This window comes from Trichosurus vulpecula, chromosome 8 (assembly GCF_011100635.1).
Source record: "Trichosurus vulpecula isolate mTriVul1 chromosome 8, mTriVul1.pri, whole genome shotgun sequence".
NCBI classification, from domain to species: domain Eukaryota; kingdom Metazoa; phylum Chordata; class Mammalia; order Diprotodontia; family Phalangeridae; genus Trichosurus; species Trichosurus vulpecula.
Genome location: NC_050580.1, coordinates 91,744,915 through 92,033,272, shown reverse-complemented (window position 1 = coordinate 92,033,272; position 288,358 = coordinate 91,744,915). Strand labels below are relative to the sequence as shown.

Below are 288,358 nucleotides of genomic sequence, written 5' to 3'. Positions count from 1 at the left end.
ATAATTTTCTTTCTCTGTTTTAACTCTACCTGGTTTAGGTATTAGTACCATATTTGTGTCATAAAAAGAATTTGGTAGGACTCCTTCTTCCCCTATTTTCCCAAATAGTCTGCAAAGTATTGGAATTAGTTGTTCTTTAAATGTTTGATAGAATTCACATGTAAAACCATCTGGCCCTGGAGATTTTTTCCTAGGGAGTTCATTGATGGCCTGCTCAATTTCTTTTTCTGATATGGGGTCATTAAGAAATTTCACTTCCTTCTCTGTTAGTCTGGGCAGTTTCTGTTTTTGTAGATATTCATCCATATCTCTAAGGTTGTCATATTTATGGGCATACAGTTGGGCAAAATAATTCCTAATTATTGTTTTGATTTCCTCTTCATTAGCGGTGACCTCACCCTTTTCATTTTTTATACTGGTAATTTGATTTTCTTCTTTCTTTTTTTTAATCAAATTGGCCAAAGGTTTGTCAATTTTATTGGTTTTTTCATAAAACCAGCTCTTTGTTTTATTTATTAATTCAATAGTTTTCTTGGTTTCAATTTTATTAATCTCTCCTTTGATTTTCAGTATTTCTAATTTGGTATTTAATTGGGGGTTTTCAATTTGCTCTTTTTCTAGCTTTTTCAGCTGTATGCCCAGATCATTGATCTCCTTTTTCCCTATTTTATTCATGTAGGCATTTAGAGATATAAAACTTCCCCTAAGAACTGCTTTTGCTGCATCCCATAAGTTTTGGTATGTTGTTTCATTATTGTCATTCTCTTGAATGAAATTATTGATTGTTTCTCTGATTTGATCTTTGGCCCACTCACTCTTTAGAATTAAATTATTTAGTTTCCAATTAGTTTTTAGCTTATTTTTGCATGGTTCTTTATTAAAAATGATTCTTATTGCATCATGATCTGAAAAGGATGCATTGACTACTTCTGCTTTTCTGCACTGGATTGTGAGGTTTTTATGCCCTAGTACATGGTCAATTTTTGAGTATGTGCCATGTACTTTTGAGAAGAAAGTATATTCCTTTTTATCTCCAGTTCAGTTTTCTCCAGAGGTCTATCATATGTGCCTTTTCTAAAATTCTGTTTACCTCCTTAACTTTTTTCTTATTTATTTTGAGGTTAGATTTATCAAGTTCAGAAAGGGGGAGGTTGAGGTCTCCCAATATTATAGTTTTGCTGTCTATTTCTTCCTGTAACTCCCTTAACCTCTCCTCTAAGAATTTGTATGCCTTACCACTTGGTGCTGTATGCCTTACCACTTGGTGCTATTAGTAGCTTTTAGGAAAAATTATAGCTCAAACAAATGTCACATGTCATTTAATATGTGTGACCTTACCCATCCATTACATAATTTTTATCCAACCTTTCAGCCATGTCTTTTTCTTTCCTTTTATAAACTGAGCAAGATTTAATGTCAGAATTTCAAATTATATTTATTAATTTGGGGGAAAATATAAAAATGATTCATATAGGGTTGTGGCTCCTCAGCCATTCCTGCAGTGGGGGAAGGAAGGACAAACAAGTAACAGAAACCTGCTTTTCACATCCTGAGCTCTGAATCTTTTCTAAGAGACTACAGGTTTTTGCAATGTCTTTGTGCGGTGCCATCAATTGCTTCAATACATGGGGTGATTTCCTCTGTCATTTTCACTGAGTACAGGATAATGACACAAGATATAACCCATTTGAGGCTGTACTGGTAGGAAGGACATGCTACCTTGATGACCTCCCAACTCCAAAGAGAGTGGGTAACATATCTAAATAAAGATGCTTGCCCTTCTCAAGGGCAGGATGTTTTGTCTGTCTTTGTATACCCCAATTGGTGTAAACCTCTGTTGTGAAGGCTGCTCTTCATTGAGTCCAAATGAAAAAGGGATTCTTTAGATACAGCACAATCCTCTAGATGTTTCTGTCTGTTGAAAACGTTATACTAATGGCATTGAGCCACATGATATTAGATGCTCTCAATGAACTTGTATACTTACTCTAAAAGATTCCTTGTAATCTACACAGAAAAACCAAGTGCCTGAAGAATGTCCATTGTTCAAATAATGATATATACAGTTGGATAATTAGCTGATTGTCTTTGTCTACCTATAAATCAATCAAAAACATTTATTAAACATAGTGTTATGCAATAGAAAGAGTACTGAAATTGAACTGCTGATCTTGGCATCACTGGCCCTGAATTTGAATCCTGATGCCATCAGTTACTACGTGTGTAACCTTGAGTAAGTCATTTAAATTCTCTAGGCCGCAGTTTTTTTAATCTATGAAATGAGAGGATAGTCCTACATGATTTTAAGATCCCTTCCAACTATGTAGCTTAATCCTAAGAGCTTACCTCATCCTAGGCACTGGGCTAGATACTGAGGATATGGAGAGTGGCTCTTACTCTTAATAATTACATTCTAGGAAGTCAAAGGAGGAAGTTAGGAAAAGAGATACTACAATTCACAGATAAGTAAAAGGGTTTATACGAGATCGTTTTACAGTGATTTGGGTGAGGCACAAGCAATTGGAAGTAAATATCTCTTGAAGGAGGTGTCACTTAAGTTGAACCTTGAAGGGAACTAGGGACTCCAAGAGGAAGGTGTGAAGGAAAGTGTCCCAGGCATGGGAGACAGCTTGTACAAAGATACTGAGGTGGGAGGTGGGATATCACATAGGAGATGCAGCAAGAAGTCCAGTTTGGCTTGGAGTGAAGAGTGTGTAAGGCAGGGGGCAGGGATAGGAAAAATGTACAAGTAGCCTAACAGGGTAGGCAGAACCTAGGTCATAAAGGGTTTTAAGTGTCAATGGAGGAGATTGTTTAAGTCAAAATATAATGAGGAACTTCTCAAGTCTTTTTCTGAAGTGACACAGTCAGCCCTGTGCTTTAGGCATATTATATTTATAACTGGAGGGATGGATGCAAGATGCCAAGTAGGAAACTATTACCACAGTCCAGGTAGAAGGTGTTGAGGGTCTAGACTGGGGTGGTTGGGTTGGGAGCAGAAATGAGGAGAGGGATGCAAGAGATGTTGAAGATGTGAAACTAACATGACTCAGTACTCATGATGTCTCATGAGTGAGGGAAGAGTCAAGGTTGTGAACTTGTGTGGACAGAAAAATGATGGTGCTCTTGAAACAAAGAGGAAAGTGAAGACATGGAGAATATAGGGGGAAAGATAATGAGTGGTATCAGGCATGATAGGTTTGAGATGCCTAGGGGATATCCAGGTGGAGATTCCCAGGCAATAGTTGGAGATGTAAGACTGGAGTTCAGGACAAAGTTGAAGCCGGACATGAAGATTTTGGAGTCATCTACATAGAGATAATATTGGAATCCATGGGGACTGATGAAGTCGGTGAGAGAGGATAGAGAGGACCCAGGACCATCACCTCAGGTGTACCTGTATCTAGGAGGTGAGGCATCAATGACCATCCTACAAAGGATAGCTTGGGCAGTGCACTGGCTCTAGAAATAAATAGGATAGAGTTGGCTGGATTACCTTTGGGCAATTTTTAAATATTTCTAATGATCCTGAGCTGCTCTCTGAATTAAAATCTATCTTTTTAGGACTCATATTCATAAATTGATAGGCTTAGAGCTGGCAGGGACCTTGGATATCTACATCAGCCTCTTCATTTTTAAGATAGAGAAACTGAAGTCCAATAAAGTTAACACACTTTGGTAGCTCAACCAGCATTTGAATCCAGGTGTTCCAATGCATGATGCTTTATGGCTTTCAGTCATGAAACAATCTATGATACACAGTCTATGATACACAAAATTGTTGGATTCTAAATAACATTAGAAGTGGGTGCAAGTAGGTTACAGCATTTTATTGGTGATGACTTGAGGGCAAGAAGGGGTATATGTGCCTGAATTGTGAAGTTCAGGAGGTCATTTGACACAAAATTATCAGAATCCAATGAAGAAATAGGGCAGCCAGGTGGCACATCGGACAGAATGCTGGGAAAAGTTATCTTCCTGAGTTCAAATCTGACCTCAGACACTTCCTAGCTGTGTGATTTTGGGCAAGTCACTTAACTCTGCCTCAGTTTCCTCATATATAAAATGAGCTAGAGAAGAAAATGGCAAACCACTCCAGTATCTTTGCTGAGAAAACCCCAAATGGGGTCAGGGAGAGTCAGTCATGATGGGAACAACTGAACAACAATACTGAAGTGTGTGTGTGTGTGTGTGGGGGGGTATTTTCCTGGAAGTAGACATCCCAGTAGAATTTCCTTAGATATTTACTAGCTGTGTGACCCTGGGCAAGAAAGGAAACTCTGTCTGCTTCAGTTTCCCCAACTGTGAAATGAAATTAATACTAGCCCCTGTTTTATAGGATTGCTCTGAGGACCAAATGAAGTAATATTTGTAAAAATGATGAACACAGTACCTAGCACATAGATGGCACTTAGAATACTTATTATTTCCCCCTAGAATGTAAATTCTTTGAGGTTAAGGACTATTCCTGTTTTGTTTTGTTTTGTTTTTCTGTCCCCTAGCACCTAGTACAATGCCTCGCATATGGCAGGTGCTTAATAAATTCTTATTTGACTCCAGGAGCTATATGATTGGTAAAAGAGGCAGGACAGAGACATAACGACAAATGGTTCCATCATTCTGGATGAACCTTGTTCCCTCCTCTTGCCGCCCCTCCCTAGAGGATTTATGGGAAAACATAAATTCAATCCAAAAACGAATAGAAGGTATAGATTGATCTTCATTCCACATCACTGAAGGTAAGATCCATACTGATGGAAATCACAGGCTAACTGAAGTATCTTCTCCTACCCACCATACGTTGCATATAGGATACACTTGCCAAATGTTGCTCTGATTACTGACCTCTCTGGCTTCCTTTAAGTCCCAACTAAAATCCTATCTTCTGAAGGAAGTCTTCTCCAACTCCTCTTTATTCCAGTTCTTTCTTTCTTTTAATTATTTCCTATTTATCCTGTATATGGCTTGTTTTGTATATATTTATTTGCATGTTGTCTCCCCAATTAGACTGTAATTTCCTTGAGGGCATGGACTGTATTTCCCCTCTGTATATCCCTAGCACTTAGCATGGTGCCTGTCCCATAGTAATGGGCACTTAATAAATCTTTATTGATTGGGGGATTGATCGAATGACTTATGAGGCCTCTGTTAATTGAATGGTAACATAATATGGTGGACCAAGGATTGGGCAAGCAGTCGGTTCTTCTGAGTTCTAGGCCTGGCTATGCCACTAAATTGTTGGTCTCTGGCACACCACTTTGGACCTCAGTTAGCTCATCTGTAAGAGGAGAGGAATGGCTGTGTTTGAATGTAACAGTCTGATTCTATGAGTCTGTTGGCTTCTTGGGCTTAAAGCCCTGACAACCCTTTCAGTGTGACTCCCAATCTATCCTGAATGCCACCTCTGGGAAAATCAACACAAAGAGATGACAGTTTTAAAAAAAGTTTCATCAATGTATTTTGTTTTCATTTTATAAAAAATTAGAGTATTCCAACTTTATGAGAACTCTCCCGTAGCAAAGTAAAACTATTAAGTAAAATGAATAATGTTGCAACTTCATCTGAAAGTACATGCCTTGTTTTGCATCTGTACCACCTCTCATACTTTTCTATTTAAAAAAAAATTAGCATCACATGTTAAATGATCCTTTTCTTTTGGGTATATTCTTTATTTGTGGGTGAGCGAGTTGTTTCTTTTACATTTCTCTCTTAGGAAGAGACTGACCTTGCATCAAATGATGAAATACAAGATTATCTTTTCCACTAATGTGTTTGTTTATTACTCTCTAATAAATTACCCCAATATGTACAGGATTCTTCTTTCCTTCTTACTTGATATTGGTGTTTCTGGAAGGAGGCTTATTATGATTAGAACAGTTAATTGACAACAATTAGTGAGATATGAAGAATATAAACAGCTCAGAGAAGACAAAAGACTCTGAGGGAGAACAATGGACCTGCTTTTAATTGTGGATCATCAAGGTGGAATTATCAACAGGATCTGGAATTTTATTCTAGAAAACTAGGCCTAACATAGAAGCACAAATTAAAATAAAATAATATAAAATAAAAGAATTGGAAAGCTTAAATGTGAAAATGGGAATGGAGGAATTTGACCTTTGGAGTCCCACTGAAGCTTTACTACTTATTAGTTCCATGACTTACGGCAAATCACTTAACTTCTCTGAGCCTCAGTTTTTTAAATTGTAAAGTGAGAAAGTTGAGCAAAAAAAAACAAGGTTTCCCCACATTTTTTGCTCCCCCCCAATCCCTTGGCTTTTAGTAAACCTTCTCCTTCCCCCATTCAATAGGAAAGGAATTCAATTATTGAGTTTGTCATGCAAATGTACATAAGAAATAAAATAAAGAGATTAACTGCTGTTGAATAATAAAGTTACTTACCAATTATTCTTCATACTCCTCAACAAACTTTTCGTATACCTGGGGACACGTTGCCCTTGACTGGGAACCAGTGAGGCAGAAAAGAAAAAATAAAGAGCAAAAATGAGGATTTGTCAGAGTCTAACATGTCATCAAATGTCTACATTCATCAGGAGAGTAAGAAAGGTGATCAGAAACATGCAATCCAAGGGAGCAGGCAGAAGCAGAGAACAGTACAGACCAAAGTAAAAAAAGCAGAGTGTCAAAAGAAATAAATTGAGCCATAGAACAGACGAATAGGGATAAAGAACTGAGAAGCCAATTATTATGTCCCTGGCTATATTATATATTATGTATGATGGGGGATACAGGGAATTATGAGCACATGCCAGTGATTAAAGCAGGCATCAGAGCAGGGGCCAGCAATCCAGTCTAGGGAGAGGGATGGAGTCTCTGAATTGAGATCCAAACAATTACAATCCAGAAGTCCAGGCCACATCAGCACCAGTATTTTTCCATGTCAATCAACAAACTTTTATTAAGTTCCTTCTATGTGACAAACACTGTGCTAGGAACTGAGAATGAGAAGACAAAAGGAGAACGAACATTCTCTAGGTTCAAGGACTATACATATCTATGTAGAGAAAACATATATCTATATAGAATAGCTGTAAGATGATTTTAGACAGGAAAGCACTAGCAGCTGGGGAGTTAGGCAAGGTTTGAGGTTTATATGGAAGATGGTACCTGAATGGTTTTAAAGGAAACTAGAGATTTTAAGAAATGGAGGGAAGTGCATCCCATGCAGAGGGGACTACTTTCACTATAAAGACAAGGAGAAGGGAAACAGAACCATATATGAGGAAGGGCAAGAATACCAGTTTGATGGGTCTGTCAAGGGTATAAAGGAGAATAATCTATATTAAGGAATTAAAGGTATATGGGAACCAACTTTGGAAGAGATTTTAATGACAGAGGAGCTTATCTGTTCTCTAAAGGTAAGAGAGAGCCACTGGAATTTATGGAGTCTATGGGTGAAATGGTCAGACCCATACTTCAGGAGGCAGCTGTGTGGAGAATGGATGAGACAGAAGAAAGGCTTTAGGTGGGGAAATCAGTTAGGAGGCTACTGAAGTATTCCAGGTAAGACGTGATGAGGACAGGAACTAGGATGATGGCTATGTAAGTAAAGAGAAGGGAATGAATGCAAGAGATGCCATTGAAGAAATGATAAGACTCGGTGACCAGGTGGATATGTGAGATGTGTGAGAGGGAGGGGAATGAATAGTTATGCCAGATGCTTAGTAATTTTTTTCTAGCCCCTCATTTCTATTTTTTTTTGGTGTTTTGGTTATTTCAAATGTATTTCTGGTAAGCAACAGATTGTGGGGTTTTGTTTTCTTATCCAATCTTTCACTATTTTTTTTTGTTTTGGTGGATTATTTAATTCATTCACATTAAAAATTAAGTGTTACAGTTCCATATTCCTTCATTTGTCTCTAATTATTTTAAATTAGCGTTCTGCTTCTCTCTCTTTGTAAACATGGCACTATGTCTCTTCAATTATTTTAGCTTAGTATATTTTAAGGCAACCTTTCCCACCTTGGCTCTCTTCCCTACCCCATTTCTTACCCTTTCTACTAGTTTTAGAATTTTGTTTGACTTATTAGTTCCCTTATCTTTCTTCCTTTTACCTAGTAATTTAATTCTACCCCTCTTTCTCCCCTCTCTAAGTAGTCATGTAAAATCCCCTTTTCTCTTCTCCCCTTCAACTTTTGTTCTTTAGTTTTTAAAATTTCATTTTCTGTGTCTTTTTCTAAAAAAATGATTTTTTCCTTCATTCCATTCATTACTTATTTTCCTATGATGTATGAGAATCAAAGGGACTTACATCTAACTTCTGCTTAATATTTAAATTTTTTTATAACTTGATCCCTTTCTTCCAGTTATATTATCCTTAATTCCTCTCTTGTTGAGTAGTTTTAGTCATGTCCAACTCTTTGTGACCCCATTTGGGGTTTTCTTGGCAAAGATACTAGAGTGATCTGCCATTTTTTCCTTCAGCTCATTTTACAGGTGAGGAACTGAAGGAAACAGGGTTAAGTGACTTACCCAGGGTCACATAGCTCTGATGTGTCTGAGGTCAGATTTGAACTCAGGAAGATGCCTCTTCTAGAGTCCAGGCCCAGCACTCTATCCACCGTGCTACCTAGCTGGTTTCTATCTACTTCACTCTTATGCCTCTATCTATAGAATGTTCTTTTATTAAATGTAACCTCTTTGAAGGCCAGGACTATTACTATTTGTCTTTCTATTCCTAGCACCTAAGAAAATACCTGGCATATAATTTTTATGAAGTAACAGAATATAAATTGATACATTTGCCTTTTATAACAACTGCATATCTCCTCTACTGTACCTTCATTGATGTCTTTGTGTGGTCAGAGACCAGTGAAATGGTAATACTCCCTACTGACTTAGACATGCCAACATGTTCACCAGAGTTCAGAGACCAGGGGCCAAAGCAGTTAAGGAGTTGGATGGAAGTACATGAAGGTAGGTCACTGTGGAGACCAGCTGTTGAAAGATGAGGAATGTTGGTACATAGCTTCTTTTTGATGAGACCTCAGAGTATGGTACTTAGATGTAATACCTCCTGTAGAGGGCATAAGAATGACCTGAACCTGCAGAGGTTTCTGGGATTTGGAGCTCATCTCCTGAGACAAGGAAATATTGCATGGCTGGGACTGGGATTGGATCAAAATGAGAGTTGGAGAAAAAGGAGAGAACAAATGAAGATTAAGGAACTGGGAAGGGGGGATCTCCCTGCCCCCCAGATCATCGGTGCTAACAGCAGCTACACTGGTGTTCTCACCCTAAGCCTAAGCCTTTAGGAAACTGGAGAAGCAAATGCTAAATGGGAAAATAGAAAAAGGATGATTTTTTAAAATTGTGGGTCCTTGCTAAGGTGTTTGGATAACTGATGGAAGGATTTATGGTTCTTATCCCCTTCCCCTTACTTGCTTCCACTGGGTACAATTGGTAACTATTTTTAAGCATAATCTTTTATTCTGTTAAAGACTGTCTTTGACAGGACGAATCTTATTTCTCATGAGCACCTGTGGTAAAGGACTCTGTCCTTTACATTTCCTTGTATTTCTTTGTTCATGACAAAGGCAGAGGAGAGTGCTGGGAGCTGAGAGAGAGAGAGAGAGAGAGAGAGAGAGAGAGAGAGAGAGAGAGAGAGAGAGAGACAGAGAGAGACAGAGAGAGAGACAGAGAGAGAAACAGACAAAGAGAGACAGTAAGAGACAGATGGACAGACAGAGATAGACAGATAAACAGAGAGAAAGAGACAGAGGGACAGAGACACACACAGAGACAGAGAGAGACAGAAACAGCAACACACAGAGAAAGAGAGACAGAGAGAGATACACACACCATAAGAGACATAGAGACTGAGAGACAGAGACAGTGAGGGAGGGGGGAACAGATGGGAGGGGAAGGGGGAGAGGAGAGGGGAGATCGGTGTTTCATGAGCACCATATTCTCCAACTTAGCCAACTAGCCACTGTCTTGTTTCCTCTTATTACAACCATGATTTGGGATGGGAGTGGAGTCTTCTGGGTAGGGAATTAAAGTGCTCCTCCATGGTGGGATTCATTCCTCAGGTTTGTAAGGGGAGACTGGGAGCCTTATCAAGAGGGCCATAGAATAGAAAGTAAAATACTTGCCAATATAGAAACCAGGTAAAAACCAAACCAATAGGGAGAAATAAAATTCCTTAAAAGAGAGAGAAAAACTGATTTGTTAGGCCAACAGAAAGAGCAGGTCTGTTCATGCAGTGGTAAACAATGGTTGAGAAAGGTTTAAGTTAAATGCAGGTCAAGGTGAGAAATTGCAGGTCAGCCACTGAACAGAATAATAAAGCAGGAGTTACTGAGATCAGCAACCTCAGGCAGTATGATTTCCTCAACTGCAGGCTGAACCAGGAGCTCTGTTGAATTTCTAGGACTAGCCCCAGTCATGACTGTTGCCCTGAGCATAATCATGATAAGTACATGCTGTTAATGCTCTAAAGCTTGGATGCCACAAAGAACAGAAAGAAAAAAAAGGTAAGAAAGCCAATTTGTGTTTGTCAATTCCATTTGTGTGTATGTGTATTAAATATTTGCATATAAAACAAGATATTGATAGATCAGGTAGATTAATAGATAAAGCATTTTGTAAGTTCTAGCTAGTCTGTTAACCCCTGGAGGTGGAAGATAAAGATGACTAAGGGTTTTTCCCTGTCTTCATAGAATTTCCTATCATTAAAGAGCTAAGTATACAATAAATCTAACTACAAAGTCAAGGATATATGGCAGTCAATAGTCAATAAACATTTACTGAGCATCATTATGTGCCAGGCAGTGTGCTAAACACTAGGGATACAAATATGAAAAAGAAAGATAATCCTCAAGGGGCTTACACTCTAATTGAGGAGCAACACACAAAAGAAACCTGAAGAGGGGGGAAAGTAAGGAGAAAGTGGGGAAAGGGAGCCGGTGCTGGAGGTTCATGGAAATACAAAATGAGTACGGCGGGGTGGGAAATAACATGTGTGTCTTGAAGATCTTCCTTAAATGGATGTTGAAGAGTTCACTGCTCCACTTTCTAATCAGAAAGAGAAAGTACTGATGAGGCTGGAGTGCTAGGGTTGGTTCAATCTGGCAGGATGATGAGATTTCCCAGTGATAGTGTTCCTGGGGGTTTGGTGGAGAAATCAAAGGAGTCCAGAATGTGTGACAGGGTAGAATGCTCTCTGGAGTTAAAATCAATTAAGTCAAGGAGTGTTTATTAGGTGCTATGTGCCAGGCTCTGTGCTAAATGCTGGGAATACAAATACAAGCAAAAAGAAAGATAGCCCTTGCTCTCAAGGAACTTGCAATCTAATTGGTGGGGGGAGAGAACACATAAAAGGGAGATAAAAAAGTGGGGGATAGAGGAGAAGGTACCCAAGTGGGGATGTGGTAGAGATATCCAGAGAAAGAGAGAGAGAGTCAGGAAAGGAGTGAGGGATGACTGTCCTGGGCCCTTTGTTGAAACTGAGGTTCTGAGGTTCCAGGAGGAACTTGCCAATGGGAAGAGGAGGTCAAAGGGATGTAGGGACCTTGCAGGATGAGAGAGGACATCCAAGGAATGAATAAAAATCTGGAGAGTCAGAAAGAGGGCAAAGAGAGGTCAAAAGGTTCAAATTCCATCTACCAGTATGACTCCCAACAAACTTTCTCATCTCTCTGGTTGCTGACATATTGTACAATAAACGAGTTTAAAAAAGTTGCGTTGCCCATGTTTTCCAAAAGCCTAAGCTGATAGAATGGAGGCATAATACCAAGCTCCTGATAGAGAGTTGATGGGCTCAAGATGCAGAAAGAGATATATATTTTTGGACATATTTAATGTGGGAATTTGTTTTGCTTGACTATGCATATTTGTTATAAGGGTTTGTTTTTCCTTTTTTCATTTTTTTCAATTGAAGGTGAGATAAAGGGGGACAAAACAACAACTTTTCCAAAAGAAAAAGAAAAGAGAGTCATTGAAGCATTAAAAAAATGCACAGAAGATAACAGAAGACCAGAGGAAATCAGACAGGCAGGTTAGCCTTGAAAGTTACATGTTGAATTAATTTGATACTTAAAAGGAAAAGAAAGCTACATGTACTAGAGCTTCACATTTTCCTACCATCTCCCTTTTTCTGTTCTTTGTAAATGGAAATATCTTTTATTTTTATATTAAGTTTAAAAACAAACAAATTAACAAAATAGTTTCTTCCAGCTATATCATCTATGGCTACAATAAGATATGGATAAAGAATAACCTTTAAATGCTCAGAGGAGGGAGAGACATTTTTTTAAGACTAGGTCTCTCTGTCTTCCTCATGTCCAGTTTCACTGCAATGGTCTAGGGAGCTTTGACCTGTTCTTTTTTTTTACCTGGGTAGGTTCCCTTCTCCTTAGGCAACCCAGTGGCTTCTCAATCGCAAGGGCACACCATATTAAGTGCTAAACTTAGTGGGGACACCTGATTGATTTAGGATTCTACAGCTCAGAAATTCCCAGCTCAAGAGATCCTTCAGCTTCAGACTCCCAATTCACTTGCAAGTCATGGCATCACCTTGCTGATGTCATGGTCCTCTTCAAGAAGGAGGTACAAACAACAACAACAACTATGCCCAGAGAAGAAGAGACCTCTGGTCCAGTTTCTCCACCCCCAGTGAAGTCTTGAATCTTTTTGAGACTTTCTTTATTGCATCATTTTGCGTGTCTTGTGTAGTTTGAGGCAGCAAGTGTTTACAAAGGAGTTACTCTCTTCAAAGCATTTTTGAGGGCTAAAACCTTTCCAAATCTTTGTATTTACATATGTCAAATTGTTTACTGGCTAGTGCCAAGAATGAAAGATTTGCACTGGCTTTTCATAGGTTTTTGCAATGTAAACTGTGGCTGATCAGACTGACTTATAAATTAGCTTGGCTAGGAACACTAAGCAGACTGTCCCTTTGTGAGCTAGAAATTACCAGATGATTTCCTCATTAAAGGAGAAATCACCTTGAGCTACTGCCATAGACTTGGTGACATTAACATTTAAAACTGAATTGGGGATTTCCACTTTTATATGTTTGTAGACCTCAGTAAATATAGAAGAAAAAAGTTAGTAAGCCATGAAAGGAAGAAATTAGCCTGAAATGATAATCCTTTCACAGAAATAAATGCAGGAGACTCAGAGATATTCCTGGGCAACTTCACAGAACATAAGTGAATAATTAATTCATTTCATGAACATTTATGTAGCAACAATGTCAAATGATCTCAAAAATAGTTATTTTTTCTTCTGGATTTGATTGAAAAGTTACATAAAGAGTAGTTTATAGAATGCAATATTCATATTCTGTCTCCTATACATCCTAATTCTTTTTGTTATAGCCATTAGAATCATAGGGTCATTGAAATTAGAGCTGGAAGCCATTTTCAGGGACAAACTCACTCATTTTAAAAACGGGGAAACTGAGCTTAGAAAAGGGCAGCGATTTGCCCAAGGAAGAGCCTGTTCCATTTTCAGGGAAGAAGTAAAAAGGGGGTTCTGCACTATGTATGTATTTTTGTGAAGTCCTTGGTATTTGTGGGAAGGGCATATGTTTAGGGAATTCCCAGAGTGCTTATAACAAAGATGAGCAGAGGAGTTGAGAGAATCCAAAGTGAATAAGGTACCATTAGAGTAGGACCTATTGTGAAGTTGCACCTTCCCCTCGAGAGCCACTACGCTGTAGTAGAAAATTTTGATTTTAGGGTCAGAGGGCATGAGTTTGACAACTCCTTCCACCATTTAATACTTATGGTAAGTCACAACTCTCTGAATCTTAGTTTCCTCATATGTAAAATAGTGGAGTGTTACTGATTAGAGAGAAACGTTAATTAAGTATTTATCTAAGTAGCATTTGGAGGACTTACCTAAGTATCGTTTATTGATATAAAACCTTAGGATTGAATGAGAATGAATGTGTACTTTAATGATATAGTCACTCTAAATTCTAGCATTGTTCACTCTTATTCATCTGACAAGTCCAAATCCACTAATAAATCTTTTGCTTTCTGTCTTCACAATGTCTCTTATATACATCCACCTCTCCCCACCCACACAGTCACTGCCCTCGTTCAAAGCCCTCTTCACCTGTCACTTGGGCTTTCATAATAGCTTTCTAATTAGTCTCCCTGCTCATTCTCCTCACTCCAATCCATCCTCCCCATTGCCAAAGTGATTTTTTAAAATTAAATTATTTATTTTTAGTTTTCAACATTTACTTCCATAAAGTTTTAAATTTCACCCCCCCCCGCCTTCTCTCCTCTCTCCCCAAGATGGCTTGCAATCTGATATAGGCTCTACATATACCTTTCTATTAAACATATTTTCATATTAGTCATGTTGTATAGAAGAATTAGAACAAATGGAAGGAACCAAGAGAAAGAAAAAAACGAAACAAAACAAAAAAGAAAATAGTCTGTTTCGCTCTGCATTCTGACTCCATAGTTCTTTCTCTGTATGTGGATGGCATTTTCCATCTTGAGTCCTTTGGAATTGTTTTAGGTACTTGCATTGCTGAGAAGGGCTAAGTGTATCAAAATCAGTTATTGCACATGGTGACTGTTACTGTGTACAATGTTCTCCTAGTTCTGCTCACTTCACTCAGCATCAGTTCATACAGGTCTTTCCAGGTTTTTTTCTGAAGTCTGCCTGCTCCTCATTTCTTATAGCACGGTAGTATTCCATTACATTCATATACCAAAACTTGTTCAGCCATTCCCCAATTGATGGGCATCCCCTCAATTTCCAATTCTTTGCCACCACAAAAAGAGCTGATATAAATATTTTTGTACATATGGGTCCCTTTCCAATTTGTGTGATCTCCTTGGGATATAGCCCTAGAAGTGGTATTGCTGAGTCAAAGGGTATGCACATTTTGATAGCCCTTTGGGCATAGTTCAAAGTGATTTTTTTAAACATCCATGTCACTCTTTTATTCAGTATACTCCAGTGGTTCTTTATTACCTTCAGAATTAAATATAACACCTTCTTTTTGTCACTTAATGGTCTTCATAACCTGGCTCCATCCTACCTTTCTTATTTACTTACATTTCACACCCTACACAAACTCTCTGATCTAGCAGCACCAGCCTATTTTCTGTTCTCCACAGACAACACTCAATCTCCTATTTCCAGGTCTTTGAATTGTATATGTCACTTATACCTCAACTGCACTTTTTCCTCATCTCTGTCTCTAATTTTCTCTGTGCTCCATCAAGACTCAGCCCAAATTTCACCTTCTGCAGGAGACTTTTCCCATTCCCCCAATTACTAGCGCTTCCCTCTCTTAGATTATCTTCTATCTACTCTGAATATATTTTGCCTGTACCTAATTATTTATCTATTTTTTTCTTCCTTTAGGATGTGAGCTTCTTTATAGTGGAGACTTTTTTTGCCTTTCTGTGAATCCTTTGCATTTAGCAAAGCATAAATTGCTTAATATATTTGTTGACCATTGACTTACTGTTATTAAGCCATCCCATATGGTACCAACTCTCACCTAATAATCAAACTTTGTTACAATTACCAGATTTGCAAAATGGGGAAAGGAAACAGACTGTTTGCCACTTTGCTTTGATACTTCAGGACACGTCTACCAGCTCAATTGGCCATGGGGACCTCTCCTAGGCTGGATACGTGTGGACCTTTTGTTTCTTTGGATTAAGGAAGATATACAGTGTCTTCTTGAGGCAAAGTTAGAAAAGAGTATCAGAAAAGACATGACTCTTAGAAAGATAATCTTGGTTACTTCTAAATATGCTTTTCAAATGGAGAAAAAGAAAAGTTTTGAAAATCTCATTCAATGATCTGTGCTTTTGTGCGTCTAGGCAAAAGACTGTTTTGTAAGTGAGCATCATAAATAGTTAATTAGCAGTTTTGGATGGTGCAGCCTGCAACTGATCAAATTGATTCATAAATCAGAGGAATGAAGGGAACAATTGTTTTATATTTGGATTACACATTGGCCCCCTGGTCTTTCTTATTTTTCATTTCTACAATTTCCATTTCCAGATGGAGCCTTCTTCAGTGGTTGGACTAGGGAACAGAAGAGATGACAGCAGTGGTGCCCAGGAAGGTGGGGATGGTCCTAGAATGAAAGATGCCTCTAATCTCCAGCAATGTGCAGTAGGGGCAGCCATTTCCCTCTCCTATCTTTCTTCCTTGTAGCTTTTGCGAGGGGGAAGGAGGCCTGTGGCAGTGGTGGCTAGGTAGGCCATGGAATGGATTTGTGGATGGGTTAGGGGACTGGGGACAAAGACAAAAGGTACCCTGCCATGGGGGTACTATGCCATCACTAATTTACATGATCTCATTGACTCTTAGAGCAGGAAGGGGCATTAGAGGCCAAAGGGATTTTTAGAGGTCATTATGTTAGATCCTTAAGAGAGGAGAAAACTAAATGATGCGTTTAAGGTTCCTTATCACATGACCATGGACCTAAGAAGGTATCTTACCCAATGATTCCTAAAGGAATGACCCAAAAGGCCTAGGAAACTGAGCAGTAATTATAACAAAGTTAAGCTTGGAATGGTTCCTTTTTACCTTTTAAATTCAGTCAAACTCCTTAGTCATCCTCTGCCTTCAGCTAGATTCACCATTATGACTGAAGATGTGTGTGGCCAACACACATTCCTTGTACCAGTCAGGCCAGTCCTCTTAATGTGCCTCTGCCCTCATGCTTATTGAAATTTAAATGTTCTAACCTTCATCCTCTTTCCTTAGGGTCAGGCTGCCTTCTGTGCCTTCCAAGGTAGGAACCTAGATGTTTAGAAGGCTAGTTGTACCCCACCCCCCCAGGTAATATTTGCAAATTTATAGTGGCCTTTTGGAGACAATACTTAAAATCTTTGCCATTTATTCCAAGGCAATATCTCCAAATAGTGAGAATCTCAGGTCAAGCTGGTGGGGAGAAAGGGAAATACTTGGGGTAAGAGGGTCCGTGTCCTTCCCTAACTCCCCAGTACTTTTTCTCTGAAATTACCTTCCTTCTATCTCTCTATCTTGTAGGTACCTAGTTATTTACATCTATCTCCCCCTCCTCCCCACCACTGGAATGTTGGGCAAAGACTGGTTTTGCCATCTTTGGTATCCCCAGAACTTAGCACAGTACTTAGCATACTGTAAGGAGTAAATATATACTTGATGACTGACTGAATACAGAGAATCATTGAAAGACATATATGAACTAATGCAAAGTAAAGTAAGCAGAGCCAAGAAAATAATATACAGAATGGCTACCACCAAATAAATGAAATAACAACTATAAAACAATTGAAACTGAATGATAAAAAAATTATAAAGAACAAACTTGGCCTCAAAAAGGAGACATGAGAAGATATCTCCTCTTGCTTGTTTTGCATAGCCAGGGGTCCAGGGATACAGAACTGTGCACACATCCATTTTTTTGATGTGTTGATGAGTTTTGCTGAATTATTTTCTCTTATTTTCCTTTAAAAGTTGTTATAAAGATGTCTTTCTTAGAAGGGATACAGAGGGAAATATCAAAAGATCATTTTTTTTTCTAATGGGTTGAGGATAGTAAAAATAACTTTAGTCTAAGATTTTTTGGTATATACTGCTTTTTAATTACAGAAAACATAGTATGATGAGATTTCACAGAGTTATAAATGGAAACCAATGGAAAGAAAGCTGTGGTTACTCAAACAAAAAATGATTTTGTTGTTGTTCTTGCCACAATAGTCAGGTAAATCAGCATAGTTTTCATTTTAACTATCAATTTCAACAAGTTGATTTAGTCATTAACTAAATTCTTGTTGTCTAGGAGATTTTAACCATCACAATGCTTTGGGAGGCTAGCTGACACAATGGTGAGAGCACTGGGCCTGGAGTAAGGAAGACCTGAGTTCAAATCCAGCCTCCATGTTACCCTGGTCTAGTCGCTTAACCCTATTTACCTCAGTTTCCTCACCTGTAAAATGAGCTGGAGAAGGAAACGGCAAAACTGCTCCAGTCACTCTGCCAAGAAAATCCCAAATGGGGTCACAAAGACATGACTGAACAACAGCAAACCACAATGCCTTGTGATTTTATCTTTGTTAGGGTTTTATACTCCCACATGGGCAATCATTCACTTACACACACACACATAGAGATTGTAAATCTGTCAATTAATCGACATATGTTTCTTAACCACTTACTGTGAGCCTGGCACTATGCTGGGCACTGAGGATATACAAAGACAAAAATGAAACATTCTCTGCTTCCAAGGTCTTACACTATATAGGTCTTACATATACACATGTAAGTAGATACAAAATATGAGTATTTTGCAGGAGGAGTTCCCTGCAATTTGTTGTTTGTTCATTTTTCAGTCATGTACAACTCTCCATGACCCCATTTGTCATTTTCTTGGCAAAGATATTGGAACGGTTTACCATTTTCTTCTCCAACTCATTTTATAAATGAGGAAACTGAGGCAAACAGGATTAAGTAATTTGCTTAGGATCACACAGCTAGTAAGTGTCTCAGGCTAGAGTGGAACTCAGAGAGATTAGTCTTCCTGACAACAGGCCCAGAGCTCTACCCACTGCCCCATTTAGAGGGCCAAGAAAAGTGTCATGTGGGAGGTGGCACTTAACCTGAGTTGGGTACAGGAACCCCTATCTAGGAACCTGGGAATTCTAAAAGGCAGAGGTGAGGTGGGAGCACAGGGATGTTCTTTCTATGAAAAGGCACAAAAGAGGAGATGGCAGGGGCATGTATGATGGCTACCAAGTAGGACAGTTTTTCTGGACCACAGAATGCATGAAAGGGGTACTACATCATTAGTCTGGAAAGGTAGGTGGGAGCCATATTATGAAAGTGGTGTAAATGCCAAGCTGAAGAAATCCGTACTTTATATGAGAGGCAGAAAGGAGCCTAGACCTTCTTCAGTTCTCGTGAATGATGATAGGCTGATTTTCTGATCCTGCTGGTCTAGGGAAGAAGAATTAGAAATATCAAGTCCAAGGTTAAAAAAAATCCCAGAAATCCTGAACAATAAAAGTCCAATTCTGAATTAGCTGGTTAATCCTGGTGTTCCTAAAGGTGTTGGGGAAAAAGTATTGGGTTTGGAATTAGAACTTCAGATCGTGGATTGCCCTTACTTCCTACTTTGAGAAAGTCACTTAATACTTCTTGGCCTTAGTTTCCTAATCTGTAAAATGAGGGGTTTGTACTCCCTTTATTCCTCAGTATTATGACAATTAGAGCCTATGAACTATTAGAAAGCTGAACCTATTTAATGCTTTATCTAGACTATTCATAGGATCATGGTGAGGACAGTTTAAATTTGTGTAAAAGCCTAATTATAAAATATTGACAACCATTTTGTTACTTTTAGATGCATATTAGATCATAAATTACTCAAGAACAGGGTCTATACTCTGTTTATCTTTGTATCCTCCTCATAAATGATGCAGATAGCCACTAGGTGTTGACTGAATGAAGGAATAAATTAACTAGACTGTTGTTGTTTGTCGTTGTTCAGTTGTTTCAGTCGTGTGTGACTATCTGTGACCATACTTGGGGTTTTCTTGACAAAAATACTGGAGTGGTTTGCTATTTCATTCTCCAGCTCATTTTACAAATGAGGAAACTGAGGCAAACAGGGTTAAATGACTTGCCCAGGGTTACACAGCTAAAACATGTCTGAGGCCAGATTTGAACTCAGAAGGATGAATCTTTCTAACTCCTGGCCTGGTGCCCCATTTACTGCACCACCTAGCTGCTTTCTTAACTAGACTAGCTTTGTAAGGAGATGTACTTTAGCAACCCCACATAGCGAATCAATAAAAATTATATATAATTTAGTACATTGATTAAAGGCATGTAAATGATTTCTTCTTGTTAGCAAAGTTAGTTTTTTAACTGCTATATATAACTGCATGGCAGAAAAATATGCAATGACACAGTGAAGATGCCAAGTTATGAAGGAAGGCAAGGAGGGAGGGAGGGAAGGATCTCCAACACTGCAATTAACATGTAAAACTAAGAAAATGGCTGGCATAGAGTCCATGAAGATCCACCCAGCAAACAGTGAGAGAAAAGAAAATCAATGCCATCTGAATTAAATAATTTTGGCTGTGGTTTCCTGTAAAATGAACAGTTTAACAGTATTTTCATTCTTTAAGTCATTTCGGAAGAAAAGGCACTCCAGGGGAATACGCACTCATCAGCTAATTTACACCCAGCCGAGACACCAAATATCATTCCTGTTCCCCTGAAATATTTAAAGTGAGAGTAATCTCTACCTTGAAACTTCCCAAGTTTTAAGGTGTTAGTTACCATGACAACTAACGTAAACGGACAATGAATGTAAGTAAATGACTCTCCTCCTTGAGCGATGCTCTCATTAGGTGCCAGATCACAAGTCCTACTATTAGAGACCCTAGTGGTGCTTTGAAAAAACCCTAAACTCTACCTTACTGTATACGGTATTGTAGAATATTCATAAATTTTAAATTAAAAATCATGTTATCTATTATTTATAAAGCTCACGTTGGAAGCTAATTTTGTGTCTCAAACTTAGGTAAAAGTAGGATTATGACTTGATATATTTGAAGGTCTTTGCCATGGTTTTAACCATGAAGGAGCTTTCCATGAAGAAGCTCCATTAAGGAGCTTACCAATGGGCTAAGGACAAGGCAAATTGGCTAATTTTTTTCTCCTCTCTTTGTGTAGCTAGTGATCTTTTTTATATCCCATCATAGATGTAAAAACCAGAGAAGAAAACAAACTGGTAAAATAAAATGTATTAATTTTTTTTGATTAAGTATATACAAAGATACATTACCCTAATAATGCTAACAAATGACAAACTTTCCTGTGGAGTAGGGTAAGCAAGGAGGTTCTCAAACATTTAGAAGAACAGAATTTTCCATGAGGTTTTAATACATTTTTATTATTATTACTTTTTCACCCCACACTCACTTTTTTCAGCCTCTTTCAATCTCTCTTCTTTTCCATACAAACATATTGAAACTACTCTCTCCAAGGTTACCAGTGACCTCTTTATTGCTAAATCTAACGGCTTTTTTCTCAGTACTTATCCTTGATTTCTTTGCAGTATTTGACATGGTTGGCCATCTCTTCTTTTGGATAGTCTCTCTCTTCCTTCAGTTTTTTTGGGGGCATTAGTATGTTATGGTTTTCTTCCTACCTGTTGAACCTATCTCTTTTAGCTTCTTGTAGAATTATTATCCATATCCTTTCTTCTATGTATTCTCCAGTGCTCTCCCTTAGGCCCTCTCTTCATCTCTCTATAAACTTTCTTGGGGATCTCCTTAGCCCTCATAGTTCAATGATCATCTCTGCAGATTATTCCCAAACCTCAAAACCTCATCCCTCTCCTGAGTTCCAGACCTGTATCTCCACCTGCCTGCTAGACCTCTTCATTGTCTGTCCCATAGGTATTATGAACTTAGCATGTTTGAACCCAAACTCCTTGGCTTTCCCTTCTTCCAAACTTTCCTGTTTCTACTGAGGGAACTACCATTCTTCTAATCATCTAGGTCTGGAACCTCAGAGTTATCCTCATCTCTTCATTCAGCACCCCCTTCCAATCAGTTGCTAAGACTTGATTCTACCTCCTCAATATTCTTTGCCTCCAGCCTGTTTTGTTTACTCTTCCCACAACTCACTCCAGTTTGGGCCTTCATCAGTTCTTGTCTAGATTATTGCAATACCTTCCTAATATTTATGCATCCAGTTTGTCCCCTGTGAAAAGGATTCTCTACACAGTTGCAAAATTAATATTTCTAAAATGCAAGTACGACCACATCACTTTTCATTTCCTCTAGGAAAAAATATAATTTTTTTTATTTGAGATCCTTCATAATTCAACCTATTGTTTCAGTTCCAAAGAAGTTAAACATCTTTCTTAATTTTGTGTAGTCATGTGATTACATATTATACTTCCTCACATGCTAAAGTCACAGATATAACCCAAAAGCCTTCTTCTGCTAGATAGCTATGACCAGCAATCCCTTCAATTCCAACAGAATAGAGTGGGAAAAAGACAATGCTCTTGGAATGATGGGTACATATGTCTTCACTTGGAGTTTGCCATAGTTTTCTCAGCTCCACACTAGCTCAACGTAACTTGATACTGAACCATTATGGAACTGCCTAATTGGGGGATCTGGAGAACTCAGTCTTGGATTGTTCAGTGTAACGCTTAGCTGAAAAATATACCCTGGAATTCCAGAAGTTATCAGTGTACACGTGATGTATTTCACTTACAGACATAACCCACAAGCCAAAAACAGAGACATTAGATTGCATACTTAGTATCTGCTGAAATGTTGTCCATTTGATTTGCCCAGTGGAGCCCTTCTTGAGGCTTGAGGCCAAGGATTTTGCTGCAGTGTCATTTGAGGCCACAAGGTGGCTCCCACCACATACTTTTTGTGCCCAATAAATCTTCAGCACTCACACAGGACACAATTTCCTTGAGAGGCCTTTGACTCTAATGCTCAGAATCGTTAATTATGTACAATGATGGGAAAATTATAAGCACTTTTGCAGTAACTAGACATTAATTTAACATCTTAATTTGATAAATGTTTAAATATGTTGTTCATGTTAAGTTATTCAAATGTAGGGGTTTAAATTGAATTTTTGAGTTTCCAATGTTCTAGAGGTGTTTCCTTTGAAATAAAATATTACTATTGTTGCTTCTCCAAAAATCAGTGTTTTGTTTGCGGATACAATGACAATTATTGGTTCACTGCAACATGGATCTTCCCCAGTGGCTTAGAGAGCCAAGAAATTATTCTTTGGTATGAGCTATGGGAATACCATTGTCCTGGGTATTATCTGAACTTCTCAAATCTCCCCTACCTAATGGGAAAAAACACTAAAAGCCGGGTCACCAAAGATCATTGAGCTATATGTGTTTGCTGACCATCATTTACTGCACACAGATAAATTCACATAACCTTTGGAGTTGGACAAAAGTCAAATCATTATTAAGATGGAGAAATCCACTTGTAGGTTGCTAGGAACTATAAAGAAAAGGGCAAGAAATTGCCCTAGAACTCACCCACTCTCCTACCACAATTCTTGCCTGTACCAAACAATCTGAAGTGTCATTGATAACAATATAATCTTTGGGTAAATAGGATTTCTAGTCCAATGACTCATGGTGGTCTTTGTAATAATCATCAATCAGTATCCAGTACTATTTAAAAAGGACTTTTTGGGATGATGAATATTGTACTAGCTCCTGGAGGGAAGCAAGGAAAAAGTGTCGGGTTTTTCGTCCTCATAGAGTTGAGTATATTCTTGATCAGAAGCAGGAGTTTCACTTTTTGAAGATATGAAACACTTTCTTTTTCTCAATAGAGATAGATGTAGGGAGGTATGGGTATAGAATGTTGCATATTCTTCCAGATGAGATCAATTTATGTTTTCCCTGTATCCCCTATAAAACTTGAGACATAGTAGGCAATCATTAAATATGTACTGAATATGTTTATTGATTAAATAGAAGTGTGAAGGATTCACCTTTCTAGTCTACCAGGAGGGTGATAGAGCCAATTAATTTCTCTTAACTCTTTAATTATAAAGGAGTTTTACTTGAGGGGAGGAGATTATAACATTTTTGGTAAATGACTTACTGTAAAGTATAAGAGGCATTTCTGTTGTGTGGAATGAGGTACCTGTTTGTTGCAGGTGATAAACTAACATCAATGTATAGCTATAGTATCAATATGAGAGAGAGAGAGAGAAAGACAGAGAGAGACAGAGAGAGATAGAGAGAGACAGAGACAGAGAGAGAGATACAGAGAGACACAGAGACAGACAGAGAGACAGACACAGAGAGAGACAGAGACAGAGAGAGACAGAGAGGGAGAGACAGAGACACAGAGACAGAGACAGACACAGAGAGAGAGACAGAGAGACAGAGACAGAGAGACAGAGAGAGAGAGAGACAGACACAGAGAGAGACACACACACACACACACAGAGACAGAGAGAGACAGAGACAGAGAGACAGGAGAAAGGGAGGCAGAGGCAGAGAGAGACAGAGAGACAGAGACTGACATACTCAAAGATGGTTATTTAAAGGGCATAGGCATTTAAAAGGTATAAAAGAAAAATCAAATATAGGAGACTTTGCTCCTCTTCCGTCTTCTTTAATCTTCTCACTGGCTTCCATTCTACATTAGTTTTTATGAATTTTTAGGTTCTTTATCAGACTAGACATATCAATGTTTCACATTTTGAGCTATATCACCTCATATCCCCATCATACTTTCCTATCCACAGATGACTCCTTCCTTCTTTTTACGTCTTACCTTCTTCATCACCACCAAGTGCAGTCAAAACTTTTAGTTGAGCTCTAATTTTTTTCCAGAGGAAACCACACTGGCTATCATATAAAACACGTTGTCTATTGTATCTTTTTAATTATCCACAAAAACCAACCAGTATGACCTGATATGTGCACATATAGAAAAGCACGAGACAAGCACCTGTGTATATCATGGAATGTTGTATTTGATGTTGATGTCAGTTGTTTGTGGAGAGAATGAAAATGTTTGAGGAGAAAATGAAAAAGAGTAAACAGAAAGAAGAGGAGCTGGGAATTGAAATGGGATTATTTAAGGGAGAAATCCAATCGCCCTCCCAGTAGACTAAAACAGGTGACTCCTTCACATTTCCATTTGATCAATAAAATTATCCAGTACATATTTAATGATTGCCTACTGTGCCTGAAGTTTTGTAGGGGATATAGGCAAACATAAAATATAAAATCTACCCTCACAAGTCTGTCTAGGAAGAGGGAATGAGGGTACATGAAACAATTAGAAAACTATTTAGTACAACTGAGAATGCATGTAGAGATAAGTAGTGGTAAGCAGGTAATGACAGGAAGTAGTGATAGATAAGTAGGAAAGAACATTGGATTTGGAGCCAGAAAACCTGGGTTCAAATCCTGACTTTGCTACTTGCTATGACCTTGAACAAGTCTGTTAGCCTTTCCAAGCCTCATTTTTCTCACCTGTAAAATGAAGCGGTTGGACAAGTTGACCTTCATGGTCCCTTACATTTCTGAATGGATGATAGATTTTAAAATGCTAAATTGTGAAGTACTAACTTCCTGAATATAATATTGTAATTATTTCTTAAATGTAATAGGTTAGAGGAGGGAGAAATTAACATGGGTGAAGGAAAGTTAGAAAAGGTGGTACTTGAACTGATTCTCCCCAATCTGGACCCATTCTCCATTCCCAATATCACTTCCTTCTACTCTAGCCAGGTGGATCTACTTCAGCTGCCTCTACACCTTTGCCTCCCTGCCCCACCCCTACTCTTCATGCCAATTATGAATCTTCTTCAGCTTCTCTGCTCCTTGTAATCTCACTCATTCTCTGGACTTTGTAAACTTTTCTGTGACACCACGTGACATGTTGCTCTCTCCTTCACCAGAACTTCTATTGAACCTACTGGTACTGAGTAGATTCAGCATATGGTGCCTCTTATTGTTGATTTTAAGGTTTTTTTAAAATGTGTTTTGTATCTCCAACCACATATTAAGATCTTTTAGGGCAGGGGCAGGGGATATTATTTTGCATTTCCTATTGCCTAGCACAGTGTTTGCGAATAATAGGTTCTCAAAAGCTTGTTGATGGATTAATTTAGCAATTAATGCCATTTTACAATTATTTTCTGTACGCTGTAGTCTACATATGAGCTTGAGCTATGGTTCTGTCAATTTTCAAGCTCCATGAAGGCAGAAGCCATTTCATTTTTGTCTCTGTATGCCCAACCCTTAGCCCAGTACTTGGTGTGTAAATGGCATTCAATACACTTGTTGGAGTGAATTGAATTGTGATTGTGGGCAAGTTAATTAAACTTTTCAGAACCTCAGGTTCTTCATTTGTAAAACGGTGATCATTTCCTCCTCACAGGGTTCCTGTGAAGAAAGTTCTTTGAAAAAATAACACCCCCCAATAAATATTCAAAGAATCAGTGGTTTCAAAATGTGTATGTTTCCTACAGTAGCATAGATCAGTGCTTACACAACTCTTGTCCTTGTCTTTTTCTGAAGTCTGCCACTCATGGTTCTCCCAGTATTCTAGGGGCTTTCCTCACTTTCGTTAAACTGGTTCATCCTTCACTGCTTCTTTCTATTTTAGGAGGCAGTATTTCTCATGCTCTTAGAGCATCACCTTTGTCTCTAAGACTTTACAAATTTATTTCTGCACTAATGGTGACTTTGGCTACTATATCTTTCAAGATAAAAATGAAATCAAGAGTTTGCTGCCTAAAACGTACACTAAGCTCTTTTAGTCTCCTTGTTATGGTAATTGACTTACATTGTTTTAAACTTTCCTATCAAAATATTGTAGTCTCTATATACTTTTTTATGTCCATGTACTATTTTTCATCACCAAAAACTTGTCTAAATATGTCAACGTAGAGTTGTTTTGAATGACATGCAATGTTTTTTTTTCCTGATTTTTATTCTTTCCTCTCGTTCTATACTAATTTTGATCTTTGCTTAAACTAGTTTGTGGTCTGACTCTATATGGAGAACTGATTCAGGAATGAGTCCCATATCAGTAACAAATCATTTATAATCTCTTCAAATGTAATCAATTTCACATTTTGTTCAATGACTAACATCTTTTGATTTTTCTCAAATAAGTAATATGCATAATGCATTTACTAATACAGATAATATGTATGTGTGTGTGTGTTCATTTACATCATGCTTTTATGTCATTTCCAAGTCTTTGACTTCTCTGATTCTTCATGCTTCATCCATGTTTTCCTATTATTATTATTTCTATCCATCTTGACCTATTCCCACTTCTGCATTGAAGTTACCCAGAACAAAAGTATATACTGAATTAATTTGGGGGATCTAAAGGCTTTCTTTGTAGAATGATTCTCACTCTTCCCCTGCAACAGATATTGGTGTGCCAGCAAAAGTTGCAATTACTTTCATGGTGATTGGTTTTTGTTTTGTTTGTTTTGCAAATGCTTATCATGAGTGCTGTAATATGTGATACCCAAATGTCTATGGAATGATTTTTCTTATTTCCCTTGAGGGCACGATATAACCAACTCTGCCAACACTTTTATTTACTTCTCTGAGGTGATTCATTTCCTTTAGTAGTATATCCAAGAGCTGTTCATTGGATAAGGACTTCACATTGGGAGTACTGGTAGTGAACTTAAAGTTTATAAATGAGTTTAAAGCCTTTATGGTTCATAGCATTCTCTGCACCATTTTCTGCCACTCTATTACCAGCATTGCAAAAGTAGAAGGGGGCCACATGAGACTGTAGATCATTTTGTATTTTTATTTGTTTCATTGGTTGTCATTCCCAAAGACTTCATTATCTAGTGGCCAATGACTGCTGATGAAGCACTTTCTACTTGGATAGGTTGAGCCTCAGGGAGCAGATAGTCTTTGATGGTACCATATGGTACTTGAAGCTTTGCCAGCACAATAGAACCTGATTGATATTAGATACTGCGAGCTGGTATGGTCCTCAAGAACTAGGGTCACTCACATGGCACAATGAGGCAACAAAATAACACTTTATGGAGGAAAAATTTTAATATATACAATGAATATGTAGTTGTGGTTGTTGTTCAGTCATTTCAGTTATGTCTGACTTCTTGTGACCCCATTTAGTGTTTTCTTGGCAAAGATACTGGAGTAGTTTGCCATTTTTTTCACCAGCTCATTTTACAGATGAGAAACTGAGTCAAACAGGGTTAAGTGACTTGACCAGGGTCACACAGCTAACAAGCATCTGAGGCCACATTTTAACTCCAGTCTTTCTGACTCCATGCCTGACACTCTATCCACTGTGCCACTTATCTGCCCCATAAAAAAGTTGTGGTATTCTAATTAGTCACTAAAAGTCTATTAGTCTCCAGGATAGCATGTATGCTATCAGAAGCTTAATTATTGCCATAAAGACTTTAAGCCATATGATGACTCTCCTCTGACCTGACAAGCAAACAGATTTTTTAAAATTAATTGGGCTCAGTGGAACTTGAGTAGATGAGCGGCCCTTGCCAAACTGACTAATCTTGGAATTTACTCCCCACTCTTACAAAGGAAGCAGTGCCATAGCCTTTTTTTTTCAGTCAAGGTTGTACTTGTTTTTGGTTTTGCTTCTACATTCTGCTCAGCAGATGTTGCATTGAAAAAACTGGAAATGGTGGATAACTCCTGGCATCCTCCATTGATCACACTCAGGACTGGTAAAATGACGAAGCAAGCAAGGTTCACCTTTGACAGTCAGTCTCTTGTGTCCTCTCAGGGTCTCTGACCATCTAGGCCTTCTGTGTTATTCAATGATGTCATATTGTCCTTATATGTGGAACACTGTCCACTGAAGAACCCCATTCGGCCATGGCTTGGAGGCCATCAATATCATCCCCTTCATAAAAATGTACCCCACACATGTCCCAGATCCTCAGGGTTCTCACAAATGACCTGACCCAATATGGTGAACTGATTTTACCAAGGACGTTAATAGCTAAAAATAACTGGCATCTAAGACTCTCTACAATTAGAGCCTATCCCACCTTACTAGACTTACTTCTCACTACATCCCTAAAAATATCAATAATTATAATATTTTCTTACACTTATATTGGTTTGTAAAGCCCTAAGTCCAACAATCTACCTATTAGATGATACTGCCTCTACCTGCCCCAAATAATCAGACCTTTGCCCAAGGCCTTTGTGGACTGGGGAACAATGGCGCAGAGGAAAGAAGGTATGAGGGAATGTGACAGTGACAAAGTACAAAGGCCAAATGAAGGGGCCTAGCACAATGGGGAAAGTTTTGGACAATGAGGTGGTTCCTGGGTAGGGCCACTTTAGTTTTTTGGTTCTTGGTATTATAGAGGCAGCATGAGGTCAATGGGCATTTTTTCAGGTGGTATTAGAGGGAAGTAAAAGGCTTCAAAAAAAGGAATGCTACAAGGGAGCTTCCCCCACTTCCCAGTTTTACCTAGGTCTGGCCCTGGTGTAAGTCTATTTCATGAAGGAAGGATTTTCACATATCCAGGAACTCCAGACTGACACCATTCATAGTCAGTCACTTCTCTTTTCAAAGGGGAAAAAAAGAAAAATGTTAGTGGGTTGAAAAATATTTTAATACTAAGAAAGAAGTTCTGATGGGAGGGGAGCTCCAGGCAAATTACTAAGCAGCTTTCACAGTTTGGCCTCCTGTTTCTCTGTATGTACACAGGTGTAATTATTTTATAAATGCCTGACAGGACTATTAACAGAAATGTTTGCTTAGGAAACCATTGACTGGTACACATGACAAGACCCCATTTATATAAAAAAGTTCAACCTAATGTGATTTTCTTGAATAACTTTTGCAATAGGAAGCCTGGAGGGATAGAATAGTGTGGTCTTTTTTTAAAGGGAAAATCTTTGCTGTAAACAACCTATCCTGTAATATTATCGAAGAAATAATGTCTATAGCTTTTAAATTAGAAGAAGTCGATTACTGAGGAATAACACCTTGCTAGCTACAGAAAGACCACAGCATTGAAAGCTGGAAATGGAGGTGTTACTTGTGTGAGCTGTAAACACCTTGAACTTGGAGGGATACTGGGAATCATCTTGGTGACTGGGGTTCGGCTTTATGCTTTGAAAAGAAATGAAATGGTGAGTGCTTCTCAGAAAATTTTTACTGGAAAAAAAGTCTCTCCCCTCTTTCTCTCTTTTTCCTCTTGCCTCGCCAAATCTGCCCTGGTTTTCGAAGAACAAATGGGAGACTGTAGTCTGGCTGCAATAACCCTTTTCAGGGGCCTCTGCTTGCCATTGGTGAATCTCTGATAATCACTTACTTATAACTTAATAATGTTGCCCTTGAGGGTGAATATTCTCATGCAGAGTCTCAGCTCATCTGTGATTTACATTTTTTAACTTGAAAAGCCCAACATTCTGTAGCAGTCTCTGAATTGAGTGAACCTTAAAAACCCATTAGGACTTATTTACAACCACTTTTTAGAAAACTTTTCATATCTGCCCTTTGAATCTCTCTCTCTCTCTCTCCCTTCCTTCTCCTTTCTTTCTCCCTCCCTCCCTCTCTCCCTTATTTCCTTCCTTCCTTCCTTCCTTCCTTCCTTCCTTCCTTCCTTCCTTCCTTCCTTCCTTCCTTCTTTCCTTCTTTCCTTCCTTCCTTCCTTTCTTCCTTCCTTCTTTCCTCCTCCTCTGTCTCTCCCTCCCTTCATCCTTTCTTTCTTCCTTCTTTCCTTCATCTGTCTCTTCTTCCTTCCTTCCTTCCTTCTTCCTCCTTTCCTCTCTTCCTCCCTCCCTCCCCCCTCTCTCGTGCCACCCCACCCAGTCTGTCTTTCATATAATGATCAACTTTCCTGTACAGAAAATAACCGGTGGGTCCTGGTACCTCGTCTGAGGCCTCAGTGTTTATTCTGTCTTCTGATGGAGCCAGAGATATAGACTGCTAAATATCTGTCAAGTTTATAGTGTTAGAAGAAAGCAGAGTATCTAGAGATGATGATGATCTACATTAAAGAGTGAGGGGATATTTCTGAGAAACTTGTTGGCCTTTTCCAAACCGGAAATGAAACTACAGGATTTAGAAATTTTGACTAGATTCTTAGTATAGAGTCTAATATTTCTAAAGCAGTGTTTGAAGAGAGTGAACTTTAACTTTTTCCTTTTGAAGTTTCCTTTAAGCACCGTCAGAAAATGTTAGGTTAGGTACAAATTAGGAGTACAACTAAGCAACTGCCTTTCGTGACCTTCAACTGCTTCTATGGCCTTCCAGTTTTGCCATATCTCCATAAAACAGCTCTAAATGCATATCTATTAGACCATAGTTCTCCACAGGCTATATCGGTTAATTCACTCACTTTCAAAAAGAGCTTTGAAGATAGTAAGGATTTCTACTGTTCAATCTACTTTTAAAATTTCTTAATTTAATTTCATCTTACTGACTCTCCCTTCAGCCTAAGCATTTAACCTTCAGATATTGTTACTAGGCAGAAGACCTTTTCTTTCTGAACAAGTCCTTACTTTGCTTTGTCAATCTTTGTAGATTTTTCCTTTCCCCTGTAAATAATCTGATGACCTAATTTTACTTATTTTGCCTTAATCCTTCAGTTGTTTCATTTGTCTTTGTGGAAAAAAATCTTCCTCTATTTGGTTTCGCTCTTTCTGGAAATTGGGCAGGAGGAAGGTGAGAAGGGCAATTAGCTCTCTCGTTTTCAACATCATTGATTGGTTATTCACATGAGTAGATTTTCCAGATAATTTCAGCTTACACCTTCAAGCACTAATAATTTTACATGTATGTCATAAACTAGGAAATCTGAATATAATTTAACCTTTTATGATTTATAACTTTCTTAATCCTTTCTTGGTTTAAGTATTATGATCATATTTGTCACAAAAAAGAAATTTGGTAGAGTGTTTTATTTCTCGGTTTTTGTGAACAATTTGTGAATATCTGGCACATAGCAAGTAGTTAATAAATCTTATTCACTGATTTATATATGTTTCTTTAGTATTTGATAAAATTCAACTGAAAATATATCTAAATAGGAATGTTGTTTTTATTTTTCATTTGGTACTACATTTATAGTTAGTCCAACTTCATTTTGTAGAATTTGATTATTTAAGATCTCTTTTCAAGTTTTGTTAATTTGAGTATTTTATATGTTTGTAGATACCCTTCCATTTGTTTTAAATTCTCAATTCTTGTAGTCATTATTATGTATAGTGGTTATTAATAATTCTTTTTCTTTGCTTATGTGATTTTTGCTTTGTGCATTCAAAAAAGTTGATAATTTGATTTTCTCTCCCTCTTCCTCTTAATCAAGTTAGCCAAAGGTTTATTATTGACCTTTTCAAAGAACTGGATTTTAGTGTTGTTGTTTTTTTTTAATGGAGTTGTAGCACCAATACGATACCCACAGCAGCTGTGGCTGCTATGAATATGCTCTCGTAGTTCTAAAACACAAAATATAACAGCCTCTCTTCATAGAAGGTAGAACCAAAACATTTTTTTTCTGGAAAGCCAAATGCATTATAACAACAAAGAAGTCTATACACATTATTAATGAAGGGGACACCGCTATCTCCCAGCCTTTCATCCATCAAGCCTTCCCACAAGCAGACTCCCTTAAGCAAAACTACTCCCTCTCTCACTCACACTAGCTGCTCTGCCTGTGCCTTCCTGCTCTCTCTCTCCAGGTTGCCACTCCCACTGGCTCTCTCCCAGCTCTGACTCTCTCCAACTTCCTGCTCCATCCATTTGGTAAGTTCCTCCCACAACAGGCTCATGTGACTCAGGCAGGTCACATGGGCGTATTAATGGATGGGAAAGCTCTTCCCATTTTCATTACCATAACAGGAGTCTATTGTATCTTTTTCCACTTAATAGCTCTCTAATTTTCAAAATTTTCTCTTTATGCTTATTTTGAAAAATTTTCTAATTGGTTACGTTGTCTATTCAATTTTTAACCTCTTTTCCTATCTTTTTAATATATATTATCTGATATAATATATCTTTTAAGGACCCTATTAGTTGCATTCGAGAAATCATATGTTATCTCACACTGTCACTTTTATATAATCATTTATTGTGTCTATGAGTTATTCTTTGACCCAGTCATTGTTCAGGACGTCACTAAGTTATTTAGGTACATATTTTTTTCTTATATTTCCTTTAATAATTATGATTTACATTTTGTTATGGTCTATAAGGTACATATATTATAGTTGTGCTTTTTATATTTATAATTTCTCAGTTACAGTTAACTTTTACTTAATAATAACAACAATATAATTTACACAATGCTTTATAGTTTGAAAAATAGTTCGAATCAATTATTTACTTTGAACCTCATAACAACCATATGAGGAAGATACTACAGACATTATTATCCCTATTTTACATATGAGGAAACTGAAGTCCAGACAGAAGAAATGACTTGCCCATGGTCATTCATTTAACAACTGTCAGTGATGAAATTCAAACACAGGTTTTTATAATTCAAAGTCTAGCTTTCTATCCAGTATACCAAAAGGCATTTCTCTCTCTTTTTCTCTTTGTCTCTTTCTCTCTCTCTCTCTCTCTGGCTCTCTGTTTCTTTGTCTCTCTCTCTCTCTCTCAGACACACAATCTCTCTCTCTCTCAAGGGCCATTGTTATGAATGAGGGCCTAAGGAGTAAAATACAAAATTTAAAGGAAGGAGATTTGAGAGTGAGGGGAGAATGTTGTTGTTCCGAGTCTAGAGCCCAAAGGCTGGCCTTTATGACCTTAGAATAATAAAATATAAATTACTCCACCAAACATAGTTCCGATGCCCAAAGCAGGTCTATGTTAGTTGCATATGTGAAGCTGACCTTCCTAATCAGCAGAATAAACCAGCAGTGGGTATATTTTCAATGGTTTTAACCATTAATGGTTAAAACCTGGATTTTTCCTGATTTCATTCAGGCTACTTCTTTTGCTTCCCTTTGTGATCAATGATATACAGCTGAAGGATGGTCTTCCAGGGTTAGGGTCTGTTCTATGGTCACAGAACATAGCAAAACTAATTGGTTCACATGGAGACCAAACCTTGATGTCATAAGCATTATTTTCTGATCCTCTGAACTAACCCACCATGACTAAAACACATAGTTTGGAACCATTTAATCACACCTCTGAACAATCTAAATGTGACATCAGTTGGGATTAGGAAAGAGCATGGCAGTTAGATTGAATAATTGCTGGGATTGTAGAAGAGGTTGAGAATTATTTCCTTTCCTACTTTGACAAAGATTGAGTGGAGGTGAAAAATGGAGAACATTCTCATTAACACCCTTTGCATGGAGAAGCGGGAAATGTCTTCTGAATATCACTTATTACGTAAGTGCCACAATGCACTCACGTACTGGAAAGTTACAAAACAGACCTGTGAATTCAAACAAGGATGTAAAATTCAGGTAAAGCACAAAAGGTTACATCTTCTCTTCAAAACAATCCTCAGGGCCGGCCTGAGATTTCTGCTGGCATCCTCCCTCTCACCTTGCTACTTCATGGCCTATATAGGTCAGTTAACATCTATCCTCTATCCCATCACAATATTCCCCATTTCCCTAGTTTCCTTTCCTTTCTTAGAAATCATTAGAGTATAAGAAGAAAATAAGGTAGATTTGAATGTGTCAGAGAATCATAGATGAGATCATGCAGCCAGGAGAGAACTAACTTATTAACTCCTTATTTTATCAAATAAGGAAACTGAGGCCCAAAGAAGTATTGATTTGCCTTCTCATCATTCAGGAAGGTAGAACTGGGATTGCAAACATGGATATCTGATTTCAAATCTAGAACCCATTGCACTGGACCATGGAACCTCTCCTGCTCTTGGCGGTTTATTGCTTGTGTTTATTTTCCCCTTTACTCTGAGCTGTAAAATTGTCCTACTCTTATTATATTTCTCCATACCATACAACTTAATTGGGCTAAACATGGCTGCACCTTAATTTCTATTTAATCATTTCCTGTGTGTTAGTCTTCTCTCCCAACAAGGTTATAAGTACCTTGAGGTCAAGGAGCTTATTCTATGTTTTATATTTTATTGTTTCCCTATAGAACTCACCACAGAGCTAAACACACAGGAAATGTAGAATTACTATTGATAAAAGCCTCCCTAAAGAGACTTCAGGAAATTGGTCTTTTTGAGAAATGTCCACCTTAACAACATTTCTCCAGAGTTTGTCCAAGCTATTTAACTCAGCTAGGGCATGGAGCTCAGGCTGTCAAGTCAGGGCATCTGAACTGTGTACAGGTCAATTAGCTCTAGCTAGAGCAAAACTTTATTCCTTGGGCACAACTGACTGCATTCTTACAAGTTTTGCAAATAGGATCCTTCAGTCATCTTAGGAAGTAGGCAAGAAAATGTGAATGACTTTAGGTGAATTTGTTCTTGGTGTCCTGGAAGTTTCCCAGACTGGATTCTATGAGATCAAAACTCATAGTACTCAGGTTCATTCCCCTCTTCCTTACTAGAAAACACACACACACACACACACCCAAAACCAACTATTTCAGAAACACATGTCCTCTTGATGGTGGGTCAGTATGTTAGATGACTCAGGATAGGCAGAGTAGCATAGCGAAAAGAGTATTGGACTCAGGGTCAGAAGACTTGGGTTTGAATCTAGCTGTCATGTAATTAACTTGTGATTAAGGGCAAGTCACTTTGTTTCTCTGATCCTTGTTTTCCTCATCTATAAATTGGAGATAATAACACTAGCATTGTCTGTTTATACTTTTTTTTTGGTAAAAAAAGTGTTTTACAAACAATAAAGTGCTATAAAACAGGAGCGAGCTTTTTCCAAGCAAAAACATTTTATTGGGCTAGCTCATGACCTCTGCAGATTTCCTTGTCTTGAAAGCATAATCTCTCCTTTTTTTGCTGCATTTTTGGGTCTCCCACTTAGAATGTTGGTGCTAAGCTGGGCTTATCATTTAGGATGAATGAAGCGGTTATTCAGCTGGGGTTGGGTCCTATGTCAAGCCAATGAATGCATAAAAACCATGGGCAACAATAAAAAGATAGTGTTATTTATTTAAAGTGGCCGTTGAGCAGGCTCCAAATTGCTATTATCGAGAGTTTCATTGGCCTAAATACAAGTTTTTGTGAGCCTCTTAGTCAGTTGCTGGCTCCAGACATGCTTTGGGATAGAATTCTGTAGCTTTGGGAGTTCTGATTTGTGGAATGCTTAGCACTGCTCTGAGCCAATAGCAACTCCTATGAAGTTCTGTATATAACTCTTCCCAGAACGAAACCCCCATGGTGGTGAGTAGGAGGCTCTGTGTTATGAGCCAAGGGCTCTTCTGTGTTAGGGACTGAGAAAGTATTGTGGAGTCATCCATCACTGTTGCAAAAAGCATTGCCCTCCTGTAAGAAAGGCTTCTTAATATTGCCAGGGGTAGGACTAGAAGGAAAAGCCTCTTGTGGAATTGTGAGCTTGAACTGCTATGGGAGCACTCAGTGCACTTGTGAGATCTGTCAATGTCAAAAACTAACTATTGTCTTATCTGTCCTCAGTATAAGTGGCAAAGTACCACTGAGATCGTGGGGAAAGAAGTTAACACATGGAGGCCAATCAAAAAGAAAGCTCTTAAAGCAGATGGCAGTCTCTGCCCCTCGAATGACTTCCTGTTTAGAGAGACAGAAGGCAAAATCCAAATGTTCTGGGCATATTGAACACATTATTACCTACTTATTATATTATTAGATATTACACATTTATTATATCATATATTATATTAATTATACCATATCATATTATATACACATTTTATTATTATACAGGGTGTCCCTAAAGTCTGGACACATAGGAAAAACACATATTTTGAAATATTTGGAATATTAACAGACCTTAGCCCCCTTGATTTCTTTTTCTGGGATATGCTAAAGGAGAAGGTGTACTCAATGAAAACCACAGATGCAACATGCTTGATTGAACGCACAAAGAGTGAATGTGCTAAAATCGATGGCAATGTGGAGTTATTGCATCGAATTCATGTGAATCTTGCAAAGAGCATCAACCTTCGCATCACAAATGATGGAAATCATATTGAAGATGCTATTTGTTAATATTCCAATTAAGTAAAATGTTGTTGAAAATTTCATTCATTTCATTTCTTGAAAAATATGCATTTTTTTGCCTATGTGTCCAGACTTTAGGAACACCCTGTATAATTATATATATCACACATATATTATTACCTATATATCAATGTACTGTATAATATTATGATGACTTGAAAGAATTTGTACAGAATCAACAAGTATTTATCCAGTGTTTGTGAGTGTAGGGCTCTGTTCAAACAACTAGAGTACAATATGGCATAGGATAAATGCACAAAAGATATCCAAAGTCCTGTGTGACATCTAAGAGACAAAGGGAGGCCGTTATTAACTATGGTGGTAGAAAAGCCTGCCTGCAGGAGGTGACATTTGAATTAAGTTTAAAAGGATGAGTAGGAATTATAAAGACAAGACCCAAGAGGGAAGGGAGGATTCAATTAGCTCCCCGATTGTCTGGCCTCAGACACTTGACACTTACTAGCTGTGTGAACTTGGGTGAGTCATTTAACCCCAATTGCCCTGCCTTCCCCCCCTACAAAGAAAAATAGATGGAGAGGCACTCCTAGCTAGAGGGACTATGAAAGGCTTCCTGCAGATGGTAGTATTTGGGCTTAGTTCTGAAGGAAGCCCAGGTTGAGAGGCAGAGGTGAGCAGGGAGAAGAGCCAGTGCGAAAGGCACAGGAGTGCAAAATGGGGTGTTAAGTGCAGGGGATGACAAATAAGCCAGTATGAACGAACTATAGAGTGCAGAACACACAAACATGCAAGTGTGTGTGCGTGTTATAGGTATAGGTAATCTAGAGGCACACTTTATATCTAGAGAAGAACATTTCTGCTCCTGGGCAATACAATGGGCTGTCCTATGGCCAGATCATGACCTAGAGACCATGGCCCAGCTGTAGCATGCATTGCCTTCTGAGGTAAAAACTTTGTATTATAATGCTCCTTTATATTCTGCCAGATTAGCTTGGAAATGAGTCTTATTTGAATTTTCTGAAAAACCTGGAAAGACTTACATGAGCTGATACTGAATGAGGTGAGCAGAACCAGGGGAACATTGTACACAATAAAAACAATATTGCGCAATGATAATATATAATAGACAGCGTTTATTAGCAATACAATGATCTGAGACAATTCCAAAAGACTTGTGATAAAAAATGTTGTCTACGTCTAGGGAAAAAACTAATGGAGTCTAAGTGCAAATCAAAGCATACTCTTTTCACTTTCTTTGTTTTTTTCATGTTTTTCTCCTTTTGTTCTGTTTCTTCTTTCACAACATGACTAATGCGGAAACATGTTTAACATGACTGCACATGTATAAACTATATCAGATTGCTTGCCATTTTGGGGAGGGGAGGTGAGGAGAGAGAGAGAGAGGGAGAAAAAAAATCTGGAATTCAAAATCTTATTAAAATGGATGTTGAAAATTATCTTTACATGTAATTGGAAAAAATTAAATACTATTTGCAAAGAAAGGGATAAAATTTGCCTCATTAAAGCCTCATTTTATCCTTAATGGTGTCTAGGCCATGAGAAGAAACATTTCTTGTTTTTGATGGAGTCAGGTATATGCCTTGTCCCTGGGAAAAATCATACCAGTTTGGAAGATTCTTATGTAAGGATGTAGTAGATCATTTCAGGGTTGGCACCTGGAAGGGGTCATCTCTCAGGAAGCCTTGGCTGAGTCTCTTTATCTAGCTTGCCTATATTTCTTCATTTCCTCACTCAAGAACCTTTTCCTGATGACTTTTTCTGCTGTCTTAGCAAATGCAGTCCTTCATCTGTATAGTACCTGCCAGAAACTTGGGCAAACCACCAGGGGTGGCCTTATACTCAATTGGCAGTACCTCCTCAGGAGGCAGTGAGGTCTAGTAGAAAGAACCCTGCCAAGGAATCCAAAGCCCTGGTTTTCTGCCAGAAGCCCTGGCTCTGCCTAATACTAGCTGGTTGATCTCAGACAAGGTGCTTCACCTCTCTGAGACTCTTTACTCATTTGTAAGAGTCTATCCATCTATCTGTCTACCTAATGGGTTTATTGTGAGGAGCAAATAAGAGGGTGGTTGTCAAAATTTTTTGAAAGATTAGAGCATTAAGGACATGGGGAAGAACTCCATCCACACCTCCACCCCTACTGGCTGATCTCTGGAGTTCCTTGGGCAGGGCAAACCCTTTTGTTTCACAGAGGGAAGGTTTAAAATACCAAAACCCAAAAGAAAAATGACATGGTTACAAGTTCACCAGAAGATGCATAGAAAGGTCTAAAGGAAACTTGATGATGGGAGATCCATCAAATATTTTAAGGACTCTCATATACCTACAGGCAGTTAGGTGGCCCAGTGGATAGAGTATAGGACCCAGAGTAAGGAAGATCTGAGTTTGAATTTTGCCTCAGACACTAATTAGTTGTGTGACCCTGGGCTACAGGGTGTTTCACCTTCTGTCTGCCTCAGTTTCCTCATCTGTAAAATGGAGATAATAAGAGCACCTGCCTTATAGGGTTATTGTGAGGATCAAATAATTTGTTTAATGTATGTAAACTTCTTTGCAAATCTTAAACCATTATATAAATATTAGATATTATCATTGGTATGGTTGTTACTCTTATTGTTATTATCAGTAGTAGTAGTAATAGTGATATGGTGGTAGTGGTGGTGGTGGTGCTAATGATGGTAGTAGTGGTAGTAGTAGCAGCAGCAGTGGCAGCAGCAGCAGTAGTAGTAATAGTAGTAGTAGTGGTGATAGTAGTAGCATAGATTAGACTTAGATGGAAATTGCAAAAGGCAGATTTCAGTTAGATATAAAAAGGAAAAAAAAAACTTCTAAACAATTAAACCTCCTCCCAAATGGAATGGATAGCCTCAGTTGGTGATGGCTTCCTCTTCACTTGAGGGTTTTAAGTATAAGATTGATGACTGTTGTCCAGATATGTTGTAGAGGGATTCTTGTATAGGCAGATGTTGAATTAGATGACCTCTGAGGTCTCCTCCAATTCTAAATTCTGTGATAACAAATTCTTTCCTTGATATTGGATTCCAATTGGGGAAAGGAGAGAAAGCTTGAAGATACTAGACATGTAAAAGGGACAGAGGGAGAAAGAACCAGTACAGGAGAAAAGATGAAGATGTATCTTTAGAGAGAGAGGATAACTTCCCAAACAAGATCCTAGAAAATGATGTCAAGGACACAGGATACTTTTTAGTGAGAAAGGGGCATGCCTCTTCCCCTTTGAAGAAAGCAAAGGAGAGAATGGGCTGGGGTGATGCTTAAGTTTCAAGGAAGAGCTAAGGGAGCTTAATATGACATAGAAATACAAATTGTTACTATTGTCTTTCTCAAAAGCAACCATCATACATCTTATGAGATTCATAGGATTAACAACCATCATGGAGAGATAAAAAATACCCAGTGCCTTGAAATGTTATAGTATTGCCCCAATTATATATGGATAAAGTGGTATTTCCAGGGAAACTGTGAAGTAATATTCTATTGTCAAAGCTATTTCATGATGAATACAATAATAATCTAATATTATCTCTTTGGTTCTCTATATAAAAAGGGCATTTTACATATGTTTACAGAAGAGGTATAAGTGGAGTAGCACTACAAGTTGGGAAGGCTTACTTAGGTGAAGAAATTCAGGAACCAGAGAGCAGAAACATGGGAAAGAATATTGGGTGAAGTTTAATGGAAAGAGAGAAGCAATTTGATCATTGATGTGAGAGAGAAAGAAGACATAGATAAAAAGGTCAGGAAACATCACAAATCTATCTCAGCAGCATAATGTAGTAATCATAGGGGGCTTTGATTACCCAGATATCTGCTGAAGCTTCTTCTCCACCAAAAGAATAGCTCATCGTGTCTTCACTCTGCTTAATAATCGTATAATCCTTCAAAAAGTGGAGGGACTAGTAAGGGGAAATTCTATAACGGATCTGATTCTCACTAACAGGGAGAAACAGGTTGCTAGAAAGGGAAAAAATGATTGGAACATTGGCAAGGAACTAATTATTCCATCTTAGAGTTTGCCATAGAGGAGGGAAAAGCTTTGAATAGTTTGAGAAGAATCTTATTTTTGGGGACAGCAGATTTCAAAGTAACAGCTAGATATTATCCCATAGATTATCTATGGTTGAAGTCACTCTGGGAGGGAGGAGAAATGTGCAAGAATGAAATTCTGAAGATCCAAAAGATATTTACAATCAAGAGGAAAAAGTCTTAGATTTTAGAGCTGAAAGGCATATGAAAAGCTGTCTAGTACAATTCCCTTCTTTTTCAGAGTGGAAAATTGGAATCTAGAGAGGTTAAGACTTATCCAAGGTCTCACAGGTAGGATTCTAAACCAGGTCTACTGACTCCAAAGCCAGTGTTCTTTCCATTGTGCTATCTGCTTCCCTGTGCTTGCTTCCAAAAAACAAAAGAGAATAAAATATCATTTAGCTGTCCTTAATCAATTCAAATCACCATTCTCATATCTGCCAGATATGATTGCTAAGCTACTTTTCAATGACATTTGAAAGATTGTGGAAATGAGAAACATACCACAAGACTAGAGAAAGGCAAATGTTACCCATTGTCAAAAAGGAGAGAGAACAGAATCTGGAAAACATAGGCCAGTGACTTGACTTCTTTTCCTGGGGAAATTCTAGAATAGATAATTAAAGAGATGGTTTGCAAACCTCTAAAAACGCAAGTAATCCCAAAGGGCCAGTATGACTTCATTAAACACAAGTCATGCCAGATTAACTTTACAGTAATTCCTCATTGATCCAGTGAATATATTGGTGCATCAGGGGAATGCGGCTGTTTACTCCCTACATTTTATCAAAGCAGTATCTAGTACTATTCATAGGGAAAAGATGGAAGCACTTGGACCAGATGACAATACAATTAGATGGATTTAGAAGTAGTTGAAAGTCTTGAATCAAAGAGTAGTTAAGGATTTTATTTCAGCTTAGTAGGAGGTTTCTCCAGTGGGTGTCCCAGGACTTGGTTCTTTCATTTTCTTTTTTGGTTAATGGCTTGTATACAGGTAACTAGGTGGAGTAGTGGATAGAGTTAAATAGAACTGATTTCAAATCCTGCCCCAGACACTTTCTAGCTGTGTGACCCTGGGCAAGTCACTTAACCTCTCTAATGGAAATATAAACTCATTAGTGTCATGGATGATCCCTTTTGTAATGTGGAAACATTTAGCACTGAAAGAAGATTGGGAAGTTATAAGTCATCCAGATAAAAGGACATTGCATTTCATGAAATATATTCCTCTTGGATGCTCTGATGGAGTTGTGGGGAATCTTGCCCGACAACATGGTGGAAGGAAGAAAAATGAAGCTGTTTCTGAAGTAAATGTGTCTTTATTTCTAAACTACAGAGAATTCAGGGTGTTGGCATGGAAAAGTCTTTGGATTTAGAGCCAGAGGACCTGAGTTTGAATATTACCTCTGCTATATATTATCTATGTGACACTGAGAAGGAAAATCTTCCTGGATTTCATTTCTTTAATGACAGGGTGGACTAGATGACCTCTAAAGTACCTTTGAACTATAAATCCTATTTTTATTTTAACTCTGTATTTGTTGTTCTTTGTCTCATTTGATCTTTACAACAACACTGGGAGCTGTTATTATCCTCATTCCATTTTATAGTTGAGGAAACAAAAGTTTCCAGAGGTTAAGTGACCTGCCCCCAGTCACACAGCCAGTAAGTGTCTGAGGGCTGGATCTGAACTGTGCTACCTAGATGCCTCTAAAGAGCATTGAGTCAGTCATGAGAATCATTTGTAAGACTTAGAGATATTGACTAGGCAGAAAAAAGACTCAGATGATCAGGATAATTGTCTTCAATATTTGAAGGGGGTAAGATTAGCGTGGTTCTATTTATCTCCAAAGAGCAAACTGGGAACAGAAGGTAGAAGTTGTAAAGAGGCATATTTATGCCTGATTTCAGATAGAACTCCCTTACAGAGCTATCATAAAATGGAATCAGATATTTTGGGACATTGTGTGTTGCTAGTCATTGGAGGATTTCAAGTAGAGGAAAGATAAACACTTTTCATCTATGTAGCAATTCCTTTTTGAATATGAATTGGACTAGATGTCTACTTATGGTCCCTTCCAACTGCAAAATTTTGTGATTGTGAGAAGGATGGTGGTTTATGGCCCAAACTCCTTGACCATATTCAAGACCTCCACCTCTAATCTAGCCTTAACATATCTTTCTAGCTTTTTCTCCCACAATTCTACATGACGTCTCTATTCCAGGCAAACTGGCCTATTCAATGTCCTATATCCTATGCATTCAGATTTTAGTGTCTTGGTTTGTGCTACTTTCTTTACCTGGAATATTCTTTCCTTTCTATTTGAATTTAATCCATCTGTCTAGGCCCAACCCAAATCCATGTCTTCAATTCAACTGAATTCTTGCATTCGATTCAATTCAACAAACATTTGGCTACCTCCTACTGTATGTAAGACCCTGTGTGCTTTGTTGTGGTGCACACAGTGCACTTACATGGAAGTCAGAAGAGTCTCTCTGAAGAACTTTAGTAACAATTGTGAGACATGGAAGACACTGGCACAGGACCACCCAGTAGTGCCCACATTTAGGCACTATGGTCTATGAGCAAAACAGAGTTGCAGTAGCACAAAGGTAATGTGAGATGTACAAATCTAGAGACATCTCCATCCCAAATGTTCAAATGGACTATTTGTGCCTATGGTAGTCTTCTGAACTCATATTAGGCTGACCAGCCACAGTTGAACACACTGTACCTTGACCCTAACATAGTGACATCATTGGTCAAAGGATGTCAAAGGGTGAACAACAATGAAGTATAAGATAGACAAAGTCCCTTCCCATAAGAAGTTTACCATCTAGTGGAGAGAATAAGAAATTTACCAAAAAAGCCACATTACATATCATAATAAATATGTACATAATCTAACAAGAATAAAACTGTCATGAGGAAGATATTGAAACATTCTATGACTGTTTAGAGAAAGGAGAGAAAATATTTCTTTTTGGAAAGGATCAGAGGTTCATGGAGGGAGGTGGCATTTACTTCTTGAAGGATGGGTAGGTTTCTGAAAGCTAGAGATGCAAAAGGATGACTTTTATGGTTGTGGCAACAGGCATGGAGGTAGGAAAGTATAGAGGTATATTTGGAGGATAAATAGTACTCCAATATGGCTGGAGTGTGGAAATGGATGAAGAGGAAAAGTAGAAGATAAGGTTGGAAAGAAAGGTGGAGACCATATTCTTGAGGGACCTGAATGCCAGGCTTGAAGGTTTTTAGGCAGCAGAATGGCATGATTGGAGCTGTGCCATAGGAAGTTAATATGATAGTGTGTGTAGGGTGGATTGGAGGCAGGAGGAGAGGAGGGAAAGGGGAGTTAGGAACACCAATAAGAAAGCTATTGTAACTAGTTCAGGAGAGGATGAATCAGCCTCTAACTATGTATTCTACCCACCCCTACCTAAAGTTATCTAGTCCTTTCAATACATGGGACCACAGACTTTCAGGCTGGAACGACCTAGAGATAACATCTAGTTTGAACTTTTACATTTTAAAGATGAGAAAACCATGGCTTAGGAAGACACTTGCTGAAGGTCATACATCTATTAGTGGCAGAGCTGGGACTAGACTATAGGTCTCCTAACTACAAGAATAATTGCAGTACCTCTTTTTATCAATTATTTGATGCAATACATATGCTTGACAGTGGTCTGTGTGTGTGTGTGTCTGTGTGTCTGTGTGTGTGTATGTGTGTGGGGAGGGGAGAGAGAAAGAGACAGACAGACAGACCGATCTTGGCTATTATATATGTCTTTGATAAAGTTGTCTCTCACACCTTTGCACTTACCCCCAACACCTGCATATAGATAATTTCAATGAAGAGTAGCTGGTCTGGTTTTTTTATTGTGTTAGTATTATATTAATATTAACTTTGATACTTGGGTCAGTATTTATGCTAAACTTAAAAGTGAAAGGTATAAAATTCCAATTGAAAGAATCACAGGGTGTTAGACATGGAAGGAGCTTTAAAGACCATCAGAAACAGCACCCTTATTTTACCAAAGAAGAAACTGAAGCCCAGAGAAGGGAAATCACTTCCTCCAGTTCCCACACTCAGGAAAGAGCAGGGGTCAGAATCCCGGGCCCTTTCTTTGTGCTCTTTCAAAAGCCCACCTTAAAGCAGGTAGGAATTTAGGCCTCTATTCTAGGTGAATGGCCTTGTCAATGCTAATGAAGGAGTTCAGATAATTCTTTACAATTCATCTCAAAGCTCCAGGTCTCTCTTAGGTTGGTGACAGGTTCTCTGACACTCAGCTAGCATTGAATCCAAACCAGATACACTTCAATTGAAAGCAGCTATACTTTGGCTAGTGCCTCCATAGTCCTCCCCTAGAGAGTCTGGGGAATTCCCTTTCTTCCCTATATGGGGAGGAAAAAAAAAAACCTTTGCAGCTTGAGAGTTGGGGGGGTGGGGTGGGGGAAGTAGGTTAAGGAGTTTAGAGGGGGAATCTGAGATGACATTTTTTCACTTTAGCCTTTTCCAGACAGTGGGGAATGCTTTGTTGTTGTTTTTTTTCTCTTTCTCAGTCTACTTTCTGATATGGAAAGTGCAAGAAAAGAAGCAAAGAGTTGTTTTTTGGAGAGGTAACCTTGGCTGAAATTCTCACGACAAAAAGGGGTGAATTTAAGATCTGAGGGATGTGGAGGCGACAGATGATGTGAAAGCACCTGAAATATACAGTATGTAATAGATGGACTCTAAATGGATGAAATACAAAGCTGTCTCTGTGTCTGTGTCTCTGTCTTTTTTTTTTCTTTCTCATCTTTTAAGAGAGAGAGGCAAAGAGAGAAGAGGGCTTATTTGTTTCCCTGTGGAGGAAGGAACTGAGCCGCCAGCCAAACCAGCCAGGGAAAAGAGCCGAAGGCGCTGGAGACAGCGGGCATCCCTGGATTTTTCACTCTCTAGATAAATCACAGCTGCGGAAGACGCGAAGTTATTTTTCCAATTGACGGCGGGGGAGAGGCAGCCCTCCTCCCTCTCTGGTCTCCGCGCTTGGGCGCAGGCGAATCGAGAGCAAGAGGGAGCAGCAGCAGCAGCAGCGGCAGCAGCGGGGTCCGCCGCGGCGCCTCCAGCAGATCCGCTACCTGGGAGAGCGCCTGCCCCTCCAGACAGCTTTCCAGGGCGGCTCCAGCTGCGGCTCCAGAGGCGGCTGGGTCCGCCGCTGGGAAATGGAGAGGAGGAGGGGCAGGGCGAGCTCTCCTCGCTGGGGGCCCTTTGGAGGGCCGCTGGTTTAGGTTGAGCCCTGCCCCCTTTCCCTTCCCGCCCTGGCGCTCCCGCCCTTCCCCCCCCCCCCCACCTTCCCCCCCATACAAGTCTGTGGCGCGTCTGAGTCTCCAACCGGTCTCTTTTAAAGAGAGGGGCAGCTTGGTGTGAGGTCCAGCTGCGGGAAAGGGGCGCACTGCTTGGGATTGCCTCAACACTCCGACTCACCATGCGGGATCTTGCCATCGAGATCGGGGTCCGAGTACTCCTCTTTGGGGTCTTTGTGTAAGTACCGGGCAAACGTGGGTAGGGAATGGAGGGATGGACGCAAACTGGGTCTAGGGCTCAACTTTCTTCACACCATTACCAGCCCTGGGCCGGGGTCGCCCCTTGGGCTCCCGCTTTCTATGCTTGGAATGTTTAGAGGATTACTTAGAGTCCTGTTTACTCTGCTTTCTCAGGAACCCTGGCTCCCGAGTTCCTGTGTGTGGGTATGTATGTGTGTATGAGTGTGTGTATGTGTGTGTTGAAGGGGGATGGGGTGCGCGCGCTCAGTAAACTGAGTCAGAACTAGGGCTTCACCAGCTGCACCTCCTCGTCCTGTCTGGGGGCTCTCCAAAGGAGGCAGAAGGAGGTGCTCTATAGAGGCTGAGGAGGCAGAACGCGGTGGTTATATGTCCTGCTACCCCTGCTTCCACAAGACACTTGGAGACGCTGGTCCAACTCGGATTTTAGCGCACTTGGTTTCTGTCTTACTGCACCCTTACGCTAGGTGAGCAGGATCTGCAAAGGGATATCGCGGCGAGACCAAGGTTTTTGTCTCGGAATAAAAGGTTTGGTCTCAGTTTGCATCCCCGGATGAGTGATTTTAAAGCAAAAGGAAAAAAAAAAACCAAACATGGAGATGGAGATGAACTAGTTCCCTACTAGAAGCTGACTGTGTCTGCATCTGCATCTCTGTATATCTGTGCTGGTACTGTGGTGCTTTCTTTAAGCTGTGATTCCAAAAAGCCCCTTCATGTAGGGTTTTGTTTTTGTTCTTGAGCGGGTTGGAGACACTTTTCAGCAAGGAAAACTGTTGCCTATTAGAAAGCAAACCCTCCATTGGCCTGGCTGGCCACCCGTGCCTTGGACTTTGAAGTCTGTGAAGTTCATGGGGGAATTCTTGCCTAGTGGTCTAAATGTAAGAAAGACAGGGAAGAAAAATCACACGAAACTGAAGAGTGAGCTGAGCTTCTCTGGTGATCTTTGGCTCAGCTCAGTGCAGTGTCTGGGAAACCTTTTGTTAGGGAGAGGAACAGGTCATACACCTTCTGGGGACCTTCTTCGAGTTTCTTAAATTGTCCACCAGAGCCAGATTGGATCTGGCTCATTGTAACCTCCTGATTTACCTAGGCTGCAGCCAGCTACTGAGTGCCTGGACCTTTCGTCGATGAGCTCCTGGAGCTCCCTCAGCAACTATGTCATAGCAAAGCTCATCAATCTCAAATGACCAAACACAGGTTAAGACACATCCCACCTGGGCTTGCTCCCCCGTTAGGCAGCAGACCATCAAGTCAGCCTTCCCAGAACTGGATTTTTGCTTCCAGAAAATTTAGCCAAAGTACCACTACCCCCTGCAGGCTTTCCTGTTGCCCCAGTGTTCCCCCTCAACCTGTGGCTTACTTCCTCTATTTTAAATGCATAATCGTAGATCAGCTAGAATTGAATGAACTTTCTGGATTTATTGTATTTCCAGCACTCCAGGAGACTCACACCTGTCTATCCTTCCTTCCCTCTCCTCCTGTTGTTGTAAAACAACAATAACATAATATCCAGAGGATTTTACCCTTTCTTTTAGGAAACTTCAAGTAACACCTTCCATTTAGTGTGCATTGGGATAGAAATAGTTCTGTTCTTAAGTTCTTTCTTGGCCAGGGATGAAATTTATCCTGCGTATTTATTTCCACCATCCAGAGAGGGCAATGAACTCTCCCAGATGAAAGGAAATCCCTCCTCTTCCCCCTTCTTCAGTTCTAACACTAGTCTCATTCACTGGCAAAGAGAAAAGAGAACTTTCCATCTGATCTTACTGCATTTGCTAAATTTGGAGAAATTCTTTCTCCTCTTCCCTCCCCATATTCCTCACCTTAAGAAAAGGAATTAAAAGGCTGTGATTTCATTTTAATCAAACGAAGACTGTTAGCATTTTCTATTTGCCCTGCTTAATTGGATTCTTATTGGATTAAAAAAAACAAAACTAAACATTGGGTGATCGGGAAATATGTGTTGAGTGCCTGGATGGTCATTTGAATCAAAGTAGCTCAGAATATGGCACTACCTTGAGTGTACTATCCCTTTGACCTTTTGGTTTGATCTGTTGGGAATTATGAGTGATCAAAACGCTTCATGGGGTGCAGGGCTAAGTAATCTGAAATTCCTTTTTCAAGTCTACTTTCACATTTCTCCCCTGGTGTTGATATTGATCATTTACAAAAAATAAAGCGATCTATTGATGAATTTACCACTTTGTCCATTTTGGTTTTGTATGCTTCATGTTTCCTGTAAGATAGTAACATTGAAGCCATTCAGGAAACTAAAGTCTTTCTTCCAAACTTCCTCATATTAATGGGCATTGGATCAACAGAGGGTTACTTTTTATGTTTAGAGGTGAAAACTTGGGTGAGGTTATGCCATGGTATTGAAGATTTGTTGCTCTTGAATTTAATGGAATTTTATAGTCAATATGTGACACTTGTGGTCCCTCAACTCCCAAAGGCCACCTCTCCTTGGTGTTTGATACTGGATAGAAACAAATTGAGGAGTTTAGGTCAATTTATCACAGCTCACAGGATTGTTCTGAGGATCAACTGAGATAATATCTGTAAGGTGCACAAGGCTTGGCACACAGTAATCAAACAATGTACATTAAGCACTTATTTTGTGCCAGCAACTGTGCTAAGTGCTAAGGATACAGAAAGAGGCAAAAGATAGTCCCTATCCTCAAATAATCTATACCATGCAAACAAATAAGCAAGCCATATGCAGGAACAAAGCAAAATATATACACAGTAGGTGCTTAATAGATGCTTATTCCTCCCTTTGTATTCCCCTCTTCTGCTTTAGGAGGCCATATACTTGGTGCAAGGACAGTGGTGGTCAAATTCATGTGCATGTTTATAAGTAATGGATTAATTTTTACTCATAGGTTCATAAATTGAGAATTGGAAGGAACCTTAGAGGTAATTGAGTTCAATTTCCTCATTTTACAGATGAGGAAACTGAGGCCCAGAGAGAAATGTCTTTTACAGTAGTAGAGTCAGTATTCACACCCAAGTCTTCTGACTGTACTCTTTTCACTATCCCATGCTTGTTTCCTCAGTTTCCAAGGATGAGAATAAATAAGCTGACAGAATCTGATTCTGATGGGCTCAGTGTATAAGCAATTAGAGACTACAGCTAGGTCCCAATTAGTACAAATAATGAGTTTCCTGAAGTAGTTCTATTATTTGAATTTACACTACATATTTCCATTGGGCTGGAACCAATCACTGTATTTTGCCTAATTATAACTCCAAATAGTATGAATTTAATACACATGGCCAATTCATGGGATTCATTACTCATGCTAATTGGGACCTAGCTGTATTGCTTCAGGATTCTCTGTCACATATAGAATGATACAGATGGGTCCACTGAATTAGACCCATTAGTGCTCTTAGTAGATGCCACTCTGCTGTAATGTAAGTAGTCCCAACTCATGGTTGGGTAGCTAGGTGGTACAGTGAAAAGGGTGACGCACCTGAAGTCAAGAAGACTTATCTTCCTGAGTTCAAACCTGACCTCAGATACTTACTAGCTGTGTGACCCTGGGCAAGTCACTTAACCTTGTTTGCCTCAGTTTCTTCATCTGTAAAATGAGCTGGAAAAGGAAATGGCAAACTAGTCTAGTATCTCTTCCAAGAAAACCCCAAGTGGGGTCACAAAGAGTCAGACATGATTGAGACAACTGAACAACAACAGTTTGAAAACTGTATATATAAGAACAACCTTAAATTATATTTCCTCAAGAAAGTAAGATAAATTCCTATAATGCCAAGGCTTTCAGCACAACTGCTGCTTCTCCTTTTCCTATTAAAAACAGTCAAGATATGCATTCTATCCCACAGGTTTGGAAAATGGCTAGTTGCTCTCTGAGGGATGTTCAACCCTAAGAACCTTCAATCTCTGTGAAGGTCTTGATGAGGTGAAGTGTTTAGAGTAGCAAGAGCACAGTGATTAAGACTCAGGAGATCCAGGCTCCAGCTTGGCTCTACTGGGTGCGTGAGCCCAGACAAGCCATTCACAGAGTCTGGGCTTCAGTTTTCTTCTCTGTCAAAAAAGAAGTGTGTTTGGAGTGGATGACCTCTAAGATCCCTTCTGGGTCCTTTCTGGCTCTGATGTACTGTGGTGGAAGAAACACTATATTAATCGGCATGGGCCAAATATAGAAATAACATAACCTATAACAAATTGGACTACCAGAAAGTAATAATTTTTAATAGAATCTGGCAGTCCTAGCCAGAGCATGGAAACTATTTAAATTGCAGTCCACTAATTATTACCTCTGAATGACCAAGAATAGGGATGGCTGGAGAAAGTGGAGGCAGGGCGGTACATTAATAATAATACCTCAAATAGCACTTAAGTGCAAAGTAAATATATGAATGAAAGAAAAATAAATTTATTACATGATTACTATGTATACAAATATCAAGATAATACCCACCCTCAAGGAACATATATTTTACTATAGGACAGAATATAGAGGAGAGTAGTGGCCAGGGAAGGGGTATTTTGGTCTAGGAATTTGCCGAGATGGTGCATGGAGTTGTTTGATGGACTTTTCAGGAATGGTAATGTGGATTTGAGGATTCTTCCCAGAACAAGATAAACTCTTAGCAATTAGGATTATAGGGTCCTAGGATGAAGTTTGGAGTGCCCCGTAGAACTGGAGGGTAGAGTGAATGGACATGTCTAGAAGATGTTCCCTAGTTTGATCTTCGTAACAACCCTGTGAGCAAAGCAGCGCTATTCTTCCTATTTCACAGATCAGGAAATTAAGAGGTGAAGGGATTTGCCAAAGGGGCTTCCCTTGTGGCAGAGCTGTGACTTGAACCTAAGGCTTCTGCCTCCCAATTCACGAGTCTCCATTAAATCATGTGATAAAGCATGACCCTGATGACCCTTTTCTTCCTTGTGATTTTGGTTAGGAAATTCCAACACCAACCCTGGACTTTGTTCACTGAGCAGTCAGCTGGTAGCAAAACGGCCTCGTGTTCTAATGAGCTAAGTCTACCAATCTTAATGATTGGAACAAAAACATCCACAACTCATTAGTAATCCCTGATCGAACCAATTATCCCCAGTTGTACTTTTAACTTTGAAACGCAGATGAGCATAACTCAGAATAGTATTTGGGGGCCAGCTTTACCCTGGGATCTAAATGTCAATGAACAGCAGCTGATTATGACCAAGATTTGCATTCTACAAAGGCAAATGAGATTTATGCAGACAACAGCTTCTGTGAATGGGTTTTCCTGATTCTTTTAGTAGCTAGTGGTGAAATGTACAGATTTGTTCGTTTGAATAGAAACAACAGTATCCCATTCCTGCAGAGATTAAACTAACATTACTTTCCTGCTTGTGTCTTCTACCATTTCAGCAGAATCAAATGAGTTTGGATTTTTAAGGGTCAGAAGAAACCTTAGATCATGTACTCCAAACAGCCCTTACTTTACATTTTATGTAGCTGGTCTCTGGAGAAGTCATTTACCCAAGGTTTGACAGGTAGGGAATAACAGAGCTGGGATGAAAACTCAGGTCCTCTGATTGGAAATTTGCCTTTTTTCATGGTACTATGCTGTCTCCACTTCATCCATTCAAAAATCTCCTTATTTATGTCACACTGACATAAAGAATCTTAGAAGAGTAATACTGTGAAATCAAAATGCTGATTTACTGCAAAGGGAGCTGGGTGGACTTCTCTTAGAAGGCAGCTATGGAAGAGTAGCTAGCACATGGCCAGAGATTCCAGAGACTCACTCTGTTTCTGGCTCTGTCCTTGACTTTCTGTGGAGCCCTGGGCAAGTCACTTCTCTCTGGGAATTAGTTTCCTCTTCTGCAACATGAGGAAGTTGACTTGAAAATCCCTAAGGTCTCTTCCAACCCTGATTTGAGATGCTAGGTAAGAGTTCATGGACAGAAGGTATGGAAATGCTTTTCTTTTCTTTTCACTTTTAGTGATATCACAGGCTTATTCTTCTCCCTCTCCCCTCCCTCATCCTTCCCTTCCCCAGAGAGCTGTCCCTTATGACAAAGAATAAAAAAAGACAATGAAAGAAAAAAAAACAAATCAGATAGCTAACCAATAAATTAACTATGTTGGACAGTATATGCTAAATTCTCCAATCAAGGCCCTCACTTCTTCAAAAAAGGGAGCGAGATGCATTGTCTCCTTTCTTCTTTGGGGCCAAGGTTGATTACTATAACCTCCTACCTTTCACATCCAATTTTTGTTGTTGCTGTTCCTTCCATTTACACTTACAGTCATTGCTCATATTTTTCTGATTCTTACTACTTCAATTTACACGAGTTCACATAAGTCTTCCCATGCTTCTCCGTATTCCTCACATTCACCATTCCCTACAGTTTAGTAATACAACATTCTATTCCTGTATCACAATTGGTTTAGCCATTTCCCAATTGATGGGGCTCTATTTTTCCAGGTCTTTGCTACTAAAAATATGCTGCTATGAATAACTTCGCTTATATACCTTTCTTTATATCCCCAAATTCCATAGGATTACAAACAAAAATGGGATCTCTGGTTCCAAAAGTTATGGACATTTGAATCACTTCCTTAGCATTTTTGCAAATTGCTTTCCACAATGTTTGGAACAATGCACAGCTTTAATAATAATGAATTAGTGTACCTGTATTTATACTGTGACATATTTTCACACATGAACTCTATCAGGTATATTTCACAGCTATATCTAGAGGAAAATTTCTGAATGGAAAGAAATGATCAAAAAATATAAAATAGATAATTTTGATTGCTTAAAATTGAAAAGCTTATCAACCAAATCATTCCAAGAAGGAAAAAAGGGAAGCTGTGGATGAGATAGGAGGGAATCTTTGAATTAAAATATCTCTGAAAGATATTGACATCCAAGATTTATTGGGAACCAATACAAATGTGTAATACCATTCTTATGGTCTTATACATTTCCATACATATTCTTCTATGAATAAGTGATTATGAAACAACAGGAACAAATTATTCTCAAAAAAGAGTTTCAAAGTATAAACAGCCATTTGAAATAATATATTGAATTATTAATAATATTATAATTGCAAATCAAAACTCTGAGATTTCATCTAATAACCAGAAAATTGGCAAGGATGACAAAATTTGGGAATTGTCAATTTTGGAGTTATGTAAATATAGGAATACTTAATACACTATTATGGGGGCTGTGTATTAGTCCAACCATTAGGAAAAGCAATTTGCAATAATGCTAAAAAGTGATTCAAACACCCATACTCTAGGAACTGAATATCCCACTGTTAAGCATATATCCCAAGGGGATTTATACATTAAAATATTCATAGCAATACCTTCTTTCATTCCTGCCTTCCTTCCTTCCTTTCTTTCTTTCACTTGGGACCAAAATGGATGTGCATTGATTGGGGAATGGCTAAACCAAATGTGATATATGCATAGAATGGAGTGTAACATAAAAACTATGACTGTGAAGAATACAGAGAAGCACTGGAAGACTTGAGTGAATTCATGTAAATTGAAATAAGAAAAAACCAGGAGTAAATATAAGCAATCACTAGAACAATATAAATTGAAAGAACAGTAACAACAAAACTTGGATGTATACACTGTATAATTATAATAACCAAACAGCCCCTAAGGAGAGGGGAGAAAATGCATTATCTTCACTTTGAAGAGGTGAGGGACTTGAGTGTGGAACACAGCTTATACATGCCTGCATATATACATAAGTGTACATATACACACATCACATATACCAATTATATACTTGGTATGTGACTTCTAATATTTATTCAGGTCATAGATCTGTTTTAAGCTTATTGTGGTAGATGGTATAAAATGTTGGTCTAAACCTAATTTCTACCAATCTGTTTTTCAGTTTTTCTTTTCTTTTCTCTTCAACTTGGGAATTCTTTCCTTGTGATACATATTCTTAGCTTTATTAAGCATTTAGTTATTGAGTTCATTTGGGAAATGGAGATTTTTCTTTTTTAAAAAACATTTTTATTTAAAGTTTTAAGTTCCAAATTCTATTCCTCCCTCTCTCCCTTCCCTCTCCCCTCCCTGAGACAGTAAGCAACCAGATATAGGTTCTATATATGCAATTATGTTAAACATTTCCATATTAGTGATTTTGTACAAGAAGACTTGAATAAAAGAAAAAGATTAAAAGAAAGAAAGTAAAACATAGCATGCTTCAGTCTGTATTCAATCAATATTAGTTCTTTCTCTGGAGGCAGATAGTATGCTTCATCGTGAGTCCTTTGGGATTGTCTTGGATCATTGTATTGCTGAGAATAGCTAAGTCATTCACAATTCTTCATCCAACAATGTTGCTGTTACTGCATATAACATTCTACTTGTTCTGTTCACTTTATTATGCATCAGTTAATGTAAGTCTTTCCAGGTTTTTCATCCTGCTCTATCATTTCTTATAGCACAATATTCCATTAAAATCATACCACAGCTTGTTTAGCTATTCCCCAATTGATGGGCATCCCTTTGATTTCAAATTCTTAGCCACCACAAAAAGAGTTGCTATAAATTTTTTTTTTGTGCAAATAGGTCCTTTTTTTTTCTTTTTTTTTTTTGATGTCTTTGGGATATAGACCTAACAGTGGTATTGTTAGATCAGAGAGTATGCAGTTTTATAGCCCTCTGGACATAGTTGAAATGAAGTTTTTTTTAATTGGTACCTTTATTTGCAACTATCTATCTATCTATCTATCTATCTATCTATCTACCTACCTACCTATCCCAGATTTATTTTGGTATAAATGTTCTGCAGTCTATAGATATCAAACTAGCCTTCTGCATTTTAACTCTCCAAAAATATTTTTTCTACTAATAAAGAGAAAAATTGTGTCCTTTTAGTACAGACCTATCTCTTTAATATATTGAAATTATTTAATGAAATTCAAACACTGAAATGTATTCATTCTGGCACATCTCACTAAAAGTGAGATCTGGAAATATTGGAAATAAAGTAAGAAAATCAATGGGAATTTTTATTACAATATTATTCTTCATTTTATAAAAATGACTTTAAAGTTCCCATAAATGGTCAACTCCTATTTCACAAATGATAACTATATATTCAACATTTTATTAGCAAATGACTTGTGGGAAACAGATGCAATATGCTTTGTAAATCAAAGTATCTCAATCCCATACAGGAGACTTCCTGTCTGATATTACGCTGAGGTCTTTGTCCTTATTCTCTTCACCATCTCCCCTCCTCCTCACCCCCTGCCCTGCAACTGACATTTCCACCATTAATGACCAAAGACCGAACCATTGAAACTTCTATCCCTTGGCATTGGTCATCCTCTCTCATTGGGTTACTGTTCCTGAGCAGAAGTTCAGGGACTATGTCTGATCCTTCTTCCTGTGCCAAGAGCAGGGGATAACAGATGGATAAGCAGAACATTGGGGTGGTAGCCATGAAATATTAAAAGATTCAGAGAAAGACCCACCATGTTCATCTATAGCAGATTTGTGGAAGGGCATGGGTCAAACAAATACTGAACATGATGAGAAGGCATGGATAGGTTGCAAGTGATAATAGTGGAGGCAATACCCACAATGGTATGGATCATGTATCTATAGAAGTAAGGATAAAGATAGGAATAGGGATTGGACTTGTGATTTCATTTGTTTAGGGTACTTCCAGGTGAGGAAATTCCCTCTACTAAAGCAGGTCAACACCTTCTCCTCACTTTATCATCTTAGAGTTACTTCCAGAGCACTGAGAGGTTAAATGAATTGCGAAAGGTCACACAGCCAGCATATGTCAGAAGTGAGACTCAAAGCCAGGAGGCCTTTCTCTATTCAAAGCTAACTCCCTATTCACTAAGCTATGCTGCCTCTCAATCTATAGCAGTATTGGTTAATTATCATTATCAGCTTTTTGTTGTCATTTTCAACCTACTGAAATAATTCTAAAAACATCTTTAGATGTAGCCTCCAAATATATATTTGTTTAATGAATAATGTCCTTTTAAAACTCTTAATTCCTTTGTTGTTATTCAGTTATGTAGGACTGACTCTCCATGGTCCCATGAGGGGTCTTCTTGGCAAAGATATTACCTTCTCCCGCTCATTTTACAGAAGAGGAAACTGAGGCAAATAGTATTAAGTAATTTGCTCAGGGTCACACAGCTAGTAAGGGTCTGGGGCTGGATTTGAACCTATGAAAATTAACCTTCCTAACTCCAAGCCTTGGAGCTCTAGCCACTGGACCACTTAGCTGCCTCACTGAATGGCAAAACCAAATTTGATGTATGAATAGAATGGAATATAACTAAAAAATTATGACCAGGATGAATACAGAGAAGTATGGGAAGACTTATATGAACTCATGTAAATTGAAGTAAGAAGAATCGGAAAAATGTAAGCAATGACTATAACAGTGTAAATGGAAGGAACAGCAACAATAAAACTTGGATGGGAAAAGTAGGAAATTATAGTAATCAACCTTGGCCCCAAGGAAGAAAGGAGACAATGCATTTCCCTCCCTTCTTTGAAGAGGTGAGGAACTTTGGGTGTAGAACACTACATATACACACATGCACACATACATATATGTGCATGCATATCTGCATGTATATGTATGTGCATATGTACATGCACATATGTGTATATACATGCTCACACCATGTCCACCAATTATATATGAGTTGTGAGACTTCTCATAGGGCATATATCTTAATTCCCAAACATACAGAATACACTAGGCACATTTCACTGCTGGATCTATTTATCCTTTCGAGTTCTGTCAATCAAAGACCTGAGGGGGATCTATTTTTCTTCTCCCCTGGAAGCCTTTTGCTTGTTATCTGATTAATGAAACCTCTTCCTCTTTTGAAATATTATTTACCATTGTAAAAAGAGGTAGCCTATACTGAAAATTCCAAGAATTGTTGTTTCCTTATAATACTACCAGAGAAACAACTAGTCTCATAATTTGTGGATATAGTTATCTCAACTTATCTTAAGGATTCATTCTTTTATGATCCATATAGGACTCACAAAAATTTTGGAAACTATCTTCTGAATTTTGTTTGCTTTTTTTGCTATGAAAGATTCTTTAACTAATAAAAAAGTAGTCTTAGCAACTTTGCTTCTTTTGAAACAAGCTGCTGTTCCAGTTCATGGATGAGTTGCATATCAGTCTATCACTGATTTATAGAAAGGAAGCTATTTTAGAGGATGAGGCTGATGCCTATCAATAGATGTTGATGGAAATCCCCCTTGTGCAGACTGAAGTCAACTCGACAAGTCAAGGTGATGCTATCAGATGTCCTACACTGATGAGGAGAAAAACAGAAAGGAGTTCAAATGATTAAGTATGGACTAAGGGATAATTTAATAGTCTTCAAATATATGAGGTCTAGTCACATGGAAGATAATGGTGATTAGCTCTTTTCCATTTTCACTGAGTATAAAAAACAAAGGAAATTGGCTACAGCAGCAGCTGGGAATGGATTTCAGTTACTAAAAGAAGCACTTCTTGATAGCAGCAGTTGTTAATCACTGTGAGATGTTTCTTTATCCTCCTGAGGCTGTAGCATTAGTAGCATTAGTTCCTACTGGTCTAGATAGAGTCCTGTGAAAAATGAAGATGGATATAAGTTTCGTCATTCAACAAAACTAATATGAACCATAATACTAACAATAAATAAATTTATAATATACTTTAAGGTTTAAAATACTTTAAGGATTTGGGGGGGGGTTGTCCAAGTGGTTTTCCTTTTACCAATAGTGGTTGCAGTTTCTTTACAGCTTGTTAGATGGTCTAGGGGAGTTGTTATAACCAAATATTCCCTCCTCTTCCAGCCAATCTAGTGATGAATCTCTCCAAATTAAGGGAGGCACGCCTTTGACTAAGAGCCACACAATCTAGTATTGGTATAGCACTTAAAATAGTTATTTATATATTTTATTTTAAATTTCTGGGCTAAAACAAGCATTTTCATGGCAGGTATAATAAAAAAGATGATTGCACATGAAACTGCAAATCTATTATCTACAGCTTGCTATTCCTTTTAAATATATAATAATGTTATCGTATGAATTTTTTCTCTTTTTGTCTTCCCTTTCCCCACCCTAGAGATGGTTACCACTAGACACAAATTGTGTGTGTGTGTGTGTGTGTATGTGTGCGTGTGTGTGTGTTTGTGCATGAAATTATTCCATACACACTTCTATTTGTCAGTTCTTTCTCTGGATGCAGATAGCATCTTCCTTCATATGTCCTTTGTAGTTAATGTAGGTATTTCTAATAGTCAAAATGGCTTATTCACTCAAAGTCATTTTTAAAACAACATTGCTGTTACTGTATACAACATTCTCTTGGTTCTTCTCATTTTGCTCTTCATTATTTTGTGCAAATCTCTCTATCCATGTTTTTCTAAGATCATTGAGCTTGTCATTTCCTGTAGCCCAACAGTATTCCATCACAATTATATACAACTTTTTCAACCATTCTCCAATTGACAGGCATCTTCTCAATATCCAATTCTTCGCCACTACAAAGAGAACTGCTATAAATATTTTAGAACATATAGATTCTCTTCCTTTTCCCCTAATCATTTTTGGAAATAAACATAGTAGTGGTATTGCTGGGTCAAAGGATATACGCAGTTTAATAACTCTTTGGGTACAACTGCAGATTGTTCTCTAAAATGGTTGTATAGAACTTTAAGGGTTTTGTAGCACTTTAAGATTTGTATATAGCACTTTAAGGTTTGCAGAGCACTCTATGAACACAATCTCATTTTATCCTCATAACCAGCCTGTGAGGTAGACTATTTATTCCCATTTTACAGAAGAGGAAACTGAAGTATGGAGCAGTTAACTGACCTGCCAAGGTTCATGCAACTAGTGAATATCTGAGGCTGGATTTGAACTCAGGTCCTCCTGACTCCAAGTGCTGCATTCTCTCCACTCCTTCTTCTAATTGCTTCTATAGAATATGTGCTTCAGTAGTATAGTCTTTGGGAAGTGTGGGTCATTGTCATCTACACTAAAGCATTAGAATAAGACTTTAGTAAAGTTTGAAGAGCTTGAAAAACAATTATTCAACATGAGATTGATTCTTTTTCAGGTGGGGTAAAGGCTGGATTAGATGGTATGTGAGATCTCTTCCCTTCAGCTGTAAGATTCTATGATTCTAATATTTATTGAATGCCTATTGGTGTCCAGAATGGTAAATGAATACTATGTGTGAACACAAGTATGTCTAAGACATGTTCTGCCCTCAAACACCTTAAAATGAAGTTGGAGGGTTAGATACTTGCATATAAGTCCACACGAGATATTTTGTTTTAAGTATAATTGTATTCCACCCCTACATTAGTTGGTTCCAAAGAAGATGAGTTTAGGTGAATTAGTGTTTCATAAGAAACACTCATCTCTATAGTAATAAAATTATGAATGGAATATACATTGTTGTGTTACAATATGTACTATAAAATCTGGATATTGAAAATTATCTTTATAGAGACATGTCTATATTTTGGAGAGTCCTGGTGAGAATACTATGTTAAATATTTAAAGGATTTCAAGTATGGATGCTTGATAGTGCAGATCAGCAGAGTGGTACCTGAAGATGGCTAAGGTAGTTAGGGGAGAACTGAGGAAATATGTGAAGAACTTGCCAGCAGACGTCAGCTAATCAACAATAAGTAGATATGTTGAAGAGACTGAATGAGAAAGCTACAGATCTTGGCAACGTCCTGGAAAGAAGATGAGAAGAAAGTCTAATTCTTGCCTCTTCAGGAATCTCCTAAACTCTAGTTCAAGATCGAGATGGAAATTGTGACACTGATAGATCTGAACATCATTTCTCAAAATCATTTGTCCAAAGCTGGGGAAGGTACACAGCAGCTCCTTAGAGGTAATTGAGCAATAAAAAAAAATGCTGAACCAAGAATGCAATAAATGGAACTGGGAATGTATCAAAAAGTCATCTAATGCTCCAACTCAAGGACAATTCTATGGGTTCTTGACTCATCATTCAGATCATCTCTTTTCCACTGATGTAAATTCTACCCTTTCTTTTAAGTCCACCTCAGATTCCATCCTATCCAGGAAGTTCTAAATGTTCTCTTTCCTCTGAACTTCTAGGTCTCTCCTTCATTTGCCACTTAATTCATAATATGACAGTATGTCTTTATATATGATATAACATATGCTATGTCCTTTTGCATAATTGTCTTGTGTACTAAGGTAGTCGGAGAGCTTCTTGAGGGTAGAGACACATCTCACATACAACTAAGGTGCTGTCTAAATCCTAAGTTCTTCTAATATGAAGCTGTAGGGTCAGAATAAGGAGAGTAGGTAGCAAGCTACTTTGGATGGGATTCTCAGTGTTTGTGTAGAGAGGGAAGGGTGTAAGGGTCTGTGTATATATGTGTGTGTGTTTGTGTGTGTGTGTGTGTGTGTGTGTGTGTGTGTGTGTGTGCATATAGGTGTGTGAAAAAGATAGGAACTGAATTTTACCATGTGACTTAATGATATAACATGAACATCTAAATGAAATTGCACATAAGAACCCACAAAGGAGCAGATGGGCTTTTGGCTCATAAAAGACCATCAAAAGGCTATCTTAAAGAATGAAAAATTGAATCAGACAATGGCAGAACTGGAAAGGACATCAGGTCATCATTTTAAACCCCCTCATTTACAGATGAGGGATCTTGGTCTTTGAGAGAGCAAGTAACTTGCTCAATATTCTATAGCCAGTTACTGGTGGAGCCAGGTCTCAAGCCAAGGTTTTCTGACTTCTAGTGGCTTTCCCCCCCACACCCTGTTGCCGCATCCATGGGAGAAGTGTGTGTGTGGGAGAATTTGGACATAATCGTCTGCTCAATTTTTTTTTCCAGCAACTTGAACCTGCTTATTGGAAGCTGATGCAGAAACTCACAGCATTTAGTGCCTCTCACTACAAGCTTTAGTAAAGTTTTCACTCTGTGATTGCCCAAAGGGACTCCTTTGACTGGGTTTCCATCTCCATTCTGATTTGTTCTTTCCTAATGGCCCTGAACATTAGAGAGAAGCCATTAAAGTCTGTTCCAATAGCCTGTGGGCATGGAGTGAAAGCTGGTTTATGGTTCCAAAGTAGAAATAGTGGTATTGGTTGTAAATCCAGGGATCTAAAGAACATTTGAAAGGGATGGTGGTTTTCTCCTTCAATCTAGGGCTCCCCAAAATACCTGCCTGAACCTACATGAACCAGAAAATCTGATGAGCAAGAAGGGTAGCTTTTTGCTTTTGTGAACCCTCAGGCTCTTCAGGGGCAGCTTGAATGGTAGCCAAACCAGGGAGAAGTACCTGAATTCCAAGGATTCAATAGCTATTAATCAGCTATGTCAGTGTTACTTTGGAAGCAAGGGCTAGCTAGCATCTTGGCTTTGCTAGCTTAGGGCTATTATGGCAGTTAAAGGTGTTGTCTGAATTCATAAAACTCTCAGGGCTCCAGGAATGTCCTTACCATGCAGGTCTGTGCCTACCGATCGTTCCATCCTGTCAGGGGAGATGGCAGGAAGAGAGGAGGTGTAATAAGGCAGTAGAGTTTACTCGGACAGCTACTTTCCATTCAGAAAGCTATATATATTCAAATGAACACAGTCAAAATGTTCTCTTCTAGTCTCACCTCAGTATAGAGGTTTGTTTCAAATTAGGCCTCCAGAAGGATTTTTTTTCCTGATAGCTTCAAAAGTATAGCCCAAATGCTAACAATGGATTAAACTAGATGTTTTATATTCCAAATGCTATTTCCCTCCTTTTAATTTTGAGTAGGTTTTGTTAGAAGACAACATTTCATAAAGGAACAAGGAAATGGAGGAAACATTAAGTGGAATTGGATAATTTTTTTACCTGTTTTTGTGCCATGGTTTGCAAGTAGAAACTTGCTCTTAAATTATATATATATGATATATATATATATATACATACACATACATATATATATACACACATATATGTGTGTATGTATGTATAATGTATGTGTATATATGTATATGTCTATATATATGTATGTATACTTATATACATATATATAAAAGGGACAATTGTATCATATTCATTTATTCACTCATTTATATTTTTTTTCTGTACTAGAATCCACAAATCTCCATAAAAGGGTTACTTCAGTGCCTCATCATAGTTTCTTGAAGACAATGACAGCAGAATTTAAGATGGAAAAATTTTGACTATGGACTCTGCAATAGATCATAACTCCTGTCCAAATATAACACAGATATGTATGGGGAGAGACTTACCACCACAGTTAGCACTGAGTGATAAATTCTTTGACCATGGTGACCTATAAATTTTTTTTCAAAATATCATCGGTCCTGTTATTCTTTTATTCCTGCATAACAGTAGCTGATTGGCATTAGGATCATACCATTTAAAAACCATCTGTAAATGTGAATTTTACTGTTGACCATCTAAATGTGAGATGTTTACCCACTGACCAATGAATTGTACTGCTGCAAAAACTGACTCACATAAATATTGATATTATTGCTATAAATGAAAGTAGAAGCGAAATAAGTTGCAGTTAAATAGAAAGATAGCTTATAGATTATCCTTAGAGAGAAAGTGTTGGTGAGTTTAGTTTCCTCATATAGCTGAGGATATCAAGAAGCATCATGTCAAAGGACCTTTGGTTATCCTGCCTTGCAGTGATGATAATGTTCTTAAAGAGAGATTTCTGTGAAGGTAATTGCAGCTTATGCATTAACTTTGCTGTAGTGGATGAAGAAGTACAGAATTTCAGTGAAAATCTTGACAAAGGCTACTAGTGCAAGTCAACATGTATTCTTATACAAGGTAACTTCTGTGCAAAGGTGGGCACTGGGGAGGAAAGCAAAAAATAAGATGAAACATAAATGTTTTGGATTAAGAAATAATCAGGCAACAAGCATTTATCAAGTACTTGCTATGCGTCAGACATTGTGCTAGGTGTATATGCAAATGAAATAATCCTTTGCCTTGAAGAGTTGTTGATAATTCAGAAGCATCTTGCCTATATATCACAAATGCTTTCTTTAACTAGAATTTGAATGTCCTGAAAATAGAGAACACTGAATATCAAAAAAAATGAAATTGACTCCAAATGCAATATGACTGATTACCTACAAAGTAGTCACTTCAGAACTCTCTGCAAAATTAGATCATAGACTAGTTAGAGCACAGGTCAAAATTAACAGCAAATTAGGAAAAAGGGGGAAAATGAGGTGACAGTGAATGAAGCTACAACAGCTTTATGCAAACCAATTTAAACAAGCTATTGACTGAGAAATAAATGGCTAAAAGCAAAATTGATTTTTTTCACCATTTCTTAGAGAAGTTTAACTCATTTATAATAATAGGGACAACAAAGTACCCAGAAACCAATCCAGCCAGCAAATACTTGGTTTCTTTGCTGAGTAGAGATAGATGGCAATCAAGGACAACACTGATTTTCAGTTCAAGCTCACTTTCAAAATCTACGAGAGGAGGATGGTTATTATAAGCCATATCACTTCATAAAACAGTGAGAGGTGGTTGAGGGATTAATAAAATTGCTTTTAGAAAGTTTTGTGTGAGAACCAATTAAGGGATATCACTCTAAGAACTTTTAAAGATGAAACTGTGAGAACAGCAAAGAGATGAATGGTAAAAGATATGACAATGTTTCAGTGCCAAGCTATTTTCTTTATTAGTGACAATGAAGTTATCACATTTGGATTCCATACAATGCAGTTATCGATGTGCTATTTGAGGAGGTGAAAATGGCACTACAGACTCCAAAACAGGAAGAACACCTGGACCAAAGTATACATAGATTATATCCATCATTAATGTGACATAATTTTTCAGGCATAGAGGGAATAGTTCTCAACATATCTGAAAGTGAGAAAGAAACCAAATTAATGGGGGGAAGTCATGTTTAAGATTGCTCTTGAAATATGACAAATGAGACAATATTAACTATCTCACCCATTTGCCCAATTTTTATTTCCAAAAATTCTGTATGAGAATTGTCTATTTGTATATTGAAAGTATGCATGATGAAAATATAAGAAGGGAATAGGCAGACCTTCACAAATATTCTATGGTAGACAAACTTTAGGTCACATAGTTGCCTAAAAGATAAGAGAATTTAAGATACCACTGAATTGTGTTCATGTTTCTTCCAAGTTTTTCATTAATCTAATAAGATCCTATGACATTACTTGCAGCAGCTAGGTGGCACAGTAGATCAGATGCCAGCCTTCCAATCAGGAAAATCATCTTCCTGAGTTCAAATTTGGCCTCAGACACTTATTAGCTGTGTGATCCTGGGCAAGTCACTTAACCCTGTTTGCCTCAGTTTCTTCATCTGTAAAATGAGCTAATGGCAAACCACTCCAATGTCTTTGCCAGGAAAACCACAAATGGGGTCATGAAGAATCAAACATGGCTGAAATGACTGAATAAAAATGATACTCATTAGTCAAAGAAAAAAGATCATTTTAACAATCCTTTGACTATTAGTACACACATTAAGTTTTAAAATAAAGAGATAAATTATCACTAAAAAGGCTTCCCACTATCAGAGAGGATGTCCACTACAGAGTTCATATAGAAAAGGTGAGATCCCACATTTTGTTCTAAGGTGACATTGTGGATTGTATCAAGCCTTGGAATTTATAGGGCCTCCTGAATAAAATTCACAACCATTAAAAAAAAGTTCAACCTAAAAATATACAAGGGTAAAAGAAGTGATTGAAGAATACACATTTCTTGGACTAAGATATGTATTTGGATAGATTTTGTTTTATCCTCCAACTATTTCTCACTGTCTTATGAAGCAATATTATTTATTGTATTCCACCACTGCTTATTGAGCTAACTCATTATCACATGGACCTTGGACAGACTTTGTATATGGACGATATAGTGGACCAGGACTTGAATGGGGGAGGAAATTTGGCGAAATCACATTTAGGGAATTAAGCAACTCTTCCAGAATCCCCTGGGGAAACAAAAAAAAATCCATTTATTCTTTTAGTGATGTTTGTGATTATATATCATAAAATATTATAGTCTCTGAAGATGTAAAATTGGAGGTCACCAAAAGAAAAATGTTATGTAAATATGCTACAGCATATTGTAATAGTAACTTCCACAAAAGAAGAGATATTAAAAGAAATTCTTGGAAAAAAATAATTGGAAAATGAATTAGGCTATTTTTGTAACAAGAATGAGAAAGAGCATATGACTTGTTTATCCCTACAAGGTATTAAAACCCTATTGTAAGGCCCTAGAAAGTAGAATGGGTGCCTCATGCAGAATTTATGAAAGATCACAGATGACAGTCACATGGGATGAGAAGGTGTGGATTCAGTGTAATTTGTAACTTTGGGAGAAGTACACATTTTGATGAGATCACAGAATCATTGAAGTGCCTCTTATCTTTTTACAGGAGGGATGGCAATGAAACCACACATTTGCACTATTAAGGTGCCATATGGGGAAGTAGAAATATCATTTAGGAGAATGAATTCAGGAAAATCTATTTGATTTGACCAAATAATTTATGTTGTGGTGAAAGAGTTTTGAGATAACAGGGAATTTATATTCAAAGAGTAGAAGATTTCAGAATAGTGGAAAAATTTCACTTACAGTGTTAATTACACACACACACACACACACAGATGTGTGTGTGTGTGTGTGTGTGTGCATGTGTGCTCATGTATGTGCATCCAAAAAGATACAGCAACTGCTGGCCTTAGGACTATTTTCTCATCTCTATGATTTATTTGAGACTGATATACGCAGAGAGTGAGGGTGTCCTTGATAAAAATATAGGTAGGAAACAAGCTGGTGTTTGCAGATGGTTTTCTAGACCAGATCTCATCTTTAGAGGCATAGACAGTATATGATGCTACTGTCAATTTATTGATTACAAAACAGAAATTGATTTGGTTAACAGTTTTGAATGTTTTCATCCACAACCAAGTTTGTGTTGGTAAAAAGAAAATGGAGGGAATGTATTCATGAGATATTGTGGAGGCAAAATGGAGAAATGGCCTGGATGTGAGAGAAAAGAAAGAAGAAAGAATTGAAGATAACACAGAGTTTTTGAACATAGAATTACCAAGATCTGCATTTCCACAATTGTTTCACTTATTATGCATCTGTTCCCTTGCTGTTTCCTGGAAAATATTTCCCTATATTTTTTAAGAATGATGAACAACGAATATCATAGTACTTTGCCCCAAAACGCATGAGTCCCTTCAGACCAGCTAAATAAAGAAAACCAGTGCTACCAAGTCTGTTTCTGACCTTAATACAGTTGATTAACTTTTGAGAGGGCTATTTTCCTAAAGTTTTAATGCATCCAATGAGTCTAGCCCTACTTTAATTTCCTATAGTATTTGGATAATTCAAGCACCTGACATGTACCATTCTTCAACAATTGTGTGAGTGATAATATTGGTGTCTTCTTGAGCTTACTTTGGGTATTACAGGTGGTACAATGGATATAGAGTGTTATACTTGGAGTTAGGACAATCTGAGTCCATTACTAAACACGTGACCTAGGCAAGTCACATAACTTCTGTCTGCTTTAGTTCTTATTCGTAAAATGGAGATGATAATAGCACCTCCTTTCCAGGGTTGTTGTGAGGCTAAAATGAGATAATACAGGATATAATATATTGAAATTATGCAGTAGTGATTATCATCTAAAAGTGATTTGGAATCCTTAAAGTACTATATAAATGCTAGCTATTATTATTGACAATAAGATGTACCTCATGGATATATTAATATCATACAACTTTCTTTGATAGATGTATCTACTGAGATAATTATTCTTGTATTATCATTATTAGGAGAGACATTAAACAGGGAGACACACATTCACCAAAGATACTTACCAGCGCTATGGTGGATGTCTTAAGTATAGCAAGAGTGATCAGGAGACCCTTACTAAGATAACATGGGAACTCCTGTCTGGTTCCCAGTGACTATGGTTATGCCAAAGAATACTGGTGATTATTAGTGGGGAAGGAGGGAGGAGATAGGCTATTGTTGAGGAATCTTCTCTCTTTATACCCTATAAGAATAAGAAATCATCCATTCCACATTGCTGGAATTCCAAGGCAGAAAAAAGTGCTGGAAAATAATCCTCAGCCAAAAAGATGTGGTTTGGGATATAGAAGGAGTTTTCACTTCAAGAGCCTGTTCCCCGACTAACTCTCAATTCCCAATTATATTTGACACAGCTCTACTCTAGTCACTGGACTGGGTGGTGCAGTGGATAGAGTGCCAGGCCTGAAGTTGGAAAGATTCATCTTATCAAGTTCAAATCTGGCTTTATTATTATTAGTTATGTGACCCTGGGCAAGTCATTTAACCCTGTTTGCCTCAGTCTCCTCATCTGTAAAATGAGTTGGAGAAGGAAATGGTAAACCACTCTGATGTCTTTGCCAAGAAAATCCCAAATGGGGTCACAAAGAATCAGTCAGGACTAAAAATGACTGAACAATAACTAGTCCCTGGGCACCAGTTAGGAGTTCCCTTGTCATCTGAAGTAGATCAGAAACTGGTGTGGAACTTATAGTCTTGGGGAGTTTCCTGGGACATTGAGATGGCAGATGACTGGTCCATGGTCCCATACCTACTATGTGTCTGGGGTAGGAGTTGAACCTTGCTCTTTCCTACACCAGGCTTAACACTTTTCTTAGTTGTGCTAGGGTACCTTTCAATGAGATCCACCAAAGTAATGAAGCAGAAGCTGATAATGTGTTGATGATTTGTTATCTTTTGTTAGACCTAGCCCTAAACAGAAAAGTAATTACAGGTTTGGAGATGTACTTCTCAAATGTTTTACTCTCAGAACCCCTTCACACTCTTCTATTGATATTTACAATATTAAACATTAAATGTTACATATTTGAAAAATATTTAATTCATTAAAATAATAATACATTTATTATACATTAACACAAATATACATTTTGATGAACATAACTATTTTCTAAAACAAAAATTAATGAAAAGAGTGGCATTATTTTAGATATTTTTGCAAATCTCTTTAATGTCTAGCTTAATCGAGACAATTGGTTTCTTCTACCTGCCTCTGCACTCACTCTTTCGTGATGTGTTGTTTTGGTTGAAGTGTATAAAGAAAATCTGATCTCACATAGCTATGAAGTCAGAAAAGGGAAGCATGTTCTAATAGACAAATAACACCTTAATATTGTTATGAAAATGGTTTTCATTTCAAGGACATCTTGAAAGGGTTGTGGGGACCTCCCAGTGGTATGTGGAGCACACTTTGAGAACCGCTGGTCTGGAGGAAGCTTTCCCTCTCTCCACAATCATGAACTATCTATGCCACTGTTTATCCATGGTACCTGAAAACCCAGGAGTAGAGAAGCAGTGTTGCATGGTGGGAAGAGCACTAACCTAGGAATCAGGAGATCTGTGCTCAAGACCCGATACTTTCACTAACTTGGGACCTTGCACAAGTTATGTTAGCCTTAGAATCTCCATCCATGAAGCATGGTGACTTAGATTTGGCTTTCAATTTTCATTCAGGATTATTGCGGGGGTCATTTGAAAGAATGTACAAAAAACACTGAAACCTGTATAGCAATCTATGAAAATGAACTGTTATCACTGTAATAAGATCTAGGTGAGTAAATGTTGATTTGGGTAGGGAAAGGCTTTGGGGAAGGTCTATCTGGAGCATGGATATTCATGGTTTTTATGATGCACTAGTGGAGTTGTGGCAAGATCTTGAGGACATGGGAATCTCCCAAAATAGGAACATATTGAGAGAATGTGGATAGGGTCCCCATGGCCCATTTTACTTGGAGAATAACTCTACTTTTCTATCTGAATATATTAATATTGGCACCCTATCCTGGGACCATGGACTTTAAAATTTTTTTCCATTCACACTATCACTCAAGTTTCATTTTGACTAATGACTACAATGAACACCCAACTGTTGTTTGATCTCTTTCAATTCAATGCCCAATTCTTACCTTCCCATAGAGCCAGAGTGATATAGTAGTTAGATTTCTGGTTTTGGAACCAAGACTACCTGAGTTAAAATCCTGCTTCTGACATATACTTGACAATATGACCCTGGGCACGTGACTCAACTTCTCAAAACTCTAGAAAACTCTTTGGTTCTAAATTTCCATGAAGGTGCCAATCTGCCTTGGGAGAGAGAGTTTCTCAGTGGGAGCTCCTTGTACCAATCAAATCACAGGTCCGGTTGCCAGCCTTATTCCTTCCTCTAGCTTTCATGTTAACACACACATATACACATGAATGTACCATACACAATACCCACACAACTATTTTTCTGTCCTTTTCCACCAGCTACTTTCTCACTTTGACTTCAGCTTGGGCAAGGAGAGCTAGTTACCAGGTCAGAAGCATCATCTATCTCTGTTTCACTCAAAGCTCTCTGTCCCTGAAACATAATCACATTTCCCCTTTCCTAACAAATGGAATCCTTTCCCTGAATGGCAGTAGCCATTGTTTGAAAACAGTGTCTGCTATAGCCAACATAAAAGGCATCAGGAGCCCCAGACAGAGTTTGATTAATTATCGCTGTACTTTCTGCCCAAAACGTGAGTCATGGTTTTCATTTTCCTCTCAAGAAACTCGGCCGCCTGCTCGAATTAGTCCAGTAGAACGATGTTTTAAGAAATCTTCCTGCTGCTGTGTCAGCACTTAGAATTATTGCCTGAGATTTGTACTTCTCTTTCTTTACTGAGACTCCCAAGAGATGTCAAATAATTCTGGACTAAAATTTAATTATTTCCAAATAAAAAGGATGTGGTGGAATTTGCTCTGAAAAGAAATGTTTCTATTATCAATTTTCATTTGTTTGTTTCTAAAACATTTGAGATAGGAACTTATTTTTAACGTTTCCTTGGCTGCGTTGAGAACATGGATCCCAAGAGCTTTGCTCGGAAAGAGAGATCAGAGTGGACTCCATTTTGGAGGGATATAAAATTGGTGAATCCATTTTCTCCTTCCTGATGGTGCTCAATGAAAGATTGCCAAGACCCTCCTAATTACCGAATCCAAAGGCTTTTTTCCTGTCTTTATCCTTCTTGACCTTTCTACAACATTTGGTAAAGCTGATAATCCCCTCAGGTATGGACTGTTGCAATAGGCTGCTGGTGGCTTTGCTGCAACAAATTTCTCTGTCCTTCAGTTAGCCACCAAAATGATTCTCCAAAAGCTCAGGTCCAGCCATGTCGCTACCCCCTCCTCAGTTAATTCCAGTGGCTCCCTATCACTTCTGGGATCAAATACAAAATCTTCTATTTTTGCATTCAAAAGTCTTCATAACTCTCTCTCTCCCCATCTTCTCACACCTCTTCACATCCTCTCTATCAAGTGACAGTGACCTCTTTGGTCTTCTAGGAACAAAATGCTCCACCTCTTGGCTCTGGACATTTTTTTCTGGATGTCCCCCATGCCTGGAATGGTTTTTCTCCTCACCTCTGCTTCCCAGCTTCCCGGGCTTCCTTTACATCCTAGCTAGAGTCCCACCTCATGTGGAAGCCTTTCCTAAAGCTCTCTTAATTTTGGTGCATTCCATTTAATTATTTTGTATTTATCCTGTATGGAGTTTGTTTGTACATATTTGTTTGCTTGTTGTCTCCCCTGTTAGACTGTGAGCTCCTTCAGGGCAGGGCCTGTTGTCTTTCTTTGTATCCTTAGCATTTAGCACAGTGCCTAGCAGCACGTAGCAGGTGTTTAACTAATGCTTATTGACTGACATTCTCTTACCATAACTTAACAGATATCACATCTTCCTGGTTTGCCACCTACCTTTCTAATTGCTTATTTCTATTTCTCCTTGCTTTCTCTATTCTCTCCTTGATTCCTTATTGTGGATAGGGGGAGGGGGCGAATGTTACACAGATTTCTGCTCTCAGTTCCCTTTTCTCTCTACATTTCCTCCTTTGGCAATTTTATTCCCTCAGAGAGCTTCATTTTGTATTCTTTGCAGATGACTCAAATTCTTATCTCCAACCCTAACCTTTCTTCCAAGATCCAGATTTTCATGCCCCATGTCCTACATGACGTTTTTACTCATATGCAAGACTGGAACCTCACACTCATATTTTCCAAACAGCCAATTATTTTCTCCCAAAATCTATATTCTTGAACACTTGCCTCATTTTTCTGTTATAATTATTAGAGTTGGTGTCCTATCCCCCAGCAGACTCCAAGCTTTATGAGGACGGGGCCCAGATCTTATATACATTTCTGTCCCCACCCTTGTGGCCAGTTCATAATGCAGTACTGTGCACATCGTAGTCAATTAAAATGAATTGAACTGAGTAAGGCATTATGTACAAACCAATATCGGAAGTCACAAAGTGTAAATTAACTATAGGGGTTGTTGAGTCAAAAGCCATGTAGGTGACTGAGATTTCAGGCCATCCTTCCTCTAAAAGAGATGATGCAGCCTGGTGATACAAGAGCGCTGAGCTTGGAGTCAGTAGCACCTGGGTTTGAATCTCACCTCAGATATTTCCTGGCTGTCTGACCCTGGGTAAGTCACTTGTCCTCTCTGAGCCTCTGTTTTCTCATCTGTAAAATGAGTACAATTAACAGCATCTAGATCATAGGGTTATTGTGAGACACAAATGAAATAATTTGTGTAAAATGCTTTGTAAACTTTAAGGTGCCTTATGCATGGGTATCATCATTAGTAAGGGGAGAGTTCTTCAATGTACAGAAAACAAAATTGTTAGCAAAGATTGGAGACAGGAGGGGGAAAGATGATAATAGGAGAAAATGCCTAGACCAGTCTGACCCAGCATACCATGTGAATGATGAGGTAGAATGCAAAAGTTGGAGGCATGTTGTAGGCATCATTGAATGTCAGACTAAGACTGTTATTTTGTCCTACAGGCAGTAGGGAGCCACTGAAGGTTTCTAAGCAGGCAAGTGATGGGGGTTGGCCTGTGTATCAGGAAGAATGCTTTGGCAACAATAGGAAGGATTGTTTGGGAATGAATAGGATTGGAATCAGGGAGATCTTTTAGAAGGCTGTGACAATCGTCTAGGCAAGCTATGGTGGGGCCTGAAGTAAGGGGGTGGCAATGGATGTTGAAATGAAAAGATGGATTCTCTGGCAAAGCATAGTCTAATTTAAGTATGGTAGACAGATGAACAAAATACAAGGGACTGATGACTACATATTCACAGTGTTTTGTCTTGTTTTTTGGGCAATTTTCCATTTGTTCCACCTAGGTTTTTGTTGGGTAGATGGAGATTAAACATGATTATGAGTGAGGCTATGACAATTCACTGTCCACAATGCATTAATTTAACCCAAGGTACAATTCTGCCTCTCTCTCATTCATAGTTAACAAATGAAGCCAAAAAATTACAAAGACTGTATTGCTAGAGAACTCTGTAATAGAAATAGAGATTCCTTCCCCCTAAAACCATAGCCTGTTTGCTTTTATTCTCTTCTTTCCTTGACCCAAATGTCTGATTCCCAACATTCACAGTGTTTCACCATTCCAAGCTACCCTACAAGTCCTGAAGGGGTCTTAGAACTCCCCAAAAGAGCAGGATTGCTTTTGCAAATCTTATTTATGCCGAATGAGTGCTTCTGACAAGGAGCATGGAATAGTTTGTATATTTCCAAGCTATTTCATTCTGGAAAATATCCAGGCAGTGCAAAGTTTTTGCCCCCAGATCTGGACCAGAATAAGTGATGAGAAGCAGCCTGTGTAGTGGGAAAAGCCCCAGATTATGATTCAGGGAATTTGGGTTTTAGTGCCAGAATAGCCACATATTAGTTCTGTAACACTGGGAAAATCGCTTAACCTCTTAGAATCTGTTTCCTCATCAGCAAAATGAAGATGACATATGTCCTATCTACCTCACTGGCTAGTCCTGAGTCTCAAGTGACATAATATATATGAAAGTGTGCAGAAAATGTACTGGAAGCATTTATTTTGAGGAAATCAGTTGTCGGTTCAGAGTTTTTGTGCTTTTCTGTGGCTGAGGTGGTCCTAATTATAAAGCCAATCTTTGTCAGGGAGCATGCACTTAAGAATTCATAGTCCTAATGCCTCATGTAAGATGATTAAATTACCTCTCTTTTATAGGATTTGAAGTGTGTGAAGGGGATATAAAAAGGATCCTGTTTTTTTTCCTCCACTTTCTTGTAACATGATCTTATTCTCTTGTCCTCTTCCCACACTCCCCATAATATATGTATTCCTACCACTTAGTTCTTTGATGTGGAGAGGTTAAGAAGTTTAGAGATTGAAAATGAGAGGGTTGAGGGCTGAGAGAAGGTATTTTTTGAGACAGAAAGGTATTTTTGCGACTGGAATGGGAACCAGGAAACATAGGTTCAATTCTTGGTTCTTCTGAGTGATATTAGGTAAAGCTATTTACTTAACTTTTTTTTTCAAAGCTGTAACTAGGGTAGGACAATCAAGGCTTTGCCACCAGCAAAGAATTTTAGAGGGTGCAAAAAGGGTAAAATAAGGATTTATTTTAAAAAAACCCTGTTATTTTGACATTTGTTATGGTGACATTTTGATAGTACTTTTATACCATCCGAAGTTTAGAAATTAGGTAGTAAGAATGGGCACCTCGTTGGCACAGTGGATAGAGCTTGGAATCAGGAAGATTCATCTTCATGAGTTCAAATCTCACTTCAGACACTAGCTGTGTGACCCTAGGCAAAGTCCCTTAACCTTGCTTGCCTCAATTTCCTCATCTATAAGATGATCTGGAGAAGGAAATGGCAAACCAGTCCAGTGTCTTTGCCAATAAAACCCCCAAATGGGGTCATGAACAGTCAGACTTGACTGAACAACAACAAATGTTAGCAAGAATAATTATATGAAATAGGATGGCATACTTTCTCCTCCCAGAGGCAGTCGAACACTAAAGGAATGCCTTACTGGCACAGACCCACTTAGGCTCACACTGTTCCTTTTCGTGCATCATCCACACTAGCAGCATCCTCAAGATATTCCAGGGTTTAGTCTCACATTCATAGGCCAGCATGCCAACCCATCAGTGATTTGAAGGTGTCCTTAGCGTTGCTTTTCTTGGAGCCATTTTATGCTGCTTGTTTCAGGTGACAAAATTGGTAATTATGGCTTTGATCTTTAAGCCTCAGATTCCTCAGCTATTAGATGGTGGTACTAAAACTTATACTTCCAGAATAATGCTACCATATTGGTTGAGGGCCTTAAGTCCATGCTGTATGAAGTTCTTTTGAAGGAACAAGGGATATTTAGCCCAGAGAAGAATTTTTGGGGGTGGGTTGGGGAGGGGAAGGAAATGAGAGTTGGTTTCCATTGCTTAAAGGGCTACCTTGTGAAAGAGTGTTTAGATTTGTCCTATGGTGGAAGATGCAAAGAAGCCAGTTTGAGCTTGATGCTGGGGGGCGGGGTGGGGGTGGGGCAGGAATTGCCTAACAATTTGTGCTGTCCAAGGTAGAATGAGCTTTTTTCAGAAGCAGTAGTTTCGCTCTCATTGGAGGTCTTCCGACAAAAATCTAGATAACTACTTTGGGGACACGAAATGAAAGATTACTTTTGGGTACATATTGGGCTATTTGGTCACTGAGAAGGCTTCTAACTCTAAAACACTGTGAATCTGTGATACTTTATAGGTCAGTTATGAGGAGAGTACTTGGTATATTGTTAAAAGCCCATTGAAATATGAGGTGTTATTATTTCACTGGCCTTCACTCAGAATCTGAGCATAATTAATTTAATAATTATTTATAATTCTAGTAAAGAATTAATAAATTTAATATGTGATTTACTACACTTAATACATGAATTCATTCAATTATTTATATCTTTAACATAGGAAGTTAATATTTAATATATAATTTTAAATGAACTTAAAAAGCAAATTTAATTATTTAATTGGCTGAGAATAATTTAAATCCCTAAAGAAACAACTTTTTTGTCTTGCCTTTTTTCCTCTTATTCTATCCTATGCTCTTATTTTAGCCCTATGGACTACTTTCAAGAATGAGGACAGAAACTCAGGACAGCTTCCAATTCAGGCCAGTTGGACCCAAATACACACTGGCGGGGTATGTCCCTGGCCTTAGCTTCATTTGCCTTCTGAGGTATTGCGTGGCTAGCAGAGATTCTGAAAATGGACTTCTTTCCTCAAGGGAATTCAACTCTAGCACATTTTTTCCCCAAAAGGAGCTGAATATCAGCTTGGTGAATTTTTTTAAAGTAACATTATTGATTCATTCAGCAGGGAAAGAAATGAGGCAAAGACTGAAAGAATAAAAGAAGAAGTTGAAATCCTAAGAGAAAAGCAAGAAAGGGGAAAGAACCTAAGCAGACTTAGCCTGTTGGTGAACTGGCTGCTTCCTGCCTTTTTCTCCTCTTCAAAGCTAAGCTGGAGCATAATTATACATCTCTCTTCTTCCAACTTTGAAAGTGATACCAGCTTCCTCTGCCCCCATCCCTCGAGCAGTGACCTTTTAATCAGGAAAACTCCATGAACTTCTTACATCTGTGTTTTCCTTTGTGCTGTTACTTCCTAAAATGTTGGTTTCTTTTTGTTTCTTATTTTGGATAGAGTAAATGAGATTTTTCCCCCACTCTCCACCCCTCCTATAGCTCCCATAGGAAACAAGTATGTGATCCATATCAAGGACATTTACCTATTATTCCTAAATGCCATACAGATATCCTCAATCTTCCATTGTCCTTTTCTCTCCCCTACATTCATTCATTCCAAGAAACATTAGCATGTAGAATATCTTTTCAATGTAACATGCTCAGCACCATGAGAGATGCAAAGATAAATAAGACTGGGTCCCTCTTCCCAAGTTGCTTATAGGAGTTGGGGTCATTTAGGCAAAAGATCTTAAGTCCTGGAGTCAGGGGAGACAGCAGTTTGAATCTGGCCTCTGTCAATTACTAGTTGCACAAACCTGGTTGAGTCAAGACTTCTACAATATTACTCCCGTGCTGTACTATCTTTCCAATGCATGATATCCCATCTGCCTTTCTGTATATTCAACAAAGTCTCTACTGGGCTAAATACGCTTCTCTTTCACTACCCCCTTGTTTAATTCTTAGCTTCCTCAAAGGATAGCTCAGATGCCACCTACCACATCAAGGCTTCCTTGAATGCTCCAGTTAGTACCATCTGCATATGAAAATTACACTGTATTTACTTGTTTCAATCAATTAATCAACCAAATCAGTCAGAAAGCAGTTATTAATTGCCTTCTCTGTGTCAGGCACGGATCTATGTACCAGGTATACAAAAACAAAAAGAAAGCAATAATTTCTACATACAGGGAGTTTACATACCATCGACCAGAGACAATGCGTATGTATATATGTACATACAAAATATTGTGTAATATAAATGCCTAAAACACAAGCTCCTTTGTGATGGAGACGAGTTTTTTGCCTTCATATTTCTTATGCTTAGCACAATATTTTACAATATTAGATACTTAATAAATGTTTGCTAACTTCGGCTAACCTCTTTAAGTCTAATTTTCCCTATCTGTAACATGGGTTTAGTAATGTATGAACATATAGCATTTTATATCCTTTAAGCTTTTCAAACTGATGTACAAATATTATTCCATATTTTCCTCACAATAACCTTTGGTGGTAGGTGCTATATTATTATCCCAATTTTACAGATGGAGAAACAGAGTTTGGGAGAGGTTAAGTGACTTGCCTGAGGTCACAAAGCTCATAAGTGTCTGAGGCTGTTTTTGAAGTTGGTTGTTCCTGAATCCAGGTCCAGCATTCTATCCATATAGGGGTGATCAAATGAAATAATGTAGGTAAATGCTTTTCGAAAGCTTTAATGTATTATGTAAATACCAATTATTGTTCTTGGTAGCAGGGATGGTGAAACACAGATAGATAAATGTGAGACAAACTAGAATGTACTAGTGCATAGGAAGCGTAGAATGTTATAGGATCAGATGAGTGAGAGATCACTACCAGCTTTTAGGAGAGGGTTTCATAGAAGAGGCTATATTTGAGTTGAACATTGCAGGATTAGTTGGAAATCAGCAGACAGAGATGGATGGCATGCCAGGGATGCATAATGATATCAGTAAACTAATAAAGCAAGTTAGAATGGGGTATGTTTTAAAAGGATGATAATTCTTGTCCTCTGGAATTGAGATTTAGTTCTTGAAAAGTCAGCTCTCTTACAAAGGGTAAAGCAATGATCTAATAGCAATTTCTACTTTTATTTATTTCGGGGACATTGAAGTACATTAAAAACACACGACTTGTCCTATGGTATTGCCACTCCTGTTCTACGTGTATGGGAAGGGTTCTCCGCACTCAAACGTTTTGACTGTGACAGGAAAGGTCACCTGGCTTGGAGCAATCCACTTGGAGACTACTTCAGAGGTCATTTAATTCTCTCATTTTTACAAGTGAGAAAGCTGAGACTCAGATAGGATGTGATATGCTTAGAATCACATAGGAAGTTAGTGGCAGAGCCAGGATTTGAACTAGGATCTCCTAATTCCCAGTCCTGCTATTTTCCAAAACATGCTGCCTCCTACTTTATGTGTTTGTTGCTTTCATGTTATGATTGTTTTAGAGACATCCAAATGGCAGAGTGGATAGAGCACTAGACTTAGAGTCAAGAAGATCTGAATTCAAATTCTGCCTCAGATACTTAACTGACTGTAACATTAAACATCTCTTTTCATCTGTCTGTGCCTCAGTTTCCTCATCAGTAACACAAGAAGATTGGACTTGATGCTTTCTAAGGTCTCTTTCTCCTCTAAATCTATGATCCTAAGTTTATTTGTAGGACTATGGAGTTTTCTGCCTCCAGCTTCCTTTCCCCTTTGTTCTTGTGGTCCTCTGTGCCCAACTTATGGTAGAACATTCCAAGTTAGTATTGGTTTGGTCAGTCACAGTTGGACACACTGAAACTTGACTCTAGCATAGCGATGTCATTTTGGCCCTCTTCAAGAATGAAGAACAACCAACCAACCAGCCATGGCTCATACACCTTGTGTTTTCCAGAGCCTGAACTGACCGGTGAGAGCCAAACACATTTCCTATGATATTGAGAAGAAATCCACTTTATCTTCCTTCTTTGTCTCTATTACATAAAAATTTTTCATGCAAATAATTGCAGAATGGGGTAACAAGGAGGATAATGGGGTAGGATAATTGTGGATAAATCAGCTTGATTACACTCTTTCCCAAACCTGATTATTCAAATTTGCAGTAGTGTGCAAAATCTCAGAAGCCAATTAAGAACTTAGAATAACTATTGCAGATTCCCCAGAAGTCTCTTTGATAACCCAGAGTGGTTGCATTTGGAATTGTTGGCAGGCTGAGATTAATCAGAATGCTTCTCTCTGTATGGAGTACCTAAGGGGTAATTTTATATAAAGCAATTTCCCTCACAAAGTAGAAAAATATTGAGATTTGCACTGATATCTGATAGCACAGTCTGTTGACATATTATTGGTACTTTTTGGTATTCTGCAGTGATATCTCCAATCATTAATAATGCCCTTTGTACCATGGGCTATTTTGTTTTGAGACACATTGGCATACTTTGTTGAATATACAATTAAAGGGGGCATCACTCAACATAGCTATGGGCTACAGTGAAAAAACCACTGCGTGTCATGTTTGCCACTATAATGAGAGAGCTTTTGCCAGTTGAAGTTAGACTCGGTGTATATGGTTATATCTCCTCAGTAAATTGCAGCCATATCTCCTGCCACAAGCTCAGCTGCAGGAAGGAGGAGTCAGCATGCCTCCATGATGAAAATACATTAGGAATGGGAATGAGGAACTGGGAATCCAGGGTGCAGGTGGAGCAGATGCTCTCAGACAATTGCTGAGACTCAGCTGTTTCCAGTCCTTCCTCGTATGAGGAAATGAAGCCAAGCCTATTTAATTCAACCACGGGTTGAATACTGGTAATCTTGAACCCAGCCACCTTGGTTCTTGGGGACCCAGAGTAAGTACCTTGGAGATGGATTTGCTATATAGCAGAGTGATATGTGGTTTTCTGTGAACTGCTACACTCATGGTTGTCTTGGGATTCTGTCCAACTTTGTGTTCCTATGTGATTTTGTGTGACTTGCTGGAGTTTTCTTTCCATAACTTTCTTTCCAGAGCCCAGGGGGTTGCTCACATATATTTGTGTTTTAAGGAAAATATGGAAGTGGAAAAGAGTGTCATTTGTGTTGTTGGTTTGAAGGTTGTAGGAGTAAACTGGGGGTGTGACCCAGCCACTAGAGATTGCCACAGGAATTAACCTGTAATGAGCAGTAGCCGCAGGCTCAACTAACTTGTAGCCCAAGAGGTATGGGTTTAAAGCTTTCCCTCATATTAGCATGACAGTTAATAAAGAAGCTGTCCTGAACATTATTCAGATGACCCCTTTCCTCAAGTGCTAAAACACCACCACCTCTCCTACCTGCAAAACCATTATTGGATTCCACCCCATTTTACCATCTGAAAGAATCTCTCTAAATTATGTCTCCAATTATGTCCTAGGAAATGCAATAAGGTCTAATTTTTAAGCCATGGTGCTTTCTAATAGCCTATAATAATTACTAAATGACTCTATGTGCTAAGCACTGTGTTAGGCACCATGGAAGATGGTGGGGAAAATAAAAATGCCTTTTCTTTTAAGCAGAGCTAGGCAAGACTAGGGTCCTTCAAAGAAGACAAAGGATAGATGGTACTTAAAAAAAGTTCTGGGCTTCTCTTATATGTACAATTTTTCCTGCAAAACATTTCCTTCTCCCCTTTACAACCTGTCTCACTGAATGTTCCTCTTTTCTAACATTTCCCTCTTTTCCAATTTAATATTTTAACCAGCTTTTAGCTGCATACAAATATGGTGGTAAAGATGTCAAGCATCATCTCAGGTAGTAAGGGAAGAGTGCTCTCCTTCTGGGACGGCTAGGCAGTGCGATGCACAGAGTGCCAGGTCTGGAATCAGAGTGACTCGTCTTCTCCGGTTCATATCTGGCTGCGTGACCCTGGACAAGTCACTTAACCCTGTTTACCTTAGTTTCCTCATTGATAAACTGAGCTCAGAAGGAAATGGCAAACCACTCTAGTATTTTGTCAAGAAAACCCCCAAAAGGGTCATAAAGAGTCAGACATGACTGAACAGCAAAACTGAAGGGAATCTCCTCCTATTGGAGCATCTTATCTTTGTCAGATATGTCTGGGGCTGTCCACTATAACCAGCCTCTAGGTGTAGGGAGTATTTGGAGCTCTTTTTCTATATATATGTAGGCAAGTTCTTGTGCCTTTCCTTCTGTTAAGTTTATTACAGTCCAATGGGAAGTGAAGAGTTAATGCCAGTGACCAACCACTTCAGATGCTTAGGTGAGGTTGTGAATGGATCTAATTCAGTCTATTAACATGTGGACCATTTCTCATATATTCGCAACCATGTGTAGGATCAAAAGGGGAACGTCAGCATCATTGCCAGAAGACACAAACACAGGCAGATATGAGGATCTGAGCTGAGTCAGCCATCACGTAAGCCTGACAGAGTAAAACAAAGTAAAATAAAACAGGCCAATAAGAACATAAGCAAACTGGAACAAAGTCAAGGAGAAGGCAAAGGGGGATTATAAAGATGGGTCACTAGAGAGACAAGTTGCCCAAGAATCAGGTGGAATAACTTGATATCTTCTTTTGATGTCATGGACAAGTGAGGACAGCCACAGTCTGGTGGCCAGGATTCTGGCAGATAGAACGTGGATTTTTTTCAAAAAAAATTTATTGAGTAACAGAGAAAAGCAAAAAAAACAAAATACAAAAACATAAAAATTAGAAAATAAGGATGAAGATTTTAATAAATGGCTTTCCACCAGCTCTGCCATATTCCAGTGAGTTGCCAAAATGACAATCACAAAACGGAAAAGAAGAGGGACACGGTGCATGTTTTCTAGGCCCTTTTGAAAACATGGTGTTGTCCCTTTGGCTATGTATATGCGAATATACAAGACAGGTGATATTGTAGATATCAAGGGTATGGGCACAATTTAGCAAAGGAATGCCCCACACGTTACCACGGCAAGACTGGGTGAGTCTATGACGTTACTCAACATGCTGCAGGCATTGCTGTAAACAAACAGGTTAAGGGCAAGATTTGAGCCAAGAGAATTAATGTGTGTATTGAGCATATTAAGCATTCTAAGAGCAGAGATAGCTTCTTTTTTTTTAAAGTTAAAATAGATTTAATCAAAAGTGAAAAACAGAGAAACTACACTATGTGTCAGCAATATTATTCAATATTGTTTTAGACCATTTAAAATAGTTAGACAGTATAAAATACCTTAGCATATGCCTGCCAAAACAGACACAAGAACTATATGAATATAAACATAAAATACTTTTTATACAAATAAGCACAGATCTAAATAATTGACATAGTAGTTTTTGCTCATGGGTAGATAAAGCCAATATAAATTTTAAAATGACAGTTTTACCTAACTAATCTATTTATTCGATGTCATCCTAATTAAATTACTAAAAATTATTTTACTGAGTTAGAAAAAATATTTTTTTATATTTGAATTTATTTATTTAACATATTTGGTTTTCAGCATTGATTTTCACAACAGTTTGAATTACAAATTTTCTCCCCATTTCCACCCTCCCCCCCACTCCAAGATGGCATATATTCTGGTTGCCCGGTTCCCCAGTCAGCCCTCCCCTCTATCACCCCCCTCCCCTCTCATCCTCTTTTCCCTTCCTTTCTTGTAGGGCAAGATAAATTTCTACGCCCCATTGCCTGTGTATCTTATTTTTTAGTTGCATGCAAAAACTTTTTTTTTTGTTTTTGAACATCTGTTTTTAAAACTTTGAGTTCCAAATTCTCTCCCCTCTTCCCTTCCCACCCACCCTCCCCAAGAAGTCGAGCAATTCAACCTAGGCCACACATGTATCATTATGTGTAACCCTTCCATAATACTCATGCTGTGAAAGGCTAACTACATTTTGCTCCCTCCCAACCCATCCTGCTTTATTGAATTTTCTCCCTTGACCCTGTCCCCCTTCCAAAGTGTTTGTTTTGATTACCTCCAACCCCATCTGCCCTCCCATCCATCATCCCCCCCTTTTATTTTTTTTTATCTTCCTCCCTCTTCTTTCCTGTGGGGTAAGACACCCAACTGAGTATGTATGGTATTCCCTCCTCAGGCCAAATCCAATGAGAGCAAGGTTCAGTCATTCCCCCCTCACCTGCCCTCTCCCTTCCTCCCACAGAACTGCTTCCTCTTGCCACCTTTATGTGAGATAATCCACCCCATTCTATCTTTCCCTATCTCCCTCTATCAGTATGTTGCTCTCTCATCCCTTAATTTCATTTTATTTCTTTTAGATATCTTCCCTTCATCTTCAACTCACCCTGTGTCTGCTCTCTCTCTTTTACATATATATATACATATATATGTGTATATATATATATATATATATATATATATATATATATATAAAGCACACACGCACATATATATACATACATACATACACATACATACATATACACATAGATATATACATAAATACACATTCACTTATATACATACATAAACATATATATATGCATATTCCCTTCAACTACCCTAATACTGAGGTCTCATGAATCATACACATCATCTTTCCATGTAGGAATGTACACAAAACAGTTCAACTTTAGTAAGTCCCTTGCAATTTCCGTTTCTTGATTACCTTTTCATGCTTCTCTTGATTCTTGTGTTTGAAAGTCAAATTTTCTATTCTTTTCTGGTCTTTTCACTGAGAAAGCTTGAAAGTCCTCTATTTTATTGAAAATCCGTATTTTGCCTTGGAACATGATACTCAGTTTTGCTGGGTAGGTGATTCTAGGTTTTAATCCTAGCTCCATTGACCTCCGGAATATCGCATTCCAAGCCCTTCGATCTCTTAATGTAGAAGCTGCCAGATCTTGGGTTATTCTGATTGGGTTTCCACAATACTCCAATTGTTTCTTTCTGGCTGCTTGCAGTATTTTCTCCTTGATCTGGGAGCTCTGGAATTTGGCGACAATATTCCTAGGAGATTTCTTTTTGGGATCTATTTGAGGAGGCGATCGATGGATTCTTTCAATTTCTATTTTGCCCTGTGGCTCTAGAATATCAGGGCAGTTCTCCTTGATAATTTCTTGAAAGATGATATCTAGGCTCTTTTTTTGATGATGGCTTTCAGGTAGTCCAATAATTTTTAAATTATCTCTCCTGGATCTATTTTCCAAGTCAGTGGTTTTTCCAAGGAGATATTTCACATTGTCTTCCATTTTTTCATTCCTTTGGTTCTGTTTTATAATATCCTGATTTCTCATAAAGTCACTAGCTTCCACTTGCTCCAATCTAATTTTTAAAGTAGTATTTTCTTCAGTGGTCTTTTGGACCTCCTTTTCCATTTGGCTAATTTTGCCTTTCAAGGCATTCTTCTCCTCATTGGCTTTTTGGAGCTCTTTTGCCATTTGAGTTAATCTGTTTTTTAAGGTGTTGTTTTCTTCAGTGTATTTTTCAGTATTTTTTTGGGTCTCCTTTAGCAATTCATTGACTTGTTTTTCATGGTTTTCTCGCATCCTTGTCATTTCTCTTCCCAATTTTTCCTCTACTTCTCTAACTTGCTTTTCCAACTCCTTTTTGAGTTCTTCTATGGCCTGGGGCCAGTTTGTGATTTTCTTGGAGGCTTTTGTTGTAGGCTCTATGACTTTGTTGTCTTCTTTAGGCTGTATGTTTTGGTCTTCTTTGTCACCAAAGAAAGAATCCAAAGTCTGTGACTGAATCTGGGTGTGCTTTCGCTGCCTGGCCATATTCCCAACCAACTAACTTGACCCTTGAGTTTTTCAGTGGGGTATGACTGCTTGTAGACTGACGAATTCTATGTTCCATGTTTGGGGGGGAGGTGCCAGCTCTGCCACACCAACACTGCTCCTTCCTCAACCCCCAACCCGGACTGGGCTTAGATCTTCGGCAGGCTGTGCACTCCTGCTCTGATCCACCACTTAATTCCTCCCACCAGGTGGGCCTGGAGCTGGAAGTAACAACAGCTGCCCCACCTCCGCTGCCCCCGGGGCTGGAAGCCGAACCTTGAACTCCTTCCACTCCCGCAGCTTTTCCCACTAACCTTCTCCGTGGTCTTTAGTGTTTGTGGGTCGAGGGGTCTGGTAACTGCCGCAGCTCACTGAATCAGGGCACTAGGGCCCCCTCCGCCCGGCTTCTGGTCTGGATGGTCCAAGTCGCTCAGGCTGGGCTCTGCTCCACTCCTTTCCCAGCTCCCAGCTCCGTGTGGAATAGACCTCACCCAGAGACCATCCAGGCTGTCCTGGGCTGGAGCCCTGCTTCCCTCTGCTGTTCTGTGGGTTCTGCCATTCTAGAATTGGTTCAGAGCCATTTTTTATAGGTTTTTGGAGGGACTCGGTATGGAGCTCACTCTAGTCCCTGCTTACCTGCTGCCATCTTGGCCGAGTTAGAACCAGAGATAGCTTCTTGAAGCATGTAAAGGAAAATGATCAGAAGAAGAAGGAAGCCAAAGAAAAAGGCACTTGGGTTCAATTGAAACACCAGCCTGCGCCTCCCAGAGAAGCATACTTTGTGAGAACCAATGGCAAGGAACCTGAGCTGTTGGAACCAATTCCCTACGAATTCATGGCATAAATGACGGCTAAAAAAATAATGAAAAATCTTAGATTATGAAAAAAAAAGATTTTAATAAATCTAGCACCAGATTGTCTCAGTTGGTATGTCTTACAGAGACCATTCCTATTCCTTATCCCAATCTGTCATAAAGATCCCCTCCGGTGGGCAATATTCCCTAGAGATGGGATATTGGCTCAGTAGTAAAAGATTCTCCCTGTCTCTCTGTCTCTGTCTCTGTCTTTCTTTCTGTTATTTATCTGTAAACATAAGAATCTACATGTACATATATTTATACACATATTTATATCTACATACCTACATCTATATCTATTACAAATCTATATACAGATACTGCTACAATAGATGGATCATTGGATAGACATAGATGTTGAGGGTGAATGAACCAGACATATCATCACTGCATAGCCATACCCGGCACTCTGCATGCCAATTCCACAGCCATACAGGACTTAAAAAGTAGTGGGTTCCATTAGAGTATAATTTCCTTAAGGGTAGGGACTGTTTTTGCTTTTTTTTCCTTTGCATCCTCATTGCTTAGCACAATGCCTGACAAGTGGTAAGCACTTGATAAGTACTTGTGAATTGATTAACCATAAACCACAAAAACGAATTGTGGAAAAATAAACCTGTAATGCATGCCTCTGAGTCCCTCTCTAACTGCAGCAGGCAGGGCCACACATCACCACACCCAAGGAAGCAGGAAAGAAAATCCCAGATGGATGCTGCCATCTTCTCTGAGCCTTTTCTGCTGTCTACTTTCCCTAATGAAGTATGCTGAGCTTCCTACAAAAGTTGGACTGACATAGCAAGGGCAAACCAAGCTTGGAGATGGTTCAAAGCTGGCTTCAATACTTGTCCCATCCCTCCTAGGGCTTAGTGGATCCCCTGGTTTATCTCTCCAGGGCGCTTTCGGCTACACTCCTCTGCTTTGAGCCTATTGCTGAAAGCTGCTAGATACTAACCCCTTGATGTTCTCCTTCAGGGCAGGGCTCAAGCTGAGATCATCCATCTTTGTACCCATTTCTAATACAATTATGTTTGAGGGATCTCTGCTCTTTTTTCAGTCCTTGGGAGTTTCCTCATTCTCCTCTCTCCTATAGGGAAGAATGGAAAATTAGCCTTTGTCTTGGCTACCTTGACTTGCTTGTCAGGTAGGACAGTTCATAGTCGGGCTACCAATAGGTTATTCTCTGCTGAGACAGTCAATCAAGCAAACAATCAATAAGCATTTATTGTGCCTATTATGTGCCAGGTACTGAGCTAGATACTAGGAAAGGCCTTCACTTCTTGTGGGGTTAGGGGGAGACATGAATAGCAGACATACAGGTCCCTTTTTCTTCCCCTTCTTGGTATATTTTCCTCCTGTTCAGAATGACCTACAGAGTGTGATTTTTTTCAAAATCCCACATCTCCTCCCACCTTGCTACTCCCAAATGATTCTTCCTCCAGGACATTAAGATTTAGAGGTAGTAGGGACTTTAGGGTTCTTTTCAACCTCTTCATTTTATAGAAGAGGAAACCAGAGGTCCAGAAAGGAGAAGGGGCCTACCCAAAGTCACAGTGGAAGAATATCGACAAGAGTCAAACCCAAGCTCTCTGAGTCCAAATCCATGCTTTCCCTGCTACAACAGGGAATTTGTATTCTAGTTGTCTGGATAACACATCTGCAATCACAGAAGAATGCTTAGTGCAGTGAGGGTCATGGGAGATGCCGTAAAGTGAGTCAAGAGATCTCAATTTTACTCTTGGCTCCTCTGTTTAGTAGCACTGTGACCTCAAGGCAGTAACTTCACATTTTTAGGCCATAAGAAGACCAGAGGGGGTTGTTTTGGGTGATCACTGAATTTCTTCCTGAAGTCAAAATTCTATTATTTCTATGTCAAAAAGTGTGAATTAACATAGCACAAGCTTCCTCTATTGATGTTGATGATATGAAGATTAGAAGAGGAGGCTTCGCAGGAGGAGGTGAGTTTTGAGATCGATTCTGAAGAGGATGGTTATCATGACATCTATAAGACTAAGGAGATGGGGGGCATTCCACATGCTGGCCAAGCATGGAGGCAGCAATCAGCAAAATTTGTGGTTTGGAGCAGCCAGATAAGATTGTCTGGAGGGAAGAGATAATAGAAGTGATGAGCAAGGTATTGTGTGAGATGGAGAGGCAAAGGTGAGTGACCAGGAAGACCAGGAAAAAAATGGACTTAATGGAATAGGCAACAGTGAACTGAGGTGATAAAAGAGATATTAGAAGTAAATTACTCCTACTGACATAATGTACAGAACAGACTGGAGGCTGAGAGACCAGTTTGGTGTCTCTTGCAGTAATTTAAATGTGAACTGATGTGACTTTGCACAGTCCTGCCTCACTCAAATCAAAGTCAACTGCAAGTCATGTCATCATCAACCTGATGTCCTGGTACTCTTTGAGAACAAAGGACAAACACAACAAAAGCCCTTGAAAATAAAATTTGGCAAAAGTAGGGGAGCAAAGGTGAAGGACATAATAGGAACATAGAATCTTTTTTTTTGAAGGGGGAAGGCAGGGCAGTTAAGTGACTTGCCCAAGGTCACACAGCTAGTGAGTGTGTCAGGTGTCTGAGCCTGGATTTGAACTCAGGTCCTCCTGACTCCAGGGCCGGTGTTCTACTCACTGCACCACCTAGCTGCCCCAGAACATAGAATCTTAAAGAGAGAAGGAACCTTAGAAGACATTTAGCCCAACTTCCTACATATGTAAAAAGCTTCCCTTAGACATCTCTCCAAGATGATCATTCATCTTTAACATTCACCAGTAATCTAATTGCTCCATGAAGCAGTTCTTTCATTGTTGGATTGCTCCAATTAGGGAAGAAAAAAGAACTTAAATTGAATTAGAGCTACCTCCTTGTGGTTGAGTAAATTGCCTACTTCGTTGTTGAATAGGTCTCATTGTTATATATCTTCATTTTGATAGTTTTTCTACATTGTTTTTAGTTCTGCCCCCCATCAGTTATACAAGAACACGTTAAATTTTCTAGGTAAATAGAGATACAAGGCTGAAGAGGAATTACAGCATTTAGAATGGTTTAACGTGTAGCTCTGGAGTCATCAGAGGGTAGGTGATGGATGAAATCACTGTGCCAGATGATCTCAAAGAAATCAGTGAAAAGGGAGAATATTATGAGGTTTAGTATTGATGTGGAGGTTTTAGCTAATAGAAATAAAATAAGTAGAGTGAGCAAAGAAGAGAGAGAATAGGGCGGGGGAATCTTAGGAGACCCAGAGGATCAACTTCATGTCCCTTAACAAGGGTCCAATGCTGTATTTGCCTGTGCTGTGCTGTAACTCTGTGACCGCTCCCCTCCCTGCCCCCTGCAACTTGCTCTTGTTTAATGGATAGTTTCTGCCTTTGATTTACCCCATATTGAGCCATTATTATCTTTGAATATGAAGGTCTTAAAGTCTAAAGGTACTGTTTCCTTCTTGGATCCTGAGAAGTAGGGAGCTAATTTGTCAGTGGTGTCACAAAAGGGAAATATGAAGAAGCAGTTCTTAGTGTCATGGAGCCTTTGTAGGCTAATTTAGGTTGGGTGTACCTATTATCTCCCCTACTTCCTCTACAGTATTCCTCTTCTCCCTCATCCATCTGTCGCCCAATGCTTTTGATAGCATCCCCCCAGATGTCTCTGGAGACAACATCAAACTAGATAAAATGCTTGATGTTTGAATTGAAACAATTCAGGCAATCTTTGATATTGAAAGTAGAGAACGTGCAGTTTTTGGCAATTATTGATGGGGCTGCTTTCTTTCTCTTGTTCAGGCTATCAGGAAGAGCGACATGCCTGCAAATTGATGTTTCAATGGGAAACTAGTGGTTGAAATACAAACAACTGCTGTTGGACCGATTAGTCTTAATAAACACTCTAGCAAATAAATAACCAGGCAGATAATAGGCCTCTAATCACAGGGCTTTTGGGAACAGGGAGAGAGAGAGAGGCACCTGCATGTTCACTACAAGATAAGAGTTCGTATGGAACATTCTGGGTATAAAGTTCTTGGAGAATATTGAATACCTATTGTCCCCCATCTCTGTCCAAGCCAACAAGGGTCAATTCAACCCAACAACATTTATTGAGTACTTCTTCTGTGCAAGATACTCTACTAACTTCTGGGGATATGAAGACAAAAACACAGCATTCCTGGTCCTCAAGGAATTTATATTCTCCTGGGGTGGGGCTAGGGACACAACATATACACATAAGTAAAGACAGTAATTTCAGAAAGGGTAGTGTACTAACAACTGGGGAGGAGTAAGGAAAAATATTATGGGGGGAAGTGGTGGCTGAAATGTGCTTTGAAGGAAGTTAAGGATTCTAGCAGATAGTGATGAAGCAAGGAGAACAATAAAGGTGGGAATATCAAACAGTTCTAGGGAGGCATGTGGAATAGTCAATAGATATTGATCTTGGATTCAGGCTGACCTGGGTTCAGTTCCTTCCTCCAGAACATATTATACCTACGGCCCTTAACTTCTCAGTGCCTCAGGCAACTGTATAAAGGTATACATTTTTAAAAAGTTATTTAGTTTTAGTTTACAACATTCAGTTCCACAAGTTTTTGAGTTCCAAATTTTCTCCCTTCCCCCCTCTTCTCCAAGACAGTATACAATCTGATATACGCTCTTACATATACATTGACATTAGACATATTTCACATTAGTCATGTTGAAAAGAAGAATTATAACAAATGGAATGAATCACGAGAAAGAAGAAACAAAACAAAAGAGAGAGAGAGAGAGCAAATAGTATGCTATGATCAGCATTCTGACTCTGTAATTCTTTCTCTGGATGTGGATAGCATTTTCCATTGTGAGCCTTTTGGAGTTGTCTTAGAACCTTGCATTGCTGAGAAGAACCAAGTCTATCAGCGTTAGTCATCACAGATACAATGTGTCTGTAATTGTGTACAGTGTTCTCCCGGTTCTGCTCCCTTCACTCAGCATCAGATCATATAAGTCTTTCCAGGTTATTATGAAGTCCATCTGCTCCTCATTTCTTATAGCACAATAGTATTCCATTACATTTATATACCACAACTTACTCAGCCATTCCCCATTTGATGTGTATCCTCGCAATTTGCAGTTCTTTGCCACCATAAGAACAGCTGCTACAAATATTTTTGTACATGTGGGTTCTTTTCCCATTTGTATGATCTCTTTGGAATACAGACCTAGAAGTGGTATTGCAGGGTCAAAGGGTATGCACAGTTTTATAGCTCTTTGGGCATAGTTCCAAATTGCTCTCCAAAATGGTTGGATCAGTTCACAACTCCACCAATAATGCATTAGTGTTCCAATTATCTCACATCTGCTCCAGCATTTATAATTTTCTTGTTTTGTCATGTTAGCCAATCTGACAGGAGAGATGTGGTACCTAAGAGTCGTTTTGATTTGCGTTTCTCTAATCAATAGTGATTTAGAGCATTTTTTTCATGTGACTATAGATATTTTAAATTTCTTCCTCTGAAAACTGCCTGTTCATATCCTTTGACCATTTATCAATTTGGGTAAAACTATAAATTATGGAGGAGTTGGTGATATACATCAAGGAATGGTTTCTCACTATTCACTTTATTTTGATTGAAAGCACAATGCAGCTCTCATCTTTTTTTAAAGCAAGGTTTCAAATGCTTCTTTTTATTGAATATTTTTTTTCATTGTCAGTCAGTCTAAGTATGGGGGTCACAAATGTGACCTGTCCTCAAGAAGCATGCAATCTAATGGGAAAAGAAAACACATAAAAGGAACCTGAAAAGGAGTGGTAAGAGCTCATCATGAGAATATGATGGACTCCAGTCAAAGGAGTTCAAGCTGGTGAGAAATAAAGAACTGACTGGCTTGAGGGCCCTTTGTAAATGTATGCTTTGGGATGAGTTCTTTGCTCTACCCTGCAGCCCTCTGATCAGAGGGGCAGAAGATCCTGGGGGTATTAATGAGGTATGAGTAACAAAGCTGATACAATTTTACAGGATGAGTTTCCTGATGAGGAATTTTTCTGTGGAGCATGATAGAATCCAGTCTAAGGAGTACAACCAGGTGAGAAATGAATGATCTTTTTAGGGTCTGTCAAAATAAATACTTCCATTCCTTTCCATAGTTTCTGATGGGTGCAGAAAAATCTTCTGTTATTCAAATGTTCTTTTCTTTATATTTGAAAGTTTTTCTCCTGGAATTCACACTATTTGCTGTCATTAGAACTTTAAATTTAATCACTATAAGTCTTAGAGTGTGAAACATAGGTTGTCCCTCCCTAGCCCTACCCTGTCAGTCAGTAGGTTTTTTGTAGTGTTTTGTTTTCTATATTGTGAAAGGGGAGGGAATATCTTGAATGAAGAGTTGAAGCACCATATAGGGACAGGAGTTAAAATTTTATTGCCATTCACAAGGGGGAAAGAGGAAAACAGATGCCTGGCAGGGGCGGGGGGATAGTTCCAGTGTGTGCCCCACTCCCTACCATTGCTTTTAGTCCAAGGGAAGCACACAATGGATGGTTTGGAATATGCAACTCTGTAACGGTATTCACACTGTGGTAAAAAGCCTGAAGGTCCTTATGGCTTAAATTTATATGGAGTTTTAGATAAAGAACTGACAGGACCCTAATAGGACACTGCCTTATTATCTATGGAAGAAGAGAGTGGGATAATCTAGTTCTGTGAAAGGAGGGTATTTTTTTTTCAGTTGCCTAATAACGAATGATGGGCAGGAGCCCAGGAAGTCATTCTTAACTGGGCCACACAAGAGGCTGGAGGTTTTTTTAGCTTTACCTTTTGTATGTCCAGTGGGGTTGGGGGCCATACCAGTCAAGCCACTTTTCACTGGCTCACATTTTCTGTATTTAGAAGTTCTGGACAATTTTTGTGTATTATTTCTCGCATTATGGTATTCCGGTTTTTTAGTTTGTCACACTCTTCTGGGAGACCTTTAATCTTTATGTTGTCTCTGTGAATTCTGTCTTTGAAATTGTTGTGTTTTGATAGTACAGAAAGCTTTATTGCTTTTGGCTCCTCTTCTTCCAGTTGTCCTTGATTCAGTACATTAATATTTCCAGTCTGTTGTTCTCTCTTTCACTTCTTTGGAGAGACTTGACTCCATGGATCCATATTTTTTTCCTCTTCTGCTAATTATTTATGCTCTGCAGACCATAGATTCTGTCATTTGTTTCCTTCTATCTTCTTTTCTCAAGATTCTGATTTCTCTGTTTGAGCTGTTCTGAACATCCTGCTGTGGTTCCATTACCTCTTGGGAAGCCACAGTATTCTGCATTTCATTGAATATTAGTTTAGTTTCCTTCATCTTGGAATATTTATTTTGAGACATTTGAAATTTTTTAGAAATCTTGGCAGTCATCTGCCCTTCTAATTTTCTTATCTCCTGTATAGACTTACCTGCTTTTTCGCTAAATTTTCTTCCTCCTGTGATCATAGGTAGTTTTAGTCTCTTCCTTTATATTCCTCTATCACTTTCTGACTTCTCCTTTAATGGTAGATTTCCTTGCCCCTTCTGGAAGCACTTCCCCCATCCCACTCCACTGCCATGAATTTCATAGTTATTTTATCCTCCTTCCACATTAGTAATCTCAGTTTTTACCAGCCTTGTTCCCTACTCCAAAGAGCTTCTGGGAAGATAAGGCTGGCCCCAGGTAGATTTTACTTCTGTTTTCTTCATGCCTAGAGTAGCCGTATCTGTTGTCTCCTGCCCAAGTTTCCTCTGATCTTTAGTTCTTTGAATTAGCTTGAATGATCACATGTGCCAGTCTTCCTGGGTTTAGGGGGTGGCATAATGGGTGTTCTTTTTTAAAAATATTTTTTATTAATTTAATTAAATATTTTCCATATATATAAACATTCATTAAAAATTAATTTTCTCCTTCCCTCTTACCCCTACACCCCTTGTAAATGCAAGCAATGTATATCAATTACACATGTGAAATAATGCTAAACATAGTTCCATATTAGTCATGTTGTAAAAGAAAACACACACATAAAATAAGAAACATAAAAAAGTTTTTAAAAGTATGCTTCAATTTGCATTCAGCGTTTATTAATTCTCTCTCTGGAGGTGAATAGCATTTTTCATTATGATTCTTTCAAAATTGTCTGGTATCATCCTATTGATCAGAATAGCCAAGTCATTCACAATTGATCATCACACCATGTTGCTGTTACTGTGCACAATGTTTTCCTGGTTCTGTTCACTTTGTATCAGTTCATACAAGTCTTCACAGATTTTTTGAGACCATCCTGTCCATCATTTCTTATAGTGGAATAGTATTCCATCACAATCTTATACCACAACTTGTTCAGCCATTCCGCATTTGATGGATAGATGGAAATCTCCTCAATTTCCAACTCTGCCAGCACAAAAGAACTGATATATATATATATATATATATATATATATATATATATATATATATATATATACACACACATATATATGGATATATATATCCATATGTATATATGGATATATATATGTGTGTGTATGTATATGTATATGTATACACACACATATACACACACACACATATATACACACACACGTATACACAGACACACACATGCGCGCACGCGCACACACACACACACACACACACACATATATAAAAACACAAATAGGTCTTTGATCTCTTTGAGAGACCTAGTAGTAGTGGTATTATTGGGACAAAGAGAATGCACAGTTTTATAGCCCTTTGGGTATAGTTCCAAATTATTCTCTAGAATGCATAGCCTAGCTCAAAACTCCACCACCAAGAGTGCATTAGTGTACCAATTTTTTCCACATCCCCTCCAGCACTTGTTATTTTCCTTTTCTGTCAATATGCTAGGTGTGAGGTAATATCTAAGTTGTTTTAATTTGCATTTCTCTAATCAATAGTGATTCAGAGCAGTTTTTCATGTGACTATTGATAGATTTGATTTCTTCTTCTGAAAAAGGCCTATTCATATCCTTTGGCCATTTATCAATTGGAGAATGTCTCATTTAAAAAAAATTGGCTCAGTTCCCTTTATATTTGAGAAATGAGGCCTTTATCAGAGAAACTTGCTCTAAACATTTCCCCAAGATTCCTGTTTTCCTTCTAATTTTGACTGCATTAGTTCATTTGTACAAAACCTTTTTAATCTCATATAATCAAAATCATCCATTTTGCTTCCTGTTATCCTCTATATCTTTTGTTTGGTCACAGACTCTTCCCTTATCCTTAGATCTTGGTGGGTATAATTTTCCATGCTCCTTTAATTTACTTATGATATCACCCTTTATGCCTAAATCTTATTCATTTTGAATTTATCTTGGTATATGGTATGAGATGTCTAATTTCTTCAAAACTGCTTTCCACCTTTCCCAGCAATTTTTATCAAATGGTAAATTCTTATTTTGACAGCATTCATCTTTGGGTTTATCAAACACTGGATTACTATGGTGATTTACTATGGTGTGTTGTGTACTTAATTTATTCTACTCAGTGGGCGTTCTTGATAGAATTTCTACTGTCTTTGGTGTTCCCTAACCTAAAAGTCACTCAGGCAGCAGGAAACACCCAAACTCCCTTTTATACTTCCTCTTTCTCCCCATCCTTGCTCCTTCTTCTCCTGCCTGTTTCTCCTCATCTCCCTCCTCCCTCTTTCTTTTCTTTCCTCTCCCTCCTCCTCTTCCTTTTCTCATGCCTCAATAAAGTTGATGTCCACAGTTTATTACAAAAAGACAGTCAGGGAAGGACAGGGGCAAGATGTACTATCAAAGACCACAACTGCAGGGAAGTTTCTGAGTTCCAAAGCACAAACATGTGGGTTGGTTTATGTGTCTACCCCTGCCAGAGTTTAGAGGCTGGTAAGTAAAGGGTGCTGAGTGAGCTTTCCCTTAAAGTTTAGCGTTCTCTGCCATTAATTCATATAGCTGTTACCTTGTTGGGCTTCTTGCTTTTGTATACTGTGGATTCATCCGGATTTGTTATGCCTCTGGCTCATAGTTTCCTTCCTTCTTTTCCTTCTTTCCTTCCTTTCCTTCCTTTCCTTCCTTTCCTTCCTTCCCTTCCTTCCTTCCTTCCTTCCTTCCTTCCTTCCTTCCTTCCTTCCTTCCTTCCTTCCTTCCTTCCTTCCTTCCCTTCCTTCCCTTTCTCCCTCCCTCTCTCTCTCTCTCTCTCTCTCTCTCTCTCTCTCTCTCTCTCTCTCTCTCTGTTTCTGTCTCTCTGTCTCTTTTTCTCCCTCCCTCCCTCTCTCCCTTCCTTCCTCCCCTGCCTTTTTTCCCTTTCTCTCCTTTTTCACCGTTAGTGGCAAGTGGAAATGTCTGGCATTCTATCTTATTGGTCACATGTCCTAGAATTCCCATAATACAGTTCTAAATGGAGAATGTTGTTTGTAGTGATCCATCAGAGGAGCAATAAGACACTGCATAGTGGTTGCTATTTGGGATTATACAGTAGACACTTTCGGCAATTCATGTTAAGGCAAGCATGTTTGATTTTTTTCAAAACAGCTGCCTCCTAACCCAAGGGGCCAAGTGCTAATTATCTAATTATGTTGATTCCTAGATTCATGGATGTTTTGAAAGAGGAGCTGGCTACCAATCAACTTTATCAATTGTCTCTAATCCATCCATAAACTTTGTCAAGTTCCTAAATATGCAGTTACCACTCTGGACCTACCCACAGGAGTTTATAATCCATTGAGCTTGTCTAAATGTGTCATTCCTAAAGATCAATAATAATAAATATTCCTAGCAGTTTTCCATACCAAGTATACGGGTCCTTTTTCTCATTTAATATTAATACCATTAGTAACAAGAATATTTCACATCTTTGGAGTGTTTTATGTATATTATTCACAGAGAGCCAGAAAGGACCTTGTCCTTCATCATCTGATCTAATCACCTCGTTGATGGTCTTATGGGAGAGGCAGTACAAATACTATTACTCCTCTCTTGCAAAAGAAGAAAATAGAGTTCACACAGAAGTAACCTGACCACAATCAAACATTCATTCTTTCATTAAAGTAACAAAAACAACCCCACATATTGATTGAATACCTACCATGTAATCTATGATTCTTCCCTTGATGTAATCTGTAGACCTAGGAGGGGAGAGATAAAATATGTACCTAGACAAATATAACGTAAATTAGGAATTGATATGTGTGTGAGAGGAATATAATATGTTAACTACGAGATGATATTAGAGAGAAATCATTTGCAGCTAGTAAGTGACAGACCTGGGACAACCTTCTCCTTCTGAATACTTTCTCTGCTCTGGGTTGTTATGATGTTGTTTCCCTTGGTATTCCTCCTACCTCTCTGACGACTCCTTCTCAGTCTCCTTTTCTTACTCGTCATCTTTGTTATAGCCCCCCACTAGGAGTACTCCAAGACATTGTGCTGGGCCCTCTTTTCTTCACTCCCTACATCCTCTCTCAGTGATGTCATAATCTCCCATGGGTTTAATTATCATCTGATATTAATCTGGTAGTTAAATGTGATCATTATCATCATGGCTCCCATATATACACATGTAGCATATCATATGTTATAGGTGTGTACTATCTATGCCTATGTTGTATATCATATTGTAATATATTTATATATATATATATATGAATACCTGTTGTTTTCATATCCTTTGGATTCTTCTGGAATTATGTATACATATATACATATATATGTATATGTATATGTGTATATATATATATATATATATATATATATGTCCATATACACATATGGGCATACCTACAGAAATGTGTGCATATACATACATATACGCTTATACATATGAGTGCATATACAAATATGCATATGTATGTGTATATACATGTATATATACTTTGCTTTGGATTTGGAACTTTTAAAATATAAATAAAAATTCCTAAAAGTTGTTCTGGAAATTGGGTTCCTTATAAATTTCTTTATATACAGGTATGTGTATATATATATATATATATATATATACACACACACACACACACACACACACACACACACACACACACGTACATGTGTATCTGTATTGTATATATGTATATGTTTGCATATACATGTGTATGTATATAAATATAAGTCTATCATCTATGTATGTATGTATGTATGTATGTGTGTATCTATCTCCAGCCCTAGTCTCTTCTCTGAACTCCAGGCCTGTTGGTGTCTTGGAGATATACCAAACTTCACAGGTACAAAACATCTTTTTTTCCATTCAAGGCTCGATTCTCTGGTTACTTCTTCTATAATAATTTGCTTGATCCCTTCAGGTGAAAGTGGTCTCTCTTTCTTTAAATGTTCACATACTGTCTTTTAGGTTTTTGGCATGTGTTTTATCTCTCACTATTAGATTATAGGGCAGCTCAGTGGCAAAGTGGATAGAGTGTTAGACCTGGACCTGAGTTCAAATCCTACCTCACCTACTCACTATCTATGTGACCCTGAGCAAGTCACTTTAATCCCTGTTTGCCTCAGTTTCCTCATCTGTAAAATGAGCTAGAGAAGAAAATGGCAAACCACTCCAGCATCTTTGCGAAGAAAACTCCAAATGGGGTAACAAAGAGTCAGACAAAAGTGAAAATGACTGAACAATAAGAAGAATTTAGATTGTAAATCTCATGAAGATAGAAGGGAGTGTTTTTCATCCTCCTATCTCCTCCAATACCTAGCACACAGTATTTTATATTTAATAGTCCCTTAATAAGTGTTTGTTGAATTGCATTGGCTAATAAATGTGGGGCCCTTTTCCTCATGTAATAAATTTCACTGCTTTCCTGTTGCTGTTCAGTCATTTCCTATTAGCTGAGTGGTAAGAAGTCAGGCATAGAGCTCTCCTCCTGTCTTATCACTATATTAGTTTCTCATGCCTGGCCTTACTGGATCAGTCTTGTTTAGGTTAAAATTCATCTTTGCTATTCACCCTTTTGCATTTTATTTGTTCATGACTCAAACATTCCACTCAAAACACTTAGTTAAAGAAATCAGAATAACATTTTTTCCTTTGAGATTATTCTTTCTTTACCACTGACATTAGACAGAAGCTAGAATGGGCAGTTGCTGTATGTAGATACTTTTTTACCCTAAGTGGCTGCACATTCAGCTAAAAAAAATACAATGATATCTCAGAGAGAATCAGGTTTCAAACATCCCCCCAAATGCCACTGTACTGTCCGGCACCCTCATTTCCCCTCCTGTTAATTGTCATTGAGAAAAATTCCAAGACATTCATTAGGTTGAACATTTTCAAAGAAACTATTCAGGTTCTACTGAGGAGCAGGCAAATCTCTAGGTGGCTTATCTTAATTAAAATTAGAGTACAGCAGCCCTTCAAATTAAATTTTATTTTTACTGTGTTTTACCTTGAGTGATGGGCTGCATTATCTCCTGCTCCACGGTCCTTGCTCAGCAGGTTGTGTTGATATCTCGGTGCTGTCTGGTCACTCAGGCCCATGCCAGTGCATTCTACCAGGTTCTGGCTCAGAACCAAGTCCCAAGAAGAGATACTAAACATAGACAGAACTTTTGTCCAAGTGCATCAAGTTGAAAGTTTAATTGGAGACTGACACTCATCAGAAAAAATGATATTCTTTTTCTCTCTTTCAGTCTGTTGCCTTTTCCTTTTCTCTGAAGACCTTTACTTTCCTGTCACTTAAGAATTGATTAATTACTTAACTATGTGTCACGGACTATGTAAAGTGCTGGGAATGCAAAGAAAGGCAAAAAACAGTCCTTGCTCTCCAGGGGCTTACATTGTAATTGGAGAGACAATATGTAAATAATTAAGCAAATATAAGACATATACAGAGTAGAGGGAAGGTAAACTGAGAGGAGGAGGTACTAGTAGCCGGAGGGATGGGGAGAGATTTCTTGCAGGAGGTAGGTTTTGAACTGAGTTTCAAGGAAGCCAAGGAAACTCTTTGAAGAGAGAAAGGAGAGCTCTAGAAATGATGGGCAGCCAGTGCAAAGATGGCAGATGGAGTGTGATGACCAAGGAACAGCAAATAGATCAGTGTTGTTGGGTCATAGAATAAGCAGAGAGGGATTAGGGCAACTAGGTGGCATAGTGGATAAAGTGATAGCCCTGGAGTCACAAGGATCTAAATTCAAATCTGGTCTCAGATGTTTACTAGCCGTGGGACCCTGGGCAAGTCGTTTAACCATGTTTGCCTCAGTTTTTTCATCTGTAGAATGAGCTGGAGAAGGAAATGGCAAACCACTCCAATATTTTTGCCAAGAAAACTGCAAATGGGGTCATGGAGAGGCAGACATGATTGAAACCACTCAACAAGAGAACAATTAAGGATGATAAAACCGGAAGGAAGGGGCCAAGTTATAAAGAATTTCAAACACCAAGGAGAAGTAGTTAGCTGTATGTGAGTCCTTGGGATGCCCCTACATCATAGGGATGCCTTGGACTTTTTGGTTTGCTGCTTATGACTTACGACAATTATTTGCTTTCAAGGGGATTTCAATCCTTGGGACTTCTGAACTGACCCTGCCCCAGAAGTCTCTTTAAACCAGTTTGAGATTTTAGGAAATGAGTTAAAAGTCCTTCTCTTACCTTCTTGTAGACACAGGCTGTGTTTAAGTTTGCATGTCCTTCAGAAAACTTGTCACAAAGAACTAGCCATGTCCTGACTCACCATAACAATTGGAACCACTTTCAACTCAACCTTTAGAGCCCCTAGGTATTAAGCAACTGCTTTTGGTTGATCTCAATCTGTTCTCCAGTTGAACCAGCAATGTATCTCATCACCACCTATCTATTCACTTAGCCTCCTCTAACCTGGCCTATCCTTCTTCCTGTTTTCTCTTTTGTGGTTTTTTAAGGTGATATATTTCATGAGTGACCTGTGCTGATGGGACTCTTTTCTTTCTCTGATCAGTTTGTGTTTTATCTTTTCTGTCTTTTGCTGTCCTTTCCACCTTTTCCATTTTTTCCCTTTCTCCTTTTAGCAAAGTCATGTTTTCCTTTGTGTATTTGCTTTGAGGTTGCAACTTTCTAAAACATAAAAAAATCTTTCTCAAAATTGTTCTGGCAAGTAGCTGCCTTATTTGGTGAGAGCTTAATGACCAAAAGAGAGGGGTGTGTGTGTGTGTGTGTGTGTGTGTGTGTGTGTGTGTGTACTGTAGACATTTGGTAGAAGATATTTCTGGTTAGATCTTTTTCTTCCCATCCTTTGGACAAGCATTTTCTCAAGTCCAAGACGCAGAAACATTTCACAATTTCTGTCATTTACTTTCAATGGAAGAGTAATCTTGTTCCCCTCCCCCCACCCCACCGAACCCCAGTGGAAATGTTTGAAAATATTTACGCTCTATTTTCACTTAACTAATTTACACAATGCTTTATAAGGTGTCACATATGATTTCTGGATATTTTGTTTGTACAAAATATGCTTATGTTTCAGCATATGCCCCATTGCAAATGTTTGAAAATGTTTATACTTAGATGAATCTACAAGACAGAAGTAGCTTCAAATATCCTGTGTCTTTTGGATATGCACATTTTAAAATTGTGTATGTCTATGGCACACCCATCTGGTAACAGATGGAGGAGGCAAACATGATTTTCCTGGGCAGCTTTGTTTTCCATCTACCCCCACCCTACTTACCCAGAATAGTTTTCAGATGCATGCATGCTAACTCTGTCTCCAGTCTCACTCTATGACCCATAGCAACTACATGTCCCTCCCTCATCCTCTGCTGCTCACTGCTACCTGTCCCCTCCTGTTTGGTTGAACTTATCTTCCTGGCATTGGATTCTGTTCAGTTTCAGACTGGCTTCTATCCAAAGAGAACTTCTCCAAATGGAAACATCTTGGGGCAGGAGGTTTTATTTAAATCAGATACTTTTGCAGGAGTAGTTAGTTAATTCAGAGTGTTAGGGAGAAGAGATATGGTAGGAAGATCATTTTTGTATAAGGCTGGTAGTTTGAGTGTTTAGGCAGAGATAAGTAGGGTTGGTCATATGGCAAATGTTTTCTTCCAGTGTGAGTCTTCCTCTCCTATTTCCACTGCTAGTTTTAGATGAACTGTCCTCTGTGCTCACTTTGCCCTTCCTTCCCCTCTATCAATACCAGCTATCATTAAAGGGTCTAATATCACCAGTTTGCACTGTAGTGTAAGAGGTAAATTGCAGAATCATAGAACTTTATGGTGAGTCTATACCTTAAAGGCTTCCTAATGCTAGAGAGGGAGGTGATTGTCTTCTGTTCTGACCTGGTCAGACTGCATCTAGAATATTGTATTCAGTCTTGAATGCCATATTTTAAGAATAATGTTGATGAGTGTAACGGCAACCACACCGGCATACCCAGGACGGCTGCTAGTGCAGGCTCTTTTATCTGCTTTACTAGGAAAGACAGCCATTTCAGGGGTCAACAATCTTCTTTAATTAAACAGAAAAAATACAGAGAAGAGAACTAAAGATCGACAGACAGGGCTCTACTGCCTGAATCAAAGCAAAACTGCTATATATACTTTACATTCACCACTGGATCAAGAGAGCCTTTACCTCTGAGCAGTTGGGGAGCTCTGAACATGTGACCACTCAGAGTCTCGACCCGGGAATCACAAGATCCTTCTTGTAAGCGAGCCCCCAAAGCAAAAAGCTCACTTCTCAGAATATATTCTCTTTCAGCTGTTCAGAGCCAGAACTCTCCTGACTCAGTGCCTAATTAGAAATTAACAAAAAGTGTGTAAGCCTTCGTACAAGCAAGCAAGTTTCCCTTAATGGGCTCCACATGAGGCCTATGGCTGGTGAAGATCTTATTCCCCATTGACCTTACAATGGGTGAGAGAGTGAGTATCCCAAAGAGGGCAACCAGGATATTGAAAGAACTGGAAACTTTTCTACATAAGAATTGACTGAAGGAAATAGGAATGTTTAGTAGTAACTATATACTATGTGTCAGCCACAGTGCTAAGTGCTGGGGTTACAAAGAAACATCAAAAGGCAGTCTCTACTCACAAGGAGCTCATGGTCTAATCAGGGAAGAAAACATGCAAACAATAATGCACAAATGAGATATATACAAGACAAATTGGAGATGATCAATAGAAGGAAGGCATTAGTGTTAAATGGATTCAGGAAAAGCGTCCCATGGAAGGTGGGACTTGAAGGAAGTCAGGAGGTGGAGGTTTGGAGGGAGAGAGTTCCAAGCATGGAAACAGCCAGTGAAAATATTCAGATTGAAGAGATAGAATGTCTTGTCTGAGGAGCAGCAAGCAGGCCAGTGCTGTTGGATCACAGAGTAAGTGGGGTGGATAACATGTAAGAAGTCTGGAAGGGTGGGAGGAGGGAGAGGGGGAAGCAAGTTACAAAGGGCTCTGAATGTGAATGAAAGACTTTATATTTTATCCTGTAGGTAATAGAGAGCCAGTAAAGGTGTGTGTGTGTGTGTGTGTGTGTGTGTGTGTGTGTGTGTGAGAGAGAGACGTAGAGAAGATTTAGAAAGGAAATGATAGCTACAGTCAGGTATTTAGAAGACTATCATGTTGAAGATGAGTTAGCCTTGCTTTATTTGACCTCAGAGGGCCAGGCAACAGTGAATAGAAATTGTAGAGAGGCAACTTTAAGCTTTATATGATGAAAAACTTCCAGTTAGTACTATTTGAGAGTGAAATGGGTTTCCTCAGGAAGTAGTGGCTCTCCCTTACTAATTATCTTTAAGTAGAAGTTGTATGGTTGCTCATCAGGGATGTTGTAGTGGGGATTCTTGAGTACATATGGGCCTCTGAGGTCTCTTTCAACTCATAGGTTCTCAAATAGTCTAATCATCCCATTTCAAAGATAAGGAAAATTAAGAGCCAAGAGGTTAAGGTTGAGGTCACGCAGGTAGCAAGTAGTGGAACCCAGGCTTGAACTCAAGGATTTTGTTTCCAAGTCCTGTGTTCTTTCACCTGCTCTTTCATAGGGGGACATGCCTTTCAGCCACTTTGATCATATCTTTTTAAAGAAATTTCAGGCACCAATGAGCAAATGAGGAAGACTTTTTTGTGTCAGTGGGCTTTCATTGGCATCCTTGAAATTATGCCACATGGGCAGCCAAGACCTATTCTACCTAAGTATAAAGCCTGGGGAGCTATTAGATGCCAAAATATCTAATCAATAGACTCATCCCGGTTCTCATCCCCATTCCCTGGCCTAATAGAAAATTCAGTACAGTATGCTCATGCCAAGCACTGGAGAATTCCTGATTGTACTGCTCACTGCATTTAATGCCCATTTGCAAATTTATTCTCTTGTGTGTGTGTGAGAGAGAGAGAGAGACCCACTCACTGGAGAGGAAAAGTCAATAGTGCAATTAAAAAGCATGCTTTGCTTCTTATTTTTCTCTTGATAACCCCTCTTTTCAATGTCTAGCTTTTTTTCTCCTTCAAATTGAAAAACATTAATGATTTTCCCCACCCCTGAATCACTTTGTTGGAATTATGTGTGGGTAGTGAATGGACAAGTGGGACTCCTTTGTGGGCGATGAGGCATAAAGGAGGCCCATCCACCTCAACCCTGCCCTCCGTATCTTCCTACCCATTCCACTGTGCCCTCTGAAATCGCTGCTCCATATTTAACAAAGTTTTCTTTATTTTCAACTTTTTCCTCTCATGCTCCCTCCGTCTCCTTGTACTCACAGATATTTGACTCCCCCTGGATGAGACTTTACCCCTTGCCATCCTTTCCAGTACTGGATGTACTACTTTTCATATTACTCCTGTTGCTCTTCTGACCATTCTCAGAATTAAGGGGAGACCCTAGTTGATTGCCATTTCCACTTACAGAGTATCATGTTGCCATCACTCTGTAACCTCCCCTCCTTTGAGATTTACTCTATCTAAATTTGACACTCAATCCAGATCCTGGCAGTCACTATCTGTTAGTTCCCAAGGCAATCTCCCTCCTTTTTCACTGAGTACAATTCCTCAGTTTACTTCTTCTCTACCCCAACTGCTGCACTTATACTAGAAATTTCAAAAGGCTTATTTATGCTCCCTCCAAGTCCCTCAAGCTATTCAATTCCCTTGACCTATTCCTCTACTCCTTAGTTACTAATAGTGATGGTACACCCTTGATCTTGCTGTAACCCATCTTGCCTACTTTCTTGCTCAAGAATTCCGATCAAGTTATATCTAGTTATAATTTAGTTGTAATCTATTATCGTTCCAACTTCCCCTATGTTTTACTCCTAACCCTGTTCTTCATCCTTACCATGACCTCCAAGCTCCTCACCTTTCAGTACTTTCCCAGGTCATAACACCTGCTTGAGCTTTGTTTTCTTCTCTTTCCAATCTCTACTCATCAGCTAACTATTTTTGATCCCTAATCCCATGCTCCATTGTCCTACTTTATCAAATCCCAAACCTGAGAATACTTTTTTACCGTCTGCCCCCTTCACTATTATTTGTGCTACTGCATAAATCTGGGGGATGTCACACAATGATGTTGACTAATTGCTCTACAAATTCATGTTACCTAATTTCAACTGGGTCCTTGCAGTATAGCAATCCTTTACTTCAGAGGTGTCAAACACAAGGGCATCACACATCAACAAGTGCTGCCTGAACAAGATTATAATGTAATTGGGAAATATTTAACAAAATAAATTTAAAAAATCATACAACATAGATAATGTTAATATGTGGTTTTCTAAGTCAATATACTGTCCGCAGGGGTTCAGAAGCACGGTTTAGTTGTGCTCTGTTCCTATATGAGTTTGACACCACTGCTTTACTCCTAATTGATTATCTATTCCATTCCCCATAGCTGCCAATCCATTATCTCACCTTCCCTCCTCAAACTTGACATACCATTCTTCCCCCTACACACACACACATTAGCCTAGGACCTCACCTCATGCTTTAATGAGAGAATTGAGGCCATTTGCAGAGCTTCCTCTTATTTCCTTTTCCCCACCCTATATCCATTTGACATCATTAACTGCTTTGTCTTCTTTAATTTTAATGATGAAGTGCCCTTCTCCCATCCCCTTCTGTTTTGTCTAGCCGATGGCCCCAGTATCATCACCCCCTATAGTCTTCAATCACTTCCTCTCTACTAGCTCTTTCCTTTTTATGTACAGAAATATCAGTCTCCTTTATTCATCTAAACCCTCACTATATCCTACCATCCTCAATAGCTATCATCTTGTATCTCTCCTTCCTTTCTTAGCCAAACTCCTAGAAAAAGCTGTCTGGACTCATTATCTACATTTTCTCTACCCTTAGTTCTCTTCAAAACTCTGGAATTTGACTTCTGATTTCATTATACAGCTGAAGCTTTTCTCTCAACTGGCAAACCCAATGACTTTTTCTCCATCCTCATCCTTCTTGACCTCCCTGTTGTATTTGACACTGTTGGCAATCCTCTCCTCTGGGATACTCTTTTCTTTATGAATTTTCATGATGCTCTCTCTTGGTTCTCCTTCTACTGCTGCTTCTTACTCTCCTTTATTATCATCTATGTCATGCTCCCAACTGTGGCTGTCCCATAAGGCTTTGTCTTGGTCCCTCTTCTCTTTTTTGTTTAAAGTTTCTAACTTGATAACCTCATCATCTTCCATGAGTTCAGTAGTGCAGTTATCAGTTCTATAAATATGATTCTCAGATTTCTCTCTCTCTCTCTCTCTCCCCCTCTCTCCCCCCCTCTCCCCCTCTCTCCCCCTCTCCCTCTCTTTCTCATCTTTCTCCTGAGCTTAGGCCCATATCTTGAATTATATATTAGATATTCCAAAATGGGTATCTTGGAGACTTCTCAAGTTCAACATGTCCAAAACTGAACTTACTATCTCCTCCTACACTATCTCCTCCTCCCAAGCCTACCTCTCTTTCAAACTTACCTATTTTTTCAGTTCACCTCTATCTTTTCAATCACTCCTATTTACAATTTCCATGTTATCCTTATTTTTTTTTACTTTTAATCACCCTACATATCAAATGAGTAGCTAAAATCTGGCCATTTTTCTTTCCATAATGTTTCTCTTATGTCTCCTGTCTACTCACAATGCCTTTAACCTAGTTCAGGCTTTCATGACCTCTTTTCTTATCTGTTATAATAGTCTCCTACTTGTCTCCCTACCTCATCTCTCCCCACTCCAATTCATCTTTCATATAGCCATCAAAGACATTTTCCTAAATATAAGGTTTGCTCATGTCAACCCCCTGCAATTCCATACATACAAACATACACATTATCAATAAATTCTTGTGCCTTCTTCTAGGATAATTTATAAACTCCTCTGCTTGGAATTTAAAGTTTTTCAGAACCAGATCCCAAACTACCTTTCTAAAATTATTACGTATCACTTCTGTACATTTCAGCCATACTGCCCTATTTGACATTTTTCATACATGGCATTCTATCTTTTATTTTCATGCTTTGCATTAGATGTCTCCCATGCCTGGAATACTCTTTAGCCTCATTTCTACAATTTATGATCTCTGGTTTCTTCCAAGAAAACTATCACTTTCTCTATCCTCCAAGAAAACTCTATCATTTTCTACATGAGACTGGCTACCAGCTACCAGTGTCTTCCCCATCATGTTTACCTTTGATTTGATTTGTATATCTTTTTATATATACATATTGTTGTTGATTCATTCAGTTGTGTCTGACTCTCTGTGACTCCATGGACCATAGCATGCCAAGCTCTTCTCTCCTCCACCATCTCTTGATGTCTGTCCAAGTTTATGTTCGTTGTTTCCATGACACTATCTATCTCATCTTCTCTCATCCCCTTTTCCTTTTGCCTTCAATCCTTCCCAACATAAAGGTCATTTCCAGTGAGTCCTATCTTCTCATTGTGTGACCAAGATATTTATACTTCACTTTCAGAATCTGACCTCCCAGTGAATAGCTTCAATTAATTTCTTTAATTATTGACTGGTTGAATCTTTTTCCTGTCCAAGGGATTCTCAAAAGTCTTCTCCAACACCACAATTCAAAAGCATTGATTCTATGGTGCTTAGCTTTCCTTATAGTTAAACTCTCACAGCCATGCAGTTTTCCTGGAAAAACCATAGCTTTGACTAATGGACCTTTGTTGACAAGATGATGTCTCTGCTTTTTAGTGTGCTGTCCAGATTTGCCACAGCTTTCCTTCCAAGGAGCAAGTGTCTTTTAATTTTGTGGCTGCAGTCGCCATTTGCAATGATGTTTGAGCACAAGAATATAAAATCTGACACTGCTTCCATTTCTTTTCCCTCCATTTGCCAGGAAGTGGTGGGACCAGTTGCCAAGATCTTATGTTTTCTTTTTTTTTTTTTGATGTTAAGCTTCAAGGCAGTTTTTATACTCTCTTTTTTCACCCTTCTTAATTCCTCTTTTCTTTCAGGGTGGTATCATCTGCATACCTGGGATGGTTAGTATTTCTCCTAGCAACTTTATTTCTAGCCTTTTATTCATCCAGCCTGGCATTTCACATGATTCATATTCTGCATATAAGTTAAATAAATAAGGTGACAATATAAATCCTTGTATTTCTTTCCCAGTCTTAAATTAATCAGTTGTTTCTTGTTGGTTTCTAACTGTTGCTTCTTGGTTTGCATAAAGGTTCCTCAAAAGACAATGATCTGGTACTCCCATCTCTTTAAGGACTTGATACATTTTATTGTGATCACACAGCCAAAAGCTTTAACATAATAAATGAAGCAGAAATAGCTGCTTTTTGGAACACCCTTGCTTATGTATACATACACGTGTATATTATCTACCCCATTTTATTCTAAGTTGCTTGAAAGCAGGGACTATTTTGCTTTCGTTATTGTATCAAAAAAGCCTAGGAGAGTGCCTAGCACATGGGAGGCTCTCAAATACATACTGATTGATTGAAGAGAGATTAATATGTCTAACTTTTTATTAATTATTGAGGAAAATGTATATGTACACACTATTCAGTTTTAAAGTGATGGGAGAGACTTTAGATACCATTTGTTCTACAAATGAGTGAACTGAGACCCAAGTAATGAAAGATTTACTTAAAGACATAGTGACCATTTAGTGACAGATCTGGGAGCAGAAGCTCTTTTCTCCTGACTTTTGGGACATATTGTTTCTCAACATTGTCTGTGTGTGGGAAATGGCCCATTGGAGATAGGTCAATCTGCAAATGAACGGAACAGCCCTCCAATGTGGAAAGTCATTAAAGACAATTCAAAATCCTTAGAAATGATAATTCCCCTTGAAAGAGTCTACTAGTGGGGGCAGCTAGATGGTGCAGCGATGGTGCACTGGCCTTGGAGTCAGGAGGACCTCAGTTCAAATCCAGCCTCAGACACTTGACATATTTTCTAGCTGTGTGACCTTGGGTAAGTCACTTAACCCCAATTGCTTTGACTTCCCCCCTCCAAAAAAAAGTTTACTAGTGATGGGAATGAGTCCAGGATTACATATTTTTGCATTCCTACTTTAAAGAGAGGCCATGCCTGGGTTCAGAGGTGGAGAGCCATCTTCTGAGTCAGGAGGACCTGGGTTCAAGTCCAGCCCTTGAAGCCTACTAGCTCTGTGAAGTTGGGTTAACCCCTCAGTGCCCCTACTAGCATCTAAGACATAAGTTACAGAGCAGGGGATGGTAGAGGAAATTTCCTCACAGAGAGTTCCCCAAACCAATGAAATCACAGTTCTAGACCTGAAGAAAAAGAATAGTTCACAGTTCCTGGTACACAATGAGTTTAATATATATTCGATGAATTTATGAGATGAACAAAAGTACTATGAATGGAACTCTGAGTGTCAGAGGCAGAGACAGAGAAGCAGCTAGGTGGAGCAGCTGGGATCAGGAAGACCTGAGTTCCAATCTGACCTCAGATACCAACTGTGTGACCCTGGGCAAGTCATCTACCCCCTGTCTGCCTCAGATTCTCCATCTGCAAAATAAGGATGATAATAGCACCTACCTCCCAGGGTTCTTGCAATGATAAAATGAGGAATATTTGTAAAGCTCTTAGCCCAGTGTTTGGAACACAGCAGGTGCTTAATAAATGCTTGTTGTCTTCTCCTTCCTCCTCCTCCCTTTATGAGAAGGTACATCTGGGCCCTGGAAACTTAATTTTAGTTAGAAAGTCTTGAAGGACAAGAAGATTTGTGCCTTTCAGGCAGGATTTTAGTTATTTTTTTTAAACTGGAGATGACAATGGTTAGAAGATAGAGAAACAGTCTTCCTGGTTTTTCATTTTAGTTCAACATTTTCTGAACATCCACTCTGTGCCACTCATGAAGCCAGGCCCTAAAAGAGTGGTCTGTGAACTTGTTTTTTAAAATATTTTGATAAGTGAATTTCCATATAACTGGTTTCCTTTGTAAAGCTATACATTTTATTTTATGTACTTAAGAACATTATTCTGAGAAGAGGTCCACAGTCTTTACCAGGTGGCCCAGAAGGTCCATAGCATAAAAAATTAAGAACCTCTGCCCTTGGATGATAGAAAGAAACAATGGTTCCTTCCCTCCAGGAGCTTATAGTCCAATAGAAAGAACAAGAAAGGGCCACAATACAAAGTACAAAATACAGGGTACACAATACAAAGTACAGTATGAAATTATGCAAGACAGTTACAAATAAAGTGCTTTAGAAATTGAGAAGAGATGGGGGAATTAGGGAAGACTACATTGAAAGAGTAGAATTTGAGCTGGGCCCAGAAGGATGATTGGATTCTACCTGGGAGAGTTGGCAGAGATTTCATATACAGGGTATAACAAAGATGTGGTAAAGGAAGGAATACATTTGGAGTCCAAATGAGAGAATATAGCTACATTACTTTGCAAACCTCAAAGTATTATATAGATGATAGCTATTTGAATTTCTGAGGTGCCCAAATGATTTATTTATAAGGCAGTCCCCCATCATGGACCTCACTATAAGGACAGTATAGTAAAGGAGCAAGGCTTATTCATCATTTTAAAAAAAATAATTTATTTTTAGTTTTCAACATTCACTTCCATAAGATTTTGCTCTCTACATTTTCTCCTCCTTCCTTCCCTCTCCCTCCCCAAGAAGGTGTTCAATTGGATATAGGCTCTACATATACATTCATATTAAACATATTTTCACATTAGTAATGTTGTAAAGAAGCATTAGAACCAATGGGAGTAACCACGAGAAAGAAGGGTGGGGGGGGAGAGAGAGAGAGAGAGAGAGAGAGAGAGAGAGAGAGAGAGAGAGAGAGAGAGAGAGAGAGAGAATGAGAATTTGAGAATGGTATGCTTCAATCTGCGTTCAGACTCCATAGTTCTTTTCCTGGTTGTGGAAAGCATTTTCCATCATGAGTCTTTTGGAGTTGTCTTGATCATTGCTTAATGACTGAGAGGCAGCCTGGCATAGTCCATAGAAAATTGGCCTTAAACCAGGAATACTTGAGTTCAAGTCGCACTTTTGACATATTCTAACCAACTCGTTATCCCTCTAAGTTACATTGATACATATATGATAATTATTAATTAATAATAATATATTGCTACCTTGTCATTTCTGGTGTCTGTTCTCACAATGGATGTGATCACCTAATTACTTGATGACAAGCTGACAAGAGAACATAATTATCTTCATGTTACTACAGGGGAATTTAGAGGAAAATATCTTTGTAGTCATCTTAGGCTACAATTAAGTTGCCCAAAGGAAATACTTAGAACCAAGAGACAGCCAAATTTTCTTGGTCTGCAGTGAAATATTAATTGGCATCCTTTGCCTGCCCAAAGGGAAGACGTAGTTTCTCTGTCCCAGTCTTTCTTTCTATGTCCTCATATTCCCTTTTCACTTTCCTGTCTCTTTTCCTTTATTTCAATTATATTTTTAATTGATTCTCTGCAGCTTAGAAGCTTCCTTTCATTTTGTTCAGTATGTTCCAACTTATGTGAATATTTTAGATAAGTAGATGAGAGGAGATATAAGAAGGAATTAGATATGTATTGCTCTAGACAGAGATTTAAAGTAGGAATGTTTTGCATAAATTGTCATAACATCCTTCAGTTTACACAGCACATCTGCCGCTATTCCTCCTGTCCTCTGGGGAGTTTAAACAGTGCCACATGTGGCTTGTTGTTTATTTTCAGAAGATTTCTGAGAGGTAAAGAGAGGACAGGTTATATTGATCTCTATACAAACCCCGAATATCAGTCCTATCCTCATAGGTAGCTACTGAAATATCATAAATTAGAGGTTTGGCTTAGATTTTTATGTAAGTCAACTTCGGGCAAAAAGTGCTGCCCTATATTCTCACTGAAGTGGTTTTAGCCTGTTTGAATAGGAAGAGGCTGAGGCCCAGAGGGTTTAGGGTACCTTGGCCAAGGGCATGCGGTAATTAAATGGTAGGAACAAGTCTTAGAGTGAAGGAAAAAAATACATAGTTTTAGCTCACCTGGACAATTGCATTTTTGGTTTCAGAAAGCATCATTATCAAAATGCCTCCTGGGGGAAAAACACCTGGTTGCCATTGAAGTCAGCATTATTAGACATGATGCTTTTTCATCTAGGAGGTACACACACACACACACACACACACACACGTGCTCACATGTACATATACACATACACACATATATACACATATATATGCATATATACACACATATATATTTATAATATATTTAAATATTTAGTCTTCAGTTTTACCTTTCTAAAAGTATAGATAGAGAAATCCACTCCTTTTGGGGCCAGGATCCCGTTACATTCTTAAAAATTATTCAGGACCCCAAAAGAGTTTTGTTTATGTGAGTTATATCAATTGGTATTTAACAACAGGCTCTCTGAAAAAAATTACATAGGACATACTTTTAAGTTTTATTAGTATTAACATTTTTCTCCATCATTTTCATTAAATCTAGACAAGCAACAAAGTAAAAAGTCAAGCCCTGATTTGTAACACCAATTTCCAAGATGTAAGTGCTCACACTAAAAAATTAACAATCAGCTCTTCTGAGCTTATTCTAGCTGGCTCTAGAACACCACTGGACCTCTTGGTATCTACAATAAGTAGGTCAGAACCTACTTAAAAAGATGATATGGGATTATAGGATTTTAGAGTTTCAAGGAATCTTCAGTAATCAAAGTATTCATTTTACAAATGAGAAAATTGAGGCCCCAGAGAAGTTAATAAGTCATGAATAACCTGGAGAGGTCAGCCAGGCAGAAAGTAGTAGACTCCGAATTAAACTCAGGTTCTCTGACTCTAAAATCAATGTACTTTTCACAATCCCATCTATGTTTATGATACAAGGTTGAAATGATAAAAGCCAAAAATGGATGTAAAACTATGAGTTTATAGGAGAAGCTGTTTTCACTTAATTCCTATGCTAAGTGGCCCTGGACACTTGTATATTTTTGAGTTATTGGGTCTAGTTCTTATGGTTTCCCCTATCTTCCCCTTCCTTCCCTTCCCTCTGCCCTCTCCCTTCTCCCCCTTCCTCCCCATTCACCCCCGCTTTCCCAAATGTAAGCTGGCATTTCTTGTTGCTGAGTGTGCCTAACCATAGGTTTGCTCTTTCCCACTTTTTAATTTTTCAGCTGCTCATCTTCTCACCGAATAATAATGTTTGCTAAGATTGTGTGTAGAGTATGAGTCAAAAGTCTCTGAATGAGAGAGGAGAGGTTCTATGAATAAAATGAATGAGGACTAAAGTACATGGACTTCTTGATATCTGTTTTGGCTACTTATAAACCTTCTTTTCTTATTTTGACTATTACATATATTTGAGATTATTGGGCAAACATACCTCCAGATAAGTAAGATGTTTACCTCCACATTTTTGTACCCTTGTTGAGTATTGGTGAGGCACAAAGCACTCAACAATACAGATTTTAAATATCAGGGCTCAGATTTATGGTTTCTATGTTATTGTAATCCCTATTTCCATTTCCCACAACAGAAGTTAAAGGAATACCTATCACATACCCAAAGGGCTCATCAAAGTCCTGTTTCCAGGGAACAAGGCTTCTTTTTCCTGTGTTCCTTTAATATCATTCAGCATTTTTTTGTTCTTGGAAGCACTCCTCTCTTTGCTCAGCTAATGCTCTCTCTCAGGTTCTTTGAGAGTGCACCTGCCTCCCTGTCTGGATTCTCTGATGTGGAGATTGAATGGTGAACAGAGGCAGAAGGAGAGCGTCTATTTGTCTTGGCATCTTTACTCCCAGAAGAGAGGACTAGCTTTGATCGATGGATGCCGGCTGCAGTTACACTGAGTTACTGGCCAAAGAAGTTTCACCACAAACAGGTTTCAAAGGAACTACCTTGCCCATAAATAAAACTTAGGAGAAAAACAGGAACTGCGTTGGTTCACTGTTACTGTGGCATTTTCCTGGGAAGAAACGTGAGAGAAAGTCAGAAGGCTCTGAGGGAAGTAGAAGAAAGAGGCTGGGTTTGAGGCCAAGTGCTGGTAAAAGGAGGATTTCAGTGAAACCTAACCACAGGTTTGCAACATTTCAAGGTGACCCCAGAAATCTCAAAGGGTCCTGTTAATTTCATATATGTATGTATGTGTATATGTACATGCATGTATATATGTATACACACATATAATGTATATATGCACATATACACATGTATACATATATACACATATGTAAATATATACGTGTGTGTGTGTGTATCCCAACAAAAATGCACTTTAATTTAGTTGATTAAAAAAACACTCTAAATAGCCTTATTTGTTGGTTGGGAGGGCGGGGGAAGGAAGTGGTGATACCATCAAAGAGGCAATGAATGATGATTTAAGTAAACTATTGTTTTTTGAGGCAATTGGGGTTGTGACTTGCCCAGGGTCACACAGCTAGGAAGATGAGTGTTCCTGACTTCAGGCCTGGTGCTCTACCCCCTGTGCCACCTAGCTGCCTCCCCAAACCCCTCCTTTTTTTTTAAAGAAGACTTTCAGTCAGAATCCTGTTTTGGGAGAACTGAGGTCCAAGGTTTAAAAAAAATGGAGGTGGAATGGGAAAATGCTGACTAGGGAATCCTGCTATCAGAACTACGGTCCCAGCTAACTTGATGAGTAACAAACTATTTGACATTTTGGGGTCTTGGTTTCCCTCTCCGTAAAATAAGATGGATGTAAAATGAGGCCAGATGACTTCTCAGATCCCTCCTAATTCTAACATTCTGTGATTCTCTGATGCTCTCAATGACTTACCCAAGCTCACACAATTGAGGAAGGGATCCTGAAATGACTAGAGCCTGGTACTTCTGACTTGAAACCCACAGCTCCATCCACTGCAGATATGAGGCTCTCTCTGTGAGAAAGATTATCTAGAGATATCTTTAGAGACCTTTGAAGTTCTAGGATAGAAAGAAGAGCAGGACAGGGTGAGAGTAGGGACTGGCAAGGTCCTGCAGTGTTGATGGTGGTCTATAGATTGTCACCACTTAAACTCTTTAAAGGTATAGACTTGAGGTACTTTTGCATTAAATAATCTGATTTCTTTCTCTGTGTGTGTGCAGGAGAGCAGCTAGGTGGCACAGAGGATAGAATACTGGGCCTGGAGCCAGAAAGACTCATCTTCCTGAGTTCAATTCCAGCCTCAGACACTTACTAGTTGAGTGACCCTGGGCAAGTCATTTAACCCTGTTTGCTTCAATTTCTCAGCTGTAAAATGAGCTGGAGAAGGAAATGGCAAACTGCTCCAGTATTTTTGCCAAGAAAATACCAAATGGGGTCATGAAGAGTCAGACATGACTGAAACAACTGAACAACAGCAACAAATATATGTGTCCATATGTATGTGTGCATATATTACATATATATACACATATACATACACACATACACACACATACATATATACACACATACACACATATACATACATACACATACACATACATATACATACACATACATATACATATTTAGAGACAGAGAGAGACAGAGGTACTGACACAGACACAGGCCTCATTACTGTTCCCTAAATTTCTAAATCTGTCTAGGTATTTTTTCATAAGAAAATGAAAAACTGGGAAGAGGATTCTGGGAAGATGGTAGAGTAGGTCAGAAAATTCCAAGCTTTCAAGATTTTCCCCCACAAAAGTTAAAATAGCACCTTAGGGTGAACAAAGTATGGGTGGAGACAAAGAAGAATAGGGGCACAACCAGGGTCTTCCTGGGAAAATTTGAGAAGATCTCAAGAAAAATTCCAGGACAAGGTTTGGTCCCTGGGAAGAGTAAACACCTCCAATTTAACAACAAGCAGCAAGTCTTGGGGTTAGTTGGTTTGAGAGGCTGCCTCCACCCCAGCCACCAGAACTTTTCACCCCGGTAAAGTGAGGAGAGTTGGGCGTTTGAGCCCAGGAAGATTGAGGGAACCTCTACTGATGAGGAATGCCAGACCCAGCTGTGCTGCAAAGAGTGGTGGAGGTGAGAAGGAACGAGAGCGGGGAAGGAAGCCTCTGGCTGTGGGCACTTGTGGAAGGTTGGAGGTTTGGCTTTGATTCTAGGCTAGAGGGGAAAACTAGAGATCTGGGGCAAGAGGCACCACTTCTCATACCCCAGGGCTAGAGGTGATTCAAAAAATCAAGTTATTATCACAAAAAAAAAATGCACAGGCAAAGGAGAAAGAAGCCAACCATAGAAACCTATTACCAGAATAGAGATGACCAGGGTTCCTCTTCGGAGGAGGATATTCAACTAAAGAAAATCCCAAAGGGTAACATCAAATGGTCTCCCGCCCAAAAAGAATTTATAGAAGATCTTAAAAAAGATTTTAAAAATCAAATGACAGAGATGGAGGAAAAGCTAAAACTGAAACTAAAAATAATCCGAGAAAAACAAGAAGGTTATGGAAGGAAAGTCAACCAGTTAGAAAAGGAGATCCAGAATCTTAAGGAGGAAAATGACACCTTGAAAATTAGAATTGGGCAAAGTGAAGCCAGAGAAATTATAAGAGATCAAGAAATAATTAAAGAAAATATGAATAATGAAATAATAGAAAAGAATGTGAAACATAAGAAAAACAACAGACTTGGAGAATAGATCAAGAAAAGAATATATAAACATAATTGGACTAATTGAAAGTTATGAATCTTCATATAATAATACAAGAAATAATTGAAGAAAATTGTCCTGAAGTATTAGAACAAGGAAGGGAAGTAGAAATAGAAAAAATCCATCAATCACCACTTAAAAGAGATCCTATGAGGAAGACTCATAGGAATATCATAGTCAAATTCTGAAACCCCCACCTCAAGGATAAAATACTAAAAGCATCAAGATTAAAACAATTTAAATGTGATGGTGCCACAATTAGAATCACACAAGACCTAGCAGCAAAGACATTAAAGGACCGCAGGTCTTGGAACACAATATATTGAAGAGCAAAAGACCTGGGGCTTTGGCCGAAAATATCATACCCAGCAAATTTGGGTATTATCTTGAATGAAAAAAAATGGATAAATTCTCAGACTTTCAAGACTTTTTTTAAAAAAAATCCTGAACTTAATAGAAGATTCAGCATACAAAAACCAAGAGAAACATAACGTAAATACCAAAGACTGACTGTAAGGGATTTATAAGGATAGACTGTTTACCTTTTATATAATGTAAAATGTATGTCTAAGATTCTTATTAACAATAGGTGAGCTCATAAGAAAGAGAGGGGTAAACCTGACTATGATGTGAATTTTAAAAGTAAAACCATTTAGAAACAACTAAAAAGAGCAACTATTTTATACAAATGAGGTGCAAGAAGAAGAAAGGATACAGAGGAATTAGATGGGGGAGGAGGGCTGGTAGTTCTGGTAACTTACTTTCATTGAGAATAGGGTTAATAGGGTACAATACCTGTATATTTAGGAGAGTATAAAAGTCTTCTAAATTTAGAAGAAATAAAATGGTAGGGGTATAGAGAAGGGGGAGAGGACAAGGGAGGGATTTTTAGAGGAGAGAATGAGGGAATAGGTAAAAGGGGGGTATAGAAGGGTGCTTAGATTTATGAGAATGGGAGGATAGGGGAGGGATCCTTGGAGGTGGGTAGGCAAGTAATAGGAGGGCAAGGTAGTTGGTGGAAGTAAAGTAGAGGAATCAGGAGGGATAGGAAACAAGAGATAGGCACAAATATAAAAACAAAGATCAAGAGTACAGTATGTTTGGGAAAGTATATGTCCATATATCTATGTATATATGTACATGTGTTTGTGTATATCTAAACTTTATTGTAGCCTTTGGGGGTGGGTGGGGGGAGGGGAAAAAAGAACAAATTTAAAAAGTGCACAGCAGAGAATAAAACTCACAAAGAAGCAAAGATGGACAATTCTCAACCCAACATGTATTATTTATCATATAGGCTTTCTTGAAATGAAAATCTATCGTTATATATTTTGAATCCTCTCTTATGTTCTGTATGCACATGACATGCTTTTTTTCCTTTCTTACTTTGTATTTAAGTTTGTGATATGTTTTGTTCCTTTTCTCTATTCTGTATTTGTGTTCTGGCCCTTGAGTCTAAAATAAAATTAAATTAAAAAAAAAAGAAAATGAAAAACCAAAGCCCGGATAAAAATATTGAGGAGCTTGAGATCCCAGTTTGTTAGTGACAGAGATGCACCTGGAACTCAGGTCTCTGGAGTTTTAGACCATTGACTTAACCTTACTATGTCCTTCCTTACTTGCCTTTTGAAAACCAGGTGCTTCAGGTGTGTGAAAGCCTGTTTCATTACTCTCACTTTACCCTTTCACTAGGCAGAGTGCCCCAGGGAGGAGGCAGGAACTAGGCTTTTTGGGCTACCTTCCCAAACAGTGACTGCTCAGTGACTTTGGAGCCAAACACCACCTCATTGCTGTGCTAGTAGGACATGATGTTAGACCAGGTCTCTTATGACTGTTTCTTTGTTTTCTTCCAGATTTACAGAGTTTTTGGACCCATTCCAGAGAGTCATCCAGCCAGAAGAGATCTGGCTCTATAAAAATCCATTGGTGCAATCAGACAATATACCGACGCGCCTCATGTTTGTAAGTATTGGGTGATTTCATGGAATGTTCGAGAGCTCCCTAAATTTTAAATCAAATTGTTTTTATGTATTTGTGTTTCTAACCTCTGCTGAGAAGACTTAGGAAAATTGGATAGGAATAAAAGCTTATCAACTCCATTTAATTATAATAGAATCCCAGAGTTGGAAGGGATCCGATAGGTCATTCAATTCAAAATTATGAGTGAGCTATTAGGGTAATGTAATAAATAGCAGCTACTCAGTGCTTCAGGAGACAAGACAGCAAAGCAGGTTGCACAATGCATTGGCCTGGGACTCAGGAGACATTGGGTCTGGTACCACTCTGCCACTGACTAACTATGAGACCTTGGGCAACACACTCCACCCCACTCCCACCCCTGCCACTGCTCAAAGACCTTTTCTTTTTTTCTTGGTTTGGACCTAAGATTTCATCAGTCCAGAGAACTATCATTATGTAAACTCCCCTTATTGATGCAGATCTGCAACTCTAGTGTGTGATTTATAGTCATCCAGAGTTGCCTAAGGTACTGAGATGTTAAGGGACTTGCCCCTGGTCATACAAGCTAGCATATGCTTGAGGCAGTTAAACCATAATTTTGCTTAGACCTTTTATTTATCCATTTATTTCTTTATTTGTTCATTCATTCGGGGGCGGGGGGGGGCGAGGAAGGCCAGACCTGTGATTTCATTGGCATAGGGACCTCTTTGTAAGGAAACCCTCTTTACCAATGTAGATTGGCACCTACTCTGCAATGTGTGATCTCAGACAGTTGGTGCACCAAGTAGTTGTCAGAGCCAGGTGTTTGATCCCAGGTTCTTTTGACTTGGAGACCAACTCTCTACTCACTCAGCCATGTTGCATTTCAGCATCATTTGTTAACATTATTTGATGAATTACATTCCATTCAGCCCCTAAGATTTAGTGTGAATCTATAAAAACACAATCAATGAAGTGTGTAAATTTCTAATATCTATAATACAAAAGTAAAAATTATTTTTAGCACAGGTCTTCCTTCTGGCAAGGCCAACTCTCTAGCCACTAAACCATGCTGCCGCCTCTCAGGGGCTCAGGTTACTCATCTGTGAAATAAGAGGGTTAGCATATATGATTTCCAAAGTCTCTTCCTGTTCTAGCATTCCATGAGTCTGTGTGTACTCAGAGACAGTGAATGTTGAATCTATTGTTAGATGTCTGTAGGGAAGAAAACTTGGTAGCCAGTGAACTGATCTCATCTGTTGACCCTGTAAGAAGAGCCTGAAATTGTGGATGAAATCATACCTAGTATAAATAAAAGCTCAATATCTCCAAAGCACAAAATTTAAATAGTATGTGTATCTTAATAACTAAAAGGTCTGGAATTTAGGAATACCTCAAAGGACCAAGCAAATTTTTAAATTTAGTTTTTTCTTTCTTTTTAATTATTATTTATTTATTTTTAGTTTTCAACATTCACTTCCATAAGATTTTGAATTCTAAAGTTTCTCCCCTTCCTTTTTGATCTCCCCCTTCCCCAAGACAGCATGCAATCTGATATAGGCTCTATACATTCTATACATATACATACTATATATACTATACTACATATACATACTATATATACTATATAGTATACTATACTATACATTCTATACATCTATACATATAGATTCTAATACATTCATATTAAACATATTTCACATTAGTTATGTTGTAAAGAAGAATTAGAACCAATGGGAGAAACCATGAGAAAGAAGAAATAAACAAAAAAAGAGAGCAAATAGTATGCTGCAATCTGCATTCAGACTCCATAATTCTTTCTCTGAATGTGCATAGCATTTTCCATCATGAGTCTATTGGAGTTGTCTTCGATCCTTGCACTGCTGAGAAGAGCTAAATCTACCAAAGTGAGCCATTGCACATCGTGACTGTTACTGTGTACAATATTGTCCTGGTTCCGCTCACTTCACTCAGCATCAATTCATGTATATCTTTCCAGGTTTTTCTGAAATCCACCTGCTCATCATTTTTTATGGAACAATAGTATTTCATCACATTCATGTACTACAACTTGTTGAGCCACTCCCCAATTAATGGGCATCCCCTCAACTTCCAATTCTTGGCCACCACAAAAAGAGCTGTTATAAATATGTTTTGTACATGTGGGTCCTTTCCCCATTTTTAAGATTTCTTTGGGATACAGACCTAGAAGTGATATTGCTGGGTCAAAATGTATTGTACAGTGTTATAGCCCCTTGAGCATAGTTCCAAAATGCTCTCCAGAACGGTTGGATCTAAGTAAATTTTTGTGTCAATAGAAGTGTCCTTTCCTAAAGACAAGTAACGTTATAAATCAGTCTCGGTGTCCAGGACAAAAGTCTTCCTTTTGTGATTATACTTGGAGGAGGAGGAGTGATGTCTTTAGGATTTTGTCCTCTGTCCTTTATACAATATTATTTATCAACTCTGGTTCTACCTCTGCATAGCCATCATTGTTCCCTTTCTCTGCTTCAGGCTGTGTGGAAAAATACCAGAAGTAGATGTTGGGAGGTTTTGTTTTCCCCCCTCTTTTCTTTTCTCCTAGCCTGATGTATATAGATTGTGTTTAATTTTTAAGGGGTTTAATTCTGAAGAGTGAAGAACTCAGTTCAAAATAACCTACTAATTTACACCTTGAATTCTGCCAACTTTCCTATGATAGATGAAATTTTTGAGTTGAAAACAAACAAACATAACCACTAGTTAGATATCACACAAGGACTATTTCTATTTATACAGCATTAAAACCTGTGCCACTAACTGCCAAAGGAATTGAGCCAAATGCTTTAAATGCCTGTACAGAAGATAATTTTTGAGTTTAAAAAAACACAACAGAACATCTTTGGTTTTCTTGATGAGATCACTTTAATTAGTGATAATTGGAAGAATCTTTGTATATGGGAACTCATTCCATGCAAGCATAAAACAATCACTTCAATTGATTTCTGGTAATTACTTTTTATCCACAAAGAAAAGCTGAATTTCATAAATTTGAGGTAAGGAAAAGATGAGGACTCTGCTGTGGAGATTATGTTTTGTTTTGCTGTGAGTTCTGTGATTGGGCACCTTTCCATTTCAATATAACACAGGTTATTTTGAAATCAAAACTTCCTATCATGTCTAATCAAATTAATCTTATTGCTTTAATCAAGCAAACCTTGCATTTGTCATTTATCTCCATTTCAGGACTCTCAAGCTGTAAAACATAATTTGGGAATTAATTTCCATGCCAGATTGGTGGAAATTTGTTACAGAGCCCTGGATTTATTAACAACGGACTTTTTGAAGTCTAGAGACAAAAGCCATGAATATTCTAGCTTCAGACATAAATAAGATGGGGGCACATTTGCATGTTGGCAGCTAGTAGAGAGGAAGCACTGAAGAGGTTTTTCAATGTTGCATTTTTTCAAGGGATAGAAGTGTATTCAATTTGGTTTTATCTCCGGGTCTTTTAATGAAATAAGTTCAATCTCCATTTTGTTAATACTAGTTGATGAATTTCATTCAGTTGGGCCCACAAGATATAGTGTCTATCTATAAAAACACAATCAATGCAGTGCATAAAGTTATATCTATAATATAAATGGAAAATTATTTTTCAGCACATAAATTAAATCTGGTCTTCTGGGTGCCATTAATAGAGACAATATTAAAGATATTCTTTCTGTCTTTCATAGGTCCTTTCTAATAGCCTAGATGTGTAGTAGTCAGATTTATAATTAATAGGACATATTTTTTAACAAATGTTTCTCTCCAGGAGCTCTGAATATCTTTATATAGTAACTTAGAAATTGGCCATATCACCAACTGATTAAGAAAAAGACAGAAGTAAATCAAAGCTAGAAGAAATAATAAAGATGAGAAGAGAAGAGATCAAGTGTAATCTAAGATCTTTGATCCAACTTATCATGAACTTTTGAATCAATCTATTGGCACAAACTTTTGGTTCAAAGAAATGGGACGTGGGCAAAAATAAAGAAAATTGACTCAGTAACTGTTTCTTAGAGAAGTGTAAAAAATGCAAAACAGTTGCTGTGGTGAAAAGATCATGAGAGTCCGTAGGCTACCTGAGACAACAAACATTTTATTTCCTTGCCAACTGGAGAGATAGAGGCAGCTAAAGGTAACATTAGTTTAGGCAATAAGCATAATTGCCAAATATTATTGGATATAATGTAGGATTATAATTAATTATAAGTAACATAGCTAAAATTAGTATAATATGAAATATAATTATAGGATTTAAGCATATATGAGAAATATTGCCTACTAAAACGGCGACAAGCAGTCAAGGAGAGAACAAACCTGCTAAGCATTTCTAGGAAGGAGATCAACAAATAGAGGTGAAATGGAACAGATGCACAAGTGTTTCCAGAGTCATCTATTTTATCAGCAATTGGCTTCCATCCCCTCCACATGTAGGTGGCAACAGAATTTAAGAAAATTACTTTGGGAAAAGTGTATAGACCTCACACCTTCCATACCAGAGGTAATACAATTTTCAAGGCTTTCAGGCATCAATTTGTAAAGATGTTTTGGAGACGAGGATTTCTGAAGAATGGACAAGAGTATGGGTATAGCTATTCCCAAGGAAAGCAACTGAAAAGACCTCAGTAACTGTTAATCCAAATCCCAACATTCTTGCATCTATTTAATCTTTATGAGAATCATTTATACACTGAGGGTGTCCCAGATGAAAGTACGCGAAGGCAGCAGGCTGTTTTGCGCAGGCAATTTTCTATAGCTAATTACATCTTCACAGTAACACAATTACTAGAAAAGTAAAGAAATGTCAATGTGTCTGGTATTTGTTGATTGCAAGCGACCATTTGGTTCACTACAATAAAATGCAGTTTTATTGGCTCCTCTCAAGCAAGGTAACTCCCATAAATATATTAGAATCATGCATGATTCCAAGACCATGGAGATAACTTTATTATATGATCTGCTGAGTACCAACTTCAAGCAAGGCACCATAGAGGGAAACATATGCTCACCAAAGGTGATTCCCATTGCTATGGAGAGGGCAGGGGGGAAATATATTGCATATTTATATAGTGGTTCTCAGATGTTCTTGTTAATAGATGATATCATATTCATTTCATCAATTCCTGGAAAGGGTATCAAGTGAAATCCATGGTTACCCAAAAGAGGTTGGCTTTGCCAAATGTTGTCCTGGTGTCTGTGAATATCCACAGGAAGGCAGTCAGCGCATTGACCAGCTCCCCCATGGAAGGCTTAAGGCAATGTACATTGCACATTGTGAGAGGATACCGTTGTGATCAGCACTGGTAGAGGGACTACATGTGCCACAGATCACAGAAACAGGGGACCTAAGAAATAAATATATTGGCTTCTTATACTTATTTGATGCGTTTCTATTGAAACATAAATGTCTTTCTCTCTCTCTCTTTCCATCCTTCTTCCTTTCTTCCTTTCTTTCTTCCTTTCTTTCTTTCTTCCTTCTTTCCTTCCTTCCTTCATTCTTTCCTTTCTTCCCTTCCTCCCTCCCTTCCTCCCTCTCTTCTTCTCTCTCTCTCATTGGCTTAATATTTCCCAGTTGATGTAATGGATACTTTCTCAACAATTGAGCATAGGTAACATCAACAATTTTTCTTTTGGTTTTTGGAAGGGGGAAGGCAGGGCAATTGGGGTTAAGTGACTTGCCCAAGGTCACACAGCTAGTAAGTGTGTCAAGTGTCTAAGGCTGGATTTGACCTCAGGTCCTCCTGACTCCAGGGCTGGTGCTCTACCCACTGTGCCACCTAGCTGCGATTTTTACAATAGTATCATCCAACAGTAAAGTTATTTCAACAAAAGTTTATTAAGCACCTACTGAGCTATCCTGTAGGAGGGTAATAGTAGATAAAAGACATATTCCCTACCCTCATGGAGCTTAACAGTCTTGAGCAGGGGAGGGAAAAGAGACATAGATAACGGTGACACCAAATAATATATGATAAATAAGGCCATTTCTGAAGTACCAAAGTGCTATACTAGGTTTGAGGGGGCGCTTCTTTGTCAACAAGGGTATAGAAAGGATAGATCAGATAAAGCTTCATGGAGGAGACAGAATTTGAAATGTAAAAGATGGATAGCAATTCAGTAGGTGATGGGGAGGAGGACGTTTATGGCATAGGCAGCAATGGGAGCAGGGAAGCAGAACACAGGGTGTGTTGTGGGAAAGATTCCTTCTGTTTGGCTACATTCTCGAGTATATAGAGGGGATTAGCCTAGAAAGCTAAGATGCTACCATATTGTACATGCTTTGAATGCAAGACAGAGGAGCTTGATTTTTTAGAAGTTGGGGGCCATTGAAGATTTTTGAGCAGAAGGGCAAAGAAATAATCTCAAGGATCATTTGCTATTTCAGTAATCCTTTCAGCTAAGAACACCTTTGCAAAAATGTGAAGAATCTGTGATTTTGTTGGTATAGGGAGCTCTTTGGCTATTCCCTATATCTATGCAGATCACAACCCTCAGTGATTGTTAAATTATGAGGGCTGTCTGAGGCACATAGGGGTTATGTGACTTGTGCTGGCTCACACACCTAGAAAGTGTCAAAGTCTGGATTGGAACCCAGGTCTTCCTGAAATTAAACCCGGTATTCAATCTACCCTGCCTCACTGCAACTAAAGTATGGTTTACTTTCATCATAAAAGAGGCTGCATTCTTTCAAAAGGCAGCAGAGGATCAGAGGAAATCTTTTGATGCATTCATTGTATGTCCCTCCTTTTGTCAAGAAAGATGGAGAGTGCCTTTCTTTTCTTACTCATATTCACAAAACCTCAACTGACATTTCCCGTGCTATTCCCAAGCTGTCAGTAGCCTTTATGGAAGATATGTCTTTTATTTAAAAGGGGTCATAATTCTTATCTGAGAGTACAAGATATATCAGAAAGTCTCCAGTACCTCTATTAAGGATTTATCAAGATTTATTCTCTTCCACTTGGGACTGGCTTCTGCTTTAATTGCACCCTTTTTGATACTGCCTTTAGTATCAGCCTGTTTGGCAGGATGTCCATCTCTACGATTTCCTTCATATGAAATCAACGAACCCATGTATAATTTTTAGATATCTTTAAGAATAAATTTCTTTATTCTTACATATCTTTTTTTTAACTAAAAATCAAGATGTTTTCTGGCTATTTATTATGTCAGAAGATATATTCTTATTGACCTAGCCAGAATATATATTATTATTGAATATTACTATTATTATTATTATTAATAGCTAGCATTTATATGGTATTTTAAAATTTGTAGAACTTTTTACATATATTAGCTCATTTGATCCTCACAAGAACCCAATGAAGTATTTGGTATCATCCTCATTTACAGATAAAGAAGCTGAGGCTGAGGGGTAATTTGCCCAGGGTCACATTGTTAGTTGTCTGAGGCAGGTTTCGTACTCAGGTATTCCTAACTTTTAAGTTCAACTCTCTGTCTGCTGTTTCACACAGTTGCCTATTATCCCTTTGATTATAATTTAGAAATAATATTTTACATTTAGGGTTAAGATGCTTCTTAAAAAGAAAAATAGGAAACTGTGTTTAAAAATTGAGGAAATATTGGTGAAGGAATATTATGATAGACAATTTAATTTTTATACTCAAGATTCATAGAATGTTAGAGCTGGAGGGGACCTGAAAGAGATCATTTAGGCTCTTAAAAAGTCAAAGCTATTTTTACTTTTCTTTGTGATATGATATAATTACTTGCCAGCAGCAGAGAATATTCCTGAGGTGCAATCTACAAATGCAAAAATGATTTTATACGCTCTTTACAACATGCTTTTTGATTGAATACTTAAAATCAACTAGGAATTCTTAATGGTCCCATTTGTCATTCACCCCAGGGGAAAGTTCACTCCTGCTTAGCATTTATACATAATTTGCAACTGCAGCAAATAATAACAATAAATTCTTCACATAGGGACTCATTCCTTTTTCCTCCCGTTTATCTCCTTTACCCTACAATACCACTGAATGCTGTATTTCCAAAACAGTCCAGATGGAGAATATAGCAAATCGGTAACCTGGAGGAATGGCCAACTTTCTACTTGTAGAAAATGTCTCCACATTTATGTTGCCACTACTTTCTCTTGTTTAGTCAATGAACTCCTAGAGTCAGGTTCAGTTGCTTACATAGGTCATGCACAAATCAAATTTGTTAATTAGTAAGGAAGCTGCTTACCCTGCACCTGTGGCCTTCTCATCTAGACTCTGTGGTAACCCTGAGCCCTCATTCATAACCAAGGGCAAAAGATGCCTAGAGCTTATCTCTTTCTACTCTTGTTTACCCAACGAGAAGGCACAACTACATTACGATGTTCCCAGAGGATCTGAAGAGAGTAGACAACAAATTTTCTCAGGAAAAGAATAAAGTGACCAGATAAGTATTTTTCTCTTCTACCACTTAAAATGGAATGAAATCATGCAGTCAAAGCACAGAATAATTAAAATGTAGAATCAGGGTGTAATTAATGTATCTCTTACTATGATGAAAAGCAACAGGATGTAATGAAGATAGAGGGCCAAACTTGGAGTCAAACACCTGGATTCAATGCCTGCCTCTGATGCATGCTAGCTGTGTGGGCATCAGTGCCTCCAGACAGCTCCCTGTGACCCAGGGTCTACAACTCTATGTGTGTGTGTGTGTGTGTGTGTGTGTGTGTGTGTGTGTTAGACACAGCCTACATGTAATAATAATATTAAACTGCATTCCGCCACAGGAGTGAGGCTAGCTTCCCGTTTAGTTGATATTCAGTGTACTAGTATGGTAATTTATTAAATAGTTGTGAAATGATTAATCAGAGTCAGTCAGTTAGGATTGTTTTAAGCACCTACTATGTGTCTGGCATCTTTTTAAACACTAGGGATAGAAAGGAAGGTAAAAGGTAGTCGCTGCTCTCAAAGACCTCACAGTCTAATGAATCATGCAAGCAGCTATGTATAAACAAGATATATACAGACTAAATTGAGGATTATCTCAGAGGGAGGTTACTAATAACAATTGGGACAAGGAAAGGACTTTTACAGAAGATGGGGAATTACTTGAGACCTTAAGGAATCTGGGGAAGCTAGGAGATAGAGATGAGGCATGGGAAACAGCCAGTGAAAATGCTCGAAGTTAGGAGATGGAATTGTCTTGTTTGAGGAAAACCAATGAATCCAGTGTCACTGTATCACAGAGTATGTGGAGGGGAGAAAGTTGAAAAAATAGGAAGGGTTCAGGTTATGAAGGCTTTAAAAGTCAAGTTGAGGATGGGGTTAGCTGTGACGCATAAAAATACAAAGAATAAACTAATCTCTAATGCCCCTATAAACACAGAGAGAATGAACACAGTGGAGTTATGGAGTAAGGCTACTAATAGCTGAGCGTATCAAGAAAGGCTTCGTGTAGAAGATGGTACTTAGCAGAGTCTTGAAGGCGGAGAGGGATTCAGTGAGGCAGAGGTGAAAAAGAAGTGCAGGAACACCAAGATCTGACAATTGGTTGGACATGCGATGTGGAGTCAAGGAAAGTAATGAGTCAAAAAAAATACAAAGGTTATGAACTTGGGAAAAAGAAAGAATGGTGGTGCCTTAAAATGAAGTACATATTTTAGCAGAGGGTGAGTTTGGGAGGACAAGATGGTGAATTCTATTTTGGATGTATTGAGTTTAAGATATCTGGAACATCCAGTTTGAAATGTCTACTAGGCAGTTGGTGATGTCATTCATTCACTGAACCTGCATATATTAATCCTCTATTATGTGCCGGACACTTTGATATAGGACTAAAATTGAAGTCAGAGACCAGGGCTGGATACGTAGATTTGCTGGTTATCTGAATAGAGATTAGATGAATGTGGAGAAAGAAGGGAATCCAGGACAAAGCTTTGGGGAACACTCACAATCTAGGACAGGGTTATGGATGATGACTCAGCAAAGGTGACAGTGAGAAAGCAGATAGAGAAGAGAATAGGGAGTAGTGCCACAAAACCCCAAAGAGGTAAGGCACAGGAAGCAGGGTGGTCATCAGTGTTAAATACAGCAGAGACATCAAGATGCATGAAGACCTGGAAAAGACCATCAGAGCTGGTAATCAAAAGATCATTAAGAGATTTTGGAAAGAGCAGTTGTAATTGGGTAATGAAGGTGACAGCTAGTTTCAAAACCAAGACACTTGAAAGACACACTTCCTGTAGGTATAAATAGCCAGCTTGTCTTTCCACTACAGTGTGAAAACTTATCTTACAGAAATTCATAGAATTTCAAGAGCTGGAAGGGACCTCAGTGGCTACCCAAACCTACCCTTAGGTGGAAGGCCTCTCCAGTATAACAAAATGGACAAGTGGTTGTCTACCCTCTGTTAGAAGACTTCCAGGAAGAGAGAACTCATCACTTCTGGAATCAGCACACTCTCCACTTTGGGTCAGTTCTCATTATTATTAGCATCTCTTTGTAATTTCCAAGCATTGCTCCTGATACTTCTGAGTCCAAATAGAACAAGTATAAACACTCCACCACATGGAAGTCCTTCAAATACTTGGAAGAAATTATTATGTCTTACCCCTACTTCTAATTTTTCTCTAGGCTAAGCATGCCCTCATTTTTCATTTGACCCTTATATAGCATGGACTTGAGACCTTTCATCACCCTGATCGCCCGGCTCTGGATACTGGAATCCTGCTTAATATCCTTCTTAAACTGTGGCACCCAGAACTGAACATGGTACATCAGTTGAGATCTGATGAAGGCAGAGTTCAGTGGGAATGCCACCTCTCTATCCCTGGAAATTATGCCTCTATTTTTCAGCCTAAGTATACATTAGCTCTTTTGGCCGACACATTAAACTGAAAGCTCATGTTGACCATGTGCTCCATTAAAACTACTAGATTGTTTTTCAAAGCAACTGATGTCTAACCATACCCTTCCCATGTGTATTTGTGAAGTCAATTTGTGTGTATGTTTATAAGTGTAAGCTTTTTTACATTTATCTCCATTGACTTTTATCTTCTTAGTTGCAACTTGAATTTTCAAAAGAATTGAAGTCAAACTCACTGGCTTAGAGTTGCAAACTTTTCTCTTCCATTTTTTGGGAAATTGGGACACCATTTGCTCTTATCTAGTCTGGTGACACTTCCATTTTCCATGACCTTTCAGATGTCACTGAAAAAGTTGTCAACATTTAAGGATATAATTCATCCAGGCCGGGTGACTTGAATTCATAAATGACAAGTAGGCAGTCTCTTAGTATTTTCTTGCTTCTCTTGGGTATCCATTCCCCAGAAGTCATACGTTTCATGTCATTTCCAATAGCAAGCTCATTCTCCTTGACAGACAAAGCAGGAGTAAAATAAGGATTGAGTAGCTCTGCCTTCTGCTTATTGATAGAGATCATTGTCTTATCTCCACCCATCCCCCCAAAAACAAATGTCCTATTCCTTCTTTTATCCTCCTTTCCCCCAATGTAGCTTTAAAAATCTTCCTTTTTTTGGCTTTAAATACCCTTGTCCACCTCAGTTCGTTCTGACTTTTAAAAATCCTGGTAATGTTTTCACAAGACCACAACACACTCTTTTCCTCCAACAATTCCCATCATTTTCATCTCAGAAACCATCTCCTCCCCATTTTGAAGGATGGAGTTATCACCAGGGTAAGTCAAGGAGTTGCTAATTACTCTGCTTTTGGCAGAGAAAGAATGCCATCTGATGTTTAGATGACCAAAGTTCCCTATTATTACTCTATTAGGCCCCTATGCCATGCTTGTAATTTATTTCTTAAACCTCTCATCTATATCCTATTTATGCTCAGGTGATCTGGAGTATATATTCCAATAACAAAATCACTTTCTTTTTCTCCTTTTACACAAATATTTTCTGTTATGGTACTGTCTCTGGATCCTGGCTTTCGTCCCATGAAGAGACTTTCTTAATATACAGTGATCTTTCCTCCCTTACATCTATCTACCTAATATTTTTCTTTTGAGTATACTAAACACATCCAGAACCACAGTCTAGTTATAGGTTTCATTTCACCACGTCTCAGAGGGTACCTAGGAAGTCAGATTTGCCTCTTTGCTTTAGGTCTTTTTATTTCTGTTGTTTATGGTCTGAATTTTCAGCATTTTGTGGATAGGCATGTGGCTAGAGATTTTTCTGTTTGTATTTTTCCTATATTGGTGTCATGCCTGGATTTTGTTTCATACAAGTTTCTAGGTTTCTCAACTGTTTTGCCTCTCCCTTCTTTGCAGCTTTTCTAATTGGGAAATGGATACACACACACACACACACACACACACACACACACACACACATCCCAGCTCTGGAGTCAGGAGGACTTGGGTTCAAATCTAACCTCAGACACTTACTACCTGTATGACCCTGGGCAAATTATTTATCCCTATTTGCTCCAGTTACTCATCTGTAAAATGAATCCACTATCTTTGCCAAGAAAACCCCAAATGGGGTCATGGAGAGTCAGACACAACTGAAGTGACTCAGCAGAAGCAACGACAACTTCTTTTCCTCCCTCCATCCTTTTTAGCTTGAAACCTATTTGATTAAACTAATTAGATCCCAGAAAACATACCCTTGCCATAATTATTATGTGCTCTTGCCAGGAGTCTATCATCCTCATATTTTAAGCTGTGGCTCAGAAATCCAAATTCACTTTTTAGGTAAAACCTTTACTGGAGAATAAGAGTTGAATGGCTTAATCTCTTAATCTTAATCTGATACTAACCAATTCACCATACAGTAGATATTTCTTATTTTATGCTAAATAACCTCCATTGGCTCCATTTCCATTCACAAGCTTGATTTTAATGAAGGGAAACCTGAGCCACATAATAGTTTACATGATCTTTTCATGTGTTGTAGCTATGATGGGAATAGAGTTTATTGTATACTTTTAGTATCAGCCACTTCACACACACACACACACACACACACACACACACACACACGTGTGTATATGTATATAAGTATATGTATAAGTATATATAATTATCCTATGACATTAAGGGATTTTCTATCTATCATTTTAATTACCATAATCTATTCCAACATATATTTATCCTTGCTATTTCCATTCTAAGTTTTTAAGAAAAAATAGTCCCCCCCCCAAATGATTTTCTCTCTCTACCTCTTGTTGGACTTCAAGTTAGTAGCATTAATCTAGAATTTTCTATGACTTGGTTAGAACAATTGTAGAGGTATGCATGATATTTAATTAAATATAGTTTATTGAAATTAAATGGAGGAGTTAATCGCTATTTATACCCATTTATCTACTTTCCTAAGCACCAATCCCTTTATCCCATATGAGACCTAATCCGGATTACCAAAGTTTACCATGTCTCTCTTCCCTTCCCCTTCTCCCCTTCTACCATTTTAATGGTAAAATACTTGCTAAATATAGGCTTATGCAAATGAATCTATCATTTGTCATTCTCATGTGAAATTGATACATGAGGATATGGCTGGATCATGTTGAGAAAGAAGTATGAGGCTGTACAAATGACATTTGAAAGAAAAGAGAAGAAAAAGAATCCTTCTAAGTAGACATTTACATCACTGGCACATATGGCATATTGTTCAGTGTTTCAATGAATTCCTCTGCTGGCAAAGCTGAAGGGCAGGAGTACAAGACGGGAAGGAGCCTGGAGGCTTTTTTGAGTTAGAGGATGCTTCCAGCCAAGTTCAAGGGGCTTCAGTGTGTCACCGTTTATGCTAAAAATGGACTTGGAAGCAGGAGTTTAACAGCAACAAGAGAAGACAGAGGTTTAACTCTATGTAGCAAGTCAAATATTTATTGAATACCTTCAGTGGGCAGAGGCTGAAGACACACAAAAGAATGAGATAGGATCCCTACTTCCAGTTTAGTAGGGACGATGATGTAGTGTACAAGTATCAAAAATACTAATAACGATAGCACCTAACGCATATGTGATGTTGTAGGGTTTGTACACATCTTTGCTTCCTCCTCAGATGACCACATATTTCCTCATCTCAGAGAGAGTATTTTCTTCTCCCAATAGAATGGAAGCTACCTGAGGGCAGACACCATTTCCTTTTAGTTTATATCCCCAGCACCTTGCAAAGTGTGTTGCACTTAATAAATATTTATTAAATTTTAAATTTTATTCAGCTTTTTCCATAATAACCTTATGAAGGAAGACAAGCATTTATTAATCACCTCCTCATGCCAGGCACTGTGCTAAGTGCTTTACCAATATTACTTCTTTGATCCTCACAACAACCCTGGAGGACAGGTGTTCTTACTACCCTCATTTTGCAGGTGAGGCATCCAAGGCAGGCAGAGTGTAAGTGACTTGACCAAGGGTCAGGTGTAAGCATCTGAGGCCAAATTTGAACTCAGATCTTCCTGATTCCAGGACAGAATTAGACCCATTGTACTTTTGAGGTAGATAATGCAAATGCTATCATCCTGATATTACAGATAAAGAAACTGAGTCTTAGAAAGCTTCCATTCAAGGTTACGTGACTTAGTCCTGGCCATACAGTAGTGTCAGAGTGGGGATAGAAACCCGGATGGCCTGACTACAGGTCCTGCAGCCATAGAACCGTAGAAAGAGCTGGGTCTGGAGTTTGAGGACCTCTGTTGAACCTGGCTCTGCTGCTTGCTACCTGTGCGACCTTTGACCAGTCACTGTACCTTCATTGTATTGTCTGTAAAATAAGAAGCAAGATCTTTTCTAAGGTCTCCCTTAGCTCTCAATCTAGGATACTACTGTCTGTGATGACGTCAAGCGACCAGACTCAGATGAATGACATCTTAATGCACTCAGAGAGCTGGCAGATATGGTTGTTAATCCAGGATGAACAATCTTTGAAAGACTGGAGAACCAGAGAAGTAGTAAAGAATTCTAATTCAGAATGTCCCGTGTTATCCTCACTTTCAAAAAAGGAAAGAGAATGGATTGTACACACTCTAGGCCACTGGGCCGGAGTTCAAGTCCTGGCAAAATTTTCATGCATGTTATTAAAGGGATTGGATGTGAATTCCTAGAACAGGAATCAGTGATTACAAAGAACTAACATCTCTTCACAAAGGCCATAGCAGATGGATTTCACCTTTAAGGTTTTGAAAATGTCTTACATATGTTATTTGTTTCATTTTTACAACAATTCATATTGGTAGCATAGATGTAGGTTATCTTTTCTTTATGTTCCTCTTCCCTGAGCATACCCACTACATAGGCTCAACACAGAGAATCATTAACTACCCAGCAGATGGTCTATAGTATTCTTGAACTTGTGGCAAAGCACAGTGATGAATCCTAGTTCTCTTATTCAAAGTCTGAGAGTTCACATCCTGCCCTCTTTTTTTGGGATTTTCTTCCCTGCCACCACTACTGATAAGGCACATGGATGATATTGTTAACCAACAGCTCCTCCATTTGATCACTGATGATCTCTGTCTCTGAGAGAATCATTTTCCAAGATTACTTTATAAAAGATTAGAGGCTGTCGAGGTAAATTATGGACACATCCCATATCCCACTTTTACAATGGGAACATACTGGTTCTTGCCTTGATTTTCCTCCTCAGAAGATTCTTCTGTTCTTCAGGTACTAGACTGCCCAGAGTTCAACTTCTTTTGATCTACCCCTCAGTTAAAGAGCAGAGTGCTTCTTTTGTGCTCTTTGCCAACATTGTCTCCCCCACCCCCACTTCCTTCTATAAGCCTCTGTGTGTGAGGCATCACTTGCAAGGTGTTTGGGCATTAAAACTCCATTTTGCTGCTTCCCGGATTCTACCAGGACTATAGGCTGGATGTGGTTCAAAAGATGGTGACATTCCAGAGATATATGCCACACACAGACATACCAGTGTGATGATGTTCATTTGCTCACTGGCACCTATAGCTTCCCCACGGAATTTGAGACTCTATAGAGCAACCCACTAGAGAATAATAGAAAGAGGACTGCATTTAGTCAGAGGACCTGGATTTGAATCTATTGAATTCTATCACTACCTGTAAATGACCTTGGTATAAATGATTTCAGGTTAGTCAGTTCATCCTTCCGAGCCTTAGCTTCCCCTTCTAGAAAATGAAGGATTTGGATCGTATGATCTCTAAGGTTCTTTTCAGATCCAAATCTATGACCCTAATGGGAATTTGAGTGGACTTTAATCAGTTTGAATCCCCACCTTAGAAACTCTGTCGGCAGGAATCACCTGGGCAAGAAATATATTTTTAAAGGTAAAATATTTCATTGAGATTAAATTCATGAGTAAGAGAATAAAGAGAAGCTCAAATACCCTATGAAGAGATTGCAATATTATTTCCCCAATTCCCCACTGAATTGGGCAGAAAAAAAATCAAAGAACACCATCCATAGGAAGACATTCATGCTGGAGAGAGGAAATGGTCTCTTAGGCAGCTGAATGGGGTGAGGGAAGTTCAGTCTTTCATACTTTGTCTTAAAGCCAGTGGGAAAGCATTGTAGGATAGTAGAATGAGTGCTTAGTTTAGGGTTTAGAGGATATGGGCTCAAATTCTGACTCTGATGGGTATTATTTGGGGGACTCTGCAAAAGCCAATTAACCCTGATTGGCCTCAGTTTATTCATCTGAAAAATGAAGGAAGTGGACTAAATGACCTCTGAGGGCTCTTTTAGCTCTAAATCTGTGATTGTAGAATCCTGGCAGGGCAGCCCTCCTCTTGGTCCCTTCCCTTTATAGTTGGGCTCCTTGATTCCCTTCCTCTTCAGTGTCTAGATCCAGTAAATGATGAGTATATCCTGTGATGCAAGGATACCTACTTATTGACCACATGCTAAGGAATTAGGTTTGGTTGAGTTCAGCTATTCATCCACAGATATTGAGGAAATTCTCTCCTTGCTCTCTACCTAGAAACATGGCTTCTGATTTTCCAACACTGCCATTGCTATTTTGAAGAGCTCATCTTCTTCTCAGCTTTCTAGCACTTCTACCTTTTGCATAAGTACCCGTGTCACAGAATTTCAGTCCTAGGGACTCCAATCAAACATCATGGGAAATGTACTTGGATAAGAAATGTAAGAATATAAAATGTAAGAAATACAATCTGATCTGTGCCTATTACAGAATGATCAGTATTAAAGGACATAATTGAACAGGTAGATATATGCTCATTAGGGTCATGAATGATTTTTGTAAGATTGATATGACAGGCAGAATCTGAAACAACTGAGGAAACAAAGGTTCAGGCTTCTGAGAATACCAACTTATTAAGCAATGCATATCAATTGCATAACAAATTGGGGCCAGGCCTCCCCAGCTTGGCACTGGAACCCAAATAAAGTAGGAGACAGATTTTTATGCATGAAAAGATAACAAAAAGCAGGATATAAACCAGGACACAAGATTAGCTAATCTGATTTCTAATTGGAGGGAATATTCAGGGCTTTCCAAGTAGGGAAGGGGATGAGTAAGTTTTGAGGATCAGGAGGGGAGAGAGCAAGTAGTTGCAATTCCCTGAAATCAAAAAAAGGGATGTCTCACTCCTCTCAAGATTCTGTTTTCAATCAACAGAACCTGGAAACAGTAACTAATTGACCAGTATAGGGCCAATTTTCGGATAAGACATATGGGTTGCTTTAGATATATAACTGTGAGAAAACTTGCATCAATCTTCAAATCTGACTGGGTTTCTGGTCAGCATAATGTAGGTCCTTAGTTAACGGTCTCTAAAGAATAGGTAGAGGTAGTCCAGCTTCCCAGCCACACAGGGGTAGTTTCAAACGATGCAACAATTTTCTTACAATTCCCATAATTGAATAAAGTTTTCTCACAAAGCAGAAATCGCACTAGACATATAATTGAACAGAGAGAGAACTAAGCTAGATGATGGAGTCAGTGTAGTTCCCTCAATTCCTACAATTCCTACGTAGGAATGTTCAATATTGCAGGGAAATTGAAGTGCTAAAAGTTTTTGAGGTAAGAAGATGTTGCACTTTGTGAAATATATTCTTCTTAGGTGCTCCCATGAAGTTGTAGGATATCCTGAACAACCATGGGATAGAAATGAAGCTGTTTCTCAAGTAAATATGTTGCTATGTCTAAACTGCAGAGGATAATTGAGGATATTGTTATACAAAGAGTGTTATCTTTAAAGTCAGAGGATTTTCTTTCTGGACTTCATTTCTTCATTGGAAAAACTCTGATTTCTATGGTTATTTAAGTTGGGCATTTAAGGAAAGGTAGATGTAAAACTGGCCACAACCCTGTGGATTTGGGTTGAGAGTGACAGGAGCACTGATCCAGATGAATATTCAGAAATAAAAGATATAGACACAAAGGACATTAAGTGTTTGCTTCTTGTGAGCATTTTGTATACTTCCCTGATGTGCTGACCCATTGGGAAGGATGGGGGAGGGAGGGAATGAGGAAAATTTTGATGTGACTGCCAGTTGGTACATTTGATGCATTGGACCTGGAATCAGCAAGACCTTCAAATACAGCCTTAGACACACACTATTTGTGTGACCCTGGGCAAGTGACTAAGTCTCTCAAAGCTTCAATTTCCTCATCTGCAAAATGGACATATAATAGTAGCATCTACTTCTGAGGGTTGTTGTGAGGAACAAGGGAGATCATGTTTGCAAACCTTAAAGCACTATCAATACTAGCTATTGTTACTGTTACTGTTATCATTACTTTCTGTTTCTTGTCCCCTTTCTCTCCCACCACAAGATGTGCCTTATATAGTGTGGCTGTCCTTAGACCCTGCTCCAGAATATGGGTCAAATAATAAGGATGAGTTTGTAATAAAACTTTCTTTTTGTTGTTTTTGGTTATTGATACATTTTGTTTGACATACTGAGAACAATAAATGCCTAAACAACTCTGCCCCATACAAAGTATGTTCCTCAAAGTTTATTTGAATATTAACAGAAAGGAAGGATGGTCCATTTAACATTGATGGTATGGTAATGATATTATTCATTGTATTTGACTAGAATTGTTTTTGTTTCTCAGTGTTGTCTGATTATAATATTGTCCTCCTTACTTGGGAGATATATAACTTCCCTTTCCCCTTTAATTGTTCTGTGGTGTGTCTTTTAAAATTTATAGTAGATTGCTTATCCATTTGAAATTTATTATGATGTGTGTTGTAAGATGCTGATCTAAACATATCTTTGATCAAATTTCTTCCTACTTTTTCCAGAATTAATTCTCACATAAGACTCTCTTCTGCATTATTTTGTATTCTTGGGCTCATTGAGCACTAGACTGCTGCGCACATTTATTTCTGGATCTTACTTATTTATCTGTTCATTGACCTATTTTTTCTAGTACCAAATAATTTTGATAATTACTGCTTTTGTAGTATAGTTTATGGTCCAGTAGAACTGACCCTTCTTCCTATTATTTTTAATTATATCCCTTGATATTATTTACCTCTTATTCCTCCAGATTAGCATAACCTTAATTCTATAAAATAATTTGGGGAATATAATAATTTTTATCATATTGGTGAAGCCCAGACATGCACATTAAATATTTCTCAAATTATGTAAGCTTTGATTGATTTCTGTAAAAATTATTTTTAGATGCATTCATATAAATTCTCTGCAGGTACTAATAGGTTAATTCTCAGAAATGTAATATATTTTGTTGTGACCTTAAATGACATTTCTCTCCCTACTTATTTTTCATAGTTTTGTTAGTAACATACAGGAAAAAAAATATTGTGTATATATTTTTTGCATACTGGTACTTTATAAAAACTATTAATTACCTCACTGAATTTTTGTTGATTCCCTAGGGTTCTCCAAGTAGAACATCATTTCTTCTGCATATATAGCACTGATTGCTCTTTGCTTATGCTTAGTGCATTAATATCTTTTGCTTGATTTACTACTATAGTTAGCATATTAATGTCATTTTGAATAGAGACTGTGTTCATCTTTATCCTTACTTTATCCCTAAATTGATTTAGAATGCTTCCAATATTTCTTCACTATAAATAATACTGGTTCTTGGTTTTAGATAGGTACTTTTGTAATTCTGTTAAAATTTCCTTTTATTTCTATGCTTTCAGTGTTTTTTAAATCATAGATACTATATTTTATGAATTTTTCTGCATCTAGTGATGCAATCATGTTGTTTTTCTTTTTATCATAATGAATTATGTTTGTAGTTTATAAATCTTGAGGTACCTTTCATTCTTGTGAGGAATCCAACATGATCATAATGACAGGTGAAATGGAATAGCTGACATTATTTTGGCCTTTCTGATTTATCTTTCTGTTAGATTTCTCTGAGTTTAATAGCCATGTTGACATCATCTATTATTACCTTACTATATATCTCTTTTTTCAATTCATTAAATTTTTTGGTATATTTTGATGCTATGCCATGCAATAGACATATATTTAATATTGATATGGTTTAATCATCTGTGATATCTTAAGTATATGCAGCTTTCTGTTTATAGTGATCATTTATATTTTTGCTATAATTTTATCTGAGATTGTGATTGTGTTTTCTGCTTTTTTTTGGATTCAGTTGACACACCATAGATTCTATTTCAACCTCTTATTTTAATTCTGTGTGAATCTTTTAGTGCATTCCATATATTGTATATAGCAAATTGTTGGGTTTTGCTTTTGAATTTGTTCTGCCACTCTATGCTGGTTTATGGATGAGTTCATTCTATTCATTTTCATGGTTATGAGTATTGGTTTTGCCTTTATAAAATCCTGCTATGATATTTCATTTAAAAAAGAAATTTTTTAAAAGTGAGCAGTAACTATCAAGAATTTGTATCACATGAAACAGTACAGTATTTTAAAAATTATTTTATTATTTATTTAATATTTTAGTTTTCAACATTGATTTCCACAAGATTTTGAGTTACAAATTTTCTCCCCATTTCTACCCTCCCCCCACTCCAAGATGGCATATATTCTGGTTGCCCTGTTGCCCAGTCAGGCCTCCTTTCTGTCACCCCACTCCTCCCCCATCTCCTTTCCACTTACATTCTTGTAGGGCAGGATACATTTCTGTGCCCCATTCCCTATATATCTTATTTCTTAGTTGCATGCAAAACCAACTTTTTCTTTTGAGCATCTGATTTTAAAACTTTGAGTTCCAAATTCTCTTCCCTTCCCTTCCCACCCACCCTCCCTAAGAAGGCAAGCAATTGAACATAGGCCACATATATATCATTATGTAAAACACTTCCACAATACTCATGTTGTGAAAGACTAGCTATATTTTCCTCCATCCTATCCTGTCCCTCTTTATTCAGTTTTCTCCCTTGACCCTGTCCCTTTTCAAAAGTGTTTATTTTTGATTATCTCCTCCCTGTATCTGGCCCCCTTCTATCATCCTCCCTTTTTTATCCCCTTCCCCCTACTTTCCTGTGGGGTAAGATACCCAAATGAGTGTGTATGCTATTCCTTCCTCAAGTCAAATCCAATAAGAGCAGGATTCACTCATTCCCCCTCACCTGTCCCCTCTTCCCTTCCAACAAACTGCTTTTTCTTGCCACTTTTGTGTGAGATAATTTATCCCATTCTATCTCTCCCTTTCTACTTCTTGCAATATATTCCTCTCTCACCCCTTAAATTTATTTTATCTTTTTAGATATCATCCCTTCATATTCAACTCACCCTGTGCCCTCTCTCTATATATGTGTGCGTGTGTGTATGTATATATGTATATATATATATATATATATATATATATATATATACACATATACGTGTGTGTGGTGTGTGTGTGTGTGTGTGTATACATATTCCCTTCAACTATCCTAATACTGAGAAAGGTCTTGTGAATTACACACATCATCTTTCCATGTAGGAATGTAAACAAAACAGTTCAACTTTAGTAAGTCCCTTATGATTTCTCTTTCTTGTTTACCTTTTTATGCTTCTCTTGATTCTTGTGTTTGAAAGTCAGTTTTTCTATTCAGCTCTGGTCTTTTCACTGAGAAAGTTTGAAAGTCCTCTATTTTATTGAAAATCCATTTTTTTTGCCTTGGAGCATTATACTCAGTTTTTCTGGGTAGGTGATTTGTGGTTTTAATCCTGGCTTCTTTGACCTCTGGAATATCATATTCCAAGCCATTCTATTCCCTAAGGTAAGCTGCTAGATCTTGTGTTATCCTGATTGTGTTTCCACAATGCTCAAATTGTTTCTTTTTGGCTGCTTACAGTATTTTCTCCTTGACCTGGGAGCTCTGGAATTTGGTGACAATATTCCTAGGAGTTTTCTTTTGGGGATCTTTTTCAAGAGGCGATCAGTGGATTCTTTCAATTTCTATTTTACCCTCTAGCTCTAGAATATCAGGGCAGTTTTCTTTGATAGTTTCTTGAAAGATGATGTCTAGGCTCTTTTTTTGATCATGGCTTTCAGGTAGTCCAATAATTTTTAGATTATCTCTCCTGGATCTATTCTCCAGGTCAGTGGTTTTTCCAATGAGATATTTCAAAATGTCTTCCATTTTTTCATTCCTTTGGTTCTGTTTTATAATATCTTGATTTCTCATAAAGTCACTAGTTTCCACTTGCTCCAATCTAATTTATTTATTTATTTATCTTTTTTTAAAATTTAATTTATTTAATATATTTAGTTTTCAGCATCGATTTTCACAAGAGTTTCGATTACAATTTTTCTCCCCATTCCTACCCTCCCCCCACTCCAAGATGGCATATATTCTGATTGCTCTGTTCCCCAGTCATCCCTCCCTTTTGTCACCCCACTCCCCTCCCATCCCCTTTTCTCTTCCTTTCTTGTAGGGCAAGATAAATATCTATGCACGATTGCCTGTCTGTGTATCTTATTTTCTAGTTGCATGCAAAACTTTTTTTGTTGTTTTTGAACATCTGTTTTTAAAACTTTGATTTCCAAATTCTCTCCCCTCTTCCCTCCCCACCCACCCTACCTAAGAAGGCAAGTAATTCAACATAGGCCACATGTGCATCATTATGCAAAACCCTTCCACAATACTCATGTTGTGAAAGACTAACTATATTTTGCTCCTTCCTATCCTATCCCCCTTTATTCAATTTTCTCCCTTGACCCTGTCCCTTTTCAAAAGTGGTTGTTTTTGATTACCTCCTCCCTCATCTGCCCTCCCTTCTATCATCCCCCCTTTTTATCTTCTTCCTCCTTCCTTCCTGTGGGGTATGATACCCATTTGAACGTGTATGGTATTCCCTCCTCAGGTCAAATCCAATAAGAGCATGATTCACTCATTCCCCCTCACCTGCCTTCTCTTCCCTTCCTACAGAACTGCTTTTTCTTGCCACTTTTATGTGAGATAATTTACCCTATTCTATCTCTCCCTTTCTCCCTCTCTCAATATATTCCTCTCTCATCCATTAATTTGATTTTATTTTTTTAGATATCATCCCTTCATCTTCAACTCACCCCATGACCCCCCCCTCTATACACACACACACACACACATACATATATATATACATACATACATACACACACTCACACACACACACACACACACACACACACATATATATACATATATATATATATATATGTAAAGAGAGAGAGAGAGAGAGAGAGAGAGAGAGAGAGAGAGAGAGATGTATTGCATATTCCCTTCAGCTACTCTAATACTGAGGTCTCATGAATCATACACATCATCTTTCCATGTAGGAATGTAAACAAAACAGTTCAACTTTAGTAAGTCCCTTGCAATTTCTTTTTCTTGTTCTTTTTCTTGATTTTCTTTTCATGCTTCTCCTGATTCTTGTGTTTGAAAGTCAAATTTTCTATTCAGCTCTGGTCTTTTCACTGAGAAAGCTTGAAAGTCCTCCATTTTATTGAAAATCCATATTTTGCCTTGGAGCATGATACTCTGTTTTGCTGGGTAGATGATTCTTGGTTTTAATCCTAGCTCCACTGACCTCCGGAATATTGTATTCCAAGCCCTTTGATCTCTTAATGTAGAAGCTGCTAGATCTTGGGTTATTCTGATTATTTATCCACAATACTCAAATTGTTTCTTTCTGGCTGCTTGCAGTATTTTCTCCTTGATCTGGAATCTCTGGAATTTGGTGACAATATTCCTAGGAGATTTCTTTTTGGGATCTATTTGAGGAGGCGATCGGTGGATTCTTTCAATTTTTATTTTGCCCTGTGGCTCTAGAATATCAGGGCAGTTTTCCTTGATAATTTCTTGAAAGATGATATCTAGGCTCTTTTTTTGATCATGGCTTTCAGGTAGTGCAATAATTTTTATATTATCTCTCCTGGATCTATTTTCCAGGTCAGTGGTTTTTCCAATGAGATATTTCACATTGTCTTCCATTTTTTCATTCCTTTGGTTCTGTTTTATAATATCTTGATTTCTCATCAAGTCACTAGCTTCCACTTGCTCCAATCAAATTTTTAAAGTAGTATTTTCTTCAGTGGTCTTTTGGACCTCCTTTTCCATTTGGCTAATTCTGCCTTTCAAGGCTTTCTTCTCCTCATTGGCTTTTTGGAGTTCTTTTGCCATTTGAGTTAGTCTATTTTTTAAGGTGTTGTTTTCTTCAGTATTTTTTTGGGTCTCCTTTAGCAAGTCATTGACTTGTTTTTCATGGTTTTCTCGCATCCTTCTCATTTCTCTTCCCAATTTTTCCTCTACTTCTCTAACTTGCTTTTCCAAATCCTTTTTGAGTTCTTCTATGGCCTGAGGCCAGTTCATGTTTTTCTTGGAGGCTTTGGTTGTAGGCTCTATGTCTTTGTTGTCTTCTTTAGGCTGTATGTTTTGGTCTTCTTCATCACCAAAGAAAGAATCCAATGTCTGAGACTGAATCTGGGTGCATTTTCGATGCCTGGCCATGTTCCCAGCCATCTTACTTGACCCTTGAGCTTTTCAGCGGGGTATGACTTCTTGTAGAGTAAAGAGTACTATGTTCCAAGCTTGAGGGGATGCGCTGTTGTTTTTATAGTTATTACAGCCAGCTCTGCCACACCAGCACTCCTCCTTCCCCAAGAACCCCCAACCCAGACTGGACTGAGATCTTCAGCAGACTCTGCACTCTTGCTCTGGTCTGCCACTTGATTCCTCCCACCATGCGAGCCAGGCACTCTGGAAGCAGCTGACACTGGAGCTCTGGAAGCAGCCATAGGAGCTTCCTGCTGCTGCTGCCACCACCATGCACCACCCCCACCACCCCCAGGGCTGGGGCCAAACCACTTTCTAACCCAATCTAGCAGTTTTCCCACTGACTTGCTGCATGGTCTTTGGCGTTTGTGGGTTGAGAAGTCTGGTAACTGCCACAACTCAATGATTCATGGCCCTAAGGCCAGCTCCAGGTTGACTTTGGTTCTGGTCTGTCCTGGCACAGTGCAAGGTAGTCTTTACTCTGCTCCCAGCACCATGCGATAGACCCTTCCCAGCGACCATCCAGGCCACCCTGGGCTGGAGACCTGCTTCCCTCTGATATTTCATGGGTTCTGCAGCTCTAGAATTTGTTCAGAGCCATGTTTTACAGGAGTTTGGAGGGATTTGGGGGAGAGCTTAAGCAAGTCCCTGCTTTCCAGTTGCCATCTTGGGTCTGCCCCCAAAACAGTACAATCTTAGTCTTCTTTCTGGGTCTTGTCCCTGCTCCTCTGTTTTCCTTTTCCTTTTTTTCTTTTTTGGAGGGGGAAAAGCAGGGCAGTTGGGATTAAGTGACTTGCCCAAGGTCACATAACTAATGTGTCAAGTGGCTGGGGCTGGATTTGAACTCAGGTCCCTCCTGACTCCAGGGCCAGTGCTCTCTTCACTGTGCCACCCAGCTACCCCTCTGCCCCTCTTTTTTTTCTTAATGAATCAGTCTTCTAGATATAGTTTCTTTTGCTTCAGTTAATCTCTTCCCCAAACCCATCTTCTGACTCAGATATTCCTCCTTATTTTCTTCCTTCCAATCTCTTGACTATTTTATTCTACTTATCCTATTATAATCTATCTATCTATCTGTCCATACCTTTCCTTGCTTACCTCCCTACCCCATTTGCTTTTTTTAAAATTAACTTTAACTTTTTCTCTTCCAATTTTAAAAATTGCTAAGTCTCTTCCCTTTCTCTCATCTTGAAGGGTGTTTCCTTTTAAATACCCAAGTTCAAATCTTATCTCTCTCTCTGTTTCCTTAATGGCCCTTAGACAAAATAAGACTTCTAAGGGTCAATACTTCTGTTTAGTTTTTTGTGCATATAATCACATAGGAGGGAGTAGAGAAGTCAGGCAAAGGGACTGGCTCAATTCTAAAGGAGAAGAGACAATCCCAGCCCTGATATTCTAACAAAGGGAGAGAGAAACGAACTCATTGATTTTGATTATGACATAAAATCCACCACTAAAGTGGTGCAGTAGATAAAGCACTGGACCTGGAGTTAGGAAGACCTCAGTTCAAATAGTTCAAATATGGCCTCGGGCACTAGCTGTGTGACCCTGGCCAAGTCACTTACCCCTGTTTGCCTCCATTTCCTCGTCTGTAGAATGAGCTGGAGAAGGAAATGGCAAACTACTCTAGTATTTTTGCTAAGAAAACTCCAAATGGGGTGGTGAAGAATCAGATACATCTGAAAATAACTGAACAACAATGAAATGGCATAAAATGTCCAGAGAGAGAGAGTGACAGAGACAGAGACAGAGAGACAGAGACACAGAGAGAGACATAGAGATAGAGAGACAGAGACAGAGAGAGCCAGAGACAGAGAGAGAGGTACACAGAGAGAAGACAGTTATAGTCGAAGCACATTAATTCCTTTGACAAGGGAAATCACAGGTGAAGTTCCTGGCAAAAATGAGTCATTGTAATTATGGATTATTCATTTTGACTTTAAAAGCTACCACTTTAAATGTGGCTTCCAGCAATTACAAATCAATTATAACCCACAGTCAGGCCTACAATTTTTAAAGTCTGTGTAATGCTCTGTGTATGCCTCTAAATCATCCTACTTTGCTTGAGGTCACTAGTCCAATAAAGATCATTCAGCTGGTCAGTCTAATGAAGTTAGCTGGGACTAATGACAAATTAGCTCTTCTGACAGTAACCTGATGTTCTGCTGAGTGATTATTTGTGATTTCTTGCAGGCAATCTCTTTTCTCACACCCCTGGCAGTCATTTTTGTGGTGAAAATCATCCGGCGAACTGACAAGACTGAAATTAAAGAGGCCTTTTTAGGTAAAGTATGAACTGTCTGTACTTTCGATGAAGAAATAGAACTCAATTAGATCATTATTAAGTACAAAGAATCTCAAAATGCACACACACAGACACACACACACACACACACACACACGCAGCTGAGCCTTTTTCCTGGTCCAGTAAAGTATCTCATTAACAAAATGCCTATTTTCTTTGTCTAATGAGTGGCCACTTGGTAACTGTGAATATTTTCTGTCCTCATTTATTAATACTGTTCATGACACCAAACACTTGAGGACCAAATTCTGTTCATGTGCAAGCAGTAGCTTATATCACTTTTTGGGGCAAAAATAACCCTTTACAACCGGAAAAATGTTATTGGGTGGCTTTGTTTTTGAAGTATGCCCATTGTCTATCTTCTGCACAGATGTGGCTGATAGCATCCATTTTGAAGAAAGAAGCCAACTATAGACTAATTGCCCATTATCTGGATAATAGAATAGGCATTGAAGAGGATTAAAAAACACAACAATAACAAGAAATAAAACTAACACCCCCTAACCTCTTCTATGCCTTCACCTCTTCTTCACCTCTCCTTCTCACAAAAATGCTCATAGTTTTTGGGGGGTTATCTTTATTTACTAAGGAAAAGTTCTAAGGACTTAAGTCTCATATGTTCTTCATGAATATATTTAATCCACAAACATTTATTAAATGTCTACTATCTGTAAGGAACTGTAGTTTAACTGCTTGTTTGCCTTAGGCCCTAACCAGACAAGAAGTTTGACTATTTTTTGCACCATATGCCCTTGTTTTTGCCATTGCTAGTGGACTTCTGAGCATTTGATTGAACTTGGAAATAGTCAAGCCATTTTGGGGGTCAAAATTACCAAAATAAACTCATTTGTGTCTATAGTGTTCTAGTTATTTTCATTGGTCAAGGCAGCTGAATCAGATTTATCATTTGGAAACTGATCCATTGTTCAGTAATTAATCCTAATTCTTACCCAAATCATGTGTCATAATGTTATGTATACCCAATTAAAAAAAAAGAAAACAATTACAAGAGAATATTTGCCTCATTCAAGTATCTGGGTTTAATTACGGTTTCCATGACAAGCTCCCTGCTATGTTCCTATAGTCCTTTGATAAACAGGGTCATAACCACAGGGGAGATAAAAACACTTTGGAGTGCAGTGTCCAGGAATAGACTTGGTTATACCACTTCCTGGATATGAAATTTTTTGGATAACCAGAAAATGTCTATGTGTGGGGTCATGACTTGGACTTACTGGGGCATCAGGGATATACTGCTTAGTGCCTCCATTGGATTTACCAACGCTTCTTCTGCCAATAACAAGTTCTTCCCTGGGCCCCCAAATCCAAAGACACACTATTTTTTAAAAAGACTTTCTGTCTTTTTGTCTTTTATGGTTATGCTTGCAATTCATTGCCTCCCTTTGGAGCTGGGGTGTTCATATGGCAGTAAGTACAACACAGTTACTTTCACTAGACCTTTCACTCTCAACTAAATCTCCCATTGCCTGACATTTTAGAACTGAACACTATATTCTTTATTTCCTTTATGTTAAAACAGTAGGCTGTGTTATTGCATATTCCGTTTTCCTGACTAAATAGAAACTTGTTCCTTAAAAATGATTGAGAACTTTGCTCTATGCCTAGTTCTTATCTACTCTTTTTTAGAATGACTAAGAGAAAGGTATACATACATACATACATACGTACATACATATATATATATATATATATATATACATACACACACACACACACACACACACACACACACACACACACGTATAAAGCAAACAAATATGCTATAGTCTCCCTAAATAGGCTCAGGTGGATCTATACATTGGGTTTTCTGATTAATTTTTACATTTTAACTTTAAAAATTCTTTGAATGAGAGTAGCTTCATTTAATATGCTTTTTCTTGATTCAGTAGACTTTGCCCTAGCCCACAAATCTTTGGAACAGAGCTCATATCTGCCTTGTAGGATCACCATATAATATTGAATTTTTACTGAATGGAGCTGAGTTTCAAGGAGTAAGATATAGCCTGTAGCTTATCTAATCAGTACTAATAATGAAGCAATATTAAAATAAAAGTCTCAGGCTAACATTTTTATGATATAAATAATTTTAATAGTATTTCATTTTTTCCAATTACATGTAAAGATAATTTTTAATATTCATTTTTTAAATAAAATTTTGAGTTCCAAATTTTCTCCTTCCCTCCCTTTCTATCACTGTGCCTAAGATGGTAAGATATTTGATATGTTATATATGCTGCACTAACTTTCCAACAATACAGATAACCTCACAGGTGACTGTTGGCCAAATCCAAAGGATAAATTGACCGTGTAAATCTTTTTGTGTTGATTTTGAATTGGTTTCATGAGTCACTCCTTTTCTTCTAACTGATATTGCTGTAAAAGGTTAAAATTAGTCTTTCTGAACTCAATCATTGTTAACTAACAAGAACAAGGAGATCTCTAGTAGGGAATTTTTCTGGCTTATTTCCACCTCGGGGGACTAACTGTAGCATGAACATTAGTTCAAAATCAAAAAGAGGCTTCTGTTTCAATCCAACCTAGATTGTGTCATGCAGAGAAAAATATTAATTGCTTTCTGGAACAGCAAATTGGCTTCTAGAGATCCACTCACCACCAGTAGGTATCCACTATCACCTGTCAAAGGAAGACATTTGTGAATGATTTTGGTGGACTTCATAGTTGGTGAATCTTGCCAAATTGTCCAGAAAAGGGCAGCTAATAATTGTTCATAATGAGAGCCCTTTGCAAGAAAAGACCACCCAAACCCATGATATTAGAGGATACGCTTCTCTGGACATCCATGATGCTCCTCAAGATCACTCTGGATGTCCATGCTGCTTGTCAAGATTTATTTTGTGCCATGTTAACCCTCCATCCATGAAATCTGTGATGCTAGGTATGTGCCAGAGTCAAGGGCATAGGTAGGAAAGCGCAATGGTTTTCTTGACAGGAAAAGGCCACAGTCATTCAAGGAGACCTCAGGAATCCATACTAGGAGAACAACTGTAAGTGTCATGCAGATATTCTGATTAGAGGGAAGAAAATGAAGGCAACGGATGCAAAGAATTCTGTCTCCTGGCTCCCTGGCCTCTTTAGCTGTGCTTTAAGCATAGTGAAGAGAAAAGAGGTCTTTTGTTTAGTAGGAGTCTGTGTAGTGCTGAATATAATAAAAAAAATTGACTCTGAGTTCCTATCGAAATCCTATTTATGCATCCCAGTTGCCTGCTCAGTTTTTTGACAGCATCTCAACATTGCTGACTCATGTTCTACTCCTGAGCCCAGACAGCCTCTACCTCCCTGTTGGCCACTTTCACAAGCAGCCGGTTACCATCTGATACTTGGACTGTTTGTTTTCCTTCAGTGAATGTACTAGTTTAATTTGTCCCTCCCAAGTTCTCAGTCTGTTGACTTTAATTCACTAGTCTTGGCTTTGTTAATTGTCTTTCTTACCTCCATACTTCTCAACTTAAAGAGCATGCCATCCATTAAGTGACACACCCCCCTTCCCTATAGCGGACTAATTTTATGTCTTTCTAAAGTGTGCTTCAACCTCCTCTCCTCCCCCCAAGCTCCATCTCACAGTGCATTGCATCATATTCTCATTGAATAAACCTCAGAGAGTCTTTAAGAATTAATACTTGCCTTAGGAAAATGATGGCTCACAATCTTTATTATTCAACATATAAATGTAAAATGAGATATATAGGTTTTATTACTTATCAAAGGCCTTTGATCTTTAATAAAATTAGTGTTAATAACTGCACCTTTTGTATAATCCCTCTAAATAATGGAGAGGGCATGAGAGGTATTGTTTTGAGATGCCACTGAAGGGGAAAGTTCTCTCAATCATGCCTATGGCATCTTTTGGGATATGTATTGTTAGTCTAATAAAATCCTTCTGAGTCACTTGGGGAAAATCCCTTTGCAGTATGTTTGAATAAAATATTCCAGCAATTCCTTCTGTTTTATGTAAAAAAAGGATGACATAGGCAAAATATTTTGACATCCAAAATCAGTCTTCTGGATTGTTTTTCTTTGCAGAAGCAGAGAAATGGGTGGGTAAAAGATGAACAAATCATGGTGGCAGTGGTGATGATGGAGTGTGATGATATGTTCCCTAGTGAGAGAGTAGCAAGGGGCCAATGGTACATTCTGAATTGGTATTGCAGATACTGTGTGGCCCAGTTTGGAATTATGCCTCAGAAGGGTGCCAGGGGAAAATAACAAGGAATATGTCTTGGTACCAATAAAAAAGAACCACGAATATGTTGCATTAGTCAGTCAGTTTGAATCAAGCCAAGCAGTGATAGATTGGTTATGAATTTGAGGATTCTAGGTGAGTGAGAATAGGAAATTTTGAACTGAAAGGAGAGGGAATTTGATGAGGTATATATATCAATATTTGGTCCTAATTATATTTCATTTCCATTAGCCAAATCTTCTAAATGAGAGAAAACTCCATCCCTCTCAGTATGCCCTGAACTTTTCCTTTAATTAGCAAAATAATAATAATATTTAAAAATCAGGGGTTTTTCTTTTTCTATCCCTGGGGGAATTCATTTGACTCACGGTTCTAAGGCCGTCAATTAAATAATAGTGAACTAACAGTTACATTTTTTTTTTGATCATTCTTAGCCAGGTTGTTATTTTTCTGTCTGTTTGGTTTTGTTTTGTAGCGGTTTCCTTGGCTCTAGCTCTGAATGGAGTCTGCACAAATACTATTAAATTAATAGTTGGAAGGTAAGTCCTGAAATGTTGACAACAGTGACTTTAAATATTGAGGAGATGCAAGGCAAACTTGTGTAATGACATTACAGCTTAATCTTTGATCAGAATGCATTGGATGGGAAAAGGCCTGTAGATTTTCTGACTTAACCTAAAGAGGAGGCCATTTGGGGTCCAGTGCTTGGCAATTCACTTCAGCAATCATTTATTCAGTAACCCTCTTTGCTGGCCATCCTCAGATTCCTTTAAATTTTGAGGATGCTTAACAATCTATAGTTTTTTTCACTGAGGCACAAAGGCAAATCCCTTTGTAGTACATTTTGAATAAAATATTTGAACAGTTCCTTCTATTTTATTTGATAGGGTAGCTATGCAGGTAAATCTTTTTATGCCCTTGTAAGTCTCCTGTAAGCTGAGGTCCACTTTTTGGGCAGTCAAGGGCCTACCATTGGCTCTCAGTAAATATCAACTTGGTTGCTTATTTCAGCCCTCCACGTTTATGGATGCTGGTTGGGGTAGATTGGGGACTGGAGTTTTCCATTGCATTCTTTCCAGTTTGCTATCCCTCCCTTTAAAAAAAAACTGGTTTTTATTTGTTGAATTTTTTAGAAATGTTATAAATAGGAAAACTCATCTATAGAGCCAATTAAGGGGGAAAAATCTTTGAATTAGGTACCTGGAGAATTTCACCATCAGTCCCCAAGCCAGAACACAAGACACAATTTCTAGGACACTTAGGGTTCTGTCAGTCAGGTTGAATAAGATTTAGCATCCCTAGGAAGTACATGAAGTTAAACAAGATGTTGAATCTAGGACCCAAAGAGCTGTGAGGAGCTTAGCTATCATTAATACAACACATTGTCAACCTCCCCCAGGTCGTGGACTTGAAGAACAGCAGCTTAACTAAAGGACTATGTAGAGAGAATAATCCATAGTGATACAAAAGAAGCCTATTTTTTTACTGGCATAGGGGATATAAGCACCAGCTTTTTGGGTTGGGCTGGGGAAGGGAAAGGGAGGATGACAGAGGTGTGGGTAGGAGGCGTATTTACAATGGCAGTTTTTCATATTTAAAATATCCATGGTGTTTTTTGTAGACCTCGTCCCGATTTCTTTTACCGCTGCTTTCCAGATGGAGTAATGAACTCTGAAATGCACTGCACAGGTGATCCTGATCTGGTATCTGAGGGCCGAAAGAGCTTTCCCAGCATCCACTCTTCCTGTAAGTTAACTTGTCCCTGACCTTGCCACTTTTACTTTTTTTAGCCCCTCTGCTCATGTTTCCTGATGAAACCATAAAGATCTTGTGGTGAAAATAAGAACTTTTATTTTTTATCAGAAAGCAAAGGGCAGTTAACTCTAACTACCTTGTCAGAAGCCCTTACAGATCAATCAAGTTTGATGAAAGATATGTGATTGGAGTTAACTAACCTAAGGAAAATATTTTTCAAGTTTCTGTACACTACCCGAACCAGCTGAGAGTAATGTACCTCGAACATTTCAGGATGCTAGCCTAAGGTCTTAGTCATTTTCAGAACAATGATAGTTTATCATCCTCTCAACCTTATTTCTTCAACACATTCTCCACTGCACAGATTAATGGTTCTTTCTTGCAAGCTGAGGCTAGTTCTTAAAGAATATACTGACTATATAATACTAGAAAGCAGTGGTTGGCCCTGGAATACTAGGTACTCAGAAGTGACAGCATTTAAAAAACATCATTCTCATCATGTTTTCTGAAATTAAATTTGAAGCTTGCTAATAAGGACCTCCTTAATATGGGAAGCAGAGAACATGTAATATGCCCTTCCTCAGAGATGAAGGAACATCCTGGTTGTGATATCTTCCAATCTCCTTTGCCACCGAGTCAACAACTATTCACAAACGAGGATCTCTAGTCGTACCTAGACTGAGAAACATCACAATTAGTTGACAATTCCAGCCATATTTGACATTTGGAAACAAAATGGTTAGTGTGGTTATAAGCACTGGGTTAACCCAAACAATTCTAAGCATTGATAGTGGCAGTAAAGAAAACCTGAAACTGGGCTTCCCAGTATGTAAGTGACTTCTTCTTATTATCATACATTGGTTACTGTTTGCCCCTCTCCCATTGTTATAAGAATGACTTGCTTAATCACAATCAGATTTAGCAAGTTTGATCAACTATTCCTCATGTTCATGGAATGGAGGACTTTTAACATTGTAGTTGTCCATTTCTGGATCCTTTCCATTTTATTAATTAGAGTGATTCATTAACTTAAAAATTTTCAGCTCTGTTCACCTTAATGTTGTATCCAGTTTCTGATAGAATTTCAGGATTTTAAATAATTAAATCCCTCTAAAATGGATAGTCTATAGCAATTTAAAAGAATACTTTGCTACCTTACAGAATGTTCTATTTTCCTTTTTACTATGATGTAAATTCTAAGCTATATAAGGCTTACACATTATATATTAAAATATGAGGCTGAAGGATTTGGCATCTAAGCATCAAGAAAGATGCAGAAATAATATACTATTCTATTTAGGCATCTATTTTATCTCCCCTGGCTCTAAGTGTGACAAATAGCACATATTATATGACCAGTGTAGCACTGAATGTTCATCTTGGGATTTCTGTCATTCCTAGATATTGTGGTGTGTGTTAAAAATAGATTAGCCATTTTAATTGGTCTTATATTAAGAAAGGCAGAATTTCTAGGAATGAGGAGAAAATAGTCCTGCTATTTTCTTCTGTGATCAGGCACATCTTTCCTTTCTTTTTCCTTCCTGTTCCTTCCCTTCCCTGGTATCCCACTTTCCCTGGGCTAGAAGTACAGTGGCCACTCATGAGCCAAATACCACTGCTGATTGTCACAAGGACTTTGATCTGTTCCATTTCTGACCTGGGCTGATTCTCCTCTCCTTAGGAAGTCTGGTGGACCTTTGCTCCTAGAGGCTCGCCTTCTTGGTGCCAGACTTAGCATGGACATCTGATCGGCTTTAGCCGTACTGTAACTCATAACTCCCGAACTCAAATATTCTACAAGCCTTAGCCTCATCAACAGCAAGGACAATAGGTATATGCCACACACTCAGTGGTACCACATTTTAGAAAGGTTAAAGTGGAAAGCGTTGAGCAGGGGTGACTCAAATGGTGAAGCGCTTCTAAGCCATGACATATTAAGATGGAGCTAGGTAAAGAGAAAACAGGGATACACAGTCTCTTTCTTCTAGTATATGAGGGCTATAATATAGAGGATGGATTAGGCTTGTTCCATGTGATCCCCGTGGACAGAACCAGGAGCAAAGGGTGGGAATTACAAAGAGAGTAATTTTGGCTTGAAGTTGGGGGGAAAGCCTTCCTAACAATTAGAGCTTTTAGGGCTGCCTCAGAAGGAAACATGTCCTCCCTCATTTGAATGCTGCAAGCAGAGGCTGTTTATTAGTCAGCCAGTTTGTTGTTGCTGATGTTGGAGATGATGACAATGATGATGATGATGTCATCTTTGGTTCCTTTCAACTTCAAACTTTTGTGATTCTAAGATTCTCTAAAATTTATGAATTTTCCCCTCCATTAAGTCACATTCTAAACTGTTATGGTTAAAATGAAAATAGCTGGCATAGGAAACCTTGACTACATAGTAATAATACCATTTGTATACTTTGGACATAATTTGGACTTTAATGGAATTGAAAGGTCCTTGAACAGTAGTCTCCTGTGTTCTTACACTTACCGTCCTCTCCTGCTCCTCACCTTTGAGGTTAATAATGCATGACTCTTCTCTAGGCCATGATCTGGAGGCTGTGTGGTATAATTAAATGTGCTGGACAGAAGTCAGGAAGACATGAGTTCAAATCCCTCTTCCGACACTTGATAGCTGTGTGACTGCGCATGTAATTTCTCTGAGTCTCAGTTTCCTCATCTGTCCAAGGAAGGGTAGATTTGGCAGTCTCTAAGGTTACTGCTGGTTCTAAACCTATGACCTGTGCATTCATCAAGTCTTGGTTTAAAAAGGTGACAGAAGCAGAGTCTGCCATGAAAGACTTGGGAAGCAACTTCAGAATGACTGCTAAGTAGATCTCTTTAAAATTTGCTGTCTTTTGTTATATAAGAACTTAAGAAAAAAATAGATCTGAAGTGTAAATGAAGCGCTGGCAGGCTTCCATGAAAGAGATATGTAGTCACACTTGGTCATTTCAAACGACAGCTCTCCCAAACACACCTGTGTGCACTTGTGTGCGCGCACACACACACACACACACACACACACACACACACCGGACCACTAAAGCATTTTCTTCCTGGCAAGCCTACCCACTACCCATCAGGCACACTGTTAAATGTCTTGCTGGGTCTTTGATCTGTGATAGGTAAGACAGTTAACAGAAGCTATTTCTGCCTTCAGCCGGTGATGCTTCAGAAATAGTTAACAAGTATTTCCCTGCTGACAATTTGGCGGTGGCAGGATCCTCCTGGGCTTCCTTTTGCACACTGGTGAGCCCATGTATGTGTATACATACATATATATATATAATATATATATACAAACATATATATGTTTGCTTTGCCATTTCTCAAAGGTTGAGTAAATAGGTCTTGATAATAGCTATTTTGTATACTTTTTGCAAAGCAACCAGTGGTTCTTTTTTATTTCCTACCACAATTGATAGGAGGGTTAAGACTTGTTTTCATCCTTTTCTTCTCAGAGTGTGTGTGACTTGAGTGGCAATTTCATGTAAACATGCCACTGTGAGCCAAATAATTTCTCTTTTTAAGAAATCCATTCCTTTTGAAAACACGGGCTTATGTTTCTCCATCTGCTATCAGCACCCAAAGCACATTCTACCAAAATGCTTAAAACAGCAGAATTTTGGAAGCAATAAAATGCTTATAGTACCCAGGCTTCCCAATGGTCATTTGTCCTGTGGTCCTTGGTGCTTTAAACAGCCAGTGCCATGAGCATAATAAAAGACAAAGATCACTATATTAAAGAGCACATCCTTTCTCTTAGTGTCCCTTCAGCTCACCACTGTGGAAGGCCACAGGTCAGAGGCTCTCATAAAAGCTTTGAAAGGTGAATTATTTTTTCAAAGGTTGTCTTCACCTTTGATTCACTCTCAAGAAGGGTAATGAGCTTCATTCAGTATCATGAAATCTGTAAAGAAAAAAATCTAGTCAGATATGAGTCAGACATATGGCGTGATGGACATAAGGAAGGCCTTGGGGTCAGGAAGACCTGTGTTCGTGTCTTGCTTCTTACATATATTCACTGTGGGACTTTAGACAAATCATTGGCCCTAGGCAACTCCATAAGCTTTTAAGTTTTAGGCAGTTTGCTGATGTGCATAATAGACAGCTATCCGGCAAAAATGAAAATAATAGGGAAAATGATACCTCTCTCTACAAACGCATAGCCCCAACTACATACAACATTATACCTGCACTAAATTGATATGTAACAATAAACGCTAGCACATCAATAGTACAATTTATCAAAGTGTCTATTGAAGTCTGTCTTGAATGAAATGACGGAACTGCATAGAATAACAATTGCCCATCGGAGAAATTTTAAAAGAAAGTAAAGAAATAATTAAGTGATATGCCTGGTTGATGGTTGCCAAGCATAGGGAATTTTCAGGCCCAGAGCAAATTTCTGGGTGTAAAACTGCCCAAAATGGATTTCTCACCCTCATCAGGTGATCAGAGTTATTCTGACAGTCATGTGAAATAAAGATTATTTCATAAACAAAGCATGCCCAGAGAGTTCAATTATATGATTGTTATTTTTAAAATCAATGCTGTCTGACTCTCTTTTGATAGGTTTTTGACTATCTTCACCAAAAGGTACCATCAGCCAAATGCCTCTTGTTCCCTTTCATGATCGCATTAGTCATCAGAGGGCCTTGGAGATAGAGTACGTAGGAGTGGGGTTCCTTATTAGGCCAAGTGTCTAGTGAGAGAACTGAAGATAAAAATCTGAAAGGCGCTCTCTCAAATGAGACAGCTGGCTTTTCTATCTGGGTTGAAATGGGTCTAAATTCCAATTTTGAAAATAATCTCTGGGCATCATTTATGCCAATAATGAAGATTTCAACTCCATGAATCATGAATATTTGACATTAGAAATCATCTGGTTCTTGAAGTGACCCAGAATGGGTTTGAGTTAGAAAACATGGAGGGAGAGTTGAAGGATTTCTTTTTTTGCTATCTAGTTTCATCACTTAATGGGGCAATGGGAGAAATTAATAAAGTACAAAATACCCTGTGCACCTTGGGGCCATTGAGAACATGGTCAGGGCACCAGTTTAACCGGGGCAGATTGGTGAGCATTTGCCTGAGATCAGTTCATTTCCATAGTGTTTGCTTTACTTCAGAACCAAAATCTCCCCTTTTCATATTATCAAATAAGATAATATATGTAAAAGTGCTTTGAGTTATAATATGTATATACATATATACGCATATATATGTGTATGCTTATGTACAACACACACATATGTGAGTATGTGTAGAACATTATTATCATTCTTACCAGGCAGGAACCTACAATATTCTTTGTCTAGTAGGTAGACAAATCCCTTTGTTTGATAGGAAGAGATAGACATGTAGACTTGTAATTTCACTGATTTGTAGAACTACCACTGTGTAAACTTCCTCCATCAGATGAGCAACTTGTCTGTAATTTATAATCTTAGAAAGTCTTATGGGACTGAGAAGTTAATTAAATAGTTTGCATATAGTTCCCCAGTATGTGCCATAGGCAAGGCTTGAACTCACCTTACTCCAAGACAGACCCATGTTGTCTCGTGGTGATTAATGTGCCTGACATTTGAAAGAGAAAATCCATTCAGAAAGGGCCCACCTCAGAGGAAGTTATCAGTCACTTTGCTCCATCTTCCATATGCTTAATGAAGAGCCCATAATAATAACACAAAAACCTGGAAGAATATGATTTCAAATGATATCAGAGAATATCATCTGGTTATGAGTATAACTGAATATTGCATTCCATTACAGGTGATTAGAACACAAAACATTAGAGATAGAAGGGACCTTAAAGATACATTCTTGGGAGAAGTTGACTATTTTTTGTCGAACTTGATCTGTTATCCAAGTCTTGGGTCCAGATTCTCATAGAGTGTAAGTCACTTGAGGGCAGTGGCTATTTTATTTTTGCCTTTTTAACCTATGCACCTGCACAGAAGGTGCTTTAAGAAGCACTTATTTAACTTATTCGTAAAATATAATAAAATGGAGCATTTCAGTCATTTATAATACTGTTCCTAAAGCTTATTATTATTTAACTTTTATGAAAGAAAGGTGAGAAAATTAAATCAAAATTTATTTTCTTGGAGGTGTCTTGCCTTGTCTTTTTCATTGTGGTTTATTTCACTTGCAGACATTAGTCATGGCAAAAGATATATACTATATCTTTATTAATTTTGTTTCTGTGACACATATAATGCTTCAAATGGTCTCCAAAGTCTCATAAAAATTTGGAAAATTGCATGTTAAAAGTTATAGGCATGAAATCATAGAGATAATGTGTCAATATCTATGTAGATGCCTATATTTATATGTCTAGCATGCATCTATCATAATTCTATTCTAATTCTATTTTCTGTCTATCTCTATTTACCCATTCATCCTAATCACAATCAATATTATAATTCTCCCTCATTTCAAGTTCACTCATTACCACCTGTAATTACCTGTTGTATCTAGATGATTAAAGAATAGAGGGTTGAGAAAAGCCTTTATTTTTAAAATGTACTCCTCTCTGTTGTCCCTGAGGGTACATGAAGAAATGAAATGATATAAAATATGGTGGCACAGATAGAACAGCAAAAGTCAACCATTGCAGCATGGCTTCCCATCATGACTTCCCACTACATTAATTATGCCTTCTGAGTTAGCGATCCATGCTGATTCTGGTTCTTTTCCTGAAGCTAACATTTTTAATGCATATACTTAAATTTGATGTGTTCTGTTGCCTTTCCCTAGTGCTTAAATGCATATTGGATAGACTTCAGACTCACACATGAATTATTTGCACGAGGGTCATACATAGGAAACATTTAATTCCAGGCTGGAATACTCATGCTGTATGGCAAATTTCAGAAGTAACTTTCCAAAATTTGACTATTAGACATAGCCAAACATAATTAGAAAGATAAGTCTTCTGAAGCAAAACTATAAAGTGCATTCTGTAACCAGACAGAAATCATCTTTGGTCTGTCTGAGATAATTCTTTTCATTATTAATCTGTGGATTTGATTAACTTTCACTATGGCTAGTCCTATTAGGAATTCTAGGGGATAGAGAAGTAGAAGATGTAGCTACTGCTCTTGAAGATTTTACAGTTTTAAATGATTAAGAATTGATTTACCTACATTTATTTTATTCTACCTAAAATTCCATGGGTATTAGAAGCAATCAAACTATCACTCTTTGGATGCAACATTCCTTAGAGGAGTCTGGTGGTACCCTGAAAAGAACACCAGCTACTAATCCAAAGAGTTTTGATCTATTTCTAGTTCTGCTCCTAATTAGTCAGGTGACCTTGGTCAAGTTGTTTCCTATTTCCTAGCCTTAGTGCTTTTTAGTAAATAAGGGGGCTGTAGGATTCTAGGGCTTCTAGTTCTAATATTCTAAACTCTGGTCCCGCCTCTTAGAAATATCCTCCTAGAATGACCCATTGGCTTCTCAAATGCAAATCAAAAAATCATTCACCTTCCCACATAAACTTGTCCCTACCCAAAAATCCTGTTTCTCTCAAGGACACTCATCCTCTTGATCTCCTGGGTTTGTAATCATCCTCGACTCTTTCCTCTCACTTCTCACCCACACTCTATTACTTGCCATGCCTTTTTGAATTCTTTCTTCATAACAGCTTTTATATCCCAAATTCAAGTGATGGCAATCTTAGGTCAGGCTTGTATTACTCCCAATCTGAAGTATTGTCATAGTTTCCTGATTAGTCTCCCTTTTATGGGCACTTACCATCCTTCATAAAGTCCAGTGCCCTTTGTATTGGCATACTCAAGGGTTGGGTCCTGAGCCCTCTACTCTTTTCTCTCTGTACCCTCTCGAGGTAAGGTCATTATTTCTCATGAGTTCAACTGTTATCTTCATACAGATGATCTCTCAGATATACACAGTTAGCCCAAATCTTTCTCCTGAGCTCCAAGACCCACAGCTCCAACTTCTGCTGGGCATCTTTAATTAGATATCCCTTTGGCTTCTCAAACTCAGCATGTTCAAAATGGAATTCATTATCTTTTCCAATAAACCAATCTCTCCTAACTTCACTATTTTTGAACATTGATGTCCAACGTCCCACTATTCTTACAGTCCTAACCTAATCATCCTCAACTCTTTACTCTCACTCAGTCTGCCTCTTCAATTGCTAAGCCTTATAGATCCCTGTCCCTTAACATTTTTCATTTCTGTCTCCTTCCCTCTACTCACACAAATACCACTGTACTTCACAATCTTATCATCTCTCACCTGGACTGTTGGCATAGCCTCCATTTTCATGTTTATACATTTATCCTTAAGTTTTCTTTTATTTATAATAAGACAGCAATCATTCCTAGCCTTAATTTTCTTTTGCATTATATCAAGCTTTTAAGATTTCTACTCATTTTCTCAAATTTTCTCTTTCTTTGCCAGCTAAGCAAATTAAATGAGGATGCTGCGCATTCTGAAAACTTTTTTTAAAAAAAGTCTGTAGTACCTTATTCATCATATTTGGGAGTTTTAAGTTTTCAAATAGAGAAAAAATTAATACATGATGCCACCTCATATATTTTCCACTGACTATTTATACAACAGTCTACAGTAGTAAAGTTTGTTATGCCATTTTAATTTCTATTGCAAAGGGAGAGAAATATTAAAGAAAACTCCATTATCATCATGTAGAGTGCCTTGAAAGTCTGTGCTTTCCTCTCAAGATTCGATTATTGTTTTTGATCCACTCCTCAATCTATTTCATTATCTAATCGAAATTATTCTTTAGTTCTTCCCATTCCTCGGTAGGTGTACTATTTCCTTCTTGTACAAAGCTGTGACTTCATTTTAAGAAATTGAAAAAATTCATACCAAACATCACCCTATAGTTTCTTTACACAGCATCATCTGCTTTCAAATCTTTTATATAATAAGGAATTCTCTTTTTGAAGCACAAAAACTATATGAAGCCATCATTCAGAGAAGATGTAGCAGTCATGGTAATCAATAACACTCTGCCTTATTTAATTTTGTTTTCTAATGCACCAACTCTTATCTTCATCCAAATGGGACATCCCTACTCTTCATCAACATCACCTAACTGTTCTTCTTGCACTAATTCATTCATATTAATGTGTAATAGACCTGTTTTGGGTGAAAATTCTTTATCTGATGTGGTCTTTTCCACCCCAATGTGCATGAGAGAAAAGGACACGTTGTGGTCATCTGCCCTTCCCAGGCCACTTGCTTTCCACTTTGGAGAATAGGCTTATAGTCACTCCAAAATTGTGATCCTTGCATCCAGTATCTTCACCCTCCTGTGCATTTTTCATCCCATCCATCTTCTGTCCCACAGCTGCCAAATAGATATTCCTACAACTCACATCTGGTGATGACACCCCCTGCTCAACAGACTTCTATTCTCCATTGCCTTTAAAATAAAATTCAAAATCTTCTGCTTGCCATTTTAGTCCTTCATGGGGGTTCCAGTTTCTTTCCATATTGATTACATATTGTTCCCTATTAAATCCTTGAAGTCCCCCCAAATGGGCTTACTAAGCTATTCCCTGGACGAGACACTGTTTCCTGGCTCCATACATTAGCACAGGCTGCTCCCTCTTGCCTGGAATGCTCTGTCTCCTCACCTTTGACTCTTACACTCCTAGCATCCTTCAAGGATTGTCTCATATACCACTCATCCTTCCAGAAGCCCTTTCTCTCCCCTCTCATTCAAATCACTGCATATTTATTTTTCACATACACATACACACATGCCATATTCACTTGTGCATGAAATTGCTATATGCCTCTGACTCTAGTAGAAGGTAAGCTCCTTGAGGGCAGAGACTGCCTCATTTTTGTCATTGTTTTCCCTAGCACAGTACATTATACCGTATATACATTACCATATATACCATATATACATATATACATTATAGCCAATAAATACTTGAATTGACTTCTGTGACTTCTAGAATTAGTTTGAAAATTCCCTTCCTCCAGGAATTTTAGAGAGTAAGAAAAATTCTACCTATCTAACATGACTTAGCTGCAGGCCAACTTGAAGGCATGGGAATAGACTAACCTATCTTCCTAAGGTCCTTTCCAAGTCTTTGATTCAGGTTCTGGAAGGAGGTAGAAAAGTTTTGTCTCTTACTTCTGTTCCAGTGATATTAAGGATGAAATAAAATTTAATCTCCTAACACATAATAAACCGTGTTGGCTTCTGATGCTGTTGAGGTTCAATCTCTGCCCACCTAGGGTCAAAAACTGTTGAGGTTTCATGATCTGTTGTGTGGACCCATCTCAAAGAATTCAGAGTCAGACCACCTCTAATCCAAGTATTGGTATTTAATGATATTAATGCCTCTCATGGAGTGGGCTGAGTTCCAAAAGTAACCAGCAGCTTCAGAGAAAGCAAGAGATGGATTTTTATAGGGCAAAGATGTAATTAGATAACGGAAATTTACATAGAATACAGGAATATGATTAATATTAAGAAGTCAGGGGGAGTTTGTTAAAGGATTAGGTAATGGAGGAGGGGCCCTAGCCTCAGTGGAACTGCGCAGACACTGTCATAGGATGGGCCCCTCCTACATTTTGGTGGTCAAGCATTCTGGTCATGCTGCCTTCCAATTGGCTAGCCATTGTGGTCCTGTCTGGTTAAGATAGATGACGTGATTGTGATTGCACATACATGTTTTGTGGGAAAGGGTCTGTGGGGCAGTGCTGGGTTTCTGTTTCTGTGGGAACCAAGAGTTCAGGGACACACCTGTTGTTATAGTGAGCAGTGAGGCATAAGTTAGGACATTGGCAGGGGAGGAGGGGGACTGAGTGTTTAGGTATAGTGGGGAATGAAGTTAGAATATTAGGGCTAGGGGCAGCTCTATCAGGATTCCATTAATGCAGCATCTCCATGCCATGAAGCCAGTTTATTCCTCCCATTGAGATAGGTTCATTTATTACATTGTTAATAATATGATACATGTTATAGGCATTGTTATAGAGGCTGATAATTTATTTTTCTATCCATTCAAACTTTCCTACCTGTGTTTCAAGTATTACATTGACTCTAAGTACAGAGTTGTATGTATTATGCACTCAGGATCTTGCAATTGTTTGGTGGTAGCTAGGGGATGGGATGGTATTGAGAACTATAAGCAGAACAATTAATCCATAAACATTTTATAAAGTACCTACTGTGTGCCAGGAAGTACTGTGTTTGATACTGGGGGTAAAACATCAATGAACATTTATTAAGTTCCTATTCTGTGCCAGGAAGTACAGTGTTCAGCAGTAGAGATAAAAAATAAATCAATAAACATTTATTAAGCACCTACTCTTTGCCAGGCACTGTACTAAGCACTAGGCATACAAAATGATCCAGCAAAACAAACTTGGAAAATGTGTCTCAAGTAATGTCCTACTGTAAATTTGCAAGACAAAAATATAACAAACCATTAAATCATTCTTGAGAAACGATGTCTATCCCTAAGTAACCTTCCTTTCTATGAAGTCTCTGTCAATGGTTCAGAATAATAGACTTAGCCAGATGTTCTTACCTGCTAGTCTCCAACTGGGAAGAAGATAAATTTGGTCATTAATTTCTGGTACATCCTTTTCAACAACTATACCAAACGATTGCTAGCAGGACTATGGAGGCAGTGGAAAAGAAAGCCAAGAATGGCCAGCCAGGCCATGAGCCCTAGAGACAAAGAACTGTGAATTCTTGGCCCCAGTGACAAACTTTTAAGTTATAGCCAAGAGGTAAGTTGAAAGAAAGAAAGGCATCCTATTCCATGAAGTGTGGGTGTCTAATAATCACATCCTGCTGTCTCCTTCATCTTATCATAACTGTTCATTGGGTAGCCATTAAAAAAACCTAGACATAGGGGCAGCTAGGTGGTGCATTGAGTAGAGCACTGGCCCTGGAGTCAGGAGGACCTGAATTCAAATGTGGCCTCAGACTGTTTTTTTTTTTAAATTTTTTAATTTAATTTAATTTAATTTAAATTTATTTATTTAACATATTTGGTTTTCAGCATTGATTTTCACAAGAGTTTGAATTACAAATTTTCTCCCCATTTCTACCCTTCCCCCCACTCCAAGATGGCATATATTCTGGTTGCACTGTTCCCCAGTCAGCCCTCCCCTCTATCACACCCCTCCCCTCTCATCCCCTTTTCCCTTCCTTTTTTGTAGGGCAAGATAAATTTCTATGCCCCATTGCCTGTGTATCTTATTTTTTAGTTGCATGAAAAAACCTTTTTTTTTGTTTTTGAACATCTGTTTTTAAAACTTTGAGTTCCAAATTCTCTCCCTTCTTCCCTTCCCACCCACCCTCCCTAAGAAGTCGAGCAATTCAACCTAGGCCACACATGTATCATTATGTATAACCCTTCCACAATACTCATGTTGTGAAAGGCTAACTACATTTTGCTCCTTCCCAACCCATCCCGCTTTATTGAATTTTCTCCCTTGACCCTGTCCCCTTTCCAAAGTGTTTGTTTTGATTACCTCCACCCCCATCTGCCCTCCCCTCCATCATCCCCCCCCCCTTTTATTTTTTTATCTTCCTCCCTCTTCTTTCCTGTGGGGTAAGATACCCAACTGAGTATGTATGGTATTCCCTCCTCAGGCCAAATCTGATGAGAGCAAGGTTCACTCATTCCCCCCTCACCTGCCCTCTCCCCTCCTCCCACAGAACTGCTTCCTCTTGCCACCTTTATGCGAGATAATCCACCCCATTCTATCTCTCCCTATCTCCCTCTCTCAGTATGTTGCTCTCTAGTCCCTTAATTTCATTTTATTTCTTTTAGATATCTTCCCTTCATCTTCAACTCACCCTGTGTCTGCTCTCTCTCTTTTACATATATGTATGTATATATATATATATATACACATAAACACACACATATATATATACATACATACACATGCATATATACACATAGATACATACATACATACACATTCACTTATATATATATATATATATATATATATATATATATATATATATATATATATACACATAAACACATATATATGCATATTCCCTTCAACTACCCTAATACTGAGGTCTCATGAATCATACACATTATCTTTCCATGTAGGAATGTAAACAAAACAGTTCAACTTTAGTAAGTCCCTTGCAATTTCCATTTCTTGATTACCTTTTCATGCTTCTCTTGATTCTTGTGTTTGAAAGTCAAATTTTCTATTCAGTTCTGGTCTTTTCACTGAGAAAGCTTGAAAGTCCTCTATTTTATTGAAACTCCATATTTTGCCTTGGAACATGATACTCAGTTTTGCTGGGTAGGTGATTCTAGGTTTTAATCCTAGCTCCATTGACCTCCGGAATATCGCATGCCAAGCCCTTCGATCTCTTAATGTAGAAGCTGCCAGATCTTGGGTTATTCTGATTGGGTTTCCACAATACTCAAATTGTTTCTTTCTGGCTGCTTGCAGTATTTTCTCCTTGATCTGGGAGCTCTGGAATTTGGCAACAATATTCCTAGGAGACTTCTTTTTGAAATCTATTTGAGGAGGCAATCGATGGATTCTTTCAATTTCTATTTTGCCCTGTGGCTCTAGAATATCAGGGCAGTTCTCCTTGATAATTTCATGAAAGATGGTATCTAGGCTCTTTTTTTGATCATGGCTTTCTGGTAGTCCAATAATTTTTAAATTATCTCTCCTGGATCTATTTTCCAGGTCAGTGGTTTTTCCAAGGAGATATTTCACATTGTCTTCCATTTTTTCATTCCTTTGGTTCTGTTTTATAATATCCTGATTTCTCATCAAGTCACTAGCTTCCACTTGCTCCAATCTAATTTTTAAAGTAGTATTTTCTTCAGTGGTCTTTTGGACCTCCTTTTCCATTTGGCTAATTCTGCCTTTCAAGGCATTCTTCTCCTCATTGGCTTTTTGGAGCTCTTTTGCCATTTGAGTTAGTCTGTTTTTTAAGGTGTTGTTTTCTTCAGTGTATTTTTCAGTATTTTTTTGGGTCTCCTTTAGCAAGTCATTGACTTGTTTTTCATGGTTTTCTCGCATCCTTCTCATTTCTCTTCCCAATTTTTCCTCTACTTCTCTAACTTGCTTTTCCAACTCCTTTTTGAGCTCTTCCATGGCCTGGGACCAGTTCCTGTTTTTCTTGGAGGTTTCTGTTGTAGGCTCTTTGACTTTAGTAATTTCTTCTGTCTGTATGTTTTGGTCTTCTTTGTCACCAAAGAAAGAATGCAAAGTCTGAGACTGAATCTGGGTGTGTTTTCGCTGCCTGGCCATATTCCCAGCCAACTAACTTGACCCTTGAGTTTTTCAGTGGGGTATGACTGCTTGTAGATTACAGAGTTCTATGTTCCACGTTTGGGGGGGAGGTGCCAGCTCTGCCACACTGGCACTGCTTCTTCCCCAAGAACCCCCAACCCGAACTGTGCTTAGATCTTCGGCAGGCTGTGCACCCCTGCTCTGATCCGCCACTTAATTCCTCCCACCAGGTGGGCCTGGAGCTGGAAGTAACAACAGCTGTAGCTGCCCCAACTCCGCTGCCCCTGGGGCTGGAAGCTGAACTGCGAACTCCTTCCACTCCTGCAGCTTTTCCCACTAACCTTCTCCGCAGTCTTTGGTGTTTGTGGGTTGAGAAGTCTCATAACTGCCGCAGCTCACTGAATCAGGGCGCTAGGGCCCCCTCCGCCTGGCTTCTGGTCTGGATGGTCCACCCCACTCAGGCTGGGCTCTGCTCCACTCCGTTCCCAGCTCCCAGCTCTGTGTGGGATAGACCTCACCCAGAGACCACCCAGGCTGTCCTGGGCTGGGGCCCTGCTTCCCTCTGCTGTTTTGTGGGTTCTGCCATTCTAGAATTGGTTCAGAGCCATTTTTTATAAGTTTTTGGAGGATCTCAGTACGGAGCTCAGACTATTCCCTGGTTACCAGCTGCCATCTTGGCTCCGCCCCCGTGGCCTCAGACTCTTGATACACTTACCAGCTGTGTGACCTTGGGGAAGTCACCTAACCCCAACTGCCCTGCCTTTCCCCCTCCCAAAAAAGGGCTAGAGACAGGCTGTAGCTCAGCCATCCTTCTGAGTGACCAAGATAATTTATAGATCCACTTGCTATATGTAAAGAGGAGTCCTGAAGGCACAGTCTTGGAGGCCCTGTCCTAAAAGATTAAAGAGGCATTTTGGGAGCCTGGAGTTGACTTGGAATGGGCTGACTGTGCCTGGCAGAGGCAAGCTGTGAATTCAATACCTCCTCCCAGAAAGAGAGGGAAGAGTGCCCTGTAGGGACCTGTCCCCACAAAGCCAAAACCGGTGGTGTCAGCAAGAGGCAGGCAAAGGCAAAAGGCAAGCTCGGCTCCCTTTGGGCATGCCAGCTAGCTCTCTTAACACATGAAGTGATGCTGAGTAATTAGCCCTAAAAGCCTTTCAAATGGTGACACACGAATGAAAGCACTAATGCACAATTACTGTAAGCGCTGTTAGATTATTGGTACACACACTGAAGATTGCCAGGCAATTAGATACTTCATTGTTGGACCAATTTCTGATCCAAAGGATGCTGCAGTTTCCAAGTTTCCCACATAAATGTTCTATCATATTTAGTTCTTTCTTTCCTCCTCATCTTACTAGAACAAGGGTTCTTGACCTGGGGTTTGTTAACTTTTTTAAGCATTTTTACAGCTCTATTTTAATGTAATTGGCTTTTTTTGTTATCCTACGTATTTTATTTTATGTATTTAAAATTATTGTTCTGAGAAGGATCTATAGGCTTCACAAGACTTCCAAGGGAGTTTATGACATACAAAGGTTAGGGAGCCCTTCATCAGAGGTATGAAGTAGCCCTTCACTAGAGGTGTAAGGTGTGTTTTGTGCATCAGAGGTGTCTTTGTGGATTTTATTAGTCTCATGTACAAATGTGATTAGATAGATTATTGTGGACTCTCTGCCCCTGCTCGTGTGAAAGGTATATGTGATCTGTTTACTCTTTGCTACACTGGGGATTTTCCTGAGTTGAACAAGGCCATGGAGAAGTACCTATTGGTATGTGTCAGATATCTACCACCCGCTGAAGGAAAGGCTCCAGGGGCAGGGAAGTTCATGTGTTAGATCAGGGATAAGACAAGTAATAGGGTCAGTGGGAATATGACTCAGGCCCTGGTTTAGAGCCAGGTGACCTGAAGAAACACATAGAACCTGAGACTCAGGCTGATAACGTAATCCAGGATTCAGGCAATTTAATAGAAACCTTGGAGAAGGTCTGCAAGAACAGGTCGGAGGCAAACAGAGATCCCTTTCTAGAATCAAAGGATTTTATAGCGGAGGAAACATTGTGCTTCAAATTCTTCCTGTTTAGATAGGGGTGGGTACCAGAGCAGGGCCTGACCGGAAAGAATGCAGGGAGAAACAAGAGGGAACATCGGTCTGCTAGGAAGAGTTGGGGGCAGAGGGCTAGATACTGCTCTGTCAAGCCATAGTTCTAATCAAAATGGGTTTTGTGCAGCTACCAGGAAAAAAAGAAAAAAAGGAGTCTCTTAAGGACTTCAGAAGTTTTGAATGTGTGTATATACAGTTATTATTATTATTATAACATTATTCCAGGGGACATATAGGACTTTCCAGAATGGAGGAGTTATCTGATAAAAGAAAAAAAAACTAGCAAAGCTACTTGAAAACATTGTCAAGTTCCTGAAACAAGGGTCCCTTAATCTCTCACACAGAGGCATGGTACAGGGGGTAAGGCCCTGGACTCAGAGTCAATAAGACTTCTTTCTGTTTGAGTCCCGATATAGTATTTACTTAGCTTTGTGAACCTAGGAAAGTCACTGATCCTTTCTGAGATTCAGCATCTTCATCTGTAAAATGGGGGATTAGCTATTGATGATCTCTGAGTTCCCTTCCATGCCAAACCTATGGTCCTAAGCCTCACACAAGAGGGGATAGCGTGGAAAGGAATGTGAGGCAGCAGCTGATGATTAGTCATTTCCAAATCCTCTAACATTCTCCATGCCTAAGATCTCAGGCGGGTCAGCAGCATGATCCAGGATACACAATGTCTGCCGGTAAATACAAACACCTCAAGTGGATTGTGATGTCATTCATGTGTCACGGGCTGTCTCCTGAAGGGACCTCTGCTTTTTGGCCTCGTTCACCCCGGTCTAGATAAAACCCTGTGCTTCCCTTTGACAAAAGCAAGATGAGAATTTCATCTCATCGGTACAGCGGAGGGAAGCATCAGAGCAGAATAAAAACAGCAGCTGTGATGTAGGAAGACCTGTGTTCAAATCCTGCTTCTGGTGCTTACTGTCTTCCTGACTTTAGGGAAATGATTTAACCTTGGACCTCAGTTTCCCCCTCTGTCAAAATACTATGTTGAACTAAATGACCTTTGAGGTCTACATCCAGATCTATGTGAGGTCACTATTCAGAGGCCATTTTGGGTTCAAGCCATTATCTCTGTTACCACCATGATCAAATAGAAAGTCCTCTGCTTGGCTTTTAAGCCTCTGTAATCTGACTCCTTTCTGCCTCTCCAGTCTTCTTGCTCCTTATACTGCCTTCTTGTACCTTGCACTTGTCTGTCTAGTGACAAGGGCCTCTTTGCTGTTCTTTGCTCAAGACGCTGTGTCTCCCAACTCTAGGCATTCTCATTTGCTGCCCCGCCCCCGTGCCTGTAACTCTCTACCACCTCTTGGTTTTCCTGACTCCCTTTAAGCTTCAGCAAAAATCCCATCTTTTAAAAGAAAACTTTCCTATCTCCCTCAACGCCAGCCTTCCTCTCGTTGATTATCTCCAATTTGTCCTGCATGTAATCTTGCTTGTATATGGTTGTTTTATATGTTGTCTTCCCCATTAGACTGTGAATTACTTGACAGTAGAAAATGTGTTTTTCCTTTCTTTCTATCCCCAGTATTAACACAGTGCCTGGCATATGGTGGGTATTTAGTAAATGCTTGTTGATTGATTGACTCAGTAATATAGCTGCCCCACCTCATTGAACAAGTATGCATAGCCATCCTAGTGGGTTGCTACGTCCGATCAGTCCATTAGATTAGTCGATAATGAAGTATTTATTAAGTATCTACTAAGTGCCAGACATAGTGTGAGGTGCTGGGCTTACTGATACAAAAAATGAAACCATCTCATATGGACCTTATGTTATAATGGGAGAGACAAGTAGATATATAAATATAAACATATAGCATAAACATGAAGCGGATCAACAGAAATGTGAACCATGGCTTTCTGAGTCCCTGCATCACTTGGCCCACAGGATGGCATCGTGGCTCTTTAGCCACTCTTCAGGATATATCTAAACCCCCCTGTTCTCTTTCCCAACCATGGGTGGTAAGGATTTTTGCCGTGTCTCACTTGATCATAGAACCTGACAAGAGATTCCACTCTGAGTTTTTCCATCTCAGAATATCTCCAAGCTTCTTGCCTCACCTGAATGTGTCCATCCATCAGAACCTCTCCATTTTCAACAGATTCCTCAAGATTTCATGCCATCCTCCTTGAGAACTTACAGGGTTTTTTTGTCTCTGATTCTATATAGCCTTTTTAAAATATTCCTGAATCACAGGCCTGCCAGAAAAGAGCCAGATGCATTCCTATGAAAGCTAAGGTAGGGGAATGGATGAGGAATGACAAGGTAAGGTAAAAGTGTTTTCAGTCCCTGCTATTCTAACATCAACACATGGGAAAAGCTACCCAGAACAAAACACACCTCCCGCCCCCAGCTGTGTTGTAGAAAATTAATCTTGTCTCTCTTCTGTCTTCTAAGTTAATCAGCTCTACAGCAGCAGTCTAATGGGCTAGTGTAAAAGATTAGCAAATAATTGTTCTTACCTTTTCTAGCCAGTCCCAAGGCTGTTGGCAACAACTGTATCCTTCCCATTCCCAAAGTATAAGTGACTTCTCTTGCAATGGTTGTACCATCAGCTAATTGTGGTGATGCTCCTAGCATAGAGTCTTCAGGGTGATTCAAAGTAGAATCAAAGCACACAGAACCACTGTGAACTTTCTTTCTTTTTCCTTTAGCATTTATTTTTCTTGCTCCTACCTCCTCTTTTCAAGTGAATCAAAAAAGGAAAAAAAAAACAAAACTCTCAAACAAATATACATAGTAAAGCAAAACAAAAGCAAATCCCTATGTTGGCCATACCAGAAAAAGTGTGGTTCATTCCATGTACCTAATCCATCTATTATCTTCCTGTCAGGAGGGGGGTAGCACTCTTTACCATGAATTTTCTGAAATGGTTGATCACTGATGATCAGAGTTCTTAAGCCTTTCGAAATTATTCATTTTTGTAATGTTGTTATTACAGTATAAATTGTTCTTCTGCTCATATAACTCTGCATCAGTTCAGATGAGTCTGCCCAGACTTCTCTAAAACCATCCTCATCCCCTGATTTGAAATTGCTTATTGAAGTTCATCATCCAAAGGTTAATTATAAGTGACACTATGATGGCAGACATACATTAAGAATGTTTTTTTGGAGGGAGCAGGAGAACAAAAAAGCAAGGAAATATATTTCTGCTTTTGCCTTAGGTCAAGGAAACTTTAGGAGACATAGGCAAGTTTGCATAGAAGGATAGAACTAAGACCAGTGGATGGAAGTTACCAGGATTCATTTCAGCTCAATATAAGAAAGAACTTGCCAGGAGTAAGAGCTACACAACAGTAAAATGAGCTGTGTTGAAGTAGTGAGTTCCCTGTTATTGGAATCTTTGTGTCAAGCCTGGGTGAGCACTTGTCAGAGATGCTGTAGAGAGGATTCATGCTTTAGGTAAGAGTGGGTCAAAATGATCTCCAAGGTTCCTTCGATCAGTTTCTGTAATTTCTGTCTTGACCAAAGGGGCCCATCACACTAAAGCGTATACTGAAGAATAGAACTTGCATTTTTAAGGGATAGTGGAATGCCTATTGCTTTCTACCCGAGCAAAACTAGCTGTTTTGTCTGTGGTGTGTCTGTGATGGCCACTTGGGCCATCTTTGGAGTCATGGTCACAGTTACCCTAGGTTCTCTCTGTTGTTCGAGTTTACTTCATTTTGTTTGAGAGTTGATTCCAGTCTTTTGTGTTCTTCATTACTAAACTGTCCTTTCCCTGTCTACATCTTTACTTCCCATCCAAAAAGTGCTGAAGCCTCAAAGCTAATTTTTCTCCCACATGAAGACTCTTCACATGTTTGAACATAGCAATTATGTGCCCCCAAGTCTTTTCTCCAATTCCTTCCGTCAAACCTTAGGCCATAGTTTCCAATCCCCTCACTATCTGAACTCACACCTCTCTGTGTTCTCTGACTTGTCAATGTGTTCTGAAAATGAAGAGTCCAAAACTGGATACAATTACTCCAGATGGAATTGGACTAAAGTTAAACACAGGGAGATTTTTCTCTGTCTGTCTGTCTCTGTGTCTCTGTCTGTCTCTCTCTCTTTCTCTGTCTGTCTCTCTTTCTCTGTGTGTCTCTGTCTCTCTTTGTCTCTTTCTCTCTGTTTCTGTCTGTCTCTGTGTCTGTCTGTCTGTCTCTCTCTCCCCCCCCCCCCCATCTCTCTCTCTCTCTCTTCCCTAAACTGCTTATGGAAAATTCAAAGATATTGGTTAGCAAGTTCTCATTACTGGAATAGTTGCTTTGATTTTATCTAAAAGAATAATGTCTTCCTAAAGTGAAACAGAAAATTATTTTTTCCCCATTTTCTGAAATAAGGCGCATGACTGTGTCAAGTATTGAAATAAATCTATTTTGTTCAATCCTAGCAATTCTTGATTAGGAAGAAACCAGAGCTTTTGAAAGAAACCACTAGAAAGTAGAGGATAAAGCATTGCCCTTCAGAAAACCTATTATTTAAAAAGAATGAAATGACATATTTTTGGTTCAAAATACTGCAGTCATAAGGCTGCAAATGACATTTCTCAGGCTCATCAATCATGTTTTTGATAACTGAAAGTCAGAAATTATATTTTCTTTATGGACAATTGGTGTTTGAGAGAGAAATCCAGTAGGGATGATTGATTATCAATGCACCTATTGAAACTTTTCAAAAGTAATCTTTCTAGTAAGTTAGATCAGAAATGTATTCATTAGCCTGTAACCCCGTGTGGGTGAGATAAGACAGATGCTAGGAGATGGACTTTTCTCTGTATCTCTTTTGCTATCCTTCGTTTTAAAGAATGCCAATGGGCATACTCACCAACAACAGGGGAAATAACTGGGGACTAGGGGCAGAAACAGAAGTTGTTTACTCCTGGCAGCCTGTGTGTGTGTTAAAGGTTTTATGCATGGATAGACCTGTCAGCTTCTAGGATTTGTGTTTCTATGTAATAATTCCACCTCTTCTCCTTTTCTCCCAACTATGTATTAACCTAATCATTCATTCAGCAAACATTTATTAAGTAGCTACTGTGGCATATCACTTTGCCAGATGCTGTAGAACCCGATCCAACCTATTTCTTAAATATCTCCTTTTTGCAAGGCATTGTGGTAGGGAAAAAAGTGTCCAAATGAAAAGTAAAAATTTGGTCACTTTTCTGTGTGTTGAATATCCAGGGCATTTTGAAACAACTATAGGATTGATTTTTTTTTCACTTTTCATCCCAGTGGTCGACATCATGTAGATGTAACTTCAATATTCTACAATCCTGGCTCTCACATTGGCAAAGAAAAGGAACATGAAATGAAATAAGGTCCTTTTTCATCCTGAACCATTTGCAGAACGATCAGCAGCATCTAATGAACACTGAATTAAGAATCAGCAGACTTGTTTTATTTCTGAATCTCTGCCACTTATTGGCTATGTGAGCTTGGTTAACTTTCCATCTATGAAACTCAATTCCCTCGTCTGTGAAATGGTGATGATAATTCTTCTATTATCTGCCTCATAAGAGTTTTATAAGGATCAAATGAGATAATGTAGAAAAGAGAACTCTGTCACCAGAAAAATACTTTGTAAATATGTAACAGTGCATGATAACATTTAGGAAACTCAGGTACCCTGAAGAGTAATTTGATGATCCATAACCAGTTACAAGACAACTCTTATGAGAACTTGGAATGTAAATTTTCATTACATGATTTAGCTAAGTGGTGGTAAGAGTTGTTATTTTCCTTGTTATTAGAATCACCAACAATAACCACCACTATTTTCTCTACTACATTAGGATTGTGTCTGTAGCTGTGTGTGTGTGTATGTGTGTGTGTGTGTGTGTGTGTGTATGCACGCACATGTGTGTTATGTGCCTGTGAACTTCCAAAGATGATAGAATTTTCCTTGGCTTTTCAATAATTGACTCTGATAGATCCTGGCCTTCCAACTTCTTATTAAGTGAAGATAACTCTTATAGTAGGAAATAAGACATCTCCCAAAGCTGATGCATTTGGTTTCTGAATATAAAATGTGGTTAGATTCCCATTTTTCCTAAATCATTGACTTCTTACGTAATGTATAATACGCTAAATCCAAACAACCCGTGGCCATCCCTTCCTTAGCAACACTCTGCTCAGAAAGTTTGAGTCCCATTCGACTCTTAAGATTTTATACTCTTAGACCTTTTCTCTATTAAATTTGAGCATTAAAGAAAGACTCAGGATAGTGCCAATATCTGTCTCATTCAAATTCAGTACAAGCTATTTTTTTAAATCAGCAATAATGTAGACTGTCTTCATATATTTCTACTCTTGTTCTTCTACCAAAGAATTGGCTCCATCTTTACTGGAGATAATCAGATTGATCCTTTGGATTGAATTAGCAAGTTGATTTTTTTTTCATTTTAAATTTTTTTCACTGATTTCATTTTCTCATCCTTCTTCCAATAGTTTTGCCATTGTAAAGACATCACTTTTATTTCAGCAAAGCCTTGATTCACATTCTGCTTGTCATTTAACATTTTCCTCAGACGTCTAGTGGTTATTGGAAAGGTAGATTGTTCTGACTAGTTTCCAAGTTACTTTATGTACTTGACAAGAATGGGTACTGATATAACTACAAACAGGACTGAGGATGAAGACTGAATGATAATCCTAACTTAAATTTCTTGAGCACATTATAGATAGGTACTAGACCTGTGATTTAATTGGAATAGGATTTAATCACTTTCCAGTCGACTCTATACCATGCCTTTTTTTTCTCTTTTTCCTTCCCACTGATAACTGTCCCTGGGTTCCTGGCTCTGACAGGTGAGCTTTTTCGTTATCATACCAAGGTCATACATCTACAACACTTCCTGGCCAACTTCACAAATTGTAACCTAAATTTGTAATTTTCCAGGAGGACAGAAACTATCTACCTTGTTTGTATTTATATTTCTATAACTTAGTACAATTCCTGGTACATAGTAAGCACCGAGTAATTACTTTCTCTATATATGATCTAACTTCTTTCTTTCTTCTGTCCTTTCTTTCTTTCTTCCCCTCCCCATCTCTTTCTCTCTCTCTCTCCCCATTTCTTCTTTCCTTTCTTCCTTTATGACCATCTACTTATCTCTGTCAGTACAAATCAGCATCTTTTCTGCTATTTAAAGCATACTTTCAGGTTTTAAAATGCTTTTCTCACAATAAAGTGGACAATGCATATATCATCTACATAAGGGGACTGAAAGCTCTGAGAAATTTAGTGATTTAACATCCATTTGCCTCAGTTTCCATAACTATAAAATAGAGTTAATAATAGCATCTACCTCTTGGGATTTTTGCAAGGATCAAATAATATAATATTTGTAAAGTGTTTAGCATGGCAACTGGCACATAGTAAGTGCTATCTAAATGCTAGCTAATTATTTTTATTATTATAATTTTTATTGATCTTTATTGAGGCCTAGCAAATGTGGGAGCCAGGATTTGAACCTAGGCCTCTTCTGACTTCTGATACAGTTCCCCTCCCCCACTAAACCCTGTGGCCTCTCGGGCAGAATTATAAAATTTCAGAGTTACAGGGCACTTGACAGAGTAGCTAGTTCAACTCAGTGAACAATAATTCCCTCTTCTATATACCAAAAAAGTAAGCAGTGATCTAGCCTTCAAATGGAAACTACTATTAAGAGACACCTCACTGCTTCCCAATGTATTCCATTCCACTATTGGTGAACTTTCATTGTTAGGAAATTTCCCTTTATTTTTATTCCCAGATTTAATTATCTTCAACTTCTACACATTGTCCCTGTTCTCATCCTCTGGATTCAGACAGAGCAACCTTAAACTCTTTTGTAAGTGAGAGCCTTAAGATACTTAAAGACTCCTATCATGTTCCCTTCCCCCAAGTCTTCCCTTCTCCAGGTTAAACAATCTTAATACTTTCAACTAATTATGTGAGTGGACACATGGCATATAGGTTCTCTGCCACATGAATCTTTATCAATATAGTCTTCATCCCTGCCATTCAAGACCTTCCACTTTCTACCTTCAGCTTATAATTTCCAGCCTCATTTCACACTGCTCTACATGCATCGTATATTTTATTTAAAATGAACTACTAACCATTCCCTGAATTCAACATGTATCATCCTGCCGCTGCACTTGAAATAGTAGATGTTATGTCTAAAATTGATTCCATCTCCTTTTTAATTTAATTTTCATTTTTGTTTACCTTTTAATTTTATATTCAAATAACAAGCATTTGTTTTCTCCCCCTCCCTAACTAGCCTCTCCATTGAAAAAGAAAACCCTTGTAACAAAATGCATAATGAAACAAAGTGTATTTGCACATTGGCCATGCCCAAAGTACATTCTTCATTCTGCATTTTGTACCCATTATCTTTGTGTCAGGATATGGGTAGCAAGTTTCCCCCTTGGGACTCAGTAATCATGATTGATTGTTACATTGATCCAGAGTCCTTAAGTCTTCCAGTATTGTTTGTCTTTATGTTATTGTTGTTACTTTATAACTGCTTCTTCTGGTTCTGCTCAATTCACTCTGAAGTAATTCATCCAAGTTTCTAAGGTTTTTTTAAAACCATTTTTTCATGATTTTTCATGGTGCAATAATATTCTGTCACATTAGTGTGCCATCCTTACATCATTTTTTATGGCACAATAGTATTTAATTACTTGTAAGTGCTGTCATTTATTCAGTCATTCCCACCTGATGGGTAATCTTTTTTAAAAATCATTTATTTATTTAATAATTTTTGTTTTCAGCATTAATTTTCACAAGAGTTTGAATTACAAATTTTCTCCCCATTTCTACCCTCCCCCTACTCTAAGATGGAATATATTCCGATTGCTCCATTCCCCAGTCAACCTTCCCTTCTGTCACCCCACTCCCCCCCATTCCCTTTTCCCTTGCTTTCTTGTAGGGCAAGATAGATTTCTATGCCTCATTGCCTGTATATCTTATTTCCTAGTTGCATGCAAAAACTTTTTTTTGAACATCTGCTTTTAAAACTCTGAGTTCCAAATTCTCTCCCTTCTTACCTCCCTACCCACCCTCCCTAAGAAGACAAGCAATTCAACATAGGCCACATGTGTATCATTGTGCAAAACCCTTCCACAATACTCACATTGTGAAAGACTAACTATATTTTGCTCCTTCCTATCCTATCCCCCGTTATCCAATTTTCTCCCTTGACCCTGTCCCTTTTCAAAAGTGTTTGCTTTTGATTACCTCCTCCCCCTATCTGCCCTCCCTTCTGTAGTCACGCCTTTTTTGTCTCTTTCCTCCTTCTTTCCTATGGGGTAAGATACCCAAGTGAATGTGTAAGTTATTCCCTCCTCATGTCAAATCTGATGAGAGCAAAATTCACTCATTCCTCCTAACCTGCCCCCTCTTCCCTTCCAACAGAACTGCTTTTTCTTGCCACTTTTGTGTGAGATAATTTACCCCATTGTATCTCTCCTTGTCTCCCTCTCTCAATATATTCCTCTCTTATCCCTTAATTTGATGTTTTTTAGGTATCATCCCTTCATATTCCACTCACCCTGTGCCCTCTCTCTCTCTCTCTCTCTCTCTCTCTCTCTCTCTCTCTCTCTCATATATATACATATATACATATATATATATACATATATATATATATACATATATATATTCCTATTCCCTTCAGCTACCCTAATACTGAGGTCTCATGAATTGTGCACATCATCTTTCTATGTAGGAATGTAAACAAAACAGTTCAACTTTAGTAAGTCCCTTATGATTTCTCTTTCTTGATTACCTTTTCATGCTTCTCTTGATTCTTGTGTTTGAAAGTCAAATTTTCTATCCAGCTCTTGTCTTTTCACTGAGAAAGCTTGAAAGTCCTCTATTTTATTGAAAGTCCAAATTTTGCTTTGGAGCATGATACTCAGTTTTGCTGGGTAGGTTATTCTTGGTTTTAATCCTAGCTCCATTGACCTCTAGAATATCGTATTCCAAGCCCTTTGATCTCTTAATGTAGAAGCTGCTAGATCTTGTGTTATTATGATTGTGTTTCCACAATACTCAAATGGTTTCTTTCTGGCTGCTTGCATTATTTTCTCCTTGATCTGGGAGCTCTGGAATTTGGTGACAATATTCCTAGGAGTTTTCTTTTTTGGATCTTTTTTCAGGAGGTGATCATTGGATTCTTTTAATTTCTATTTAACCCTCTGGCTCTAGAATATCAGGGCAGTTCTACTTGATAATTTCTTGGAAGATGATATCTAGGTTCTTTTTTTGATCATGGCTTTCAGGTAGTGCAATAATTTTTAAATTATCTCTCCTGGATCTATTTTCCAGGTCAGTGGTTTTTCCAATGAGATATTTCACATTGTCTTCCATTTTTTTCATTCCTTTGGTTTTGCTTTATAATATCTTGATTTCTCATCAAGTCACTAGCTTCCACTTGCTCCAATCTAATTTTTAAGGTAGTATTTTCTTCAGTGGTCTTTTGGACCTCCTTTTCCATTTGGGTAATTCTGCCTTTCAAGGCATACTTCTTCTCATTGGCTTTTTGGAACTCTTTTGCCATTTGAGTTAGTCTATTTTTTAAAGTGTTATTTTCTTCAGTATTTTTTGGGTCTCCTTTAGCAAGTCATTGACTTGTTTTTCATGGTTTTCTTACATAATTCTCATTTGTCTTCCCAATTTTTCCTTTACTTCTCTAACTTGCTTTTCCAAATCCTTTTTGAGCTCTTCCATGGCCTGAGACCAGTTCATGTTTTTCTTGAAGGCTTTTGATGTAGGCTCTTTGACTTTGTTGACTTCTTCTGGCTGTATGTTTTGGTCTTCTTTATCACCAAAGGAAGATTCCAAAGTCTGAGTCTGAATCTGAGTGCGTTTTTGCTGCCTGGCTGTGTTCCCAGCCAAGTACTTGACCTTTGAGTTTTTCATCGGGGTATGACTGCTTGTAGACTAGAGAGTTCTTTGTTCCAAGCTTGAGGGGATGCATTGCTGTTTTCAGAGCTATTTCTACACAGCAAGCTCTGCCACACCAGCGCTCCTCCTCCCCTTAGGACCGCCAACTCAGACCTGACTCAGATCTTAAGCAGGCTCTGCACTCCAGCTCTGATCTGCCACTTAATTCCTCCCACCATGTGGGCCTGGGATGTGAAGCAACTGCAGCTATAGTTCTGTCCTCAGAGCTGCACCACCTCAGCTGCCCCCAGGGTGGTGGCCGAACCAGGAACTCCATTCACTCTGTCCCCCACAGTTTTTCCCACTAACCTTCTCTGTTGTCTTTGGTGTTTGTGGGTTGAGAAGTCTGGTAACTGCCACAGCTCACTGATTCAGGGCACTAGGTCCTGTTCCACCCAGCTCTCAGTCTGGTTGGTCCATGTGCAACCTAAGCTGGGCTCTGCTCTGCTCCCAGCTCCGTGGGACAGACCTTACCCAGTGACCATCCAGGCTTTCCTGGGCTGGAACCCTGCTTCCCTCTGCTATTCCATGGGTTCTGCAGCTCTAGAATTTGTTCAGTGCCATTTTTGTAGGTTTTTGGAGGGACCTGGCAGGGAGCTCATGCAGTTCTCTGCTTTCCAGCCACCATCTTATGGGTAATCTTTTAGTTCCCAGTTCTTTGCCACTAGAAATAGAGCTGCTATAATTTTTTAACATACGTAACATTTTCCTTTTTTTTTTTTTTGATTTGTTTGCAGGGCACAGGCCTAGTAATGAAATGACTAGGTCAAGGAGTTTCAATAATCCAGTTAGTTTGGGGGCATAGTTCCAAATTGTTTTCCAGAATGGCTGGATCAATTTACAGAAGTGCATTATTGTGCCTCTTTTCTCACACTCCATCCAACATTTGTCGTTTTCCTTTTTGTCTTTGCCAATCTGATATGAGATAAACTTTCAGAGTCACCTCAATTTGCATTTCTGTAAATATTAATGATGTAGAGTGTTTACTGATATGATCATTAAAAACTATGATTTCTTCCTTTTAAAAAAGCCAATTTATATCCTTTGACCATTTATCAATTTGTATATGGCTCTTACACTTATACATTCAGAGTACTTCTTTGTTTATATTGGAAATGAGACTTTCATCAGAGAAACTTGTGGCATCTTTTAAAACCAGTTTAATGTTTCCCTTCTAATTTTAGCTTCATTGGTTTTGTTGGTGCAAATAGTTTCAATTTCATATAGTTGAATTTGTCTATTTTCTCTTCTGTGATCCTCTGTGTCCTTTCTTTGGTCCTCAATTCTTACCCTATCAATAGATCTGAAAGAAAATTTCTTCCTTTGTTTTAATTTGTTCATGATGTGACCCTTTGTGTCTAAGTCATGTAAATAGAATCCATCTTTATTTCCACTTATAAAATTCCTTAACATTTTTCAAACCTCAATCCACTGCCATGTTATCTGTGAAGCCTTCCCTGATCACCCCAATGACTGATTTTTTCTCCATTCTTAGATTTTCATATTGTACTTTTTCTCCTCTTTTTCTCCTGTCATTCTGTTTTTTGATTTATATTGATCTTTATATATGTTGTATCTCCTATTAGTAAGAAGTAAGTTATTTGAGAGGAGATATTGTTTTCTTATATATGTGTATATATATATGCATATATGTATATATACATATATGTGTGTATGTATAGTCCTATTAAATATGGCACCTAGAAAATGACCATAATACTCCAGATATGATCAGACCAATGCTACCTTAACCTGGATGTTATCCTACTTTTAACACAGCCTGAAATTGAATTAGTTTTTGTTCTTTTTGACTGGAAAATTATATATACAGTCAACTGAAACTCTTGGTTTCCCTTCTTTTAAAATGTTGTTAATTCAGATCATCACTGACTTCTGCTTTTGTATTTTATTTATTGAGTCTAAGGACATCATTTTAACTGTTTCTATTAAACTCTACTTGTTTTAATCTGTCATAAAATGTGTTATCTATGTCTCCCAGTCTCGTGTAACTCATAGGCTTGATAAATGTATCTGTTTTTTTATCCAAATTGATGATAAAAACGTTGAGCAGAACTGGGTCACAGACAGAATTCTCAAGCATACCACCAGAAACCTCCCTCTAGAATAACATCAATCTATAAATCAATACTCTGGCCTCACTTTTTCTTACTTCATCTAGTTTTGTTATTAGTCAGCCCTTATTTACCTTGTTTCTCTACCTTGTGACAAAGATATAGTAAGAAATTTTGATAATTATTTATAGAAATTTATAAATACACATAGATACAAACTAACTTAGGAGGGAAGGAATTAGCATCTCAGAGGACCATGCAGGATTGTTTCATTATTTCTGTCATGTCTAATTCTTTGTGACCCCATTTGGGGCTTTCTTTTGCATAGGGGAAGGCAGGGCAATTGGGCTTAAGTGACTTGCCCAAGGTCACACAGCTAGTAAGTGTGTCAAGAGTCTGAGGCCAGATTTGAACTCAGGTCCTCCTGACTCCAGGGCTGGTGCTCTACTCACTGTGCCACCTAGCTGCCCCCATTTGGGGCTTTCTTAGCAAAGATACTGTAGTGGTTTGCCATTTCCTTCTCCAGCTCATTCTATAGATGAGGAAACCGAGGCAAACATGGTTAAGTGACTTTCCCAGGGTCACACTGCTAGGTTGTGTCTGAGGCTGGATTTGAACTCAGGAAGATGAGTCTTCCTGACTCAAGGCCCAGCATTCTATCCACTGTGCCACCTAAATCGCTGTTGCTCAGAGGATCACATGAGAATCAAGATGCACCCTTTTCTTTGATATACCTCTGATCTATCAGTGCTACTGGTCTAACAGAAAGAGAAGTGAAGTTAATTTGTTGTGTTTTATTCATTCTTAGTGAACCCATGCTAACTCTTGGTGGTCACCACTTTCTGTTCTAAGTGCTCATAAGCAACACTTTAAAAAGTTGTTTTCTAGAGCTTTGTCAGGGATCAATGCCAAGTTTACTAGTCTATATTTTCCAAAATCTACCTTATTGCCCTTTTAAACAAAATCATGACTGCATTTGCCCATCTTCAACTCTTGTTCTTCATAATTTAAAAGATGAAATGGTGATTTTTATTGTCTTCAAGTTGTTTCAGAGTTTGAAGATCACTCTGGGTGCCTTTAAGTATTTAAAGAGCTAGGTGAAGTCACTATTTGTTCTTTTATCTTGGACTTCATTTCCCTCTTAACCAGGCTTGTTCTACTGTTGCCCATTTGAAGGTGATTTTCCTTGGGGGAGAAGCCAGGAGCAAAATAGGATTTGAATTGTTCTTCAAATATTTTTTTTGTTGGTGCAGTCAATGAATGCCTTCTCTCTTCTCGGGTGTGCTCAGTTCTTACATAGTAATTGAAAGACTTTGACCTGACCATGCCATCCCCTCTATATTCCTAGAAAGAATGGTCTACACTTGCTGCTGCTTCTTCCACCTCACTCATGCAATTCTCAATCCCTTGCAAATTGTGAATGGACTCTACTACTCACTTGAAACTGCTCCCTCCAAGGATTTTTAACTAAAGATTAACTAAAGGATTTTAACCAAAGATTTCTTAACTACTAAATTTGAGGGCTTTTCTTAGCCTTCATCTTTGAACCTTCCAATGGTATTTAAAACTATTGACCACCTTCTGCCTAAAAGCTCTATCTTAGTCTTCTTTATTGACTCATCACTAGCCCCTTGTCCCCTCTGAATGGCTCTTTCCCCAGACTCAGTCCTGGGAACTTTATTTTTCTCTCTCTACATTCTCTACCTCTCACCTCTATCTCTCATCTACAGAGGCCAATCTCCATGCCTGTAAGGTATTCCCTTCTCATCTCTACCCCTTAGAATCCATCGTTATAATTCTTTAAGGCTTACTTTTGGTTTCATTCCTTATTGGAAATCTTCACTACTCTTTCCAGTTGTTAACTTACTCACTTGCTACTCAAATTTTGTTGTATTAATATTGGAGAGAGAGCTCAACTTGGAGTAAAAAAAAGATCTGATTTCAAATCCTGCCTCAGACAATTTGCTGACTGCATGATGCATTAACCTCTCTCAGCTTTACTTTCCTCCTCTGTGAAATGAAAATAACAATACTTATCTCACAAAATTAGCATGAAGATCAAATAAAATAATATATGTAAAGTGCTTTGCAAACCTTAAAATTATATGTAAATGCTGGCTATTGTTGTTTTGTGTTGTTCGATTAGTAGCTCTTTCTAGGCCAGGAGAATGTGGGCTCTAGAGGGGAGGGATGGGTTTTTTGGTTTTGTTTTTCCTTTTTTACCCTCAATGCTTAAGCACAGTGTTTAGATCTTAGCAGGTGGCTTAATAAATGCTTGACCCTATAGCTTCCTTTGTTAAAAGCTTGCTACTGCTCCCTGGTTTCATCATTTCTATCTGTACTAGGCTAGGATGAATGTCCTAGCCTATACATTTGAAAAGAAACCAAACAGAAACAAAAATTCAGACTTTCATACCAACACATACTATGTAAAAGCCATAGCTAATCACAAATAACATTTAGTAACAGATTCATGAAATTAAGAACTGGAGAAGAAAAGGTCCATCACAATATTGGAACTCTCAAGAGAAAGATTGGCTCATCGAAAAAAATGTCAGTGAAGCTTGACGTACATTTCAGAGTTAGATCTATAACCAGCAGCCTACACAATTTCATTTATTCTGTCCCTATTCCCATAACACAGCTCTCGAGTGGCCTCTAGTTTCTTTCTGGCTGAATCAATGCTTTCAGAATTTTCAGTGGCTGGTGTTTTGCAATCCAAGAAATCAATCCAGTGCCTCAGAAGAACGTCATGTCTTATTCTACTCTAAGCTTCTAAAATGCCTCTTGTAATTAAGCATTAGTCGGAGTTGGGCACCCTTGAATAATGAGGTGATGTGTTGGTAGGTTTCTTTGTTGGTGTATTACTTCAGTACTCTGGTTAATACAGTCACTGTCACTGTAAAAATGCAATTAATATGATCCATAATTATAACACTTACATTTTCTATTCTCCAAGTGCTTTGCATTCATTAATTTGTCATTCCAGCCAACCTACCTTGTAGCTGTGCATAAGTCTCATCCCTGTTTTATAGTTAAGGAATCTGTAACACCAAGAGAGAAAGTGATTCACTCCCAGGGATACAAATACTCCAAAGTCTGGTTCTAATTCCATGCTCAGTCTTATGCCTAATAACTTTGCTTGTGCTCTATAGTTGTTTATAGGAGTAACTGACAATGATTTTTCATACTTCCAATTAATTCAGAGGTTAAGGGTCTACAGGGAGACTAGCACTGAATTTGTGTCTGGGTCCTAGGCCCTTCCCAGTTCTAAACTACTGAGTCCCTTTCTATATGAGTTGGTAAAGTGCTACCATTGGTGAAGGAGAAGGAGTCTAGGAGGAAAAAACAACAACCCTGGGTTTCCTAATTCTGTTTCTCACAAAAATAGCCTTGCAACAAATTATTTTATATGAGCCTTGGTGTCTTCATTTTTCAAATAAAGAATTTAGATTAGATCATCACTTAGGGCCCAGTGAAGCCCTGGTATTTTCTAATTCTGTGCTAGAGCCTCAGTAATTTTGTTTACCTTCTTCCATTTGATCCCTACACCAATTTTTTGAGGTAAGTAGGACAAATATAATCAATATTTCCATTTAACCATCTTATCATATTATTTTTAAATTTATGGATCTTTTTTTTCCATCAACTTCATTCATAATCAGTTAAGAGCCTTATCTAGTAACAAAAAATAAAATGTAAAGGGGTGGTGATGGTGGTGGTACAAAGCGGATCAGAAAACCTCATAAACATATCAATCAAGTCTAATAATAACTGCAATGTTCCACATCCACAGTTGCCCATCTGTGCCAAGGGAGGGAGGCGCATCTCTTCTTCAAGGTCAACTAGATCATTATAATGACTTGTCATCCAGTTTAGATTTTGTTGTTATTCATTCCATTTGCATTGTTGTATATTCATTGTGTAGAATGTTTTCCCACTATTGCTTATTTTAAATCATATTAGTTGGTGAAAATTTTCACATGCCTTCTTGTAGTTTTCATATTAATTTCTTATGGTACAGTAATATTCCACCACATGCACGTATCAAAATTTGTTTAGGGATTCCCCAAGTGATGGGCATCTACTTTGCTTTTGGTTCTTTGCTACTGCAAAAAAAATGCAGTTATGAATATTTTGGTGTATATTGGACCTTTCTATTTTGGCCTCCTAGACACAACTGCCTAAGAATGGAACCTTTGGATCAAAGAGTGTGCACATTTGAGTTTCTTAGCATAATTTCAAATTGTTTTCCAGAATGGCTGGGCTAATTCACAGCTCCAATAATCACATATAAATTATGTCTATCTTTCAGCAACCTTTCTAATACTGATTATTTCCATCTTTTGTCATCTTACCAAATTTTCTGGGTATGAGATTAAGACCTCAGATTTTATTTGCTTTTCTCTTCTTATTGGTGGTTTGGAGTAGTTTTTCAATATTATTGTTAATTGTTTATTCTTTTCACAACTGTTCATATTCTTTGACCATTTATTCATTGGAGATTGTTTCGTGGTGTTTTATTATCTGTTATCTTCAATTTTTATCAGAGCTATTTGATGACTTCTCTTTTTATTCTAGTTGACATGCTTTTTTAATATTAATTTTCAATTTCATTTAATAAAAATTACCTTTTTATTTTGGAGGATGATCTCTCCCCTTGATAAAGAATCCTCTCCTTTTCCTTAGCTGTATAGGTAACAACTATGCTTCTCTTCTGATTATTTTTGTAGTGTGACTCTTACCATTCAGAGTGAATTTCCATTTTCAGATTGTCATGGTAGGTTGAGTGTAAGTTGTTGGTCTAAACCTGATTTCTGCCAATCTGTCAGTCCTGTCATTTTACACAAAATAAAACCTATACTAACTTAAGTGATTTGCTTGAAGTTCCTTAACTTAATGTCATGATTGAGGATCTCAGAATTTTAAAAAATTTTTCTCCTAGACTAATGCTTTTTCAGTAGCAGGACCATTTGTATAGAAAGTGCTGGAGATACTGCCAAATCATCCTGAGCCTCTTAGCCATTTTAATTCTAAGAAAAATTATATTTTTAAAATGAGGATTCTGCTTTCAACCACATTTCACAGGATTTGTGAAAGAGATTAATTTAACCTTTGTTTTGAATTTCCTTTGGGAGTACATGATGGATCTGTGACAGAGATGACAACTCTCTCTGACTTAGCAAACAATTCTTAGGAAGTCACCTGAGGCATATACAGGCTAAGTGACTTTGCCCTGGATCAATCAATCAGCAAGTACTTTTTATTTTACCTACTCTGTGCCAGGTACTAGGCTATACACTGAGGGTATAAAAATGAAAGAAATTATCCCTTCCCTCAAGATGTTTACATTCTACCATGTAAGACAACATGTATGATTATATGCATATCTGTATATATATACATATATATGCTCATACATATTGTCTTCCATGTCTTCCATGATGAAACATATTTGTATATATGTGTGTGTCTGCATAAATATACTGCATGTGTATGTATATGCATAAATATCAGATAATTTTGTGGAGTAAGTTTTGTGTAGCTAGGGAGAAACAGACAAGCCTTCATGTAGATGTTAGCATGAGATGAGTTTTAAAGGGACAGTAAGTATTCCAAGAGAGGGATGCAAGGAGGAAGTGCATACCAGCGAAAAGACATGGAGATAGTGGCTGGTAAATATCAGAGCTGAGTCTTCTTGACTCTAAGCTCAGTGGCACCATGCCTCTCTATCTCTGTGAATTTTATATATGACAAAATTGATCACTCAATATGGAGACCAATATGTTGACCTTATACCTTAAGAAAACCAGATACATCAAAATGTAAACTGACAAACCAAATCTTTATTTTTCAAAAGCTTCCCTCCATGAAATTAATGTAGGATTCATTTTATTTTCAAAAAATCTATTAAAGCAAATTAGGTACATAGATATTGTTTTTAAATGACATATGCTTGGAATTCATTTAGTCTCTTTAATAGCCTATATAAAAACATAGCCCTTTCTCAGGAATATCGGGAAACATCAGCTTACAATTGCCTTAAGTGGAATAAATGATAGTGTAATAGGTGAAAGGGCACTATGAATCTACGAATCCTTCTAGTGCCAAATCAGCTACTAGCTGTGTGACCCAGAGCGAGACATTGTATCTTCATGAGCTTATGTTTTTCCCAGCAAAATGAGAGTCACATAGAATTAGATGATCTGTTAGGTCCCTTCCAGCTCTACCACTTATTTCTTTATTAATCTTTTTTTTTCTTTATATAAACATCTTCCCTAATGTTCTCTTAGAGCAGAGACTGTTTCCCACTGACTAGCCCAGTACCTGACACACAGTAGGAACTCAATAGATGTTTACGGATTGATTGTTTGAATCTATTATACTTCTCCTTCTTTCATTTGCATACCATAGCTTACATAGGAAGAGAAGTCCTTGAAATTGTCAAATATGTTTAAACCATTTCCTCAGAAGAGAGAATAATCCACATATCAGACACAGTGTCACTGTTACTGCCTCTTTGTTTGCTGCACCATGCACATTCATAGTCCCAAATATTTAGTCCAATTTATGTTCTGCAAAAGGCTCTTTGATGGGAATAATGAAATTACTAATCATTGAAAAATGCACTTAACTAAATTCTGTCCAGGATCCCGTTATTTCCCCCCAAAACAATACTATGCAAGCTGATTTTTGTTTTCCAGAATCACTTTGATGTCCATGTTTCAGATCATTATGACACCAGGAGTAGGAAGCCTCCTGAATGTTTTTAAGAATCCAAACCTTCCACACATTAGAATTCTACTGTGTAAAATCATATTGACACCTTCATGACTGTTTCGTACTCTTCACTGGGAAAAGAGCATCTGGTATCTCAAAAAATAGTTTGCTTGCAAAAGGCTCAGAAAGTTATAGGCAATGCAGCATTTTGTGATATTTTATCCTTAATCTTCTTCCTGACTTTTTTTGTAACTTAGAATATATTTACTGATACTTTGTCATCTGCCAACTACCCATCTCTGGGAGAGTTTGGTTCTCAATGTTTAAAAAAAATATTCTTGCCTACCTGAAAATTATTTTAGTTGGTCAGCTTCTAAGACATTGCATATTTTTGCCTAACATATCTGGATTAACTTAATTCCTTAAAATAAATTCATATTTCTTTTAAAATGCAGCCTAGAATGAAGGGATATTATTGAGATTATTTTTATTTATTATTTTATTATTTAGATATTATTCATATTATTATATATTATATTACATATATTATTTAGATTCTGTGTATATTATTATTTTTTTTTAATGCAATTTATTTATTTAGCATATTTGGTTTTCAGCATTGATTTTCACAACAGTTTGGATTACAAATTTTCTCCCCATTTCTGCCCTCCCCTCCCACTCCAAGATGGCTTATATTCTGGTTGCCCTGTTCCCCAGTCAGCCCTCCCCTCTATCACCCCCCTCCCCTCTCATCCCCTTTTCCCTTCCTTTCTTGTAGGGCAAGATAAATTTCTACGCCCCATTGCCTGTGTATCTTATTTTTTAGTTGCATACAAAAAGTTTTTTTGTTTTTGAACATCTGATTTTAAAACTTTGAGTTCCAAATTCCCTTCCCTCTTCCCTTCCCACCCACCCTCCCTAAGAAGTTGAGCAATTCAACCTAGGCCACACATGTATTATTATGTATAACCCTTCCACAATATTCATGTTGTGAAAGGCTAACTACATTTTGCTCCTTCCCAACCCATCCCGCTTTATTGAATTTTCTTCCTTGACCCTGTCCCCTTTCCAAAGTGTTTGTTTTGATTACCTCCACCCCCATCTGCCCTCCACTCCATCATCCCCCTGCCTTTTATTTTTTTTTATCTTCCTCCGTCTTCTTTCCTGTGGGGTAAGATACCCAACTGAGTATGTATGGTATTCCCCCTCAGGCCAAATCTGATGAGAGCAAGGTTCACTCATTCCCCCCTCACCTGCCCACTCCCCTCTTCTCCTAGAACTGCTTCCTCTTGCCACCTTTATGGGAGATAATCCACCCCATTCTATCTCTCCCTATCTCCCTCTCTCAGTAAGTTACTCTCTCATCCCTTAATTTCATTTTATTTCTTTTAGCTATCTTCCCTTCATCCTCAACTCACCCTGTGTCTGCTCTCTCTCTTTTACATATATATATATATACACATACATACACATACATACATATACACATAGATACATGCATACATACACATTCACTTATATATATACATAAACATATATATATGCATATATATATATGCATATTCCCTTCAACTACCCTAATACTGAGGTCTCATGAATCATACTCATCATCTTTCCATGTAGGAATGTAAACAAAACAGTTCAACTTTAGTAAGTCCCTTGCAATTTCCGTTTCTTGATTACCTTTTCATGCTTCTCTTGATTCTTGTGTTTGAAAGTCAAATTTTCTATTCAGTTCTGGTCTTTTCACTGAGAAAGCTTGAAAGTCCTCCATTTTATTGAAAGTCCATATTTTGCCTTGGAACATGATACTTAGTTTTGCTGGGTAGGTGATTCTAGGTTTTAATCCTAGCTCCATTGACCTCCGGAATATCACATTCCAAGCCCTTCGATCTCTTAATGTAGAAGCTGCCAGATCTTGGGTTATTCTGATTGGGTTTCCACAATATTCAAATTGTTTCTTTCTGGCTGCTTGCAGTATTTTCTCCTTGATCTGGGAGCTCTGGAATTTGGCAACAATATTCCTAGGAGATTTCTTTTTGGGATCTATTTGAGGAGGTGATCGATGGATTCTTTCAATTTCTATTTTGCCCTGTGGCTCTAGAATATCAGGGCAGTTCTCCTTGATAATTTCCTGAAAGATGGTATCTAGGCTCTTTTTTTGATCATGGCTTTCAGGTAGTCCAATAATTTTTAAATTATCTCTCCTGGATCTATTTTCCAGGTCAGTGGTTTTTCCAAGGAGATATTTCACATTGTCTTCCATTTTTTCATTCCTCTGGTTCTGTTTTATAATATCCTGATTTCTCATAAAGTCACTAGCTTCCACTTGCTCCAATCTAATTTTTAAAGTAGTATTTTCTTCAGTGGTCTTTTGGACCTCCTTTTCCATTTGGCTAATTCTGCCTTTCAAGGAATTCTTCTCCTCATTGGCTTTTTGGAGCTCTTTTGCCATTTGAGTTAGTCTATTTTGTAAGGTGTTGTTTTTTTCAGTGTATTTTTCAGTATTTTTTTGGGTCTCCTTTAGCAAGTCATTGACTTGTTTTTCATGGTTTTCTCGCATCCTTCTTATTTCTCTTCCCAATTTTTCCTCTACTTCTCTAACTTGCTTTTCCAAATCCTTTTTAAGTTCTTCTATGGTCTGAGGCCAGTTCATGTTTTTCTTGGAGGCTTTGGTTGTAGGCTCTATGACTTTGTTGTCTTCTTTAGGCTGTATGTTTTGGTCTTCTTTGTCACCAAAGAAAGAATCCAAAGTCTGAGATTGAATCTGGGCGCATTTTCGCGTCCTGGCCATATTCCCAACCAACTAACTTGACCCTTGAGTTTTTCAGTGGGGTATGACTGCTTGTAGATTACAGAGTTCTATGTTCTACGTTTGGGGGGGAGGTGCCAGCTCTGTCAGAGCCGCACTCCTCCTTCCCCAAGGACCCCCAGTCCAGACTGGGCTCAGATCTTCGGCAGGCTGTGCACCCCTGCTGTGATCCGCCACTTAATTCCCCCCACCAGGTGGGCCTGGAGCTGGAAGTAACAACAGCTGTAGCTGCCCCACCTCCGCTGCCCCCGGGGCTGGAGGCCGAACCGCGAACTCCTTCCACTCCCGCAGCTTTTCCCACTAACCTTCTCCGCAGTCTTTGGTGTTTGTGGGTCGAGGGGTCTGGTAACTGCTCACGTATTCAGGGCGCTAGGGCCCCCTCCGCCCGGCTTCTGGACTGGATCGTCCACGCCGCTCAGGCTGGGCTCTGCTCCACTCCGTTCCCAGCTCCCAGCTCCCAGCTCCGTGTGGAATAGAGCTCACCCAGAGACTATCCGGGCTGTCCTGGGCTGGAGCCCTGCTTCCCTCTGCTGTTCTGTGGGTTCTGCCGTTCTAGAATTGGTTCAGAGCCATTTTTATAGGTTTTTGGAGGGACTCGGGTACGGAGCTCACTCTAGTCCGTGCTTACCAGCCGCCATCTTGGCTCCGCCCCTCCTGTGTATATTATTATAAATATATTTGTATTCCTTGATATATGTATATCATTATAAATATATTTGTATTCCTTAATATGTGTCAATTATTATAAATAATTTTGTATTCCTAGATATGTGTATATTATTACAAATGTATTTGTATTCCTTGATACCTAACGTTATACATAAAAGCTACAGAATATTGTAAAAAGGGAACTGGACTAGAAATTAACTGACCTAGATTCTAGTTTTGAATCAATCAGTTAATTAAACAGCACACATTTATTAAGCCCTCCTCTGTGCCAGGCACTGTGCTGGACATTGAGATTACAAAGACAAAAATGAAACACTGCTAGCCCCAAAGGAGCTTAGATTTGATAGAGGAAGGCAACTAACATAGATACATACGAAATATATCAAGGCAATAGGGAGGCGAGACCTTTGTAATTGGGGCAGATCAGAAAAGATTTCATAAAGGAGTTTACAACTTGAATTGAGCCTTGAACAAAACTCTTGTTTCTAAGAGACAGAGGTAAGGAGGGAGAACATTCTAGGCATAGGAGATAACCAGTACAAAGGCATAGAAGAGCAAATAAACTGTTGGATATCAAGAATAATAATAAGAAACAATTTTTTTTCCCGTGGAGAGAATTGGCCACTATTTATCACTGTGTCTTTAGATGAATCACTTCCCCATTCTGGGCTCACTTTCTCATCTGTAAAGTTGAAGGGATTGGACCAGATGGTCACCAAGGTTCCTCCCATCTCTGATAATCTGCATTCTTTGACCTGGGCTAATTGAGAGGCTTCTAAGTATTTCCTATTGTGCCAGGACTCATTCTTTCTCAGAATGGTAGAATGACCTTACTTGAAAATTTGATCTCTCTGTGGTGGTTTTTAGGTTTCCCATCTAACTGCAGAGGATGGCCCTATTGCTTAAAGAGAACACCATTTAACATACTAAAATTATACAGGAGCTTTTTCTCCTTCCCTTCACAGCCAATTTTTGTTTGCTCTGTTTAGTCTACAACTTGTCTTCTCTCCTAACCGCACCCCCTATCTCTTACCTTTGTGCTTCTTTCTCCCTCTTCACTTTTTACAGTCTCACCTTACTAAATAATTGGGCCAAAGTCTCCCTTTGATGCTCCTGTTGCTATGATATTGGAACCAAGCCCAGAGCTATCATTGACCTATTCCTTCAGGGGAGGGGCCTTACCATCTGCTCTTGGGGAACCCTTCCATCCTGCATTCTGGAGCCTGCGGGAATCCTATGCATGGGTCAATCCTACCAGAGACAATCATATCATAGGACTTCAGCTCCATCTTATTTTTCCCTTTCATGCTTATTCTGACTCTGGATTTTGAGGCCCTGTTCATGAGGTGGTCCCAAACTACAACTTGAACACTACCAGTTCTGCCTATTAAAATGCTACACATCTTTTAAAGTCCTCCCCAAATTCCACTTTCTCTGTAAAGCCTGACTTCAGAAGTCCAGCGCACTGTGATTTCTTCCCTTTTGAACTCTGACAAATTCAAGATCTTTCCCATATATTTGGCACTTTCCATATATTTAATACCTTGTGAGTTTTCTTTTTAAATTTCCATTTTCTCTCACCGAATGAAGGACACAGTAGACCAACTAATGAATGAATGAGTGGGTGAATTTTGATAGGGAGACTGTTGAACTAGACCACTGTGGACCAGACTTCTTTGTACCCCCGTTGGGTTTCACATTAGAGGATGCTCAGTATTCGTTTGTAATTGATTATTTCCTTGCACAGCCGATGTTCGTTAATGATATCGTGTGATCGGCCTCTACAGTGTCCATTGGATAAAAATTTAGGAAGCCTCTATTGTGTATAAGCCCCTGGGGCAGGAGCTGTGAGAGGTAAGAAGAAAGCACTGACTTTGGAGTCAAAATGCCAGGGTTCAAAGCGTGGCCCTATTCCTCACTTACATATATGACCTGAACAAGTTAATCTCTCTGTGTTTTCATTTCCTACCCGTAAAGAAAAGGGGGGTGGGGGATGGGAGCTGGACTAGATTATTGCTCTTGGCTCTAGGATCCCAGGAATAAAACATTGTACCTATTCTCAAGGAGCCGTAGGCTATGTGTGCACATAATGACCATTCAAGGCAAGACGTAGAAAATGCCGTAAAAGAAATGCAAAGAGTGTGCTATGACAATGACCAGGAGAAAGATCACTTCCACCTGGAGAGGCCAGGAAATACTTTTGGGGGGAAGTGGCCACTAGGTGGCACCGTGTATATGTCGACTCTTTACATCCCTTTCTTCGAATTCCCAAATCTCCTTCAAGGTTCAACTCACGTCATCTCTCCTGCTTGTGGTGGTCCCTGCTTTCCCTAGTTGTTATCAGTGTGCATGCATCCACTTCCCAGGAGAAAGAGAGAGAGAGAGAGCGCAAGCACGTGCTCTAGAACTCCCTGAGGGCTGGGGGTGTTTTAGATCACCTAGTGACCAGCACAGTTCTTAGAACGTTGTGAGGGCTTGAAACTTGTCGAATGAATGGATGAAAGACATTGTGTATCAGACAATGTGAAGACTACAAGAATGTGTAATACCTAATCTCTGCCTTCAAAATCCTTTCTTTGATGAAACTCTAGTTAAGACTACATGCTCTCAATAAAATGCCATCTATAACCCCAAATGTCTTTAATGTGCATTTTATTTAAAATTTATTTTGTTTTTAACTGAACTCTATAAAACTATCCCTCAGCTCAAATGCCATCTCCATGTAGTCTTTCCTTATTCCCACCCACTAAAAAATGACTTCATATATAAATATATATATATATATATAAATAAAATATGTGTATATATCTATACCTATATGTATATATAATATATAATTTAGAGAGACAGAGAGTATAGATCTATATCATGCATATTATAGAGATCTGTAGCTATATCTGAAATCTATATATCTATAGCCACATTCACATGGCTATCTACAATGTATCTATCTATCATGTATTTCTTTCTGTCTGTATGTACACACACATATGCTTATTGTCTTCCTGATAGAATGTAAGTTTCTTTAAAGATGGGACTGCCTTATTTTTTTCTTTGTATCCCAGCACCTAACATATAATCTGACATATAATAGGAATTTAATAAATGTTTGTTGACTTTATTGATTGATATAATAATAAATAGCATTTATACAGCACTTTAAGTTTTGCAAAGTACTTTACAAACATTATCTCATTTGACTTTCATAGCAACCCAGGGAGGTGAATGCTATTACCCCTTTTTTACAGATGAAGAAACTGAGGCAGATAGAGGTCAAGTGACTCAATCAGGGTCACTCAGCTTATGTGTGGCAATGGCTGGATTTTAATTCTGGCATTCCTGATTTCAGGTCCGGCGTTCTATTCACTGGAGCTTTTAGTCCACCTGTCTGTCTTTAACAAATAGAGCATGGGGGCTGCGATCAGGAAGGTGGCGTTCTCAAGGAGTTCAGACCCAAATGGGAGGATAGATATGTAATGATTCTGGGGGAGGGGGTGATGAATGGACAAAGTGAAAGGTCTTTTATTTAGGATGAAGAAGACGTAAGCATGTTTGTAGGCTGTAGGGAAGCAGCTAGTAGAGAGAGAGTAGGGATACTAGAAGGCACAATCTATTGCTGAAGAGGGCATGGAATGGAAGTATTTGGCTATGGAGTGGGATTTGCTGTGGCAAAGAGAAAGGCCACCTTTATATAAGAAAAGAATGAAGAAGAAGATAGTGTTAGTAATGTGAGATGAGGAACCGGAGAAGAGAGAGCTCTCAGGAAATAGCTTCATTTTTTTTCAGTGAAATATGAGAGCTAGAGGAAATGGGAGCCATGGGAGATATGGGGAGGGATGTGAAGGTTGGGAAAAGCTGCTGTGGTGAATAAGATAGTGAATCAATTAGAGAAGAGTAAAAAAAAATGTTTGGCTTTCAGTCAAGGCGACAGTGCGGTTGATGTTATGTTATATAAATTTGAAAGAAACTCAGTCATGGTTTCATGATTTACTCCAGCTTCATTAAGCAGTATGTGTGTAGGAGCAAAGACACACTATGGTGGGAGGGATCTGAGGGTAAGGCTTGGCAGGGCAAGTTCACAAGGCAATAAGGGAAAAGGGACTTGAGAGAATATGACAGCGTAGAGTTGAACTGGTTCCCCAAGAGGTTAAGATAGGGGAAGGGAGGAGAGTGTAGTCAGTGTATGGGGTGATGATCTGGGAATAAAACTGAGGGATCAAGAGAGTGGAAGCCATGGTAGGACAAAAAGCAAAGTTTAAAGTTGCAAGGCAGAGAGAGAGGTGGAATGACAACAGACTGTGATCAGAGAAGGGAATTTCAGAGTTCATGAACAGGGAAGTAGAGTACTTGGGAGTGATTCCAAGCTCAAGGCTACGACCATCTCAATGCATATTTCGTCTCTTGGCTCATGTTAGAGCAAGGACTTGGGTTTGAGGGTTCCCAGAAAGTTGGTACTTAGGAAGCTCATGTAACCATGAGCTTTGTTATTATGTGGTGGAGTAAATAGGCAAAAACAGAAGCACATGTACACACTCACTATATGGCAACACAGCTAGACAGAGGTTTGGTCATTAAGTGCCAAGGTCACTTGTATGAAGGAGATGTTTACAGTGGCAAAGATGTCAGTGGGAGTATATGCTCAGAGGGGAATCTGAGTGGGGGAGTTTTATACCTTATAGCATGGCTTTGTTGAAAACAGGTAACCAATGCAAGATATAGGCAGGGACATTCCTAATAAGACCCAGATGTGGTAGAGAAATTCCCTTGATTCCAGACTTGGGTGGGGAAGTTTCGTATCAGGATCAGAAATTAGTGAGGATCTGAATCTATAATTGGGGATCTCAGAAATGGATGTTAGCACAAAGCCAGGATGGGAATAGGATACTCATCCAATCAGGAATTTCAATCATTTACATAGTTGACATAGGGTCAAAATGAGTCAGGACAGTGGAAAAGTACAGGGTGTCATTGCTTATATGTTTATGATCATTAAGACCACTTAGCCTGTGACTCCATATTGGTATCCTATCACTTATAATTACAGTATCAAACAATATGTTTCAGAAATCACACTCATCACAGTAGCTATGGTAGGATGGAAGAGCAAGTCAAGGAAAATGAGTAAGCTGATGGACAGGGAAGTTAGGGTGTTTGAAGATAAAATAAATATGTTGAAGTCTCCTAGTATGAGGGCAAGAGATCAGGAGGAAAGATTCCAAACCAGGCATTGAATTGTTGAAGAAAGGGAATGACCCAGAGGTCTCTTAATAAGTTACCAGAATCTTGGTTGAGTGCTGAATATGGATTAAATGAATCTCAAAGGAGAAGACATTGCTGAGTGATAGCAGCAGGGGGAGAGCTCCCAGGGGCAATGGGGAACAAAGAAGATTCTCCCTTCTCTGCCTTGACCAATGAATCACTAGGATGTGAATGAAAGTACAAGCAGTACTGGAAAGGGCAGTCAAAGAAAATGTGCTATTGGTAGAAAACTAGGTTTCTAGGAGTGAAAGAAGAGGGAAGGGACAGGAATGGAAATGTTTCGAGATGAAAGCAAGCTTGTTTTCTATAGAGCAATTATTTAAGAGAACATAGCTTTTGAGTAGAACTTTCATGGCTGGGTGTGATATTGGGATAAAGGGGATGAAATAGGAGGGATGGCACAGTGTAGAGGTATTGCACTCAGTAGCTTTATAATTATGGTCCCAAAGTGAAGCAGCGGCATGGTGCGATGGAAAGAACCCTGGACTGTCATCAGAGGGTATGGGTTCAAATCTCAGTTCTTCTACCTGAGTGACTCTAGACAAGTCACTCGGCATCTCTGAAAACAATGTGGGTATTGGATTCAATGGCCTTGTTGTGTCCCCCAGGCCTTAAATTTCTGATTCTATGAATGCTGTAGTCAAAGTAGTCCGCAACTGGGAGCTGGGTTACCTGGGTTCTGTCGCCCACTAGCTGTATGATCTCAGGCAAGTTACCTCATCCCACCAGGTTTCAGTTTCCACATTTATAAAATGTAGGGGTTTTATGAGATTATTTTTAAGGACATAGCTGGCTTTGATGTTCTTGCAGCAATTCTGCTAGCAGCTGCTGTAAGGGTGTAAGACCCACCAACAACCAGCACACAGAAAGCTGCTAACACAAGTTCTTTTGATCTGCTTTACTAAGGAAAGCAACGTTAAGGGGTTAACAATCTTACTTTAATCCAGCATACAAATATCATTCACTTAGTTCAGGGGAAAAAAGCCAGCAGGCTGAACTTCAGAGCAAATACAAACAAATTACAAACATCAACAGAGAGGCCTTGTCTGATTCAAATCTCAATGCATCGGTTACCAGGGTTTAACAAGCTGGAGGGCTCTTAACTACAGCTGCCCAGAGTCTCCACATCTACACACCTCCAACAGTGAGAACCCCAAGCAAATAGCTCTGTTCTCTCTTTTTATCCACTCTTTAGCCATCATCAAACATCATCTGAGCAACCAGAACTCAGGCTCCTACTATTGGCTCTGGTCTTAGCAACTCCCCTTAGGACCCTGAGGGCTTCACATCCACATAGGCTTAGCACCTAGTAGATAGGGGTTTGGGCCTGGGGCTTTGCACCTGGTAAGGCTCAATCAAAGACACTTAATTAATCATTTTAAAACAGTAAGAAAGTCCCAACTTAATTGATATTACAGACATCCTATGATTCAAAGTGCTAACAGAAAAAAGAAGGTACTGATGGGAGTGGAGTTTAGTCTATGTGCATTGAGGATGCTGATAAAATTGATTTGCACTGCTGAAAGGCAGGGTCCAGGTCTTAGTCATCTTGGTGCCTACCCTAGTGCTTAACACAGGACCTTGAACGTAGTGGGTGATGAGTGAATGAATAAATGAATTTGTATAGAACTTTACAAGTTTTAGGCATTTTATAATCATTATTTCATTTTGTCTTTACAAGGATATGAGGTGGGCAGGGCAGTTATCATTCCTGCTTTGCAGATGAAGAAAGTCTGTAAGCTTGCTGCGCTTCCTGAGATTGTCCGATAGTTTCTCATTGAGTGGATGTCTTCTAACGACCCTTCCAGCTCTAAATCTATGGTTTTCTGATCACAGGATAGGGATGTGGAGTGGATCTATGACTTCACTGATATAAGGAACTCCCACATGAAGAAATTTCACTTACCTTTGTAGGTCAGCACTTTCTACCAGAACTGCTTATAGTTTTAGAGAGTTGCCTAGAGCAACCTCAAATTCCTGGTGACTGCATATCGGCTTAGAAAACCACAAATTAAAATTATTTATCTTTATATTATATTGTATTTTTTGTTTTATTAAACTTTTCCCAATCACATTTTAATCTGTTTTAAGCTACACTTGAGAGCTTTGCAGGCTATAGCCTGTGAGTCATCAGTCCTCTGGTTTAGTGCACTGAAGGGTTAAGTAGTTTATCCAGGGTCACTTAGCCAGCAGGTGTCATAGGTGGGACATTACAATCTAGCTTGATTACCTGAATACTAGCAGTGATGGAAGTAGAGTTTTCTTTCTTTTTCTTTTTGGAGCAGGGAGGTGAGGAAACCAGGGTTAAGTGACTAGAGTTTTCTTTAGATCAAGTCAAGTCAACCAGCTTTTATCAAACATTTATTATGTGCTAGGCACTAACCTAATTTCTGGGAGTACAAACATAAGCAGAAAGAAAGATGTTCTCTGCAGTCAAGAAACTTACCTTCTTTTTTTTACATATTCTTCTTTTTTATTATAATTAAGATTTTTTTATTTTTAGTTTACAACGCTCAGTTCCACATAATTTTGAGTTCCAGATTTTCTTCCCTCCGTTCCCTCCCCAGGACAGCATGGAATCTGATATATCTTCTACATATAACTTCGCATTGAACTTATTTACGCAATAGTCAAGTTGTAAAGAAGAGTTATGAATGATGGAATGAATCAGGAGAAAGAAGAAACAAAAGCAAAAAAAAACCAAAAACAAACAAAAGAGAAAAAAAAAACAAAGGGAAAAAAAGGAGAGCAAACAGTGTGCCTCAATCTGCATTCAGACTCCATGGTTCTTTCTCTGGATGTAGATAGCTCTCTCCATCATGAGTCCTTTGGAGTTGTCTTTGAACCTTGTATTGCTGAGAAGAGCAAAGTCTATCAGGGTTAGTCATCACAGAATCCATATATCTGTGGCTGTGTATAATGTTCTCCTGCTTCTGCTCCACTCCCTCAGCATTATATCGTGTAGGTTTTTCCATGTTATTGTGATGTCCGTATCATCTTCATTTCTTATCGCACAGTAGTATTCCATTACCTTCATATACCACAACTTGTTCAGCCATTCCCCAATTGATGGGCATACCCTTGATTTCCAATTCTTTGCTACTACAAAAAGAGCTGCTATAAATATTTTTGTACATATGGGTTCTTTTCCCACTTGTGTGATCTCTTTGGGATACAACCCTAGAAGTGGTATTGCTAGGTCAAAGGGTACGAACATTTTTATAGCCCTTTGGGCATAGTTCCAAATTGATCTCCAGATTGGATAGATCAGTTTACAACTCCACCAGCAATGTAACAGTGTTCCAATTTTCCCACATCTTCTCCAGCATTTATCATTTTCCTGTTTTGTCATGTCAGCCAATCTGACAGGAGAGAAGTGGTACCTAAGAGTTATTTTGATTTGCATTTCTCTAATCAGTAGTGATTTCGAGCATTTTTTCATATGCCTATAGATATCTTTAATTTCTTCCTCTGAAAACTGTCTGTTCACATACGTTGACCATTTCTCAATTGGGGAATGACTTGTATTCCTATAAATTTGACTCAGTTCTCTGTATAAGAAACTTACCTTCTAATGGGAGAAGACAACATATAAAAGGAAACTGGAAAACCAGGAGAGATGGAGATGTCCAGAGTGGAGGCACTGTAGCAAAATTCTGGGGGAAAAGGCAGAGAGGATGGACATATAGGAGAAAGACAGGACCTGGGCATCCATTTTAAAATGCAGGTTCTGGGAGGAACTAGCCAATCAGCAGGAGGGACTACAGGATTCATAGAGGGGTCAAAAAAATCATAAGTCAGAGCAAGAAAAAAATTAAAGTCTTATACTTGGGTTCAAAAAGTGAACTTTACAAGTACAAGATAGGAATAATAGTTAAACAGGAATCCACATGAAAAGAAGATCTAAAAGTTTTAATGTTCTTTAAGCTTGATCTGAATTAATAGTATGATAGGGCAATTAAGATAAATAATATGGTTATTGACTGCATCAAAGAAGACATAGGGTCCAGAAATAAGGAGGTGATAATCTTTTTTATACTACCTAGGAAAGACTACATCTAGAGTATTTTGTTCAATGCTGGTTTTCACTCTTAAGTTGTCAGGATCCAGGAAGACGGCATCCATGATAATGAAGTGCCTGTAGTTTATAGCATATGAGGAATAGTTAAAGGAACCTGAAGGGTCACAGATTTAGAACCGGAAGGTTTTAAATGTGATGATCCAGAAGGCCATAGATTTAGAACCATCTAATCCACCCTTAGCATAGTACCGATGAAGAGGTTGTGACTCACTCCATTAGAATGTAAGCTTCATGAAATCAGGGACCTTTTGTGCTTTTTCTCTGTATCCCCAACACTTGATGCATCATGTGGCACATCGGAGGCATTTAACAAATGAGTTGTTATTGATTGATTTCCCAAGGTCAGAAAAGGGTTAAACAATGGAACTGAGAATCAATGCCTGACTTTCTTGTTTCCAAATCCAGCACTTTCCACTTGACCATAGTATCCTCAAGTATCTGAAGGACTGTCAGGACATATAGGAGAGGGATTAGATTTGATCTCCTTGTCCTCCCCAGGGCAGAGCTAGGAGGGATGGGCCAAACTAAGAGGCAAATGTAGGCTTGATGACAAGAGGACTGTTCTAATGATTTCTAATTATCCATTAGAGAAACTGGCTGCCTCAGGAGGTAGAAGGCTCCCCCTCAGTGTAAATCTTTTAAGTGAAGACTGGATGACAACTTAGCTGGGTTGTAAAGGTGATTCTTTTTACAGACATGGATCAGGCAAGATGGTGACAAATTTGTTTGAATCCTCCAGGTTCTCTTTCTCTTTTCCCTCTACTTTGCTTATCTAAACACAGCTTTTTCCAGAAAAGAAAAATATTGTGATTAAAGATGAATATTTAGGGCAGAAGAGATAAAATAATTGGAGATAATCTCCCCCTAGCCCCCTCCATTCTCTCAGAAAAATTCATGTCTTTGTCCCATCCTTTGACTAAAATGATCCTGCTTCTGCTGAATTGGAGACAAGATATTTTAAAATCACTTATGGTCATTTCATTTGGGATTGAAATGAGATTGTTTGATCATTTATATCAAATTTTACTCCTTCAACTACCATTATGGTTGAGTAGCTAAATCAAAATTGTCAATTATTTTTGTCAGTAATTTCATGAAGAATAATCCTGTTTTCATCAGCAGCAAGAGAACAGTTAGGTAACAGATGAGCTACAGACCTGAGGCTCTCTGCTATAATTACAGTGATTTGACTAGGTTTTTTTGTTAGATAAATCCATTCATTAATGACTAAATCCAAATGGCCATGTTACATAGCTTGTTTTCTAAAAAAAAACAAAGAGAAAATAACACAGAGAGAGAGAGAGAGAGAGAGAGAGAGAGAGAGAGAGAGAGAGAGAGAGAGAGAGGGAGAGCGTTCTTCTCCAAAAGTCTAAAAGCAGGCATCAGTAGGGTTTAGGATTTAGTTCACCTTTATTTTAGCTGCAGGTAAGAGTAAAAGACATTCCTGCATGGCCAAAAGAAATTTGACGTTAAAGAATATCAGGAGAAAAATTCTGCTAGGTCACTTGGTGTTAGAATGGTTATTTGAATGGCAAGGCTGCTTGGAAACTTCTATCAAATGAGAAAGGGAGAATATTGATCTTGCTGGACAACTTGTTTCAAAGTTTCGTCAATTTCACCAGTTGCCTCCTCCAGAGGAAAGATGCATTAGTCTATGGTAGTGGAACAGGCTCTACTGGACAGAACCCAGGGGTGTGAGGAGGTAGTGTTGAAATGAAGATTGATTTTTTTTTTGTTATTTAACCAAGGGGCTCTAATTAACATTTTATTCTTTTAGATCTTTTTTAATTTCAAGTTTTATTGCTATTATGCATGTACATCACCTTCATTTCCCTATACATTCTTTATTTCATCACCTCCTAGAAATCTATCCCTTATTAACAAAGAATAAAACAGATTATTCCAGAAGTTTCCATCAAAGGTGAAATGTACGGCTGAGACTATGATTTAGAATCAGAGGTGGGGAACCTGTAGCCTGGAGGCCACATGTAGCCCTCTAGGTCCTCAAGTGCAGCCTTTTGACTGAATCCAAACTTCACAGAACAAATCTCCTTAATAAAAGGATTTGTTCTGTAAAACTTGGACTCAGTCAAAAGGCCATATCCAAGGACCTAGAAGGCTGCATGTGGCCTCAAAGCTGCAGATTCCCCACCCCTGATTTAGATAATTTCAGTTCATCTTTCATATGTATATATATATATATATATATATATATATATATATATATATATATATATATATATATATATATATATATATACACACACACATATATATGTGTATATATATGTATATATGCACACACACACATACATGTATGTAATAGATATAGGAACATTGTGGAATTAAAATCTATACCAATTGCCTTTTTAGACTACTGTCTAGTTCTTACTGTCTAATATAAAGCCATATATATATATATTTATATATATATTTATTACTGGACCTATGGTTTCATTTCTCTAGGGAGCTCTTAGTCATTTTCTTTTCTGGGGCACATCTGTATTTACTTTGTAAATTAAATTCTTAGAGAGTGGCATCATATATTATATGTGTGTGTGTGTGTGTGTGTGTGTGTGTGTGTGTGTGTGTATAAGATAAGTATACTCCTATATATATATGGCAGCTAGGTGGTTCTGGTGTCAGGAAGACTTATCTTCTTGAGTTCAGATCTGGCTTCAGACACTCACTAACTGTGTGACTCTGGGCTATTCATTTAACCCTCTTTGTCTCAGTTTCCTCATCTGTAAAATGAGCTGGAGAAGGAAATGGCAAACTACCCCAGTATTTTTACTGAGAAAACCCCAAAATGTCCCCATGTGTATGTGTACATATATCTATATAAATTCACACATAAGCATACAATACATGTATATGTATTGTACATGTATATATGTGTATATATAGATAGAGATATATGCACACATATACATGTGTATATATTTGGGCCAGACCTGTGATTTTAATGATAGAGAAAACTATCTCTCCCAGCAATGCTTGACACCTGCTATATGACTCCTTAGGCACCTAGAAATGAAGTGACTTGCCCAAGTCACAGAACTCCTTTGTGTTCGAGGTGATTCTTGAACCTAGGTCTTCTTGACAAAGAATCTGGAGCTCTATCCCCTATGACACACTGTGTTTCATTTCGTATATCTAAACATTTAAAATATGTAAGATCATTTAAAATATTAAAATATCTAGTGCTTATACAAAACCTCTTCACAGTGTGGAAAACAGGATGAGGAGGGTAGCATGTTACTTTATGACATTAAAAGGATGTTTAATGCTATTGCTTCTTTGTGTATAGTATGAGTGCTATTAGTTCTGAGTTCCACTGAACTCCAGAAAAGTTGTGCCTCACCCAGGGAGTTAGTAAGAGAATCATGTTTGGAACTTGAGTCCCTTGACTTGAAGCCCAGGGTCCTTTCCAGTATGCCAAGCTAAACAAGTAAGGAACTGGTACCATAACTTAAGTGGTTCTTACCCTCTTGGTTGAGGATGCACTTGGAATCATAGAATTAGAACAGGCAGGGCCCTCAAAAACCACCTGGTCAGTCTTCCAAATGAGGAAATGGGGGTCCAGAGAGATCAAGGGACTTGGCCAAGGTCACACAAGTAGTAAGTGGCAGAAGCAGGAACCAAACCTTGTTCCCTTTGATTCCAAAACCAATCTTTCCACTGTGCTGCATTCCCCTGTTGTGGAACAGTGTTTCCATCTTCCTCCTCATAACATGTTTTAACATGAAGATTTACGCAACCATCTGGTATTGTGCATTTCCCTTCAGGAGAACTTAATGCTCACTCTTTGAACATTGTGAAATGAAAATCTGTACCAATTGCCTCATTAGACCACTATTCAGTTCTTAATGTCTAAAAGGATCAATTTGTTTGAGAGAAATGTGCGGTAATCAGCGTAAGTGTCAAGTGCAACAGAAAACAGGATGCCATTTTCTCTGATTGTTACCAAGGCTGTTTTGTAAAGTGTTGTTTGCCAATTTTCTAATTTGTTGCTATCTAGTCCAGGTTCTTTTTCCTCTACGCCCTCCCTTCATCCCGTCTCAGCTCCTCACTTTTAGTAGATGAGTCTGTAGAATAAAGACCACAAACATCTTCTCTGCAGGGCATTGCTGGGGGCTGGGCAAGATACAAAGTGTAGACAAGCTATGGATCTGCCTTCTTGGAGCTTACCAATGGGTGGGGAGATAAGAAGGTGGATGAGTGATGGGGAAGGGGCTGGGAGGACGGGAGTCCCTCCCAGCTCCCATTTTGTTCCTTGTTTATCTAAGTCAAGTGACACCTTAGGGTTTCACAGCCCAAGCATTGTATAAATATTTACAGTCAAGCACCTTCAGCCAAGAAATCCTGCAATATATTGTGAAGGCAAGGGAGCATATGCTTGCTTCTGTAGCTCATGGTGCATGCTTTCATTTGATTAATACTAAAATGTCTCAAGCCCAAAGGTGCTTCTCTGCGTGTACGGTTCCTGCTACAGGTGTCCCAACAGTGTTAATGTGGTTTTAAGCTACTAAACATTGAAACTTTGAATGATTCTGAGCCTTATTACCCTCATCTGTTGAACAGGGACCATAACGCTTATAGCATCTACTTCATGAGGCTTTTATTGTGGGCGTAAAATGATATAGGATAATAAATTTAGAGCAAGAAGAGACCTCCGAGGCCATCTCCCCCAAGGCTCTCATTATATAGATGTGCAAGATGAGGCCCAGATAGATGAGGGAAGTAGGTATTTGGATAGAGCTCTAGGCCAGGTGTTAGAACGACCCGAGTTCAAATCTAGCCTCAGATACTTTAGCAGTTGTGAGATCCTGGGCAAGTCCCTTAAACTGTTTGCTTCAGTTTTCTTGTAAAATGGGGCATAATATAATAGTGTCTATTTCACAGAGTTGCTGTCAGTATCAAATGAAATTTTATATATGTATGTATGTGTGTGTATATATATATACATATACACACATGAGAGAGAGAGAGAGAGAGAGAGAGAGGGAGAGGGAGAGAGAGAGAACTAGCTTATCATATAGTCCCCGTCAAACAGTAGGTGCTATATAAATGCTTATTCCCTTCCCTTCCCCCAAGTAAAGTCACTCAGGTAATAAATGCTAGTCAGAATCTGAACCAAGGTCCTCTGATTCTAAGTCTGATTCTCTTTTCACTGGAGCAAGATACCTCTCAATGACATAATGCACACCGAGCCTTTAAAACTGTGAAATGCTGTCTGTGAGTTATTATTATAATTACACTAGCCTCTAACCATGGATGGAGTAAAGTGATCTTTGTATTGGCCCATTCTTTCCAATAACATTAGCTAAATAAGATAGATTCAACACACTTAAGCTCCTTTTCCCTAAACTCCCATTATCCTGTCTGTACTGTTGACAAAATGCCTCTCTCAATTGTACACATAGCAATCTTTATCATTTAAAAGATCATCACCCAGGGAGCGAAGTTAAACATTACACAACTTCTTCCAAAGCAGAATTATTTCTTTTACAGTCAGTCTGTGTCTCAATGTCATACTTTCTTTCTGAAAAGAACAAGATGTTTTCTTTCCTCCCAATGCCAAACCCTGGTTTAAAAATATTTTCTTCTTTTTCTCCCTCAGCTGAATTCTAATCTGAACCATAATATCTTGGCAACCTGGAGCTGGACAGGTGCTTTGAGATCGTTTGATCTGACCCCTTTCATTTTATAGATGAGATACCAGGTTAATGTCATGAAATTATAGGAATTTGTGGTCCTTTTTATCTTTATCTACACCAGAAGGAGATATTAGGAAATCACTAAGCCAAGAGTCAATATTCCCTTGGAGGTGAAATGTATTTCTAGTACCCAAAGGGGTGCTCTGTTGACAGGCTGAGAGCCCTTAGGCCTGGAAGACCCATGGGAATTAGTGTGAAAATGGCAGACCGAAGCCCCATCCTGTCATTGGAACATCATCATGTCACCCAGAAACCTAGTGACAGCCTAACCTCCCAGGGCACAAGTACAAAGTTATGATTTTCAAACTAGCCGTAGGCACTAAACAACACATCAAAGGGAACTAAGTAACCCCACTGGTCAGTCCGATGCTGGCAACAAAAGAGGATACTGAATATATCTTTTGAAGACCTTAAAACCCTTATTTCTGTTATGGAAAGGGAAACAGTCCTTTTGGAACATATCTTGGATGATGTTTCTGTGTGTAACCAAAGAAATAGATTTTCATCTGTTTTGCAAATAATGAGCCCAAGACTTTTGGAGTCGAGGTCGGTCTAAATTATAATGCATCACTAGCAATAAGGAAAGCAAATGGAACCAGGAGACTAGGCAGAGAGAACAAATATTCTCAGAGAGTCAGCCAAAAGACCATGGGATATTTTTGGCAGTTAACTAACAGCATCCATCTTGTAAAAAAGTACTGACACCCAAAATGGCCTGGAATGGGTTTTTTTGGAGATCCCCATTGTGTCACCATTAAAGATTACATCTTTGCTTCTGCTAAAGAGTTCATTGGGATGGGTTTTGGGATCATAGATTCAAAACTTGAAAGGACCTCAGAGGTTATTTAGTCCAATTCTTCATGTCTAAATTACAAGCCCAGATTTAAAGACTCTTAGAATAACACATTTAGAGCTGGAAGAGATTTCAGAGGTTATCTGGTCCAATCCACTCATTTTTACAGATGAAATACTGAGGCCCATGGAGATTAAGTAATTTTTTTCCAAGGGTCACAAGGATACTAAATGTCAGAGGTGGGGGACTGGAACCTGGGGCCTCTGATTCAATATCCAGAATTCTTTCTTCTTTACCATGCTGATCTAAAACATAAGAAAGTCTGGAAAGTCCACTAAGTCTGACTGAATGAATAAATGCATTAAACCATTTGATTAGAAAATCATAACATCCATTATCTCTTACAAGAAAGCTCAGCATCTTTATTAATGGCCAATGCTCCTAAGGAGTGAGCTTCCCTCCCTGCCCCATCTTCATCCTCACATGACAGTGTAAAAAGATGAATAGAGTTGAGTTGATTAGCAAAGGAAATTAAGAATGAGCAATGCTACCCGGGAGAGTTGTTAGACTTGGCCAGTGATATTCCAATCAAATTACTTAATTATCTTTTTTCCAAAGGAGGAAGCTGAAAACAGATTTTTGGAAAAAAATCATGGTTGTTCTTTAGGTCTCAAATACAAATACATACACACACAAATGCCTTGTAGTTCAAGTCTGGGACCTCTTAAATGAAACCCTGTTGTTATTTGTAATCTCTTAGCCCAATCTCACCATCTGCTTATCCCCAAATGATGCCTCTTATCCATTCAATTATCCAACATCTATCCAGAACCTATTATGTATGTAGGCATTCTGCTTAGCAATGGACAATTATAACTTACATGCTACCCCTTGACCCTACCCACATCTCTTTTATGCCTTTTCAGGGTCATGTTGCAATGCTGAGAAAACTCAGATTTATCTCAATACTTTACTGGGCTTCCCTAACTCTGTCTCAAAACTATAGTGAATGGGTTTGTTATGCATGCATTGTCTAAGTTCAACTTTCCCTCTGGATATTGTACCTCATATTCAATAAGCCATATCCCATTCCCCTAATGCATACATACATTGTTCCTTCCTTGCCTTTTCCCAAATGTCATTCAAACCTCAGTTCTAGATAGCACATGTCTGTGACTGCTTAACCTCAGTGTAATATCACTGGCATTCAGTAACATCATCCATGCTTAAGCCAAGCTCCAATGGATAATTCCTTTGTTTTTAAAGTAGCAATCCTACTGCATTTACATGTCAGTTCCTCAGTTCTGCAGGTGCATAGAGGGAAGAGATTAAGAGTCAAATTGGGACAATAATCATTCAACCCCTTAATATGCATTTATAAAGTTTAGGAACTTACTGTGTTTCCTATACTTGCTATGTTTTGGGAACTGGTAATACCAAGCCAAAATTAAATAGACCCCGCCTCCATAAAGCTTATATTTTTTTCAGGACGAAAAACATGTTCATGTGTAGGCATATACAAAAATAGATCCAAGGTTTTAATAGAAAGGGCACTGGGAAGAAGCTGAGGATGACACTGAGGTTGTGAACCTCAGTTGCTGGAATTTTGGTGAGGCCATCAACAGAAATAGAGATGTCAAGAAGTAGGTTGCTTCTAGGAAAAGATAATGGAACCACTTTGGGCAAGTTGAATTTGTGATGCCTGTGGACCATCTAGTTCAAAATGTCCTATTGGCAATTGATGATGTGCAACTGGAGCTTAGGAAAGAGAGAGGGGTTGGGTCTATAGGTCTACAAGTCATTTGCATACAGATGCACAGAAAAGCTACTAGTCTGATTTGGATGTAACAGTTTGTTAAAGGGAATAGTATGAGAAAAATGCAAGAAAGGTAGATAACTGCCAGACTGTGGAGGGCCTTAAATATCAGACTGAGGATTTATATTTTATCTTAGAGGCAATGAGAGCCAATGAAACATTTTGAGCCAGAGAGAAATATAATCCTATCTCTGCTACAGTCAATCCTTGCATACAACTATAATTCAGAATATATGTTGGTTGCAGGTGAAATTTTTTGGTGCTACCAAAGGAATATTTTGAAATGGATGACTTCTAATATGAAAGTAGCAATGCAAACACATTTTAAATCTTATTTTTATTCATATCTTTTGTTTTTTTTTTCTGTATCACCTTGATTTCCCAACATAATCCACTCCTGAGCCCTAGCAGTGAGCCATCACTTGTAACAAAGAATAAAAAAATAAAGAGAAAAAAAAAAGCAGTTCAACAAAACCAACAAATGTATGAAGTGTTTCTTTTGGTATATGTAATTAGGCCCACCCATAGTCTTCAACTCTGCAAAGAAGAGATGATGCAAATACATTAGATAGAAACCAACATTCTTAAAATAAAACATAGTCACAGTGAAAAAAAAGATAGAAAATAGAGAATGAGACCCTAGATGAGGTCACCTTTGGGATGTTCCGATGTATATTACAAAAGTGTTTAAAACTTTGTAGCTTGGCCAAGATGGCGGCTGGTAAGCAGGGAATAATGTGAGCTCCGTGCGGAGACCCTCCAAAAACTTATAAAAAATGGCTCTGAACCAATTATAGAACGGCTGAACCCACAAAACAGCAGAAGGAAGTAGGGCTCCAGCCCAGGACAGCCTGGATGGTCTCTGGGTGAGGTCTATCCCACTCGGAGCTCCGAGCTGGGAGCTGGGAGCTGGGAACGGAGTGGAGCAGAGCCCAGCCTGAGCGGCGTGGACCATCCAGACCAGAAGCCGGGCGGAGGGGGCCCTAGCGCCCTGATTCAGTGAGCTGCGGCAGTTAAGAGACTTCTCAACCCACAAACACCAAAGACTGCGGAGAAGGTTAGTGGGAAAAGCTGCAGGAGTAGAAGGAGTTCGCGGTTCGGCTTCCACCCCTGGGGGCAGCGGAGGTGGGGCAGCTACAGCTGTTGTTACTTCTGGCTCCAGGCCCACCTGGTGGGAGGAATTAAGTGGTGAATCAGAGCAGGGGTGCACAGCCTGCCGAAGATCTAAGCCCAGTTCGGGTTGGGGGTTGGGGAAGGAGCAGTGCCGGTGTGGCAGAGCTGGCACCTCCCCGCCAAATGTGGAACATAGAACTCTGTAATCTACAAGCAGTCGTACCCCACTGAAAAACTCAAAGGTCAAGTTAGTTGGCCGGGAATATGGCCAGGCAGCGAAAACGCACCAAGATTCAGTCTCAGACTTTGCATTCTTTCTTTGCTGACAAAGAAGACCAAAACATATAGACAGAAGAAATTAATAAAGTCAAAGAGCCTACAACAGAAACCTCCAAAAAAAACAGGAACTGGTCCCAGGCCATGGAAGAGCTCAAAAAGGAGTTGGAAAAGCAAGTTAGAGAAGTAGAGGAAAAATTGGGAAGAGAAATGAGAAGGATGCGAGAAAACCATGAAAAACAAGTCAATGACTTGCTAAAGGAGACCCAAAAAAATACTGAAAAATACACTGAAGAAAACAACACCTTAAAAAACAGACTAACTCAAATGGCAAAAGAGCTCCAAAAAGCCAATGAGGAGAAGAATGCCTTGAAAGGCAGAATTAGCTAAATGGAAAAGGAGGTCCAAAAGACCACTGAAGAAAATACTACTTTAAAAATTAGATTGGAGCAAGTGGAAGCTAGTGACTTGATGAGAAATCAGGATATTATAAAACAGAACCAAAGGAATGAAAAAATGGAAGACAATGTGAAATATCTCCTTGGAAAAACCACTGACCTGGAAAATAGATCCAGGAGAGATAATTTAAAAATTATTGGACTACCTGAAAGCCATGATCAAAAAAAGAGCCTAGATACCATCTTTCAAGAAATTATCAAGGAGAACTGCCCTGATATTCTAGAGCCACAGGGCAAAATAGAAATTGAAAGAATCCATCGATCACCTCCTCAAATAGATCCCAAAAAGAAATCTCCTAGGAATATTGTTGCCAAATTCCAGAGCTCGCAGATCAAGGAGAAAATACTGCAAGCAGCCAGAAAGAAACAATTTGAGTATTGTGGAAACCCAATCAGAATAACCCAAGATCTGGCAGCTTCTACATTAAGAGATCGAAGGGCTTGGAATGCGATATTCCGAAGGTCAATGGAGCTAGGATTAAAACCTAGAATCACCTACCCGGCAAAACTGAGTATCATGTTCCAAGGCAAAATATGGAGTTTCAATAAAATAGAGGACTTTCAAGCTTTCTCAGTGAAAAGACCAGAACTGAATAGAAAATTTGACTTTCAAACACAAGAATCAAGAGAAGCATGAAAAGGTAATCAAGAAACGGAAATTGCAAGGGACTTACTAAAGTTGAACTGTTTTGTTTACATTCCTACATGGAAAGATGATGTGTATGATTCATGAGACCTCAGTATTAGGGTAGTTGAAGGGAATATGCATATATATATGTATATATATATATGTTTATGTATATGTATAAGTGAATGTGTATGTATGTATGTATCTATGTGTATATGTATGTATGTGTATGTATGTGTATATATATATGTGTGTATATATATATATATATGTAAAAGAGAGAGAGCAGACACAGGGTGAGTTGAAGATGAAGGGAAGATATCTAAAAGAAATAAAATGAAATTAAGGGATGAGAGAGTAACATACTGAGAGAGGGAGATAGGGAGAGATAGAATGGGGTGGATTATCTCGCATAAAGGTGGCAAGAGGAAGCAGTTCTGTGGGAGGAGGGGAGAGGGCAGGTGAGGGGGGAATGAGTGAACCTTGCTCTCATCAGATTCGGCCTGAGGAGGCAATACCATACATACTCAGTTGGGTATCTTACCCCACAGGAAAGAAGAGGGAGGAAGATAAAAAAAATAAAAGGGAGGGGGATGATGGAGGGGAGGGCAGTTGAGGGTGGAGGTAATCAAAACAAACACTATGGAAAGGGGTCAGGGTCAAGGGAGAAAATTCAATAAAGCGGGATGGGTTGGGAAGGAGCAAAATGTAGTTAGCCTTTCACAACATGAGTATTGTGGAAGGGTTATACATAATGATACATGTGTGGCCTAGGTTGAAGTGTTCGACTTCTTAGGGAGGGTGGGTGGGAAGGGAAGAGGGGAGAGAATTTGAAACTCAAAGTTTTAAAAACAGATGTTCAAAAACAAAAAAAAGTTTTTGCATGCAACTAAATAATAAGATACACAGGCAATGGGGCGCAGAAATTTATCTTGCCCTACAAGAAAGGAAGGGAAAAGGGGATGAGAGGGAAAGGGGGTGATAGAGGGGAGGGCTGACTGGGGAACAGGGCAACCAGAATATATGCCATCTTGGAGTGGGGGGGGAGGGTAGAAATGGGGAGAAAATTTGTAATTCAAACTGTTGTGAAAATCAATGCTGAAAACCAAATATGTTAAATAAATAAATTAAAAAAAAACTTTGTAGCTTTAGTTTTAAAACTTAAGTTTTATAAAATGAATGCCTATTCAGCTTTTCCATATTATTTTCAGTTAACAGTTGCTTAAGCAGATGTGTGAATGGCCTTAATTGTAGTTTTTCGTTGGTACTCAATAAATTCTCAAGGTATACCATAATGATGCAAGTGATAATGATAATAACTAGCATTGATAGAGTGTTTTAGACTTTTCAAAATGCCTTATCGACACTATTTTATTTGACTCTTGCAACAACCATGGGAAGTAAGTGCTACTGTTATCTCTATTTCACAGCTGAGGAAACTGAGGCAGACAGAAGGGACTTGCCCAGGGTCTCACAGCTAGTAAATGTTTGAGGCAGCATCCAAACTCAGTTCTTTCCAATTCCAAGTATAGGACTCTACCCACTGCATCACCTAGGTACCTATAGTACCCAAAGAAAGGTCAAAAAGATTTTAATATTATCACCAGTACAGTGGTTGTTGGTGAGTGATACATGTCAGTTGCTTGAACTATCCAAATACTGTAGAAAATGAAAAGTGGATTGGATGCATAGGATTCATTTTAAAAAACTTTATAATACTGCTCATTTTTAAAGTTAAGCGGCATTATTAAGGTCTCAAACAGGCTAGGTAGTCCTGTTCTTTGTTCAGTTACTCTTAAGGGAGTCCTGTGCATTTGGGCGGGGTAGGGGGGTGGAAGCTGTGTTGTGAAACTCATTATTACCTTTGAAGTTTCATTGTATTTAAAAATACAGGGAAATCTTTTCCAGGATTCAGTGAGGGACTACATAGATGACAAGTGAAACAAATTAAGGAAATGCATGTCTAGGTAATTCCTTGCTCAATACCTTTGTCTTTATATCTTTAAGTATCTTTAAATATCTTTAAGTCTTTCCCTTCTGCACTCATATTCTGTCCATTACTCCTCTTTATCTGTACAGTACATCAAGAATACACCCCCCACCTTTTTTTGTTTTTACTGCCACGACCCTACTTCAAACCATCCTGCCACCTGCCAGTTCTAGTACACTTCCACATTTTGGCAGTACCCCATTCTTTTTAGCCTTATGTCAATAGAGACTTTTCTCCAAGTATTAGATGCTCCAGCCATGCTGGATCCCTGTACTCTGCCTCTGCCTTTCAGAGTCTCTATCTTTATTGAATCTGTTCTCTATACTTACCTCCTCATCTCCATCTGTTGAATTCCTATTTATCCCATCGCTCCACAAAGTCCATTCTGTTTTATCTACTTGACAATAACCTTTACCCCTCAGACTTCATCCAGAACATGGTTAATACTCTCTTATTAAACAATGAGTCATTTTGTATCATATTGATTTGCACAATATTGTATTCTTCCATTAAACTGCAAATTTCCTATACTTTAAGAGAACAATGGGAACGGGCAAGCATTTATTAATTGCCTACTATATGCCAGGCACTGTGCTAAGCACTTTACAAATGCTGTCTGATTCGATCCTCATTCCATCTCTGTAAGGCAGGTGCTATTATTATCCTTTCACATTTGAAGAAACTGAGGCAGGCGGAAGTTAAGTTACTTGTCCAGGGTCACACAGTAAGTGTCTGAGACCAGATTTGAACTCAGATCTTCCTGACTCCAGGTCCACCACTCTATCAATTGTGACACCTAGCCTCTTAGATTTCTCTCACAAGTTCTAGTAAGTAATAGACTTACTATTAAACTAGACACTAACTCTGTTACCATTGACAGGTCACTTCATCTCTCCCAGCCTTAGTTTTTCCATTTGTAGAATAGTGATGATAATTCTTGCAGGGTTGTGGTGACCATCAAATGAGACAGTGTGAATAAAACTCTTGGAAAACCTTGAAGCATCAAATATGTGAACTCAACAACAATCAATGATTTTATAACATACACACACAAAGTGTGTTTAGTATAACTCCATAATGACTGGATTGATTAATTAGCTAAATAATATTCATTGAAAAGCCAATGTGTGCCTTCCATGGGACTAATCATGTATGTCAGAAGTATGTGTGTGCACCTGTGTGTGTGCATGCATGTGTGTGTATGCATGTGTGTGTGTGTGTGTAAATTAAAGAGTGAGATATAGTTCTTACTCTCAAGAAGTTAAGAAAAGTACTCAGTGTGATATAATGTCTAAGAAAGGTGAGGGCACATCTAGCAGGTGAAATCAAGGAAGCCTCCTCCACTAAGGAAGCAGCCAGTAAACAGGAAATAAAAGCAGGCACCTGTAGACCCTCTAGATCACTGTTTATTATTATTAGTGTTTATAGGCTGGTCCATTGTACTATGGTGGCACTAGCTATTGTTTTTGGTGGAAGAAAAAAAGAGTGCACAATTGATAAGAACTCTTCACTTTGAAGTAATTTGGCTCTTGAGTTCCTGGGTGGTTTTCTCCATCGTTAGCCATATTTGTCCTCATATTCCTTAGGGCTATCTTATCTGCTGATATGTACTAAAAGTTGCCTAAAATCATGGGTGTTCATGCACACACACACACACACACACACACACACACAAACCCACACATATATGCAAACTAAATGAACGTAAGACTTAGAGATAGAAAAACCTTAGAGGTCATCTAGGCCTATCTCCATCAATTATGCATAAAGGAACTGAGACCCATGGAGGTAAAGGGAATGGTAAATATCGGAGTCAGATTTAAAACTCAGGTCCTTTGGCTATAAATCCATTGCTCTTTCCAATACATCAGGCTGATCTCAGGCATGGAAAACATTGCAGGAGATTTAGACAGTGATGACTGTGTCACAAGTTGAAGGGCATCTGTGCAGCTTCTGAGTCATTCTGTATTATCTGTGAGATTCTTATTTCAGGTAATAGGATATTTGCAGTCATAGGGATGGTACCTTAAAACTTCTCTCTGGAAAAGGTAATTCCATTTACCTGTATAAAAAGGAAAAGATGCCTTTGGAAATTAAAATTGCACATGCCATGGTTGTATATTCAGGAGAGCCTTTGAAAGCCCAACCTTGCCTACTTAGAAGTCAGTGCATTTTCTGTTCTACCTAGCCATCCCCCTGTGTATAGCAGGTGTGTTATATATTTATCCAGTAGCTCTCTTTCCCTGAATATTCATTAGCTAACAGCAAAGCAAAGACTTTATTCAGAGAGTATTGTTATCTATGCCCCACACTGCCTGTTGTTGTTCAGTCTGTCTGACTCTTTGTGACCCCACTTGAGGTTTTCTTGGCAAAGATACTGGAGTGGTTTGCCATTTCCTTCTCCAGCTCATTTTACAGATGAGGAAATTGGGTTAAGTGACTTGCCCAGGGTCACACAGCTAGTAAGAGTCTGAGACCAGTCTCTGGAAGATGAGTGTTCCTGGATCTAAGCCAGCCACTCTATCCACTGTACCACCAAGCTGCCCTACACTGCCTATAGGGCCAGGCAACTAGCAGCAGATGCCACTGGTATGATTCACATAGGCAATACTAGACAAGATAATTTCTTAGCTTCATCATAGCCGGGTTAACCATGAACCTGACTTGCCACTCATGAACACTCCCTACATGCCAGAATGATGACAATGACTTCCTTTTCCTAAGCTATTGCTGTTCTTTGGTATTTTGACCTTCCCTTGCTCCCAGCTCTTCCCCCTTCCCCCCATCCTCTCTCCTAATTGCTCCCTAAGCCTTTTTTGCCTTAACTTTGAGGTTCCCAATCTTCCTTTTCTAACTTCACTTCTGGAGTGTTGTCTTGTGGATCAGTTCCTGGTTTCACTTTTAGCATATGCTATCATCTCCAGTTCAGTTCTGCTCCCAGGTCCATCCATCCCTCTCTTCCACAACAGAGGTGGCCATCAACTTGTCAGAATAAGCAAACCTTATCTCTTTCTGGGGCTGGTGTGACAGTTAGCTGTTGAACTTCCTGATGCTTAGAAGTGAAATGGGACTGGCAAATTGATTGCAACACTTTATTTTCCTATCTTGTCTAAGTTTTCCATTCCATAGCCTAGTAACGAGGACTTCTCCTCGATGCCCACTGCTCACCCCCAGGACATCTATTTGTAGAGAACTAATACATTTTAAAATATATTTTACCTGGGTGTTGAAACATACTACTATCATCTCATAATCACATAACATTTTATAGCTTAAAAGCCATTTTATATATTAACTCATTTAAAATAGATAATGATAATAGTTTATGTTCTATAGCACTATAAGACTTACAAAGTACTTTCCTCACCACAATCCTATGAAGTTAATTATGTGAATATTATTGTTACTGCTTTGCAGACAGAGAAACTGAGGCTCAAAGAGGTAAGATGATTTATTTTTTTGTTATATTGTATTGTTATATGGCTAGTAAATAGCTGAACCAAGACTTGAACCTGTCTTTTGTCTGCAAACACAGCGCCTCTTCTATTATTCTACTCTTTTTCTCATGATGTATGGGGTAACCCCAAGGTTCTGCTTCAGGTTCCCCAGCATATTTAGCCCTGAGGGAGCTCTGAGATGGAATTATTCAATTTATTTCAACAAATACTTATTAAGTCTCTAGTATAGGAAGTATAAGTCAGGCAGCTAGATGGCTCAGTGGATAGAGCACTGGACCTGGGATCACAAAGACCTGAGCTCATGTCTGGCCTCAGACACTTACTAGCTATGTGAGCCTAGGCCAGCTGCTTAACCATGTATGTATCAGTTTCCTTATCTATAAAATGAGCTGGGTAAAAAATGGCAAACTACTCCAGTGTCTTTGCCAAGAAAACCCCATATGGGGTCATGAAGAGTCAGACATGATTGAAACAACACAACAATAAAGGATTATGTTTTGTATTTCTCTATCAGCTGTACAGGAGAGGCTCTAGATAGTGAGTTCAGTTAAGAATATTACAAAATATCTCTTAGTGCCTCTCATTCTTAGGTATCCTACCTACCTCCAAGTTAATCTTCCTACAGCAACATGGTACATCTCCTACTCAAAATCCTCAATTACATCTCTTTCTGTATAGGATGAAGCTTAGACTCTCTTGACCTGTCATTCAAGATCCTCCATGATTTGGTCCTATGGAGGTAGATTTGTTCTCCTTACCTCGAGGATAGAACTTGGAACAATGGGTGAAAGTTAAAAAAAAATCATATTTCTTCACAGTGTAAGGAAAAACTGCCTTAATGGTTAGAATCGTCCAAAAGAAGAATGCGCAAGGAAGCAATGAGTTCCCCAGTCACTGAAGGCCTTTTTGAGGAGACTGGATGACCACTTATTATTGGAGAGGAGATTCTTGTTTAGATACAAGTTTAATAATAATAGCTGACATTTATTGTATAGTATTTCCAAGTTTACAAAATGATTAATATGCATTATTTCATCTGAGTCTCATTCCAACCCTTAGAGGTAGGTATTATCCATATTACCCTTATTTTACAGAACAGGAAACTGAGTCCCAGAAGAGTGAAATGACTTCTTCCAGCAAGTCACAATAGCACAGGTAGTTATTGTACTTGAACCAAGATTTGAATTCCTACTCCAAGGTTTTTTTTTCACTATTTTATGAGGCAGTTCCAACGATTGTATGTATTTTTTAGATTGCAAAGATATGGATGAACATGTCAGAAAGCAGAAATAATTCTGGGCTAGAGATGCAGTTATGCTGTGAATTTTAAGACAGAAGTTATTAACTATGCTAAAACTATAAACAACAGGGAAGCAAGAAGGAAATGTAATGTTGGTGACATGTTATGGGAAAAATGGAAAGAAAAGAATCACAACAAAAGTGATAAAGACAATAGAAATGATCAAAATCCATCTAAAAAGTTTTTATTAGAATAAAGGGAAGAAAAATTTTGCAGTTAAAATAATTTTATCCAATGTTTTTGTATAATCTTCAGAATGTTTTTGCTTTTCACAGGTATCTCAGTTTTGAGGCACAGTCATTTCTCTGGGACAGCTTGTATTCACACCAATATTTTATATAAGCTCCATCTTCTTAAATTATAACCCTTCTGAATGTAGGAGACTGCATTTTCTACTTCTCTTCTGTCCCACCCAGAACCTTGTATAGAGTAGGCTACTGATAAGTGCTTGATGGTGATAATAATTTTAGAAGATTTTCATTTTCACTCCTCTCTACCTTTTAGGGCAGATATATACAAACTTACATTTTGCATGATTTCTCCTTTGGAAATATGTTTTCATTGCCATCAGCATAGAACCTACTTGTAAGAGAGCATTAGGGTGATTGAAGAAGAGTGAACAGCCCTATTTGCAGGAAACATAAGGAAGTTTGCATTAAAAATGTTGACAGTGGTTATTTGCTCTGCCTTAGCTATCAGAGGATCCCGTGGGAAAAAATTAAAGGTTTATTTTGGGGCCTATTGGCTGCTGTTTTCAAACTCATCTTGTCAGTCTGGAAGAATAGAATAATTTACCCTCATTATTTTATTTTTTGTCCATTTTAGTAGTAAATATTTACTAAATGGAGTGGGGAAATTCTGGTGGGAAAAGATCATTTAAGTGCTCTTTTAGAATCATGGATTGATAGAAATTTGAGCTAGAAGGGGGCTTACAGTTCATCTACTCTAAACTTCTCATTATGTATTTCTAAATTCCTTTGGTTAGTGGCAGAGCTAGAGGTATAGACCACTGCTCCTCATTCCTAGTCCATCGATCTGTCCACTGGTTATGGTGACATAAACAAATTGGATCACTGAATATGTTCTCAAAAATGAGCCAATCGAGTAAGAGGGCTTCTAACAATATCTACAAAATTGGGTTGTGTGGCCAGGCTTTAAAATTGTGCAGAAGAATTGCAGAATGGACGGGCATGTTATGAAACTGACTTTAAGATCAATCATGTCACCACCTTGGCCTCCTGACAATTGTCCTTGCAAACATAGTTCCAAATCATAATATTTACTTTTATGTCTCTTCGCTGAGTTCCCTTTCGATTCTTCCTGACCATTGGTAGATATGAAATTTACCATCTAGTGCCACTGGACAATGGCAGTATTGAACATTCACATTGATTTCGTGATGCAGTATAGTCTAAGGGGGGAAAAGAATCATGTGCCTACACAGGATTGATTCCATATTGAATTAAATGGCTGAAAAACTCACATAAACTACTGTTCTTTATTTATTAATTTATTCACTACACCTAGTTTAGTCGCTAAATGGATCGATGTCACCAACTTGTCCAGTTGTCTTTGCATCATCTTGACAGGCTCAATTACTCCTAGTTTTTGCCTCTCTGTGTTTCCAAGCTGTTTCATACTGTTGCCTCAGTTTACTCCTCTGGAAAATGAGCACGTCACCTATGTACAACATAGGGATGTTATGGAATTAGTGTAAGTGCTTTTTTTTTTTTTTTTTGAGCTACTTCACTATGTTATGGTGATTAATTAGTCACTAATCAAACAAATGATCAGATTATCTTTACATCTGAAACCTCTTGAACAGCTAGTTTTTAACTGTACACCAATTGGTTTTGTGTTCTCCAATGCTTGATATGAGCTCAACTTTATGTGGTTTTACAGTTGACAAAAAGGCTTTCCTTGTGACAACCCTATGAGATAGGTAGAAAAAGTCTTACCAGCATCTGACAGCTATAGAAACTGAGGATCCAAGACATTCCACAGCTTCCAGGGCATTATTGCAATTAACTGGGACTTGAAACTTGGTCTTTTGAGTCTCAGTCCAGGGATCTTGCAAACCTAATGTTAACTGCTTCTTTGGGTGACATGTTTTGTTTTCCTTTGTCAGTTGCATTTTCAGGCCTGGGCTTTACAACCTTCTACCTAGCTGGGAAGTTGCACTGTTTCACAGAGAATGGGCGTGGGAAAAGCTGGCGACTCTGTGCAGCGATCCTGCCTTTGTACTGTGCCATGATGATTGCCCTGTCGCGCATGTGTGACTACAAGCATCACTGGCAAGGTGAGCCCCAGAGGATGCCTCCTCCATCTTGTTTGTTGTTGTTTGTTTTTTTTTTTATTCTTGAAAAGGACCATGACATGGAGAAGGTGATGTCATGACTTGTAAGGGAATTGGATTTAAGTGAGGCAGGGCTGTGCAAAGTCACCAGCCTCACTCTTTCCTCTGGAGCTGTCTTGGTCCAGTGGCAAGACATAGATCAGGATGACTAGAGATGGTCCCACATGCAGTGGAATACTTTGTCCTTTTTAAGCCAAGGTCTTTCCCAGGTTTCAATTTGTCTGAGGCAACACCCGATCAATGATTAAGGCTAGGTAAGAGATGAGGCAAAAAAATGGCCTCTTTTTCCTAGTCAATAAAAAATCAGTCTGGGAGGGAAAGACCCTTCGGGTTTCTGGCCTCTGAGCCCTCAGACCATAGCCAGTGACCAAGGTAGGCTTGGGCTGAGACCTACTGTTGACCAATCAGTGAGAGTCAGAGTGATTCAGCTTTAAGGGCTTTCAAAAAAGAAATCTAGCCTATAAATCCAAATCTTGTGAAGTTTCAGCAACCAAAATTTATATAACTTAGGGTGGAGTACCCTCAGGTAACGGTACGACTCCCTATGTGGACTTTTTGTATCTGCTTTTTGAAGGATGCTTTATGGGACAAGGTATGTATTTCCTTCTCTATTTAACCATATTGAGTTTTGTGTAAATATTCTTCACAATGTCCCGAGCTCTTTTATTTTCCAAAAGACAAAGATGTCTGAAGGAAGCAATCAGAAAGACCAAAACACACATTTCTCTATCGAGTAAAGTTATGAAACAACAAAAGTGATTTTTTTCATTAACAAATGAGTTGGAATGTACAGTTCATAAAATGTGTTGAGGACACTGTCTTTTTTCAGGAGGTAGGGGATTGGGAGTAAGCTTAGCTGATATACTTTGGATAGACAGCTCTAGGCTAAAGTTGATCTCAGTTCTCTTATGGATATAAGGAGACTCACTCTTCCAGTTCTGGTATATGTTATATATGGGTTCTGGAGTGTGATGAGCCATGAACTCACTCCACCCCTTCGCCCCCAACACCATTCACCACAATAATGGCTTGAAATCAGAAAGACATAGGATCCCAAAATGCCAGCTGCAGCCATGCCAGTCTTAACTGTATTCTAATTGCTCTCTCTGTATGTTCTTTTGCTGCCACATCTAGGTCAGTTCTATCAACCATTTTTGTGCAAGATATATTAGCACTAGGGCTGTGGGAGACTGCTAAAAGGGGAAGGGTGAGTGGTTGCAGCAGCCTTACCACCAGGATATTCATGGCGGCTAGCTATTAGGATGGAAGCTAATATGTCTTGCACAAAAATGGTTCCAAAGGACATGCTGTAGGTTCTAAAACCAACAATCAAAGCAACCATTGCCTGATGATGACTGAGTAATGACAGCATCATTGAAATTATTGTATGGTCTCCCAAGGGGTTCAGCATGAAGTAGACACCTCTCATTTAACTGAAGAAGTTATGAATAGGAAATATATTTTTAAAAGCAACCATGTTACTTTTTAATTATCATATTTTTATCTCTAGAACTATGTGTGACACCATTAATTTTGTGGATTCTGATGTACTGCAGATTGAATAATGTAGCCCGAAGCAAAACAAAAGAATTCTCTGACAAAATAAGCTATGATCCTGTAAGGCAGATATTAGTGTTGTTCTCCACTAGAAGCATTGTAAAGAGGTTCAAGTGTGTGTTACTCATTAAGTAAGCTCTTCCTCTTGCTTCCATCCTTCAAAGGACCATGATCTCATTGGTAGGAGCTCTTCTTCCCCACTAATGCCACTTCTATTTCTTCTCACCTTGTGATATGGTCCAAATCTTTTGGTATTCCTCCATAAGCCCAACATGCAAGAAACCTTTCTCTGGTTAATTTAACAGATTTTATGGATATAAATGTAAATCAGGCTACTCCTGTATTATCCTTACATCTTTTCAAATTAACAGCCCATCTCATTTTCTGGTCCAACATTCTTTAATTATGTCTTTAACACCACTTGTCACACATATCATCATTGGTAAAATGTTATATCCTGTTTATGCCAAACATGTATCTTTTCATCAACCTCTAGCTCACTGGCAATTGAAGTTTTCTGAGATATTTAGGGCTCATTGATTAGTAGTCATACAATATAACTGGGAAAACTTGGTGGTGGAAAGATGGGTTTTTGTGTCAAAGAGCAACCAGGAGTCATTGAAAAGCAGCATTAAATTTCTCAAATGAACCCCCTCCCCATTCTCCCCATCCTATTCGATTTTAGTCCAGCTTAATGTTCACCAGTATCTTATCATACATTTTTATCCAAGATCTAGGTACTAATGGGATGCTTCAGTGGATCCTGTATAAAACATTTTTTAAAACTTTTCATTTGATTTTAGGAGCACACAGTTCCTCAAATGCAACCCAGCCTGTTTTCCCCTTCCTGTTCAATTTTGGTCCACCAAAATTTAATGTCCACCAGTAGCTTATCATACATTTTTATCCAAGATCTAGGTACCAATGCATTGATTCAATAGGTTCTTGTACATGACTCATTTTTTAAAAACTTTAGTTTGATTTTAGGAAATCACTTTGGATTTTGTAAATGAATGAATCATTTCAGAAGTGAATGTGCCTTTGATTTTCCCAAAATTAAACTTTAATAACAAAGTTACAGCTTCTATAGGTATCATATTTTTTGGAATATTGGAAGCCTCCCTCTAAAAATGTTCTTTTCCCTGAACTAAAAACATTTTGGTCCTAAAGCAATCAGATGTTCTATTTTGAACATCTGGACTATATCTAGCTATATATAGTATCATCTATTGACACATCTGGTATCTTTATGTTTGATTTTTAGGGGGAAGTAAGAGGCTTCGTAATTCAGAATTGTGCACCCAAGTTCTACCAAAGTAAAAAAAAATGCAAATGCTATATATATATATATATATATAATATATATATATATATAATTAAAGTTAATTTTGAGCACAACATAAGTCATTTAAAAATTTTCCTTTAGTGCAGCAAATAATATTTTTTAAGAATCTACTATTTGCAATGGCAGCTAGGTGCTGCAGTGGATAAAGTACAAGGCCTAAAGGCAAGAAGACTCATCTTCCTGTGTTCGTATCTGGCCTCAGACACTCACTCTCTATGTGACCTTGGGCAAGTCACTTTACCCTGTTTGCCTTGGTTTCCTCACCTACAAAATGAACTGGAGGAGGAAATGGCAAATCGTCCAGTATCTTTGCCAAGAAAACTCCAAATGGGGTCACAAAGAGTCAGACACGACTGAACCGTCTGAACAACAACAACATATGCAAGGCATTTTATCAGCCCTGTGAAAATTAAGTACAACACAATAGCTGTCCCCAGGGAGTTTATGATCTAGAAGGGAATATACAATGTATAAACAGATACCTATAATCCAAATGCATAAGGTAGATACAAACAAAATGTAATATGAGGTCAGATGAGATTATTTTCTACTCACGAGGAATTAGGGGGAGTTTATAGAAGAAATAACATTTAATAAGGTTCCTGAAGGAGAGACAGTGTGGTCAAGTGGTTAAAAAGCTGGTCTTGAAACCACGAGAATGTGAGTTCAAGTCCTGTTTCTGACACATACTGGCTGTATGACTCTGGGCTAGTCGCTTAATCTCTGTGATTTAGAAAACTCTCCTATAATAAGTTATAGATATAACTTACTATTTAATCTGTATTAGTAGAGGGAACATCTTCAATTAGGAGTTCCCTATACCCATAAATCATAGATCCTATCCTTATTATCCTAAAAATATTGGTAGAATTGCAATTATCAGAATTTGGCGGCGGGGGAGGGGAAACATTTTAGGCAAAGGACACAATGTGGAGAAAAGGCTAGAGGCAATAAGAACAGGCAATGCCTCATGCATGGAAAATGATGAGTTATCTTCGACCTTCCCCCCGCCCTGCACTGAGTAAAGAGTTACGTGAAAATGTTGGAAAAGGATCATGGCACCAGATTGCAATAGACTTAGAATGTCAGGCTTAAAGTTATGTAGCCAAAGTCAATAGCAACATCAGCAAATGCAGGAGAATTTGTCACGTTCTGGTGGTGTCTCTATCCAGAGGGAAATTAGATTGTGCCATTGTCAGTCTGTCTATTCTGGCCAGGTTCATGATCAGTAGCAATCCCTTCAGTCAAATAGAAAACTCACCAGTATATACTGATACATATATCTAGATGAATGGATCTGCTGTGCCCATGATTTTTTTTAACAAATAGGCTTATTTTAATGGTAGACTGATTTATGCTTGCTGCCCATTTTATTTCTCAAGCTTTTCATGGAACCTTGTTATGTTTTATATTCATTTATATATATATATATATATATATATATAATATCTGTGTATGTGTGTGTCTGAAAGTATATTTTTGGGTATACAGTTATTGTATAGTACATGACCAATTGTCAGATATATTATACTAAGGCTTTTCTGTGAAGTTTGTGTAGGACTAGATGGCTGCTGTGGCCCCTCTCAGCTTTCAAATTTTGTGATTCTATGATAGTCATTACATATTTACTGTGTTGCTCCTTATTTATTTGTGTCTTATCCTACCTATTAAATTGTTAAATTCTATGAAGTTATATCCTGTACTAAATAATTTCATTTCTTTCCTCTCTTAATAAATGTTGTTGTATAACTTCTGGGAAGCTTCAATTCCTGGCAAAAATATTGGAAATATTATTAAATGGATGGTTTACAAGCACTTAGGGAAGTAGTAATCGCTTGGAACTAGCAGGAGTTCATTAAGAATAAGTCAATGTTCATTTCTTTCTGAACATTGTTACTAGACTGGCAGATCAAAAGAAAATGCTATAAACAGAGCATACCTGGATTTAAGGAAGACATTTAAAAATAGGATGACAAAGGACCTACTCATTGATAGTGTAGCTTAGTGATCCAAAGACTGATAATTAGTAGATTCACATAAATCTGGAGTGAGGTCTCTGGGAGAATGCTGCAGCATCCTGTTCTTGGCCCTGAACTCATCAACATTTTTATTCCTGGAAGAAGGTGTATATAGCATGTTTATTAGAGTTTTAGATGACACATAAATGAAGGGATGTCAGAGTCAAGATCCAAAAATATAAATTAGATTCATCCAGGTTAGAGTGTGACATTAAATTAGATAAACCTTAATAGGGATGAATGTTAATGGTCACATTTGAGTTTTTAAAAAATCAGTTGTGTATGTGGATCAAGGACAGTTCAGGTGAAAAATAAAGTTATTTGGTTACAAGTTAACTGGGCCTACAGTTCATATGGCAGCCAAAAAGTAACTGTAAAATATGTCATTTTAACATGAACATAGTGTCCTGATCAAGAGAAGTAGTTATATAGTCCTATTATATTATATCCTATTGGGTCAACATGAAACATTGCATTTAGTTCTGGGAGTCATGTTTTTGAAAGGACATTGACCGGTTGAAGCATATCCATCAGGGGCATAATCAGGATGGGAAAAGTGTGCAAAACCATGGTATGATAATCCTCTGAAGGAATTGGGGAAAAATTGTCACTGAGACAAGGAATTAGACTTGTTCTGTTTAGCCTTAGAGGGAAGAACTAGCAACAAGGGGTGGAATCCAATCCAACATGAATTTATTAAAGACATATATAGACAAAATCAATAGCAACATCAACAAACACAAGAATTTGTCACTGTTTGGTGGTGTCTCCATCCAGAGGGAAATTTAATAGTGTGTGTTTTGTTCTATTGTAGTCAAGGAAAAATGTGCAATGGTGTAGTAGATAGAAGGTCAACTTCTGAATTAGCAAGACTTGTATTCAAGTCCTTCCTCTGGTTTTGTGACCCTTGTCAAGTTGATTAAACTCTTCGCACCCCAGGAAATTTTCTTAGAATATAAATCTCAGAATGGTTGTTAATCTGCATTAGTAGAGTGAATTTCTTCACCAAGCACCCCCTAGATTTATTAAATAAAAAAATTATATGTGTGTGTGTGCGCGTGTGCGTGTGTGCGCGCACTCAATTAAGTACTATACCAGGCACAAGGTATATCAGCACAAAAAGGATCACCTGCCTTCAATAAGCTTATGTTCTATTAGGGAGCTACAATATATAAATGCACATGTATATAAATGATGATTTGAGGAGGGGGATGAGCTGTAACACAACTAGGGGGATAAGAAAGTTGTAGATGAGCTAAGCCTTGAGGGAAGCTGGAGATGAAAGTGAGGAGGGAATGTATTCCAAGCCTGCAGGACAGTCTATGTAAGAGCATGAGATAGGGTACCTCTATAGAATGCCAGGTTTAGAGAGCAGCAGCTGTGACAAGTGGTACGCCTACGAGTCTGAAAGTTGTAAAGTGAGGGAAGTTTTCAATAGAGGGGTCCAAAAGTGGAATTGTTCGCTTTGGGAGGTATTGCACTTTCTATCACTGGTGGTTTTCCAGTGAAGAGGGGATGATCACTTGTTAGAAATGTCAGTAAGAAAATTTATGCTCAGGCAGGGCTTGCTCTATTCCTCTCTGAAGTCCCCTCCGACGTCCTTTTTGACTCTGAACCATAGATCCTCTAGAAGTCGCTAAAAGTGCAAGATTGTCTTTTCCAAGTCCTTCATTTTACAGATGATGGAAATGAGCCTCACTAAGGGGAAATACCAAGAAAATACATACACAACATATATATATATATGTGCATATATATATATATATATATATACATAAATAGATACATTTGTGCACATGTAAACAGTAAAAGACCTCCAATATACTGCATTGGATAGATTTACCAGAGTGGATTATCGTAATTATCTTAACATCCAATGTTAGTACATTTATAATAATTCATCCTTACATTGATAACAATATTGCTTCACATTTTTCAACCTTGGCTAGACTTCTCTTCAAGTAAAAAAAAACGCTAACATAGAATATGCTGGCAATACAAAACTATTATGTTTTTTACCCTTGGTTAATTATTAACATATAACTATAATGAGAAAACTGAAGTGGGGTAATTTGCAAATATCTACCAAGTTTTCCTCAATGTTAGTTTCTCCCTCCCCCATAGCACTGTATGTGCATTAGCAACTATAGTGACAGACCGTCGATCCCTTTTTATTTTAGGATCATAAAGATGGTGATCTCCATGTTCAAATGTTTAGTCAATGATCCAAGAGCAGTTAAATGGGAGCAATTTCATTTGGAAGAATAAGCATTTTGGAGTGCATTATCTCACTTGAATTTGTAACCAGGAAAAAGACGAAAGCCAAGATGTTGATAGTTAGAAGTGGTGGTCGTCACTGAGAGCCTGTTTCTGAAGGCTACAGCTAGCTGATGTTCATGACTTGTTTTTTTTTTTTTTTCTGGGTGTACCTTTGTACTTTGGCCACTAATGTTCATTTGATCAATCAATCAATGTTTATTAAATGTGTACAGTGTGCTAGACACTGTGGTAAGCAGTAGGTGACAGGCATTTTATTAAGCACCTGCTATGCTTAAGGCACCATGCTAGGTTCTGAGAATGTGCAGATGAAAAGGAAAACAATTTTGCCTCAAGAACTTTACATTCTAATGAATTCAATGCAACAAATATCTATTTTTTTAAAAATTATTTTATTTTAGGCTCAAGGGCCAGAACACAAATACAGAATAGAGAAAAGGAAGAAAACATATCATAAACTTAATTGTTGAAACTTAAATACAAAGTAAGAAATAGCAGAATGTAAGAGAGGATTCAAAGTATATAACACTAGATTTTCATTTCAAGAAAGCCTATATGATAAATAATACATATTGTGTTAAGAATTGTCCATCTTTTCTTTGCCTCCTTGTGAGTTTTCTTTTGTTCTCTGCTGTGCACTTTTTTACTTTGTTCTTTTATTCCCTCCCCTCCACCCCATCCCTGAAGACTACAATAAAGTTTAGATATGTTTCTCTATATCTATATCTATATACACATATATACATACATATATAGACATATGCTTTCCCAAACATATTCTACTCCTGATCTTAGTTCTTATATTTCTGCATATCCCTTGTTACAAATCCCTCCTGATTCCACTACTTTACTTCCATCAACTACCTTGCCCTCCTATTACTTGCCTAAACCCCTCCAAGGATGCCTCCCCTATCCTCCCATTCCCATAAATCTATACCCCCTTTTACCTATTCCCTCATTCTCCCCTCTAAAAAATCCCTCCCTTGTCCTCTCCGCCTCTCTATACTCCTGCCATTTTATTTGTTCTAAATTTAGAAGACTTTTATATTCTTCTAAATACATATCATTCCCTCTTAAACCCATTCCTGATGAAAGTAGGTTACCAGAACTACCAGCCCTCCTCCCTCATCTAATTCCTCTGTATCCTTTCTTCCACTTGCACCTCATTTGTATAAAATAGTTGCTCTTTTTAGCTGTTTCTAAATTATTTTACTTTTTAAATTCATATCATAGTCAGGTTTACCCTCCTCTTTCTTATGAGCTCACCAAGTGTTAATAAAAATCTTAGACATACATTTTACATAAAAGGGTAAACAGTCTGCCCTTATGAATCCCTTATAGTCAGTCTTTGGTAGGTACCTTATGTTTCTCTTGGTTCTTGTATGTCGAATCTTCTATTAAGTTCAGGATATTTTTTAAGAAAGTCTCGAAAGTCTGAGAGTTTATCAAATGTCCATTTTTTTGTTTGGGATGATACTTAAATTTGCAGGGTATGAAAATTTCAGCCAGAGCCCCAGGTCTTTTCCTTTTCAATATATTGTGTTCCAAGACCTGCGGTCCTTTAATGTCTCTGCTGCTAGGTCTTGTGAAACTCTAATTGTGGCACCATATTTAAATTGTTTTAATCTTGATGTTTTTAATATTTTGTCCTTGAGCTGGGGGCTTTGAAATTTGACTATGATATTCCTATGAGTTTTCCTCATAGGATCTCTTTTAAGTGATGATTGATGGATTTTTTTTCTATTCTACTTCTCTACCTTGTTCTAATGCTTCAGGACAATTTTCTTTAATTACTTCTTGTATTATTTTATCAAGATTCTTTTTTTTGATCATAACTTTCAATTAGTCCAATTATATTTATATTTTCTCTTCTTGATCTATTCTCCAAATCTGTTTTTTCTTATATTTCACTTTCTCTTCTATTTTTTCATTATTCATGTTTTGTTTAATTATTTCTTGATCTCTTATAGTTTCACTGGTTTGACTTTGCCCAATTCTAATTTTCAAGATGTCATTTTCCTCCTTAAGGTTCTGGATCTCCTTTTCTAATTGGTTGACTTTCCTTTCATAGCCTTCTTTTTCTTGTATTATTATTTTTTTTTAGTTTTTCCTCCATCTCTGTCATTTGATTCTTAAAGTCTTTTTTAAGATCTTCTATAAATTCTTTTCGGGCAGGTGTCCATTTGACATGGGGGTTTCTTTACTTTAATATCCTCCTCTGAAGATGAACCTAGGTCATCTCTATTCCTGTAATAGGTTTCTATGGTTGGATTCTTTCTCCTTTGCCTGTCCATGCTTGTGGTAATAACTTGATTTTTGTGATCATCTCCAGCCCTGGGGTATAGGAAATGGTGCCTCTCACCCCAGATCTCTAGCCTGGAACCAAAGCCAAACCTCCAACCTCCTGTAATTGCCCACAGCCAGGGGCTTTCTGCCCCACTCCTTGTGCACTCACTGGGCTGTGCTGGTTCCTTCTCACCCCTACCATTCTTCGCAGCACAGCTGGGTCTGGCGTTCCTTGTCAGCAGAGGTAGCCTCAATCTTCCTGCCCTCAAATGCCCCACTCCCCTCACTATTTCGGAGTGAAAAGTTCCTATGCCTGGGACCAAGGCAGCCTCTCTAACCAACTAACCCCAGAGCTTGCCGCTAGTTATTTAAGGGGATTGCCTCTTGCTGTTAAAATGGAACCCACCTTGGAGATGTTTACTCTTTGCAGGGACCAAACCTTGTCCTAGAATTTTTCTTTGGATCTTCTCAAATTGTCCCAGGAAGAACCTGGTTGTGCCCCTATTCTTCTTTGTCTCCACCCACACTTTATTAGCCCTAAGGTGCTATTTTAGCTCTTTTGTGGGGGAAAATCTTGAGAACTTGGAATTTTCTGACCTACTCTGCAGTCTTCCCAGAATCCTCTCGTGACAAAATGCAAAGTGGTTTCTGCTTTCAAGAGGCTCACATTCTACTATAGACTCTCTGTATATACAGTTTATATATTTTGGAGTTAGAGTATAGGACAGAGTTGGTGGTGAAATGTGTTTAATGATTCAGTTTGTTCTTAGTTATTCTATAGTTGCAACATTGGACATAATACAATCAATTAAGGATTTTCAGTTGTCTTTGTGGACATTTTGGGGCAGTCCAATGACTATCTTATATAGCAATTCCATTTGGTTGCTGAAATGACTGAGGTAACCAAATTAATTGATTCACCACTGACTTAATTGCATTCCATCCACTGGTGAAAATTATATGAGAGAAAGATAAGGAGAAATTAAGATAAAACAATATCAATGGCAAAGAAAAAAGTCAGAAATAAAATGTATGGCCTCCTAGCTTTTTAAAATTGCACAAAGTATAGGTAAGAAGCAAGATGAACTAGAAGTCCTATCATATTTGACCTCAGAGGCATCACTGAGACTTAATTGGAACTAGCTCTACAACAGGAATATGACTCTAGAAAGCTATGCATTATGCAATGGAAGAGGATGGGTGGAAAATGGAGTGTAATTTTATTATGAAAATCAAAGCCACAGAATTGGAGAGTTGGAAGGGAGCTCAATGGCCATCTAGTCCAACCAATACACCAAACGAATCTCCACTACGCTATACCTGATACATAATCACCTGGCTTCTTCTGGAAGACCTATGAGGAAGGGAATCTAAACACTTTTCAAGGGCATTCATTCTACTTTCGAACAGTTCAAATTTTAAGAAATTTTTGCCTGACACAGAGACTATACAATCTGTATAACTTAACTGTTGTGGCAACAGTTTCCTCACATATAAAAGGGGTTGCCCAAAATGACCAATAAGATCCTTAAATGAATGATCTCATGACCTTAATTCCATAATATGATCCATTCACCCAAAGCCTAATTAGTCTTCTACATGACAACCCTTTATATCTACCCTCTGGGGTCAAACGGAACAACTCAAGTAACTTCTCCACATTAGAGCCCTTTGAATATTTGAAGACAGTTATCATATTTCCCTTGAATTTGTCTTCTCTAGGCTAAACAAGCCCAGTTTATTTAATTAATCCTCATAGGCTACCTGAATAGAAAGATGAAATAGATGTATCATTTTCGCTACAGATCATAAGCCCCTTCATGGGTTTTCCACCTTTTGAAGGATGAAATTATTATCAAAGTGAGGCAAGAAACTATTAGGAAATCTGCATTTAACCCAGAGAGATCTCCAGCATATTTCCAGGTAATGGAAGTTCCATCACAGTGTTATCATGTCTCTGTGTCAAGATGATGATCCATTTCCCAAATGCTACTCTCTTTTGTCTTTATCTTAGCTGGTCTATAAAATATTCTAATGGCAATATAATTTCCATTTCCACCTATTATTTTGATCTTTACCATGCTTCATCCCACATCTAGCAACCAGTCCCCCTCTCTTAGATATCCTCACAAGAATATCAATAACATTCCTGTTCCTAGAACTTTCTCCCTGCTCATTGCTATCTTATGTCTTCCCTGGCTTCCTTAAAATCTCAGCTAAAGTCTCACCTTCTATAAGAAGTCTTTCCTGGTCTTTATTATTCTTCGTTTCTTCCTTCTGAGATTATCTCCACTTTATTCTATTTATATTTTATTTGCACATAGTAGTTTCCATGTCCCATTAGTCTAGTCCCTTAAGAGCAGGGACTATGTTTTTAATTTGTTTTACCTTTATGTCCCCAGAACTTAGTATAGTGCCTGCCACAGGGTAGGTACTTAATAAAGTCTTGTTCATTTCACTTGACTCTACTCCAAGCAGGTCTCTCCCCTTTGGACTTTCAGCTTTGGTCACGCAATACATAGGGCAGTTAGGTGCCAAGCCTGGAATCAGAACGACTCACCTTCCCGAATTCAAATTTGGTCTCAGATACTTAGTAGCTGTGCAACCTTAGGCAAGTCATTTAACACCATTTGCCTTGTTTTCCTCATCTATAAAATGAGCTGGAGAAGGAAATGGCAAACCACTCGAGTTTCTTTGTCAAGAAAACCCCAGTAAGGGGTCACAAAGGGCTGGACATGACTGAATTGTCAATCTAACAAGAAGACATTACACCTAGGGGACTGTACTCAGTTCTAGGCATTCCATTTTAGAAAAAAAAAACAACTCAATTTGGAACTCATCCAGATTTGTGTAGCCAGCAGGGAGGAAAAACTGGAGAATATGCCATATAAGGATCAGTTGAAGAAACTGGGAATGAATGATTCATTTCAAGAAGTCTTAGGGGCCATATCAGAGTGGGCTTAAAGTATTTGATGGTCTGTCATTTGCAAGAGAGCCCTAGAAGTCAGAACTAGGAGTAATGAGTGGAAGTTACAAAGAAACCAAATTAAGCTTAATGTCAGGGAAAACTTTTTTTTCCAATTAGAACTATCTCAGAGTAGAATGTCTTGCCTCAGGAGGTAGTGAGTTTTCCTTCAGAGAAGGACTTCCAACTAAGTCTGAATGAACACTCATCAGCTGTGATGTAGAAAAGATTCTTTTTTGGATGTTCATTGGACTAGGTCCCCTCCAGGGCTGAGATTCTTCGCATAATGATTCAGTTATACGGAAACAGCCTGGTGTTATATGCAGCCAGTGAAAGATGGATCTTTATAAGCCAGTACAATGCTTTCCTGGCAGGGATCGTTCTGTGTTTTTTTTTTTGCATACTAGTATTATCCCTCATGGGGACATTGCTTAGAGAATTCTCATGTACAAATTAATGTTAAGTATATCTTTCATCACCATTCAAAACATGTCTTCTTTGCCACATCCACCAATTAAAAGAAAATTTGTTCAGGTCCAGGTCAGTGAACAGGGCAGCTATAGACAGACAAAAAACTCAAGAAATCATAGACATTACAGATTTCCTGACTGCTATTCCTGGAGAAGTGGGGTGGCCAGTGGAGCATATACATATTAACAAGTAGAACAAATCACACACTTGTACCATTGAAGTCAAAATACTTGGATACCCTCCCCTACCTTTGTCCTTAAATTCAATGACTCAGCTAACTGCTGATTTGTTTTGGCCAGTTTTTCCAAAATACATCAGTCCTTTTTGCTCTGTTTTGTCTCCTTACATTTCTGGCAACTCCTACCCTGGGCAGAAGTGCTAGTGCAGTAAGGCATCTAGACCCCACCTCTCCTCTACACACACACATACACACACACACACACACACACACACACACACACACACTCCTGCTACATTTTTCTTCCAGTGTGTCAACAATGTTATTCGAGAAGAATATGATTCCATTTGTGAGAAACAGAATGTTTCCCTATTCCTTGTCTTCTGGGTGATCTTGACAGGGTCACCTGATTTTGTTAAATTACCCACGGTGCCTTTGTAGGATGGCTAGCACAGCCTGTGGGAATGAGCAGAGGCCATCAGTACCCTGCTCAGGTCTCCAAGTATTGTAAACAAAAGCCAAAACAGAACCCTTGCACATTTTTTATAACCAGAAAATTAGTTTACAGAATTAATGCTATGAGATGTTATTGCCCTGTTTCAATTTTGATTTAAATTAGTTTGTCTTATGTTGGAGTACATTACATTTCTCTAGGAGATAGGAATCCCCAATCAACCGATGGTAATTTCCAGAGCTTTAAAACTTTCATTAACATCCCTGCATTCCTCTTTTCTCCCTGCTACTACTCAAATCCTTTTTTTTTTCTCCACTCCATCCCTATTTAGGATCATAGTATTTGTTTTCTAGAGCTGAGAGTGATCTTAAAAGCCACCTTATCCAGTATCCTAATTTTATAGGTGAGTAAACTGAGACTCAGGTTACATGACGTGCCTAGGATCACATGAGTAGTAAGAGGCAGAGGCAGTCTGAATCTGGATCCTCCTACTCCAAACCCACTTTTTTTCTACTGTATCAAGCTGTTAGACACACACATACACACATGCGCGTGCACACACATACACACACACACACACACACACTCACACACTCACATTTGATGGACGCCTTGAGAGAAGAGATTAGGAAATAGAGTGTTTACGAAAGCATATTGGAGATTGTATTTCCCTCTAGAATGTCTTGAAAATAGCCTGATCTGTACAAAACCTAAAATGTAGTTAGACTGACCTAATTCTATGTTTGTCACAGCACATGGGGTTCTGGGGCAAGTTTCAAGCCCAGAAACTTAATATATTGACTCTAACTACATAGCCCATGGTAGAGAACTGTGACACCAAGAATCTCTGCCGTGTGATTAACAGGGTGGATTCAAGCCTTGGAACTCCAGGAATTGTAGTGTTAGAGGAAGTGAATATGGAGAAAATTAATGCAGAGAGAGATCAATAATCTGTTTGGGCATCACAAGCTTTCTGTTTATAAGCTCTGTTTGGTGAAATTTTGTAACTGTGAAGGGTTGAAAAGTACTGCATACCCATTCATTCTTCTTTGTTCTTATGGTAAAAAATGGGGCAAACAGCTAATCACATTCAATGAATACAAGTCATACTAAACTTTTGTTTGGGACTCATTCAAAGATGTCTTTGTTTCATATTCCTAATAATCAGGGAGTTTTGACCAGTTCCATATATCTGGGCAAAACTCTAAAGGAGATTCAGTTTAATAAACAAAGTACCTACTATGTGCCAGGCACTGTACTGTTAGCAGCCCAGCATCTCTAATTCTAGACTTAGATGTACTAGGTTTGATGTTGCAATCTGCCCTCCAAATAGTTTCTCTTTGGCTCATTTTGTTCCCAGAGTTTCCTCTAGGAAATTCAGAATCTATCTCATGAATGGGTCTTCATAGATATGAATAAAAGGGCTCCTGTGCAAGCACAGGACAGCCTTTATTTTACCCTAGAGAAAAAGTACAGAAAACAAAAATGACTCAAGAACTCCACTGCAACCAAGGCATTTTCCTTCCCTCTAGTGAATTCCACCTTCCAGCCCAAGGAATTATATAGCCATCCAGCTTTTTGCTAGTACCCCCACGCCAAGATTTAGACCTCCCTTGGAAAGGAAATAAACTTGGGGTTGATGGAGATTAACTCCTCAGATTTCCATGAGTCTCCTCTTTCACCCGAGGGACTTATAATCTTAGAGTACTATCCTAAGGGTTAGGATCTCTCCTCCCCAGACCCTACTATCACCAAAGGAAAGCTAATTCAAGGTTTCTAGAGAGGCAATTTCTTTGCCATTGGCCCTGTGCTGTCTGGGTCATTCATCATAGTTGCTGTGGAGGTTAAAGCCCAAGTTTTGTTTCTTTGCATCATGACTTAGTTACTTGTTGTTCTTTTGGTTTAAGAGGAATGTACATAGTTCTTAGTCCAAGAACTCTATCACTCAAGAATTTTGACTTTCAGGAACTTCTATTGTGTGCCCACATCATTCACCATCTCCATGTCTGGGAGATCCCAACACCATCTCTGGACAGCTTGGTCCAGGAACTCTTACTCTTCTACTGCACCTGGAGGCTCTCTTGGACTGAAAGTCTCTACCAGTGCCTTTCTATCATTGTCATCTCTTGCCTGCAGGTTTGAGGGGAAGATAGTAGTGATTGTGTGTGTCTGTGTCTGTGTGTGTCTGTGTTGGGGGTTGAGTGGATGAGAGGAAGGCCTATCCCAATGCGTGGATTAAATCTAATTTCTGGTCTTCCTTAGTTCTCTTTTTGGATTGCTCTATTTAATAGAGCTCTCAGCCTCTTTTTATAGGCTCAATACAAAGAGCAGCCCCAGACCACAATAGCCTGAGCCAATTAGATCATCTCCAATGCTAGAATGTTGTCCACTACCAAGGAGGCCCAAAGTCTTCTGTACCTGGTCAGTTAAAAGACAGAGAATCCTTACAGTATGATTCAAAGAAACGAGTGTGTAGGAAAGTCACTGAAATTCCATAAAATTTTGTGCCTGTGCTGTGGTGGAGTAATCTGAGCCTCAATCATGGATGTACATTATTTGAGTGGCTTGTAGTTTTCAAAATTATCACCTTCATCTTTGTCTTGCAGTGTGGTGTTCTGATGTTACTCAGAGCAATACAGGAAAAAGACTTATGTATCAGGAATTCCCTGGCCTTGTAAATAAAGATGCTGATTGCCTAGAGGCTAGGATCCTTCACACAAGCCATCCTCTGGCCCGCTTATAACCAGACAAAGAATTCGAAGTGGAGAGGGGGTCCACTCCTTCTTGGATAAGCCTTTGGATAAGTACTGGAAGGAATCTTTAAGTGCTACCAACTTCACATATGTCTGATGAGAGAAGGTGAAATGCTTTGGTGGAACCATGAGTTCAGCAGTACGGGTACTTCCATCACTAATGTCAAAGCATGCCAAGGGCTCTCAGTAGCTGGTTCTTAGAAGAATGATTCACAATACTTGAAAGAATATTTAATTCCAGGTTTTTGGTTTATACTCAAGAGGGTATAAACCTTGGGGGAAAATAACTTTACCATTCTTTTTCCCTGTTACCCCCAAATGAGTGGATTTACTTGATACTCCTGGCCATTAGTAGCTTTTCTTTTTTAAATTTTAATTTACTTCAAGCTAATGTGTCTTAGCAATGCAGTGATTTAAAAAATATAGAAGATGTCCATTTTAAATCCTGTGTACTTAACACATTTTTTCAATAAATACTCTTCATGTATTTCCAATAACAGTATTATCAATAGCAGGCCTGCTCCATTAAAGCTATGCCTTGAAATACTTTTTTTTTTAAATAGAAAAATAATACAGTGTATTTTCATTATTCCTTTTTGGCAATGTTGCTCAGTATGTGAGTTTTAATTAAAAGCAACACCACTGAACAGTGATAAATTAAAATAAATGTAATGTATCATAGCCATATTTGTTCTTTTTTATTAATGTCTCCTCTACTAGCCTTATCTTCCCTGCCACTATGGAGCAGATAAAAATAGATGGATAGATGAATACATACATATGCCCCCATATATACCTATTGACATAGTCTGGTAAAACAAATTCCTAAACTGGCCATGTCTGAAAAATATGTCTTTATTTCTGCATGTTAAGTTCATCACTTTTCTGTCAGGAGATGGGTGGGGTATTTCATTTTTCAGTCTTTTACATTTATGGTTTACCAATGCATTGATAAGACTTCTGAAAACTTTCTAAGTTGTTTTTCACTATATTGTTATCACTGTAAAAATTATTCAGGTCTATTCATTTTGCTCTTTATTGGCATATAAATGTTTGCAGATTTCTCTAAAACCATCCATTTAATCATTTTATGTCATAATAATATTCCATTATATTCCTGTATAACAATTTGTATAGCCATTCCCCCAAGTAGGAGTAGCCCCACCCCCAGTCTCCAATTTTTGGCTACCCTAAAAAACCTGCTATACATGCATGCATACACAAAATTTATTTATTTATTTATTTATCTATCTATCTATCTATATTTATTTATTTATAGGCACCCCTTTCCTCTGTTTTCTTCATTACGGGGCCTATATCCTGTCTATAGCTGGGTCAAAGGCTATGCACAGTTTAGTAATTTTTGGGCTCATAGATCCAAATGGCTTTTCAGAATGGTCGGACCAGTTCACATCCCTGTGCCTCCCAAGTGTATACTAGTCAACCTGTTTTCCCACAGCCCTTCGAGCATTTGTCATTTTCCTCTTTTGTTATTTTCTCCAGTCTGATTGTATAAGGTGGTATGTCAAAGTTGCTTTAATTCTGTAATTATTAGTGCAGAGTATTTTTTCATATAATTATTGATAATTTAGACTTTGTTCTTTAAAAAAAACCGCCAATTCACATATTTTGACCATTTCTCTCTTGGGAATATGTACTTAGTCTTAAACGATTTGAAACATTTCATTATATATTTTAGATATGACACTTGTATCACAGAAACTTGCACAGAGGAATTAATTTTTTAAATGTGAAAGCAAGGGACCTAGCAATTCCAGATCTCAAACTGTACTTCAAAGTGGTAGTCATCAAAATAATTTTCTGCTGGATAGGAAATAGAGTGTTTCATCAATGAAATAGATTAGGTACCCACTATATAGAAGCAAATGAGCATACTAGATTCGTATTTTATAAACACAAAGATCCCAGAAGTTGGGGTAAGAACTTATTATTTGACAAAAACTGCTGGGAAAACTAGAAAGCAGTCTGACAGAAACTGGGCATAACTCAGTATCTCACACTGTATAACAAGATAAGCTCAAAATGAATACAATTTAGACATAAAGGATGATCTCATAAGCATAAGCATAATAGGGGAGCATGGAAGAAATTACCTGTCAGATCTATGGATATAGGAAGAATTCATGCTCAAACAAGAGAGACGTTTACATGAGCTAAAGTGGATAATTTTGATTATATAAAATGAATGGGGTTTTTTCACAAACAAAATCAATGCAGCCAAAAATAGAAGACAAGCAGGAAAGTGGGGAAAATTTTATAGCAAGTTAAAAGGTCTAATTTCTCAGTTACATACAGAACTGAATCAAGTTTGTAAAAAAATAAAAGACATTCCCCAAATGATAGCCAAAGGATACGAATAGGAAGTTTTCAGAGGAAGAGTTTAAAACTATTAATAGTCACATAAAAATGCTCTATCTCACTAATAACTAGAAAAAACACAAATTAATACAACTCTGAGGTACCTGTCACACACACAGCTATCAGATTGTCTAAGATGACAGAACAGATAAATGATAAATGATGGAGGAGATATGAGAAAATAGGTATTCTAAGTTGGAGCATTCTGGAGATCAGTTTGGAGCTAGGCTCAAGGGTTATAAAACTGTGCATATCCTTGGACCAAGAATATTACTAATAGGTCAATACTCTAAAAAAGATTAAAGGAAAAAGGACCCATATGTATAAAAATATTTATAGCAGCTTTTTTGTGGTCACAAAGAATTGGAAATTAAGAAGATACCCATAAATTGGGCAATGGCTGAACAAGTTATGGTATATGATTGTGATGGAGCAATATTAAAGTGTAAGAAATAGTGCAGGGAGCAGTTTCAGAAAAACCTGGAAAGACTTATATGAACTGATGCAAAGTGAAGTGAGTAGAACCAGAACAATGTACACAGTAATAGCAATATTGTAAAGATAAACAACTATAAAAAATAACTCTAATCAACATAATTATCCACCAGAATTCCAAAGGACTCATGATGAAAAATGCTATCCATCTCCAGATAGAGAAATGATGGACTCAGAATGCAAACTGAAGTGTACTTTTTCTGTGTTTTATTTTTCTTGCTTTCTAAAAATATGGCTAACATGGAAATATGTTTGCATGACTTCATGTGTGTCATGGATATCATATTTCTTACCATCTCAGTGGATGGGAGAGGAGATGGAGGGAGGGAGAGAATTTTTAACTGAAAATAAAAACAAAATTAGAAAAAGAAACTTGCTACAGAGATTTTCTCCAGTTACCTATTTCCTTTCTACTTTTTACCTATCTTAGATTTGTATACATAAAATATCTTTAGTTTTACATAAAATTGTTCATTTTATCACAATAGATGTATTTAATGATGAACTCCAGATCTGAAACATTTTTTTCTTTGTTCCTCTAAGTTGTTCAGGAAATGACTTTTTATATCTAGATCATTTATCCATTTGGAAATTATCTTGATGTATGGTGTGTCCTTGTTTAAACATATCTCTACCAACCTGCTGTCCAATTTTCCCAGCAGTTTTTGTAAAAAAAAAATGCATCCTTCACCCAGTAACTGATGTTGTCTGTAGGATTAACAAATGCTATGCTATTTTGTTTCTTTGATTCTGTATGCTATGTACCTAAACTGTTTCACTTATTGTATGTGCAGAATAGCTTTCCTACACAGCAGGATCCAAACATACCTGAACCCAATGATAGAGTACACAATGCTTCACCAAACCAAATAGCATCTAATTTTGACATCTAATTTCAATAAATAACCTCTTCTTTCCTCTTTCATTATCAGTTCATATAAAGCAGAAATTCTTGCTTAAAATTGTTAATGACCTGAAAGAAAACATAGAAGCACCCTTACCAAACTTAAAGACAAATGGAATAGCTCAAAGTATGATAGCTTGGATGACAGAAACAGGATTCAAAAGTCCCATAAGAAGCTGAAACAGTGGATCAGAACTACATACAAGAAACCTAACTGAGATCAATCCTGCATGTGGCTTTGAGATATTATCTGCACAAAATATAGAATAAAAGATATCTGTTGTGCCAACAGTTTGCATTAAAAAAGAATTAAGGTTTTTTCTTTGAAAGAAAGTTCAACATGAGCAAACAGCATGACATAGTAGCTAAAAAATGTAATCTTACACTGCTTTAATTGAAATAGACTTACTACATCCTGTATTACTCAGGCTATGACTAGGGAATTATGTTCAATTCTGTGAATCACATTTTAAGAGGGTATGGACAAATAGGAGGATTCCAGGAAATCTCCCAGGATCAAATGAGGGAATGGATATAAAGAACTATAGAGATGTCAGTTAATATTATTGTTAGAGGAAAATATGAATCAGACTAGATAATATAAGAGGTCATTTCTAGTTCTGATAATCTGCAAAGGTTAACTAAGGTAATAAAGGAGATGGAAACCATCATTGTATGAGGAATGTAAAGCTGGTTCAATATTAAGAAAACTATCAGCATAAGTGATCATATCAATAACAAAAACAAAAAATCATGTAATTATCTCAATAGATGCAGAAAAAGCTTTTGACAAAATACAACACTCATTCCCATTAAAACTCTAAAAAGCACAGGAATAAACGGAACTTTCTTTAAAATGATAGTAGTAGGAGGGGGCGGAGCCAAGATGGCAGCTGGTAAGCAGGGACCAGCATGAGCTCTCTGCCGAGTCCCTCCAAAAACCTATAAAAAATGGCTCTGAACCAATTCTAGAACGGCAGAACCCACAAAACAGCAGAAGGAAGCAGGGCTCCAGCCCAGCACAGCCTGGATGGTCTCTGGGTGAGGTCTATCCCACACGGAGCTGGGAGCTGGGAACAGAGTAGAGCAGAGGCCAGCCTAAGCGGCGGACCAATCAGACCAGGAGTCAGGCGGAGGGGGCCCTAGCACCCTGAATCAGTGAGCTGCAGCAGTTACGAGACGTCTCAACCCACAAACACCAAAGACTGCAGAGAAGTTTAGTGGGAAAAGCTGCGGGAGTGGAAGGAGTTCACGGTTCAGCTTCCAGCCCCGGGGGCAGCGGAGGTGGGGCAGCTACAGCTGCTGTTGCTTCTGGCTCCAGGCCCACTCCAAGTTTGGTTGTTCCACGTGGTTCAGGCTGGGCTCTGCTCTGCTCCGTTCCCAGCCCCCAGCTCCCAGCTCCGTGTGGAATAGACCTTACCCAGAGACCATCCAGGCTGTCCTGGGCTGGAGCCCTGCTTCCCTCTGCTGTTCTGTGGGTTCTGCCGTTCTAGAATTGGTTCAGAGCCATTTTTTATAGGTTTTTGGAGGGACTCGGTGTGGAGCTCATTCTAGTCCCTGCTTACCAGCCGCCATCTTCAAAAACAGATGTTCAAAAACAAAAAAAAAAGTTTTTGCATGCAACTAGAAAATAAGATACACAGGCAATGGGGCGTGGAAATTTATCTACAAGAAAGGAAGGGAAAAGGGGATGAGAGGGGAGAGGGGTGATAGAGGGGAGGGCTGACTGGGGAACAGGGCAACCAGAATATATGCCATCTTGGAGTGGGGGTAGGGTAGAAATGGGGAGAAAATTTGTAATTCAAACTCTTGTGAAAATCAATGCTGAAAACTAAATATGTTAAATAAATAAATTTAAATTAATAAAAAAGAAAAAAACAAACAAAAAAATAAAAAATAAAATAAAATAAAAATAAAATGATAGTAGTATTTATCTCAAACCTTCAGTAAGCATTATCTGTAATGGGGATAAACTAGAAGCCTTCCTAGTAAGATTAGGAGTGAAGAAAGGATAGCCATTATCCTCACTCTTATTCAATATTGTACTAGAAATTCTAGCTATAGCAATAAGAGAAGAAAAATCGAAGGAATTTGAATAGGCAATGAGTGCGATGAAAGAAAACCCTGAGAGAGAAATAGTTTCTGGGTAATTAATAATCAGTTTATTAATTAGGCTGCCTAGCATTCAATAAATTGATGATCATTGGTTTCACTCAGTAACCACAGACTCAAATGGTGGCTCTGAATCACCTTAAATCTCTCCTGAAAGGTAACTCCCCTGACAACTGAAACTCAGCCCTGATTGGTGGATATTTAACGAAGAAGTATGCTAAAAGTTTTTAGTTATTCCTGTTCAGAACATGGCTTGATCATGAGACTCAGCAGCCTCAAACATCTGAGCAAGGGAAATCATTTCTGTCTGGATCTCTCCATCTAGTTTTCTCCTACATGAGTTGGATTGCCCTGAACTCTTAACGGAGGAGACCAAGGATGGGAGGTTCTCTCATTTGGGCAAAGGGTTGCCTGAACTAGATTCTGTTTATACTCTAAACAGAAATTAGGTTTACCAATGTGGTGGGATCCTGCCCAACTCCCAACCTAGCATGTACCTTGAGGACTAGGAGCAGTGCCTCCTGGAAATCGATGCCTTTTAGAGACTGACTGACCTTTTTGGGAGTTGGGTCTTAACAAAAATAAAGACAAAGGGTGAATCACAAATTAATAATTAGTTATTAATACAATAGTAAAACATTAATTTCATGAGGAAGCAAGACACGAATCAGCTAAAAAAAAACTAGTTGAAGTAATCAACAACTTTAGCAAAGATGCAGTATATAAAATACACCCAGCATTTCTATATGTTACAAACAAAGTCCAGCAGCAAGAGATAGAAAGAGAAATTCCATTTAAAATAAAGTAGATATTACAAAATACTTGGAGTCTACCTGCCAAGACAAACCTAGGAACTATATCAAAACAATCACAAAACACTTTTCATTCAAATAAAGTCAGACCTGAACAATTGGAAATATATTAATTACTCATGGGTAGGACAAGTCAATATAAAAATGACAATTCTGCCTAAATTTTATTTACTAATTCAGCACCATACCAAACTACCAAAAATGGGCTTTCTGGGCTCTTTTGGTCTCCTTGTTGTGATAATTAATTTGCATATGTTAATTTTCTTTATGATACTATTATAACCAGTGTCAATTCAGGGTAAATTCTTTTAATTGTATGAATTCTCTTTTTCTCACTATTATTCTTTCTCCTTGTTTATTATAAATTCTGATCTTGGCTTGTTGAGTCAAATGATCTGCCTTCACAGATACTGACTCAGGAATAACTCCCACGTCAGTAATGCGTCTTTCCCAGTCTATTAAAATTCAGTAAATTTCATTCTTTGTGATGTTATTTGGTGTCACCATTTCTAGCACTTGCCACTCTTTTTTAAGGAAGATATTCATGTTATAAAGGGATGAGACAGCTATATTTTCCACAAGTGTTTGCCTTCTCTCATTTCTCCTGAACCATACTTTCTTGTATATTTCTGCCTAGTCTCACCTTTTCCTATTCCTTCTTTGAAGTTACCAGGTATCAAAATGTGTGTTCATGTAGTCTGGAGTATCTTATCAACTTCTTCAGAGATTTTTGAATAATGACTAACATTCACATAATGTTTTGATATGTTTTACACTCAAATCACTTTACACATTATTTAACTTGATCCTTACAATAACCTTGTGAAATAGGACAGGCAGAGATTATGATCCCCATTTTGTACTTGGGAAAACTGAGGCTTGGAGAGATTAAAATATTTGTCCATGGTGTCATAACACTCTCTCTCTCTCTCTTCCTCTCCTCTCCTCTCCCTTTATCTATCTCTCTTCTTTTCTCTCTCTCTTCTCTCTCTCTTCATTTGATCATTCTTGATGCACTGCTTTCATTAAGCCAATAAAAAGTAAAAGAAATGGGAGAGGAGGCATCTCTGCTGGAGAGTTGTTAAAGAAAGGAGACAATGCTGTGAATCGAAATGAAAACGAGCCTTGAAAATAACATTACCACCTTTGATTAAAAAGTCAATAATTTTTTGGATGTAGTGTACTCTATGTGAGATAAATAACATTCAGTTGCTTGTGATTGCATTTGTGTGGGCAATCCCTCCACCAGAGTATTAGATAACATTATAGAAAAATTGTGTAAATATGCCTGTCACTATCCTTCTTCCTTCTAATGGCCATCTTCACATCATTGTCAATATTTCACATGTTAATGGAAAATGCTGAAGCATACACAAAAATATCCATTTCTCATGACACTAAAATAATGTAGACCCCCCAAAAATACACTTGGAATGCTTTGGTGTCTTTTATTCAATGATCCACCAAATGGAACTCTATGTTGCAAGGGGCAGGAGGAAGCATGGAAAGCTAAATTATTTGTAGGTTTTGTTGTTTGGCCCATTTAATAGCAAATGATTCAAATGCAAATAGTATAATTTAAAAAGATAATAACAAGCAATATCTTATACGTATGGAGGGATATTTACCAGAATTTCAGTAAATTTTTTATATACTACAACAAAAATTTAAAATCCAAAGTCATATTACAATTGAAATCAAGGTAAATTGCGGCACAAAGTTCCAGGCATGGTCAGTACATTGACAAAGCACAAATTTGCAAATAAACTGGGTCTCAGCCTCCTCAGCAAAACCAAGATCATGAAATGGGCTTGCATCCCTTTTTTTACAGCTAAAAGCAGGAGCATTCAAAAAATAGAAGACAGAATCGTAAGTGGGGAAAACAGTATGATTGGTTACAAAGCTTATAGCATCAAAGGCGAGGTAAAGAATATGTTAATTACATAGTCTGAAGCATCACAGGTATGAAGAACAATGTAATCAGCTGTAAATTAGGAATAAGGGGCTAGTAACAACCCACCTTCCATCCTGCCTGTAATGATGAAATGTTCTTTGCTTGAGTATACTACAAGGGCAGTTTAGCCATAGTGGACCAGACTACCTTGGGTAGCAGACCAGACTCCTTCAAGGATAACAGATTTGCTTGCCACAAGAGTAGAACAGTGATTAACAGGAGATCTGAACTTCTAAACTTGACTCAGAGACTATAAGTAATTTATAGGAAAGCTGAATTTCCAAACTTAACTCTGAGACAAATGAAACAAGACTTTGGCAGTTACAGAAATGTCAGCAGTGATATGGAATGGAATCCATAACAAAATGGAATCAATTTAATTTTCCCAATTTTCAGTCAGGTTAAACCTAAGCGAAAATTCATTGATTGATGATATGTTGAAGTTGTGTATCGTGTCTCCACTATGATTACGAAGAACATTCCAAACATAATTGGCATTTTGTGAATCTTAAGTAATATTAATAGTGCTTGATTCCTGACATTGTGAACATTAAATTAGAAAATGTGCAGAAAGTATTTTATAAAACCGAAAGTGCTTTAGAAATGCTAGCTAGTATTATTATGATGCTACTAACCTGTTCATAAAGATTTAGTGATCCTCCCCCCACCATTGTCTAGAGGAGAAAAGTATTTTTTAAATCTTATTAACCTTCTAGACCCTCTACAGACTGACTTCTCCCTACCATTGCAGGCTTTTGTCAAACTGCTTCTATTTACACAAGCTCTTTGGTAGACAGACTGGATAACTCTCCATGTGCTATATTATCCTGCCCTACTACATTATAATAAAATCATTTATGTAGCACATAAAGGTTTGAAACATTATATAATGACAGTAGTAACAATAGGTAGAATTTATATAGCACTTTAAAGTTTGCAAAGCATTTTACAAATACGATTTCGTTTTATCCTCACAACAACCACTGGAAGTTAGATACCATTACCATCACCATTTTATAGATGAGAAAACTGAGGAAAGCAGAAGTTAAGTAACTTCCTTAGAGTCACACAGCTAGTTAGCATCAGAAAATAAGATTCAGAGCTACTTGACAGCCAATCAAGGAGCAGAACCAGAGTCTCCTGACTCCAGATACAATGTTTTCCACTACACTATGAGATTTTGTCACTTGTTTTTAGGAAACTCTGGGTACACTGCAAATATAGCCTGAGGCACAAAAGAGGCTTAACACTTTGGAGATCAGGCTGTGATTTTTTTTGTTTGTCACAGCTAGAATCTATATACAAATCTTCTTTTTTTGAGGCAATTGGAGTTAAGTGACTTGCCCAAAATCAAACAGCTAGTAAGTGACTGAACCTGGATTTGAACTCACAACCCCCTGACTCCAGGGCCAGTGCTCTATCCACTGCACCACCTAGCTGCACACATATACAGATCTGAAACCTGGTCTGTTGATCTTCTATTTCAACATTATCCAACTAAATTTTTTAATTTTAAAAAATATCTTTTTCCCCCATCTCTGTTTCCTAATATATTCTTCCTTTTCATACTCAGAGAGCCACCCCTAATAGCAAAGAATAAAAAAGGGGCAGGGGAAGGAGAAACAGTTCAGCAAAACTCGCCAACACATCTGTCATAACCAATACTAGATATTATGATCCATTGTCCTCCAGCTTGGCAAAGAAAGGAGGAAGGTATCTCTTAGTGTCTCTTCTTTGGGAACAAGTTTAGTCATTATGATTGCATGGTGGTCATTTTATTTTTTTGTATTGGAAATTTTATGCTGGGCTTTCCCTTTCATTTACATTGTTGCAGTTGTATATATCACTTTCCTTGCTCTTCTCATGTCACTTTGTATCACTCTATATGTCTTTCCATGCTTTTCTATGTTTTTCTTATTCAGTATTTCTTATGACACAGTAATATTCCATGATTTTAATGTTCTAAAATTTGTTTTAGCTGTTCTCCTATCAGTTGGCATCTCCTTTATTACCAGTACTATTATAGATATTTGAACTCAATATTTAATGTTATACCAGTCCCAAAGAAACATTCAAGATATAGACCATGAGGCAGATGACTGTCACAGAGTGTTCTGAGTAAATTCCCATGATGAGAGGCAACATCATAGAATGGATTTGGAACCATGATCTTAGTTCATACGCTAGCTCTGCCATTTACTAATTGTGTGATTTTTTTTTATGTGTGCGATGCACCATATTGTTCTAAGCCTGTTTCCTCCTCTGTGAAATGAGGAAAAGATTACTTGTCTTACCTATCAATGGGGTGTCATAAAAAGAATATCCTTTTTCTATTACCTTTGTGACTCTGCACAAGTCATTTAATTTTCCTTGGCCAAAGTTTTCTTATCTGTAAAATAAGAGAAGCTGGACTAGATCATCATCACAAAGGTTCCTTCTAGTTGGAATGTAACCCCAGGCTCCAAATATCATTTGTCATTTTCAGTCAGGTCTAACTCTTTGTGACCTCATTTGGGGTTTTCTTGGCAGAGATACTGGAATGGTTTGCCATTTTCTTCTCTAGCTCATTTTATAGAGGGGGGAACAAGGTTTTACAAAGGAGGAAACAGAGGAAGGTAAAAAGAGTTAAGTGACTTACCCAGGGTCACATGGCTAGTAAATGTCTGAGGCTAGATTTGAACTCAGGAAGATGAGTCTTTCTGACTACAGGCCTGACACTCTATCCACAACTCCACCTGGATGCCATATTGGCATGAGACTCTTTCCTTATTGATGGAGATCACCCCTGTGTCTGTGTGAGGAGCCAGGTGGAGTTGATCTCTGCCAAAATGGAGGTAGTCCCATACCAATGGACTTTGGAATGTGGTTTCATTCCAACTAGAAGGAAACTCTATGATGGTTACACTTATTACTATGACCTCACATAGGTCATTCACACAGGATTATTATGAGGACCAAATGAGAATAAAGAAACTGAGGTGAAAAGGGAGAGGGCAGCTAGGTGGCTCAGTGGACAAAGTGCTGGGCCTGGAGTCAAGAAAGATCAAAGTTCAAAAACAGCCTCAGATACTTACTAGCTGTGTGACCCTGGGTGAGTCACTTGAACTTATGTTTGCCTCATGCTCTTCATCTGTATAATGGGGATTATAGTAGAACCTCCCTCACAAGGTTGTTGTGAGGATTAAATAAGATTGTAAAGTAAATAAGGTTGTAAAATACTTAGCTGCAATGCCTGGCACATAGTAAGCTAGTAGTAGTAGTAGCAGCAGCAGGAGCAGTAGTAGTATTTGTTGTAGTAGCAGTAGTAGTACTACTAGTAGTAGTAGTAATAGTACCAGTTGTAGTAATAGTACCAGTAGTAGTAGCAGTAGCAGTAGTAGTAGTAGTAGTAGGGAGGGCCAACTCCCTACAATTCATAAAGACCTAAATTCATGTACTAGCTCTAAAACATACTTGTTCAGTGACCCTGGGTAAGGCACTTTATTTTCCAATGATTCCAGGCAGTTCTTTGAGATGATTAGTTATAAATAAACATTTTCACACAGAATAGATCTATACCAATGAAATCACAGGTCTAGACCAAACATAGATAGATAGACATACAGATAGACAGCTAGTTGGATAAATGATTGATAGATGATATAGATATATACACGTGTTAAATATATCTATATAGGCATAGATATACATGTTTATGTTTTACTATAAAGTTTATTATATTATAAATTATATATAACTTAATAATTATAATTCATTATAACTCAATAACAATATGTAATTTATGTATTTAATGATGCATAATTATATATAAATTATAAAAGATTATCATTATTAATAGCAATTTTCCCATCGTCTTTGCTACTCTAAACTACTGGAGAGTTTACTTCTTCTGCTCTAGGGATAAAAAAAAAGGAAATTAGGTAAATACTCATTGTTTTTTTAAGCTGTTCTTACCCTCAGAATAGGCTATAGAAACATTTTTTTCTATAAAAGTCTATATAATGACACAGACTTTTTAAGAGTCTTAATACTTACTTGAAAGTCAGTAGTAGTCATAACAAATATGCAAATATCAAAAGTATCTGTGATTTGACTTTTTCTACCAAGGAAGATCACAGTCTTCCTCTGTGAATCAGTGGGTAAATTCTAAAGTTGTCTGGGGTAACCCTGGGGCATAGAGTTTAGGTGGCTTTCTTAGGATCACACAGCTACTAAGTTTCTAAGGCACGGTCTGACTCCTAGGTCTTTCTGGTTCAAAGTGTGATTTTCAATATGACTTTATTTTGAAAACAAGCTTACTAACTTTGAAATTCTCCTGCTCAAGAAATATTGTGTCTCCAGTCTTTTCCCTGGATAAGACATGAAGAAATAACATCAACCTATGAAATCCTGAAAAATCATTTAAACTCCATAGGGTTCAGTTTTCCCATCTGCAAAATGTGACAGTTGGCTTTTGAGGACCATTTCAATTCCTAGCCATGGCGTATAGTGGAGAGTGTTGGATCTAGAGTTAAAAGAGTTAAACTCTAGCCCTTCTACTTCCTACCTGTGTGACCTTGGACAAGGGTGCTAACCTCTCTGGAGCTCTTTCCTCATTTGTAAAATGAAGGGGTTGGATTAGGTGGCCTCAAAGGTAACTTACAACTCCAAATCTCCAATCCTATGATCTTTGGAGTGGTGACCTACTATTATAGTGTTGCTATGACAGTTGATTATGCTCACCTGTTTCTTTGTTAAAAGTGAAGAATCAACTAGCGCGTATTATTTGGAAATGACTGTTCCCAAACAAAATGCATCAATAAAACTTTCAAAAACAGAACAATGAGTCTTATAAAATACAAGCATCTTAAAAGTGAGATTTATATAATTCTTTTATCCAAAATATAATTCTTAAGGAACTTTTTTCCTGTTTTCCTTTTTATGTTTCCCAGTAAGCAGCAGTCTTCTTAAAATCACTTTCCAAAGAAAGACCTCCAATGTCCAAGGACTGTGTGGATTTTGAAAATATATTTAACTGAAGCCTTTTGTTTGTATATTCAACATTTCTGGATATCTACTAATCCCCCACTGACCTGGTGAATTATACCTTTCTTTCTAACAAAGAAAAGCAGTTTAAATCCGAAAACTGTAACAGAAATTATACTTCAAAATATATGCAGCATCGTGCCCTCATAGCCGCTTGCCTCCCTGCCAAAGAAGGAAGACATGTTTTTAGAGAAAATAAACAATGTTGTTCCAAGTCCATAAGGAAACCTCTGCAGTTTGGTCTTTTTGTTCACAAGGTAACCCATTTCTCACTGGGCTCAGCAAGACTTCCTCCATGAGGGGGCAGCTAAATGGCACGGTGAGCAGAGCACCCTTGAGTCTACTAGTGGGGGCAGTTAGATGGTACAGTGAGTAGAACACTGGCCTTGGAGTCAGGAGGACCTGAGTTCAAATCCAGCCTCAGACACTTGACACACTTACTAGCTGTGAGACCTTGGGCAAGTCATTTAACCCCAATTGCCCTGCCTTCCCTCCTCCAAACAAACAAAAATAAAAAAAGACTTCCTCCATGAAACCATCCATAATCACCCTGAGTCAGAAATCATTTTTCTTTCCTTGGACTTCTCATAGAGTTTCACATGCATCTCTCTGATGAACTTACATTTTCATTTCTTTGTTATTAAAAAAAAATTATTGAAACTTTGATCAAGTTTCTCTGATAAGGATAGGATATCCAAATATTGATAAGTAATAGATTCAAATATATCAGAATGATAGCCATTCTCTAATGATTAGTCAATGCATATGAATAAAAAGTTCAAAAAGGAAGAAATGCAAGCTATCAAAAGCTATATAAAAATGCTCCAAATTATTGATAGAGAAATATAAATTACCTATACCCATCAGATTGGAAAAGGGGACAAAAGAAGGAAATAACCATTGTTGGTGAGATAGCAGGAAGACCTTTGAATTGTTGGTGAAACTGTAAATTACTCCAGATTCTCTCTCTCTCTCTCTCTCTCTCTCTCTCTCTCTCTCTCTCTCTCTCTCTCTCTCTCTCTCTCTCTCTCTCTCTCCTCTTCCTCCTCCTCCTCCTCCTCCTCCTCCTCCTCCTCCTCCTCCTCCTTCTTCTCCTCCTCCTCCTCCTCACTCCAAGACTTCTTTTCTCCAAGTTTCCTTTGATCTTTGCATATCGAGGACTCAAGGCTCTTTATCATCCTGGTTCTTCTTCTCTGTATAGTTTACTGAAGTTCTTGGTGTTCAGAACAAAACTCAGTACTCTATGAGTTTTGATGAGTTCTGATGAGGGCAGAGACTATCCTTTTCTTGATCCTGGAAACTCTGTCCTCTGGATGAAGCCTGAAATCACTTTACCTTTTTTTTGGCTGTCATATATTACTGAGTCATATTGACTTTGCAGTCCCTAGATCCTCTTCAGAACAACTGCTGTCTATCCTTGTCCATGCCATATTATACTTGCAAAGTTGATTTTTTTTGTACCTAGATTCAATACTTTATATTTATCTCCACTGAATTTCATATTATTAAATTCAGCCCAGTACTCTATCCTGCCAAGATCCTTTTGGATCTAGTCATCCTATATGTTAACTATCCCTCCCATTTTTGTGTCATCTGCATATTTGATGGGGATATCATCTGTGGCTTTATCCAGGCCATTGATAAAAATGTTAAAGAACATAGGGTGAAGCCTATGTATCCAAGATGCTGGTGTAAAGACTTCCTGCTATGTTGACACTGAATCATTAACTACTCTCTGAATCTAGCCATCCATCCGGTTAAGAATCCATCTGATTTTATTATCACCTAATCCATATATCTCTGTCTTCTCCACCAGAAGAGAATTAGATAATTTATCAATTGCTTGGCTAAAATCTAGGTAACTATATCCACAACATTCTTCTCATCTACTAGTCCAGTAATATTATTTTAAAAAATTACATTAGTTTGACCTACCTGTTCTTGATAAAGCCATTCTGGCTCTTTGTTTTTAATCCCCATTTCCTTTCCTAGACACTTGCCAATCTATTCTATAATTTTATGGAGTTCTATGAGGAATTGGCAGCCCAAAGTATATTCAGGAGAGACTGTTAACTTTAATAGCCAAAGAGAGGAGAAATAAAAAGGACTAGCAATTTATATTCTCAAAGCCTGAACTTAACTCTTATCTTGAAGAGATATCTGAAAAGGATTCTTAAGAGACCTTAATAAGTATAGTGAATAAATTTAATGGTGCATTTGTGTTTCCAGGAGTAAAGAAAAGTCATCTGCTATCAAAGTGAGGAGTCTAGGTGATTAACTGTAGACTTTCTCATCACCAAAATATTACATATAATTATCTATATATTAACTTAATATTACTTTCATTTCCAAGAAACTATATACTCAGTATCAATATTTATTTAGTCATGGGAAATTAAGGGATTTAATACTTTTAATATAGAGAGATATAGGAATAATTACTATTAGCAAAGGAAGTTTTTCCAGTTTATATGAGAAATAATGAGTTGGAATGGGGGATAGAACCGACTGATTAATTAAAAAGAGGTTGCAATATAATTAATTAATAAGAAAATTTGAAAATTAGAATTATAAAATACCTAAAATTATTCTAGAATTTTCAATGATAAGATTAAATATGAGAACTGGTCAAATGATAGGCTGAGAGAGTGATAAGTGTCTTAGACCCCAAAAACGATACAAGATAGATATAGATATTTAAAATATGTATAAAAGAAACTCACAGTTTTCCATATAGTCTTATTTTTCTATTCTCTTTCTATCGAAATGTATGTTTGTTTATGTTCAAGTGTAAGTTCATAATGAAAAAGAACATTTACATTTAAAAAGTGCTCTTTCCTGAGATCATCAAAATCAGAAATTGTGTAATGTTTTATGGTTTACAGAACAGTTTACATAGGTAATCTATTTGATCCTCACAAAAACCTATGAAGTAGGTTTAGGTTTTATCCTTTCATTTTACAGATGAGAAAAGTGAGGTCCAGACAGGCTAAATGTTATACAGGATTATACTTCTATGAATTCTGCCAGCCTCTTCCTGACTCCAAGTTTAAGTACTACCTCTTAGTAAGACATAATTTGCTACTATCAAAATATAATATACTTCATTTTATTTTTTTTTACCTAGATTCCTTCGTGGGTGGAGTAATTGGCCTCATTTTTGCTTATGTTTGCTACAGACAGCATTATCCTCCTTTGGCTAACACAGCTTGTCATAAACCTTACGTCAGTCTTCGAATTCCAAGTTCCTTGAAGAAAGAAGAGAGACCTACTGCAGAAAATGCTTCTGGGATGCCACTTGAGGGAATAACAGAAGGACCAGTATGATGGGCGCACAGGAACATTGAGACATTTTAGCCCTGGTCACGTTCTCTATCTTTCCCCCCTTATAACATCATAGAAAAGATTTCTCATAGTATGTTTTTCATCTGTTGTTTTCTAAAGTTATCCTTTGAGTGATCTTCTTCTTGCTTCCATTTGGCATTTGGAGTCTAAGCTGTTTGTTTGAGATATCTATTTTCGATTTAATTGAGTTGGCAAAGAAAAACAAAAACAAAAAAAGTTTTTTTTAAGGGAGGAAAAAGCAAGCAAACAAACAAAAACCTAGTACAGGTGTTAAAGAAAGCATTCAAGTACTACTGTGCTGTCAGCTTCACTTGGCCAACTTCTTTCTCCAAAATGATAGAGATAATGACAACATTCTTGTGTTTTCATGCTTGTAAAACAATAAAATCTCCACCTGAAATATCCTGTGCTCATCCTCCCATTTGGCAGCATGCTTCTGAGCTAATAAGGACATCGTACTTTAGAGAGACCTGGCTAGCTCACCTCTGGCATGAGACCCACTTTGTCCTTCAGTAGTCTGGATGTCTATTCTAGCACATGAAACCTTGGAAGGTTTCTGAATCATCAGATTGTTACAGCCTCTGTTTCTCAGTGGACCAGAAAACCTTTGCTTTGGTCTCAGCATTTTCAGGGCTCTGTGAGCCATTAACTTCAGAAGAAACTGGTGTGATATGACTTCAGGAGTAGAACACCAGCTGCAATTTTTAAAAAGTATAGATTAATGAGGGGGAGGGGAAACCTCTGTTTTCTAGAGCTGAAAGTTTTTTGGAATCCTTCATCCAATAATCTGGTACCCGAAATGTCTTATTTACTAGGTCAAGATGCCAGGAACTGAAGTCACAGCTCCCTACAGCCCTTTTCAGGAACTGTTGTTTTGTGCAACCATGCCGAACACAGCAGTACGATTCTCTCTTGTCCATTTTCCTGAACAAAAACAGAAGCTTAAGGGAAAACTGAGCCAGGAATTCAAGGTCACCAAATAAGAATGAGGCAGGTCTGGTATTGAAGTACCCTGCCTTTGAGTTCTGAGTTCTCCGTATTGCTCTATGCCTTCCCAGATACAAGAGACCCCCAACGGGACAACTAGTTTGTGTTTCCTACTCAGTGGGTGTTTCAGAATGGTAATAACTCAAGCACCAGCCTAAGAGAAGCATTTGGATTTGTCCATTCCCCTTTTTTTCACTTTTCAGGTTGTCTAGGCACAGCAGTCCATGTATACACAATATAGAGCAGAATGCTAACTCTCAACTATTTTAAGAGATACTATTTCATTCAGCTAAGTACATTTTTGGGCATACCTTGTGGGCCCTATAAACATGAAATGTCAGTGAAACCATTAACGTCCAAAAGAATGTCACTTTCCAGTAGCTGGCTAAACAAACTATGTTTTCAGAAGACCTAAGCAGATTTATAAATTGATCCTTGACAGTGGGACAAGCTACTGTCTCAGTCAGCTGGCTGGACGGATCAAGAAGGATTTGTTCTCCACTGCCTGCTCTGGGCTTTAAACTAACCAGAATGCATTGACTGAACAAGCCATGTTAGGTGAGAACTGTGCTGCCAGTTACAAATTATGTCCTTCTGCATATGTATCACATCTATAACCATGCAGTGAGATGAGAATTCCTCTCAGAATGAGACTCCTTGTAATTAACCGACTTTGGTCTGAAATCAATCTAGTCAATTCTTCAAAATATTTTCTCCATCACAGTAGGAAAGAATTTTAGAAACCAAAAGAAAGCAATGCTCAGAGCAATTTATTTAGGACAAATATCTAGAAAACTGCAAGACTAAATAACTATATTCTCATGCAATGAGAGGCAGTTTGGTGTACTGGTTAGAGTGGGCTTTGGCATTACAAAGACCTGAATTCAGATCCTGCTGCTAACACATTCTAGCTAAGGAACAATGGGAAAGTTATGTAACCTCTCAGTTCTCCTAAGCGACTGTAAGACTATAAATTACAGATGAGTTGCTGATATGCATTGGTGGAGGGAGTTTCCACACTGAGAGTTTCCTAGACTGATGAAATCCTTCCCTCTTCCTCTCAGAAATTTTTCAAAATTACATTCAAATTTGATGAACAAAGGATATTTGATGTGATTTTTCAATTGGATATGGCCAGCAGAACCTACTTAATCTGGGGCTTTGGATCAAGGACCATGAGGGCTTAGGTCTTATGAACAATGGCCCCCTACTTAGCAGGGACATGAAAGATTTATAATGCAATTAAAGAATGAAATGTACATGCAGCCTACTTCTATTTTGGAGTGAATGATCAGCAAGGATTTGAAAGCCAGCAAAGAATCAAGGACTTTTAATGGACATCATTAAATGGAAAGTCTTCAAAAAGACCATGTTAAAGTTTGATTAAAGAGCAATTAAAGTTATGATGAGCGTAATAACAGGCAACTTCAAGAAGGATCATTAGGAGCAATCATTACCAGCCCAAGACAGCATAGAAAAGGCAAATTTGTGGCTCCATGTATTTTAATTTCATGCTCTATTAATGTGAAGGAAATGTAATGCTGTGTGCACCAATAAAACAGCACATGAATGTGGATTTTTGGTACGCTTGCAAATTTTCTTTTTATTTGGACATGAGATGTTACTAATTTAGTCTTTTTAGTAATGCATTTTGATATACAAATATATTGTGTGAAATCTGCTCTATGACACAAAGAAAGCAAGACAAGGCTGCTATAGGCTGAGACTCAGTGAGTCTCCCTTCTCAGGGGTGAGGGTGGGGAGGGAAGAATGGTATCAATAGATCAATAACTTGAGTAAATAAGCTTGTAGAAAGCTCCCACGTGAATGCAACAGTGAATACTGGCTTCCCATATAAACTGTCATTTTGCAAAGAAGCATAAAAGTCACTCATGCAAGACAGTGGGACCAATTGCTCCCAATAACTACCATCAGGGAATGATGGAAGGCAGCATATAGACACTAATGGGGTGCGAGAAGGGGACAGAAATATCTTTTGGCTGATGATTTTTAAAGCACAGGACATTTGTTCAGAAGAGCTGAAACATCTGCAGTCTTTGGGGCTAGTATATTTCATAGGTAACAGATTGTGATGAAGCTGAGGGCTCTGGAACATCTCCTGCGTTTGTGATAGGGTCCTATTTCCCACATTAACTTTTTTAAACGAATTTTCATATTTTCCTAGGTTTTCTTTCTATGTTATTCAGCATCCAGGAGTCTGGTTCTGTCCGTATGTGTCCAGAAGACTAGAGATCTCTGGGGAGAAATTCCATTGGTCTCTGGCTGCTTGGAATCACATGGAAATGCCACTTGGGTCATCAGATCATGGTGAAAATTAGTGGCTGATAATAACTGTACACCCAGTTGGATGAGATTTTCCCACTTTTACAATGAGGAATTAGGACCAAGGGCAGGACACAGTCTATCACAGAGATCCCATGGGGATCCTGCATCTGGACCTCAGTTGTACAGATTCAGAAACTTAATTATACAAATATATGAATGTGGAATAGGTTCATGCTAGCTGAACTCACAAGAGTTATTTAGGAGTAGTGATACGATTTCACTATTTTTAATAGGAAATACCTCTAGTTGAAAACAAAGTTCAGTTATTTGCCCAAGATACTTACTGTGTCCTAGTGGTTAGGTCCACTTAGGCAATGAAATTAGAGATCAGCATTTGCTTGGTGAGTACAGAATTAGGGCAAAGGCAGTTGCGAGTTTTTAAGGGTTATTTTTATCAAGTGAGAGAAGCCTGACAAATTACTTTTCATTCTATGGATATTTCCATCTAAAAACTGGCACCCAGAGTACCTTCTCTCTGGACAGAGCTTGAAATGCACTTGCAGATTCTCTCTTCCGCATTTGTCATTGTAACAATACCTTTCTTTACTTCAGCTGATCGCCATAGAATTCCCTAGGCTGCTGATGAATCTTTGTTGATTTTGTTTAAGGGTGGTTGCATCCTAGTGACATCTATCATTTGTTAGCAAACTATCCTTTTTTAGATGTTTACTATATGCCAGACACTCTGCTAAGTGCTGGAAATAAAAATACAAGCAGAAAAAAAGACATTCCTTGCCCTCAAGAAGCTTATGTTCTAATGGTTTTATTATTGAGTGTGGCCTTTTATATTTAGTGCAGTACTTTCAATAACCTATTGGCAGAGAAGGGTCCAATCTTAATGTATTTTAACAATGTGGGTCATTTGTACCATCAGCACCAAACTGAAAGGGATCTTATACATACAGTATAATACTTAATAAGTATTTAACTGAGATTTGTAGTTTCAGCTATCTGGGTACTACCTTCAATTAACTCAATTCAATAAGCACTGCTTAAGCACCAACTATGTGTCCAGCACTGGGCTTGGTACTAGGTATACGAAGTCCCTACCAGCAGATCATAGTGGTCTGCATGACTCGTCACGTGTCTCTGTCCTCCTGTTCCTCCTTTCAAACACCCCTCCTCATATATTTTGTGGCCACCATTCTAGTGACGAGTCTCTCCAAGCGTAACTTACTGCAGCTTATACAACATACATAATCTCTTACTTGAATGAAGCCTTTCTAGCTTGATAGGATTGTGCTCTACCAGCCTAGTCTCTGAGAACTGAGGATCACCTCCAACCCATGAGAAGAAGCAATGGTGTATATATAGTGGAAAAAACACTGAGCTAGGAGTCAGGAAGAGCTCAGCTGGAGCCTTACCTCAGACACTTACTAACTCTGTGACCCTGGGAAAGTCTCTCAACTTTTCTCTTCCTCAGTTTCTTCATCTGAAAAGTGAGAAGAATAATAGTACCTACCTGTTGACAAGACAAATGAGGTCATGTATGGAAGTGCTTTGCAAACTTTAAAGTGCAATATAATTGACAGCTATTTTTATAATATACCAGATCAGAATACTACTAAAGGGAGGAGATAATAAAAAAAATGAAAATACTGTATTTTTTCTTCCTTGTTTATCATTACATAATATGCTCAGAAATGATAATGCCTTGCATTTGTAGAATTTCTTTTTCTTTAACTTATGGTTTCATCAGTATAGGTAACTTTCTTTATAAAAACTCCCTACCCTAATGTACATCACAGCTCGTGTATAATTTATGGTTTTAGAGAGTTGCCTAAGGGACGGAAAACTTAAACAAGCTGCCCATAGGCGCATAGCTAGTATGTGTCAGAGTTAGGACTTGAACACAGGTTTTCCTAACTGAAAGCCTGCATGCTACACCATGCTGCCTCCCATGTAGCATCTGTTGTTCATTGATACTCGTTTCTCTGTAACCTTCCCTTTATAATTAATACCAGGAGGAAGGTTTATTATAAAGCTAAACTTTAATCAACATATACCATGTTCAGTCATAAGCAGACTTCCTTCTACAAGAATTCCAAGCTTTCTTAAGCATGCAGTAGATATGATGATATTAATATGGTTGGTAGAGAACATCAGATCATTGCATCATAAACAAAAAGGACTTCGGTAGCAGTTATGCAATGATTACAGTACCTGTACTAATTACTGCCAGTTACTAGTTGGGGATTACAAAATTTATTCTCAAAAGAATCCCATGTCCTTTTGATAAGATGATTGAATCCATGTTACAATAAATTCTTCCTACTGGTTTTCATAAGATAACAAATGCCTCTAGGAGGTTTTTATCATTCCCCAGACGCTGCTGTTGCTGATGACTGGGGGTTGGGGGAAAGGCAAGTCATCAACACAAGCTGAACAGGAAAAAAGACTCGAAAGAATTTGGTGAGGGGGAGGAAGGCAGCTAAAGAAAGAGACTCCTTGTAAGTCATAAAATAAAGAGTAGAAAGAAAACTAGAGGAAAAGGGATCTCCTGGCAGCTGATGGAAGAGTGACTTCAGTACCAAAGCAAGCCGCTGCCAAAGTAACATATTAGCAAAGATGCTGGTAAAAGAAAGGTTTGTGATCCACTTCGGATTTAATTGTAAGGTATCAGTTCAGAAAGGACCCAGAAGAAGCAGCCCATGTTCACTCACACAAAAACCAAAAAGGCTCAGTATAAGGAAGAACCTGCATGAGGAATTAATCTTTCTTTAGAAGAAAAAAAACTGGCAGTAATGATAAGAAATGAGAAAAAGGATAAATGCCATTGGGTAGAGGGAAGATCCTACAAATGGAACTTTATTTTCCCATGAGAGTCAGGCTTCTCTTCAAACCGATTAGTTCTGAAGTGAGGTCACTTTATGATGCAATTAGGAGCAGTCATTTCTAAAATGGGGCAAATCTTACCTGGGACTTTATTTTCCCTAAGCATATTTTACCATTAAAGCATTTGAAACATAAGCAAGGCAGCATGGTAATGCTATTATCCCTTCATCAGCATCAAAAAGGGGTCATTAAGACTCCGTGATTATGTGTGCTGGGGAAAAATATTAAATGCGAAAGATTCCTGCCCATTAAGAGCTTACTATCCAAAGCAGCACAACATTAGAGTTCCATCTCCCGTATCCTGTGAGCATTGATGGAAGCAATGCAGAGGGCATAGGGATGATTTAAGAGGGTCTAAGTATTGGTGCAGTTGTCGCTAACTTGTGACATGGAGTCATCTCTGCACAGTCTTCGAGGGTATTCTGTGCTTAAGACCTTAATTAGAAATACCTAGAAAGCCATGGAGGTAACCAGCCCTGCCCCCAGAGTCATACTGCTGCATTACAAAGAAGACTCAGTGACCCCAATAGTCTCTCTTATTTCAAAAAACTAAATTTATAACCACTTGTCTAAGGATTGTTGGCTCTGTGCCCTTTTATCCTTGCAAACTGTCCCTTATGCTTGAAATGCACTCTTACCTCTTGCTTCTAGAATTTCTAGTTACCTCTCAATTCACCTGCTGCTACAGATTGTTCTGATTTCCCCAGTCATTTGTACCTGCCCCTCACCAACAAACTACCTTTTATTTGTATATTCTTTATTTTTTGTTTTGTATATTCTTTATACCAAGATTCCCCCAATTGGCTCTAAGTTCCTTGCGGGCAGATAAGGTTTCATTTTTGCCTTCCTATCCTCAGGAGTATTAGTAACTCCAATGGGCTGGCCACATTGTTGAATGCCAAATGTACACTTGCCAAAAAAACTATTTTATGGAGAACTTGCACAGGCTGAGTGCTCACATAGTGGTGAGAAAAAGTGACACAAAGACACTCTCAAGGTCTCTTTTAAGAACTTTGGAAATGATTGTGTGACGTGGAAGAGACTGGCACAGGACTGCCCAGAATGGTGTGCCCTCATCAGGGAAGGTGCTGTGCTCTATGAGCAAAGCAGAATTGAAACAGCTCAAAGTAAACACTGGATGTGCAAATTTAGAGAATCCACCCCAAATGTTCACACAGACTATTTGTGCCTGATCTGTGGTAGAACATTCCAAGCTCACATTCATCTGATCAGCTACAGTCGGACAGACACACTGTAACTTGACTCCAACACAGGGATGTCATTTTGGTACTCTTGGAGAACAAAGAACAACAACCAACCAATCAACCAACCAACCAAGTACCAGCCTAGTACATAGTATATGCTTATTAAATTCTCCTCCGTTGATTAGTACTCTGGAAGATTAATGATGTCATTTATGTGGGCACTTCTTCCATTGATTCAAATGGCCACTGCTTCATGCCTCTCATCCTCCATGATTTGTGTCTACATTCCCCATCAATTCATCATAGAGAATGCCCTAGAGGGCTTTAAAAATATTTTAGGAGCTCTGATGTATCAATTGAGTTGGCCATGTATTGTTTCTCATTCTTAATTCAGGAAAAGCCCAAGCATTCTAGTACTCAAGAATATCATTAATGTCATGATTGCGCAGGTTGTGGTTGTTTACATGCTACACACAGTAGCTTGAGTTCAAGCTACATCACGGAGAGAATATTATTGTTAAAGAGAAGGATTTTTGTAGCAAAGATTAGATCAGTGGGAGTGCTGAGTGATTCCCAAATGTTGTTTACTCTGACTGCTCAGCCTTAGGCTTACTTAGCCTATTATCCATTCACAGCACCTGTCCAAGAAACATGTGTATAAGTGTGTGTGTGTAAGTAGTGCAGTGGATAGAGTGCTGGACCTAGAGTCAAGAAGATGAGTTCAAATCTGGCTCTTCTAGCTGTGTGATGGTGGGAAAGTCATTTTTAATCGCTGCCTGCCTCAGTTTCCATAACTGCAAAATGAGGATAATAATAGCACTTTCTTCACAGATTGGTGGTGGGGATCAAATAAGATAATACTTTTAAAGGGCTTAGCATAGTGCCTGGAACAAAATAGATACTTAATAAATGCTTGTTCCTTCTCTTCTTTCTCCTCTTCCTCTTTTTCTTCTTCTTCCTCCTCCTCTTCTTCTCTCTCTACATATGTACACACACATAAGTATGTATATGTAGTATGTATATGTTTATGTTGTATATTTATATACATGTATGTGCAAGTATATGATTTATATATTTTTGAATTAATTTAATGGATAGGGCTTATGAAAGCTACAGAAACAATTGCTATTTATATGACACTTCAAGGTTTAGAAAATGCTGTATATAAATTATCTAATTATGTGTTACACATCAAGAAATTGTCTCATTGAATTGTCCAACAATTCTGTGAGGTAGGCACTATAGTTATCTGCATTTTGAAGATGGATCAACGAATGCATCAGTATTTATTAAGGACATATATCAAACACTAGGCTAGGTGTAGACAATAAAAATACCAAAATGAGACAGTCACTGCCCTGGTAGGAGCTTGTATTCTCTTAGATAAGGAAACTGAGACTCAGTCACATAGACTGTAAGAGCCAAAATTGATATTCAGCTCTTCATAACTCCAGGTCCAACAATATCTACTTTCCCATACTTCCTACCAGTATAATTCCTATTCTGATCTCTTTGACCACAACAACCTATTAAAAGGAAGCATTTCACAAACAACCTTCTCTTGATGACTCAGAGTCATTGTAATAAAGATCATCATTACATAGTGTGGTAATATAATTCTAGGTCTGTTTTTAGTTTGTTTTTCGATTTTCTCCCTGAACATTAGGATGTGGCTTCTATTGTGTTTAGAGGCCTTTAAAGTTTTCTCTTGTCTCCAAATATTCTTCAATTCTACTGCTTCCAATCCCCTGTGGGCTGAAGAACCAGATTACCAAGTTTATTAAGAATATGTTAGGGCATCTGGCAAAATATCTGCATAAGAGATCATGTAAGCCCAGTTGCTCTTTGTCCCCTCAAAAGAGATGTGCCAAATAATGTAGAATTAGAAAACCAACAAAGAGTGGACAGCAAATAATTTATCACAAGGAAAATCTCACAAAAATGATCAGAGACTGAAAAAATGAGCAAATAACAAATAAAGAGATCCTGGTGTGATGAGTAAATATTATGGGATAAAGAAAAGATGTGAAACCTCAAAGAAAGAGAAATCATACTGTGAAAACAACTCAGCTATGCCTCTAGAAATAGTTAAACTACTCAAGAACTTCCTGAGTGGTTTAGATGTTCTACAAAGGAAAAATAGGCATAGAAATTGGACCTCAATAAAATAGTTACTACGCATAAGACAATCCCTCAGGGGGAAAACTCAGCAAGGCAGTAGACATGAAAAAAAAAGACTAGGAGATTCAGTATTCAACAATTCTGAAATTGAGGAAAGAATATAAGAAAGACATATTGGAAGGGCCCTTGAGATCTCTACAAGACAAAGAAATGACTTTGAAGACATAGCACATCAACACAATCTGAAAATTATTGGCCACACAGAAAAACACAGTAAAACACTAAGCTTGAATATCACACTTCAGGAGGTTATAAAGAAAAAACATCCAAATATAGATTGATAAAATTTGTAGTATGGAATACAAGAACCTTAAATTCAATTCATCCTGAAATGTAATAATCATTATGGTCCAGATCTTCAGCAGTAGGGGAAGAATCTTGGAAACCACCAGGAGAAAGCCCTTCACATACCAAGGAAAAATAGCCCCAATTTGCAAGACATTCATTAACTATGAGAAATAAAGAGAACACCTGGGCTACAATATTCAGAAAACTAAGGGACATTAGTTTGATCCCCCAAATACCACGTTCTATAAATCTTAACTTAGCCACCTATGAAAAAAAGCATTGATTTTTAGTAGGAGGGAGGAATGTGAATTATTCCTGCTAAAGAAACCAGAGGTGAGTGAACATGATGTTCACGTACAAATCTATTACACAGAAGAAACCAAGGATGGACATAGTCCAAATAGTATGAAGATATGCCACAATGTTTATAATTTTACAATGTTAACATGCTTTCAAGATCAGTATTTTTTAGAAATCTTGCTTCTCTGAAGATTATTGAGAGAAGACAGAACATTTATGGAGAAAGACCATGGATTATGATATGGAAATGATGGATTATCTCCCTCTAGACCAGGGCTTCTTAAAAGCAGCCTTGGTGTTGTGTGGCCTGAGGGTATGCACAATGCAAAGTGTGCATGCTTTGTGTTCAAAACCAAGGCTTCAGTGAAGTTGTGCAAAGCAACAAGGGCAAGCCGGGCCAGAAGCACCTGGGATTCATCACTCATTTGATTTTGAATTAATTTGGGGGCATTGCATGTTCAGAAACCATTTACTGTTGCCAAATTTTTCATGACCCCATATGGGGTCTCCACCCACAGTTTAAGAAACACTGCTCTAGAACAAATACTCCTTCTGTACCATACTGCCTCCTTTGTGAATGAATACTTTTGGGAATGGGACATCACAGCTGAAAGTCTTTCTAACAAAGAAGGAACCAGAACCTCAGTCTTATCAAGACTGGGCAAAACTGGAGACAAGCCTGTTGTCTCTTAGAAACACTGCCTTGAGTGAAGGTCATTGAGAGACCAAAGAAGAGCATGTGTATAGGCAAAACATACAAAAGGAAATTAGATCACAGAGTATTCTAGAGGTGGAAAGAACATAATTGATAGTTTTTGGAGTGAAGCACTACAAATAAAATTCATTCCAACAAATAAAGTGATATAAAAGGTGTAAGAGGATCCTTTATCACACTAATTTGTAAGCTGGGTGAGCAGAATGTTGTTATTTTTAGAAGGGAATAATGATAAAAGTAGAATTAAAGAATCAGAGCTTAAGGTGGCCATGGGAGAGAGTGAGGCATGTTGTCTGGAGAGGTGACTCTCAGATCTATTTATTTATCTAGCCCTAACCTGGCTCCTGACCTCCAGTTTCACACCATCAACTGGACATCATGAACTGAATATCCCATGGACACCTCAAAATCAATATGTCCAAACAGAACCCATTATCTTTCCTCAAAATCCTACACTCTTCCAAATTTCACTATTTATGTCAAGATTACCTCTTCATCCCCTATGCTATACTGTCTCTAAACAAGACAAAACTTACGGATCTGAATAAAATGTTGAAGGAGTTAAATTTAACAGACCTGAAGTGATTCCTGAATAAGTATATTGAAAAGTATATTTGTTTTGCAGTATAACACAGTTCCTTTTCAAAAATTGATCATAGGCTTGGGCATAATGAACTCATAAATAAGTACAAAAAGCCAGAAAGAATAAATACATCCACAATAGACCATTGAAGAATAAACATGATAATAAAGGAAATATTAACAAAAGATATCAATATAAGCAGAGATTAATGAAACAATAAAGAAAACAACAGTGAGACAACATAAAATGAGATTTCAAAAGTCTTCTAAAAATATCTTTGAAAACATATTAACAAAAAAGTTTTAATGAACTGAGTGTGCAGTTTAAAAATTCTTTCAAGATCAACAAATTAAGACACTTTGAAAATCGGGAAAAAAATAGATCCAGCTGAAAACAATTTGTTGAAATGAATGACAACGACAAAAACACTTTTACAGAGAACAATGAAGTCAACGCATTAATAAAAGTTTGATGACAAGGTCAAAAATCAAATTGCCAAAATTTGAAAAGTGAACAAAGCAAATTCACAACTAGCAAGAGATAGGAAGAGAATTATTAGAAATTGCTGTACATAGTTATAATCCAGCAAAACTTATAATTTAAAGGAAATGGATGAATATTAACAAAAGCACGAAGTACAAAAATGAATAAAATAGGAAGTAAAATTTAATCAATTCAAATTCAGAAAGAGAAATGGAGTGCCATGAATTTTACTTTCAGAACCTTAAGCCAGAAAGTAAGTGAATGCTTTCAAACTCTTAAAGACAAATTAATCCCCTTTTAAAATGTCCTCAAAATAGAGAAAGAAAGCACTCTACCAGGCCTATTTTGTTCAACAAATATGATTCCGATATCCAAATCAGAGGAGAATAAAGCAAAGAGAATTGTAAAGTTCACATTACTCATAACTGATGAAAAAATTCCTTGTGAAGTATTAGTTGAGTCTATAGAAATAGATTTTAAGCATTATTCATTATAACTAAGTTGGATCTTTTGATGGTTCAACATTATGAAAACATTTCACATAATTAACCATATTGTGATAGTCAAAAATATTTCCATGACTCTTTGGGCCAAATGACTCTTGTGGCAGGCTGCTACCGATAGAGATGTGGTTCCTCTTTTTGTCCCTTTCTAGAAATATCTATAAAGCCTCATACCACCACCACCCTGCAGCATCTCCTACACTTACCCCTTATTGGTATAGCTGGGACTTTGCTGGTCAATCCCCAGCTAACACCACCCTGTCTCCTGATACCAAATAAAAGAATCTAACCAGGTGCACCTGAGCAAAAACCACTCTTTCCTTTTAAAGCCTTTGGCCCTTCCCTCCATCATTCAGCCACTCTAGTTGTGTCCTTTCTTTTATTCCTGTGTGAGGCTGATGCTAAACTACCTTGGCTGTGTCCTTTCCCTTGTGAATCTTTCCTCTGCATCCTTGATCTCAGTGTTCTTTTGTCTTCCTTTGTGCATGTGAATCATAATGTGTTATCTATAATAAAGGTCTCTGGCTTTAGGCATTGACTTATCTGTCTGGTTATTTTGTAAAACCCCTTTAAGTTCCCCAGTAGCTAAGGTGAATGAACATTAAGAAAAAAATCAGTGAATTGTATCAGGATTCAAGTACCAAAGTTCTGAAATATCCTCAGCATGTGGCACTATTATTGTGAGAAGTCTCTGCATTACAAACTACCTATGACTTGGCTTATAAATCCTAGGGAGTTTCCTGAATTTCAGAAACCTTATGTAACTTTTTCAGGTTCAGACAGTGTGTGTTAAAGGCAGACTTTGAACCCATGTCACATTGATACCAAGTTTAGCACTATAACCACAATACCACTCTGTCTCCATAATTATATGATTACACATAATTTTTCATATTATATATTACAAATAATACCTGCTATTTACATATGAGCATTATATAAGTAGTTTTCAAAAGACTTTGACAAAATGTGGTATTTATTTATATTTTTTTAAAAAACCAACTAAAAATAACAATAGAAGAGGTATTCTTAATATGATCAAAACCAAGAACTAGCATTATGCATAATGGAGAAACACTGGAAGCTTTCACAGTATGATCAGAGACAAAACATTGTCCCCCTCTCTACACTATTATTTGAGATAGAACTAGAAAAGCTATCTGTAAGAAAGACAAGATAAAGAAATTGAGAAATATGTATTTATAAAAAAGTCTACAAAATTATAACTTTTGCAGATGATATGGTGGTTTACTTAGAAAACCCAATAAAATCATTGTCCCAAAGGTGGTTCCATATCTAATACAATGGACTACTCAAAGACTGAGCTTTTGAATAAATGATTATTTAATAAAACTATTCCATAATGGCCAGATAAAAACAATCTACAAGGTGGTAAAAGCAGATTAAAGCTCTTAGGTAGTTAACAAGGAAATTGCCCGGGTTCTTATAACTTTTTGCCAAAGTCCTAAAAAATGTATTTATTTACTCCATGACACAGGGACCATAGCAAGGTCCAAGTCAACCAAACTGACCTGGTGGGCTTCACAAAATCTTGGCTTACAACAGCATTGGTTGGTCATGTGGAAAATAAGAGTACTACAATCATACTAGCCCTAAACAGCTTTGCCATCATGCTCTCAATTATGGAGGTTGGGTGTTCAGTCTTCCAAAAGCTGTGTCTGATAAATCAGTTCTACTCTGCAAAAGAGGAAGATTTCTCCACTCTCTCATTTGGAAGGACTTGCCTGACAGAGATGGACCACTTTTGAATATGATCCCAGTTTTTTCCAGCCTTTTCTTATTCTGTCTTTAATGAAAGGCCACCTAATCCTAAAGGTCTTGCTTCCTCAGAAGGATCCACTTCACCTAAGGGATGGTTCAGATCCCCTTTAATTGGAAGGTTTTCTTCTCTCTTCCCCCGCCCCCTATGATTCAAACACCTCCTTCCTAGAAAGAGTTTGGGGACCAAAAGGGTGAAATTTTAAGGAGGACTTTTTAATAATGTTCCTCCCCTTTTCATCTCTACCTCCTGGCTTCTCTATCTTTCAGTAATTCTCATCTAAAATTGCAAGAAGAATCTCTGATTCCCACTTAAATCTAAGTTTCTCCTCTTTGTGATTATCTGTAATATACCATATATCATATATATATATATATATAGATATAGATGAGTATGTGTGTATACATGCATACATATATACATACATATATACATATACAAATGGATATATTTGGTTTTTTTACTAGTACATTTCTTTTTTATTTTTTTGTTTAATTTATTGAATGTATTTAGTTTTCAGCATTGATTTTGAAAACAGTTTGAATTACAAATTCTCTCCCCATTTCTACCCCCTGCCCACTCCAAGATGGCATATATTCTGGTTGCCCCGTTCCCCAGTCAGCCCTCCCTTCTGTCACCCCACTCTCCTCCCATCCTCTTTTCCCTTACTTTCTTGTAGGGAAAGATAATTTTCTATGCCCCATTGCCTATGTACCTTATTTCCCAGTTGCATGCAAAAACGTTTGTTTTGAACATCTGTTTTGAAAACTTTGAGTTCCAAATTCTCTCCCCTCTTCCCTCCCCACACACCCTCCCTAGGAAAGCAAGCAATTCAACATAGGCCACATGCGTATCATTATGTAAAACCCTTCCACAATATTCATGTTGTGAAAGACTATATTTTGCTCCTTCCTATCCTATCCCCCTTTATTCAGTTTTCTCCCTTGACCCTGTCCCTTTTGGAAAGTGTTTGCTATTGATTACCTCGTCCCCCTATCTGCCCTCCCTTCTATCAGTCCCCCTTTCTTATCTCCTTCCTCCTTCTTTCCTGTGGGGTAAGATACCGAATTGAGTGTGTATGTTATTCCCTCCTCAGGTAAAATCCAATGAGAGCACGATTCACTCATTGCCCCTCACCTGCCCACTCTTCCCTTCCTACAGAACTGCTTTTTTCTTGCCACTTTTATGCAAGATAATTTAGCCCATTCTATCTCTCACTTTCTCCCTCTCTCAATATATTCCTCTCTCATCCCTTAATTTGATTTTATTATTTTAGATATCATCTTTTCATATTCAACTCACCCTGTGCCCTCTGTCTGTACATATATACACACACATATGTATATATATATATATATATGCATACACACACATATGTATATATGTGTATATTCCCTTCAGCTACCCTAATACTGAGGTCTCATGAATCATACACATAATCTTTCCATGTAGGAATGTAAACAAAACAGTTCAACTTTAGTAAGTCCCCTGTGATTTCTCTTTCTTGTTTATCTTTTCATTCTTCTCTTGATTCTTATGTTTGAAAGTCAAATTTTCTATTCAGCTCTGGTCTTTTCACTAAGAAAGCTTGAAAGTCCTCTATTTTATTGAAAATCCATATTTTGCCTTGGAGCATGATACTTGGTTTTGCTGGGCAGGTGATTCTTGGTTTTAATCCTAGCTCCATTGACCTCTGGAATATCATATTCCAAGCCTTTCAATCCCTTAAGGTAGAAGCTGCTATATCTTGGGTTATTCTGATTGATTGTGTTTCCACAATACTCAAATTGTTTCTTTCTGGCTGCTTGTAGTATTTTCTCCTGGATCTGGGAGCTCTAGAATTTGGCAACAATATTCCTAGGAGTTTTCTTTTTGGGATCTTTTTCAGGAGGCAATCGGTAGACTATTTCAATTTCTATTTTGCCCTCTGGCTCTAGAATATCAGGGCAGTTCCCCTTGATAATTTCTTGAAAGATGATATTTAAGCTCTTGTTTTGATCATGGATTTCATGTGGTCCAATAATTTTTAAATTATCTCTCCTGGATCTATTTTCCAGGCCAGTGGTTTTTCCAATGAGATATTTCACATTGTCTTCCATTTTTTTCATTCCTTTGCTTCTTATTTATAATATCTTGATTTCTTATCAAGTCACTAGCTTCCACTTGCTCCAATCTAATTTTTAAGGTAGTATTTTCTTCAGTGGTCTTTTGGACATCCTTTTCCATTTGGCTAATTCTGCCTGTCAAGGCATTCTTCTCCTCATTGGCTTTTTGGAGCTCTTTTGCCATTTGAGTTAGTCTGTTTTTTAAGGTGTTGTTTTCTTCAGTATTTTTTGGGGTCTCCTTTAGCAGTCATTGACTTGTTTTTCATGGTTTTATTGCATCCTTCTCATTTCTCTTCCCAATTTTTCCTCTACTTCTCTAACTTGCTTTTCCAAATCCTTTTTGAGTTCTTCCATTGCCTGAGACCAGTTCATGTTTTTCTTGGAAGTTTTTGATGTAGGTTCTTTGACTTTGTTGACTTCTTCTGTCTGTATGTTTTGGTCTTCTTTGTCACCAAAGAAAGATTCCAAAGTCTGAGACTGAATATGAGTGTGTTTTTGCTGCCTGGCCATGTTCCCAGCCAACTTACTTGACCCTTGAGTTTTTCGTCAGGGTATGACTGCTTGTAGAGTAAAGAGCACTTTGTTCCAAGCTTGAGGGGATGTGCATTGTTTTCAGAGCTATTTCTAAACAGTCAGCTCTGCCACACCAGTGCTCCTCCTCCCCCAAGAACTGCCAACCCAGACCTGACTCAGATCTTAAGCAGGCTCTGCATTCCTGCTCTGATCCACCACTTAATTCTTCCCACCGGGTGGGCCTGGGGCTGGAAGCAACTGCAGCTGTAGTTCTGTAGCTGCACCATCCCCACTGCCCCTGGGGGCAGTGGCCAAACTGCGAATTCCTTTCACTCCCCTCAGCTTTTCCCACTAAACTTCTCTTTTTTCTTTGGTGTTTGTGGGTTGAGAAATCTGGTAACTGCCACAGATCACTGATTCAGGGCACTAGGGCCTATTCTGCCCGGCTCCCGGTCTGGTTGGTTCTACGCTGCTCATGCTGAGCTCTTCCTCTCTTGGCTCCCAGCTCCGTGTGTGATAGACCTTACCCAGCGACCATCCAGGCTCTCCTGGACTGGAGCCCTGCTTCCCTCTGCTATTTTGTGGGTTCTGCAGTTCTAGAATTTGTTCAGAGTCATTTTTATAGGTTTTTGGAGGGACCCGGGGGGGAGCTCACCCAAGTCCCTACTTTCTAGTCACCATGTTGGCTCTGCCCCTAGATGGATATATTTGTATATAGATGTGTATATATTTGTGTGTATATATATATATATATATATATATGTATATATATATATATATATATATATATATTTCTATGTATGTGTGTATATGCATGTGTGTATATATGTGTGTGTATATATATGTATATACATATATATTATATATAATTTATTTATATCAATCTCCAGCATGTAGCATATAGGAGATACTTAATAAGTGATCATTGACTTGACTTATCTTTTTTATAGCTTCTATGCCTAGGAATTTACTTAAATTTACTTAAAGAAAATGGAATACTTTGACCTCTTTGGTGATGATTCTAAGTCCCTTGATCAAAATGAAGAGGAGTCTTCATTTAAATTCAATGGAATAAGATGATAGTTCCTCATAGAAGTCTCTGAAGTAAACAATTTGATATTCATAATAGGACTCCTAAAGAGTGGAAAATTTTAGCAGGCAAATTTGGGAAAACTGAAAGGATAGTATCATGGAGTGAGTCCAGGTATCAACTTAAGCCTCTGGGCAGCTTACATGCAAGAGAGCTATGGTCTCTTAGGTGTTTTAATTTATATGGTTCATATCATTGATCAATGACAGTGATGGAAATTTCATTGACTATTCAGTGGATATAATGCTCCTACTGCTAGACATCATGATTGGTATATCCTAGAAGATTTTTATGAATTTTCCTTAGCATCACTTCCCTACTATTTAAAAATTACTATTTATATTGTTTTATGTTTTTGTTTTTATTTGTTTTAAGTTTCTCCAATTTTAGCACTATTTTGAGACTGTTTTTGCAGGTAGTAAATTCCCCAGAAAAATGTTGGTGCCTTGTAATGAAGGAATTGGATATAAGGGGAGCTTGGGTGGGTCTTCTAGGGCAATCACAACTATTTTAGCCACAGAGGGTCTTCTACCCCATGCCTTCACTCAGTGGCATCTGGTACCTTAAAGATCTTGGGGTTTGAATTAACAAAAAGATTAGCAAGAGGTCAGAGATGGTTGTCAGAAATCCTTTCCTAAGCCCCAACTACATGCAGGTTGCTTCCCTTATTCCTGACTCAATGAATGTTGATGGGAAATCATTTTAAGTATTTATTGATTTGCATCCAAATTTCCTCATAAAAGACAACAGGGTATCATGGAAAAATCCACTGGATGGGAAGGCAGGTTGGCCTAGATAATTTTAATAGCACTAATAATCACAATGACAATAATAATTATTATTATACTGATGTTCACACTGAGACAGCATGTTGAAGTTTAGAAAATGATTTCATTACATCATAATTCTATGAGAAAAGTAGTCCAAGTGTTATTACCCACATTTTGAATAGAGGAAAACTGGGGCCAAGACAAATAAAATGAATTGCCCAGTGTGACACATCTAATAATTTTCGTAGCAACAATTTGAAGCTGGATCTACTAGCTACTATATCTCATGGTTCGGCCACTAACATGCTGTGTGACCTGAAGTGATTTTCCTTCTCTGGGCCTCAGTTTCCTAATCTGTAAAATGAAGGTCATGGATTAGACTATATGTAGAATTTATTCTAGCTCCAAAGTGATACGATTTTGTATAATTGGTCCCTCTTTTTGGTCTTGAGACAAGGAAAGACTAAGGGTGTCTATCTCTAACAAAAACATTCTCCGTGCTGTTTAGGAGAAATACAAAATTAAATGTAAAGGGTAAAATCACCATTTAGTTTCTAAATACGCATTTGAGAAATACAGCCAATGCACATTAACAAAGTAATGAGTAATGTTACGTATTTGTCTCTCCTTGGTATTCAGTGTTTTAGTTACAGTTATACCCATATGCCATGCCTCTGAAAGAAAACAACCTTCCATTCAAAAGGAACATGGCAGAAACAGAAGATGAGGGAAGCAAATTGACTGTTCATTTGAAAGAGGACTTTGGAACTAAATGAAATCTGGAATGAGCCTAATAGGGAACGAGAGGGACCCAAATTACTGAAGCAAGGAGTTGTATCCAAGTGACTTTCTGATTAGCCTTACTGGCTACAGCTGGGAGTTGCAGATAGGAGCATGTTGATTTTTATGGAAGAATGGTTGAACCCTGCATTGAGGATGAGACGGATTGAGGAAAGATTGAGCAGGTGTGTGTGTGTGTGTGTGAGAGAGAGAGAGAGAGAGAGAGAGAGAGAGAGAGAGAGAGAGAGAGGGAGAGAGAGAAAGAGAGGGAGGGAGAGAGAGGGAGGGAGGGAGAGAGAGAGAGGGAGAGAGAGAGAAAGAGGGAGGGAGGGAGAGAGAGAGAGGGAGGGAGGGAGAGAGAGAGGGAGAGAGAGAGAGAGAGAGAGAGAGAGAGAGAGAGAGAGAGAGAGAGAGAGAGAGAGAGAGAGAGAGAGAGACTGACAGACAAACAGACAGACAGACAGACAGAGAGGCAGAGACAGAGAGTAAGGAAAATGCAACAGAGAACAAGCTAATGAGTAGCTTGAGGAGGACCAGCTGGGAAACAAGATCAGCAAAGCTGGCTGAAAGAAGAGAGATGCTGGGTAATGGGGTGGAGGGAAATGCTGAAGTCAGAAAACCATCAACAATCAGATTTTGGTTCTTTCGCACTTTGCTACTTCAGCTTGTTCCAGCTGCCTTCCTTGTGCTGGAGCAAGGCAGTACCTATTCCTTCCCAAACCAGTAATCTGGCTTCTGGCTAGCTGCTCTGGGAGAAGTCTGATGAAGGCCAAGGTGAGTGGTGATGATTTATGAATTTTTCTGTATGGAGGTAGCTGTTGTTGAGTCTGAGTGAATATTCAGTGTCTTGTAGGGAATTTCTGAAGGGTAAAAGTTTTAGAAGGCCTGACTTGATTTCAATTAAACATTATTTTTAAAAACACACTTACAGTATAGAGGGCACTGGGAAGGACAAATGTGCATATAGCACAGCCCTTACCTTCAAAAAGTTTACAATCACAGAAATGTTCAGTTTTGGTATGCTTATCTTCTTCAGCATTGGTCTGGAGTTCTTTGAACACTTACCAAGCATATTCATGTAGAAGCTGCCTCAACAAGTGTGATAAACTTGCTGAGGTTAAAGGGTAACTTTGATTATGTCTAAAAGCCTTTGTGACTTCTAGATGTGTACAAATATCCTCATGGGGAGAAGACAGGAAGATTTTGATAACAACTCCCTTTGGAAGGTCTGGATATATCCACTGTTACCTCTTGACATGACTGAGGACAAGGAGTAATTTTTCAGGGCTTGGGCAGTCTCTTGGTTCTCAGGACTTATGGATTCGTTCCCATCAGATTGGGGATAACTGATTAGGTCTCAGCATGGGGAATTGTCCGAATGATTGGAAGGAGGGAAACTAACTCTTTGTGCTGACCCTTTAAACTCGAGCAGAGAGACATGGAGTAGTTTTTTTTTTTTTTTTTTTATAGACAAAGCTTAGAACTTAGAGCAGACTTTGGTTTGTGGCTAGGTCGGGGAAAATGGTATAACCACAGAGCTCTGCTGCAGACTACCTACCAACACTAGCACCTCAGATCCAGATATGGCACCTGGGAGGGCTGGGGACAGAGCTTCTTTAGCCATTGGAGAGATGGCAGCCATGGAAGTAGGAATTATGTGGCCATGTAGTAGAGGAAGATGGTAAGGGAAAAGATTGTGCTTTTCAGAATAAATTACTTCTCTGAACTATACCTTATGAATGGCTAAAAGGAGAGTATTCACTTGCTCTAATTTCGGTTATGGAAAAGAAAGTTATTAATGTATAAAGTTTAGTTCCATATATATGACATTCAAAATTAAGATAGAGATTACAATTTAATCTTTTTTATTTCTCAAATCTGTAACTGTTTCCCGAGTGTCAGTGTGTATATATCGCTTGAAAAATTCAGGAAATGAAAAGAAAAAAAAATTCTCATTTCTATTCATCATCACTGATGTCCAAGACCTGCATGGCCCCCACAGCTGTGTGTTCATTTTATATATACTCCAATAAATACATTTGGTCTCTCCTGTAGAATGTAAGCTTCTTGAGGGCAAGTTTTGCCTGGAACATAAGAGGTCTTAATAAAACGCTTGGTGATTGGTTTAGAGTTTCTTCGTTCCTGCTTCCTGGAAGAATGTCGAGGGTTCATGGAGCTGAAGGAGTATTAACTAAATAAAACAAGGACTATTTGTATTTAGACCAAGGGCCACAAACTACTCCAAGGACAAGAGGCTCTAAAGGCACCCAGAGTCAGAAATATAGGTACAGACCTGTTTGACAGGAGGCAGACTCTAACATATCATGGAGGAGTTGCTGCTGGAAAGGCTGACCACCTACAAATGACCAGCAGAATTGAACCATTTGGTGGCTTTCTATCTAAACTATTAGTCTCGATAATTGGGTGTTTAAGTTAAATGTTTCTTAACATTTGGCATTCGAAAATCCTGGTGAGGAGGAAGGAGGAAGGAGGAAGAACAAAGTGTTAACTCTCAAGGAAAGGGTTCTGGAAGTCTAACTTGGATGGGGAAAAATTACATCTTTATTTTCATTAACCCCTCACTGAAAGTCTGTGTTTCCTTTGTTCTCTTTACATTATTCTAAGAAGGGGGTGATAGGCTTTACAAGGCTGCCAAAGTCATCCATGATACAAATAAAGTTAAGAACCCTAGTCTTAGAACAAACACATACTTGGGGGAAGTAGGTTGAAGGTGCAATGGAGGGGAGGTGGCTCTGGGATCATGTGGCCCCAGTTCATGGTCTGACCCACAGTTTAAGAAGTGCTGAAAGGGTTTCCAGGGGGAAAAGCTTAAGAAGCCCTGTCTTAGAGGAGCCTGACCCCAAAGTAAGGGGATGGGTTTCTTTTTCCTCACACTTTGGCTCATCACACTCCCTCTCCAGAGGAGATCTCTGTGGAAAAGCTCTCAAACAATGCTTAGGTTTTGCTAAAGTCAAGAGCCCTGATTCTAGGCTATATCTCCACAGGTAAATAACAAGGTATAGGGCAACTATTTTTTCATGACAATAGAAATATTTAAAACACAAATGAAAACATGCTAACATACACACACACACACATATATGCATGTTATGACATCACTCCTATTTTGTTTTCCTTGGAACTTGGTACTTAAAACATGAAACACTTTGTGGGCCTGCTGAAACAGGTATTTCATTTCAGATATGTATTGTCTGGTGGGGTGAGATGGCATCTAGGTTGCTCAGTGGACAGAGCACCAGTCCTGAAATCAGGAAGACTCATCTTCCTAAGTTTAAATCTGACCCCTGACACTTCCTAGATGTGTGACCCTGGACAAGTCACTGAACCCTGTTTGCCTCAGTTTCCTCATCTGTAAAATGAGCTAGAGAAGGAAATTGGAAATCACTCCAGTACCTTTGCCAAAAAAAAACTCAAGTGGAGTCTGGAAAAGTCTGAAACAACTGAGCAATATTGTTTGAGCAACTTACCAAAAACCATGTCTTCCAGCCAGCCGTAGTATTTCATCCTCTTAGCAATAGTCAACTCCTCTGACAAGGGTGTGGTTTTAGGAAGCACCTTCTGATTGGCAACCAGAATCCCAATTTACTGTTTTGATAAGTGAGAAGTTGAACCAAGATGTGGAGGATAAAACCTGGACTTTACCCTCCATGAGCTATTTGGCTGGTGGTAGGCAGGCTACTATGAGGGTTTTTTATGTTTTGCATTTTCTGTGAGGTGAAATAAAGGCTGTCCTGTAGCCAATATGAACTGAGTGCCTGGATAAATTGTCCTTCTATAAAATGTCTTATTGGTTGTCTAGATTTTCATGGCATTGGCTAACAAGGTGATGAATTTGGGGGACTTTGAACAGAGATTTTGAAGATTGAGCTAAATGCTAGTTTGAACAAATCAAGGGTGGAATAAAAACAATGAAATTGCAGAGTGAAGAATATGAGGGCTAGTAATAAACTATTTTTAATGTCATTGAGGCAAGTTTCTGAATTTCAGAGGTTTTGCTTTTTTCATATGACTTGTATGTCTACTTAGGTATCAGAAAGATCCTGAAGCCAAGAGATACGGCTTTTAGTCTTCTTTCTTTGGTTCAATGGATTTGGGTCATCTTTCTCAAAATCCTCTAAGCTAAAAGTTAATTCTATGGCAATTAAAAAGCTTTGTGAGACATAGTTTCTGGGTAATTTAATCATTTTACTAATAAGGCCAGCATGTTGATTAAGAAAAGAATGGTCATTTGTCTCTCTCTCTTGCACCAAAGACCCCTCGTGGTAGTGGGCTCATAGTTTATTTGCCTTTGAAGAGTAGGTGTTCCTGAGGGTTACCAATCAAATCTGATTGGTTAACACAATGGAAAGTGGGCTATATTAAAATGAGGGTCTTGGGGTATGTGACTTAGATCACCCAAATCTTGGTCAGAGAGACATCAATTTCCATATTACTTCATTTGACAAAAAGGAGTATCAATACTTCCTCAACCTATCTGAGCAAACACAATGAGCAGGAATACACCTCATTAGCCCAAACTTAGAATTTATTTTTACTGTCTTTTTTAAATCTTGGCCTGGGTAAATTTTTAAGAGACATTTCCCACAGTGGGTGGTTTCTGGAAGAGGAAGTAGAAAAGGGGGAAAACCTTGATCCTAATTCAATGACTGGTTAATAAATACAAGAGAGAAATATTCATTTCTCACAATTAACAAAACACTGGGGTTGACCTACTAGTTGCTCTCTTCTGACAAATTTAAATTTAAATAAAATAAGTAAATAAATAAAAAGTAAAATTTTAGAAGTGCTCTTCCACTTTACTGGGCTCCTCTTATGATGAGCTCAAAACCATGCAAATTGGAATAATTTCCTTCAGATTCCATGGCAATGAAAGTGTGCCGAAAATAATCCTGTGAGAAAAAATATATATATTTTTAGTTTGTTCTTTTCTTTGGGGGGGGCAGTAAATCAATGTGTTTATATATATATATATAATATATATGCATACATATATATGTTTGTATACACACACACACACACACACACACACATATATATATATATATATATATATATATATATATATATATATATATATATTATATATGCAGCTGGGTTCTGCACTTTTGATAGATGCTAGTGCCCACTCTACCTATAATTTCAGATTGGATTTAAAACTCTCTCCAGGTACGCCTTAAAGAAAATTCAGCGTATGGTTTTTATTATTCACATTTTAAAAGGATTCTCCCTTCCTGAAAATGATTCCCCTTGAGGTCCCTTTAAACAGTCAGCTCCCCTAATGCATTTAAAATACATGAAGTGCAACAAGTTCATTTCTAAATTTATATTCAGGAGTCATTCCCCTCTGGAGGCTCAGTTCCCTGATCTATAAAATAATGGGGTTGGATTAGCTTTCTCTGGTCCCTCCCCCTTCTCAACAGCATGAGTCTATGACTTCAAAGCCAGACGCACCCGTGTAAGCAAACCTATAAAATGCAGCTTATATTTGCCATGTTTGGCAAAGAAGAGAGGCCAAGACAACTAACTGAAACACAAAACTCCGGGACTTTTATAGAGCAGACTTATTGTTCTAAATGCATTTGGACACTGAATAGGAAGGGTAGAAGTAAACACTGATTCTTTGTTTTGTAGAGACCATGCCTTTAGGCATATCTACATTATGATAAGACATAAATGATATTATTTCATCCCAGGGTGTTTATGTAATTTCACTCTTGCTGTGATAATAAATTCATTTTACTAGGGCATGACAGACAGAAAGCTGCCTGGCGTTCCCAGTTCTGCTTTCATCACCTCTTCTCATCCCCTTGCCCCCTCCCCACACCATTACAGACACTGGTGATGAAGATGAGGATCCTTTGTGTAATCAGAGAAATAAGCCTAGAGTGATGCATAAAATGGCGCCTCTCTGCCCTGGGCACTGAAAGAACAGAGGGGATGCTGGGTAATCATGAGTGCCTCTGGCATACTCCAAACTGATTAGTGTCAGGTCTGAGAGACAGCAACAAAACCTCATCAGCTTCCCCCCAAATGAAAATGCGCAAAGTATGCTTATTATTTATTGCTTTTAGCTTTGGAACCCTAGTGGGAACAGAACAAAAAGTGGCCAGAGTTAATAATCACCTTACGATATCTAAATGTCCTCTTTTGCTGGGACTTGGAATGAGGAAAAGGGGTAGCAGGGTAGAGAAAGGAGAATTTAACATCTTAAAAAATATGTAGCTTGTATGCTTTGGATTACTATCCCAGAGCCAGACTGGCTGTATTTCCAGGGTACCATGAAGGGGTTGGAATATTTATTCTTAAATGTCATGGACTAGAACCCCCATTGACTGTAATTCCCCACACCCACCCATTTTAGCCATTAGTGAGTAGCACCTCAGTTCTTTTTAACTAATTAACATTAACTAACTTTAATATTTAACACATTAGCCAGATCTGAATCAATGTCTTATTCCATACTGCTTGTAGAGGGGTTCTTAACCTTGGATCCATGATTTTTAAAAATATTTTGATAATTGTATTTCAACTTAATTGGTTCCCTTCATAATGCTATGAATTTGATTTTATGCATTTAAAAACATTATTCTAAAAAAAGATCCATAGGCTTTACCAGACTGCCCAAGGGGTCTGTGATGCAAAAATGGTTAAGAACTACTTTAGTCAGGGCAGCCAGGTGGTGCAGGGAGTAGACCACTGGCCCTGGAGTCAGGAGGACCTGAGTTCAAATCCAACCTCAGACACCTGACATACTTATTAGCTGTGTGACCTTGGGCAAGGCACTTAACCGAAATTGCCCTGCCCTCCCCCTTGAAAAAACAAAAACAAACAAACAGACAAAAAAGAACTGCTCTAGTCTATCACCTCTCTGCCAAGTTATGGAAGCCATATTCCATCATTAGTTTTCTGAAGTCATCTGCATTGATCAGAGTTCTGAAGTCCTTCCTAGTTGTTTTTTTTTTCCTTTATGTTCTTGTGGTCATAGTATAAATTATGCTCACTTCACTCTATCATTTCATACAAGGCTTCCTAGGTTGCTCTGAATCTATCATATTTATCATTTCTTATAGCATAAAAATAGTCATTCATTTACCACAATTTATTTGGCCATTCCCCAACTTTAGCACTCCAAAGTCCTGTGGAAGGTTTCCTTAGACCTCCTTAGGCTGGTAGAGTTGAAAGGCTGGAAGACTTAGAATCCTGGGTTTGAGTTCCAGCTTTGCCACTTACCAGTTGTGATTTGGAATAAGTTACTTCCGCACTTTAGGTTGAAGGTCTGTTATCTATTAAACCAGGGAGCTGGCCAATTTGTGAAATAGTTTCCTACTGTGTGATAATCTCCCCACAGATGGGGAGATGGAGCTCAGTGTGGGAAGATCAGATGCATAGGTTTTAGCCTGAATCTGTAGTAACCATCATTATTACTCAGATCACCTCTTAGTCTCATGTCAATTTATAAATGTAAGGAACTTGGACTTGGAGAGAAGTTACTTGTCCTAGGTAACAACTCTGGAACTCAAACCCAGAATTCCAAATGTAGTACCCCTTCTTATCATGCCAACCTAAGATGGTCTGAGGAAGTATTTCAAAGGTCTTTATTTCTTTGAAAAGTTTAAGTCTTTTCTATAATTTTGGGAACTAATTGAAGAAGTCATTTGTTGTTTGTCCTTCATTCTCAAAGAGGACCATGACATCAGGAAGATGATACCATGACTTGCAAGTGAATTGGATTTAAATGAGGGAGGGCTGTGCAAGGTCACCAACCTCACATTCTCCTCTGGAGCCATATAGGTCCAATGGCCAGATATAGATCAGGATGACTGGAGATGGCCCCCCAGAAGAAGTCATTTAGATATTTTAAGGAGGATGTTACAAGAAATTCTAACTTCTTTCCTTGAAAATATACCAAACAGGGCCATAGACAACAGCACCAAAGGACATTGAAAAGAAAATCCAGGTCAGCACAGGGAAGCCACTGTATGTTTCCTGTAGCTCTTCTTGGCAATTACTTTCCATAATCTTCTACATGTTGCTCTGTGAATGTTTCAAAAGATCACCTAGTTAGATATGAGTATACCAGCACTGAAAGAAAAGTAAAGAGAGATGAAATGCCTTCTCTCTCCCTAAAGTAGATGTTAGTGACCTTATCAAGTTCCTCCCTGGTGCCCCACCTTACCTATGTTCCTCTACACTTACATTTGTTGCTAATGAGATAACCCAAAGGTCCCTTCAGTTCTAATACTCTAATACTTTTCTCTGACAGAACCAAATGAGAAAAAAATTATTGTACCTTCTTTGACAGGTTCATATACACATACATGACTACTTTACCAGACATCATTAACTAGTAATACAATGAAATTGTATTAAGTGAAAGAACACATCAGGGGGACCTTTAGTACTGTTGGAAAATGTTTCTATGGGAAACTGACCATATGCAGTTGCCAGGAGGATTTTATGTCTTTATAATGGGGCTTTTTGGGGGTCAGAAACTGTGTTATTGCCCCTTTTTTGGTATCCCTTATTCTAAGTACACTGGCATGCTCTGTTAAGTACTTAATAAATGCTTGTTGACTTGATCACAACATAGTAACTGTGTTATCACAGAATGACTTCACTGAGGGAACTTTTGTGGAATACCCAAGTTTAAGAAGAAAGGCATATGGCTTTCAGAATTTAGAATCTTAGGATCTTAGTTCTCAAAAGGAGCTAAAAAATCATCTCTTTCAACCTTCCCTTCCATACTTCCATTTTGCAGATTAAGAAACTAGGAATCCTCTCTCTTAGCACTGAGCTGAGTGGATAAGAAAATGAGAAAATGGCTCCAAAAGTTTTTTCAAGGAGACAAGTACTGCTGACATCATACCAGAATCATCATCACTCAGACCTTTTGATGTTCTACATGCCCATGGCTCTGGGCAGGTGGTTACATGCACAAGACTTCCACAGAGACAGGTGTGATAAGAGAATACAAAAAGTGGGAAAACCATCCAGTAACATTAGACTACTGGAACTCCATGTAGTGCTCCATGAAGATGAAGTCCAACCTACTTCATACTTTTTCTCCTCCTAAAATTCTCAACAACCATAATATAATGGGATGTATTCCAAATGTGGGGAGCCTTGTAGATTTCCCACTCCTGTAATAGCCTGTAATAAGCAACATTCTTAGCATCCTTTTATCTGATACCTACAGCAAGTCACAAAGTGGAAGGCTGGTGCCCTCAATATAGCTTTTTAGCAGTAGTTACTACCTTCCCAACCCAACAGCTCAACTGCTCTGCCTTTCACTGTTGTGATAACACAGGTCAGGTACACACCAGAATTGGTTTTACCCATGGAAGTTGTAAAACATTTACTTTGAAAGCCTAAATTACCTGAAAGAATTGGAAAAGTTCAAATTGTGGAAAGAAGATTGCCTTTCAAATAAATTCAGCATCTACGAGTATTTTGTCTACTTGAGGTTGACTTTTAGGGAAATAGCTCCCAATGATCCAATATTAAGTATAGTAGAGCATTTCAAACAGCAGTCACCATCAATAATGAACTTGGGAATAATGATTTCACTGTGCCAGCTGTTAGAATGATTGAACAGAAAATCATTATAAATAAGCAGAAAAACTTAGAGAAAAGAAACTGCACTATTATGATATCATATTGAAACAAACTATTTCCCTAGCTTCATCCTGTTTTCCAAAATAATTCATTGCTGTAGTTTTATTACTAACAATCAGTACAGAAAACATGAAGGCTCACAAGCTGTCTAGTGTAATTAAATGCAATTACTATACATTTTAAACAACATCATCAATCTTCAAGAAATCTAAGACTGACTTCTGATGAGAGGAAATTCTCATGTGTCCTTGGAAAGTTCATGTTTTTCCCCTCAGACAAGGGCAAATTGTGTTCAGTCATCTTCTGGTAATAGCCAGAAGGAAGCCAGCTATGCATCTTTCACAATGTTCCCACATTATGCTTGTCCACTTGGTGGGGGTGCAAATCCAATCTCATCAAACCCAACAAGTATTTATTATAAATGCAGTGGATATGTTCTCAATTGCCTCAAAAGCCCCTTTAAGCATTAAGAGCCATTTACTGTCCATGGAAATTATATTCCTTCTTCAATCTGTCATGAAGACCCTCAGCTATCCCTTGGCAAAGGCCAACGGGCCTCAGATGTCAAATAGATGTGAGCCCAAACCACTAATCATGATATGGGTCCAAAGCAAGGCAAGGCACTTATCTCTAGTTCTCAATGTTTTCCTTGCATTGAAAATGGGAAAAAGCATGAGCTTTGCACATAGTGAAGCACCACATTATTAATTTTTCCTGCCTTACCCTCTGTGTGCATTCTTGCCCTCAGAACTAACCATTGTACCCTGCTCAATGTGGCAAAAGCATTTAACCTGAAAATGACAGAATCGTGGCATTTGACTTTCTCCATCATCAATAGTTTTTTATATCTTGTAATATGGATGCTAAATGCAAAGTGCTCCAACAGCAAAGTCCTTTGGATTTCATCTCTGTCCTTTCATCAGTGATACAGATTGTTTGTGTGCACACAGCTGTTTCTGTCTGATGGCTGGAAGCCATGATAATAGGCTTGGATTTTCTTCTCTTACTGATGCCTATTATACTATTTCAGAAAATGTGAGAAGGTGGTTGTGCAATTTCTCCCAGATAATTTTTTTTAAAACCTACTTTTGCTTTGAAGTTAGCTAGAGAGGAAAACTCTGGCTCCTTCATCTATTTTTCAAACAAACTAGGTTAATGTATTCTCAATATTACAAGAAATAATGGACCACATTAAGCACCATTTGTCAATGTTTTTAAAAGTGTAATGCAGCAGTACAGCACTTATTCATTCAATTGTTCTCCTTTCTGTACACATTCCAGAAGGTACATTTGGAGGGATTGGAATACCAGTGTATGAAAATTAATAGGGAATAATGAAAGGTTCTTAAATTTATTGACAAGTTACAAAACCATCTCAAACATTCTTTTTTCTCAAAGTTATGTCTTCATGCGCACATGAAGGTGAATCTTAACAATTATTTGGGTAGCTTGAGCCAAATAAATGTTTTTCCCTCCATTATCTAGAAATTTCTGATAAAAAAATGTTGGGCTAATTGAACCAAATGATTGTCCTAATTTTCCACTTCATCTCATGTTGTGCAGTACATTGAATCACAATAACAATCCGATGGGGATTTGAAATCAATGTCTTGTTCTGTTTATCAATGGACAGCTGGAAAACTGGTCTCAAAGCAGGCATATGTGTGTATAATTATTTTTAATATCTAGATAATTAGAAAAAAGTTTCTGTGTGATGAGAATCGATATACTAAGGGAGTTTTAATTGGAAATTCTTAAAGAAACTATAGGATAATAAATAGGTCTCTAGGCAGGTCAATGCCAAGGAATAGAGCTGAGACTCAAGGTGTGGTGAAATAAAACAACGGCACTTCGTTAGCCTAATGATCCCCCTCTAGTAGTACAACCCAGTTCTCCAAGCTGATCTGAAATGGAGAGTCCTCCTCTCCCCACCCCCATCCTCTATAAGTTGTGCTTCTGTAATCCCAACTCTTTCTCCCTCTTTCTTGTGTATACCTCATTGTGCCTAATATATCTTTCTGTAAAATCAGTTCTCACTATTTTGCTATCATTCTCCTTCATCTTAGACACGGAGTTATGGGCTATATCCATCTACAGAGCTACACTCTGCCGGTGTAGAGAGCTTTCCCAAGAGGGGTCCTGCTCTCTGGTCCCTGTTTAAACTTAGCCAGGCAAATAGAAAAAGTGACAGTGATAAGGAGGAGAAATGAACATCTTCCTACCGAGAATATAGCATGAAGTGGGGCAGAGAGCAACTTTCGCTAGTAGGTCAATTGAATCTGCTTGCGTTTATAAGTAGCATTGCTAGGCAGTTCCCAGCATGTTGCTAAAATGTTGCAAAAAATAGAAATTCTCACTTTCTTTTTGCCTTTTCTTAAGACACAATGGCTGATAAGATGCTGAATCAGCAGAGGAAGCTTGAGTAAGTTGGAACCAAAGAACCATGGTGGCTGATGGAAATACAGACTACTGCTACAAAGATGATGTAGCATTTTACATTGACCAAGTAGTCCTTATTTCTTAACAGATACTGCTCAGGAACATAATAAGCAAAAGTTAAATCATAAGAATGTTCTTATATTTTTATAAATCACTTCTGCAATTAGTATTAACTTATAGTCCTGTTACATTTCCTATGTGATGCTCGAGGACCGTGTTAACACTACTGTAAAGCTGCCATGGCCCATATGTTGACACAGTAAACCAACAGTTGGAAAATATACAATGACCCATTAACATTCATCACTGAAATGGAGAATCTGATAAACACTATAATTAACAAGTATTATATAATTTGAACAAATCACATGGCCTGTATTTCAATTGACTTTGTCACGTAGCATCAACAAACAGACCTTTTTTGTTAGATTGGGTAAGATTCTCTGGCATAAGAAGATATCCATCGGTGAGTTCTTACTAAAACCTCCATTTTAAGAAAGGGCCCATGATGTCCATCCTTCATTCTCCAGACTCCACTACCATGCTCCCATGTGGATACCTCATCTCCCTGCCCTCTTGTTTTTCAGCTTGTTTTTGTATGTTTTATCATCTCCTACTAGAACTGAAATTTCTTGAGGACAGAGACTGCTTTTCTTTTTGCTTAAATTTGTATTCTAAGCACTTGTTGTGTCTGGCACTTATTAGCAAATACTTGTTGACTTAAGACTTAGAAACTTTAATTTGTGTCAAAACAATAGCAGGAAAATCACACTGCTTATGTGTTGCATACATCTTCCTGAGTTCAAATCCGGCCTCAAGTTCTTATTAGCTGTGTGAACTTGGGCAAGTCACTTCACCCTGTTTGCCAAAATTTCCTCACCTGTAGAATGAGCTGGAGAAGGAAATGGCAAACCACTCCAATGTCTTTGCCAGAAAAACTCCAAATGGGGTTACAAAGAGTCAGACATAACTGAAAATGACTAAACAACAAATTCAATTTAATTATCCACACTGGAAAAATCAAGTGGATGAAGAGGCCTGTTATTCAGACTATAGGTAGGTTCTACAAATAACCTGTAGAACTGGTCCTTCATTTCAGATATACTATGAAATGGCTTAAGACCTACATAAGAGAAGAGCAGGTTCAAGTGATTTGGGGAAATTTTGACATAATATTAATGACCACCAACCCCTGACTTGGAGCAAGGGCCTTTCTTTTTAACAATAGTTTATTGGTGATATTATTTGACTGTTTAACTTTGCCTTAGAGAATATCAAAGTTTCTGAAGAATTATAGTTGTAGGTACCCCCAAAGGACAATGGAAAGTCACATAGTGGGTGTAAACAAGCAGGAGCACATTAAAATGATGAATTGCCCATTAGTAGGAAGAAGTCAGGGAAAGGCATGATTAAAAGGAGGAGGACCAGTCATATAGAAAGAATGAGGGAATAATCCTTGACTTGCCTACATATTCATGTTCAATTGTATAAAATATACATATGATATCAAGAGTTTTAGAGGTAAGATCCCATCATGTCAGGTGAACCCAACTCATCATTTTACAGAGGAGAAAACTGAACCCTGGAGAGGTTGTGATTTTTTTAATGTATGAGATAAAACAAGAATTTCCATAATGTAGTCCACTGGTGGTTGTGGAATCACACAAGCAGTAAGTATCAATGAGGATAAACATCAAATGCAGATTTGAACCCAGGTCCTGTTAATAACCAGACCTAGAGCTCTTTCCACTATGACGTTGTTGTTTTTTTTTTCCTCCCCAAACAGAATAGTACGATTGATAAGATAAATCCAAAGGGCTGCTAAATCAGAGGAGGAAAAGAACGCTTTTAGCTGAAAAGATTAGGAAAGTTTCATAGAGGAGGTCATATTTAGGCAATGGAGATTTAGGGGAAGATATTGTAGGCCTAGGGAGCAGAATAAACAGAGGTTCAAAGGCAGGAGAGTAGCAGACATTTGGTGATAGGAAAACAGTCCAATTTGGGTGGAGAATAGATGCACAACGGGCAGGAGTATGAACTATATTTGGAAGATTATGGTGGTATCAGGTTGTAGAGGGCTTTGAATCCAGGCCAAGGAATCTGGACCTTGTACAGTAGTCAATGAAGAACCATCAAAGGTTTTGAAACATTAGAATGATATAAGCAGACCTGTACATTAATGAAAGTTAGGCTGGCAGTGGCCATAAAATAGATTGTGAATAGGAGAATATAGAGGTGGGAAAACCAGTTAAAAGGCTATCAAAATATTTTGGATATTTTGAGTTTTTGATTATTTGATGTTTTTGATATATTTGATTTTTAAAATATAAAAATATTTTAAAGTAACAAAATAATTTTTTAAAAAACCTGTTAGGTGGTAATGAGGGTCTGATCAAGTGTAGGGGCCATGGGCATGAGGATGAAGAAGAATATTAGAGATTACAGGAAAATATGGTATAATTCATTAATTTTTATGTCATCATTGTGTAACTTCAGTCTTTTCACATTCTTTCATATACGCCGTCACTGTTACTGACAGGCTGTGCTGTGCAGCCATTTATGAAATCATAGTCATCAAATGTTATAAGTCTTTACATTGCCTTAGAATATATATATTACTCTCCTCAGCCCCCCACCCCTACAAAATACAGAATAAATATTGTATATCTGTATCAATTTGTATAATAGATATATAACACAATACATATTATATATAAATATGAATATAATAAATAAATTTGTATAAATACAGCAAAAATGTGTTTAGAAAAAACACACATATACACACACATACACAGATGCTCACACACTAAAAAGTAGTGGTGGTGAGGGTCAAGGCAGAGTGAAGAAGGCACGCCAACCTTCCAAATGGAGTTGCAGCTTGTTGTTTGCTTAACTTTCATGCCCTGTACATTTTCTTCCTGTTTTCTGTTCCTTTGACATTAAAATCTCCACAGCGAATGAAGAAAACTTTCACTAAACCCAGAGAAGTAGAAAATAAAATAAGTCCATCAGTTCAGAGGAGACACTCTCTCTTATTTGTTATTCACCGGAGTCATGAGGGAGCAGCTCTTTTCTATCTTGTAGAAGCAAAACTAGCTTTAGGCTCTTCCCAAGCACTTGTCAGAAACCCTTGGAGTCCATTTTTGCAAACATTTAATTAATTAGATGCCAGCCACTGCAGGTAGAAAGTAAACATTACTATCTTTACATTCTAGAGAAGTCAAGGAAGTTGCCCAAAGTGAAATAAGGAGGCAGAATGAGCACAATTCAGGCATCCAGTTTTCTGGTCTTTGTAGCAGATGTATTTACTCTTGCTATAGCTGGATGAAATAATACATACTATGGGGGTCAGTAACTCTAGCAAAAGTCCCCACTGAGGAACATGAGAGCATGCAGTGAAAACTTTGAATAATGTAGTCAGTTACAATGAAATAGAATCCCACAGTGATTATTGGCATTCGTCAGGCTCCATTTTCAAGTACTGCAATTGTCTTTTAACAAGGGTAAGGCCAAGGTTCCCTCCCAAAATTCTTAAGAGTTGGATAAGAAGTGGTCTGCAGTCCCTAACATGGTGAAGAGAGCCCTTTAACAAGTCTCTTGCTCCTGTATCCTGTTCATCTGGGCAATTTACTGTATAGGAGAGAAGTCTGGATTAACAGGCGTCTCAGATCCTGC

At 38.3% G+C, this 288,358-nt stretch overlaps 1 protein-coding gene across 1 annotated transcript; it reads left to right on the top strand.

The window, feature by feature from the left end:
• The first annotated feature begins 86,979 nt into the window (after nt 1–86,979).
• PLPP4 (phospholipid phosphatase 4) lies at nt 86,980–253,348 on the top strand. Its single transcript, XM_036736545.1, has 7 exons — nt 86,980–87,092; nt 117,744–117,852; nt 144,909–144,999; nt 149,718–149,781; nt 150,864–150,988; nt 219,584–219,754; nt 252,924–253,348. The coding sequence occupies exons 1-7, from the start codon at nt 86,980–86,982 to the stop codon at nt 253,121–253,123; spliced, it is 873 nt and encodes a 290-aa protein (XP_036592440.1). The 3' UTR covers nt 253,124–253,348.
• Nucleotides 253,349–288,358: the final 35,010 nt, after the last annotated feature.

What these genes read in the sequence shown, in the direction of transcription:
- PLPP4 (XM_036736545.1), top strand. Translation starts at nt 86,980, where the DNA reads ATGGAGGCAGCAATCAGCAAAATTTGTGGTTTGGAGCAGCCAGATAAG. An exon ending in AATTAAAGAGGCCTTTTTAG is followed by an intron (nt 145,000 to 149,717) that starts GTAAAGTATGAA and finishes TTTGTTTTGTAG; the next exon opens with CGGTTTCCTTGGCTCTAGCT. An exon ending in CTACAAGCATCACTGGCAAG is followed by an intron (nt 219,755 to 252,923) that starts GTGAGCCCCAGA and finishes TTTTTTACCTAG; the next exon opens with ATTCCTTCGTGGGTGGAGTA.